The sequence below is a fragment of the Lithobates pipiens genome, unplaced genomic scaffold (assembly GCF_037356315.1).
Source record: "Lithobates pipiens isolate NorthernLeopardFrog02 unplaced genomic scaffold, aLitPip1_a1.2 Scaffold_44, whole genome shotgun sequence".
NCBI classification, from domain to species: Eukaryota; Metazoa; Chordata; class Amphibia; order Anura; family Ranidae; genus Lithobates; species Lithobates pipiens.
The window spans coordinates 3,887,798-4,154,746 of NW_027507870.1; the positions used below are offsets into that span (position 1 = coordinate 3,887,798).

General features: G+C 46.3%; 3 protein-coding genes across 6 annotated transcripts in view; all 3 read left to right on the forward strand.

The window, feature by feature from the left end:
• The first annotated feature begins 36,321 nt into the window (after positions 1-36,321).
• On the forward strand, positions 36,322-96,093 carry LOC143956896 (uncharacterized). Of its 2 annotated transcripts, none has more exons than XM_077467065.1 (7): positions 36,322-36,451; positions 57,587-57,883; positions 74,889-74,939; positions 76,250-76,297; positions 89,464-89,569; positions 92,294-92,409; positions 95,780-96,093. In XM_077467065.1, the coding sequence occupies exons 1-7, from the start codon at positions 36,412-36,414 to the stop codon at positions 95,791-95,793; spliced, it is 672 nt and encodes a 223-aa protein (XP_077323191.1). In that variant the 5' UTR covers positions 36,322-36,411; the 3' UTR covers positions 95,794-96,093. The 2 variants fall into 2 exon arrangements, with proteins under 2 accessions (XP_077323191.1, XP_077323190.1); XM_077467064.1 differs by lacking the exon at positions 95,780-96,093 and adding an exon at positions 95,502-95,768.
• Positions 96,094-107,463: 11,370 nt separating this feature from the next.
• LOC143956897 (uncharacterized) lies at positions 107,464-183,160 on the forward strand. Its single transcript, XM_077467066.1, has 11 exons — positions 107,464-107,689; positions 120,278-120,568; positions 123,188-123,238; positions 129,246-129,296; positions 129,532-129,576; positions 130,998-131,048; positions 134,515-134,566; positions 168,017-168,114; positions 179,498-179,529; positions 181,586-181,696; positions 182,869-183,160. Exons 1-11 carry the CDS (start codon positions 107,647-107,649, stop codon positions 183,019-183,021), a joined length of 978 nt encoding a protein of 325 aa, XP_077323192.1. The 5' UTR covers positions 107,464-107,646; the 3' UTR covers positions 183,022-183,160.
• Positions 183,161-198,660: 15,500 nt separating this feature from the next.
• LOC143956899 (uncharacterized) overlaps positions 198,661-266,949 on the forward strand; it is a 107,478-nt gene continuing 39,189 nt past the window's right edge. For 2 of the 3 annotated variants that reach the window (XM_077467068.1, XM_077467069.1), the window contains exons 1-2: positions 198,661-198,778; positions 253,111-253,407. In XM_077467068.1, the coding sequence (XP_077323194.1) occupies positions 198,739-198,778; positions 253,111-253,407 (337 nt within the window). In that variant the 5' untranslated portion in view covers positions 198,661-198,738. Of the gene's footprint in view, positions 198,779-253,110; positions 253,408-260,943; positions 260,995-266,949 lie in introns of all 3 variants that reach the window. The other variant, XM_077467067.1, reaches the window with a different exon arrangement.

The window sequence follows — 266,949 nt, forward strand, 5'->3', positions numbered from 1 at the left end:
TACACATATCTATACAGATATTCCTAACCTAATATTATACAAAGATATCTAAATAAAATACACATGATACATCACTGTAGTGATTAGGGCTTCTAGAATAAAATTAGTTTTATGTTTTTATTTTATTTTATAGGGACCATGGTTGCTGTCCATGCATGGGAAGTAAAAGGGTGACTTAAGTGGTCTATGTCGGTGTTTCTCAACTGGCGCCCCAACAGGTCCATGTTTTCAGACTTCCGGTTATTTTGCACAGTTGATTTGATCAGTTTCACTGCCTTAGTAATTGCCACAGCCGTTTCATTTGAGGGAAATCCTGAAAACATGACCTGTTGGGGCACCTTGAGGGCTGGAAATGAGAAACGCTGGTCTATGTAACTAAATTCAGGATGAACATTGCCATACTTCCTCTATTATGAGTGATTGCCATATCATCTGGGCCATCTAGTGGCCACAATACATTTATTTTTTCTGATCGGGATATATCTGGAAAAAAAAGTTACATTATGGCCACTAGATGGTGATGACGATATAAGAATCACACATAATAGAGAAAGTATGGCAATTTTTGCCCTGTTTGGGCTAATGTTTGTCACATCCACACAGTAACATTGTTAATACATAGACCCCCAAAGTGTATGTCCAGCTACCATCACCAATGTACCCCCAAACCTCCCTCTCCTCTTTGAGATCATGTCTCACCATTATTATTTTTTTCTTGTTCCTTTAGTGGGAAACAGCTTTTTTTTTTTTTCGTACATCACAGGACACGGAGCAGGCTATAAATGATGTCTACCTGCGGCAGCCAAGCCTGTGTGTTTTTCTGGGTCAGGGTTTGAGTAACTCAGGTAGGCTGGATGACTCATCAGCAGCTTCTCTGGTGACTTCCCCCTGCTATCTGGAAACTTGGAGAAGATTCCAGAAGCAGTTGGGAGGAGTCCAGGAGAAGGTAGTTAGAGTCTTCTAAACGCCCTGACCAATCCCCAACCAAATCCCAAACCTACTGTATAGGTGAAAGGACACTGGCAGAAGAAACAGACAGGAAATCGCCCTATATAACCCCTCCTTTACAGGAAGCTCCTCATTTTTTTTTTGCCAGTGTATGCTGATGGTCACTAACATGCATGTCTTTTTCTCAGTGGGAACGTGGGAGAACACAATTCTGGCCCCTCCAGCACTGAATGTATGTAATGGCAAGGCGTAATGGGGTGTGATGGAGGGTCTGTTGATGCTGGCTCTTGGGGATCTTTTTTGCATAGGGGTCTACTGTTGCTGGGTAGGTCTATTGTTGCTGGGGAGTCATTTTCTGCTGGAGGGGGGGGGGGAATCTACTGTTCAGAGAGAGGTCTATTGTTGCTGGCTGCCCGAGGGTCTATTGATGCTGGCTGCTGGGAGATCTGTTGTTTTTGCTGTGGGTCTATTGGTACGGGGTCTACTGTTGTGTAGGGATCTGTTGTTGCTGGTGGGGGTCTCTGGTTGCTGAGGTGGTCTACTGTTGCTGGGGTGGGGTGTATTTTTTCACTCTGCATGGGTTCTATTTTACCATTTTTCTTGTTATCATTAACATATTCCATACAAATTACTTAGTAGCAGAAAATTATACTTGGTTCTGTATTCTCTAAAAGGGGTGGTACTGGGAGGTGGGTAGGGGGTGGAACCAAGGAATGGTGCTCAGAGGTGGGTAAGGGGGGCGGCGACAAAGGGTAGCTCAGAAGGGAGGAGTTCCTGCACCTATTTGCTGAGAAAAAAAGCCCTGCTGATATGCAGCTGTCTACATGATGCTACCAGAATCTCAATGGGTCCAACAAGGATTAGGAGCTTGGTTTTATCCGGATCCAATCCTCCAGCTGGGATGCTTATATAGATGGTGTCTAGGACCCACTATGATGAGATGGGAACAAACGTGGGGATTGCCTATAATGTGACCATTGGGTTCGGGACCCTGTGTATTTGGAACGCTGAGCAATACTGACTATTCAAGGTATTTCCAGCAGGGTATTGTACAGGCCCAGGGTAGGGGACCCCAAGAAAGGGGGATCGAGAGCCTGGGGGTCTATTTAGGCATTGCCCGCCATGATGGGTGAAGGTTGGATCTTGTTGTTAAGCTATTTTTCTGGCTATGGCTATCTGCTATAAGAAGCCTGTAAATCATATGCGTGTTTGTAAAGAGCACTACCCAATGAATCCTAGTGTTAGTAACAATATATATACATGGTTATAACCTGCTCTGTGTCCCGTGATGTTCTCCAAGAAATGGGTTTTACGATGTACTGCACTGGTGACAGTATGAAAAGGTTGATAAAAAATTTGAACTTTAAAAAAAAACTTGCCATCCCTCTTACTAAATGCCTTGAACTGTCTATGTTCCAAAAATTGGGTCATTTGGGGGGTATTTGTACTGTCCTGGCATTTTAGGGCCTCAATTCAGTTCATCAGAATTGATCAATTTTCAAATATATACAATATACCATAGTTTGTAGGTGCTATAACGTTCGCACAAACCAATCAATGTACAGTTATTGGGATTTTCTTTTACCAATGTAGCACCCCCTAGCGTGGCTAGAGTGCTGGTAATAGGTTTTGTGTTAGCCCACGTACACACGGTCGGAGATTTTGCCAACCAAATCCGTCGGATTTTGCCCCTCGGATTTAGTCCGACGGATTGTGTCCGAAACTGTTGCATACACACGGTCGGGCCAAGTTGGCGAAAAATTCGATCTTTCAGAACGTGATGACGTAATTTTGTTACGATGGGACTACGTTCAGGCTAGTAGCCAATAGCTTTGATGTAGGAATTTGATCTGAGCATGCGTGGCACTTGGTCCGATGAAAATGCTCTACACATGATCGGATTAGGTCCGTCCGGCCCAGTTGGTAGGGAAATATTTCCAACATGTTGGAAAATTGGGTCGGACGGAGATTCGGACGGAATCAGTCCGATGCATACCACACACAGTCGGATTATCTGACGACACGGTCCGATAAGACTCATTCCGACAGATTCTCCGACCGTGTGTACAAGGGCCTAGTGTTGGTAAATTTTCAGGCTTGGCTGGCAGCCAAGCCTGTTTGTTTTTCTGGGTCAGGGTTTGAGTAACTCAGGTAGGCTGGATGACTCATCAACAGCTTCTCTGGTGACTTCGCCTGCTATCTGGAAACATGGAGAAGATTCCAGAAGCAGTTGGGAGGATTCCAGAAGGAGCTAGCTGTAGTCTTCTAAAGGCCCTGACCAATCCACAACAGAAGGGTTGGCAGGGAGCAGGCCCCCTTAAATTAGGTTGACCAGACATCCCCGGTTTCTGGGACAGTCCCCGGATTGAGGACACTGTCCCCGAACCAAGTCTGTCCCCGGTTTTGTCCCTGGATTGCATTTGAACAGGGGCTGGGGCAATTTCAAAGACAGTCAGTGCAGTTTAAAAAAAAAATAAAATCTGAATTATACCCCCCCAACTCTGCCGCTCCTACAAGCTTAGGGGGTGGGGTGTATTTTTTTCATTATCTGTGCCCCTTTTTGATGATGATGTGCTGGTCAGAGCGGAGAGAATATTTTTTCAGTTTTGGGTGCATGCCCGTTCCGCTCCTGCTCGCATGTTCTTCTGCCTTGGCTCAAGTCCCGGCCAGCCACCTGCCCATCTCCTTGCCTTCCCTGGCCGAATAATCTTCCTCCGCTCCCCACCCAGTAGTAGCCAGGGCCCAGAGAGTAAGACTTGACTGGCGGAGTCGCTAATTGCCGCCATTACTAGTAAAAAAAAAAAATATGTCCCCGGATTTCATTTAAAAAATCTGGTCACCTTACCTTAAATACTCAAGGTCAACCCAGCTGGGGCAGTGTGGAGTATGGGTGAAAGCTGGAGATGGAGAGTTAGGCTGTTGGGGCCATTGAGAGTAGCTCCTCAGTCTAGGGGGGTGAACCCAGGCCTGGGCTCGGGTGGTGAAGGGACCCCTTCTCATGACACACAGAGGGATCCTGACCAGTAGGCACAAGAGCAAGAAGAGGACAGCAGGAGGACATTGTCAGGGAATTCTATAGGGAGGAGGATATCCAGGAGGGCTGGACATTGTTACAGTCAGAGCCATGCCTGAAGGGACTGGGTGCAAGCAGTCTGGGGTGGATGCAGAGTCAGTCTGGGAGGACTACGGAGAAGTAGCCAGGAGGGTTAGTGAAAGTGGCAGCTGCAGCCAGGCGGGCTGGCAGTGGCAGAAGAGGTGGTGCTGGGATCAGTAGCCACTAGGACTAGGACAGCTAACAATAAAGACCTACATTTTTGCTACACCAAAAGGGGCCCATGGTCCCTGCCTGCAAAGGGCATTTGCTTTGGATTTGAGTCAGTGTCAGATCTTCTCATCAGTGCTAGCTGGTCCTGGGCATTGTAGTTCTACAAGCAAGTCTGTGCTGGAGGTAGAAGAGGAGTGTGTATATCATGGATGTATATAGTTTATGTCCCGAAAGAGTTTCTACTGATCATATGGGCATCCCATAATAACTCTTTCCCCCATCCAAGTTCAATCCCCTTAAATAATATATGTTTATTATTTAGTTCCCTTTTCTTTTATGGGTTGAAATTATTTAATATACTGGTTGCCTTGATCGCCTCCGTGATTACTCCTCCCCCACATGTGTGAAAGGTTTTTGCAAGACCACAGCTGATCGCTATCTGGATTAGATACAATTGGTCAGGTGACCACCATGTGTCATTTTGTTGTGTATAAAAGACAGATTGCGATCGGTAGTCCTACAGCTGTAATTTTTGTATTTTACTTTTTTTTTTTTCATTTAGAATTCACATATTTGTACAGGTCACTATCACTAATTTCCCCTGAAGAAGCCAATGTATGTCGAAACATGTAGGGGTACATTGCCTGTAACCTATATTGGCCTGTTAAACATCTTGGCCTGTGTTATATGTATATTTCCCTGTTTTGGAATTGTTCACGCGCCTATGTATGTATTTTGTGTTTTAATTTTTGTATCAAATAAAATCGAAACAATTTTATGTATTCTTTGTAACGCATGTACTTCTTGTCACCGCTATAATCCCCTTTCCCTAGCAATTCCTAATTTTCTAACCAATATTTGGGACGAGCCTTACATTTTGAGGACTCTCCAGCCATACTCCATTTTTTCCCATGATTAAGCTCCATTAACGGTGCGAAACGCGTCAGTTATCATCTGGACCTGTGTCTCTGATTGATGTATGGACCAAGCTTCATTCAATAAAGGCATTATTTTGGAGTGCAGCCGTCCTTTTTCCATTTTATACCGGATGTATATAGTTTGTGTCCCTGAAGAGTTTCTACTGATCGAATGGGCATTCCATAATAACACTTTTCCCCATCCAAGTTCAATCGCCTTAAATAAAAAAAATAAAAGAAAACGAAGCTGCAAGGACTGCTTCTTGTCTCAGGAGTGATTGATAAATGAATGTGCCTGGCTGCGCAGGGTGGGAGATAACCAACATTCACCAGCGGCGTCTGCGGGGGGTAGTGCTACACCAAAGACATGTAAAAAAATACTTTTTGGCTTAAATTTGTGAAGAAATTTGATTTTATTGGACATGTTTTATAACAGAAAGTAGAAAATATTTTTTTTTTATTTTTTTTATTTTGGTCTTGTCTTTTATATATATATATATATATACAGTATATACACACATATATATATATATATATATATATATATATATATATATATATATATATATATATATACATATACATACATATGTATATATATATATATATATATATATATATATATATATATATATATATATATACTCCATTTGGGTACAGTGTTGCCAGTTAAAGTAGCGAAGTACTGAATAGTAAAAAATGCCCCACATATGGTGGGGAAGATGCCACACATACGGTGGGAATGCCCCAGAATACGCCCTTTCTGGAAAAAAATATTCAATTTAATGGATAAGCTAGTGGGAAAATAAAATACTTTGAAATGAAAAAAAAAAAAAAATTATGATCTTGACCTAGGAGGACAAGGTCCATATGGAGTAGGAGGTTGAGGTGGCGGTGAATGTGGCGGTGTAGGTGGAAGCGGCGGTGGAGGAGGACGAGGTAGCCAACACTGGTTCAAAAATACAACAATGGCTGGGTAAGGCCGGTGATGTGTCGAATTCTGTCCCCCGTCAGATAGTGTCCGCCCTGTACTGCGCTTGCTCAGTATGTAGGACCAGGGGATTTTGAAAATCTCCAAAGACGAACGGCGCTGCGCGGTGAGTCCAGGTTCAAGCCACGCCATCTGAGGTTCAAGCCGAGCGAAGCGAGGCCATGCCCAAAGCATGGCGAGCGAAGCAAGTCCGTGAGGGGCCCTGCTACTATGTGCTACCGTATGTCCACTTGGATGGTGGGGCTTGAACCTGCACTCACTGCACAGGCACCATTCATCTTCTGAGATTTTCAGAATCTCCTTGCTAAGACATTCCAGCTGGTGGTGCTGGTTGTTGTGGCATGCTGACAAAGCTTTTCCACATATTGGTCATGCTAACCCTGCCTTCTGGGGTGCTGGCAGTGCCCCGGCTGCCTTGGCGACCTCTTCCTCCTCCTCTGCCTTTGCCTTGTGCTTCCACCATACCCCCGCTGTCAGGTGGGAATGCCACCAGCAGCGTGTCTACCAGCGTGCGCTTGTACTCATGCATCTTACGATCACGCTCCAGTGAGGGAATTAAGGACGGTACGTTGTCCTTGTAACGGGGATCCAGCAGGGTGGCCACCCAGTAATCAGCACCAGTTAGAATGTGGGCAACTCGGCGGTCGTTGCGGAGACACTGCAGCATGTAATCGCTCATGTGTGCCAGGCTGCCCGAGGCAACCTCTGTGGGAGGTGTATCGCCTGTGTCCTCTGTATCCCCCCAGCCATGCACTAGTGATGGCCATGAGCTAGGTGCCACCCTGCTGTGAACATGGTTCCTCCTCCTCCATCTCCTCCTCCTCATCCTCCACTTCGTCATCCTCCAGAACTGTGCCCTTGCTGCTGGACAATTGTGTACCTGGCGTTTGTTGGTGCAGGAACCCAACCTCATAGCCACTTGTGAATGACTGCCTTGAAAGCCTTGTAAATGATCCCTCTTCCTCCTCCTCCTCCTCCTCTGCCACATCCTCTTCCATCATGGCCCGAAGCATTTTTTCAAGGAGGCATAGAACTGGGATAGTAACTCTGAAAACTGCATCATCAGCACTGGCCATGTTGGTGGAGTACTCGAAACAGTGCAACAAGGCACACAGGTCTCGCATGGAGGCCCAGTTATTGTTGGTGAAGTGGTGCTGTTCCGCAGAGTGACTCACGCGTGCGTGCTGCAGCTGAAGCTCCACTATCGCCTGCTGCTGCTCGCACAGTCTGGCCAGCATGTGCAAGGTGGAGTTCCACCTTGTGGGCACGTCACATATGAGGCAGTGAGCAGGAAGGCCTAAGTTACGCTGCAGCGCTGACAGGCGAGCAGCAGTAGGGCGAGAACGCCGAAAGTGCGCACAGATGGCCCTCGCTTTCTGCAGCAGCTCTGAAATATCGGGGTAATTTTTAAGGAACCTCTGGACCACCAAGTTCAGCACATGCGCCAGGCAAGGGATGTGCATCAAACCGGCTAGGCCCAGAGCTGCTATGAGATTTCACCCATTATCACACACCACCAGGCCGGGCTTGAGGCTCAATGTCTGTTGTTCCATGTCCCTCCACAACTCCTGCGCGGTGTGGGGTTTTTCCCCCAAACAGGAAAGTTTTAAAACTGGCTGTTGTCGTTTACCCCTGGCTGTGCTGAAGATGGTGGTGAAGGTGTTACGCTGACCGGATGAGGAGGCGGTAGAGGATGAGGAAGCAGAGTAGGAGGAGTTAGCAACAGGAGGCAAACTGAAGCGCCCTGCAATCCTCGTGGTGGAAGGACATGCGCCAAACTGCTATCCGCCTCAGGCCCTGCCGCCACTGCATTTACCCAGTGTGCTGTTAGGGAGATATAACGTCCCTGACCGTGCTTACTGGTGCACGCATCCGTAGTTAGGTGGACCTTGCCACAGATGGCGTTGCGCAGTGCACACCTGATTTTGTCCCCCACTTGGTTGTGCAGGGAAGGGATGGCTCGCCTGGAAAAGTAGTGGCAGCTGGGCATGACGTACTGTGGGACAGCCAATGCCATCAGGCTTTTAAAACTCTGCATCTCCACTAGACGGAATGACAGCATTTCAAATGCCAGGAATTTTGAAATGCTGGCATTCAGGGACAGGGATGGCGGGTGGCTAGGGGGTACTTCCTCTTCCGCTCCAGTGTTTAGGAGATAGAGAGCTGAACGCTTCCATGGGACATTGTGGAGATGGTTGGTGACCCAGGTGGTAGTGTTGCTGGCAGATCCTCTGTTTGCGGGTTGGCAGGTGCCACTGTCACGACAGAGGTGGATGAAGAGGCTGAGACTGCAGCAAAAGAGGAAGCAGGGGGAGCCAGAGACCTTTCTTGGTTTTTGAGGTGTCTACTCCACTGCAGCTTGTGCTTTGCACTTAGATGCCTGGTCATGCAGGTTGTGCTCAGGTTGAGAATGTTTATGCCTCGCTTCAGTGTCTTGTCATCAGCACATTGTCTGAAGAACTGCCACGCTAGGGAACTCCTTGGACCGGGCTTTGGTGTGCTTGGTCCCTTGCTGTGTTGAGCAGTAGTAGGCATACTGTGTAGGGGACGGACGCTCCGCTTTTGCACCCTGCTCCCTCTTCTGCTGTGCTGGTGGCTCTGTGCGACCACCGCCTCTTCCTCTGAACTACACTGGTCACCTGCTTGAAGCTGATTCCATGTGGGGTCCAGGACCTCATCGTCCTCCACATCATCTTCCACCCAGTCTTCACCCCTGCCCTCCTTGTCGGTCTGCACAATTTCGAAAGCAGCAGCAGTTGGCACCTGTGTTTCGTCATCATCCGAGACGTGCTGCGATGGTCCTCCCATGTACTCATCATGAAACAGAAGTGGTTGGACATCGGTGCACACAATCTCTTCCACTTCTGTGGCAGGGCTAGGTGGATGGCCCTGGGAAACCCTGCTAACAGAGTCATCAAAAAGCAGAAGAGACTGCTGCATTATTTGGGGCTCAGACTGCTTGGCTGATTTGCAAGGGGTAAGGTGAAAGACTGATGGACATCGGCTGCAGGTGCCAACTCTGATCTTTCAGCAGTAGACTAGGTGGGAGACAATGTGAAGGAACTGGAGGCACTGTCAGCAACCCAATCTACCAATTTACTATCGCCTGTACTTGTCCTGGCCTCAATATTCGTAGAGCCGCATTAGGCCCGACCAAATACCGCTGCAGGCTCTGTCGCCTATTCGCACCTGAGGAAGGTGTCTCACTTGTGCGTGTAGCTGGCACAGATCGACCACGTCCTCTCCCTACAACAGGAGCTCCACCAGCAGCACCACGACCGGGGCCACTGTTGGAGAATAATCTGTATTCTCAGACCGTCTCTCAATTCAAGTTAAGGAATTTTATTTGCATATGCAAGAGAAATGGTTACATGTACGTTCAGGCTTTAAAAATCAATTTCTGACTGTCATAGGATTACATGCTCCTTTTTATCACCCTTAAACCTTCCCCCTTCCTGCTTGTAATGTCCTGATCACATGTATAATTTCAACCTTTATTCTGAACGTGAAGCAGGAAGGAGGGAATACAGGCAGCACCCTGCCACATGATGTTCTATACACGTGATTCTTAACATTTCATTGTTCTGAGATATGTGTTTTTCAATTCCTGCTAATGTAAGCATTTTCATAGTTATATGATTATTCAGCATATTGAAGTATAATAGGGTTATATAAAACATATATTTCTAAGCATTTTAAACTTAATGAAGATAAAGCTATATTTCTATGCATATTCATAGTTGACATTTAGAGGTATAATACTTAATTTCTCTAACAGCCACGTCCCTTATTTGACGTTCTCCTCATATTTCTAAAATTTAGGATGTTTCCCTAAATGGGTGTTTTTTGAATAGCAGAATAGAAGAACAGTATCTAAAGTGTGTATCTCATACGTACAGATATGCAGGAAACACTGCAAAATATCTGTTTTTGCCCTAAATGGGTGTTTTTAGAATAGCAGAATAGAGCAACAGTATCTAAACGATGTATCTCACACGTACAGATATGCAGAAAACACAGTAAAATCTTTTTTTTTGCCCTAAATGGGTGTTTTTTGAATAACAGAATAGAGCAACAGTATCTAAAGGGTGTATCTCACAGTAACATATGCAGTGCTGGTGCACTGAGCTTGCATAAAATGCCCGCCGACGCCAACCTAACTAACAGACGGATAAAAGTTATATTTTCTCTGGCACTGGGCTCAGGGCAGGGGAAAAAGATTGTGCACTGCACCCACACAAGAAAATCAAGGTAGATCACTGAGTAATTAGATTTCTGAAGCAGGACTCCTATCTAATTCTCTCCCTCAAAGCAGCAGCAGCAACCTTTCCCTAAAGCAGAGTGACGTGCTGTGCTATGTGCTTCTAGCTTATATAGAGGCTGGGTCACATGCTGCACTGGCCAATCAAAGCCATGCCATTAGAAGGCATGGCTTTGATGGCTTCTGGGGGCACACGAGTTAAATGAATGTTAATTGGCTGCCCTGCAGCTGTTAAAAAAGCGCCATTACATTACCGAACACTGAACCCGAAAATACAGAAAATTGTTCGGGTCCGGGACCCAAAAACCCAAAAGTCCGGTACGAACCCGAACTTTACAGTTTGGGTTTACTCAACCCTACTTAAGACCCATCTCTTTACTCCCTTTTGCCTCCAAACTCCTTGAACATTTAGTCTACAACCGACTGAGCGACCATCTCATTGAGAATAACCTTCTTGATCCCCTTCAGTCTGGATTTCGCCCACGGCACTCCACAGAAACTGCCCTCCTAAAACTCACAAACCACTTACTAACAGCCAAAATCAATGGTCATTATTCCATACTCTTACTCTTGGACCTTTCTGCTGCCTTTGATACAGTTGACCACCCCCTCCTCCTCAAAAAACTCAATTTGCTTGGTCTCCATGGCTCCATTCTCTGTTGGTTTGAATCTTACCTATCTCATCGCACCTTCAGTGTCACTTACAACTCCACTTCCTCTTCTCCAACTCCCTTTTCCGTTGGGGTCCCCCAAGGTTCTCTCCTTGGACCTCTACTATTCTCGATCTACACGTCCTCCCTGGGTCAGCTGATAGCCTCCCATGGCTTTTACTACCATTTATATGCTGACGACACCCAAATCTATCTCTCTGCCCCTCAGCTCACCCCATCAATCTCCTGACGCATCACTGTGACGAACGCGGGTGTCAGATCCCTGTCATCCTCGCTAACTGGCGACGAAGGACTGGCCAACCTCACACCACTCTGTCACTTACGTAACAATGCCACACTCAGCTGCACCCAGCACAAAGATTTTACAGCTTGCGGGACCACAATCTAGGTGCAGGCAGCCTGAGAGCGACTGTCACTGGGCTAATTGTACAATTAACCCTTTAACTGCCACCACCCCTGTTTTAAAAGACAGAGCCAGGGGGACTCGTAGGTTTAGCAACACCAATTATAATTTTAGAGTAAGCGCCTGCAACACACACTGCCACCACAGACAGGTCTGCTCAGTAGCCTTACTCTATAACAGTAGCGCCCTTTTAACCACTTTCAGACAGGACCATTTTGCTGGTAAATGACCAGAGGTCTTTTTACACTTTGGCACTGCGCTGCTTTAACTGGTAATTGCGCGGTCATGCAATGTTGTACCCAAACAAAATTTGCGTCCTTTTCTTCCCACAAATAGAGCTTTCTTTTGATGGTATTTGATTGCCTCTGCGATTTTTATTTTTTGCGATATAAACGTAAAAAGACCGCAAATTTTGAAAAAAAATGATATTTTCTACTTTTTGTTATTAGAAAAATCCAATAAACTCAATTTTAGTCATACATTTAGGCCAAAATGTATTCAGCCACATGTCTTTGGTAAAAAAAAAGTCAATAATTGTATATTTATTGGTTTGCGCAAAAGTTGTCACATCTACAAACTAAGGTACGTTTTCTGGAATTTACGCAGCTTTTAGTTTACGACTGCCTATCTCATTTCTTGAGGTGCTAAAATGGCAGGGCAGTACAAAACCCCCCCAAATGACCCCATTTTGGAAAGTAGACCCCCTAAGGAAATTGATAAGAGGCATGTTGAGCCCATTGAATATTTTATTTTTTTGCCTCAAGCGATTGAATAATGACAAAAAAAAATTTTTTTTTTTTTTTTACACAAAGTTGTCACTAAATGATATATTGCTCACACATGCTATGGGCGTATGTGAAATGACACCCCAAAATAAATTCTGCTGCTTCTCCTGAGTACGGGGATACCACATATGTGGGACTTTTTGGGAGCCTAGCCGCGTACGGGGCCCCGAAAACCAAGCACCGCCTTCAGGCTTTCTAAGGGCGTAAATTTTTGAGTTCACTTCTCACTACCTATTACAGTTTTGAAGGCCATAAAATGCCAAGATGGCACAAACCCCCCCCCACAAATGACCCCATTTTAGAAAGTAGACACCCCAAGCTATTTGCTGAGAGGCATGTTGAGTTCATGGAATATTTTATATTTTGCCACAAGTTGCGGGAAAATTACAAACTTTTTTTTTTTTTTTTTTTTTTTCACAAAGTTGTCACTAAATGATATATTGCTCACACATGCCATGGGCATATGTGAAATGACACCCCAAAATAAATTCTGCTGCTTCTCCTGAGTACGGGGATACCACATATGTGGGACTTTTTGGGAGCCTAGCCGCGTACGGGGCCCCGAAAACCAAGCACCGCCTTCAGGCTTTCTAAGGGCGTAAATATTTGACTTCACTCCTCACTACCTATTACAGTTTTGAAGGCCATAAAATGCCAAGATGGCACAAAACCCCCACAAATGACCCCATTTTAGAAAGTAGACACCCCAAGCTATTTGCTGAGAGGCATGTTGAGTCCATGGAATATTTTATATTTTGCCACAAGTTGCGGGAAAATTACAAACTTTTTTTTTTTTTTTTTTTTCACAAAGTTGTCACTAAATGATATATTGCTCACGCATGCCATGGGCATATGTGAAATGACACCCCAAAATAAATTCTGCTGCTTCTCCTGAGTACGGGGATACCACATATGTGGGACTTTTTGGGAGCCTAGCCGCGTACGGGGCCCCGAAAACCAAGCACCGCCTTCAGGCTTTCTAAGGGCGTTACAGTTTTGAAGGCCATAAAATGCCAAGATGGCACAAACCCCCCCCAAATGACCCCATTTTGGAAAGTAGACACCCCTAAATTTAGGGGTACACTAGTGAGACTAGGTAATAAATGGCGGGTGCCCTGAAACTATAAAAAAATAACTAACCAACCAGCGTCACCTGTAACAGTTATATGGTGATCACTGGTGAAAGGGTTAACTAGGGGGCAATCAGGGGGCTTTATGCGGTAGTATATGGGGGTCCCTGGCGCTATAAAAAGCTGCGGCGAACCTAAATACCTACCTGCCTAACTAGCGTCACCTGTGACACTAATACAGCGATCAGAAAAACGATCGCTTATTAGGCTGGGTTCACACTGGAGCGATGCGGGAACGCCACGAATCCGCGGCGGGTTCCCACATCGCATGCCTCCCGGCGGCAGTTCACACTGCCCTATGCGAACTGCTGGGAGTGTCAGTGAAATGTTACTGACACCCCCAGATCAGTTCGCATATCGCAGTGCGATCTGCAAACTCGGATCGCATGGTGTGAACACCCATGCGATCCGATTCTGCTGCGGGCCAAAAAAAGGGTCCCGTGCGAATTTGCGGCGGGTGCGGCGGGTGTGGCGGGTGCGGCGAATGGCTGAACTCGAATCGCACAGAGATCGGATGTGATTTGCACTGCAGTGCGGTGCGAATCACATCCGTTCTCAAACCGCTGCAATCTGAACCCAGCCTTAGTGACACTGGCGACGGGGGGTGATCACGGGGTTAAACCTTTATTGGGGGGGTTAGGGGGGTACCTTAGAACTAAAGGGGGCTAACCCTAACTGCCCTAACAGTTATTAGTCACAAATGACACCCGCCGGGTGATCAGGGGGTTAAACCTTTATTAGGTAATAAATGGCGGGTGCCCTGAAACTATAAAAAAATAACTAACCAACCAGCGTCACCTGTAACAGTTATATGGTGATCACTGGTGAAAGGGTTAACTAGGGGGCAATCAGGGGGCTTTATGCGGTAGTATATGGGGGTCCCTGGCGCTATAAAAAGCTGCGGCGAACCTAAATACCTACCTGCCTAACTAGCGTCACCTGTGACACTAATACGGCGATCAGAAAAATGATCGCTTATTAGGCTGGGTTCACACTGGAGCGATGCGGAAACGCCGCGAATCCGCGGCGGGTTCCCGCATCGCATGCCTCCCGGCGGCAGTTCACACTGCCCTATGCGAACTGCTGGGAGTGTCAGTGAAATGTTACTGACACCCCCAGATCAGTTCGCATATCGCAGTGCGATCTGCAAACTCGGATCGCATGGTGTGAACACCCATGCGATCCGATTCTGCTGCGGGCCAAAAAAAGGGTCCCGTGCGAATTTGCGGCGGGTGCGGCGGGTGTGGCGGGTGCGGCGGGTGCGGCGAATGGCTGAACTCGAATCGCACAGAGATCGGATGTGATTTGCACTGCAGTGCGGTGCGAATCACATTCGTTCTCATAAACCGCTGCAATGTGAACCCAGCCTTAGTGACACTGGCGACGGGGGGTGATCACGGGGTTAAACCTTTATTGGGGGGGTTAGGGGGGTACATTAGAACTAAAGGGGGCTAACTCTAACTGCCCTAACAGTTATTACAGTCACAAATGACACCAATGCAAAAAAAAAAAAAAAAAAAAAAAAAATGACATTGGTGTCACTGTGACTGGGGGGCAGGGGTAATTGGGGGGGTGATCAGGGGGTAAAGGGGGGGTGTGAGTGTGCCTGGCATGTTCTACTGTGTGTGTAGAGTGTTGGTGCAACTCACCGATCCGCTCTCCTCCGTGTCGGAACGGAAAATACCGACACGGAGGAGAGAATACATCACTTCCTCTCCTGTGTTTACATTACAGGAGAGGAAGTGATGTCACCGGGGATTTCCATTCGTCGAGAGCGATCGCGAGGGGGTGGCCATGAATGAATGGCCGCCCCCTCATCCCGGATCGCTCTCGAAGAAATGCCGACCGCCGCAGGCACCGGGGGGGGGGCCCGATCGGGCCCCCCACCCGCGGGCAGGCAGGGACTTATATATACGCCCATATGCCTGCCCGTGCCATTCTGCCGACGTATATCGTCGTGCGGCGGTCGGCAAGTGGTTAAGAGACAGGTTCGTTTATAGCTTGCATCAAGAGCTTTAAAGACAAGGTTAACACTTTTCAACAAAAGGGTTTATTATGAAAAGGTCAAGGTTGATGCGAATAAAACATTTACAGAAAAAGGATGTTTCAAAAAATAAAGACAATAAACAGCCACAAAGAAATAAGGTAGAATTGGGAAGGAAGAATACTTGCAATTAATGTCCGAGGGTTGATCAGAGTTCGATCGATGAGCAAAGGTAATCGGTTCTCAAATTTGGCAGATGTTCCTGCTTGGATGGTAAAAGGAGAACTGACCATTGCCTTGGCCTCTCCTCTTTTCTGTCAAATCAAAGGGGGTGTTGACAGCGACCAGTGACCAATCGTCTGGTCATCTTGTTTAGGGGTTGGTTGCTGGGAGGTGTCTACACACATGACAGGTTTCCCATTTCAGGGTTACCTAGGAGGAATAAGGGGTCCCAGTGGCTTCCCATATGACCTGACATAGGGGTGTCTGGACTTAAAATGTTAGAAATTATCTGAGGAAACTAAATATGTCCATATTATGGCTGTGCTATGATTACTTTGGAAGTTATGAAACATGCTGAAGTTTCAGAACTATACTAATCTGTCTGCACTCTATGTGGTTTGAGGTATTTACGACAGGTATCTGTTGGTTCTCGGAATGGAGAGGGTGACAGTTTTAGGACATCCTGGAATACCCTGCCAGGCAACATGAGCCTTGTTTATTGACCTAGCCTGGTTCTGCTTCCTTTGCTGAGATAACCTTTCTTTCCTTTTTGAAATTTCACAAGCTTTGGATTCCTAAGACAAGGGAGGAGGGAGTTCAGATTCTTCTGTAATGTTACAAGGTTAACCAAACTGTCATGGCTGCGTTCCAAACAGCATGGCAATTAGTTACAACATTTCCTGTCCCGGACGTGATATCATTATAATCACTGATCTACTAACAGATGTATCAGCCTGGATGTCAAACCACTTCCTCAAACTTAATCTATCTAAAACCGAGCTCTTAATATTTCTTCCCCCACGGGCCCCTTCCCCTGACTTCTCTGTCAAGATCAATGGCACATCTATCAGTCCGTCCCCACACGCCAGGGTGCTAGGGGTAACCTTAGACTCTGAACTGTCCTTTCAGGCCCACATACAATCCCTGTCCAAATCATGCCGCCTTAGCCTCCGCAACATTTCCAGAATATGCCCCTTTTTATCTAATGACACCACCAAGCTTCAAATTCACTCCCTGGTCATCTCTCGCCTCGACTACTGCAACTCCCTCCTCATTGGATTACCTTTACATAGACTATCCCCCCTTCAGTCCATCATGAATGCCGCTGCCAGACTCATCCACCTTACCAGCCATTCAGTGTCCTCCACCCCTCTCTGCCAATCCCTCCACTGGCTTCCATTCAGCATCCTCCACCCCTCTCTGCCAATCCCTCCACTGGCTTCCATTCAGCATCCTCCACCCCTCTCTGCCAATCCCTCCATTGGCTTCCATTCAGCGTCCTCCACCCCTCTCTGCCAATCCCTCCACTGGCTTCCATTCAGCGTCCTCCACCCCTCTCTGCCAATCCCTCCACTGGCTTCCACTCACCCAACGAATAAAATTTAAAGTACTAACAATAATTTACAAAGCCATCCATAACTCTGCCCCTAGTTACATCACTAACCTTGTCCCAAAATACCAACCAAGCCGCTCTCTTTGGTCATCCCAAGACCTCCTGCTCTATAGCTCCCTTGTCACCTCCTCCCATGCTCACCTCCAGGATTTCTCCAGAGCTTCTCCCAACCTTTGGAACTCCTGTTAGAAAAGTTTTAAATGTTTATTGTGTGACTATTAGAAAAACAATAATCCTGAGACTGATTTGTTAAAAAACTTACTTCTGAGCACATTATTGTATTAACTCATTGTATTGTTTTGTCCTAATTAACTCCATAGTAAGTTGTAGAATCATTAGATTTAACTAAATATGATAGCCTAAGAATGTAAAGGAAAACATGAGCTCATTGAATAAAGGTACTAGGTCGTACCATGACAACTTAAATTTATGTTTTCCTCAGCCAATAGAAGCATAGAGATGTTATTCTTATGGGTTATGTGAAGGCGGGACACAGTCTTTTGGGAGACATTTTTCTTCAGCTTTCGTCCTGTAAGCATGTCTCTCTGTTGTGGGCCACATCAGAAATAAATTGTCTGCTTCTCAAGAACACCTGATGTTTTTTTTACTGATCACAAGGGAATTTCCTAACATTTTTGGTCTTTCGAGCCGGGAGCAACACGCTGGTTTTCAGATCAGACGGCCCGACAACACTTCGGTGAGTATTGGACTTTGAAGCTCACCGAACCTTACAAGTCCCCCCAATCAATGTTATTTGGTGAAAAAGGGGCGGGGCCATAGATCTGAATTCCACTGTCTGTTTCCGAACCTTGTGTGATCCAGTCCAGGTGTTTGAGAGGTAAGATAATTTAAATTATTCTTAATTCTTTCTGAGTCTTTTCTTCTCTTTCTCTTGCTTCTGGTTTAATGTGTTGTAATTGCCGACATTGGTATTGATCGTATAATATCTAGATAATCCAGTGCTCGTAGACAGAGACACTTGGGGACGTTGTCTAAGGTAAAAAATTACGTCGCCCGCTGTCCGGACAGATAACAAAAAGATTTGAGGTATACCGAATGTCAGAGGTTTATTGCCTGACTATTTAAAGCGCTGTTTAGTTAAGTGATCTTTTAAAGATCGCAAGGCTAATTTTCTTCTGTGTGTGTTTACTTTATCTTTGTTTATGTTTAACCCTTTCTGATTCTCTCGATAGTGTGGGAATGGGTTGTTGTTTTTTTCTCTTGTATTGACATGGTTTTTGTGCTGCATATTTCTAAGCAGATAAGAAGGCAAATTCACTGAACTCTCTCCCCCTCCCCCTCCCCTCATGGAAGAATTTCTCCTGATCCTGCAAGACCGTTGTAAAAGTTAACCCTTGATTAGCTATGATAATACAGAAGGGTTATATTGTATATATTGAAACTTAGCATAAAAGAAAAAAGGTAGATGGCATTTTGGAGTAAATAGAATGAATGTTGTAGAATTATCAGGTGGCTTGATGAATGTGAAAAGAAATGAAAAAAAAAAAAAAAAGGCTGAGGATTTTTTTTCATTGCTACGAAGGTCAAGAAGCTGTTTCTCAGAAACAAGAAAATGCAGATTGCCTGACAGAGGTTAATTTGTGCATCTGTGAAAATATTAGGACTTTTGGTGGGAAAAAGAGTTTGAAAAATAGTCTTAAAGTAAATATTTATATTGGATTGGAGTTATTTTTAGAATTCATAGACTTTCAACTGTGAAGTGTTAGGGCCGGTTCACACTGCGGCGCGAGGCGAGGCGACACGGCTCGCCTCGCCTCGCTCCCGCAAGTCGTCCCCATTGAGTACAATGGAACCGTTCTGAGAGGAGCGACTCGAGTCGCTCCGACTCAGAAAAAAGGTTCCTGTACTACTTCGGGGCGACTTCGGGGGCGACTTGCATTGACTTCTATGCAGAAGTCCTCTGCAAGTCGCCGCTCACCCCCCCTGCAAGTCGCGGCGAGGAAGTCGGAGACGCCTCGCCGCGGCTCGCAGTGTGAACCGGCCCTGAATGATGCAATGCTGTTTATATTTGGGTACATTTATAAGTCAAAAGGCTAAGTTCTGAATCAGAATACTAAAAAAAAATTAAAAAGAAAGTTCTATTTTGGGGTCCTGTGGATAAGCTTAAAATATCAGGACCCAAAGTTCAAAAAAAGTATAGGTTAAAAAATGGCGGAATATTGGCTTCAGCATGCTAAAATTAGGGTAGAAGGACAAAGGACAAAGGAAAAATGCCAAGCCCAATTGCCCCTAGTGGACAAAGAGGATGATCTCATCTGCTGTACCCAGAGACCACCTCCCTATGGTGGTCCTCCCCCTCAGGTGCAAGTAACTGCCCAGAGTAACACCTTCCCTGTGACATCCACCCATCAAAGGAACCGCCTCTGAACAAAACCCCAATTCCACTTCCTCAGTCTCTCCAGACAGTAGTTCAGTCTTGGAGATGAACAGATCGATCCTTGAAACATTAACTGACGCCATAACTCATGTACTAGGTGCCCCAGCAGGAGCCAAGAGACTAAGTAAACCTCCTATTAGGTATGGTGTGGAGGACGGTGAGGAATACCCCTTGATAGAGGTCCCAAACCCAAGGGGAGGACAGAATGATGCACTGGGCCAGCCATATCCCTTGAATATGACTGTTTTTCGACCATGGACTGACAGTGATATACAAAAGGCTACAGAACACATAAAACATCCAAGATTAGGTCCAGCTGAATTCATTGAAAACATAGAGGGATTACGGAACAGTTATAAATTGAATGGGGTGGAAGTAGAGAGAGCCCTGAGGAGAGTATTAGGGTCAGATTGGGCTTCGGTAAAGGGGGATTGGGACCCCTGCGCCCCAGCAAATGCACATGGATGGGGGGATCCATTGCCTCCAGAAAGCCCAGACTTAGGAAACAGGTTGACTGCCCTACTGAACAGATGCCAGCTTAGATGGGTATAACGGACTGATTGGCAAAAAAATAAATAAATATGACAGTACAAGAAGACAAAGAAAGTGTCAGTGACTACCTAAATAAATTACGAGAGATTTTTAGAGTGTTCTCCGGGCTCCCCGAAGCTGAAGATGTGAATAGTGCATATTAGCAACAGCTAAAGATTGTTTTTTTAAATGGATTGAAACAGGATCATAAGGATTACATTGTTTAAAACATGGTTACTTACTGAACTGTATCAGTTTTAGATGTTTTACAATATGCTAAGCATTCTGAGAAGTATTTGAAAGCAAAAGCAAAAAAGAATGTGAAAATAAAAGGTTCTTATGCAAGGTGATGAAAGGGAGGAGGATGCAGAAGAGTACACTGCTGAGGCAGAACTAGAGGGGTCTCATAGAGGAAGGATTACTCTACAGAAATAGACAGTGCAACGAGAGTACTTCCACCCTGTGTACAAGCACTGGTAGCATCAGCGGTGTAGTGGTTAGCACTCTCGCCTAGCAGCGAAGGGGGTCACTGGTTCGAATCCTAATCATGACGCTGCCTGCCTGGAGTTTGCATGTACTCCCTGTGCCTGTGTGGATTTCCTCCGGGTGCTCTGGTTTCCTCCCGCACTCCGGAGACATGCAGGTGGGTTGAATGGCTTCTGTCCCGGTTTGGCCCTGGTATATGAATGGGGACGTTGGATCCTTGGGGGTGGAGAACGATGTGGGTGTACAGGGGTAGGGGCTAGACGCTCGCTCAGGCTGAACCGGATGGACTGGTGTCTTTATTCAACTTTACTAACTGAAAAGGTACCACATGCAGTGTTTGTTATCCTGTTACAGCAAAAGATATCACATTTGAGCCCAGCACGACACTTTTCCTGTATGACAATACTCTTGACACAACCTCACCTAACAATACAGAGGTGTACTACATTAAACCCATCCACGCTACTACCACTTCCTACTGACGGGTATAAACATGACTGCACTGTTGCCATCGCTGAAAAGGTACTGCCACGAAGTGATCTGAAAGATGTACCATTATCTAACCCTGACATGATACTTTTTGTTGATGGTTCTAGTAAGAAAAAATCCAGATGGCACAAATGCAACAGGATATGCAGTAGTGACACAGGATGAGATTTTGGAAGCGGGGCCACTACCAAAACATTATTCAGCACAAGTTGCAGAACTTGTAGCATTGACAAGAGCATGTATACTGTCAGAAGGAAAATCTGTAACCATATACACTGACAGTCAATATGCCTTTTCAACAGTGCATGTTTTCGCACAACAATGGAAAAACAGGGGGATGGTCACCTCCAGTGGTAAACCAATTTCACATACGGACTTCATTTTAGAACTCCTAGATGCAATACAGTTACCAAAAAAGCTTGCAATCTGTAAATGTCAAGCACATACAAAATATACGGACCCCATCTCAAAGGGAAATAAAAGGGCAGATGAAGCTGCCAAACTAGCGGCACAAGAAACACATAAAATAATGACAGAACAGGAAATCATAGTGATAGATCATACAGTCCTTACTGATATGCAGCAAAATGCCCCCCCTGGGGAAAAACAATATTGGAAAACAAAGGGTTGCACAATAATTGATGACATTTACACATCACCTGAAGGGAAACCGGTATTACCAAAATCTTTATTTAGGTATGCAGCAGTATTGACACATGGAGTAACGCATGTGTCAAACAGGGGGATGACTGAGATGTTAAATAAAGTATGTACAGCCTATGGATTCACAAACTACTCAAAAACTTTTTGCTCTCAATGTCTTATATGTGCAAGACACAATGCTCAGGGAGGTATAAGACCACAGAAAGGGAAGTTCCCTACACCGCAATATCCATTCCAACACATTTGCATGGATTTTATTGAATTAGACAAATGTGAAAGGAAGAAATATTGTTTGGTACCCAGGCACCCTGACCAAATGGGTGGAGATATTCCCGACAGGAAGTGCAGATGCACAGACTGTAGCCAAAGCATTACTAAGAGATATTATTCCTAGATTTGGAATCCCTGAAAGGATTTACAGTGATAATGGACCCCATTTTGTAATTAAAAAATATACAACATTTGATAGAAGTAATGAGAATTAAAGGGAAATACCATTGTGCCTATCATCCCCAATCAGCTGGATTGGTAGAAAGACATAATGGCATTCTAAAAAGCAAACTGAGAAAAGTTATGGAAGAAATAGGTAAAAATAATTGGATGTATTGCCTACTAGTAGCTGTGACCAGTATGTATATCACACCCCAAAAGAAGATGAAAAGGTGCATGTGGGAGATTGGGGTCTCAATAAAAAGTAATAAGAAAAAAGCAGTGGTACTCCCCAAGGTGGGATGGTCCTTTCAAAGTCCTTTTAACTACCCCTACTGTGATAAGGATTGTAGAGAGGTCTACCTGGATTCACCAGTCCCATTGTAAGAAGGTTTTACAGGCAGAGTAGGGCCAGTTGGCTACAAGAGGTCCAGAAAGTCCGGCTACAAAGGGAGGTCTCACACAAGGTGGGACTTGTCTCAAACCGGTGAAGTCTCCCTCCCCTTCCAACTCCCCTATCCTATCCGCTGGAACTCTGTAGCTGGTTAGGATGAAAGGGACAGTAATTATCCTTGGGTTACTGGTGACTCTAGGAGAGGCATCCATAAGAGGGGGTAGGCGCTATGGAAGAGTAGAGGAACCTTTGGATTGGGAAAGAACAGGAAAAGCATTAAATCTAACCTTTATAGAGGGAATAACTAGCACTATACTGGTAGACTTCTGTCAGATTGCAGATTGTGGGGATACAACTGGGGCTAGAGGACTTCTATGGGCAGATAAATATATCTGCTGGCTCTGGAATAAGGCAGGATGTCAAGCATGGGAGCATGGGTGTCAGGAACTGACCCCTCAGGAACATTTTTCCTTGAGGTATTACCTCCTAATAAAATTAAACAACAGGAAAAAGTAGACTCAGAAGGGAAAGAAGAAGGCCATACTAAAATAGAAGTTCTGAGTAAAACTATAAGATTCACTAACCTAACAATAGAAGATGCCATAGCTTTGGAGACGGGCGACCAAAGAAAAAATGAGTGGTTAGAATGGTTGAGGTACACGGTTAGAACTCTGAAAAAGGAAAACTGTTTAGTTTGTGCCGGAGCCAGACCACATTTAGCAACAGTTCCTTTTCCTCTAGATCACAATACAGATCCAGAAGGTTTAAAATGTATGTTGCAATTGTATAATAAGAGCTATAAACCTGAAGCAAATTCTACTTGTCACACATTGAGTTTGTTGTTTCCCCCAGTACAGAGACCTCAGATACCTCCAGCGGTTACCGCTTATCCGGGCAACTTTACTTGTTTTGCACTCCCAGGGAACCGTAGCGCGGTGGATCTTGGGTCACTTCCCGATGACTACTGTGTGGAGAGGATTAACACGGACAACGGTGACTGGGTTGAACATGACATTCAGAGAGCTGATGTCTGGTGGATGTGTGGGGATAAGAAACTGCGAGCTAGACTACCAGCCAATGCCCAAGGGGATTGCGCTATGGTCCAGCTGGCTATGCCCCTGAGAATCCTGTCAGAATACCCGTGGACTAAGAGTCACCGACAGTATCGTAGGGACACCTCTCCCTTGGGGTCATTTGACTCTCAGATCTACATAGATAAGATTGGGGTTCCTCGCGGGGTGCCGGACGAGTTTAAAGCCAGGAATCAGGTGACAGCTGGGTTTGAGTCTCTTCTCTGGTGGGTGACCATAAATAAAAATGTTGACTGGATTAATTATATATATTATAACCAACAACGATTTGTAAACTATACTAGGGATGCTGTGAAGGGCCTAGCAGAACAGTTGGCCCCCACATCTCTAATGACCTGGCAGAACCGAATGGCTTTAGATATGGTCTTAGCTGAAAGAGGAGGGGTATGCAAAATGTTTGGTAGCATGTGTTGTACATTTATCCCCAACAATACAGCTCCTGGAGGGACCGTGACCAGAGCCTTGGAAGGACTGACTGCGCTATCGAATGAATTGGCGGAAAACTCAGGTATTAATGATCCATTCACAACTTGGCTTGAAGGATGGTTCGGTAAATGGACTGGATTTATCACATCATGTTTGATCTCAATCGCTGTGGCTTTGGCCGTTTTGGTCACTTGCGGATGCTGCTGCATTCCCTGTATTCGAGGACTTTCACAAAAACTCATTGAAACTGCAGTCTCAAGAACAATGTATCAAACCCTCTCTACCTCTGAGGATACCTATGTGGACATTGAAGCTCAACTTAATAAAATACAGTCCGAAAGTGTATAACACAGGGACTATCATCGAAATGTGTTGAGATAAAATAGTCACACAAAGAGGAGGGAATGTTAGAAAAGTTTTAAATGTTTATTGTGTGACTATTAGAAAAACAATAATCCTGAGACTGATTTGTTAAAAAACTTACTTCTGAGCACATTATTGTATTAACTCATTGTATTGTTTTGTCCTAATTAACTCCATAGTAAGTTGTAGAATCATTAGATTTAACTAAATATGATAGCCTAAGAATGTAAAGGAAAACATGAGCTCATTGAATAAAGGTACTAGGTCGTACCATGACAACTTAAATTTATGTTTTCCTCAGCCAATAGAAGCATAGAGATGTTATTCTTATGGGTTATGTGAAGGCGGGACACAGTCTTTTGGGAGACATTTTTCTTCAGCTTTCGTCCTGTAAGCATGTCTCCCTGTTGTGGGCCACATCAGAAATAAATTGTCTGCTTCTCAAGAACACCTGATGTTTTTTTTACTGATCACAAGGGAATTTCCTAACAACTCCCTACCCCAATCTGTCAGACTGTCCCCTAATCTATCCATCTTTAAACGATCCCTGAAAACCCTTCTCTTCAAAGAAGCCTATCCTGTTTCTAACTAACACAGTTTTACTTCCTCCATCAGCTCCTGCCCCCACAGCTATTACCTTTTGTATCAATTGACCCTTCCTTTTTAGATTGTAAGCTCTAAAGAGCAGGGCCCTCTGATTCCTCTTGTACCAAATTGTAATGTAACTGTAATGTCTGCCCCCACGTTGTAAAGCACTGTGCAAACTGTTGGCGCTATATAAAACCTGTATAATAATAATAATAATAATAAATATTATATCACACACTAAACTGACTGTGTATATATATATATATATATATTAAATACACTGCCACTAACTGAATAACCTGCCTGCTCAATCTAAATCAAGCTATCTCTCCATCCATGCCAACAACTCTATGCAGGGCCACCATGTAAGCAGCCTTATATAGTGTGGGGCGTGGATTTAGTCCCCCTGAGCCATGATTGGCCAAAGGCACCCTGACTTTGGCCAATCACGGCACCAATTATGGCTCTCTTAGCAGAGGGTGCCGGGATTGGCCAAAGCATGCAGGTCAGGTGCATACCCATATTGCTTGATATTTGGAGAACGGGCGAACACCTGATGTTCAAGTTGAACTCATGTTCGTCCCAAACATCAAGATCATCCCTAAATATGACACAGAGTAGTCTGGAGAGGATGAGAACATGAACAAATATTAAAATATTTTATGATGCACCTCATCTATTAGGACTTACCTCCAATTTAAGACTTTGTTTGCTATATATGCCCATCCTGAAAAATCAGCAACCCAGCACCACATTATGGCCACTAGATGAAGCTGAGAAGCATAAGAAGCATAGGACACAAGAGATACAATGTAACGATTCCAGAGAATGCTATAAAGAAATATCAAATATATATGACCCTTGGAATTGTTACATTGTATCTCTTGTTACTCAGATGTATTTCCTATGCTCCTCATCTCCATCTAGTGGCCGTATTGTGGTATATTTCTACTGCTCATAATAAAAGAACACATTTTCAGAAAAGAAAACATCTCTTACAACTTATATAGAATGAATGTACATGCAGATGTGATGGACAATTTTATTTTTTTATAAAGCGGAACTTCACTCTTTCAGTCATTTTGCTGCTAGCTTTAGTAAATACATAGGAAGGTATATTATATTTACTTGTTTTATACTATAATTTTTTTACATTTCTTCAGTTACTTCCTGGTTTCCATGCCTAGGCAAATTATTTCATCCATCCATTATTAAACAAGTGTGATTTAACTGTACTGCCCTGTACACACGATCGGACTTTCCGACGGAAAATGTGCGATCGGATCTTGTTTTCGGAAAATCCGATCGTGTGTGGGCTCTATCGGACTCTTTCCATCAGAATTTCTGACACACAAAGTTTGAGAGCAGGATCTAAAATTTCCAGACAACAAAATCCGATTGTTTAAATTCCAATCGTGTGTAGACAATTCCGACGGACAAAGTGCCACGCATGCTCAGAATAAATTACGAGACAAAAGCTATTGGCTACTACTCTCCTTATAGTCCCGTCGTACGTGTTCTACATCACTGCGTTCTAAATGATCGGATTTTCTGACAACTTTGTGTGACCGACCGTGTGTATGCAAGACAAGTTTGGGCCAAAATCCGTCTGAAAAAATCTGACGGATTTTGTTGTTGGAATGTTCGACCGTGTGTATGGGGCATACTTCTGTCTCAGTCTGATTTCATGGTTTCTGACACTGGTATAAGCCATGATAATGTGTAAAAAAATAAAAAAAATCCTGATCACTTCCTCAGAGTTGTACAGTGTTACTATGGCAACACTGCATTGCTCCAGTCACAATGTGCTAAAAAATAAATAAAAAATCATACAAAAAAAAAACTTAATCAAAAAGAAAAAAATGTCCAAGATTCTAGGGCCAGACGTATAGCCTGAATCACCAAAATGTTGATAGGCAAGGTCCTTTCTGACTTAAGCCCCATACACACTATCAGATTATCTGCTGAGTTTTTCCTTCAGATTTACCAAAACCATATAATATGAGGACAAACCCTAGGAGTTTCAATGTGTATGCAATCAGCCAGGTCCTTCTACTTCATGGTTTTGGTAAATCTGAAGGAAAAACTCAGCAGATAATCTGATAGTGTGTATGGGGCTTTAGACAATCTCCCCGGGACAGAATCTTCTTTCAGGACTGCTAGAAGGCTGGCATCTGTTGTCACCACTTTCCAGGATACTGGCAGAAAAGATTTCCCCTTTTGGAGGTTGCTGGATATCAACCACCAATTTAGGCTCTGACGTAGCCAAGCGTATTGGAAAATCCAAAGCCTGAATCTTTTTGTTCCAGACCGACAGGATGGTGTTTTGTAGCAGTCTTGATTGAAACTGCCCGTAAGCGACGGACTCGAAGGACGCCACCATTTCCCCTAACAATCTCATGCACAGCCAAATGGAAGGATTTTTCTTTGTTTTGATAAGTTGAATTAGTCCTATGATGGAACTGATTCTTGTCTGGGGTAAGAATATCTTCTTCTGTACGGTATCTATGACCAGCCCCAAGTACTGTAATCTCCTTGATGGTTTTAAGGAGGATTTTTCTAGGTTGAGTATCCAACCCAGAGATTCCAGGTAGTTTACTCTGGTCCTGACCTGAGACTGAATGATCTATTAAAAGTAGGTCGTCTAAATAGGCTAGGACCGTTATGCCTTGAGCCCTTAATCTGGCTAAAGGAGGTGGCAGAATTTTTTAGAACACCCGTGGTGCTGTGGCTAGACGAATGGCAGGGCCACAACTGAAGATGATGATTTTCTATTTCGAATTGCAGAAATTTCTGGTGAGCGGGAAATATTGGCACGTGGAGATATGCATCTTTGATATCGATTGAAGCCAAAAACTCCCCTCCTTGCAGGATGGAAACAATCAATCGGATTGACTCCATGCGAAAGGATCGGATATTTAAGTGCCGATTCAGATCTTTGAGATCTAGAATGGGTCTTACCTCTCCATTTGGTTTTGGAACCGTGAAAAGGTTTGAATAAAAACCTGTGCCCTGTTCCTCTAAGCCCTTGTACACACGGTCGGAGAATCCGTCGGAATGTGTCCTATCGGACCGTGTTGTCGGATAATCCGACTGTGTGTGGTATGCATCGGACTGTTTCCGTCGGACCAAATTTTCCAACTTGCTGGAAATATTTTCCGACAAACTGGTCCGATAGGACATACTCCGATCATGTGTAGAGAATTCCGATCGGACAAAGTGCCACGCATGCTCAGATCAAATTCCTACATCAAAGCTATTGGCTGCTAGCCTGAACGTAGTCCCATCGTAACGAAATTACGTCATGACGTTCTGAAAGATTGGATTTTTCGACAACTTTGTCTGACCGCGTGTATGCAACAGTTTCGGACAAGATGCGACGGACAAAATCCGACGGACAAAATCCGACGGATTTGGTTGTCGGAATCTCCGACCGTGTGTACAAGGGCTAAGGGAACCTCTGATATCACCGACTGGGATAATAGATGATCCAGAGCTAGAAAGAGAGACTTCTTTTTCTCTGGATCCCTGGGAACACTTGATCTTAGAAAACGAGGAGATAGAAATTCTCTGAACTCTAGTTTGTAACCTAGAGAAACTGAAGAAGCCACCCATCTGTCTTGTTCCTGCCAGATCTTTGAGCTTTGTGGGCTTTCTGCCCCAAGATATCTTTTGACCCTGGTGCAGCCCTTGGTGTCTTCCCTTTGAACCTGACGGTTGAGGCCGTCGAGACTGGCACCTGGCACAGGTGAGAAAGCACGCTTAAAGGAGAAATGTTTGAACTTCTTCTTTACTGGTAAAAGAGAGCTTTTCCCATTAGAGATCCTTTGGATATATTTATCCAGATCGTCTCCAAATAGCCGTTCACCATGTCGTAGCAATTTGGCTGCTATGCTATGCACACAGCCCCACTACCTACTTTGTGCTTCCAATAAGCACCCATTTCCGTCTTAATGATATAATGCTTTCAGGTTACCTTCCAACACATTCATCCCAATGAACAGACTCAACCATCCTTCTACGTTCTCAGTTCCATCGTCAGCCAGCCCGAGCGAGCCCTTGACCAAGCTTTTTATTTACTTTTTCCCACTGGAAGCCACGCCCTGGAGGGTTTGCCTCCAACAGCTGAACACCTCCCACAAAGGATGTGACCTCACAGCAGTAACAGGATGTTAATGCCCATATAAGGACAATACAATACAATACCATACAATACCATACAAAACCAATGAACGATGATTATAATTCCGTTGATAGAAATCCTTAATATATACATTGTTCCAGAGAACAATGTATACTTGGATAATTCTTCATCTCTTGTGAATGGAAAGCTATCTACAGATGTGCACCGCCTATCTCCATGTGCTGATCAGACACAGCAGAGACGATGTGCACACATCCGCACACAACCAATGCCCGCAGTGCAAGCATATGTCCCCAGACGATCGTCTGTACAATGTACAGGGGCCCTTTTGCTGGTGGACATACCCCCACTCCGCAAACACCTTTCTTTCCAACCCCAAGATATTATCCACTACTTAACGGATCTCAACCAGCGTCAGTCTGCCCCAGTCAGCTCTAAAAGAGCGGGCTGGGGGAGAATGAACACAGGAGGACTCTTATGACAATATATATAATAAATAAATCTAAAATTTCCACAACAACCATGAAAGGGGAAACTGGCCAAGAGCTTTTTGGTGCTTCGGCTGACCAATTTTTTTGCCACAGAACTCTGCGAGAATGCACTAGTCCAAGCATAATCCGTGATGCTTGAATGATAAAATCTTTCATGGCATCTACTGTGAAACATAGTTCGTCTGATATGCCAGCCCATTGCTGGGCCTGCTGATGAGGCAGAATCTTAAGTATCTCCACAAACTGTTCCTTAATGGACTGAGATACACCAATTGCCGCAAAAACAGTCTGCGCTACTGAACATGCTAAAGACATTGCTTTTGGAAAGAAGTTACAACTTTTTATCTGTTGGATCCTTTAACATTAGCGCACTATCCACCGGACATGTGAGATTCTTGTTCACTGAGGCAATTACAGCCTCAATCGCTGGAACCCCCCATTTCTTATAGAAATCCTCTTCCATAGGTTAAAGTGTGGAGAATTTCTTAGGAGGATAATATTGTTTATCCAGATGTTCCCATTCAGAATACATAAGCTTTTTTAGCCATGAATGAATAGGAAAAGCATCCCCAGATGGGGGAGGATTTAATGATCCCAAACCAGAGGTAGGTTCATCAAGAGCCTGCACTGCAGGCAGCAAAAAGGTTGAACGAACCAATTTAGTAAGAGAGTGCACAAGCAACCTGTCTTGTGATGCTACTTCCCTCTATATTAAAATCCTCGGAAGAGGATATATTAGTAACTTCCAAATCTCATGGAAGATCTTCCTGATCCCCTGCCCTTTGCACCTCAATAAGAGGGTCCTGAGCACTGGATGGGGATCTGCTACGTTTATGCCCACTATGGAGAGATATCCTAGTATCAATCTTCTTTTGCAAATTACAAATGGTAGAAGAGAAAATCTCTTGTGTGATATATACAGGGACTGAAGTGTCTAGTAGCAGCTGCAACAACAGTCTCTCCTGACGGCTCAAGCTGACCGGTCGCATCACTCTCAGAGGAGGATGACATTGTTTTGGAAATGGACTTAGTTTGTTGTGAAACCATTGACCCTTTAGAACCCTAATGCTGTGTACACACGATCGGACTATCCGGTGAATTTGGTCCGGCCGTGTGTGGGCTCCAGGTAGACTTTTTCTTCCCAAAAGTCAAACGGACTTTGAAAGAAGTTTTGACTCAAAATTGTCCGCCAGACTCGGCAGTCCGGGGGACAATATGCCCGTCTGTGTGCTAGTCCGCCGGACATTTGAAATGAACGGACGTTTCTACACACAGAGAAAAGTTAGTTCATTTTGAACATGACTCCAGGTAGACGGAACTAGCAAAGGAAGTCCATCAGCGAGATTGACACCTTGCTAGCCCCATCACCTGGTATGGATTTAAAGGGTAACCCCTACGCCGAAAAAAACAGCATGAGGGCCCCCCCAAAGTCCATAGCAGACCCTTATATGAGCACGCAGCCCGGCCGGTCAGGAAAGGGGGTGGGGACGAGCGAGTGCCCCCCCTGAACTGTACCGGGCCGCATGCCCTCAACATGGGGGGGTGCTTTGGGGAAGAGGAGGCCTGTGCAGCCCCCCCACCCCAAAGCACCTTGTCCCCATGTTGATGAGGATAAGGGCCTCTTCCAGACAACCCTGGCTGTTGGTTGTCGGGGTCTGCGGGCAAGGGGCTTATCAGAATCTGGGAGCCCTCTTTAATAAAACGATGTACCCCTACCCATTCACCTGGGGAAAAAAGTGTACATAAAAAAAACACAATACAAGTTTTTAAAGTACTTTATCAGACAGCTCCGGGGGTCTTCTTCCGTCTTCGGGGGTCTTCTCGCCAGGCTCCTCTGCTATCTTCTTCTCTTTTGCTAGCCCTTTTACTAGTGGAGGAGCCCAGCTTTCTTCTTCGTCGCTGCCGCCGTCCGGAGGTCTTCTTCCAACTTCGGGATCTCGTCCCGTTCTTCTTGCCGGGCCTCCGGTATCTTCTTACAGCTCTTTTACTAGCGTTGGCCCGGTCTTGTCGCTGTCATCCCTTATGATGTCACATTCCCAGCATCCTCTGGGGCTGTGACATCATAAGGGGTGGGGTCACCATGTGACATCACCCAGTGACCCCACCCTTTATCCCTATATAAGCCACCGTACAACGCGTCCCTGCCATTAAGGCTGGAGAGAGCGTTGTGTCAACATCGGAAGGAAGAAGATAAGAAGAAGAAGGCGGTGTCGGCGACATCGACAAGACCGGGCCAACGCTAGCTGTAAGAAGATAGAGGAGGCCCAGCAAGAAGAACCGAAGAACGGGACAAGACCCCGAAGTCGGAAGAAGACCCCCGGGCGGCGGCGGCGACGAAGAAGAAAGCCGGGCTCCTCCGCTAAAATATCCACTTACCTTCCCGCTGCAGGGTTATCTGAGATAAACCCAATCTTCACCCTTCACGGTGGGCTCCGAAACCTTCAGGAAACCTTCAGGAACAGGGGAACCTAGAGGTTACCCACAATCCTGGACCTGCAACAGCACTCTGCCAGTAAAAACTTTATGACCTTATTACCAAAAAGTACTGGATCCCAGGGATCCAGTTCTCTAAAAAGAGAAGCATTCACAAGCAAAACCTTGTTTCTCTGGACACGAGGCCCGGGTACCATTCCTTAGGCCCATGAAAGGACACTCTGAACGGATCCGGTCAGCATGGCTAGCCCCAGCAAGGATTACTCCAGTGGAGCTCAGCACAGAACATCTTTACTCGTGACCAACACCTTAGACAGTGGGGATAAAACGGAGGGCCCCCAGTAGTGGGAGGGGTTATATAGGGAGTGCACTTCTTGCCTTAGGGCGTGCCAGTGTCCATCGCCTATTAGTGGCCCTATAACCCACATAGTAACTACTATGGCTCTGTGTCCCCTGATGTAGGAAAATAAATGTGTTTTTTTTTTCAAAAGTTTAGGTCTTTTTTCCTTTATTTAGCAAAAATTAAAAACCCAGTGGTTAAATACCACCAAAAAAAAGATGTGAAAAAAAGATAAAAAAATTTAATTGGCGTACAGAGTTGCATGACCGCTAAATTGTCATTCAAAGTGTGACAGCGCTGAAAGCTGAAAATTAGCCTGGGCAGGAAGGGGGTGAAAGCACCCAATATTGAAGGGGTTAAATAGAGCTCTGCTATGAATTCCTAACGTAACATGTGCTTGTAATTATCATTAATCTCCTACCAGATCTCCTAGAGCAGTGGACTCCAAACTGCGGCCTGGAGGCCAGATGTGGCCCTTTGCTTGCTTTTATGTGGCCCTTGGTGTCCACAGATACCAACTATGACAGCAATGATGGGGCACAATTCCTCCCACTGACACCAAAAATGGGGCATTGTTTTTTCCCCACTGATGTCAGGACCTTATCTACTGCCAATGAAAAAACTCGCCACCGCCTTCATCTATAGCTGGCTATAGCAGTAAGTGGCATTGGAAGGCTAAATAAGGTAACAACAAGGCCTGGGGAATGCCCAGGAAAAATCCAAGCCTACTTACCACCAGCTTGCAGACAACCAAATTGACCTGTCTAACAGTACATTAAAAACAGGGGTTTAGTCCGCACGCATTTGCAAACGCATGCGTAAGCCACAGGGCCTCGTCAAGGCACCCTTGTATCTGTGGTCCTAACACTAAAGTATGAGTGTTCCTACAGTGGAGGCACATGCATTCTAATGGATAGATGAGGTCAGGTGGACTGAAGGGGAGCCCACCCCTTCTTAAAGGTACATGGAGCACACCAAACACCCAGCATGTAGCGCAATGGCTGCAAAGGTGTTGGTGCATTGCTGCACCAATACAAATACGATATGAAAAGACTCGCCGCCGCCCTCATCTACTGCCAATGGCCAGGATACACTCCCCCCCCAAGCCCTAAGGACAGTAAACTGGCCCCATGTTCAGAAAGTTTGGAGTCCCCTGTCCTAGAGGAAGATCTGTACATTCTATAGACCTCCGGGGTCATTCTCCTGGCTCTGGTAGTACACCGGTGTCCATGAAGTTTCTGGAACTTCACCATCTCTGTTGGGTGTTATGCTGAATAAAGAGAACTTTTGCCCAGTTCAGTAGAAAGGTCTGATAAGATCTTAGCACCTCATCTTAAAATACTAAGCAATGTTCCTTCCTCTATAACTTCCTATTTCCCACCAGACCACACGCTCCTTTCTCAGGCACGTAGTGCCAGTGTAGACAGAGCTGAGTTTCTCCATCTCTTCACTTCCAGACGGACCTCCTGGAGGATAAATATAATGGCCTTCTATTTCTGCGTCTTGGTTGTGTGTATAATAGGTAAGTCTACAATATAATAAGTTAAAGGGAACCTGATAGTATAGAATTATGGGAGCTTCCACTGCTGCCTTATGCTTGAAGTGGTTAATTGTAGTCCATGCGACGGGGTGACAAAATACAGTGGTGTGAAAAAGTGTTTGCCCCCTTCCTCATTTCCTGTTCCTTTGCATGTTTGTCACACTTAAGTGTTTCGGAACATCAAACCAATTTAAACAATAGTCAAGGACAACACAAGTAAACACAAAATGCAATTTGTAAATGAAGGTGTTTATTATTAAAGGTGAAAAAAAAATCCAAACCATCATGGCCCTGTGTGAAAAAGTGATTGCCCCCCTTGTTAAAACATACTATAACTGTGGTTGTCCACACCTGAGTTCAATTTCTCTAGCCACACCCAGGCCTGATTATTGCCACACCTGTTCACAATCAAGGCATCACTTAAATAGGAGCTTCTTGACACAGTAAGGTCCACCAGAAGATCCTTAAAAGCTACACATCATGCCGAGACCCAAAGAAATTCAGGAACAATTGAGAAAGAAAGTAATTGAGATCTATCAGTCTGGAAAGGGTTATAAAGCCATTTCCAAAGCTTTGGGAATCCAGCGAACCACAGTGAGAGCCATTATTCACAAATGGCGAAGACATGGAACAGTGGTGAACCTTCCCAGGAGTGGCCGGCCGCCCAAAATTACCCCAAGAGCGCAGCGACGACTCATCCAAGAGGTCACAAAAGACCCCACAACAACGTCCAAGGAACTGCAGGCCTCACTTGCCTCAGTTAAGGTCAGCGTTCATGCCTCCACCATCAGGAAAAGACTGGGCAAAAATGGCCTGCATGGCAGAGTTCCAAGGAGAAAACCACTGCTGAGCAAAAAGAACATCAAAGCTCGTCTCAATTTCTCCACAACACATCTTGATGATCCCCAAGACTTTTGGGACAACATTCTGTGGACCGATGAGACAAAAGTGGAACTCTTTGGAAGGTGTGTGTTCAAGTATATCTGGCGTAGAAGGAACACTGCATTTCATAAAAAGAACATTATACCAACAGTAAAATATGGTGGTGGTAGTGTGATGGTCTGGGGCTGTTTTGCTGCTTCAGGACCTGGAAGACTTGCCGTGATAAAAGGAACTATGAATTCTGCTGTCTACCAAGAGATCCTGAAGGAGAATGTCCGACCATCTGTTCGTGTACTCAAGCTGAAACGAACTTGGGTTCTGCAGCAGGACAATGATCCTAAACACACCAGCAAGTCCACCACCGAATGGCTGAAGAAAAACAAAATGAAGACTTTGGAGTGGCCTAGCCAAAGTCCTGACCTGAATCCTATTGAGATGTTGTGGTATGACCTTAAAAAGGCCGTTCATGCTCGAAAACCCTCTAATGTAACTGAATTAGGACAATTCTGCAAAGATGAGTGGGCCAAAATTCCTCCAGGACGCTGTAAAAGCCTCATTGCACGTTATCGCAAACGCTTGGTTGCAGTTGTTGCTGCTAAGGGTGGCCCAACCAGTTATTAGGTTTAGGGGGCAATAACTTTTTCACACAGGGCCATGATGGTTTGGATTTTTTTTCACCTTTAATAATAAACACCTTCATTTACAAATTGCATTTTGTGTTTACTTGTGTTGTCCTTGACTATTGTTTAAATTGGTTTGATGTTCCGAAACACTTAAGTGTGACAAACATGCAAAGGAACAGGAAATGAGGAAGGGGGCAAACACTTTTTCACACCACTGTAGGAGCAAAAATGGAGACAGGGACAGAGTGTTGTCAACCTATTTGAGGAAGGTCTGTAGCATGCTAGACACAATGATGTAATCAGGAGGTTAGTAAGCAATAACTTAAAAGCCTTAAAATCGAGGCGACGGGAGGGAGCACCATTCAATTTGTGGAATACACTTAAGCACAATACAGCTCTTTTTCATGTGGCACTTCCTCTGATAAAGCCACAAAAGCAGAAAAACATGTTGGGGATGGGATAGGGAGCTTAAGAACTTTGGTATCCACAGATACCAACAATGAGACCAGTGAAGGGGCATAATTCCTCCCATTGAAACCAAAGATGGTGCACAACTCCACCCAATGATACCAACCAATTGGGCCCAATGACTGGGCACAATTCCTCTCAATGATACCAACAATAGGGCCCAATGACACCAATGATGGGGCACAATTCCTCCCACTGACACCAAAGATGGGGCATTGTTTTTTCCCCATTGATGTTGGGACCTTATCTACTGCCAATGGTCTGGATATGCCCCCCCCCCCCCCCCCAAGCACAGTAAACTGGCCCCTGTTTAGAAAGTTCAGAATCCCCTGTCCTAGAGGAAGATCTGTACATTCTATAGCCCTCCAGGTCATTCTCCTGGCACTGGTAGTACACCGGACCGGTGTCCATGAAGTTTATGGAACTTCACCACCTCTGTTGGGTGTTCTGCTGAATAAAGAGAACTTTTTCCCTGTTCAGTAGAAAGGTCTGATAAGATCTTAGCACCTCATCTTAAAATACTAAGCAATGTTCCTTTTTCTATAACTTCCTATTTCCCACCAGACCACACGCTCCTTTCTCAGGCACGTAGTGTCAGTGTAGACAGAGCTGAGTTTCTCCATCTCTTCACTTCCAGACAGACCTCCTGGAGGATAAATATAATGACCTTCTATTTCTGCATCCTGGTTGTGTGTATAATAGGTAAGTCTACAATATAATAAGTTAAAGGGAACCTGATAGTATAGAATTATGGGAGCTTCCACTGCTGCCTTATGCTTGAAGAGGTTAATTGTAGTCCATGCGACGGGGTGACAAAATAGGAGCAAAAATGGAGACAGGGACAGAGTGTTGTCAACCTATTTGAGGAAGGTCTGTAGCATGCTAGACACAATGATGTAATCAGGTGGGTGTGAAGCGATAACTCAAAAGCCTTAAAATCGAGGCGACGGGAGGGAGCACCATTCAATTTGTGGAATACAATTAAACACAATACAGCTCTTTTCACGTGGCACTTCCTCTGATGAAGCCACAAAAGCAGAAAAACATGTTTGGAATGAGATTGGGAGCTTAAGAACTTTTATAAAATAGTTGAAGTTGACGAATGCAATTTATAACTAGATGTAAATTGGGAAAGAAAAAGGGTAAGAAAGTGAGGGGGTGACAGAGCAGAATAGAACACTCGACTAATAAAGAAGATCAGATAATCCAATATGCATGAATAGAGGACAAGTAAAGCAGGACAGTTCCGACAGAGATCTTTTCTTCAATTCTTCTGCTCGTTGTTGTACTGCTAATGGAAATATGCATTCATTAATTATCATTATATTACCTGCTGCATGCAAAAATATATTATATCTACAGATATGTACACTGGACATACTGTGTTATTGTGATACATGCATACCTCCCAACCATCATGGATATGCTGGGACTGTCCCAGGACTTGATGCAAGTCCCGGTGTCCCGGCGAATGAAGTCTTTGTCCCGGAGTGGAGCCAAGTGCTGGAACAAAATTCCACACTTGGTTTCAGTGGCTTGCCCGCAAGCATGCACTGGCGTGGGCACCAGTAACACCAGCCCTGCGGCTTGAGTGGTGTGTCTGGTGTCCCACATGCTGCAAGCACAGCTGTGTAAATGTGACTCGGGCTGCCTCACTCATATACAGCTCACAAAGAGGGGAGGAATGTATATCTCCATATACTGGGACTTTAAATGAAACACACAAGGAAGGGGGGGGGGGGGGGGGCAGTGCGTCTCCATCCCTATTCTAAATATTATTATGAAGTTCTATATCATGTTTACTCAGATGTCATGTCTGTATATGTATTGAATACTCATTGGTCACATAGAAACGCTCCCTGACATTCATGTATAATTAATAATAACATTTCTACTCATACATTGTTTTTGAGCCTGCCTCATTTAAAGTCCCATACTCGTTTTGTCTTTTGAATTCATACACAGCTCACAGCAGTTTGCGGCTGAACCCTTCTCCTTGGCTGTGATGCACACAGACAGGAGGCGGGGAGGAGTCATGGTAGGGGCGGACTGGGCCTGGGGGGCGGTTGGCTGCTCTGATGCCCCAAAGAGGCTGCAGACATGCCCGCCAGACATCTATGCAGTTCCAGACAGGACCTGCAGGGCTCACATGACCGGCCAGCTCTTCCCTCTTACCTCCTTGTCCATGAGCACCACCCACTGATCGCTGGAGCTACCTGTTGTTAGTTACCTGGACCTGCTAGGTACCTGGATGGCGTTTCAGATGTGACTGGGGGAGGGAGGCAGTCATTAGGGAGTGTACAGAGTAAAGAGGGAAAGATTGGGGGTGTAAGGGTAAAGGGGAATAAACTAGGGGGGCTGATTTTTGCTAGGAGGAGGAATGGGGTGGGGGGATATTGGTTAAGAGGAGGAATAGGGGGATTTGACCCCCTGTACCCTGCCTTACTGACTCCTGTCCTCCATTCTGCTAACCGACATGCTGAACCCTGTACCCTGCCCTACTGACCCCCTGTCTTCCATCCTGCTGACTCATTTACACTGCCCTGCTGACCTCCTATCCTCTGCCCTGCAGTCCCTTCTCCTCTGCCATGCTGATTCCTGTCCTCCACCCAACTGACCCCTGTCTTCTGCCCTGATAACCCCTGATCACCACCCAACTGACCCCTGTCTTCTGCCCTGATCTCCACCCAGCTGACCTCTGTCTTCTGCCCTGATCTCCACCCAGCTGACCTCTGTCTTCTGCCCTGATAACCTCTGCTCTCCACCCAGCTGATCTCTGTCCTGGTTTTGTTTCACCGCACTCATTAAGTACCTCCCACTGTTAAGAGTTTGGCCACACCCACATTTTCTCCCTCAAGTGTCCCTCCGTTCCCTTGCATCTTCATACAGTACCTCAGATCATCCAATTCCTGCACATTCACACCTCAGATTATCCCAATTCCTGCAACATCACCCCTCAGATCACCCCAATTCCTGCAACATCACCCCTCAGATCACCCCAATTCCTGCAACTTCACCCCTCAGATCAGCCCCAATTCCTGCACCTTCAACCCTCAGATCACCCAATTCCTGCACCTTCACCCCTCAGATCACCCCAATTCCTGCACCTTCACCCCTCAGAACCCCCAATTCCTACATCTTCATACCTCAGATCACCCCAATTCCTGCAACTTCACCCCCCAGATCATCCCAATTCCTGCACCTTCACATCTCAGATCCCCCCAATCCCTGCACCTTCACCCCTCAGATCATCCCAATTCCTGCACCTTCACACCTCAGATCCCCCCCAATTCCAGCACCTCCACCCCTCAGAACACCCCAATCCCTGCACCTTCACACCTCAGATCATCCCAATTCCTGCACCTTCACACCTCAGATCCCCCCAATTCCTTCACCTTCACCCCTCAGATCAGCCCAATTCCTGCACCTTCACCCCTCAGATCACCCCAATTTATGCACCTTCACATCTCAGATCACCCCAATTCCTGCATTTTCCTCCCTCAGATCACCCCAATTCCTGCATGTTGGCAGCTCAGTTCATCTCAGTTCCTTCCAATGTCTTCTGCATTTTCATTTCTTGGAACAAATATTCAAATTAGAAGTAATGAACTCACGGAATGCCTTGTTCTAGGTCAGTGTGTTAAAGTACCGAATTCAAAGACAGACAGGAAACTAACATTTTCAGACGGTGGTCAGCGGTGACCAGGCTCTGCTCGCGGTTTTTATCTCCATTCTGTTTAAAGTGAGAAATGTGTGATAACTGATCTTTCTGGCCTTTTATCTCGCACTGTGTCACAATTTCCCAACTCTACCAGTTTCCAGAACAAACACTTACTGTACAAAGCAAAGAAGCCAAAGCATGTTTTGTGGTCTTTTCATTTTTAAAGCAGCTCTATGATTGTGGTAGACCTCCCCCTTATAACAGGATGTGTTCAGCACACAGGGGACACCACATGTTGACTAGGGATGAGCCGAACACCCCCCCGGTTTGGTTCGCACCAGAACCTACGAACGGACCGAAAATTCGTAAGAACTTTAGAACCCCGTTAAAGTTTATGGGACTCGAATGTTCAAAATCAAAGTGCGAATTTTAAAGGCTAATATGCAAGATATTGTCCTAAAAAAGGGTTTGGGGGCCTGGGTCCTGCCCCAGGGGACATGGGTCAATGCAAAAAAAAAAAAGTTTTTAAAATGGCTATTTTTTCAGGAGCACTGATTTTAATGACATTTAAAGTAAAAAAAAGTGAAATATTCCTTTAAATATGGTGCCTGGGGGGTGTCTGTAGTATGCCTGTGAAGTGCCACGTGTTTGCCGTGTTTAGAACAGTCCCTGCACAAAATTACATTTTTAACAGAAAAAAAGTCATTTAAAACTGCTTGCGGTTTTAATGTTATATCTGGTTTCGGCAATACGGATGAAAATCATTGAGAAAAATGGCATGGGTAGCCCCCCCCCCCTGCCCATTACCAGCCCCTTTGGGTCTTGTACAGATATTAAGGGGAAAACCGTACCTAAATAAAAAAAAGGAAATGCGTGTGGCCCCCAGGCCCTATATACTCAGAACAGCAGTATACAGGCGGTGCAAACAAGACAGGGACTGTGTAGGTTTGTTGTGTTAAGTAGAATCTGTTTGTAATTTTGAACTGGTACATTTTTAAAGTTTAGCTCCAGTCCAAAAATCTATTTTTAAGCTTTTTGGAAAACATAGGGAAGGGTTATCACCCCTGTATAATTTTTTGGCCATCCATCTTTTTTCATCTCACTTGCTGTTGTCTCCTTCCTTTTGCAAGTAGGAGATGTTTGTAAGTTGGATGTTTGAAAGTAGGGGCCTGCCCTATATGCTCTGCAGAAATAGGGGCCTAAGGTGTTGGTGTTGCCACAACACTGTAAGCCCTCAAAGTAACTCTTGGTGGGCGCTGGAGCGCCCTGCTGTGAACCATTTTATCAAGAATTGTAATTACATGCCATTGTTGAACAGTGGTAGAAAAATTGGGCCTTTGGTGGTTGTGGTGCTGGTGCCACAACACTGTAAGTCCTCACAGTTACTCTCGCGGGCGCTGGAATGGGCCCTCCTGTGAAATATTATATCAAGAATTGTAATTACTTGCACCTGTTAAACAGGGGCTGAAAAATTGGGCCTTAGGCACTGGTGCCACAACACTGCAACACCTCACAGAAATTCTAGTTGGAGAGCAGGAATGAGCCCTGCTGCAAAGTATTGCATCAAAAATTGTAATTACATGCCCTTATTAAATACGGGCTGAAAAATTGGGCCTCAGGCACTGGTGCTGGTGCACAATACTGCAACCCCTCACAGATACTCTAGTTGGAGCGCAGGAATGAGCCCTCCTGCAAAATATTGCATCAAAAATTGTAATTACATGCCCTTGTTAAACAGGGGTTGAAAAATTGGGCCTTAAGTACTTGTGCTGGTGCCATGACAGCAACCCCTCACAGATACTCTAGTTGGAGTGCGGGAATGAGCCCTGCTGCAAAGTATTGCATCAAAAATTGTAATTACATGCCCTTGTTAAACAGGGGCTGAAAAATTGGGCCTTAGCCACTTGTGGCCACGCCCAGAACCAAAAATGTTCTTCCAAGCTATCAGCAGGATCATTGAGGAGGAAGAGGATAGTCACTCAGCATAACAGGACAGTCACTCAGAATCAGCATAGGCAGTCTTGAAGGGATGTGACGTTTCTGCCTGTGGTATAGGACCAGAACAACACCAGCAATTGGGGTAGCTTCAGGTGTACACTATGCAGGGGGCACAATACACAGACTGTAATTGTGCTAGGTTCACAAGAAATTAAGACACTGTCCCTGCCTATCTGTCTCTCTATGAACGCCACAACACACTACACAAGGCTGCCGCGCAGGCGGCCTTATATAGTGTGGGGCGTGTACTAAACCGCCTGAGCTATAATTGGCCACAGGCATCTTGCCTGTGGCCAATTATGGCTTTCCTCGCTGCCGGTGCTGTGATTGGCCAATGTAACGGCTCCCCTAATATAAAGAGGGTTAACGCCGTTTGCGATGTTCCCTCTTCTGGACACACATCCACTCGCTGCCAATATCCACAGCTAAATGACCCTTTCCTATAGGAGCCGATCCCTCTGGCAAAAAGACGAGACACACTCTGTCCCTTCTGTAGTAGGAATGACTTTATTAAAAACCAACATTGTATTTTTATACACAATTCAAGGCACATAAAAATTATATAGTATATAGCCCTCGTGAATCTATTGTCCAATATATACCATATTGACAGCGCTAAAACAACAAAACAATCATTCTTAAGAGGGTAGAAGCCCCATGGTTTACAACAAAAACCACAGTAATGTCCTTAAAAAGTCCCACACATCTGAGGATGGGATTTTAGTTGAAACACCAAAATGATGGAAAACAGAAAGAAAAGTCCATCTCCAAGAAAAGACCACCAGTGCAGAAAGAGCTTGTTAGCCGGTGACACCCCTTATGGTAAAGCACTCACCAGAACCCAATGGGTTAACAGGCACCTCTTTATAAATAGTCTTTCACTGGTATTCCTCTGTACCCAATTCCTGTGTCCTCATAGATTTTTCGGATTTAATACTTCACTCCCAGCAGCAAGTTCACATATAGAAAACAGCAAAAAGAGGTTCCATAGTGCAAACTGCTTTATTCTTTAAAAAATTTGTGCGCATATACACCATACGTACATAATCAATAAAAATTCATTCACAGAGATGTAACCACTAGAACAACCGGATTTGTCTCACCGCGGCTCCGGGCGTCTTAGATCGAATGCAGGCTCGGCTTCCACGGCGGGTCCCGGGCAATCGTACAAATCGACCGCTCTGTAGTTACGAATAGCTGCTTGGTCACGCCCATACGCGTTTCGTCATCACGTCTTCATCTGTGGGCGTGGCCAAGCAGTGCAGCTAATCCGATTAAATATGAATAGGGGCGGAGAGGTGGCTCATGGGCATTCCCACGTCCAGCCCCCTAGACACACTCACTCCCACCCAATGCGGAAATGAAAAGGCCACGTCGTGCAAGCCATCGCCATGACAACATGCCTAAATGTACACTGTTTGCAAAAAAACTTTCGTTTCTCACGAGTACGTCCCTGTGGGTAAAATTTGTTCACACAAACCTTCGTTTCTCATGAGAACAGTATTAATTCATTAAATCACCGAACAGCATACATTAAGTGAGCAGGTTATCTCATTATTCCAGGAAATCACCATTATCATACTAAAATAATAATATAATAATAAATTTACATCATTATTACCTAAAATACCCATTATCATACCAAAATAATAAATATTGTCAATATTGCAGGTATCCATCTTAGAAAAATGCATTGAGATAAAAGGCACATATATCTCAAATCTATATATACCACCAATATGTATGCAGAGCAAAATGCATTACATTCAATAAAATATTAAATAATTCTCCACACTATCTTAATCAATAGTCTTGTCTGATAGATTAATAAAAAATGATAAGATAAAATAAAACCCGAATGTTGAGTACCAGCAAAGCTAGAAAATGCAGACCTCTTGGTCTACTCGACTGCAAAAGTAGGTGTCCCAAAAAATAGAATAGAATAGAACCGACCTATACTCTTTTTTGTATACATGTATGCTGTGTTCACATAAAAAAATATATTAATAAAACAAGGCTAAATATGTTATGCAGAAACTGTTCTAAAATATATTAAGCTCAAATCCTCCTCAATATTTCCCCAGTGTACTGCAATAAAAACTTAGTAGTCACTAATGAAACAGTTAACATCCACCTCTATATTTAAACCGTAGGGACTCAAAGTGTTCATACGGAACAGCCACTCGGTCTCACGTTTAGATATTTCCCGGACTAAATTACTGCCCTTCCAATTCGGAAAGACCCTATCTACACCCCAAAAATTAAGACCTGTTGGGTCCCTGTCGTGTTTAAGTCTGAAATGTAGGGAAACACTATGGTCCTTATAGCCAATGGAAATATTGTAAATATGTTCTGCCACCCTAGTACATAATTTCCTTTTTGTTCGTCCTACATACATCAGTCCACACGGGCACTGAAGTACATATACTACATGTGTGGTCACACATGTGATAAATTGATCGATCTTAAAATTTTGTCCATTACCAGTGGAGGTGAATTGATCAATCCCCCGAATGTGATTGTGAACAGATTTACAGGCTTTGCACCTTCGACAGGCAAAAAAGCCAGCTCGATCCCAGAACATAAGAGGCCTGGAGGGTGGATCCAAAACCTTTTTGACAATTTTATCCCCAAAAGAGAAATTACGTCTGTAAATAAATCTAGGGTTCTCAGGAATTACTCCCTTGAGCGTCCTATCTAATTTGAGGATGTCCCAGTGTTTTCGGATAATCCCCTCTACCTCCTTGTATTGGCCATGGAGGGTGCTAATGAAACCCCATTCATGAGTACTACACATTATCCTTTCTTTCCGTTGTAAACATTGCTCCTGGGGTACACGTAGCACCTGTTGCAATTCCTGATCCAGCATGTCAAAGGAGTAACCCTTTTCCACAAATTTATCCCTGACTAAAGATGCCTGTGTCAAATAATCATCATCAAAGGTACAATTTCTTCTAACACGAAGAAACTGACCTTTCGGTATCCCACGTAGCCAGAGCGGATGATGTCCACTATGAATAGGAATAAAACTATTTCTGTCCGTTGGCTTAAAAAACACTTTTGTGGACAAATTAGTCATTTCTCTCATTACAGTTACATCCAGAAAGTGGATTGACTTTTTATTCCAACTGAAGTCTAATTTTATATTGTTATTATTGTTGTTCAAACCATCAGAAAAGTCCTTCAGAGATTCCTCCGTGCCTTGCCAGATGAAAAACATATCATCTATATACCTATGATAGAAAAGTAATTCCCTTCTCCGGTTCGCAAAAATCCGTATATCCTCCCAATGGCTCATAAATAAATTCGCCAAACTCGGCGCAAATTTTGAACCCATCGCTACCCCTTTCTTTTGGTTATAAAATTTACCATCATACCAAAAGTAGTTGTGCGACAGGCAAAATTCCAGAGCCATTCGCAAAAACTTTTTTTGTATGTAAGGCAGGTCGTCCCTCTGAGAGAATGCCCAATTGAGAGCCAACAGGGCATCCTCGTGCTGTATAATCGTATAGAGAGACGACACATCTGCTGTTACTAAAAAGATTTCAGCGTCTCCAGGAAACTCCACACCACGCAACAAACCTAAAAAGCTTGTGGTGTCCTTTAAATAGGCACGTGTAGTGACCACACTCATCTGCAAGAAATGGTCTAAATATTGACCAATCCTAGCAGTCACTGATTTTATTCCGTTAACGATTGGCCTAGCCGGGGGTTCCGTCTGACTCTTATGGATCTTAGGTAACGTGTAAATATTGGGAATTCTATTATAACTAGGTACCAAAAATAACCGTTCCTTTTTTGTTAGGACCCGCATATAATATCCAAAATCCACCAAATTGCCCAAATCCTCACGATACGATTTCGTAGGGTCTCTATCTAGTAGAGTATATGTTGTTTGATCTGACAACATATCGCATAGCTGAGTGTGGTAATACTGCTTATCCAACAGTACCACACCTCCCCCTTTATCTGCTGGTCGGACAATAATATCCTTTCTTTCCTCTAGGGCTTTAATCCCTTCTTTAATATATATAGGACAAGGATTTTTCTTTAGTGGAAGGGCATCTAAATCCCTAAGGACTGATTGTTTAAACACCTCCACTTGGTGGTTGGAAGGTAGTGGTGGATTAAATAATGACTTATTCCGGAGATTGCTGTTCACGCCAATTATTCCATTATCCCTATTATTCGTTATCATACTGCTATTAGAAAGCATATATTTCTTAATATTGATCTTCCGTACGTATTTCTGTACTTCAATATAGACATTAAATTTATTCATTGGTTGGCGTACAGAACATTTCAAACCCGCATTTAGAATGTTTTTTTCTTTCTGGGATAAAGTTACTTGAGTCAAATTATAAATCCCTGTCATTCCGTCTCCCTGCGTCTTTTTTTGTTTGAGGCGTTTACCGGCTCTGCAGCCTCTTTTTCCATGGTTTTTTGTTGTTGTCTGACCGGACTGTATGGCATTCCCCAATCCTGGGGATGTCTCCAATCCTGATTGTTCTGGACGGATGGTGGATAAGAGGGTCGACCTCTCCATGGTCGCCCCCCTCTTGGTCTCCCCCTCCAATGTCCCCTCCCGCCTCTCCCTAAAAAAGGGGGCATCTGAGTATTACGGGGTGAGGATGATCTCACTAGAGGAGCAAAACGGTTATGTGTGTCAGGCTGATATATCCCTTGTTGATTATAACCCGGGCGAGTTTCCTTGTATCCCTTATTCTTACCCACAAAATTGGACTGTTTACGTGCCTGACTGTTTTGGGGGTTTTTTTTCCCAAAATTTATTTTTCTTGGTAAGGCCTCCTCAGTTACCTTAGGGATATTATCCAATGCTTTTGGTACGTTAGTTACTGGTTGTGTAGATGTAACCCCAACCCCGGTTTCTTCTTGTGTTGATGGTCTAAATCCTACCTGCCAACTATACATAGTGTGATTCCTAAAATCATTTAAATCCCTTCTAAATTTCTTTATTTTCTTTTTTTGTGTATCCCTATCCACCTTTTCCAATTTTTTCTGAATATCACTATTGAAAGAAGCTAGTTGTGGAGTGCCTCTTATTGGTTCTAATAAGGACTGCAAATCTGTGATTCTTTTTTCCAAAATCACCATTTTTCTCTTTTTACGTGCTAATACCAGTTGCTGTAATTTATAGCCAACTCCATTAAAGAAATCAAGCCACTCTGACATAGAACCTGTGTCATCAAGTCCGTCCTGAGGTGCCACATCCCACCTCAGGCTTCTCATTATTAATTTGTCCTTGAGGTACTGTTCAAACGTACAGATATCCCACCAGGTGCGAACTTGTTTCTCAAGGGTGTTGGCTAGTGCTGTTAGAGTTTCCGTATAATCATTATCTTCAAGTGTTCCCCCTTCACAGGAAAACACTGCTTCTAAATCAATTTGTCGATCCCTCAAAAAATTGATTGCATCCATGTTCGCTAAGGGTAAATTTAACTATGTAACAAGTACTGATATCACTGGCAAACAATCTAAACAAAAATTGCTAAGAATATTCCCCACCGATCCCAGCGCACACAGAAACAAAAGATGATATAATTTGCAAGCTGCTATCATACAAAAGATAAATCATAAAAATTATATAGTATATAGCCCTCGTGAATCTATTGTCCAATATATACCATATTGACAGCGCTAAAACAACAAAACAATCATTCTTAAGAGGGTAGAAGCCCCATGGTTTACAACAAAAACCACAGTAATGTCCTTAAAAAGTCCCACACATCTGAGGATGGGATTTTAGTTGAAACACCAAAATGATGGAAAACAGAAAGAAAAGTCCATCTCCAAGAAAAGACCACCAGTGCAGAAAGAGCTTGTTAGCCGGTGACACCCCTTATGGTAAAGCACTCACCAGAACCCAATGGGTTAACAGGCACCTCTTTATAAATAGTCTTTCACTGGTATTCCTCTGTACCCAATTCCTGTGTCCTCATAGATTTTTCGGATTTAATACTTCACTCCCAGCAGCAAGTTCACATATAGAAAACAGCAAAAAGAGGTTCCATAGTGCAAACTGCTTTATTCTTTAAAAAATTTGTGCGCATATACACCATACGTACATAATCAATAAAAATTCATTCACAGAGATGTAACCACTAGAACAACCGGATTTGTCTCACCGCGGCTCCGGGCGTCTTAGATCGAATGCAGGCTCGGCTTCCACGGCGGGTCCCGGGCAATCGTACAAATCGACCGCTCTGTAGTTACGAATAGCTGCTTGGTCACGCCCATACGCGTTTCGTCATCACGTCTTCATCTGTGGGCGTGGCCAAGCAGTGCAGCTAATCCGATTAAATATGAATAGGGGCGGAGAGGTGGCTCATGGGCATTCCCACGTCCAGCCCCCTAGACACACTCACTCCCACCCAATGCGGAAATGAAAAGGCCACGTCGTGCAAGCCATCGCCATGACAACATGCCTAAATGTACACTGTTCGCAAAAAAACTTTCGTTTCTCACGAGTACGTCCCTGTGGGTAAAATTTGTTCACACAAACCTTCGTTTCTCATGAGAACAGTATTAATTCATTAAATCACCGAACAGCATACATTAAGTGAGCAGGTTATCTCATTATTCCAGGAAATCACCATTATCATACTAAAATAATAATATAATAATAAATTTACATCATTATTACCTAAAATACCCATTATCATACCAAAATAATAAATATTGTCAATATTGCAGGTATCCATCTTAGAAAAATGCATTGAGATAAAAGGCACATATATCTCAAATCTATATATACCACCAATATGTATGCAGAGCAAAATGCATTACATTCAATAAAATATTAAATAATTCTCCACACTATCTTAATCAATAGTCTTGTCTGATAGATTAATAAAAAATGATAAGATAAAATAAAACCCGAATGTTGAGTACCAGCAAAGCTAGAAAATGCAGACCTCTTGGTCTACTCGACTGCAAAAGTAGGTGTCCCAAAAAATAGAATAGAATAGAACCGACCTATACTCTTTTTTGTATACATGTATGCTGTGTTCACATAAAAAAATATATTAATAAAACAAGGCTAAATATGTTATGCAGAAACTGTTCTAAAATATATTAAGCTCAAATCCTCCTCAATATTTCCCCAGTGTACTGCAATAAAAACTTAGTAGTCACTAATGAAACAGTTAACATCCACCTCTATATTTAAACCGTAGGGACTCAAAGTGTTCATACGGAACAGCCACTCGGTCTCACGTTTAGATATTTCCCGGACTAAATTACTGCCCTTCCAATTCGGAAAGACCCTATCTACACCCCAAAAATTAAGACCTGTTGGGTCCCTGTCGTGTTTAAGTCTGAAATGTAGGGAAACACTATGGTCCTTATAGCCAATGGAAATATTGTAAATATGTTCTGCCACCCTAGTACATAATTTCCTTTTTGTTCGTCCTACATACATCAGTCCACACGGGCACTGAAGTACATATACTACATGTGTGGTCACACATGTGATAAATTGATCGATCTTAAAATTTTGTCCATTACCAGTGGAGGTGAATTGATCAATCCCCCGAATGTGATTGTGAACAGATTTACAGGCTTTGCACCTTCGACAGGCAAAAAAGCCAGCTCGATCCCAGAACATAAGAGGCCTGGAGGGTGGATCCAAAACCTTTTTGACAATTTTATCCCCAAAAGAGAAATTACGTCTGTAAATAAATCTAGGGTTCTCAGGAATTACTCCCTTGAGCGTCCTATCTAATTTGAGGATGTCCCAGTGTTTTCGGATAATCCCCTCTACCTCCTTGTATTGGCCATGGAGGGTGCTAATGAAACCCCATTCATGAGTACTACACATTATCCTTTCTTTCCGTTGTAAACATTGCTCCTGGGGTACACGTAGCACCTGTTGCAATTCCTGATCCAGCATGTCAAAGGAGTAACCCTTTTCCACAAATTTATCCCTGACTAAAGATGCCTGTGTCAAATAATCATCATCAAAGGTACAATTTCTTCTAACACGAAGAAACTGACCTTTCGGTATCCCACGTAGCCAGAGCGGATGATGTCCACTATGAATAGGAATAAAACTATTTCTGTCCGTTGGCTTAAAAAACACTTTTGTGGACAAATTAGTCATTTCTCTCATTACAGTTACATCCAGAAAGTGGATTGACTTTTTATTCCAACTGAAGTCTAATTTTATATTGTTATTATTGTTGTTCAAACCATCAGAAAAGTCCTTCAGAGATTCCTCCGTGCCTTGCCAGATGAAAAACATATCATCTATATACCTATGATAGAAAAGTAATTCCCTTCTCCGGTTCGCAAAAATCCGTATATCCTCCCAATGGCTCATAAATAAATTCGCCAAACTCGGCGCAAATTTTGAACCCATCGCTACCCCTTTCTTTTGGTTATAAAATTTACCATCATACCAAAAGTAGTTGTGCGACAGGCAAAATTCCAGAGCCATTCGCAAAAACTTTTTTTGTATGTAAGGCAGGTCGTCCCTCTGAGAGAATGCCCAATTGAGAGCCAACAGGGCATCCTCGTGCTGTATAATCGTATAGAGAGACGACACATCTGCTGTTACTAAAAAGATTTCAGCGTCTCCAGGAAACTCCACACCACGCAACAAACCTAAAAAGCTTGTGGTGTCCTTTAAATAGGCACGTGTAGTGACCACACTCATCTGCAAGAAATGGTCTAAATATTGACCAATCCTAGCAGTCACTGATTTTATTCCGTTAACGATTGGCCTAGCCGGGGGTTCCGTCTGACTCTTATGGATCTTAGGTAACGTGTAAATATTGGGAATTCTATTATAACTAGGTACCAAAAATAACCGTTCCTTTTTTGTTAGGACCCGCATATAATATCCAAAATCCACCAAATTGCCCAAATCCTCACGATACGATTTCGTAGGGTCTCTATCTAGTAGAGTATATGTTGTTTGATCTGACAACATATCGCATAGCTGAGTGTGGTAATACTGCTTATCCAACAGTACCACACCTCCCCCTTTATCTGCTGGTCGGACAATAATATCCTTTCTTTCCTCTAGGGCTTTAATCCCTTCTTTAATATATATAGGACAAGGATTTTTCTTTAGTGGAAGGGCATCTAAATCCCTAAGGACTGATTGTTTAAACACCTCCACTTGGTGGTTGGAAGGTAGTGGTGGATTAAATAATGACTTATTCCGGAGATTGCTGTTCACGCCAATTATTCCATTATCCCTATTATTCGTTATCATACTGCTATTAGAAAGCATATATTTCTTAATATTGATCTTCCGTACGTATTTCTGTACTTCAATATAGACATTAAATTTATTCATTGGTTGGCGTACAGAACATTTCAAACCCGCATTTAGAATGTTTTTTTCTTTCTGGGATAAAGTTACTTGAGTCAAATTATAAATCCCTGTCATTCCGTCTCCCTGCGTCTTTTTTTGTTTGAGGCGTTTACCGGCTCTGCAGCCTCTTTTTCCATGGTTTTTTGTTGTTGTCTGACCGGACTGTATGGCATTCCCCAATCCTGGGGATGTCTCCAATCCTGATTGTTCTGGACGGATGGTGGATAAGAGGGTCGACCTCTCCATGGTCGCCCCCCTCTTGGTCTCCCCCTCCAATGTCCCCTCCCGCCTCTCCCTAAAAAAGGGGGCATCTGAGTATTACGGGGTGAGGATGATCTCACTAGAGGAGCAAAACGGTTATGTGTGTCAGGCTGATATATCCCTTGTTGATTATAACCCGGGCGAGTTTCCTTGTATCCCTTATTCTTACCCACAAAATTGGACTGTTTACGTGCCTGACTGTTTTGGGGGTTTTTTTTCCCAAAATTTATTTTTCTTGGTAAGGCCTCCTCAGTTACCTTAGGGATATTATCCAATGCTTTTGGTACGTTAGTTACTGGTTGTGTAGATGTAACCCCAACCCCGGTTTCTTCTTGTGTTGATGGTCTAAATCCTACCTGCCAACTATACATAGTGTGATTCCTAAAATCATTTAAATCCCTTCTAAATTTCTTTATTTTCTTTTTTTGTGTATCCCTATCCACCTTTTCCAATTTTTTCTGAATATCACTATTGAAAGAAGCTAGTTGTGGAGTGCCTCTTATTGGTTCTAATAAGGACTGCAAATCTGTGATTCTTTTTTCCAAAATCACCATTTTTCTCTTTTTACGTGCTTTTCATTTCCGCATTGGGTGGGAGTGAGTGTGTCTAGGGGGCTGGACGTGGGAATGCCCATGAGCCACCTCTCCGCCCCTATTCATATTTAATCGGATTAGCTGCACTGCTTGGCCACGCCCACAGATGAAGACGTGATGACGAAACGCGTATGGGCGTGACCAAGCAGCTATTCGTAACTACAGAGCGGTCGATTTGTACGATTGCCCGGGACCCGCCGTGGAAGCCGAGCCTGCATTCGATCTAAGACGCCCGGAGCCGCGGTGAGACAAATCCGGTTGTTCTAGTGGTTACATCTCTGTGAATGAATTTTTATTGATTATGTACGTATGGTGTATATGCGCACAAATTTTTTAAAGAATAAAGCAGTTTGCACTATGGAACCTCTTTTTGCTGTTTTCTATATGTGAACTTGCTGCTGGGAGTGAAGTATTAAATCCGAAAAATCTATGAGGACACAGGAATTGGGTACAGAGGAATACCAGTGAAAGACTATTTATAAAGAGGTGCCTGTTAACCCATTGGGTTCTGGTGAGTGCTTTACCATAAGGGGTGTCACCGGCTAACAAGCTCTTTCTGCACTGGTGGTCTTTTCTTGGAGATGGACTTTTCTTTCTGTTTTCCATCATTTTGGTGTTTCAACTAAAATCCCATCCTCAGATGTGTGGGACTTTTTAAGGACATTACTGTGGTTTTTGTTGTAAACCATGGGGCTTCTACCCTCTTAAGAATGATTGTTTTGTTGTTTTAGCGCTGTCAATATGGTATATATTGGACAATAGATTCACGAGGGCTATATACTATATAATTTTTATGATTTATCTTTTGTATGATAGCAGCTTGCAAATTATATCATCTTTTGTTTCTGTGTGCGCTGGGATCGGTGGGGAATATTCTTAGCAATTTTTGTTTAGATTGTTTGCCAGTGATATCAGTACTAATTCAAGGCACATGCTTTAACATGAACAAGAGCCCAGCTCCACCCACACATCCCAAGACGTCTGCTATGCTTCAAACGATCCCACCCAATACACATCTTTTCCACAAAGGGTTAGCAGCCAGTCTGTCTGGCACTTTACTATACACACAAGAATAGACTTAAATGAACAATAGAAATGCAAAACAACTTAATTCCTCACAGCAATGACACTTAACCCCCACATACAATATACATCCAAATTATCCACAATGTATTATACAGCCTTGAATATGGCTATCACAGACCATATCGGGGGTTTCTTTTATTCACCCTGTGTCCAAAGTGACCCCACTGTCACAGCCAAGCATGCGGGTCACAGTGCATGCTTGACCAATCATCAGCCAGCAATGCACTGTGATGCCTCAGTGAATTATGGGCCATGAGTGCCACACGAATATGGCGCGAACTTCCCACAAAGTTCTGGCTTTGCCGAACGGGGGAACACCCGCTGTTCGAGTCAAAAATGCGTTCCACACGAAGACTGAGCTCATTCCTAATGGTGACCAGACGTGTGATTAAATTTATATATATATATATATATATATATATATATATATATACTGTTTATGTACAGTGGGGGAAAAAAACTATTTAGTCAGCCATCAATTGTGCAAGTTCTCCCACTTAAAACGATGAGAGAGGCCTGTAATTGCCATCATAGGTATACCTCAACTATGAGAGACAAAATGTGGAAACAAATCCAGACAATCACATTGTCTGATTTTTTAAAGAATTTATTTCATATGATGCTAAGCAGGGGCACTCGACTTCTTTGGGGCGAAGCCTGTTCTGAGGGGAACCTGCCCCTTATACCACTGTATGGTCTTGGTCACCATGCTGCAGCTCAGTTTCAGGGTCTTGGCAACCTTCTTATAGCCTAGGTCATCTTTATGTAGAGCAACAATTCTTATCTTCAGATCCTCAGAGAGTTCTTTGCCATGAGGTCCCATGTTGAACTTCCAGTGACCAGTATGAGAGAGTGAGAGCGATAACACCAAATTTAACACACCTGCTCCCCATTCACACCTGAGACCTTGTAACACTAACGAGTCACATGAAACCAGGAAAATGGCTAATGGGGCCCAATTTGGACATTTTCACTCAGGGGTGTATTGACTTTTGTTGCCAGCGGTTTAGACATTAATGGCTTTGTGAGTTATTTTGAGGGGACAGCAAATTTACACCATTATACAAGCTGTACACTCACTACTTTACATTTTAGACAAGTGTAATTTATTCAGTGTTCTCACATGAAAAGGTAGAAGAAAAGATTTACAATAGTGTGAGGAGTGTACTCACTTTTGTGAGATACTGTATGGATGACATATATATGTATGGGGATTGGATGATGTACACGTGTATGGGGATTGGATGACATATATGTGTATGGGGATTGGATGACTTGTATATGTATGGGGATTGGATGACATATAGATGTATGGGGATTGGATGACTTGTATATGTATGGGGATTGGATGACATATAGATGTATGGGGATTGGATGACATATAGATGTATGGGGATTGGATGACATATAGATGTATGGGGATTGGATGACATATAGATGTATGGGGATTGGATGACTTGTATATGTGTGGGGATTGGATGACATATAGATGTATGGAGATTGGATGACATATAGATGTATGGGGATTGGATGACTTGTATATGTATGGGGATTGGATGACATATATATGTATGGGGATTGGATGACATATAGATGTATGGGGATTGGATGACATATATATGTGTGGGGATTGGATGACATATAGGTGTATGGAGATTGGATGACATATAGATGTATGGAGATTGGGTGACATATAGATGTATGGGGATTGGATGACATATAGATGTATGGGGATTGGATGACATATAGATGTATGGGGATTGAATGATATCTCTGTAACGTGAATAATACTTTACCTTTTCTTATAATATTATCCTTACCACTTGAGCTGTACACGCATCCTTGAAAAAGTGGACTTTGTTCCAAGGAACGGGTTCGCTTAAAACGCAGAATTCCTTGTGATGTGAACAATGATGATGCCATGAAGGATGTATGGATGTGGACGGTCTTACCCAAATACATTTATGAAAGTCATTGAGCTCCAGGGCAGCCCAGCGACTTAGGCCGCGTACACACGGGCGGACTGTTCGCCCAACCTTGTCCGCTGAACAGTGTTTGGGCGGACAGTCCGCTCGTGTGTGGGCTTTCAGCGGACAGTTTCAGCGGACAGTTGGACGGACAAAGTCTTTCGGAAATTCCGAAAAACTGTCCGCTGAAACTGTGTTTGAGCGAACAGTCCGCCCGTGTGTGGGCCTGTCCGCTGTACTTTCGAAATGAGCGGACTGTTCCCGCTCGGAGGGAAGTCTGCCCATTTCGAGCGCGTGTACAGGTAGGCGGGGCCCGCGAAGGAGACGTCGCGGGCTCCGCCGCCTGGAATGAGCTTAAAGGGGAACCCCAACGCCGAAAAAAATCGGCGTGGGGGTTCCCCCAAAGTCCACACCAGACCCTTGTCCGAGCACGCTACCCGGCCGGCCAGGAAAGGGGGGCGAGCGAGCGCGCCCCCCCTCCTGAGCCGTACCAGGCCGCGTGCCCTCAACATGGGGGGGGTGCCTTGGGGAAGGGGGGCCGCGCGGCCCCCCCACCCCAAAGCACCTTGTCCCCATGTTGATGAGGACAAGGGCCTCTTCCCGACAACCCTGGCCGTTGGTTGTCGGGGTCTGCGGGCGGGGGGCTTATCGGAATCCGGGAGCCCCCTTTAAGAAGGGGGCCCCCGGATACCGGCCCCCCACCCTATGTGAATGAGTATGGGGTACAATGTACCCCTACCCATTCACCTGTGAAATAAAGTACAAAAAAAAACACAACACAGGGGAAAAAATATTTTATTGCACAGCTCCGGGGGTCTTCCGTCTTCGGGGGTCTTCTCGCCGGACTCCTCCGCTATGTGTGTGTAGCTCTTTTACTAGCGGAGGAGTCCGGCTTTCTTCCTCCCCGCCGCCGGCCTCTTCTCCCGACTTCGGGGGTCTTGTCCCCCTCTTCGGTTCTTCTGCCGGGCCACCGCGCCTTCTTGTAGCTCTTTTACAGGCGGTGGCCCGGTCTTCTGTCGCCGCTGCCTTCCGTTCTTCTGTCGCCGCCTTCGGTTCTTCTGCCGGGCCACCGCGCCTTCTTGTAGCTCTTTTACAGGCGGTGGCCCGGTCTTCTGTCGCCGCTGTCGCTGTCGCTGTCGCCGCCGCCGCCTTCCGTTCTTGTTCTTCTTCTTGTTGTTCTTCTTCTTCTCCAGGCGATGTTGACACGTCGCTCCCTCCGGCCGGAATGCCGGAGCCGCGCTGTGCGGTCACTTATATAGTGACAATGGGGCGGGGTCACATGGTATATGTCACATGGGTTGGTCACATGGGTTGATGTCACATGGGGACTATGACATCGTAAGGGGGCGGGGTCACCATGTGACCAACCCATGTGACATATACCATGTGACCCCGCCCCATTGTCACTATATAAGTGGCAGCGGAGCGTGTCCCTGGCATTCCGGCCGGAGGGAGCGACGTGTCAACATCGCCTGGAGAAGAAGAAGAAGAACAAGAAGAAGAACAAGAACGGAAGGCGGCGACAGCGACAGCGGCGACAGAAGACCGGGCCACCGCCTGTAAAAGAGCTACAAGAAGGCGCGGTGGCCCGGCAGAAGAACCGAAGAGGGGGACAAGACCCCCGAAGTCGGGAGAAGAGGCCGGCGGCGGGGAGGAAGAAAGCCGGACTCCTCCGCTAGTAAAAGAGCTACACACACATAGCGGAGGAGTCCGGCGAGAAGACCCCCGAAGACGGAAGACCCCCGGAGCTGTGCAATAAAATATTTTTTCCCCTGTGTTGTGTTTTTTTTTGTACTTTATTTCACAGGTGAATGGGTAGGGGTACATTGTACCCCATACTCATTCACATAGGGTGGGGGGCCGGTATCCGGGGGCCCCCTTCTTAAAGGGGGCTCCCGGATTCCGATAAGCCCCCCGCCCGCAGACCCCGACAACCAACGGCCAGGGTTGTCGGGAAGAGGCCCTTGTCCTCATCAACATGGGGACAAGGTGCTTTGGGGTGGGGGGGCCGCGCGGCCCCCCTTCCCCAAGGCACCCCCCCATGTTGAGGGCACGCGGCCTGGTACGGCTCAGGAGGGGGGCGCGCTCGCTCGCCCCCCTTTCCTGGCCGGCCGGGTAGCGTGCTCGGACAAGGGTCTGGTGTGGACTTTGGGGGAACCCCCACGCCGATTTTTTTCGGCGTTGGGGTTCCCCTTTAAGCCCATTCCAGGCGGCGGAGCCCGCGACGTCTCCTTCGCGGGCCCCGCCTACCTGTACACGCGCTCGAAATGGGCGGATTTGCCTCCGCCTTACGTGGGCGAGTCCGTTCATTTCAAAAGTTGAGCGGACTGTTTGGCAAACAGTTCGTTGAAACAGTCCGCTCGTGTGTGGGCAAGTCCGCTCGTGTGTGGGCAAGTCCGCTCATGCAAATTTTGAGCGGACTGTTTGCCGAAACTGTTTGACGAACAAGGTTGGGCAAACAGTCCGCGCGTGTGTACGCGGCCTTAGTAGATAGCACTGCTGCCATGCAGCCCTGGACTCTTTAGCTTGAATCCTGTCTGCATGGAGTTTGCACCTTGTCCCTGTGTTTGCATTGGGTATTTCCCAACACTCCGAGGACAGGCTGGTGGAAAAATTGTCCCCAGTATGTGTATGTGATAGGGATACTAGATTGTCAGCTCCTTGGGGGCAAGGACTGATGTGATTGTGTAGCGTTGGTAAATTGATGGCGCTGACTATAAATCTGTTTTATATGATGAAATAAGACTTCAAATGTTTTCTCCGTATATCAGCGTGAATATCGGCATGTCATAAAGACTCCCTGGTCTTCTTTTCTGGGAAATTGTGGGGTCTTGGTGGGTCATTTTCTCTGACCTCCTTCATTGTCTCTATCTCTATGTGATGACCGCACTTCATTATATGACATTTGTACCTGATCTCCCTCTCCAGGACTCTCTGATGGAACCTCCATAGTGTGTTGGAGGAGGGGAAGGAATGTCACCTGCACTGATGACCACCAGAGCCCTACGGAAGGTCATGAGAAGGAAATCCATGTACGGTGTGATAACAGAGAAATCATCTGCCCAATAATCCCAAGTCTGAGCAAAGTCACTAATGATGATATGAAATTCCAGGAACTCAAATGTGGGACAAATAAGAGCCGAGAACCCGACCAGAAATGTGAGATTTACTATTGTCAGATAGAAAATTCCCTCTACATGTCAGCCCTCCGTACCATTCTTTCACGTAAGTTTCTTAAAAGATGATGGTAATTCTACTTATATTTCACCTTCCCTGGGTCCCTCTTCATCAACATGATAATGACATTTTTAAATTAAACCTCTCCATTTTTGTATACACTTTATTTTTGACCTAGTGACATCATTACTAGGTCTCTGTGGTGCTCTATGCAATGCAGGCAAAGCATGGCTGGTGGGAGGGGTTGGTAAGGTGCAGTGCATAGCCTGCTGAAAAAAATCATTGCAGCCCCCTGACTCAGTACTCCTCTCAAGGGCCCTCAGTCCTGATACAAGCAGTGGGCGGGCTCTTGGGAGGAGTTATGCAAATATCAAAATGCCCTGATGGCTGGGTGTCAGTCTGAAGGAGTGGGTGTTCCTAAGCAGACCGTATTTGCATAGGTAACGCCCACATGTGATAGTAAGCCTCACTTCGGCATAGATCTAGAACACATTTGCAAACTTTTTTTTTCTCTTTTTCTAGTTGCATTTCTAAAACTGACCCTTGACCTTCCTTTCAGTCTTGCACAGTTGTAGCGGCTCCTCCCCTGGACTGAAATGGCTTCCTCTGATTTCACCGCACACTGTGAGCTTCTCACAACATGCATTAGAAGCTGCAGCAACTCATAGATAGAACATAGATCCCCGCCTCATTTCCTGGCTGGAGAACTCACAGCATCATTTAGCCTCCTCAGCCTGACTGTGCCTGGCCCCACCCCTTTAATTCATTGGATTTCAGTTCTTTAAATCATTTATCGGTCGTTTATAAACAATGTTACTTTGTATCTCTCTATTTCCCATCTGATCAATGTTTATAAACAATATTACTTTGTATCTCTTTATCTCCCATCTGATCAATGTTTATAAACAACGTTACTTTGTATCTCTCTATCTCCCATTTGATCAATGTTTATAAACAATGTTACTTTGTATTACTGTATCTCTATCTCCCATTTGATCAATGTTTATAAACAATATTACTTTACATCTCTCTATTTCTCATCTGATCAATGTTTATAAACTATATTACTTTGTATCTCTCTATCTCCCATCTGATCAATATCTATAAACAATGTTACTTTGTATCTCTCTCCCATTTGATCAATGTTTATAAACAATGTTACTTTGTATCTCTCTATCTCCTGTCTGATCAATGTTTATAATCAAAGTTATTATTATTGTACAGGATTTATATAGCGTCAACAGTTTACGCAGCACTTTACAACTTGAGGGTAGACAGAACAAATACAATACACTTTAATACAGGAGGAATCAGAGGTCCCTGCTCCTTAGAACTTACAATCTAAGAGGGAAGGTCAATTGATACAAGAGGTAATAACTGTGAGGGATTTGCGGATTGAGAAGATAAATGTCCAGTTGTTAGGTGGCGACCGGATAGGCTTCTCTGAAGAGATAAGTTTTCAAGGATAAAGTAGGAGATAATTGGACAGATTGGGGTAGAACCTTCCAGAGGATGGGAGAGGCTCTGGAGAAGTCCTGAAGGCGTGCATGGGAGGAGGAGACAAGGAAGTTTTCAGAGCAGGAGGTCCTGGGTAGGGATGAGTTGAACACCCCCTGGTTCAGTTCGCACCAGAACCTGCGAACGGACCGAGAATTTGCGTGAACTTTAGAACCCTGTTAAAGTCTATGGGACTCGAACGTTCAAAATCAAAAGTGCTAACTTTAGAGGCTAATATGCAATTTATTGTCCTAAAAAGGGTTTGGGGACCCGACTCCTGCCCGAGGGTACATGTATCAATGCAAAAAAAAGTTTTAAAAACTGACCTTTTTTTTTGGGAGCAGTGATTTTAATGATGCTTAAAGTGAAAAAAACGTGAAATATTCCTTTAAATATTGTACCTGGGGGGTGTCTATAGTATTCTTGTAAAGTGGCACGTGTTTCCCGTGTTTAGAACAGTCCCTGCACAAAATGACATTTCTAAAGGAATAAATGTCATTTAAAACTGCTTGCGGCTTTAATGTAATGTCGGGTCCCAGCAATATGGATGAAAATCAGTGAGACAAACCCCCCCCCCCCCACCCAGTCCATTACCAGCCCCTTTGGGTCTTGTATGAATATTAAGGGGAACCTCACACCCAAATTAAAAAAAGAAAGGCGTGGGGCCCCCAGGCCCTATATACTCTGATCAGCAGTATACAGGCGGTGCAAACAAGACAGGGACTGTAGGTTTGCTGTTAAGTAGAATATGTTTGTAATTTTGAACTGGTACATTTTTAAAGTGTAGCTCCAGTCAAAAAAAATCTAGTTTTAATCTTTTTGGAAAACATAGAGAATGAGTTATCAACCTCCAACACTACCACACCTTGTCCTGGATCCTTCCCAGCTGCCAGCAGAGTCACCCAATGCACCGTGAAAGATAGGTAACGTCCCTGTCCATGCCTGCTGGACCATGGGTTAGTGGTAATATGCACCTTACCACTGACCGCCTTGTCCAACAAGGCCAAGACATTGCCTTCCACATGCCGGTAGAGAGCCGGAATCGCCTTCCGTGCGAAAAAGTGGCGTTTGGGAACCTGCCACTGAGGAAATGCACATTCCACAAACTCACGGAAGGGGGCCGAGTCTACCAAATGAAAAGGCAGCAGTTGAAGTGCTAGAAATTTAGCCAAGCTAGCATTCAACCGCTGGGCATGTGGATGGCTGGGAGTGAACTTCTTTTGGCGATGCAGCAGCTGGGCTGGGAAATTTGCCTGGTACAAACTGACGCAGGTGTACCAATAGCAGATTGCCTGCAAGTACTTGGCTGTGACACACCTAATTCTACACCTTCATTCCCCTCAGTGCAGGTTTCAGAGAGGACTGAAGGTCTAGTGGGGTTGGAGATTCCAGCTGATGAGGAACAAGGAGAGGTCCACTTTGTTCTTTGGGGTCTTTTAGGTATGCTTGCCAATGAACTGCATGGCAGGTCGACATATGTCTGGTCAAGCATGTGGTGCCCAAGCAGCTGAGGTTTTGGCCACGTGAGATACACTTGAGACATATGTTGCAAATATCAGCGGTGCAGTCTGATGCACTTTTCTCAAAAATGGCCCACACCAAAGAACTTTTGGAATAATGCACAGAGACAGCAGCGCCCTGCACATGTGGAGCTCTGCGGTGTGATGCAGTTGGTGTGCTGCCCTTAAGCTGGCCCCTGGTGGGCCACCTGCCTCCTTAGAGATGTGCCTCCTCCTCCTCTCTCCTATAAGGCACCCACGTGGCATCAGTGACCTCATCATCCCCTCCCTCTTCATCACTGGAGCAAACCTGGCAGTATGCTGCAGCTGGGGGAACATGACTGCCAGATTGCTGTCCTTCTTGGGCTTCCCTTCTCTCTCTGGGCTCACGTTACTGCCTTCCTCTAGCTGGGTACTATCATCAGAGTCTTAAAAACATTGGTCATCCTCCTGGAGCATGTACCCAACACTGTGCTCAAACAGTTCGGGGGACTCCTCAGGAGGACATGGTGGGTCTAGGGAAGGAGTGACTGATGCCATTGAGCTGAGGGAAGAGGCTGCATTGGCAGCTGCTTTGCCAGACAAAGTACCCTGAGCCTGGGTGAGAGAGGATGAGGACAGCTTGGTCATCCACTCTACCAAGTCTTCGGCATGTTGCGGCTCAACATGGTGAGCAGCTGAAAAAAAGAACGAGCGTGTCCCATGGCCATGTGTTGATGAGGATGTACCATGTCCACGACGAGCACTGTTGCCTCTAGACACAGAGCCTGCTTGATCTCTTTTATTGGCTCGTGACTGTCTGCCTCTCCTTGTTGGCCTTCCAGACATACTAATGGCCTGCAGGAAGATGTAACTGTACAAAGCTGGGACATATATATATACTGATTATACTGCAGCTAGCAGAATCAACTGCCTGCCTGTAGTGTTATTAGTATGAGAACACCGGCAATTGTATTCAGGTAAAGCTTTAGGTGCACACTGTGCAAAGGACACAGTACACTAAGTGAAAATAGTGCAGCTCCCTGCCTGTCAGTATATTATGAAGAGAATAACAGGAATGGATCTAGCTAAACTGAATACAGTGTATAAATAAGAAGGCCGGCCGCAGGCGGGCCTGAGTTTGTAGGAGGAGTCGGGGGGTATTTAAACCCGCCCTCCTCCTCCTGTCGGCGTGTTCAGTGTTTGTCACGGCTGTTCGGCGGGGTTAGGCATTTCCGGCTCGACTCCACGAGGTCTCGGCGTCTTCGGCGATTTCCGGCTGTTTCCGTTGGCTTTTCGGCTGCTCCCGTCAGCAATCGGCTGTTTCCGCCGGCGGTCGGCTCTTCTCCGTTCTTCGGCTCTTCCCGGCAGTTCTCGGTTCCTCTCGGCCACCCTCGGTTCCGCGCTGAGGGTTCGGACAGGTTATATTTGTCGCCTCTTCACGTAGGTAGTGTCGAGGCTTGGGGTAAGGTAGGGTTGGGGCCCTTTGGGATGCCGGCGGAGTGGCGGACGGGTTTTGTGGCCGTAGGGGGTGTGTGTGTGGGGGGGGAGGTGGAGTGCCGGAAAAAAAAAAAAACATGCATCACGCCGACGAGGGGCTTATTGAGGGAGGGTGGGGGCATTCATGAAAAAAAAAAAAAAAAAAAAAGAGGGAGAGGACAATGTTTTAAATTGAACGTTGGAAATTAAGTGGACACATGTAGACATTTGTTAAGGGTAGGGGGAAACCACATATCATTGGGGTACGTGGTCACTTGCAAGGGGGGGGGAGTTAGTAGGGGGGGTTGTTTCTGGTCAATTATGGTTTGGGCAATTCACCTGCGCAGGCGTTTGTGGTTTGTTTCCATAACTTGTTTTTTCTGCAGGTAGAAGTCTCACGTTCATCAGTTTCTCGTTGCTGGTCAAGGTTTTCATCGTTGCCTGTTAAACGATCTATTCCCCCGTTGCAGTAAGTGTTTTGAGGGGGTGGGTCACCCTCGTTGGGGTGCAAGTGTGTTTCTTCATGTCGGAGGCTCATAGGTTGGGGGGGGTTCCAGTTCTTTCGGGGGGTGGGGTGGGTTGAGGTTTCTGATCAGCTTACTCAGGCCAAGGGTTTGGTTGGGGGGGGCTGTCACGCCACTGCGGGGTCACCCACCACGTCTGTGGGTGTCATACGGTTTGAGATGTTCGTTTTTAATTGTCTTGTGCAGTGGCAAGTCTCCTCAGCCGTTTAGTCACGTCAGGGCTCGTTCATGGTTTCGATGGGCAGGTTTTCCTTTCTTTGCCTGACACGTTTTTCAGGTTCGTAGGTTGGGTCTCGTAGTTTCATCTATGTTACGTTTCATACACGTTCGATAAGTCTGTCATGGTTTTCAGTTCCGTTCGTATTTGTGTTGTAGGGCAGGCATCAGGGGCCAGTCGCAAGCCTTGTCCTGTCCAGGTAAAGGTGCTCGAAGGTAAGTCAGGTTTGGGGTTGTTGTTCTCTTGGTTTCTCGTTTCCTCGGTTGTGGGTTATTCAATGCTACGCCATGTGGCTCGGGGTTAGGTCTAGCAGGTGCAGAGGTTCGTTTTTAAATGGGCGTAGGGCGGGCGGCAGGTCTATTCACCCGGAGGTTGGTTTTAGTTGCAGGGAACCTGTCACGCTTTCAGGTTCAGGAGGCCTGAGTTTTCGTTTTTAATTAGCCTACATTGTAGGTTTTCTCGGCCTTCAGGTTAAGTTAGGTGGGTTTCTGGTCTTGGAAGGCCGCGTTTGGGGGGGGTTTCTGGGGCTGAGTTGGTGGTTGGTGGAGGGTCCGTTTAGGTTGTTGTTGTTTTCATGCTTGTTTATTTAGGTTATGTTTTGTTCATTTAGGATATGTCGCAGGCTGCAGACATCGGAGATTTTGCTTCCATTTCCTCTTCCCCTGCCAGGGGTTCGGATCAGGGCAGCTCGCCTTCAATGAGGACCTGGACTGTCCCGAGGTTGATGGCTGAATTACGTCTTAGGGGGATCTCTTTCTCGGCTTCAGCCCGCAAGGCGGAACTTTTTAGACTCTTGTTCCCCACCTCTTCAGGTTCTGGCGTGGAGCAGGCCACCCTGCATACGATGTCCTCTTCCCTTTCCCAGATCCAGGCTACCCTTAGCTCGTTGGCAGGTTCTTTTCAGGAGTTACGGGCCAGGGTGGAGGTGCTGGAGTCCGGTCCTAATCCAACCCCTGTGGATTTGGCAGCTTCAGGGATCACTGCAGGAGCTGGGGTTCCCGTGGTGGCGGGGCCGGCTCAGGTGATGGCAGGTACTAGTTCCGATGTCCCTTCAGTCACTCCAGCCCACTTTATCCCGGGGAATCTCAGGAGGGATATTTTGGAGGGCAAGGATGTTAATCTGGCCTCCTTATTGATTGCTGCTCATGATGTTGCGGACAATAAGTCGTTTGCTTGCGGCGATGTGTCAGTTGTCATCAAGTCCAGGGATCATAGGTTGAACCGAAAGCTCTCGATCCCTGAGTTTGTGCTGGCTTTCAGTATGTTCAGGGACATTGTCTGCTCAATGAGTCCCCACAGGAGGGAGGAATTGGATCATTACTTGTATGCGGTGGTAGAGTTGGGTCACAAATTTGGGGGATCGGCTTTTTATGACTACCATCGTTCGTTTTCTGCTAAAGCTGCTGCCATGTTTTCTCAGCATCGGGTGGTCACTAACTGGAGTAGTATGGACACTGAGCTTTTTTGCCGTCATTTTGCCGGTTTGAGGTCTCCTGTCTGTGCCACTTGCCAATCATCATCTCACACGGCTTTTTGGTGCCCCAACACTGAGTTCCCTGTTCTCCCGGGCACTTCTAGGGGTTTCCCCAGTGCTTTGCCAGCTCCAACTCAGTCTGCCACTGTTGACAAACTGGGGCGGCCTGTTCAGTATCTGGGGAAGTCGCAGATTTGCAATAATTTCAATTATGGAGTTTGTAATTACAGTCAATGTCGATTGTTACATATTTGCTCTGGTTGTTTCAGGGCCCATCCTAAATCTGCCTGCGCTCTCAGGCAGGGCAAGCGCAGCTGACTGAGCCAGGTTAATGTGGATCTGTTGGAATTCTGGTTAATCACCCACCCTTCTCCTACATCCAGGGTTTTTCTGGTGGATGGGTTTACGGAAGGGTTCCATACGGGTTTTGTTGCTCTGCCCTCGAGCACGTTTGAGAGTCCCAATCTCAGGTCCTCTATGGTGGATTTGGGGGCGGTAGACACCTTGCTGCAGTCTGAGCTGGATAAGGGGTTCATCATTGGTCCCTTTCAGGTGTCTCCTTTTCAGCATTGGAGGGTGAATCCTTTGGGGTTGGTGAAGGGGAAGTTTTCCAATAAATTTCGTTTGATTTACGATTTGTCTGCCCCTCATTGCTCTGCGGTGCCTAGTTTAAATTCCTTAATCCCATCGGAGGAATTTTCTTTGAAATATGCTTCTGTGGATCAGGCCATCCAGCGGATCATCGAGGTGGGGAGGGGCGCCTGGCTATCCAAAGCAGACATTGCGGACGCTTTCAAACTCCTTCCGATCATGCCATCGCTCTGGCAGTGGCATGCGGTGAAGTGGAGGGGGCTGTACTATTTCGCTACCAAGCTCACTTTTGGTTCAAAAAGCAGTCCTTGGTTGTTTGAGGCATTCGCGCAGGCCCTGGCTTGGATTCTCGTTCAGGTGGAGGGTTGTCACGAGGTCATCCATTACCTGGATGATTTCCTCCTCATTGAGGATCCAGGGCTGGCTCCTGTAGATCTGCGCAAGTTGTGCTCTGTTTTCATGGCGCTCAATGTCCCGCTGGCTGTCAAGAAATTGGAAGGCCCGGCTATGGCATTGACCTTTTTAGGGATCATTTTGGACTCCAAGGCCTTGCAGGCCAGTCTCCCGGCCGACAAGCTGGTCAGGATTAGGGAATGTATTCATACCTTCTCTTTCTCACAGTCTTGTTCCAGGGTGGAGTTGTTATCCTTATTGGGTATGTTGAATTTTGCAATGAAGATTATTCCGCAGGGAAGAACTTTTATTTCAAGATTGTTGGCGTTATTGCCATCAGCCCAGGATTCAGACTCCCGCATCAAGCTGGATGCTGCCGCGCTTGCGGATCTGCGCATGTGGGATCATTTCCTCCGGCATTGGAACGGGATTGCCATGTTCATTCCGGCGGCATCCTCTTCCTTTCCTCGGGTGGGGTCGGATGCGGCTGCCACAGTAGGTTATGCTGCCATTTTTGGCACCCATTGGTTGGCCGGACCATGGCCGGAGGAGATCTTGGCCATCCCAGGGTTTACAGATTCTTCTGCCTTATTTGAGATTTTCCCCATAGTGGCTGCGGCCCAGGTATGGGGTGGGTCTTGGACGGGGCAGACGGTAGTGTTCTCCACGGACAATTTGGCGGCCGTGGAGATTATCAACAAAGGCAGGTCTAGGTCTTTGGTCATCATGTCTTTTGTGCGCAGGCTGATTTGGTTATCCTTGCAGTTCCATTTCCATATACATTGCAAATTCATCAGTGGGGTGGAGAACGTTGCGGCAGATGCTTTGTCTCGGCTCAACTTCCCACTATTCTTCCAACAGGTCCCAGACGCAGACGTTCTCGCCACACCTTCCCCGCAGCCGTCACTATTGAGGTTGGACTGAAATCCCATTTACTGGATGCTGCAGCACTGATCGATGTGTCTCTATCGGCAAACACCAGGAAGGCGTATGCCTCGGCCTGGAATACTTTCCAGATTTTCCGGTCTCGTTTCCCGTTTTTTGATGGGTATGATGTTCGTTTCCTGCTGGCTTTTGTGGCTTACTGCCACTCCCAATTGAGGTTGTCGCATGGCACCATCAAGTGCTATTTGGCAGGGGTTCAGCACCACCTGTCCCTGCAGGATCCGAATAGGTCATCCATATTTTCAGCGCATGCTGTTAAGGCCATTCTGAGGGGTGTCCTGAGGAGCAGCCCCCCTACTTCGGTCAGGAGATTACCGGTCACAGGGCCCATTTTCCGGGGCATGTCGGAGCTGTTGGACAGGCTGCCTTTTGGGAGGTTCCTCAGTTTGGTCCTTAAAGCTGCTATCTATTTGGCCTTTTTTGGGTTCCTTAGGCCGGGGGAACTAACCCGTACTAGCCCAGGTTCACGGGTACTCACAGTAGGGCTTTTGGTTAGGCATCCTGATCATTATATTTTGCATTTGTCTGCATGTAAAACTCAGCAGTTTGGGGCTGGTATGGATGTGAGGTATTTTAGTACCGGCAGTGCCTGGTGCCCTGTGGCAGTATTGGATCAACTCGGGGCGTTGGTTGCGGGCAAGCCGAGGGACAGCCCGTTGCTGCCCTTTCCTCACGCTCCCCTCACCATGGCACAGTTCACCGGGCATTGCCGGATGTTATGGTCTAATTTAGGTTTGAACCCGGCAGAGCTTTCAGGCCATTCTTTTAGGATAGGGGCGGCTTCCGCGGCTTCTCGTCAGGGGATTCCGGCCCATGTTATTAAGAAGTTGGGGAGGTGGAACTCTGCATGTTTTACTAGATACATCCCGGATCCGCAGGTTGAGATGGCTCAGGCTTTCAGACGTTTAACTGACTGATGTTATGGTGTTGGGTAATAAACTTGTTTGTTAAACTACCCTATTGTCTTCTTTTTTGGCCCCTTTAGGCATACTGACCACGTGACCTTTTGGCACACCTCAGGTCTTTTCCTTTTGTGCTCTTGCATATCGTTCTCATAATTACGTTAAGACTCCGAGTACAAATAAGAAGGCCGGCCGCAGGCGGGCCTGAGTTTGTAGGAGGAGTCGGGGGGTATTTAAACCCGCCCTCCTCCTCCTTGCTCCTGTCGGCGTGTTCAGTGTTTCCCACCCTCCCGTCCCGCTTTTTATTTCTATTTTCCTTTCTATTTCATATTTGGGTATGCCCCCTTTAGGCATACTGACCACGTGACCTTTTGGCACACCTCAGGTCTTTTCCTTTTGTGCTCTTGCATATCGTTCTCATAATTACGTTAAGACTCCGAGTACAAATATATATACAACACACCTGGGATGCATATATATCCTCTACACACTGTAACTGAAGCGAACTGACTTGCCTGCCTATTCTATCTAACTTAAATCAAATGACACTGTCTCTCTCTCTCTGTCTAGCTCTCTCGGCCACCCTACTACACAACACAAGGCCGCCACGCTACGGTACCAGGACAGGGTCAGAGGAGCTTGTTTTTTTTTCCCCACGCCACGCCATCCCATGATCAGGGATGCATGCACTGTCCTGTCACCATTTGAGGAGGCCACAAGGATGGTGAGCAGTGACAGTGCATGCATCAGTGACACTGTCCCTCTTGTCCACTTGTTGGAGCACATGCTGTGTGGAATAATGGACAGGGCACTTGAGGCAGAACAGAGGCAGGAAGAGGAGGACTTCCTTACCTCTCAAGGCCCCCTTTATCCAGACAGTGTTCCTGCTGCCCTGCCGATCACACAGAAAGAGGAGGAGGAGGATTGTATCAGCATGGAGGTGGAGCCTGGCTTCCTTAGTGACCCAGAGGACTCCAGACCGAATGCCTCAGCTACCCTATGCTGCATGGCCTCCCTGATCCTGCAAAGCCAGTGGAAGTATGCTCGTATTCAGCGGATCAAGGAGAGGGATCATTACTGGCTGGCAACCCTCCTGGATCCAAGGGTAAGTTGCGGACCTTATCTTGCCATCGCAGAGGGAGCAGAGGATGAAACATCTTTGGGAGGCCTTGCAGAAAGGTCTGTGCAATGCGTTCCCAGAGAGTGGGAGGTTACAAATTCCTGGTCCTGGACAACGTGTTGCTGAGGCTTCGGTCAGTCACAGAAGGAGCAGTGGAGAAGGTGGCCCGCCTGACCGATGCGTTCAGACAATTTTTTAGGGCAAGATCAGACTTGGACACCTTTCCCACTGAAAATCCTCTGTGTTACTGGGTCTTGAGTAGGGATGAGCTTCGTGTTCGACTTGAACATCGGCTGTTCGTCCGTTCGGCGAATACCGAACGTTATGGGCCGTTCGCGCCAAATTAGTGTGGTGCTCAGGGCCCACAATGCACTGCGCCATCGCAGTGCATTGCTGGCTCATGATTGGCCAAGCATGCACTGTGACCCCACATGCTTGGCCAATCACAGCGCCAGCAGCGAGGAGAGCCATGATTGGCCACAGGCAGGATGCCTGTGGCCAATCATAGCTCAGGCTGTGTAGTACACTCCCCACACTATATAAGGCCCCCAGCGCGGCGGCCTTGTGTAGTGTGTTGACGTCTGTAGGAGTTAGTGGGTGTTCTGTGTACCGTCAACACAGTATACACCATTCATTATCGGCCGATTTTGCGTTCTTGCTCTTCTGTAGTGGTTGTTGTCTGCGTGCCCTGACCGCAGTATACACCATTATATCCACCTATATAGCTAGCTATATTTCTCTTTTTTAATAGAGCTTGCAGTCAGTTGTAGGAGATTGTACATGCTGTCTGCGTGCTCTGACCGCAGTATACACCATTATATCCACCTATATAGCTAGCTATATTGCTCTTTTTAAATACAGCTTGCAGTCAGTTGTAGGAGATTGCGCGTGCTGTCTGCGTGCCCTGACCACAATATACACCGTTATATCCACCTACATAGCTCTTCTCTAATTGAGCCATCTGCAGGAGTTAGTGGGTTTTGTGTGCTGTCTGCGTGCCCTGACCGCAGTATACACCGTTATATCCACCTATATAGCTAGCTATCTTGCTCTTTTTAAATAGAGCTTGCAGTCATTTGTCGGAGATTGGGCGTGCTGTCTGCGTGCCCTGACCACAATATACACCGTTATATCCACCTACATAGCTCTTCTCTAAATGAGCCATCTGCCATCTGCAGGAGTTAGTGGGTGTTGTGTGTGCCTCCAGCACAATATACACTACCCAATTGCTGCTTTTCCCATCTCCCTTCAGGCCATTACCATGTCTGGAAGGCCAGCAAGGAGAGGCAGACAGGCGCGATCCGATAAAAGATGGCAAGCAGGCTCTGTGTCTAGAGACAACAGTGCTGGTCATGGACGCGGTGCATCGTCATCATCAGCACGTGGCCATGGGACACGCTTGTCCTTCTTTTCGGCAGCTGGACGTGTTGAGCCGCAACATGCCGAAGACTTGGTAGAGTGGATGACCAAGCCCTCTTCATCCTCCTCATCCTCTCTCACCCAGGCTCAGGGAACTAGCAAAGCAGCTGCCAACGCATCATCTTCCCTCCTCTCAATGTCATCATCAGTGACTCCTTCCCTAGACCCACCACGTCCTCCTAAGGAGAACTCTTTGAGCACAGTGTTGGGTACATGCTCCAGGAGGATGCCCAGTGTTTTGTAGGCTCTGATGATGATACTCAGCTAGAGGAAGGCAGTAGCGTGAGCGCAGACAGAGGGGATGCTCAAGAAGGACAGCAATCTGGCAGTCATGTTCCACAAGCTGCAGCATAGTGCCAGGTTTGCTCCAGCGATGAAGAGGGAGGGGATGATGAGGGCACTGACTCCACGTGGGTGCCTGGTAGGAGAGAGGAGGAGCAGGCACATGTCCAACGAGGCAGGATGCCCTCCGGGGGCCAGCTTAGCGGCAGCACACTGACTGAATCACACCGCAGAGCTCTGCCTGTGCAGGGAACTGCCTCTGCACATTATTCTAAAAGTTCTTTGGTGTGGGCCTTTTTTGAGACGAGTGCATCAGATCGCACCGCTGCTATTTGCAACATATGTTTCAAGCGTATGTGTGGCTCACGTCCTTAACCTGGTGGTTCTTGGGCAGGTACCCGGGCTTACAGGATGTCCTGAAGCAGGCCAGGAAAGTCTGTGTGCATTTCCGCTGATCATTTAATGCCTGTGCTCGGCTGGCTGAGCTCCAAAAGGAGTTGAACCTGCCTAAGAACCGCCTTATATGTGACATGCCCACCAGGTGGAACTCAACGTTGGCCATGCTGCAGCAGCTGCACACGCAGCAGAGGACCATCAATGAGTACATGTGCGACTACGGCACCAGGACAGGGTCAGGGGAGCTTGGTTTTTTCTCACCACGCCAGTGGGGCATGATCGGGGATGCATGCACTGTTCTGTCACCGTTTGAGGAGGCCACAAGGATGGTGAGCAGTGACAGTGCATGCATAAGTGACACTGTACCTCTTGTCCACCTGTTGGAGCATACGCTGCGTGGAATAATGGACAGGGCACTTGAGACAGAACAGAGGCAGGAAGAGGAGGACTTCCTTGCTTCTCAAGGCCCCTTTTATCCAGTGTTCCTGCTGTGCCACCCATCACACAGGAAGAAGATGAGGAGGAGGAGGATGATTGTGTCAACATGGAGGTGGAGGCTGGCACTCAGCATCAGCAGCAGCAGCAGTCTTGTAGGGATGATTTACAGTTCCAAGAAACCCGTGGACTTGTACGTGGCTGGGAGGAGGTAGCTGCGGATCATGTTGTCCTTAGTGACCCAGAGACTCCGGACCAAATGCCTCAGCTAACCTACGCTGCATGGCCTCCCTGATCCTACAAAGCCTGCGGAAGGATCCTCGTATTCTTCGGATCAAGGAGAGGGACCATTACTGGCTGGCCACTCTCCTTGATCCACGGTACAAGGGTAAGGTTGCCGACCTTATCTTGCCGTCGCAGAGGGAGCAGAGGATGAGACATCTCCGGGAGGCCTTGCAGAAAGGTCTGTACAACGCGTTCCCAGAGGCTGGGAGGTTACAAACTCCTGGTCCTGGACAACGTGTTGCTGAGGCATCGGTCAGAAGGAGCAGTGGAGAAGGTGGCCGTCTGACCGATGCTTTCAGACAATTTTTTAGTCCGCAGCCCCAAGGTATGATCGGTTCCAGCAACCATCGCCAGCGTCTGATTTACATGGTGCAGGAATACCTAGGGGCAAGGTCAGACTTGGACACCTTTCCCACCGAAAATCCTCTGGCTTACTGGGTCTTGAGGATAGGTCACTGGCCAGAGCTTGCACAGTATGCAATTGAGCTACTGGCCTGTCCTGCATCCAGCGTTCTTTCGGAACGCACCTTCTGTGCTGCTGGTGGCTTTGTTACCGATCACAGGGTGCACCTGTCCACTGACTCAGTTGATCGACTGGCTTTCATAGAAATGAATCAGTCTTGGATCACCACCAGCTACCAAGCACCTGATGCTGATGTAACCAAATCATTTTTTTGAAATGTCAGATCCCTTAAAGACTGCCTATGCTAAGTGACTATCCTCTTCCTTGTCAATGATCCTGCTGATAGCTTGTATGAACATTTTTGGTTCTGGGCGCCACCACCAGTGGCTAAGGCCCAATTTTTCAGCCCCTGTTTAACAGGGGCGTGTAATTACAATTTTTGATGCAATACTTTGCAGCAGGGCTCATTCCTGCGCTCCAACTAGAGTATATGTGAGGGGTTGCAGTGTTGTGGCACCAGTGCCTAAGGCCCAATTTTTCTGCCCCTGTTCAACAGGGACATGTAATTACAATTCTAATACTTCACAGCAGGGCCAATTCCTGCACCCACCAAGAGTAACTGTGTTGGCTTACAGTGTTGTGGCAACACCACCACCACCAAAGGCCCAGTTTTTCTGCCCCTGTTCAACAGGTGCATGGAATTACAATTCTTGATATAATATTTCACAGCAGGGCCCGTTTCAGCGCCCACCAAGAGTAACTGTGAGGACTTATAGTGTTGTGGCACCAGCACCACAGGCCCAATTTTTCTACCACTGTTCAACAATGGCATGTAATTGCAATTGTTGATATAATAGTTCACAGAAGGGTGTTCCAGCGCCCACCAAGAGTCACTTTGAGGGCTTACAATGTTGTAGCAACACCAACACCTTGTTCCGCCATTTCTGCAGAGCATATAGGGCAGGCCCCTACTTTCAAACATCCAACTTACAAACGACTCCTACTTGCAAACGGAAGGAGACAACAGCAAGTGAGATGAAATCTACCCCTAGGAAGGGAAATTCTCTCTTGTAAGAGTTGATATGGGAAAAACATGTCTCCTCTCCACCGATGCTTTATCCCAATCTTTGTTTCACTAAAAACCCCACATTTTCAAAAAACATTTGTCATTGGGACAGAAAGTGAGGGGAAATCTTCTGAAGAGGTGCACAGACGGAAAAAAAAATGTTGCAGGGGTGATAACCCTTCCCTATGTTTTCCAAAAAGCTTAAAAATAGATTTTTGGACTGGAGCTACACTTTAAAAATATACCAGTTCAAAATTACAAACAGATTCAACTTAACAACAAACCTACACAGTCCCTGTCTTGTTTGCACTGCTTGTATAATGCTGTTCTGAGTATATAGGGCCTGGGGGCCCCACGCCTTTCCTTTTTTTAATTTGGGTGCGGGGTTCCCCTTAATATCCATATAAGACCTAAAGGGCCTGGTAATGGACTGGGGAGGGGGGGGGGTGGGGGGTACCCATGCCGTTTATCTCACTAATTTTCATCCATATTGCCGGGACCAGACATTACATTAAAACCACAAGCAGCTTTAAATGACTTTTATTCCTTTAACCACTAGAGATCCGCGCTATAGCTGAATGACGGCTACGTTGTCCCGTGCACGAGCGGCCTGCGCGCCCCGCTCTGTGATCAGCGGGTCTATGAGACTCGCCTGATCCCAGATCGGAGCAAGGGGTCGATCCCGACCCCTTTACCACATGATCAGCTGTCAGCCAATGACAGCTGATCATGTGATCACAACAGAGCCGGTAACAGCGCGAGGAGAAAAAAAAGCCGATCACCGGCGGCCGTGAGAGGGACTTCAGTCCCGATCACGGTGAGCTTGGGCAAGCTCATCAGTGCCCACCTGCCCCCTGCCAGTGCCACCTAAGTATGGGAAAAAATGCCACCCATCAGTGCCACCTATTAGTGCCCATAGTGCCACCCAGCAGTGCCCACAGTGACACCCATCAGTGCCCACATTGCCATCTATCAGTGCCCACAATCTGCCTCAACAACAGTGCTGCACCTCAGTGCCACATATCCGTGCCCATGAGTGTCATCTACCAGTGCCCATCAGTGTCCATCAGTGACGCCCATCAGAGCCACCTATCAGTGCCACCTATCAGTCCCATCTATCAGTGGTACCTATGAGTGCCCATTAGTGTCACCCATCCATGCCACCCATCAGTGCCATCTTATCTGTGCCCATCTTTGCCCATCAGTGCCGCCTTATCTGTGCCGCCTTATCTGTGCCCATCAGTACTGCCTTATCTGTGCCTATTGGTGCCACCTTATCTGTGCCTATTAGTGCCACCTTAACTTTGCCTATCAGTGCCCACCAGTGCAGCCTATCAGTGCCCACCAGTGCCGCCTCATCAGCGCATTTCAATGAAGGAGAAAAATGACCTGTTTGCAAAATTTTATAAGAAACTATTAAACATGATTTTTTATTTTTTTTTATTTTGCATCTTTTTTTGTTTGTTTAGCAAAAAATAAAACTCCCAGCTGTAACTAAATACCACCAAAAGAAAGCTCTATTTGTGGGAAAAAAATGATAAAAATGTCATTTGGGTACAGTGTTGTATGCCCGCGCAATTGTCATTCAAAGTGCATCAGCGCTGAAAGCTGAAAATTGGTCTGGGCAGGAGGGGGGTTTAAGTGCCCAGTGAGCAAGTGGTTAAAGGATCTTAGATCAAGATTCTTGAAGTTTATCTGGGCTTGGAAACCAGCAAGAGTACGTCGAAATATCTTAGTAGTCCCTAAAGGGAAAGGAGGAATAGGATCAGTGGTGGTCCATCCATAGGGGGAGCCTGCCGCCCCCCCCCCCCCCCCCCCCAGTACACAGCACACACAGATTCCGAAAATAGCCGAGGATGAACGGCGCCTGCGCCGTGAGTCCAAGTTCTATCCCCACCATCCAAGCGGAGTTGGAATATAAAAGAGCCGAGCGCAGCGAGGCCGAGCCTGAAGCGCAGCGAGGCCGCGAGGGGCCCTCTAATTTTCCCAGCCCTATGTGGGAGTTCGGCTCATCCTTAGTGATTGGTCTCTATTGGATTGTATAATGCCAAAATATAACAACTCCGTGACATTTAGGTGACCACACTGTGTGGATACACTGCAGTGAAGAAACGTGAGATCTCTGACCTGTATATATTGTCTGGCAGGTATTCCTAGAGTACAAGACTTGGCGAGAAAAGCTGGAATTTTTTGGAAAAGTAAGTACAATTTAAAATATATATTCTAACCTGTTCACCCCCCCACTCCCCACCCCCTTCATGGAGCAGAGCAAATGTCATTCCTGCTATGGGCCTCTTTATTCAGCAACAACTCTGTCATTACTTACAATTTTACAGTATATATATATGTGTGTGTGTGTGTATGTATGTGTTTTTTGGACTAAACAGACTCGGTTTTAGGTGATAATATCTTGCAACAGTTATTTTATTTTTTTATTTAAAGCATGTTTTGATTAGTGTTGGCTGAAAAGTGATTGTGTTTAAAAATATCATTTTCTTTTCCATGATTTGTCCTGTTTAAAATGACGCTAAAAATACGATCCTGGCACGAAGCATTGCAAAGTTATTTACAGCTGAAATAACGTTTTTTTTTTGTTTTGTTTTTTTTAATCTTTTTTTACAGTCTGCATTTTATTAACCACTTAAGCTCCGGAAGATTTTTGACCAGGCCATTTTTTTTGTTGTTCAGCACTGCGCTACTTTAACTGCCAATTACACAGTCCTGCAACACTTTTACCGAATTAAATTTATATCATTTTTGTAACCACTGTTTATTTTTTTATTTTTTTGCTATTAAAACACAAAAAAATATGTATCTCTCCATCTCCCGTCTGATCAATGTTTATAAACAATGTTTGCTTCTCTCTATCTCCTGGCTGATCGATGTTTATAGACAATGTTACTTTGGATCTCTCTATTTCCCCCTGAACAATGTTTATAAACAATGTTACTTTGGATCTCTCTATTTCCCTTCTGAACAATGTTTATAAACAATGTTACTTTGGATCTCTCTATTTCCCCCCTGAACAATGTTTATAAACAATGTTACTTTGGATCTCTCTATTTCCCCTCTGAACAATGTTTAAAAACAATTGGAGGGATTTACTAAAACTGGAGAGTGCAAAATCTGGAGCAGCTGTGCATGGTAGCCAATCAGCTTCTAATATAAGCTTCTTCAATTAAGCTTTGATAATTAGCCCCTCGTTTACACTGAACACGGCTTTGAAATTGTACAACTTCATCTGAAAATCGCACGATTTCAAGGTCACGACTTCGGTGTGCGACTTGAAAGACATCTGTGTGGCTCAATGCACAGATGTCTATTGAAGTTACACCCGAAATCGGAAAAAGTAGCGCAGGAACTACTTTTTTAAATCGGTGTGGCGCCACAAAGGTAGCGTCGCCCTATTGGGATGGCGCCATTGCCAGCAACAGGCTGCTGACCAAACTGTATTACAAATGTGAACGGGGAAAAGTCAGGTCACTAACCAATGTTTTCTTCTTGGCAGATGCGTCTGATTTACTGGCCTTGCTGAGAAACAAGGGATATTTTACAGGTAAAGCCAACCACACATGTGTAGTTCAGAGTTCTGCTTTTACAGGGACCCCCCGAGGACATAAATATATAAGACCCCCCGAGGACATAAATATATAAGACCCCCTGAGGACATAAATATATAAGACCCCCGAGGACAGAAATATATAAGACGCCCCCGAGGACAGAAATATATAAGACCCCCCGAGGACAGAAATATATAAGACCCCCGAGGACAGAAATATATAAGACCCCGGAGGACAGAAATATAAGACCCCCCCGAGGACAGAAATATATAAGACCCCCCGAGGACAGAAATATATAAGACCCCCGAGGACAGAAATATAAGACCCTAGAGGACAGAAATGTAAGACCCCCGAGGACAGAAATGTAAGTCCCCCGAGGACAGAAATATATAAGACCCCCCAAGGACAGAAATATAAGACCCCGGAGAAATGCAAGACCCTTGTAAGGACAGAAATATATAAGACCCCCGAGGACAGAAATATATAAGACCCCCAAGGACAGAAATATATAAGACCCCTAATGACAGAAATATATAAGACCCCCAAGGACAGAAATATATAAGACCCCCAAGGACAGAAATATAAGACCCCCGAGGACAGAAATATATAAGACCCCTAATGACAGAAATATATAAGACCCCGGAGGACAGAAATATAAGACCCCCCGAGGACAGAAATATATAAGACTCCCAATGACAGAAATATGTAAGACCCCCAATGACAGAAATATATAAGCCCCCCGAGGACAGAAATGTAAGACCCCCCCGAGGACAGAAATATATAAGACCCCCGAGGACAGAAATATATAAGATCCCCGAGGACAGAAATATAAGACCGCGAGAACAGAAATATATAAGATCCCCGAGGACAGAAATATATAAGACCCCCCAAGGACAGAAATATAAGACCCCGGAGAAATGCAAGACCCTTGTAAGGACAGAAATATATAAGACCCCCAAGGACAGAAATATATAAGACCCGAGGACAGAAATATAAGACCCCCGAGGACAGAAATATATAAGACCCCTAATGACAGAAATATATAAGACCCCGGAGGACAGAAATATATAAGACTCCCAATGACAGAAATATGTAAGACCCCCAATGACAGAAATATATAAGACCCCCCGAGGACAGAAATATGAGACCCCGGAGAAATGCAAGACCCCTGTAAGGACAGAAATTTACAAGACCCCTCCGAGGACAGCAATATATAAGACCCCCGAGGACAGAAATATGAGACTCCGGAGAAATGCAAGATCCCTGTAAGGACAGAAATTTACAAGACCCCTCCGAGGACAGCAATATATAAGACCCCCAAGGAAATGAAATATAAGACCCCCCCCGAGGACAGAAATATATAAGACACCCGAGGACAGAAATATAAGACCCCCCCGAGGACAAAAATATATAAGACCCCCCGAGGACAGAAATATAAGACAGAGAGGACAGAAATATATGTACCCCCGAGAACAGAAATATATAAGACCCCCCAAGGACAGAAATATAAGACCCCTGAGAAATGCAAGACCCCTGTAAGGACAAAAATTTACAAGAACCCTCTCCGAGGACATAAATATATAAGATTTCAAGGACAGAAATATATAAGACCCCCGAGGACAGAAATATATAAGACCCCAAATGACAGAAATATATAAGACCCCCGAGGACATAAATATATAAGACCCCCTGAGGACAGAAATATATAAGACCCCCGAGGACAGAAATATAAGACCCCCCCGAGGACAGAAATATATAAGACCCCCAATGACAGAAATATGTAAGACCCCCAATGACAGAAATATATAAGACCCCCAAGGAAAGAAATATATAAGACCCCCCCAAGGACAGAAATATAAGACCCCCCCGAGGACAGAAATATATAAGACCCCCGAGGACAGAAATATAAGACCCCCCGGAGGACAGAAATATATAAGCCCCCCAAGGACAGAAATATATAAGCCCCCCGAGGACAGAAATATAAGACCCCCCGAGGACAGAAATATGAGACCCCGGAGAAATGCAAGACCCCTGTAAGGACAGAAATTTACAAGACCCATCCGAGGACAGAAATATATAAGACCCCTAATGACAGAAATATATAAAACTCCCAAGGACAGAAATATATAAGACCCCCCGAGGACAGAAATATATAAGACCCCTAATGACAGAAATATATAAGACCCCCGAGGACAGAAATATATAAGACCCCCGAGGACAGAAATATAAGACCTGCCATTGCTGATTTGTATTTTTTTTGTAAGTCACTACAAACAGTGCAGCGAGCAGGTACTGTGTAGTCATTGGGGGAGGGGAGGGAGGACTGAGGAAATCAAAAAATAAAAATGTGACAGCGCTGATAATTAATCAATAAGTGAAATATTATAATTCATAAAGTGCATAGATTTGTATTGGAAGCCCCAAAGTCACATGAAAGTGGTAAATCTTCCTATGTAAGTGCAAAAAAACGTGAATTAATTTGTGCCGTCCTTCACTGTGACATCACAGCAGTCATTAAAGTGCTCCGCCCCCCGAGTGCAATGCACGCCCACCTCCTTGTTAGACACTGCAGGGGGTCAAACACACCTTGCACACACTGCAATTCTCCTTTAACCACGTCACGCACATTGCCGTACCCGTACATCGCTACTTTGACTCCAAATACCGGGGTTATGACAGCAGCTAGCTACCACAACCCTGGTATTTTCAGGTACGGAGTGTGTTTCTCTTTTATTTTTAAGTGGTCTCTGTGGCAGATTCGCCACGAGACCACTTTTATCGGTTGCAGGAGAGGTGCCCACTCCCCTCCTGCCAAGCTCCGGTGGTCTCTGCCGCTTACCGGTACCGGTGGAGTCGATCGCGTCCTCTCCCGTGGATGCCTGGCTGCCCACTGAGGGGGAAGATGCCCCCCCGCTCGGCTTCATGGCATGGGAGGGAGGAAGTGACTTCAAATGTGACTTCTGCCCATAGCTCTTATTCACTTCAATACTGGGGGACACTTCCTCCCCTTCCCGCCCAGGACAATTTCCAGCTTTCAGCGCACTCGCACTTTGAATGACAATTGCGCGGTCGTGCTACACTGTACCCAACTGACAATTTTATCATTGTGTTCCCACAAATAGAGATTTCTTTTGGTGGTATTTGATCACCTCTGGTGGGTTTTTATTTTTTGCTAAACAAACTAAAAAATATAGACATTTTTGAAAACAACATTTTTTTCTTAATTTCTGTTATAAAATTTTGTTTTCTCCTTCACTGACGCGCACTGATGAGTCGGCACTGATGGGCAATGATGTGTCGGCAAAGATGGGCACTGATGAGTTGGCACCGATGGCATTAATGCGTCAGCAATGATGGGCACTTCTGAGGTGGCACCGATGGGCACTGATGAGTCGGCAATGATGGGCACTGATGAGTTGGCACTGATGATTCGGCACTGATGAGTTGGCACTGATGGGCACTGATGAGGTGGCACCGATGGGCACTGATGAGTTGACACTGATAAGGTGGCACTGATGAGGAGGCACTAATATGTAGAATTGATGGGCACTGATATGCAGCACTGATGGGCACTGACAGGTGGCACTAATGGGCACTGAAAGGCAGCACTGCTGGGTACTGACAGGCAGCATTGATGGGCACTGACAGGTGGCATTGGTGGACACTAATAGATACCACTGATGGGCAGCACTGATTGGGCAGGTACTGCCAGGTGTTAATGCTGGGCACTGATTGGCACTGTGATGGGCACTGATGAGTCGACAATGATGGGCACTGATGAGGTGGCATCAATGGGCACTGATGAGTCGGCACTGGTGGGCACTAATGAGTCGGCAATGATGAGGTGGCACCGATGGTCACTGATGAGTTGTCACTCATAAGGTGGCACTGATGGGCCCTGATGAGGAGGCACTAATATGTAGAATTGATGGGCACTGATATGCAGCACTGATGGGTACTGACAGGTGGCACTAATGGGCACTGAAAGGCAGCATTGATGGGCACTGACAGGTGGCATTGATGGACACTAATAGATGGCACTGATTGTGCAGCACTGATTGGGAAGGTACTGCCAGGTGTTAATGCTGGGCACTGATTGGCACTGTGATGGACACTGATTGGCATTATGGTGGGCACTGATTGGCACTGTGATGGACACTGATTGGCATTATGGTGGGCACTGATTTGCACTGTGGTGGGCACAGATTGGCATTTTATTGTCCACTGGCAGGGGGTTTTGATGGGGAACTGACTGGGCACCGATTGGCAGCTTATGGGTACATTTGACTGGGGCTGTGCTGATAATCAATGTGCTAATTATCAATGTGCTGATTATCAGCACAGACCCCCCCCCCCCCTCCTTTCACAGGGAGAGCCGCTCTCCCTTTCAGCGTGAACCGAGGAATGCCGTTTACGGGCACTTACTGGTTCTCCTGATGATCAGCTGTGATTGGTCACAGCTGATCATGTGGTAAGAAGCCTGCGTCAGAGGCTTCGCCCGCATATGAAGACGGTGTTCAAACCACCCATGTGAGGTATCGCCGCGATCGGTAGAGCGAGAGCAATAATTCTAGCCCCTCCTCTGTAGCTCAAACCATGCAACCTGTCGAATTTTTTTGAACGTCTCCTATGGAGAATTTTAAGGGTAAAAGTTTGTCGCCATTCAATTTTGAAGCGTGACGTGTCGGGTATCAATTTACGGTTATTTTATTTTTTTTATTCAAAAAAGTGCGCCTGTAAGTCCGCTGCGCAAATACGGTGTGATAGAAAGCATTCCAGCGACCGCCATTTTATTCTCTAGGGTGTCTGAAAAATATATATATAATGTTTGGGGGTTCTAAGTAATTTTCTAGCAAAAAATAAATAAAAAATTGATTTTAACTAAAAAAAAAAACAAGAGGCTCGGGGCTGAAGTGGTTCAGGATGGCTCCACACTGGTCCTCTGTGATTCCTGGCAAGCCTTGGATTGGGAGCACGCCCTGCACCAAGTGCGGTGTCCTCCCAATGGGTCTACTTCACAATTGGCTCCACATTACTCTCCGGCGGTTCCAAAAGAACATAAAAAAACAAAAACAAAATTGCCTCCAATAGTGCAGTATCCAAGGTATTAAAAATGACAGAACCTCACCACCCCAGGAGCATAATTCCTCCAGATGAAGCCACGAGGTTGGTGGCGTAACTAGTAGGGGTGGAGCCAGGCGGTGGAAGTAGCCCCATTGAGAGGACACTGCACTCGGTGCAGGGCGTGTTCCCCTTCCAAGGCTTGCCAGGAATCACTGAGAACCAGTGTGGAGCCATCCTTAAAGGAGAATTGCAGTGTGTGCAAGGTGTGTTTCTCCCCCTGCAGGGTCTAAGAAGGAGGCGGACGTGCATTGCACTCGGGGGGGGGGGGGGGGGGGCGGAGCACTTTAGTGAATGCTGTGATGTCTCAGTGAAGGACGTCACAAATGAATCCACTTTTTTTGCACTTACATAGGAAGATTTACCTCCCAGATCGGGAGAAGAACCGGAAAGTGCAGAAAAGTCGGAAAAGAGACCCCCGAAGTCGGAAGAAGAACCCCCCCCAGAGCTGCCTAATAAATTACTTTAAAAACCTGTCTAGTGTGTTTTTTTTTTTTATTGACACATTTTTTCCCCCTCAGGTGAATGAGTAGGGGTACGGTGTACCCCATACTCAATCACATAGGGTGGGAGGGGCAGAATCTAAGGGGCCCCCTTATTAAAGGGGGCTCCCGGATTTCGATAAGCCCCCCCCCCGCCCGCAGATCCCGACAACCAATGGCCAGGGTTGTCGGGAAGAGTAATAAACTACTTAGCAACTCCCAAGGTAGTAGTGCGCTACAATTATAATTTATGATTTTGTGTTTCAAACTTCATCATACCCAGGATATCTACTAGACTCTGGTTTGGACAGATTTAAGTGTGTGATTGCTAAGAATTACATGCCTACAATATAAAACTCCAAATTTCTATGCAAAATAATTGATACCGCTTTGAGGCGCAAAAATCTGATATAATCATACCGCCAGGGAGGCTACTGAGGTGGTCACATAGTCCGTTGTAGACCAGACGTTTAAGGAGTTTGGCGGAAAAGGGAGAGCAAGGAGATGTGGCATAGGTTGTTAAGATTGGTGTGGTCTAAGGAAGGCCTTTTAAGTATGCACAGAGTCCTGACCTTAACCCAATAGAACACCTTTGGGATCGTGTAAAGTGGAGACTGCGAGCCAGGACTTCTTGTCCAACATCAGTGCCTGACCTCAGAAATGCACTACTGGAAGAATGATCAAACATTTCCATAGACCAGGGATCTCAAACTGGTGACCCTCCAGCTGTTGCGAAACTACAAGACCCATCATGCCTCTGCCTGTAGTCATGCTTGTAACTGTCAACCTTGCAATGCCTCATGGGACTTGTAGTTTTGTAACAGCTGGAGGGCCACCAGTTTGAGATCCCTGCCATAGACACTCTCCTAAACCTTGTGGACGGCCTTCCCGGAAGAGTTGAAGCTGTTATAGCTGCAAAGGGTGGGCCAACTCAATATTGAAACCTATGGACTAAGACTGGGATGCCATTAAAGTTTCCCGTGCGCAGGCGTCCCAATACTTTTGGCAATATAGTGTACATTGTTACACGGTGTTATTTATATTGCTTTCTTGTTTTAGGTAATTTTACACTTTAAATATTAAGTGTGGTCACACACATAATTGGTTTGCACACTCCACATAATAGAATGACTACAGCTGAATTATTACATTATTACACTTTGGCGTGGAGTTATTATATTATTATTATTATTATAAATGTCAGTTCCCGGTCTCTTCATTCTCTTGTAAACAAACACCAGGGATTTCCTTCATCTATACCAGACCCTTATCCTAGAAGGTCTGGTAAAAATACATATAAGACCTTGTACACACGGTCGGACACTCCGACGGAAAATGTCCGAGAGGACCGTGTTGTCGCATAATCCGACTGTGTGTGGGCTCCATTGGACTGTTTCCATCGGAATATCCGACGGACAAAGTTTTAGAGCAGGGCTATAAAACTTTCCGACAACGTGATCCGATCGGACTTTGTCCAATTGTGTGTAGAGAATTCCGATCGGACAAAGTGCCACGCATGCTCAGATCAAATTCCTACACCAAAGCTATTGGCTACTAGCCTGAATGTAGTCCCGTCGTAACGAAATAACCTCATCACGTTACGTACGATCGGATTTTCCGACAACAACAACTTTGTCCGACCGTGTGTATGCAACACCGGTTTCTGACAAAATGCGTCGGACAAAATCCGACGGATTTTGTTGTTGGAATGTCCGACCCGTGTGTACAAGGGCTTAGACCTTTAAGGAGATCTGGTATGAAATTCAAGGAGTACTCCACGCTTAGAAAATCCCAAAACATTGCCCCTCTCCCCCCCGCCATCCCCAAATCATACTAGACCACAGTTAACAGACGGGGCGGGCACCCTGCAAGAAGGCAAAACTCCATGTCCTCATGTGGATAAGGACAATGGTCTGTTCTCCACAAACCTGGCCCAGTCAGGTGGTGGGGGGCTTAATATCCAAACAAAAGAACTCGCTGCTCCAGGTGAGACAGGAAGCCTAATGGTGCCTAAAGGTGCCCACCTCGGCTCGCCTCCGCATACCATCAACACTGAAGAAATGGCTGCACTCCAAGATCCATCGAAATTCTTATTTAATAACCAACATCCCAAGTGTTACAGACAGTTCATAGGGTAGATGCGTTTCACACACTAACAGGTGTGCTTAATCATTACCAATGAATAATAACGAATACACCTCTTAGTGTGTGAAACGTATCTACCATTTGTACTGTCTGTAACACTTGGGATGTTCGTTATTAACCTCCCTAGCGGTGATCCCGAGTCTGGCTTGGGCTGGAATTTCAGTACCATGAGCGGTAACCCTGCCTAGCGGTGATCCCGAGTCTTCAGTACCACGAGCGGTAACCCTGAGCCGCGGGATCGCATCGCTGGTTACAGGGAGAGGTTACTTACCTTGTCCCCTGGATCCAGCGATGTCCTCCCCGCTGTGTGTGCGAGCTCCTCCGCTCGATTCACACAGTGCCCGAGTGCCGCCGAGCTCTGTTCCCTGCGACGTTACAACACACGGGAGCGGAGATCGGCGCCAAATTCAAAAAAGTAAAAATACACAATCTTACAGATTACATTACTGTATAAAAAAATACACACCCCCTTTGTCCCTAGTGGTCTGTCCAGTGCCCTGCATGCACTTTTATATTATAAATATATTTTATTTTATATAATATAAAATAAATTATATATATATATATATATATATATATATATATATATATATATATATATATATATATATATATATATATATATATAATAATTATATAATATTTTATATTATATATATTATAAATAATAGCAACCAAAAAGTGTCCCTTTAGTAATCAAGCACTAAATCTAATGACAGCGACAATTCTGCAAATGAGCAAATTTCAGTGTTTTTGGATTTGATTACATTATTGAATAATTTTTATCATTATTTATTATCATTATTTATTATATTATAAACTTTATCATACCCGGGATGTCTGCTAGACTCTGGTTTGAACAGATTTAAGTGAGTTATTCCTAAGAATTGCAGGCCTACAATATAAAAACACCAAATTTCCATGCAAAATAATTGTACCGCTTTCAGCACCTAAAATCAGAAATAATCGTACCGCCAGGGAGGTTAAAAAAGAATTTTGATGGATCTTTGAGTGCAGCCATTTCTTCAGTGTTGGTGGTGGGGGGCTTATTGGAGGCTTCCTTTAATAAGGGATCCCCCAGTAGAGATGGACGAACTTCCGACGGGGCGTTTCGCGAACGTGAACCACAAACGCGGCCGGAAGTTCGCGAACCGCAAAGTTTTCGGCGAGCCCCATTGACTTCAATGACAGGCGAACTTTGAAAACCTACAGGTCATATTTCCAGCCACAAAATAATTACTAGCTGTGCACACATAGTCCCACCACATGGCCAATGACAAAACACATGTATGAAGTGAATCTGGGATCGACAACTACAAGCATTCTTTTTTTATATGTGAAATTTTGACAATTCAGGACCCAGGAGCGCATGAAGGCAATGGAGGAGAGGAAAGGTCAGGGTAGGCTATGAAGAGGGTGCAGGAGATTATCACCAGCACCGAGATATAGAGCACTGACACCTGCACCGTGATAGAGTCATCTGACACCAGCACCGTGATAGAGAGCACTGACACCAGCACCGTGATATAGAGCACTGACACCAGCACCGTGATAGAGTGCACTGACACCAGCACCGTAATATAGAGCACTGACACCAGCACCGTGATAGAGTGCACTGACACCAGCACCGTAATATAGAGCACTGATACCAGCACCGTGATAGAGTGCACTGACACCAGCATCATGATATAGAGCACTGACACCAGCACCGTGATATAGAGCACTGACACCAGCACCGTGATAGAGAGCACTGACACCAGCACCGTGATATAGAGCACTGACACCAGCACCGTGATAGAGTGCACTGACACCAGCACCGTAATATAGAGCACTGATACCAGCACCGTGATAGAGTGCACTGACACCAGCATCATGATATAGAGCACTGACACCAGCACCGTGATAGAGAGCACTGACACCAACACCGTGATATAGAGCACTGACACCAGCACAGTGATATAGAGCACTGACACCAGCGTTCCTGTGACACAAGCGGAAGGTATATGGTGGTGGTGGTGTTGGTGGTATTGTCTTTGGGGGTGCACATAGCAGAGACTGAAGAAGAGGGTGCAGATCAAGAGGATGAGGAGGGTGCAGAAGAGTAAGGCTGAGTGAGCCACTCAACCAAGTCTGGTGTGTCCTTTGACGTAATCACACGCACCTTCTGCAATTTGCCACTTTGGCTCAAGTCTGTTGCTCCTGCCCTACCCCTACCACCCCTGCGAAAGGGCCTGCCTCTTCCTCTGCCTGTCATTTTTTAAATGACCCTGTGACAAAAGTCGTTTTGGGGGCCACTGGTCTATCACACCAGTTATAATACTTTTTTATTGCGTTGGTCACTCTTTGTAGTATCGCTGCAGAACCGCTCAGCAGTCACAATGCTGCACAGTGGAAACGCACTATACTATGCTTTCTATATGTGCAAGTATTTTATATGTGTATTACACACCTATATACTGCACACCAAATAGTACACCTATACCAGTCCTTACAAGGACCTTTGTGAACCGAGTAGCTAGTGATGTTCAGACTGTACCTCAGTCCCTACACTGATAAAGGACTGCTGCAGAATAGGGCAGCAGTCAAGTATAATATTCTTTCTATATTTGGAAGAAAGTATATTATACATGTACAACCCTATATACTGTACACCAATACCAGTCCTTAAAAGGACCTTTGTGGACCTAATAGTAACAGCTAGTGATTAAATTGACTGTCCCTGCTGCACACAGCGTCCTGTCCCTCCCTGCACTGACAAAAGACAGGCTGCTGCAACAATCACTAGCACAGCAGTGCACTCAACCCTATATACTGTACTACACCTATACCATACCAGTCCTTAAAAGGATTTTTATGGACCTAATAGCTAGCGATTTTGTCACTGCAGTCTCTCTCTGCTCCACACAGCAACCTCTCCCTATAATGACACAAGAAAGAATGTAAAATGGCCGCCAGATCAGGTCTATTTATAAGGTAGGGGGAATGTCCAATTGTCAATGTGCTGAAATGTCTCCATTGGCTGTCCTGTACCGCATGATGTATGTGTCATCATGGGTCAAAGTTCTTTCACACTGTGAACACATAAGTCCGCCGGGCGAACAGCGGCAATAGTCTGCCGAACAGGCGAATCGTGAACACGCAAAATTAGTAGCGAACCGACCACCGGGCGAACAGTTCGGCCATCCCTATCCCCCAGATACCAACCCCCACATGTGAATAAGTAATGAGTAAAAGTATCCCTACTAAAATGTAAATGAAGACGAATTCTTTTTGACAAGTTCTTAATCAAAAAATATAACATTTCCAAAAAATATCCCATGATGTCCCATAAATCCATCATCACTCATATTGTCTAGTGTCAATCACAAACAATGCCCGCCGACTGATGGACGCATCCTATCCCTTCACAACACACACAGCGAATAACAGCTCTAGTCTTCAACAATAAATGTAAGTAAGTGTAGCACTGACCCCCTAAGGAGCTGCTGATAATTGTTTTGGGTCTGCACTCTGCCTCTCAACACCAAATAATGGCTCAAGCCCCTTGTCACAACTGTGTGGTAATATTAGTGTAAGACCCAATGGTAAATTGCTACACAGCAATAACACAGTATAGGGCAGTGATATGCAATTAGCGGACCTCCAGCTGTTGCAAAACTCCATGAGGCATAGCAAGACTCTGACAGCCACAAGCATGACACCCAGAGGCAGAGGCATGATGGGACTTGTAGTTTTGCAACAGCTGGAGGTCCGCTAATTGCATATCCCTGCTATATTGTATATTTACCGTCACTTGGGTATCTGTCACTCCTTCAGGTATAGCAACAGATATAATCTCACACCAATTGTACTTTAACCACATCAAAGCTTTAATGATGGATATTGGTTCAACACATTTAACCAAAGCAGTAACCTCGATATAAAGAATGAAATAATAACAGTGAAAGTATAGGTGAAATCCAGAACTCAATAGTCACTTGAAAAGCATATGCAGACAGGCATAGGGTGGCCTATGCTCAATACAATAAATTACTTACTACAGCAGTGTAATACAGTACCAATATTTATGTCATATACTCAAGGGCTCCCCCTAGGTTGTAATGCAGTTCTAAGAATGTATGATGAGGTAATAACACTTTATAGAAATAGTAACTGTCTCTTGTCCTTTTCTTTTCTTCTGCTAGCTTATTAAACTGCAGTATTTGTAATCCAGGGAATAAGTAATTAGCAAATTATAGTGGAGGAGATATGCAGGTAAGAGCTTGGTTATATAAGGCAGTGGTCATCAACGCTGTCATCAGGGCCCACTAACAGGACAGGTTTTATGTATTACCTTGGGGGAGATGCAGACTAGAATACTGAAATAACTGAGTAGCAAATTATATCATCACCTGTGATGTATTTCAGTTATCTTGCAAACCTGGCCTGTTAGTGGGCCCTGAGGATAGGGATGATGAACACTGATATAAGGCACTTGAAAAAAACATTCAACTTCTTTACTGAAGGATGTAACACAGAGAAGAGAAACCGGGCTCCGAGGCTTCACTGCACAAAGTCTATGAACAAGTGAAAGCGCTTCTGTGGGACTACAGGTCTCACCAGCCCTCTGGAACTAGTTTTTACAGCAACAAGGTATTATATCAATCTGGGCAAGTGCCCGCTCACCACACAGGGCCCAGATGCTTGTACTGTCCTGCTTGGGATATCTCAGTCCCGCTCCTGGCTGGTGCTGTCACCCCGCGCTGCTCGTCCAGAGGTCTGGTCACTGCGATGCAGGAAAGGTTAAGAAGTCTTCGGCTCTATGGTCCATCCACATGCTGATCCAGCACACCGCACTCCGGAACATCCCACAAGCCACGCGACTCCGCTCCGGGCCTCACAGGCCATAGTCTTCCAACTGAACTCCCACAGCTCCCTGCATGCAGGCTTTGAATGGCGTCCGAAGAGGCTGAAAACCGGCCACACCTGTCTCTTTTATATCCTTACCCAGCAGGCTGTTCTGTGTGTTGGGGTTGAGGGTAAGTGCAGTGGTCATCATGGGTAGGTAGTTCCCAGACTGAGTTACACATATAAGTCAGTTCCTTATTCACTACATCCCCCACAATGCATTGGGGCGTGGCTATTTCTAAAGCCAAACAAATATCTTAACAGCATGATACAAAAACAAAGAACACTAGAGGGAGCCAAACTCTGTTCAAAGAATATCATATTATTTCTATGGTAAGTTAGGAGTGGATGAACGGCTGAACCAGAAAAGAGCTATCAGAGATAGTCTGTCCTATTCTATGATTTGTGGTTTTAAGAAAAGGATAGACGGCCTACAAAATATAAGTAAATCTTGTTGTTCTGGTAAAATGACTTTCAAAGGAACTCAGCAATATTGTACGGTGACCTCTTTGTTCTAATTCTTTAAGGTAAGGAATACACCGAATACATCAGTCCTATCTGCGAAGAAGATGATTATGATTCTGTTATCACTACTACTACTGATGATCCCAATTATGAAAACAATGAAGTTAGGTGAGAAGTGGTTTTCACACTTGCATTCAAACATTTTCACAAAGCTGTTAGACCAATGAAGCTGAATACAAGGTTCGAGAGGGCCAGGTGGGTGTCACAGGTAGGTATTAAATGTTTTTATTCTACCACATTTTTATTTTTATTTTTTATTTTACAATATCCATTACATCTTTACCAACTTCAAGTGTCCTCTGTACTGAGCATCTCCTCATAGGATCCCCCTATATTGAGCCTCTCCTCTACTCATAGTGTCCCCCTGCACTGAGCCTCTCCTCTACACATAGTTCCCCCCCTGTACTGAGCCTATCCTCTACTCATAGTGTCCCCCTGTACTGAGCCTCTCCTATACTCATAGTATCTCCCTGTACTGAGCCTCTCCTCTACCCATAATGTCCCCTTGTACTGAGCCTCTCCTCTACCCATAGTGTCCCCCTGTACTGAGCCTCTCCTCTACCCATAGTGCCCCCCCTGTACTGAGCTTCTCCTCTACACATAGTTCCCCCCCTGTACTGAGTCTCTCCTCTACCCATAGTGTCCCCCTGTACTGAACCTCTCCTATACTCATAGTATCTCCCTGTACTGAGCCTCTCCTCTACGCATAATGTCCCCCTGTACTGAGCCTCTCCTCTACCCATAGTGTCCCCTGGTACTGAGCCTCTCCTCTACTCATAGTGTCCCCTGTACTGAGTCTCTCCTCTACCCATAGTGTCCCCCCTGGTACTGAGCCTCTACTCTACTCATAGTGCCCCCCTGTACTGAGCCTCTCCTCTACCCATAGTGTCCCCCCTGGTACTGAGCCTCTCCTCTACTCATAGTGTTCCCCTGTACTGAGCCTCTCCTCTACACATAGTGTCCCCCTGTACTGAGCCTCTCATCTACCCATAGTGTCCCCCTGTACTGAGCCTCTCCTCTACCCATAGTGTCCCACTGAACTGCGACTCTCCTCTACCCATAGTGTCCCCCTGTACTGAGCCTCTCCTCTACCCATAGTGTCCTCCTGTACTGAGCCTCCCTTCTATACATAGTGCCCCCCCCTGTACTGAGCCTCTCCTTTACCTATAGTGTCCCCCTGTACTGAGCCTCTCCTCTACCCATAATGTCCCCCTGTCCTGAGCCTCTCCTCTACTCATAGTGTCCTCCTGTACTGAGCCTCTCCTCTACCCATAGTGTCCTCCCTGTACTGAGCCTCTCCTCTACTCATAGTGTCCTCCTGTACTGAGCCTCTCCTCTACCCATAGTGTCCTCCCTGTACTGAGCCTCTCCTCTACCCATAGTGTCCCCCTGTACTGAGCCTCTCCTCTACCCATAATGTCCCCCTGTCCTGAGCCTCTCCTCTACTCATAGTGTCCTCCTGTACTGAGCCTCTCCTCTACCCATAGTGTCCTCCCTGTACTGAGCCTCTCCTCTACCCATAGTGTCCCCCTGTACTGACCCTCTCCTCTACCCATAGTGTCCCCCTGTACTGAGCCTCTCCTCTATCCATAGTGTCCCCCTGTACTGAGCCTCTCCTCTACTCATAGTTACGCTGAGTAAATTAATACCCAACATGTAACGCTTCAAAATTGCGACCACTCGTGGAATGGCGACAAACGTTTACCCTTAAAAATCTCCATCGGTGACGTTTAAATTTTTTTACAGGCTGTATGTTTTGAGTTACAGAGGAGGTCTAGGGGTAGAATTATTGCTCTCGCTCTACCGATCTCAGTGATACCTCACATGTGTGGTTTGAACACCGTTTTCATATGCGGGCGCTGCTCACGCGCTGCTCACATATGCGTTCGCTTCTGCACGCAAGGGACAGGGCGCGTTTAAATTATTTTTTGTCTTATTTATTAACTTTTTATTTTTACACTGTTCTTTAAAAAAAAAAAAAAAAAAAAAAAGTGTCACTTTTATTCCTATTACAGGGAATGTAAGAATCCCTTGTAATAGAAACAAAGCATGACAGGTCCTCTTAAATATGAGATCTGGGGGGGTCAAAAAGTCTTCAAATCTCATATTTACACTAAAATGCAATAAAAAAATGGCCCTTTAAGAGCTATGGGCGGAAATGAAATTTTGACTTCACTTCCGCCCTACAATGATATAGAGACGGGTGGGGGCCATCTTCCCCTCACTCGTCTCCATGCCACTGATGTGACAGGATCCGAGTTTCTGGCGACTCCAGTAAGCGACAGAGGGCAATAGTGCGGCAGAAGCGGGGGGCATAACTGTTAAAAGTGACCTTGCGGCGAATCCGCCGCAGAGACCACTATTATCACGAACTGGAGCGCCAGCCGAAGAAGAGGATACCGGGGTTATGGTAGCTAGCTGCTGCCATAACAAAGATATCCCTCTTCAAAGTTAGGGTGTTTATGGGCGTGCGGCGCTCCGGGAGTGGTTAACGTGTACAATGTGGATGTGAATGGTAAGGGGTCTGTTACTGCAATGGGAGCAAGCCATGAACCTTTATCTATTATTCAATTCAGCGCACCACCATATGCTGCAAGGAAGGTGCCCTGTCTTAGTGCGTTGGGGTGCCATTCATTGCAGCGATGGATGTAACAAGATCTGCTGTGTATGTGTCTCTGCATTGTGGAAGTGTAAATAGGCCCCTAACAATGTATAGATGATTACAGAACTACAGGAATTTGGGTCTATTATATCTGAGTTCAGCTATATTCACAGAAATCGTATCCTTGTTGGTACAATGAGATAAATGTTCTCCTCGTTCCTCTCTTTCAGCTTTGCACGGTTGTACACCACCATCTCCACCTTCACCATCATGGCCTCCATCATTGTGCTTCTGCTCATTCTGGCTGTCTACTCCCTCTGTCAATGGAAAAAGAGAAACGCACAAAGTAAGGAGGAAATGCCGGATGTTCTTCCAAATTTAGAAAATCCGAAAATCCGAAAATTCAAAAGAATGATAATAAGAACGAAAATTCGAAAATTCGAAAATCTGAAATAACTAACTAATAATATCTTAACTATTACTAACTATTAAATTATAGATAATGGAATTTCCTTTCAAATTTTTCTTTTAGTGAACGTAACGTTATATGAAGTTACGAATCATCCGTAATAAAGAATGCCGCATCTAAACGGATGGAATGTAATCAATTAATAATAATAAATAATAATAATAATAAAAACGTATTATTATTATTATTTATTATTTTGTTCCGTTCCATTTGTTTACATGCGGCATTCTTTATTTCTGATAGTTCCTAACTTTAGATAAATTTGTATTCGTTATGTTCACTTATGCCCCGTACACCCACGAGTGGAAATTCGGCCAGCAAAAGTCCGATGAGAGCTTTTGGTCGGAAAATGAGAACGTGTGTATGTTCCATCGGACTTTTGCTGGCCGAATTCCAGCCAGCAAAACATTGAGATCAGGTTTCGGTTGGAAAAAGTTCCGATCGGAAATTCCGATCGTCTGTACCAATTCCGACGCGCAAAATTCCTACGCATGCTCGGGAACAATTCGGCGCATGCTCGGAAGCATTGAACTTAATTTTCTCGTGTTGTACGTCACCCACGTTCTTGGCGGTCGAAAGTTCAGTGAACATTTGTGTGACCGTGTGTATGCATGCCAAGCTTGAGCGGAATTCCGTTGGAAAAACCATCCAAGATTTTTCAAACGGAAATTCCACTCGTATGTACGGGGCATAACAGCCAAATTTGAAAGGAAATCCCAATACCTGTAATTTAATAGTTATTATTAGTTAGTTATTATTTAGAATTTTAGGATTTTCGTTCTTACGAATTTTTGGATTTTTCTCTTATTTTCGGATTTTCGAATTTACAAATTACGTATTTCTGAATTTTCGGGCAACAAAACACGTTTTTCAGCAGTGCACATGTCTACTGTACATTCCCACCAATGAATGCAAGGCAGACTAGTGACAGTGCGGCAATCATATCAACCAACTGGGGTTCATTTCATCTAAGATAAGAGCTGATTTTGGATTGGTTAATATTGGATGGCGGCACGGATCATGGTCGCTCTTTGACGGTATCCATGGGCTTATAATATCAATACGCAAAGGAAAATCAGTGTTGGGTGAATCTTATCTGTGTAGGATAAATTGAATTCAGCCAATCATCAGTAAAGTAGTAATATAACATACATAAAACACAATATAAGTGTAACAAAAAGAAAAAGTTTCTTAATATTTCCAGTATATCAACACAATTCACTTCTTCCCAGAAACGTGAAAAAAATAAAAACCTTTCAAAACTAGAAAGAAAAATCGAATAAATCCTTAGATCAACGACCACAATAAATCAAAAACAGGCGCTTGTGCAATCCACCACCAATGCTTTCTAGCAGAGATGACCTCCAGCTCCTGTTTTACCAGAAAGTCAAAGCATACAGTTTCCCTTGAGGGATAAATGGAGATCTGTGCGGATGGATGGATATCCTTATGGCTTTCACAGCTCAGCTCTCTCCTTCATGGATGTTCACATGTAATACCAGCCATATAAAACAGAAAACATACCTCTCTGTAAAAATATATTTTATTGTCACAAAATCTGTAACGAAAAAGTCCCACACTCCGCGTGAGTGCTTTTCGTCATATATCTCCAGTCTGAATATAGATATCAGATATTCCAAACCGCTGACAACCAATAACTAGGCAGTACTCGTTTTGGTTGCTCAACATGAACTGTTTATTGAAACACAGTTACACAGAGGTAACACTCCCTTTGCATTCAGACTGTCCAATCAACAGGGAGAGGAGAGCTACCTTTGACTGTGCTCCCATCTAATCTAACTCTGTACCCCCCTATATTACATCCAGTCCTTGCAGTTACCTTACTATGGTTATTTTTACAGCCTGGTGAGTTGTTTTACCTTAACATATTCCACTGTGGTGGGCGTGGTGGTTTCCCTTCCACACTGTCCGCACTTCCCCTTTCTTCTCCCTCCCCCTCCACACTACTTTACTTTCACTCCTATTACTCCATTACCATCTAAACCCCCCCCTTCCCTTAAACCCCTTGGTTTCCCCTTTCCCTCTTCTCCCCCTTTCCTCCCCCCCTCTTTGTCCTCACCTATTTCCTCACTTTCATAGTCTCACTTATTTATTTTCTGTTGCTCCCTGTCCTGTCCTTCCCTACCTCTTCCCTTTTCTTTTTTCTCCCCTTTCCCCCACCCCTTTTTTTCACCCCATATTCTGCCCCCTTTCTGTTTAGGTTCCCCTCTTTGATGTCCCATCCCAGTTCCCTCCCCATCTCCTTCCCCCTGCCCCATACCCCTTCCTCTTCCATCCTCCCCTTCCCTTTACCCCTGCCTCTCCCATCTTCCCCTTCCCTTTACCCCTGCCTCTCCCATCTTCCCCTTCCCTTTACCCCCGCCTCTCCCGTTCCTACCCTTTCCTCCCTGGCTTGTTGTTTCCATCTCTCACTCCCCCCTTGTCCCGCTCTCCCCTCCTATGGCCCTTCCCTCTCCTTCTTTCTTCTCTTTTTTCCCCCCTCTTCCCCCCCTTCCCCCTTTTTCATTCCTTTTCCCCCCTCATTTCTTCTTCATCTTCCCTCCTTTTTCTCTTGGTAATTTCTCCCCACCTCCCTCATCCCAGTTGTCCCTTCCCTCAGTCCTTTTGTCATCCTTGTCCTGTCCCCATCCCCCCTTTCTCTCCATCTTCCCTTCCCCACCCCCATTAGGCCCCACAGCGGCACTATCTGAGTTCCTCTACCACTGTACTACACCACCTTTTATAAAAACTTTTTTATACCCCAACCTTTATTATTACCTTCTAATCAGAGATTGTCATTCACAATCCCCCTTGTCCGCCCCGGGGGGAATTTGTTGGGTCATGTCGTTAGTCGGTTTTGTCCAATCGGGTGAGCAGGTCTTCCTACTTTAACATTGATTGTAATATGTTGTTAAAGTTTATTTTGCTCTGTAAATATGTTTTGTCTTAATGTATTATCTATTTCATAGACCACTCCTCCTGAAGAAGCGGTTTAAACCACGAAACCGGAAGAGGAAACAAACTATACTCCACTCCAAACAAACAACCTATACTCCACTCCAAACAAACAACCTATGCTCCACTCTTTTGCTCTGTAAATATATTTTGTCTTAATATAGTATCTATTTCATAGACCACTCATCCTGAAAAAGCAGTTTAAACCACGAAACCAGTAGAGGAAATAAACTATACTCCACTCTTTTGCTCCGTAAATATGTTTTGTCTTAATGTATTATCTATTTCATAGACCACTCCTCCTGAAGAAGCGGTTTATACCACGAAACCGGTAGAGGAAACAACCTATACTCCACTCCAAACAAACAACCTATACTCCACTCTTTTTCTCTGTAAATATGTTTTGTCTTAATATAGTATCTATTTCATAGACCACTCATCCTGAAGAAGCAGTTTATACCGCAAAACTGGTAGAGGAAACAACCTATACTCCACTCCAATAGAAACTCTATGGGGGGAACCCTTTAGTAGTTAGTTACTTGTGGTGTATACTTTTTAAATAATATTTTTGTATGGTTTCTATGTATTAAAATTTGATTTTTATCACATTAATCTTGTCATTGTATCAGTACCGAGACAGTCCATTCAATCACTTTAGTCATATGTGTTGGTCAGCGTGAGCAACTGCCCTCATATTTCCACCTTCCCAATTTTCGAATACGCGAAGGACAATCAGTGTTGGGTGAACAATCTTATCTGTGTAGGATAAATTGAGTACAGAACAATCATCAGTAAAGTAGTAATATAACATACATAAAACACAATATGCAAGTGCAACAAAAAGAAAAAAATTCTCTTAATATTCAAGTACAACACAACACAATTCACGTCTTCTTCCCAGAAACATGAAAAAAACAAAATCTTTCAAAACTAGAAAGAAAAATCGAATAAATCCTTAGATCAACGATCACAATAAATTAAAAACAGGCGCTCGTGCAATCCACCACCAGTGCTCACTAGCAGAGATCACCTCCAGCTCCTGTTTCCCCAGAGAGTCAAAGCAGACAGTTTCCCTTGAGGGATAAATGGAGATCTGTGCGGATGGATGGATGGATATCCTTATGGCTTTCACAGCTCAGCTCTCTCCTTCGTGGATGTTCACATGTAATACCAGCCATATAAAACAGAAAACATACCTCTCTGGAAAAATATATTTTATTGTCACAAAATCTGTAACGAAAAGTCCCACACTCCGCGTGAGTGCTTTCGTCCTATACCTCCAGTCTGAATATAGATATCAGATATTCCAAACTGCTGACAACCAATAACTAGGCAGTACTCGTTTTGGTTGCTCAACATGAACTGTTTATTGTAACACAGTTACACAGAGGTAACGCTCCCTTTGCATTCAGGGCAGGGTAGACTGTCCAATCAGCAGGGAGAGGAGAGCTGTTGGAGGAATTCCCCCCTCCCTCCTCACAGCAAATACACATCACATAATACCCAAGGCAGACAGACACAATAGAACAATGGAATACAGCCACTCCCCAAATGACCCAGCAAAGAGTCCCCAACAGTATGAGACTATAAATATATATATATATATATATATATATATACATATATACATATACACATAACATTCCAGTGTGGCTGTACAGTGAGTCCGATTGGCACAGATCAGACTGGGGTTCTCCGTCACCCTGTGCCCCTAATAGACACAGGGTGACTTAGACATAGGAGGTGCATGGGGAGCTGAAGCTAGTGTTTCCCAACCTCTCCAAGGGATTCTGTGTTCCATGGGCCCCCCGCCCAAAGTGACTCCCGTTACAAAATCTTATAGTGGTCCACTCACATAAAAAAAAAAAGCCGGTTGTGAGACCTTTTTTCTGATTGGCCAAAGGAGGAGGGAGAGGAGATGCATGACTGGAGGAGAAGCAAGGGAAGAATGATCGACCCACCCGCTGCCACTGTGACTCCAGGGATGGCTCACTCGCAGCAGCTCAGCCATTCAACACTCCCTGGCTCGGACAGGGGAGGGAGGAGGAGGGGAGATCAGAGTCATCCCAGGCAGGACATCTGGCCCTCCTAAGATAAGGAGTCCGTCTTTCTCCCACGGGGGGTGGGGGGTGTTCCCGTGTTCGCCGCATTCATGTCTGTCTCTGAGGGGGGTGTCCCTTCCCCCCCCCCCCCGGATTATTGAGCACCAGCCACCACTGGTGGAGTTCTTTATGTGGACCAAGAATCAATTAAAATCATAAGTTATTTTAACATGAAACATGAAAAGTGTCCCCTAAAGAAGCCCACCCACATGAGCCCATCCCTCATTTTTTAACTCTTTTTTTGGACTCCCTGATGCTATGGGCATACAGACTTTTCTTAAATTAAAAAAAGTAGTTACTAGATAAAAAGGACAGTAGACTTCACAGATCAGTAAAATGACTGCACCCTGCACCGCTCCACAGGACACTGAGGTGTAGACATGGCCAGATCCTACCTACTGATGAATACTGTATATCAACCATACAGTCTGCCAATCAACTATTCTATTTTTAGCTGTGTCCTGGGCAATACCCATTGTCTGAGTAATAGTTTCATTATTAGCCCCAGGCTCCACTCCATGTTAGCTCTTGTGGTTCTGCATTCCTTTTTCTTCGGTTACTGATTTTGGTTTGTATTCGACTACGATTCTTTACTACCCATCCTTTTTTTTTACCCATCCTAACTTTTGACCAATTTCTGTGTCTGAATCTGTCTACTTTGTACCACACTCTGCTTCTAACCCCTGCTCAGCTGCCATATTCATATGTGTGCCCCACGGGCCACAACCTGGCACACCCTCCAACTACCCTGCTAATTCCTGTGCTCTGCCCTTCTGACCCCTGTACACTGCCATGATTACCTACTTTTTTTTGATGCTGACCCTTGTCCTCTGCCCTGCTGATCCCTTTCTTCTCCCCCTTGCTGACTCTCATTCTCTGCCATGTTGACCCCTGTCCTCTGATGACCTCAGTTATCTGCCCTGCTAACTTCCATCCTCTGCCCTGCTTACCTCTGTTCTCTACTCTACTAACCCCTGCCCTCTGCTAAGTAAGATTTGCTTACTTAGGAGTTTGAATGTGATCGCCATGGAGTGGCCAGTTCCCTGGTGAGGCATAAACAAACATCCTTAAAAGAGAAAACAGATCCGCCGTGTCCATGGGAAGGTTTCCGCATCCGATGGTGTTCCACCAGCGTCTGGATGTGCGAATACCCTCACATGGGAGTATTACAGCAAAACTGACACTGGGGGACATCTGACAACATACATTAATACAAATTATCCACAACAGCTCCTCCTCTTTGTCATATGATCCCATGTGTCCCTCAATGAAAATTGATCTTCTTCTTACACCTAAAAATGAATCAGTCCTTACTGTTCATATGAGTCCATAAAAAAAGGAAAACAGGGCTTGAGATGTAGACTCTGTTCTTCGGGAAGAATGACTTATAGGTAGGACACAACATGGTGAGCTGTAGTAATCGCCGGTCGGTCTGGGATCCTCTGTGTCTTGTACATGGGCTGGGCTTTGAGGTGTTTCATCTCGGTGAGGAAGATGTGGTCATCTGCTCGGGCTATATTCACTCGACAGGAGCACCTCATCAAGACATATAGAAGAAAAAGAGATAAAAACAACATCACACCACTACTTCGTTCAGCCATGATCCGATGGAAAATAAAAAATGGGGAAGTTTCCTAAGCCCTTAAAAGGATTCAAACCTTCACTAGCTATAGCTCTGGCTTTGCCTCGCAGGGATCTAACCTTATCCATATGGGCCTGAACTTTGCCAGTGGTATCCTCAATCCAGGTATAACAATGTTTACTTATGAATTCCCAGAAACCCCCCTTGGACTGTGGGAGCTTCCTTGAAGCTTCAACAGTTACATGAAAACATCCCATCCTCAATGGATGAGAAATTGTTCAATCGTTTCATAAGCTCCCCACCGTGTACAAGCAATTCCCTTCCAGCTGTCCCTGACATTCTTACCTTCTCTTGCGCCATGAGATCCTCACGATCGGCCATGACATAAGATGCTGGGACGAGATTCACCAGCACACATGAACCTCTTGTTTTAGGGAAATTACCTTATAAGCTGTAGATCCACATTAATACCAAACTAAACTTGAAGCACACTTGTGGGCTATCTAGTTGTCCTGATACCAAAGCTGGCGAGAACCAGAGCTGTTGTAAACATTATAATTAATTTTACCCTCTAGAAATGTATCGTTAAATTCTATTGACAAGTGTCTGTTTGGATTTTACTAGTTTGTCAAAACTTCTCACACCAATATGAATATCACATATATCATGTACTGTACCGCCATCATTGCTGGGGCACTAGAGCTCAGTGGAGACTCAGAGTAAACCCAACCATGTGTCCTGTTTGGTTTCTTAGCTAGTTGGAAAATACACTTTAAAAATATAAATAAAGAAAGATACTTCTCATCCTTTGGTGTAGTTGAGCAGCTTCTTGCAGTGGCTGGCCTGGTCTCTTCCCTCAAGCTTCTTTACAATGACCCAGTCACCTGGTTAGAAAGAATGTAAACTGGCTATTGTGTCAGAGTCCAGGAGGGACTCATGAACCCTGTGGTGGACCTTTTGAAGTTCATGTTATGCCGCGTACACACGATCAAACAATCGGGTGGAAAAGTCCGGCAAACTCAAGTCCGCCGAACATTCCCCCCGTGTGTAGCCTCCGGCATACTTTTTTGACCCGAAAGTACGGCGGACTTAGAAAGTAGTTTTGCACTCCAATCTTCCCGCCGGACTCGCATTTCTCGTACTTTTCAAATGAACAGACTTTTCCCGTTTTGAGAAAAGTCCGCTCATTTTGAGCTTGTCTCCAGGTAGGCGGGGCCCGCGAAGGAGACATCGCTGGCCCGCCACCTAGCATGGACTTAAAGGGGAACCCCAACGCCGAAAAAAATTGGCAAGGGGGTCCCCCCAGGTCCACATCAGACCCTTGTCCGAGCACGCTACCCGGCCGGCCAGGAAAGGGGGGAAGAGCGAGCGCCCCCCCTCCTGAGCCGTACCAGGCCACGTGCCCTCAACATGGGGGGTGCCGCGCGCCCACCCCACCCCAAAGCACCTCTTCCCGACAACCCTGGCCATTGGTTGTCGGGGTCTGCGGGCAGGGGGCTTATCGGAATCCGGGAGCCCCCTTTAATAAGGGGGCCCTCGGATACCGGCCCCCCACCCTATGTGAATGAGTATGGTTTACAATGTACCCCTACCCATTCACCTGTAAAGTAAAGTACAAAAAAAACACAACACACAAGATAAAATAGTTTATTGCACAGCTCCGGGGGTCTTCCGTCTTTGGGGGTCTTCTCGCTGGACTCCTCCGCTATCTTCTTGTAGCTCTTTTGCTAGCGGAGGAGCCCGGCTTTCTTCCTCGCCGCGGCCTCTTCTTCCGACTTCTGGGGTCTTGTCCCCCTCTTTGGTTCTTCTGTCGCCGCCACCTTCCGTTCTTCTTCTTCTTCTTCTTCTCCTGGAGATGTTGACTCGACGCGGGGCGGGGTCATCGGTTGATGTCACATGGGTTGATGTCATATGGTGACAGTCCCAGCATCCTCCGGAACTGTGACATCGTAAGGGGGCGGGGTCACCATGCGACATCAACCGATGACCCCGCCCCTTGTCCCTATATAAGTCGCCGCGCAGCGCGTCCCTGGCATTGCGGCCGGAGAGAGCGTCGAGTCAACATCTCCAGGAGAAGAAGGAGGAGAAGAAGAAGAATGGAAGGCGGCGGTGGTGACAGAAGACCGGGCCACCGCCTGTAAAAGAGCTATAAGAAGGCGCGGTGGCCCGGCAGAAGAGCCGAAGAGGGGGACAAGACCCCCAAAGTCGGAAGAAGAGGCCGCGGCGAGGAAGAAAGCCGGGCTCCTCCGCTAGCAAAAGAGCTACAAGAAGATAGCGGAGGAGTCCGGCGAGAAGACCCCCGAAGACGGAAGACCCCCGGAGCTGTGCAATTTTATCTTGTGTGTTGTGTTTTTTTGTACTTTATTTTACAGGTGAATGGGTAGGGGTACATTGTACCCCATACTCATTCACATAGGGTGGGGGGCCGGTATCCGGGGGCCCCCTTATTAAAGGGGGCTCCCGGATTCCGACAAGCCCCCCGCCCGCAGACCCGACAACCAATGCGTGGCCCCCCCTTCCCAAAGGCACCCCCATGTTGAGGGCACGTGGCTTGGTATGGCTCGGAGGGGGGGGCGCTCGCTCGTCCCCCCCCTTCCTGGCCGGCCGGGTAGCGTGCTCGGACAAGGGTCTGATGTGGACCTGGGGGGACCCCCATGCCGATTTTTTTCGGCATTGGGGGTTCCCCTTTAAGTACATACCAGGTTGCGGGGCCAGCGACGTCTCCTTCGCGGGCCCCGCCTACCTGGAGACGCACGCGAAATGAGCGGACTTTCCTCCGCGTGTGTGGGCGAGTCCGTTCATTTCAAAAGTAGGGTGGATAGTACGGCGGACTTAGTACGCCGTATTAGTCCGCTGAAAAAGTGCCGTGTGTGGGCAAGTAGCCCGTTCGGAAAGTCCGATGGACAGTCTGGCATTACAGTGACTGCACCTATCCCATCAGCTGAGAATGTTGACAGCTGCTGAGGAAAGTACAACTCTGATTTTGGTGGACCTCCAAACAAACATCATATGACAATAACCAAGACATGTGGGAACTTATGGCGTCTGTATGTGCGCATACCCTCATATGAGCGTATTATAGCAAAACTGACACTGGGGGACATCTGACAACATACATTATTAGAAATTTCCACAAAAGGTACAAAGGCCAAAAGTACTCATAATGGCCTGTTCTGGTATTAAATGCAGTAAAATTCCCATTGCAGTCACATAAACACATTTCAAAGGTACAGCAGATCTAAGGTGCAGGGGGTGTGCCCCTTCCCGCTATGGCCAGGTAGGTCCAGCTCTTCAGGCTCCTCTTCCCTCTGCCAGTGACAGACGGGCCCGGCACCCAGCAGGTGTCTCCACGACCCATGTCTTTGGCCATCTTTCAGCCTCATACCAGGGTGTCATAGCTGTCCACCACAGTCGCTAAACGTCCTAGCCAGAGGGGCCCCCAGCCATGGCCATCCCTGACCCGACCTCACTCTGTGTTCTGACAGCCCCCCTGCAGGTACGACAGGGAAGAGTTCCCCTATTTTCCCAGCCCACCTGGTCCAAGCCAGAATCAGCAAAGACATTTTGGATAGCAAGGACCTCAACCTTGCTTCGCTCCTCATTTTGGCCCGTGACCTGGCAGAAAAGAAAATTTTGTTAACTAGTTCAAGCAGACGTTTCATGGCTTTACCTCACCTCACACCAATCCCTCACTAGCCACCTTCCTTGTCCAAAATTTTTTAGCAGGATTCCATACTGGCCTCATCACACTGCCCCACACAACTCACGAATGCAGGAACCTCCGCCCAGTGGCCACCGACGGCCAGGCCGTAGATCAGCTATTATAGACTGAACCTGACCGAGGCTACATCATCGACGCCTTCACACAACCCCCTTTTTAAACATCTGGAGAATTAGCCCACATTTTCCAATAACATTCACTGGGTGTACGACCTGTCCGCACCTCATTCTTCCCACATCCCGCATTGAATTCCCTAAATTCCTCCAGCAGAACTCTCCCCAAAATATGCTTCAGTAGACATGGCAATTAAGGTCATTTTCAAAGTAGGCACAGGTGCCTGGCTCTCTGAAACCAATATATCGGAAGCTTTTAAACTTCTACCCATCCAACCATCCCTCTGCTGCTGGCACAGCATTAAAGACTCAACCTGGACACCCGCTCCACGCAGGCCAGCCTCCCCCTTGACAAACTGATCCGCATCTGGTCAGCCCTTCAAGACTTTATCCATGCACAGGGGAGTACTAAGAAACAGCCTCAATCCCGCTTAGGGATGCTCAATAAGAATCATTCCCCAGGGACCATCCTTAGCTTATACACTGCGGCAGTAGGGGGTTGTCTATGTGGGAGATGTCCCTTAGTGGTGGGAATGGAGTACCCATGTTCATACCATCGGTATTGCCTCTATTACTGCAGATAGTTACACATGCCACAGCCTCCACGGACCTCGCTGCAATTTTTGGCCACCATTAGTTTGCAGGACCATGGCCTCCAGAGATACTACTAAATCCCCAGGTTTATTCAGTCTTCCCCATTTGTTTGAACTATACCCAATCACGGCAGCCGCTCAAGTCCAAGCTCATATCTGGACTGCACAAAATGTGGCCTTCACCCCCGACAACCAGGCTATGGCCAATATCATTAATGAGGACGGGTTCAAGTTTTGTCCTGCCTACGCAGGCTGGTACAACTATCCCTACAACGTCAGTTTCATATCATCCACACATTCATTTTGGGTAAGTACAACCCACAGCAGACGCACTGTCCCCCAGAGCCGACCCAACATCTTCTCCTGTCCCACCTTGGTCTAAGCCGACGTTGGATTTTGTACAGCACCTTCACATCGCAACCCTGCTGATCAATCAGTCCTTATCCCATAACACACTCAAGGCCTATCACACAGCTTGGAACATGTTCTGCAAATCTCTGGCATCCTGCTCCGCTGCAACATCAACAGACACTAAGCACATACTAGCTTTCATCTTGTGCGGCCACAATCAGTTGCAGTCCATTGGCAGCAGCACCTGAAAGACCCACATCATAGAAAAAGGCAGACCTCTCAAACCCTACTATAACTCCAGTCCTTTCAAAAATCAACACCGAGAGGAATAAAGGTATAGCAATTGGTGTCACAAGTACTTGCAGCCAATCTGCTAGCAGTACACCACCAGTTGATTTCAGCAGGAAAATGTCCCTACCCCAGATTCTGAACCATAAAAATAAATTTGTTGCCAGCCATCCACATGCTCAGCGTCTAAATGCTAGCTTGGCCAATTTGGTAGCACTGCAACTGCTGCCTTTTCAGCTGATATACTCAGCCCCCTTTTCAAGAATTTGTGGAATGTGCTGTACCACAGTGGCAGGTTCCAAAATGCCATTTATTTTCATGTAAGGCCATTCTGGCTCTCTACTGCCATGGGGAAGGCAATGTTTTGGCCTTTTTGGACAGGGCAGTCCAGCAGGCATGGACAGGAGACGTTACCTTTCCTTCACGGTGCACTGGGTAACTCTGCTGGCAGCAGGGAAGTATGCAGGACAAGCTTCAGTGTTGGAGCTTGTTCTGCCATCACGCCTCGAAAAGCTAGTGGTGATTCTGCCACAACATCTGTATGCTCCCCTCCTTTCTCTTCTTCTTCCTCTATGGCCTCTTTTACAGAATTGTCCTCTGGAACAGCAGTGCTCTCTAAAAGCTCAAGGGGCTACGCAAGCAGTCAGGCAAAAATATGTCATGCAGTGCTCGAGTTTGTCTGCTTAGGGGACAGGAGCCACACTGGGGAAGATATTCTGTCAGCTCTGCAGGGGCAGGCTCAGAGGTGGTTGACACCATGCCAGCTTCAGCCTGGAATAGTTGCATGCGACAATGGCACCAACCTTCTCTACGCCCTCCAACAGGGACACTTGACCCATGTTCCATGTTTGGCACACGTCCTGAATTTGATGGTGTAGCATTCCTTGACCAGGTACCTAGGCTTACAAGATTTCCTGAGGCAGGCCAGAAAAGTCTGCGGTCATTTCCGCCAGTCATACAATGCCAGTGATCAGCTGGCTGACATTCAAAGGGAAGGCCTGCCCATCAACCGCCTCCTTTGTGACATGCCCACCAGGTGGAACTCAACATTGGCAATGCTGCAGCAGCTGCACACACAGCAGAGGGTCATCAATGAATGCCTGTGCGAGTATGGCACCACGACAGGGTCAGGGGAGCTCGGTTTTCTTTTCACCACACCAGTGGCTACTGATCAAGGATTCATGCACTGTCATGTCATCATTTGAGGAGACCACAAGGATGGTTAAAAAACTGCGAGAGTTCCCCCCCAGTCCATTACCAGGCCATTCAGGTCTGATATGGATTTTAAGGGGAACCCCACGGCAAAAAAAAAATAAAAAATGGAGTGGGGGTCCCCCCACGCCATGTCCATCCATCTTCAATCACAGCGCAGACAGACTGAAAAATCACCCCCCCAAAAAAACAGAAAAACGCTGCACGATGGGAGGCTACCCACCGACCTTTTCACCCTTTTTCAGCCTTTTCACGATGACAGCTGTTATATAGCTGAGGGTGGGGCCACCCGGTGATGTAAACAGGTGACCCTGTGCCCCTCTGACATCACGTGATGGGGGGTGTCGCTGGGTGGCCCCACCCTCGGCTATATAACAGCTGTCATTGCAAAATGACTGCAGTCGGTGCGACGCCTCCCATGGAGGCAGAGTTTTACACTTTTTTGTTTTTTCTCGGTCCATCTGCGCTGTGATTGTAGATGGATGGACATTGCGGGACATTTTTTTTTTTAATAAAGGAATTGTCTAAAAACTGTCTTCTGTTATTTTTTTTCTTACTTTTTTAACACTTTTTTGGTGAATGAGTAGGGGTACAATATACCTGATACCCATTCACATGGGGAGGGGGGGCGGGATCTGGGCCCTCCCTTGTTAAAGGTGGCTTCCAGATTCTGGTAAGTGCCCCACCTGAAGACCCCCACAATCATCGGGCAAGGGTTGTGGGGAAGAGGCCCCTGTCCTCATTAACATGGAGACAAGGTGTTTTTGGGGGAATCCTAAAGCACCCTCCCCATGTTGAGGGCATGTGGCCTGGTACGGTTCAGGAGAGGGAGCTCTCTCGCCCCCCCCCCCTTTTCTATGGCCTGCCAGGTTGTGAGCTCGGCCTGGTATGGATTTTTTTTTTTGGGGGGGGGGGACACGCCATTTATTTATTTTTTTAAAGATTTTATGTATATTGCTGGAATCTGGCAGTACATCAGCCGCGAGTAATTTTAAATGACATTTTTTCCTTCAGAAATGTAATTTTGCTGTGGTATTGTTCTAAACACGGGAAAAATTTGTCACTTTACTGGCATACTAAGGGACCCCCCCAGGCATGATATTTAAAGGAATATTTAATTTTTATTGTTTCCCTTTAAGCATTATTAAAATCACTGCTCCTGAAAAAACTTCAGTTTTTAAAACTTTTTTTGCATGGATACATGTCCCCTGGGGCAGGACCCAGGTCTCCAAACACTTTTTATGGCAATAACTTGCATATTAGCCTTTAAAATTAGCACTTTAGATTTTTTACGTACATGTCCCATAGACTTTAACAGTGTTCGCACAATTTTTTTTGCCTGTTCGCATGTTCTACTGATAACCGAACTTGGGGGGGGGGGGGGGGTTGTTCGGCTTATCCCTAGTATTTGACTACTGCCTGCATCATGGCCACTAGATGGAGCTGAACAACATAGGAAATACATACATATTTTAACCACTTGCTGACCACTTAACTGTGAAAATACGTCATTACTTTGGTGTTAAATACCGGGGCCATGGCTGCAGCTAGATGCCATAACTCCGGTATTTTCAGTGGGCAGGACGGCCGGAGGCTCCATGTGACAGTGTCCTTCTTTTAAAATAAACGTGGATTTCCTCGTGTATATGCAACTGTACAAGATGGAAGTCACCAGCATTTATGGCCTTTCCATGTTTGTGTATCATTGGATGGATGTATCATTTATTGCTGACTATTTGTATTTGAGTTTTATAGATTATATCTATCTTGTTAATCCTTAATGAAGGAGACAGCACTCATCTTTGAAACACATTGGATATAGGATTCTGTATCTCTATTTTGCATATCTTAATTCCTTAATACTCATGACCATGTTCAATATTTCATATATTCTTCTATAAATAATTAAAACTATATTTTTTTTACTTTCATTGCCTTTTGGTAGTGCCTTTACAATCCCACCTCTAGGGGTTCTCTTTCTCTTCTGTTGGGTGTTATGATGGAAGACGTTGTTCAGTAGAAATGCCTGATAGGATCTTAGCACTTTACCTTAAAATATTAGGCGATGTTCCTTCCTGTAACACTTCCTATTTTTCAGCAGATCGCACGCTCCTCTCTCAGGCACATAGTGTTGGTGTAGACTGAGCCGAGGTTCCTCCGTCCCTTCACTGCCAGACGGATCTACTGGAGGAGAAATATGATGACCTTCTATATCTGGGTCCTTGTTGTGGGTGTGATAGGTAAGTCTTCATCTTTATAAGTTAAAGGGAAGGAACCTGTTGGCATAGAATTATAGAAGCTTCCATTGCTGACTTGTATGGTTGAAGCGGTTGCTTGTAGTCAGGAAATGTTATTTAGAGCTATGTAGAAATTTTCTGAGAAAAAAGGGAAGGAGAATGAGGTGGGTGACCGACCAGAATAGAAAGTTCAACAAAAAACGAAGATAAGTCAGAGAACCCAATAGTCACAAAGAGAGGAAAAGATAAGCCAAACATTTCTGATGGAGATCTTTTCTTCAGTCTTCCTTACATTTACCGATAAGGTAAATTAGTCTTATGCCCCGTACACACAATAGGATTTTCCGACAACAACTTGTCTTGCATACACACCGTTGCACAAATCTTTTTGGAAATTCCGAACGTCAAGAACGCGGTGATGTACAAGTACGACGAGCCGAGAAAAATTAAGTTCAATAGCCAGTGCGGCTCTTCTGCTTGATTCCGAGCATGCGTAGAACTTTCTGCATTGGAATTGTGTACACACGATCGGAGTTTCCGAGAACGGATTTTGTTGTCGGAAAATTTGAGATCCAGATCCTATCGAGTGTACGGAGCATTACAGTGTTACTGTGATCCATGTCAGATCCAGTGAGATCCATATATTACCCCAATTCCTGCACCTCCACCCCTCAGATCACCCCAATTCCTGCACCTCCACCCCTCAGATCACCCCAATTCCTGCACCTCCACCCCTCAGATCACCCCAATTCCTGCACCTCCACCCCTCAGATCACCCCAATTCCTGCACCTCCACCCCTCAGATCACACCAATTCCCACACCTCCACCCCTCAAATCACCCCAATGTTTGCACCATCACCCCTCAAATTACACCAATTCCCGCGCCTCCGTCCCTCAAATCATCCCAATTCTTGCATCTTCACCCCATCAGATCACCCTAATTTCTTCACCTTCACACCTCAGATCACCCCAATTCCTGCCAATTTCAAAAATCTGATCACTTTAATTGCTGCACCTCTACTCCTCAAATCACCCCAATAGGGTCCTTGGGGGGCAGGGCCTAATGTGATTGTGTCATGTTGGTAAATTGATGGTGTTACGAAGGGCGTTCAAGTCAAACCTTTTGAGCTGATTTAATAAAAGAACAAATTTCAAGTAGTGGAAACTGCATTTATTTTCAATATCCTCCCCTGCTACATTTACTGTATACACTCATCCCAGCATTTAACGAATGCCTGGAAAACATCCCCATAGAAAGATTTGTCAGTACGCCTGAACCATCCTAGGACAGCTTAATCCACTTCATCATCAGTGCTGAAATTCTGACCTCCGAGGAACTATTTTAGGGGTCCAAACAGGTGGCAATACACCCCAGCTGAGTTTCTGGAATTTGCACGTAGTGCGGTGAGCAGTATGAGCTTGTAAGTTGTCCTGGAGAAACAGGACCCCCTCAGTGATCAAACCAGGCCATGTTTTCCGCAGACCTGTACGCACATCTCTCAGAACACGACAGTAATATTCACTGTTGATAGTGGCACCACGGGGTAGAAAATCCACATAAATAACACCACGTTTGTCCCAGAAAACACTTGCCATCACGTTACCTGCAGACGCAATTGTTCGACATTTATCGCTTCCAATGCTTTGATGCTCGTTTTGACTCCAGAAGTGAACTGATATGCCCAGGTTTGGTCACATGTAATGACGAAATCTAGAAAATCCTGGCCTTTAACTCTTCTGTGCCAGTCAAAAGCGTAATGCTGTCTTGGTACCCAGCATGCGCTAACTTTTCCTGAATGATTGTGTTCACCGTTCCCACAGAAAGATTTGTCTCTTGTTCAATTTCACAACAGAATATGCGTTGATTATCCAGGATCAGGCGTTCCACGTGCTGAATGTTCACAGGAATGCATAGTTGCCAACAGTCCAGATTTTCCTGGGACAATCCCGATTTTGGGTTCCTCCTCCTGATTTAAAATTGTCCCAATTATTTTAAAAATTGGGAATGTTTTTGGCTAAAAAATTGGGAATGTTTTTGGCTAAAAACAGCAACGGCTACACAAAAATGGCCGCTGCTGCTGCCACGAGTGTTATTTCCCCTTGTGTTCAGTGCACAGGAGAGGGGCAGCCAATCGACTTCTCTCTTCAGTGTACAAATAGAAAATTCTATTGTACACTATTGGATGTAGGGATTGGCGACCACTTCCCACTCTCCACTGAACACAAGCAAGTGATCAGCCTCCAGCCACCACCGCCACCAACAATCCACCCCCCTGTGTCCGACGAGCGGGGACACTGATGGAAGGACCGGGGCTCCGCTGGCTGGGGACACTGATGGTCTTGGCTCCCCCTTGCACCCCCTCCCCATGTCACTACCATACCTGCACCCCCTCCCCCATGTCACCACCATACCTGCACCCACTCCCCCATGTCACCACCATATCTGTTCCCCCCTCCCCCCATGTCACCACCATACCTGTTCCACCTCTCCCCCATGTCACCACCATACCTGTTCCCCCCTCCCCCGTCTCACCACCATATGTGAAGCCCCTCCCCCATGTCACCACCATACCTGAAACCCCCTCCACCCATGTCACCAGAATACCTGCACCACCCTCCCCCATGTCACCACCATACCTGTTCCCCCCTCCCCATGTCACTACCATACCTGCACCCTCTCCTTCCATGTCACCACCAGACCTGTTCCCCCCCTCCCCGCATGTCACCACCATACCTGCAACCCCCTCCACCCATGTCACCACCCGACCTGTTCCCCCTTCCCCCCATGTCACCCCATACCTGTTCTCCCCCTCCCCATGTCACCACCATACTTGCAACACCCTCCCCTCATGCAACCACTATGCCTGTTGACCCCTCACCATGTCACCACCATACCTGCACCCACTCCCCCATGTCACCACCATACCTTTTCCCCCCTTCCCCCATGTCACCACCATACCTGTTCCACCCCTCCCCCATGTCACCACCATACCTGCACCCCCTCCTCGCATGTCACCACCATACCTGCAACCCCCTCCACCCGTGTCACCACCATACCTGTTCCCCCCTCCCCCACGTCACCACCATACCTGCATCCCCCTTCCCCGTGTCACCACCATACCTGCTTCCCCCATGTCCCTACCATACCTGTGCCCCCCCTCCCCCCGTGCCACCACATCTGACACTGGCTGGGGGACACCTGATGTAAGAGGCACTCTGCTGGGGACACCTGATTTAAGAGGTACTGTACTGGGGACACCTGATATAAGAAGCACTCCACTGGGGACACTGACTGCTGGGGAAACCTGATGTAAGACACACTCTTCTGGGGATACCTGATGTAAGAGGTACTGTACTGGGGACATCTAAAGTAAGGAGGCACTCCTGCTGGGAATGCCTGATGGAAGGAGGCACTCCGCTGGGGACACCTGATGTAGGGATGGACTCTGCTGGGGGCACCTGATGTAAGGAGGGGCTCTGCTGGGGGCACCTGATGCAAGGACGGACTCTGCTGGGGGCACCTGATGATATCTGGTGGCAGGCGAAATGGCAGGTGACACGCTCAGTGGTCCCACTGATTCTGGATTATGATGAGTTGAATGGTTTCATTCTATATTACAATGTAATAATAGTAATAATGCGCATCAATCATCCTGATACCACAACAGCCATAGTGCTGGGATGATTGAAGCGCTAACACCAGGTGTTTGGAGTATCTTTATCTGCTGATTTGTTGAACTTTCTGAAATACACATATTTCTATTGTGGTGTAGGATCTGGGCCTGCTGTCCCTCCATCCCTCTTTCCTTCCTTCTCTCTCCCTCCCCCTCTGCTGTCGCAGATTTTATGCCTTCATTCACAAGAAACTTCATCACCACACACATGGGTGTATCTACCGTGAGGCAAATAAGACATTGCTTTGGGCAGCATTTTTCAGTGGGGTGGAACAGGCTGGGGGATCCGTGACATTGGACTCGGAAGGGGGAAGCCTGCGGATGGAACTTTTACGGAACATCGGGCAGACACGGGCAATCCTCAGGTGATCGCCCTCCTCGGTGCACAGACACCACCCTGCCCCTCCTATTGCAAGGAATCTGGTAGGGGTGATGTTCCAGTAAGAGTCCCTCTTGGATGTCAGCAGAGCCAGGTGTGGCCCCGAAAGTGGTCTCCTCCCAAAATGACGACGGAGTTGGACGATAGTCTTGTTGCTCTATGTTAGCCCCGTTACACTCTTTGGGATAGGTTGTGGTTGGTGGTGGCTCTGCTGGTCTTCTTCTTGGACAGGGCATCTGACCCGTGGCTGGCAGTGGATTACCTGCAGAAGCACCGGCTCACCTGCTTCTGGCCCCCCATCCTGCTGGTGCTGCTGCCCTTCCTGCTCACCCAGAGCCGTAGCTTCAGCTGGGTGGTCACTGAGCGCAGCCCATCTCCTCCCTGGGGCAACTGCGTCTGCTGCCGCCTCTGTGCCTGGATTCTGTAGGACTCTGTCCACCTGCTGCACTGGTGGCATCTGAAGGCACATGGAGGAGGGAGTGACTGACTAATGGTGGCTGAGGACACATGGAGGATGGAGTGACTGACTAATGGTGGCTGAGGACACATGGAGGATGGAGGGACTGACTAAATGTAGCTGAGGAGGGACTTAAGATATAATGACTCATGGAGGGACTGACTGACAGGGTCTGAAGACACGACACATGGAGGCTGGAAGGACTGACTGATGGGGTCTGAAGATATAATGACACATGGAGGATGGAGGGAACTGACTGATGAGGTCTCAAGATATAATGATATATGGATTCTGGACGGATCAACAAGTAGGGTCTGAAGATATGCCACATGGGAGGCTGGAGGGACTAACAACTAGGGTCTGAAGATACCCACGTGGGAGGCTGGAGAGACTGACTAATGGGGTCCAAAGATACAATGACACATGGAGATTGGAGTGGCTGACTAATAGGGTCTGGAAATATGCCATATGGAAGGCTAGAGGTAGGGATGAGCTCGGTGTTAGTTTCGAACGCATGTTTGACTCAAACATCGGCCGCTCGCCTGTTCATTGAATCCAGAACTTTGTTGGCCGTTCACGCCATGAACCTGCCTGTGGCCAATTATAGCTCAGGGGGTTTGGTACACGCCCCACACTATATAAGGCCGCCAGCGTGGTGGCCTTGTGTAGTGTGTTGGCATGCAGGGAGAGAGCAGGATAGACAGGGACAGTGTCAGCTTTGCTTGTTAACCTAGCAGAGTTACAGTGGGTGTAGTGTGCCTCCTGCACAGTATACACCTGAAGCTACCCCTTATTGCTGGTGTTGTTCTGTTGTGTAACACAGGCATCTACAGCAGTTACAGTGGGTGTAGGTGCCTCCTGCACAGTATACACCTGAAGCTACCCCTTATTGTTGGGGTTGTTCTGTTGTTCTGTTGTGTAACACAGGCATCTACAGCAGTTACAGTGGGTGTAGGTGCCTCCTGCACAGTATACACCTGAAGCTACCCCTTATTGTTGGGGTTGTTCTGTTGTTCTGTTGGGTAACACAGGCATCTGCAGCTGTCACCGTGAGTGTAGGTGCCTCCTGCACAGGTGGTTGACGCCACACCAGCTTAAGCCAGGAATGGTAGTTTGCGACGATGGCACCAACCTCCTCCGCTCTCCGTCAGGGACAACTGACGCATGTGCCCTGTGTGACTCACGTCCTTAACCTGGTGGTGCAGCGGTTCTTGGGCAGGTACCCGGGCTTACAGGACGTCCTGAAGCAGTGCAGGAAAGTCTGTGTGCATTTCCGCCAATCATATAATGCCAGTGCTCGGCGGGCTGAGCTGCAAAAGGAGTTGAACCTGCCCAAGAACCGCCTTATATGTGACATGCCAACCAGGTGGAACTCAACATTGGTCATGCTGCAGCGGCTGCACACGCAGCAGAGGGCCATCATTGAGTACCTGTGCGACTACGGCACCAGGACAGGGTCAGGGGAGCTTTTTTGTTTCACCACGCCAGTGGGGCATGATCAGGGATGCATGCACTGTCCTGTCACCATTTGAGGCGGCCACAAGGATGGTGAGCAGTGACACTGCATGCATCAGTGACACTGTATCTCTTGTCCACCTGTTGGAATATACGCTGCGTGGAATAATGGACAGGGCACTTCAGGCAGAACAGAGGCAGGGAGAGGAGGACTTCCTTGCCTCTCAAGGCCCCCTTTATCCAGACAGTGTTCCTGCTGTCCCACACATCACAGGAAGAGGAAGAGGAGGAGGAGGATTGTGTCAGCATGGAGGTGGAGCCTGGCACAGCATCGGAAGCCGCAGTCTTTTATGGATGATTTACAGTCCCAAGAAACCCATGGACTGGGAGGAGGTGGCTGCAGATCATGTCAACCTTAGTGACCCAGAAAACTCTGGATTGAATGCCTCAGCTAACCTACGCTGCATGCCCTCCCTGATCCTGCAAAGCCTGCGGAAGGATCCTTGTATTCTTCGGAAGGAAAGGGACCATTACTGGCTGGCCACTCTCCTTGATCCACGGTACAAGGGTAAGGTTGCAGACCTTATCTTGCCGTCACAGAGGGAGCAGAGGATGAGACATCCCCGGAGGCCTTGCAGAAAGGTCTGTGCAACTCATTCCCAGAGACTGTGAGGTTACAAACTCCTGGTCCTGGACAACGAGTTGCTGAGGCTTCGGTTAGTAACAAAAGGAGCGGTGGAGAAGGTGGCTGTCTGACCGATGCGTTCAGACAATTTTTTAGTCCGCAGCCCCAAGGTATGATCGGTTCCAGCAACCATCACCAACATCTGATTTACATGGTGCAGGAATACCTAGGGGCAAGGTCAGACTTTGACACCTTTCCCATCGAAAATCCTCTGGCTTACTGGGTCTTGAGGATGGATCACTGGCCAGAGCTGGCACAGTATGCAATTGAGCTACTGGCCTATCCTGCATCCAGCAATCTTTCGGAACGCACATTCAGTGCTGCTGGAGGCTTTGTAACCGATCACAGGGTGCGCCTGTCCACTGACTCGGTTGATCGACTGACCTTCATAAAGATGAATCAGTCTTGCTACCAAGCACCTGAAGCTGATGTAACCGAATAATTTTTTTTGAAATGTCACATCCCTTCAAGACTGCCTATGCTGATACTGAGTGACTGTGTAATTACAATTGTTGATGCAATACTTTGCAGCAGGGCTCATTCCTGCGCTCCAATTAGTGTATCTGTGAGGGGTTGCAGTGTTGTGGCACCAGTGCCTAAGGGCCATTTTTTCAGCCCCTGTTTGTTTAACAGGGGCATGTAATTACAATTCTTGATATAATATTTCACAGCAGGGCCTGTTCCAGCACCCACCGAGCGTAACTGTGAGGACTTACAGTGTTGTAGAACTAGCACCAGCACCACAACCACCACCAAAGGCCCAATTTTTCTACTACTGTTCAACAATGGCATGTAATTAGAATTCTTGATATAATAGTTCACAGCAGGGCGCTCCAGCGCCCACCAAGAGTCACTTTGAGGGCTTACAGCAGGGGTTCCCAACCAGTGGCCCGGGGGCCACATGTGGCCCGCGGAGCCCTCTGATGTGGCCCATGACCTCCTGCTCTGGGTTGGTGGTTTGACAAGCCCAAATCGCAGGTTGCCAACCCACCATCCCAGAGCATCAGTGTTGTGAATGAAGCCGTGGTAGAGAAAGCAAGAAGCTGCAGAGCAGAGCCGCATAAGCTGATGCTTCCTGTATAGCGCCAGCTCCTGTCACAATCAATACCAAATGCATTCTGCCTGGGACAGCAACAGCCGGGGGAAAACTGTATGGAAGATTGATATTAAAGGTGTATTTGTTACTGAAATCAGTGTATATATATGAGCATATCTGTTCTTCAGTGGTTAGGCTGCTGTTAAACTAATCCTGCACATGCGGGTTACCTGCACTATGCCATACAATTCTGTTATTACCTGTGGGTTTGGTGCGCTTTCAGAAAGTGCACTATACCATTAGGATATAATAGAAGTCTATGGCAAAGTGCAGCTAACCTGCAGGAAAGCCACAGGTGCACGTGGCGCATCGGTGTGAAAGCAGCCTTAGGACCCAATCGGACCCTCCATTCACCTCGATGTCCACTTACCCCTGCTTACCTTCAATATGATACGCAAAAAAAAAAAAAAGGGAAAGGGAACCGTCCCTTCCATCAGATTGAATTGGAGAGCCCATAGAGTAGCATGGGCTGTGTCCATATCCGTTCTGCATATGCAGCACACATACAGGTCTGTCATCGGCCCATTACAGTTATTTTGGCCCGCGACTGGTTACCAAGTCGCTTCAATGGCCCTCGCTCTTCAAAAGGTTGGGCACCCCTGGCTTACAGTGTTAACTTGTGGCAACACAAACACCTTAGGGACAAATTTCTGCAGAGCCAAAGGGGCTGGTAATGGGCAGGGGGAGCTACCCATTGCATTTTTCTCAATGATTTTCATCCATATTGCCGGAACCAGACATTACATTAAAACAGCAAGCAGTTTTAAATGACTTTTTTTCCGTTAAATGTCATTTTGTGCAGGGACTGCTCTAAACACGGGGAAACACGTGCCACTTCACAGGCATACTATAGACACCCCCCAGGCATGATATTTAAAGGAATATTTCACTTTTTTTCACTTTAATCGTCATTAAAATCAGTGCTCCTGAAAAAACGTTAGCTTTTTAAAAAAAAATTTGCATTGATCCATGTCCCCTGGAGCAGGAGCCAGGTCCCTAAACCCTTTTTAGAACAATATCTTGCATATTAGCCTTTAAAATGAGCACTTTTGATTTAGAAGGTTCGAGTCCCATAGACTTTAATGATGTTCTAAAGTTTGCGCAAACTTTCGGTCCGTTCGAAGGTTCTGGCGCGAACCGAACCGGGGGGGGGGGGGGGGGTGTTCGGCTCATCCCTAGCTAGGGGGGTTGATTAATAGGTTCTGAATATACACTGAGAGATACAGGCTTTGCTGCAAAGGGGGCTGAAGGATATGGTCTGAAGACACAATGAAAAGACTGGAGACACACTTCCAAATATGAGATGAGCATTTATTGGAATTAAGGGACGTCAACAAACCAGAAGGTGGGGCGCCAGATTTTAGTCTTGCCTAGGGCAACACCAAACCAAAATACACCACTGACCACACGCTGCTTCATGCATGCACTAACACTGTTGTCTTCCATCTTGATTAACATTCTCTGAACCAGCCCGCAACATGTGTGCCACCTATCAGTAAAAGGACACACTTGCCACTAACTACTGCATGTAGTATCGCGATGTTATGCTTGCATCCCTTTTTGTACCTGTAAAATAGGGATGAGCCCGATGTTCGAGTCCAATGTAGGTTCAACTTGAACATCGGGTTTTCGCCTGTTCGCCGAATAGCGAACAATTTGGGGTGTTCGTGGCAAATTCGAAAGCCGCGGAACACCCTATAAAAGTCTTTGGGAGAAATCTAAAGTGCTAATTTTAAAGGCTTATATGCAAGTTATTGTTATAAAAAGTGTTTGGGAAAACGGCGTCCTGACCCAGGGGACATGTATCAATGCAAAACAAAGTTTTAAAAATGGCAGTTTTTTTGGGAGCAGTGATTTTATTAATGCTTAAAGTGAAACAATAAAAGTGAAATATTCCTTTAAATTTCGTACCTGGGGGGTTTCTATAGTATGCCTGTAAAGTGGTGCATTTCCAGTGTTTAGAACAGTCCGAGAGCAAAATGACATTTCTAAAGGAAAAAAAGTCATTTAAAACTACTCGCGGCTATAATGAATTGTCGGATCTGGCAATACAGATAAAAGTCATTGAAAAAAACACCATGGGATCCCCCCAGTCCATTACCAGGCCCCTTTGGGTCTGGTATGAATATTAAGGGAAACCCCAAACCAAAATTTAAAAAAGAAAATTGCTTAGGGGTCCCCCTCAAAATCCATACCGGACCCTTCAGGTTTTATTTTAAGAGGAACCCTGCGCCAAATTTAAAAAAAATGGAGTAGGGGTCCCCCTCAAAATCCATACCAGACCCTTCAGATTTTATTTTAAGGGGAACCCCGTGCCAAAATTAAAATAAAAAAGGCGTGGGGGTTCCCCCAAAAATCCATACCAGACCCTTATCTGAGCACACAACCTGGCAGGCCGCAGGAAAAAAGGAGTTTGACGAGAGAGTTTTTTAACATTTTGGCAAGGGCTTCATCCACCGGGCAAGGGTTGTGGGGGTCTGCGGGCCTGGGGATTATCAGAATCTGGAAGCCCCCTTTAACAAGGGGACCCCCAGATCCCAGCCCCATGTTTGAAATGGTAACGGGTACATTGTACCCCTACCATTTCACAAAGAAAGTGTCAAAATGTTAAAAAAAACACAAGACACAGCTTGGGGGCAAGTCCTTTATTAAAAATAAAAATAAAAAATGTTACATGAAGTCCATTCATCTTCTTCTCTCTCTCCGTCGACGAACTGAAAAAATAAATAAAAAATATCCGCCTCCATGGGAAGTACCCGTCGTATGACGTGTCCTCGCAGGTGACAGTTCTTTTATAACTTAGGGCAGGGCCACACGGTGACGTCCCCGGGTGTCCCCGCCCCCTCTAACGCACAGGGACTTTCCCGGGACGTAACATTTTGACACTTTTTTGTGAAATGGTAGGGGTACAATGTACCTGTTACCATTTCAAACAGGGGGGGCTGGGATCTGGGGCTCCCCTTGTTAAAGGGGGCTTCCAGATTCTGATAACCCCTCCGCCTGCAGACCCCCACAACTACCGGGCAAGGGTTGTGGGGATGAGACCCTTGTCCCCATCAACATGGGGGACATGGTGCTTTGGGGGGCTACCCCAAAGCACCCTCCCCATGTTGAGGGCATGTGGCCTGGTAGGTTCAGGAGGGGGTCGCTCTCTCGTCCCCCCTCTTTTCCTGTGGCCTGCCATGCCGCATGCTCAGATAAGGGCCTGGTATGGATTTTTGGGGGGACTCCCACGCCATTTTTTTTATTTTGCCATGAGGTTCCCATTAAAATCCATACCTGAAGGGCCGGGTATGGAATTTGGGGGGACCCCCACGCAATTTTGTTTTTTTCATTTTGGTTCGGGGTTCCCCTTAATATTCATACCAGACCCAAAGGGCTTGGTAATGGACTGTGGGGGAATCCCATGCCGTTTTTTTTTCCTGACTATTATCTGTATTGCCGAGACCCTACAATTCATTATAGACGCGAGTAGTTTTAAATGACCTTTATTCCTTTAGAAATGTCATTTTGTGCAGGGACTGTTCTGAACACGGTAAAAATGCGCCACTTTACAGGCATGCTATAGACACCCCCAGGGCCATCTTTAATTGGACCCTGGGCAAAAACTTTCTTGGGGGGCCCCCCATGCAATTTTGCTCTCCACCTGCTCTGAGACATACAATAAATAGCAGCTAGACTTAAAATCAGTTTACTGTATCAGATCAGGCAGCAATTGTGATTGGTTGCCAGTGGTTACAGCATATCATTACTGCTTAATGACTGATTGCTAGAGGTTTTAGCACACATTATGGCTCACTGATTAGTTATTAGAGGTTACAGCAAATGATTTCTGCTTGTTAATTGGTTGCTAGAGATTACTGTTAAGTAATACTGCTCACTGATTGGTTTCTAGAGGTTACAGTACATCATCTCCTCACTGCAGGGCAGCATGATATACATATGAATGCAACCTATTTACTTAGTAATTCTGCCAATATTTACATATGAATGCTGGTTATTTACATGTAAACACAGGGTCTGCAGGTGAGTCATCTGTAGACAACAATAAGGCAGAGCTGGGCAGCATTAGTACCATCACTTCACACTGAGATATCGGGACACAGCACAGGACTAAAACTTCAAGGGAATTTACACTGGGATAGTTGGCAAGTATGAGGCAGCTGCTTTGGGCCCCACAAAAATGACAGGGCCCAGGGCAGCCGCCCCTTTTGCCCTGCCTTAAAGACAGCCCTGGACACCCCCCCAGGTACGAAATTTAAAGGAATATTTCACTTTTATTGTTTCACATTAAGTATTATTAAAATCACTGCTCCCGAAAAAAACGGATGTTTTTAAAACTTTTTTTTTGGATTGATACATGTCCCCTGGAGCAGGACCCGGGTCCCCAAACACTTTTTTTTATGACAATAACTTGCATATTAACCTTTAAAATGAGCCCTTATGATTTTTCACGTTCGTGTCCCATAGACTTTAACGGTGTTCACGTGTTCAAACTAATCTTTTGCCTGTTCGCATGTTCTGCTACGAACCGAACCGGGGGGGTGTTCGGCTCATCCCTACTGTAAAATGAAAAGTCCCAGTATGACTTGAACGCCCCTCGTTTATAGACACATTTAATAAGTAAGCTATGCTTTATATAATAAAATAAATCTTCAAATGTTTTTATCCATGTATCGTTCTGAATTTGAGCATATGACATATATCACTTTGTCTTCTTTTTGGGGTTTCCTTATCCTTATTATAGTAAAGGTTCCTCTTCTGTCCTCTATGTGATGATGACCACCTCTCAGGTGAGCCATGAACTTCACTGCATCGTATTTCAACCTAATCTCCTTTTCCAGGACTCTCTGATGGAGAATCGGTAATGTGTCTCAAGGGGAAGGACAAGAACATCTCGGTCACCTGCGGTGATGACCACCAGAGGCCTACAGAAGGTTATGAGAAGGAAATTCATTTATGGTGTAATATCACAGAAATCATCTGCCCAGTACGTCTGAAGAATGTCAGAAATGATACGAAATCCCAGGAAGTCAAATGCAATGCACAGAAATCCAGAAAGGAAAAAGTCAAGACTTACTACTGTCAGATAGAAAAGCCCCTCTACATTTCAGCCCTCCTTTCCGCTCTTCCAGGTAAGTTAAATCTTCTTATATTTCACCTTCCCTGGTCCCCCCTTCTCCCTCATCCACAAGATAATGATATTAATAACCACTTCAGCTCTCGATGATTCCCACCCCCCCCCCCCCCCCCCGCCCATGACCAGGCCATTTTTTGCGATTTGGCACTGCATTATTTTACCTGACAATTGCGCGGTCGTGCGACGCTGTACACAAATAAAATTGACGTCCTTTTTTCCCCACAAATAGAGCTTTCTTTTGGTGGTATTTGATCACCTCTGCGGTTTTATATTTTTTGCGCTATAAACAAAAAAAGGCCGACAGTTTTGAAAAAAAAATAAATAAATCTTTTTTACTTTCTGCTATAAAACATATTCAATAAAAAAAATTTAAAAGATTTAATTTCTTCATCAGTTTAGGCCGATATGTATTCTGTCACATGTTTTTGGTAAAACAAATCCCAAAAAAGCGTATATTGATTGGTTTGCGCAAAACATATGGCGCCTACAAACTATGGGATAGATTTATTTATTTATTCACTAGTAATGGCGAGGATGATCAGCGACTTATAGCGGGACTGCGATATTGCGGTGTACAATCTGACAATAACTGACACTTTTACCAGTGACACTAATACAGTGATCAGTGCTAAAAATATGCACTGTCACTGTACTAATGACACTTGGCTGGGAAGGGATTAACATCAGGGGTGATCAAAGGGTTAACTGTATGCCTAACCTGTGCTTGCTCACTGTAAGGGAGGTGCTTTTACTAGGGGAAGGCATGGATCCATGTCCATGCTTGGCAGAAACACAGAATCAATACCTTCTCTCCAGTGGCGGGCCGTCCACTAGTGGCGCACGGGTGCTGCCCCCCCCCCCCCAGCCATGCATCTGGCCCCCTGAACTACAGTGGATGAGATGTCTGCAGGGACTCACCGATCATTGACAGGAGAGGCAGAATGGAAATCTGCCTATAGAAACAAGGCAGACCGCCGTTTCTATCACAGAGGAAGATGGAGATCTTATGTTTCTGCTAAGCAGGAACACAAATCTGTCTTCCCCCAGCTAAGACACCCCACACAGTTAGAAAGCACTCCCTAGGAGCACACTTAACCATTTGATCACCCCTGATGTTAACCCCTTCCCTGCCAGTGTCATTGGTACAGTGCAGGGGCGGACTGACCATTGGGGCACTCGGGCACTGCCCGAGGGCCCCATGCCACTAGGGGCCCCATCAGGGTTGCCAGCCTCAATAAAACCAGGGACAGTATGTAAAAATCTGTGTTTTTAAAAAAATCCAAAGATTATAGCTGCCCCGCCTCTCCAGTACCTTTTCAGTGTGTGTATGTGTATTTTGTGTGTATACTGTGTGTCTGTGTGTGTATACTGTGTGGCCCTTTACTCTTCTACTGCCCGGGGGCCCCATAATCTTCTATTGCCCGGGGGCCCCATAATCTCCTATTGCCCGGGGGCCCCATGAGTTGTCAGTCCGCCCTTGACCACAATTGAGAGCATACTGTGTGTCTGTGTGTGTATACTGTGTGGCCTTTTACTCTTCTATTGCCTGGGGGCCCCATAATCTTCTATTGCCCGGGGGCCCCATAATCTCCTATTGCCCGGGGGCCCCATGAGTTGTCAGTCCGCCCCTGGTACAGTGCATTTTATTAGCACTGATCACTGTATTAGTGTCACTGGTAACCAAAAAGTGTCACTTAGTGTTTGATTTGTCCACGGCAATGTCACAGTCCTGTAAAAAATCACTAATCGCCGACATTACTAGTAAAAATAAAAATTAATTATTAAAAAAAAACATAAAAAATATCCCGTAGTTTGTAGACGCAAAAACTTTTGCTCAAACCAATCAATATACACTTATTGGGATTTTCTTTTTAACCAAAAATATGTAGAAGAATACATATCGGCCTAAACTGATGAAGAAATTTGATATTTTTTCCTTTTTTTTTAAATTGGATATGTTTTATAGCAGAAAGTAAAAAAGATAGTTATTTTTTTCAAAATTGTCGCTCTTTTTTTTGTTTATAGCACAAAAAAATAGAATCCACAGAGGTGATCAAATACCACCAAAAGAAAGCTCTACTTGTGGGGAAAAAAGGACGTCAATTTTATTTGTGTACATTGTCGCAATACTGCACAATTTTCAGTTAAAGTAATGCAGTACCGTATCGCAAAAAATACTCTGGTCAGGAAGGGGGGTGAAACCTTCCAGGGCTGAAGTGGTTAACCCTTAACCCAGGCCAAAACTCCCTGGTCAATCGGGACTTCTGTGATTGGCCAGGAGGAGAACCAGGAAGACAATAGCAAATATTAATTTGCTTTTGTCACACAAGTGGGTGGGCACTGCACCCCAAGCCCACCCTTTTTTGAAGCCAATTAGAGCCTCAGGTTCTAATCATGTGTCCAGTGCCCTGCATGTAGATTAAGGGGCCGGACGCATGGAGAGGGGGCCACTGGTGTGAACCCAGCCTAAGGGTTTTAAATAATCTTCAGGCCTAAAATGTGTTTTTTAACATAAGTGCAAATACATTGCAGGGGGTGGTATTGTAACACTGGGCATAATAAGCTCGTCAAATTAAATAATTAAGGCCACTGACCTCTCTGTGTTGTCTGACAGATGAGCCCGGATCACCAGGCTGGAAAAACAAAATGGCCAAGATTTTCGAAGGTACGTATATTTTAGAACCTGAATTTGTATTTGCTTTGTCCTGTAGCTAGACCAAAATACTCAACAACCCACTGATGACAACTGACAGACAGATTTCCACCCTGCCAGTCAATCTTCTCTTAACATTTTATTGGCTCAGCTGGGTTGGGGGTGCCGGAAACCTTGAAACAGCAAAATAAAACAATTCCCTCCACTCAACATTATCCTGCAGTATCTTTAGCCTGTCATAGGCTAATGAAGATCCAGCAGGCCAGACAGATACCTTCAAGCATCTTCATCCCCTCTGACAAGCTAGTATTTGATCTTTAAGCCAATAATGATAAACTGTAGAAATGGACCAATAAGCTGACACCAGCAAAATGTAGTTGTGGACCATTTAGATGAGACTGGCAATTAGTATTAGTAGACTTTTGAGCTAAACCCAGCACTTGGTAGATGTGGACCTTTGAGCTAAGACCACAAATTGGTAGTAGTGGACCTCTGAGCTAAGACCAGCAATTAGAAGTGAATATTTGAGCCGAACACCCCCCCGGTTCAGTTCGCATCCAGAACATGCGAACAGTTTGCGCAAACATTCATCCCTTGGAAAGGTTGGGAAACCCATGTTTCAACTCCCCATACACATCTTATGTCTAAGTCACCCTGTGCCATCCTGGCACAGGGTGAGTGAAAAAATATATCTTGGATTTGCCCAAAGACTGTTCTTGGTTGTTAATTCTGAACAATACATGATCCTTGAAAGATTTGATCACATTGACCTGCGGAGACGGACTGTCTGGTCACCTGGGCTGCCTTAAGTGCTGTGTTAATTAACATGTTAATTATATAATTGTCTTTTATGTTGTTCCTAGAGGGGAGGGGCAGGAGTATCCATGAGCCAGCCCTACCTCACCTACACAAAGACTGTATTCTGTCCAATAAATCATTCAAGATTTTACAAGCTATTTTCGGCTAGACTTGTATTCAATGCAGCTATAATAATATAGCTCTCTGATGGACAGACTGGAGAAGGCGGTATTACTGACGGAAGCACTCAGCGGAGTGTGGGATAGGATCCATTACACTCTTGTTGAGCGCAGGAACGGGCCCAGCTGTAAAATATTACATCAAAAATTGTAATTACATGCCCCTGTTAAACAGGAGCAGAAAAATCGGGCCTTAGGTGGTGGTGGTGCCACAACACTGCAACCTCTCCCATATACTCTAGTTGAGTACAGGAACGAGCCCTGCTGCAAAATATTACAGCAAAAATTGTAATTACACACCCCTGTTAAATAGGGGCAGAAAAATTGGGCTTTAGGCACTGGTGGTGTCCAGAACCAAAAATGTTCTTAGAAGCTATCAACATGAACATTGAGGACGAATAGCATAATCATTCAGCATAACAGGATAGCCACTCAGCAGCAGCATAGGCAGTCTTCAAGGGATCTCACATTCATAAAAAAAATTAATCGGTTACATCAGCATCAGGTGCTTGGTAGCTGGTGATCCAAGACTGATTCATTTTTATAAAGGCGAGCCGATCAACCGAGTCTGTGGACATGCACACTCTGTGATCAGTTACAAAGCCTCTAGCAGCACTGGAAGTGCATTCAGATAGAAGGCTGGATGCAGGACAGGCTAGTAGCTCAATTGCATACTGTGCAAGCTCTGGCCAGTGATCCATCCTCAAGACCCAGTAACCCAGTGGATTTTCGGTTGGAAAGGTCTCCAAGTCTGATCTTGCCCCGAGGTATTCCTGCACCATGTAAATCAAACGCTGGTTGCTGGAACTGATCAGACCTTAGGGCTGTGGACTAAAAAATTGTCTGAACGCATCGGTCAGACGGCCACCTTCTCCATTGCTCCTTCTGTGACTGACTGAAGCCTCAGCAACACGTTGTCCATGAGGACCAGGAAATTGTAACCTCCCAGGCTCTGGAAGCCCATTGCACAAACCTTTCTGCAAGGCCTCCCAAAGATGTTTCATCCTCTGCTCCCTCTGCGAAGGCTGGATAAGTTCCGCAACCTTACCCTTGCAACGTGGATCAAGAAGGGTTGCCAACCAGTACTGATCCCTCTCCTTGATACCAAAAATCTGAGGGTCCTTTCGCAGGCTTTGCAGGATCAGGGAGGCCATGCAGCGTATGTTTGCTGAGGCATTCGGTCCGGAGTCCTCTGGGTCACTAAGGAAGACTTGATCCACAAAAATGATCCCTTGAAGACTGCTGCTGATTCTGAGTGCTAGACTCCACCTCCATGCTGACACAATCATCATCCTCCTCCTCCTCCTCTTTCTGTGTGATATGCGGGCCTGCAGGAATACTGTCTGGATAAAGGGGGCCTTGAGAGGTAAGGAAGTCCTCCTCTTTCTCCCTCTGTTTTGCCTCAAGTGCCCTGTCCATTATTCCATGCAACGTGTGCTGCAACAGGAAGACAAGAGGGACAGTATCACTGATGCATGTACTGTCACTGCTCACCATCCTTGTGGCCTCTTCAAATGGTGACAGGACAGTGCATGCATCCTTGATCATTGTGAATGAGAAAAAAGTTATTCCTGCGCCTAATCAGGAAGGAATCCGGTATTCGTACTGCTGCATACACTGAAATGGGGTGCTTGAGTCCCAGTAACAGAGTAAAAAGATAAAAAAGTAGTGATGCGCGGTACTATGACAGGGAATTTGGCCTAGGAGGCTAGTAAATTCTATAGGCACTAAGATTGTAGGTGATATATATGTTACCGTATAAAGTGAGCGATGGTGTATAAAAAGTTGTGCGTATTTTATGAGGGGGTGGTGGGGGACCCTCACCACTATAACATGATAATATTCAGGATAAGAGACAAATGTAATAAACAAGCATAAAGAAAGAAAGAATCACAATGCTTAGAACTAGTGATCCCTAATGCGATTTGTGAAAACTGACAGAATCGCATAAAGTGCCAGTGCTAGAAAATAGAATCATGGAAGTATCTCCTACACCTATAGAGTAAATAAAACAATATAAATAAAGCAGTCACAAAAAATAGTGAATCGCAATGCGATTTGTTCAAGCTGACAAAATCGCATAAAGTGCCAGTGCTAAAGGTGAATGGGTACGTGGAATGTTCTGCTATAAATTAAGCATTATACATAAAACAGTCACAAACTCAATAAATCATTTGTGCAGGGAGTGGTTGGTTGTAGCTGACAAAAGTCGCATAAAGTGCTAGTGCCATAAAATTGATAGAACAAAATCCGTGCAGGTGTCCTCTACCATAAAATACTCAAAACAATATTTATGCGACAGTGAGTGACTCAATAATTCAATTGTGCAAAAAATGGCAAAGAATCAAAAATAAACGCATAAGCAATGTAGGTGTTAAGGGAGTAAAGCAAATCCCTCAAAATAATCGAAAAGCTGTGTACAATACCTACAAGAAATTATATAAAAAAAATTAAATTAAACAATAACATTTATCGGAATGTGTCCATTCTGCTTTGTGCGATAACCAGTGGCGATTTATGTCAAAAGTCGCATATATCAACAAATCGCATATAGTGCTGGTGTCTGAATATATGTGCACAGAGCAATGTTATCGGTGATGGTGGTGAAAAAGGTGAATATATCCCACGTGGTCCTGTGTGGTCGGAATATGGGTGTCCCCTTACCTTACAGCTGTAAGGTAAAAGCATGTGATATATATATATATCCTCAGGACTCCTGCTCTTTATCCCTCGAGGTCTTGTCCCGATGTCCCCAGATCCTGGCGTCTCCTGCCTATTACGCTGTGTTGGTCCCTTTTAAGTATTTGCTCAGCAGCACTCAGCGTGGGGGGGGATTAACCTCGGCAATTGGTGTGTATATCAGGGGTTAGAGAAATAAGGAGGAAGGGAGCCCCATAGTGTAGTAATTTTTAACACATATGATTTATTACAGCAAAACAAATTTGTACTCACAAGCAGACAAGTTTCATATACAGTGTATAAACGAGCCTCGAGCTCGATTGCGTCACTTCCGGTAGCGTCCCGACGTGTGTTCGTCACGGTCACGTGACTTCATCAGGGGAAATCGGCAGTCGGTTGGCTGACTTTAAGCTGGCCTTTGGAGGGCACCCTGCCTTGTTGGAGATGTGCCTCCTCCTCCTCCTCCTCTCTTCTATCAGGCACCCATGTAGAGACAGTGACCTCATCATCCCCTCCCCCCTCGCCACTGAAGCAAACCTGGCATTATGCTGCAGCTGGGGGAACATGACTGACAGTTTCTTGTCTTTCTTGGGCACCCCCTCTCTCAGGGCTCACGTTACTGCCTTCATCCTCAACCTGGGTACCATCATTGGAGCCTTCAAAACGCTGCGCATCCTCCTGCAGCATGTACCCGACACTGTGGTCGAACAGTTCGTGGGACTCCTCAGGACATGATGGTGGGGCTAGGGAAAGAGCGACTGATGCCATTGAGCCCATGGAATAGGTTGCTTTGGCAGCTGCATTGGCAGCCAAACTTTTCTTAGCCCGAGTGACAGAGGATGAGGAGGATGAGGATGGCTTTGGGATCCACTTTACCAACTCTTCTGCATGTTGTGGCTCAACATGGCCACCTGTCGATAAAAAGGGCAAGCGTGCCCCACGGCCACGTGTTAAGGATGCACCGTGTCCACGACCAGCACAGTTGGCTGTAGACACAGAGCCTGCTTGCCCTCTTGCCCTCTTTTAGTGGCCTGCTAATGTCTGCCTTTCCTTGGGGGCCTTCCAGTAGGGATGAGTTTGGTGTTCGAGTGGAACGCATGTTCGAGTCAAACACCTCTTCGACTTGAACATCGGCTGTTCGCACGTTCGGCGAATACCGAATGTTATGGGCTGTTCGCGCCAAATTCATGTGGCACTCACGGCCCACAATGCACTGCACCATCGCAGTGCATTGCTGGCTCATGATTGGCCAAACATGCACTGTGACCCCGCATGCTTGGCCAATCACAGCGCCGGCAGCGAAGAGAGCCATAATTGGCCACAGGCAGGATGCCTGTGGCCAATTATAGCTCAGGGGGTTTAGTACACGCCCCATGCTATATAAGGCCACCAGCGCAGCAGCCTTGTGTAGTGTGTTTTCCGGCGTGCAGGGAAAGAGCAAGATAGGCAGGGACATTGTGTTCTTTTTTCAGGCATCTGCAGGAGTTAAAGTGGGTGTTGTGTGCCTCCAGCACAGTATACACCTGTATCTACTCTTTTTTGCTAATGTTCTCTAATACAGGCATCTGCAGGAGTTAGTGGGTGTTGTGTGCCTCCAGCACAGCACAATATACACCTGTATCTACCCTTTATCGCTGGTGTTCTCTAATACAAGCATCTGCAAGAGTTAGTGGGTGTTGTATGCCTCCAGCACAGCACAGTATTCACCTTTATCTACCCTTAATTGCTGGTGTTCTCTAATACAGGCATCTGCAGGAGTTAAAGTGTTGTGTGCCTCCAGCACAGTATACACCTGTATCTACCCTTTTTTGGTGGTGTTCTATAATAAAGGCATCTGCAGGAGTTAGTGTGATGTTGTGTGCCTCCAGCACAGCACAGCATACACCTGTATCTACCCTTTTTTGGTGGTGTTCTCTAATACAGGCATCTGCAGGAGTTAGTGGGTGTTGTGTGCCTCTAGCACAGCGACCACATGCACTCGAAGACCACGTGCACTCACAGACCCACGTGTACTCACAGATCAATGTTCACCCACAGACCCACGTGCATTCGCAGACCCAAGTGCACTCACAGACCACATGCACTCAAAGACCACGTGCACTCGCAGATCAATGTGCACTCACAGACCCATGCGCACTCGCAGACCTGTGTGCACTCGCAGACCCAATTTCTGAATTTACAAAAATGCGTCTGAATTTGAAACGAGACCAACTGCACATGTCTAAAAACTAACAAACCTAAATAACATGAAAAGAGCTCAGGCTGGCTGCCCTAACTTTAAACTACACTCCAGCTCATGGCAGGGTCCTTACATGTATAATGGAGAAAAGTGATATCAATAAGTTGTCTATCTTGTCTGGCAGGGGTGCCTGGAGTACAAGAGTGGCTGAACAAAAGCAAGACATACTGGGAAAGTAGGTATTTTTAATTTAAAATGTATATTTTATTACAGTTAGTAGTAATGTCTCAATCTCTCTTTGTATTAGTGTGTTGTGTCCTCTGCTTATTAGACATCAGGCCGGGGGAGGGGGGACCTGAGCTGTGGGCTGATCGATCCCTACTGCAATGCATGATGGAAAAATTGGGATATTTAGGTGACACAACACTGGAGAAACCTGAGATCTCTGACCTGTGTATGTTGTCTGTCAGGGTTTCGTAGACCACAAGACTGGCTGAAAGACGCTTTCTGGAAAAGTAAGTACATTTTATAATGTATATTATATATATATATCACAGTATACATTTCTGGTATGAGCCGGTTTATTAGGCAATAACTTTTACCACGATAAAAAAAAATAAAAAAAAATAAAATTTTTTTGTGATAACCACGCCTTCCTTTTGGTGATATTGTCCAGCAAAAGTTATTTCAATTTTTATGCAAATGTTAGACAAAAAAAAAATACAAAAATAACAAAGCTATTTTTATTTTTTATTTTTTATATTTGATGTCAGTTTCCCCCCTTAATGACTGGGCCGTTTTTTGCGATGCGGCACTGCGTCACTTTAACTGATAATTGTACACAAACAAATAGAGCTTTCTATTGGTGGTATTTGATCGACTCTGCGTTTTATTTATTTATTTATTTTTTGCGCTATAAACAAAAAAACACCGACAATTTTGAAAAACATTTTTTTTTTACTTTTTCCTTTAATACATATCCCCAAAAATATATATAAAAAAAAAACAAACAAATGTATTCATTACTTTAAGCCGATATATAATCTTCTACATATTTTTGGTAAAAAAAACAATCGCAATAGGCGTATATTGATTGGTTTGTGTAAAAGTTATCATGTCTACAAACTATGGGATAGATTTAGGGACTTTTATTTTTTATTTTTATTGTTATTACTGATAATGGTGGCGATCTGCGAATTTTAGCAGCATTGCGACATTGCAGCGGACAAATCTGACCCCAAATGACACCCTTTTGGGGACCAGTGACATTATTACATTGATCAGTGCTTTAAAAATGCTCTGATCAATGACACTGGCAGGGAAGGGGTTAACACTAGGGGGCGATCAAGGGGTTAAGTGTTTTCCCTCAGTGTGTTCTAACTGTGATGGGGGGGGGATGGGCTGCCTGGGACATGACAGAGATCGCTGTTCCCACTCACAGAGGGGGGGGCGGTGGTAGATCTCTGTCATGTCACTAGGCAGAACGGGAATCTTCTTGTTTACAAACGTTTACAAACGTTTGATTTGATTGGTTTATGATTGGTTTAGATTAGTTAATAACTAGGGAATAAATAGGCAATAAACAACTTTTGTTCTTCAGTGTTACTTTGTAACTCTCTATCTCCATTCTGAGCAATGTTTATAATCAATGTTACTTTGTATCTCTCTATCTCCCGTCTGATCAATGTTTATAAACAATGTTACATTGTACCTCTCTATCTTCCGTCTGATCAATGTTGAATATAACAAGCTGTATTATCTATCTGCCTTTGTGTTATGTGATGGTAATTATCTGCACAACAGAAGGCCGGCATAGGAGAGGGAAGGCCGGCATTGGGAGTCATGGAACCAATCAGTGGACGGTCTATGACCAAGTTGTATTGCTTATTTGAGTGGAGAAAAATGACATCATTAATCAATTTATTCTTTCTGGCAGAGCTGCCGGACTTCCAGGACTGGCTGAGTAGAATCAAACAATTCTTCCCAGGTAACGTATACACCACACATATACAGTTCCCATGTGCTTGCTTTCAGTTCTGATTTCACAGGAATTCCGAGGACAGAAATATAAGTCAGTCCTCTCCGCTCCTCCCAAGACCTTCTGCTCTCTAGCTCCCTTGTCTCCTCCTCCCAAGCTTATCTCCACGACTTCTCCTGAGACTCTCCCATCCTCTGGAACGCACTACCCCAATCTGTCCAGCTATCTCCTACTCTGTCCATGAGGCGACACTGATGGGCACTGGTGAGTAGGCACTGATATGTAGAATTGATGGGTACTGATAGGCGGCACTGATATGCAGCACTGATGGGCACCGATAGGTGGCACTGATATGCAGCACTGATAGGCGGCACTGATGGGCACTGACAGGGGGCATTGATGTGCACTGACAAGCATTACTGATGGGCACTGACAGGTGGCACTGATTGGCATTGATAGGTGGCATTGATGGACACTAATAGATGGCACTGATGGGCAGCACCGATTGGGCAGGTACCGACAGGTATTAATGCTGGGTACTGATTGGCACTGTGATGGGCACTGATTTGCGCTGTGGTTGGCACTGATTGGCACTTTATTGGGCACTGACAAGAGTTAATGATGGGGCACTGACTGGCAGCTGCTGGGCACCGATTGCCAGCTGATGGGTACATTTGAGGGGGTCCGTGCTGATAATCAATGTGCTGATTATTAGCACAGACCCCCCCCCCCCCATCTCCCTGTCAGCGTGAACCAAGGAATGGCGTTCACCACTACTTCCTGGTTCACGCGATGATCAGCTGTGATTGGTCACAGCTGATCACATGGTAAGAAGTCTTCATCAGGGGCTTCTTACCACGATTGCCAATGGAGTATGTCAGACTGATCTTGATGGAGGTCTGGTATGATGATGAGGGTCTGGTATGATGATGGGGGTCTGGTATGATGATGAGGGTCTTGTATGATGATGGAGGTCTGGTATGATGGGGGTCTAGTATGATGATGGGGGTCTGGTATGATAATGGAGATCTGGTATGATGAGGGTCTGGTATGATGAGGGTCTGGCATGATGATGAGGGTCTGGTATGATGATGGAGGTCTGGTATGATGATGAGGGTCTGGTATGATGATGGGGGTCTGGTATGATGATGAGGGTCTGGTATGATAATGGGATCTGGTATGATGATGGGATCTGGTATGATAATGGGATCTGGTATGAGGATGGAGGTCTGATATGATGATGAGTGTCTGGTATGATGATGGGGTCTGGTATGATGATAGGGTCTGGTATGATGGGGGTCTGGTATTAATTTCAAGGGGGACTCCAAGCAAAAACAAAATCCTTAGCAGATCCTTATATAACTATGTAGCCTGGGAGGCCAGAAAAGTCGGGGGTCAATCACGTACTTCCAACCTGCTTCCCAAACCATACCAGGACACATGCCCTCAATATAGGGAGGGTACCATTCCAGTGGTGTTTCCCATAGCAAAACACCTTGTCTCCACGATGATGAATACAAGCGCCTCCTCCCCATAACCCTGGCCCAGTCTGTGGGTGGGGGGCTTATAAGAATCTGCTAATTACAGTTTCCAGCCTCTTACTTTTGATTGTAAACAAATGGCTGGGGATTCCGTTTATTCACACCAGACCATTACCCTACATGAGGGTCCTGTAAAAATACATACTAGACCCTTATCTTATCTTGATATGATGATAGGGTCTAATATGATGATGGAGGTCTGCCATGATGATGGGGGTCTGGCAGGATGAAGGGGGTCTGGTATGATGATGGGTGTCTGGTATGATGATGGAGGTCTGGTATGATAATGGGGGTCTGGTATGATGATGGGGGTCTGGCATGATGATGGGGATCTGGCATGATGATGGGGGTCTGGCATGATGATGGGGATCTGGCATGATGATGCGGGTCTGGTATGATGATGGATGTCTGGTAGGATGATGAGGGTCTGGTATCATAATGGGGGTCTGGTATGATAATGGGGGTCTGGTATGATGATGGGGTCTGGCAGGATGATGGGGGTCTGATATGATGATGAGGGTCTGGCATGATGATCGGGGTCTGGCATGATGATCGGGGTCTGGCATGATGATGGGGGTCTGATATGATGATGAGGGTCTTGCATGATGATGGGGGTCTGGCATGATGATGGGGGTCTGGTATGATATGGGGTCTGGCGTGATGATGGGGGTCTGGCATGATGATCGGGGTCTGGTATGATGATGGGGTCTGATATGATGATGAGGGTCTTGCATGATGATGGGGGTCTGGCATGATGATGGGGGTCTGGCATGATGATGGGGTCTGGTATGATATGGGGTCTGGCGTGATGATGGGGGTCTGGTATGATGAGAGGGTCTGGTATGATGATGAGTGTCTGGTATGAATTTCAAGGGGGACTCCAAGAAAAAACAAAATCCATAGCAGACCCTTATATAACAATGTAGCCTGGCAGCCAAGAAAAGAAGGAGGTCAATCATGTACTTCCACCCGCTTCCTGAACCATACCAGGCCACATGCCCTCAATATAGGGAGGGTACCATTCCAATGGTGTTTCCCATAGCAAAGCATCCCATCCCCATGATGATGAATACAAGAGCCTCCTCCCCAAAACCCTGGCCCAGTCTGTGTGGTGGGGGGGTGCTTATGAGAATCTGGAAGTCCCTTTAACAATAAAGGGGCCCCTAAATACCAACCCCTTCATGTGAAAGAGAAAGGGGTACACAGTGTCCCTACACAATCACAAAACGTGTGTAAATAAAAACACACCTTTTTACAAGTGTTTTATTAACAAAAAAAAATGTCCCATGATGAAATTCTATTGTCACTCACATCATCCAGGGACAATCATGATGAACATTTCCCACCAACTTGCTAAAAGAAAAAACCCGCCAACTGATGGGCTTGTCTTATCCCAAACAAATGACAGCTCTGGTCCTGTCCGCTACATGTAAACAATGGGGTGGGGTGTTCCCAAAATATGGCCAGGTGGCTACATCTGGGAAATGATGTCATCTACTGTAGCTGTTGACGTGACCATATTTGGTCAGTGATGTCAGTGCTATCCCCGCCCCTTTGTTTACACGGCTGGAAATTCCTGGCCAGCAAGTGAATGAGGCTCGATGATGTCACTGACTGCTGAAGACATGGCTGGTGCCTGCTGCTCCCTTCACAACCACTAACAGGGGAAGAAGGAAGCACTCACATATAGCGGTAGACAAATCACGACTCTATAAGACATTCGCCTCCAGCCCAGGCCGATAAAAGTCCGGATCAGCAAAGAGCTCTCTGAGATGTTCTGTCCTGTTCTATGATTTGTGGCTTTAAGAGAAAAAGAAAGACAGCTTACAAAACGTTAGTAAATATTGTTGATCATGTAAAATGACTTTCAGGGGAACTACAGACCAACGTGTGGAGGAGCTGTGTAAACTCTACTTTGTTTTAATTCTTTTTAGATAATAAAACCCGCAATCCTAACAACGGTGATAAGAAGGATGAAAACAATAGGTGAGAAGCTGTGGATATCTCACTAATTTTTTTTCCATTACTTTTTCATAGGTGGCAAAAATAAATAAAAAGGCAACAAGATCTTCTAACATGTCCACAGGCCAGTTAGAATAACTGAGATAACAAAGGGGTGGGAGGGGGTTGGGTGTGTGGTAAAGGATTGTATTAAATACACAACTCTACCTCCAGTATCTCCTCTATACTGAGTCTCTCCTCTACCTCCAGTATCTCCTCTATACTGAGCCTCTCCTCTACCTCCAGTATCTCCTCTATACCGAGCCTCTCCTCTAAACTGAGCCTCTCCTCTATACTGAGCCTCTCCGCTGCCTCCAGTATCTCCTCTATACTGAGCCTCTCCCCTGCCTCCAGTATCTCCTCTATACTGAGCCTCTCCTCTTTACCGAGCCTATCCTCTAAACTGAGCCTCTCCCCTGTCTCCAGTATCTCCTCTATACTGAGCCTCTCCTCTACCCCCAATATCTCCTCTATACTGAGCATCTCCTCTACCTCCAGTACCTCCTCTATACTGAGCCTCTACTCTACCTCCAGCATCTCCTCTATACTGAGCCTCTCCTCTACCTCCAATATCTCCTCTATACTGAGCCTCTACTCTACCTCCAGCATCTCCTCTATACTGAGCCTCTCCTCTACCTCCAATATCTCCTCTATACTGAGCTTCTCCTCTATACTGAGCCTCTCCTCTACCTCCAGTATCTCCTCTATACTGAGCCTCTCTACCTCCAGGATCTCCTCTATACTGAGCCTCTCCTCTACCTCCAGGATCTCTTCTATACTGAGCCTCTCCTCTACCTCCAGTATCTCCTCTGTACTGAGCCTCTCCTCTACCTCCAGTATCTCCTCTGTACTGAGCCTCTCCTCTACCTCCAGCATCTCCTCTATACTGAGCCTCTCCTCTACCTACAGTATCTCCTCTATACTGAGCCTCTCCTCTACCTCCAGTATCTCCTCTATACTGAACCTCCCCTCTACCTCCAGTATCTCCTCTATACTGAGCCTCTCCTCTACCTCCAGTATCTCCTCTATACTGAGCCTCTCCTCTACCTCCAGTATCTCCTCTATACTGAGCCTCTCCTCTACCTCCAGTACTCCTCTATACTGAGCCTCTCCTCTACCTCCAGTATTTCCTCTATACTGAGCCTCTTCTCTACATTCAGGATCTCCTCTATACTGAGCCTCTCCTCTACCTCCAGTATCTCCTCTATACTGAGCCTCTCCTCTACCTCCAGTATCTCCTCTATACTGAGTCTCTCCTCTACCTCCAGTATCTCCTCTATATATAATTTCCAAATAGTGATGGACGAACTTCCGACAGGACGTTTCGCGAACGCGGACCGCGGACGCGGCCGATAGTTCGCAAACCATAATGTTCGCGGCGAGCCCCATTGACTTCAATGGGAGGCGAACTTTGCAAACCTACAGGTCAAATTTGCAGCCACAAAATAATTACTAGCTGTGCAAACAGTCCCACCACATGGCCAATGACATAACACATGTATGAGGTGAATCTGGGATCGACAACTACAAGCATTCTTTTTTTATATGTGAAATTGTGACAATTCAGGACTGTGGAGCGCATGAAGGCAATGGAGGAGATGGAAGGTCAGGGTAGGCAAAGAAAGTGATATACAGCACTGACACCAGCACCGTGATATACAGCACTAACATCAGCAGCGTGACATAAAGCACTGACACCAGCACCGTGATATACAGCACTGACACCAGCACCATGATAGAGAGCACTGACATCAGCAGCGTGACATACAGCAATGACACCTGCACCGTCATAGAGTGATCTGACACCAGCACCGTGATAGAGAGCACTGACATCAGCAGCGTGACATAAAGCACTCACACCAGCACCGTGATATACAGCACTGACACCTGCACCGTAAGCAGCCCCAGGAGGAAGTCAGCATAGCACAGGGATGGTGGGAGCCCCTCATAATGAGCATAGCACAGGGATGGTGGGAGCCCCTCATAATATGCACAGCAGAGGTACAGCCCCAGGAGGAAGTCAGCACAGCACAGGGATGGTGGGAGCCCCTCATAATGAGCATAGCACAGGGATGGTGGGAGCCCCTCATATTATGCACAGCAGAGGTACAGCCCCAGGAGGAAGTCAGCACAGCACAGGGATGGTGGGAACCCCTCATAATGAGCATAGCACAGGGATGGTGGGAGCCCCTCATAATATGCACAGCAGAGGTACAGACCCAGGAGGAAGTCAGCACAGCACAGGGATGGTGGGAGCCCCTCATAATAAGCAGCCCCAGGAGGATGTCAGCATAGCACAAGGATGGTGGGAGCCCCTCATAATAAGCAGCCCCAGGAGGATGTCAGCATAGCACAGGGATGGTGAGAGCCCCTCATAATAAGCAGCCCCAGGAGGAAGTCAGCACAGCACAGGGATGGTGGGAGCCCCTCATAATGAGCATAGCACTGGGATGGTGGGAGCCCCTCATAATATGCACAGCAGAGGTATAGCCCCAGGAAGAAGTCAACACAGCACAGGGATGGTGGGAGCCCCTCATAATAAGCAGCCCCAGGAGGAAGTCAGCACAGCACAGGGATGGTGGGAGCCCCTCATAATGAGCATAGCACAGGGATGGTGGGAGCCCCTCATAATATGCACAGCAGAGGTACAGCCCCAGGAGGAAGTCAGCACAGCACAGGGATGGTGGGAGCCCCTCATAATAAGCAGCCCCAGGAGGAAGTCAGCACAGGGATGGTGGGAGCCCCTCATAATAAGCAGCCCCAGTAGAAATATGACACCGCTCAACCTCTTCAAACAGGAGGGTACGGGCATATAGTACGGTGTGCTTTTTTTGGACAAGGAGGTGAGCCAAATCAAGAAAGAAGGTCTGTGTGCTTGATTAAAGAAATTGTTTATAGACATATACATGGTCTACTGGTCACATGTGTTGAATTTCTCCGAGATCCATGCCTCATTCATTTTTAGAAATGTGAGGTAGGTAACACTGTAGTGAGCTAGGCGAGTACGCTTATCGGTCACGATCCCCCCTGCTGCGCTGAACGTCCTTTCGGACAGGACACTGGACGAGGGGCAAGCCAACAGTTCGATTGCAAATTGGGCAAGCTTTGGCCAGAGGTCAAGCCTGTCCACCCAGTAGTCCAGGGGTTCATCACTCCTCAGAGCGTCCACATCGGCCGTTAACCCGATGTAGTCGGACACCTGATGGTCTAGGCGTTCCCTGATGCTGGATCCGGATGACACCTGTCGATGGGTCGGCTGAAAGAATGACCTCATATCCGAAGTCACCAACACATCTTCAAACCGGCCTCTTCTTGCAGGCGCTGTTGGATTGGTACCCGCAACTCCTTCTCTGGGAGTGGGAATTGCTCCTCTGCCAGCGCACGCAAAAGCAGAATGCAGCATTTCTCGAAGCAAGGCCTGGAAGTGCTCCATTCTGACAGCCCTCTGTGACGGCGGTAACATTTCGGCCATTTTGTGTTCTAAGTACGTTGCCACCCAGTACTGGTCCTTGACCCTTATGCTTTTTTATACGGGGTCCCTATTAAAACACTGGAGCATGAAGGCCCCCATTTGCACTAAACTGGAAGCAGTGTGGTGGCCTGGCTCCTGCTCATCATCCAGGATTATGCCGTCCTCTTCATTCTCCTCTCCCATCCACGCACAACAACAGGGATCCCAGAAAGGTTTAAAGCATGCTCTTCTTGCTCCTCCTCATCCGCCCCGGCACCATCCTCCTCTGACTCCTCTTCAGACTTCTGTTGTTCACTTGTCTCAGATAGAGTAGCCCCCCTGGGAATTCATCCAGCATTGCGACTTCCTCATCTTCCTGCTCCTGCTCCTCCACAGCTTGATCAATGACACAACGCAATGCACGCTCCATAAAGAAGGCACAAGGTACCATGTCACTGATGGCGCCATGGCTGCGACTGACCAGTTTGGTGATCTCCTCAAATGGCCGCAGAAGTCTGCATGCGTCACGCATGAGCAGCCACTGGCGCAGTGAAAAAAAACCCAGCTTCCCAGAACCTGTTCTGCCGCAGAGTTCATACAGGTAGACGTTAACTGCACGTTTCTGTTGGAGCAGCCTATCAAGGATATAGAAGGTTGAGTTCCATCGCGTCGGGCAATCGCAAATAAGACGTCTGACCGGCAGATTGTGTCACCGCTGAATGTCAGCAAGGCAAGCCATGGCCATGTAAGATCTTCTGAAATGGGCCTAGATTTCCCTTGCCTGCTGCAAGATGTCCTGGACCCCAGGGTATTTGACACCGAATCGCTGCACGACCAGGTTTAAGACGTGTGCCATGCATGGCACGTGCGTAATTTTGCCCTGTTTCAATGTGTTAAGCAGATTGGCACCGTTGTCACACACCACTTTACCAACTGTCAAATTGAGCGGTGTTAGCCACTGATCTGCCTGTGAACGCAAAGCTGAAAGGAGTGTCGGGCCAGTGTGGCTCTTGGCTTCCAGGCACAACAGATGCAGCATGGCATGGCAACGTCTCACGTCTCACCTGGTATGTCGAATAGGTTCTGGGAGCTTGGGTGGCGCAGCGGAAGAGACGCTAGCAGCGGAAAAGGAGGAGTCAGCTGAGGAGGAGAGGGAGGAGGATGGAGTGTGAGGAGGAGGAGAAGAAGAGCCAGGCCTGCATGCAATCCATGGCGGTAAAACCAAATCTACACGGGTGCCACGAGTTACATGCTTGACGGCCGTCAAAAGGTTCACCCAGTGGGCAGTAAACGTGATATACCTTCCCTGCCCGTGTTTGCTAGACCATGTGTCTGTGGTCAGATGAATCTTGGCACCGACACTGTGTGCCAGAGATACATTCACTTGCCGCTGAACATGGCCATATAGCTCTGGGATGCCCTTCTGTGAAAAATACTTCCTTCCTGGGACCTTCCATTGTGGTGTTCCAATAGCCACAAATTTTCGAAAGGCCTCCGAGTCCACCAGTTTATATGGCAGTAGTTGACGGGCTATCAGTTCTGACAAGCCAGCCGTCAACCGTTGGGCAAGAGGGTTATCCGGCGTCATCATTTTTTTACGCTCGAACATTAGGCCCACGGAAGCCTGCCTTTTTGCAGAAAAACGTGAGCTTGGCGTGATGGAAGGTGGAGTGGAGGACAATTTTGAGGAGAGAGGAGAAGGAGAAGTAGAAGACAAGGCTGGACGGTGAGAGCCTGGAGGGTGGCTTTGTGGGTTACGTTGCTCCCACTGGGCTCGGTGATGGCTGCTCATGTGTCTTCTTAAGGCGGTCGTCCCTAGGTGAGTGTTGGGCTTACCGCGACTAATGCGTTGACTCCAAAGATTGCAGATGGCAACGCTATTGTCAGTAGCGGACACGTTAAAAAAACCCCACACTGCGGAGCCATGTGCCGGCGTCCTGGGAGCACCAGATGTGACCGTACATGGTAGATGACTCGCTCCTGATACATTTGTAGTCTGCTTTGTCCCTCCTGTGCAATGTAAGTTATTCCTGCTTCTCCTCCCTATCTTCTGGTCCATATCTCCCTATGAACTCCCCTCCTCTTCCTCTCTAGTGGGCACCCACGTGACATCACTAGACACGTCATCATCAACTTCACCTTCCCCACCGCTATAAGAAATGATCTCGGAGTAGGCAGCAACACCGGCGACCAACCTCCTCCTTGAGGCAGATCTGGGTACTGTCGTCAGACTGCTGAGTGGCGGTTGTTGCTATCTCCTCTTCCTGATCCAATGCCAAGAGTGGCTGCGCATCAGAAATGTCTTGATATGGATCGTAAAATAATTCCTGTGACTCAAGCGGAAGGTATGTGGTGGTGGTGGTGTTGTTGGTGGTAGTGTCTTTGGGGGTGCACATAGCAGAGAGTGAAGAAGAGGGTGCAGATCGAGAGGATGAGGAGGGTGCAGAAGAGTAAGGCTGAGTGAGCCACTCAACCAAGTCTGGTGCGTCCTTTAAAGTAATTGAACGCACCTTCTTCAACTTCCCACTTTGGCTCAAGCCTGTTGCTCCTGCCCTACCCCTACCACCCCTGCGGAAGGGCCTGCCTCTTCCTCTGCCTGTCATTTTTTAAATGACCCTGTGACAAAACTCTCAGTCCCTATACTGATAAAGAACTACTGCAGAATAGGGCAGCAGTCAGCAGTAGTGCACCTCAACCCTATATATTGTGGACCTATACCCGTCCTTAAGGAATAGCAGACTGTTCCTCACTCAACCCTATGTACTCTAGTACCCTAGACCTTACCAGTCCTTATAAGGACCTTTGTGGAACTAGTAGGTTGTGAATGATTAGCAGACTGTACCTCAGTCCCTATACTGATAAAGGACTGCTGCAGTATTGGGCAGCAGTCAGCAGTAGTGCACCTCAACCCTATATATTGTGGACCTATACCAGTCCTTAAGGAATAGCAGACTGTACCTCACTCAACCCTATGTACTGTAGTACCCTATACCTTACCAGTCCTTATAAGGACGTTTGTGGAACTAGTAAGTTGTGAATGATTAGCAGACTGTACCTCAGTCCCTATACTGATAAAGGACTACTGCAGCAGAAGGGCAACAGTCAGCAGTAGTGCACCTCAACCCTATATAATGTGGACCTATACCAGTCCTTAAGGAATAGCAGACTGTACCTCACTCAACCCTATGTACTGTAGTACCCTATACCTTACCAGTCCTTATAAGGACGTTTGTTTAACTAGTAAGTTGTGAATGATTAGCAGACTGTACCTCAGTCCCTATACTGATAAAGGACTACTGCAGCAGAAGGGCAGCAGTCAGCAGAAGTGCACCTCAACCCTATATATTGTGGACCTATACCAGTCCTTAAGGAATAGCAGACTGTACCTTACTCAACCCTATGTACTGTAGTACCCTATACCTTACCAGTCCTTATAAGGACTTTTGTGGAACTAGTAGGTTGTGAATGATTAGCAGACTGTACCTCAGTCACTATACTGATAAAGGACTGCTGCAGTATAGGGCAGCAGTCAGCAGTAGTGCACCTCAACCCTATATATTGTGGACCTATACCAGTCCTTAAGGAATAGCAGACTGTACCTCACTCAACCCTATGTACTGTAGTACCCTATATCTTACCAGTCCTTATAAGGACCTTTGGGGAACTAGTAGGTTTTGAATGATTAGCAGACTGTACCTCAGTCCCTTTACTCATAAAGGACTACTGCAGCAGAAGGGCAGCAGTCAAGTATAATTTTATTTCTATATTTGGAAGAAAGAATATTATACGTGTACAAGCCTATTACCATACCAGTCCTGAAAAGAACCTTTGTGGACCTAATAGTAACAGCTACTGATTAAACTGACCCTCACTGCCACACACAGCATCCTGCCTGTCCCTATTTAAACTGACAAAACACAGGCTGCTGGAACAATAACTTGAATAGCACTCAAAACTATATCCTGTACTACTTTACCATACCAGTCCTGAAAAGGACTTTTGTGGACCTATACCAGTCCTTAAGGAATAGCAGACTGTACCTCACTCAACCCTATGTACTGTAGTACTCTATACCTTACCAGTCCTTATAAGGACCTTTGTGGAACTAGTAGGTTGTGAGTGATTAGCAGACTGTACCTCAGTCCCTATACTGATAAAGGACTGCTGCAGTTTAGGGCAGCAGTCAGCAGTAGTGCACCTCAACCCTATATATTGTGGACCTATACCAGTCCTTAAGGAATAACAGACTGTACCTCACTCAACCCTATGTACTGTAGTACCCTATACCTTACCAGTCCTTATAAGGACCTTTGTGGAACTAGTAGGTTGTGAATGATTAGCAGACTGTACCTCAGTGCCTATACTGATAAAGGACTACTGCAGCAGAAGGGCAGCAGTCAGCATAGTGCACCTCAACCCTATATATTGTGGACCTATACCAGTCCTTAAGGAATAGCAGACTGTACCTCACTCAACCCTATGTACTGTACTACTCTATACCTTACCAGTCCTTATAAGGACCTTTGTGGTACTAGTAAGTTGTGAATGATTAGCAGACTGTACCTCAGTCACTATACTGATAAAGGACTACTGCAGCGGAAGGGCAACAGTCAGCAGTAGTGCACCTCAACCCTATATATTGTGGACCTATACCAGTCCTTAAGGAATAACAGACTGTACCTCACTCAACCCTATGTACTGTAGTACCCTATATCTTACCAGTCCTTATAAGGACCTTTGTGGACCTAGTAGGTTGTGAATGATTAGCAGACTGTACCTCAGTCCCTATACTGATGAAGGACTACTGCAGCAGAAGGGCAGCAGTCAGCAGTAGTGCACCTCAACCCTATATATTGTGGACCTATACCAGTTCTTAAGGAATAGCAGACTGTACCTCACTCAACCCTATGTACTGTAGTACCCTATACCTTACCAGTCCTTATAAGGACCTTTGTGGACCTAGTAGGTTGTGAATGATTAGCAGACTGTACCTCAGTCCATATACTCATAAAGGACTACTGCAGCAGAAGGGCAGCAGTCAAGTATAATATTCTTTCTATATTTGGAAGAAAGAATATTATACGTGTACAAGCCTATTACCATACCAGTCCTGAAAAGAACCTTTGTGGACCTAATAGTAACAGCTACTGATTAAACTGACCCTCACTGCCACACACAGCATCCTGCCTGTCCCTATTTAAACTGACAAAACACAGGCTGCTGTAACAATAACTTGAATAGCACTCAAAACTATATCCTGTACTACTTTACCATACCAGTCCTGAAAAGGACTTTTGTGGACCTAATAGTAACAGCTAATGATTAAACTGACTGTCCCTGCTGCACACAGCGTCCTGTCCCTCTCTCTACACTGACAAAAGACACTCAGGCTGCTGCAACAATCACTAGCACAGCAGTGCCGCAAACCTATATCCTGAACTACACCTAACACCTATACCATACCAGTCCTGAAAATAACTTTTGTGGACCAAATAGCTAGCGATTTGGGTCAATGAATTCTCTCCCTGCTCCACACAGTAACCTCTCCCTGACATACGAAAGAATGTAAAATGGCCGCCTGATCGGGTCTATTTATAAGTTAGGGGGAATGTCCAAGTGTCCATGTGCTGTAGTGTCTCAATTGGCTGTCCTGTACCCCATGATGGATGTGTCATCATAGGTCAAAGTTCTTTTACACAGTAAACACGGGGGTCCGCCGGGCGAACGGCGGCAATAGTTCGCCGATTGGGCGGACCGCGAACAGCCGAAATTCGCCGCGAAACGACCGCCGGGGCGAACCGTTCGGCCATCCCTATTTCCAAATAAGAATAGTAACAAATTTAAACTAATCCAAAATAATCCAAAATAACATAACAGAATTCAAATCGTCTTCAAATTCAAATTTCAATCGTTTTCAAATCTAATTCAAATTTCAATAGTTTTCTAATCAAATTTAAATTTCCGAAGAGATATAGGAATAGATTAGAAAAGAATATAATGGAATTGAAAATAATAGAATAGAAAAAAATAATAATATAATAGAGTAAAACAGAACAGAATACAAAAAAAGAGAAAAAAATAGAATAAAAAAAAGGATAGAACGGAAAATAAAAGAATAGAGTAAAACAGAACAAAATAGAATAGAAAGTAAAAGAACAGAATACAATCTAATAGAAAATAAAGGAATAGAACAGAACAAAAAAATAAAATAGAATACAAGAAAATAGAAAGAATATAACCAACTTCTCAAATTTGAATTTCAAATAGAATACATTATAATTTGAATACAATGTAAAAAATTTAATAAAAAGGAATAGAATAGATTTAAAAAAAATCTAATTGAAAGAATATTTCCCAAAATTCTAATAAAAAAATCTAATTTGAAAAGAATAGAAAAGAATAGATTGGAATAGAAAATAAAAGAATATAGTTAACTAGAAGAGAATAGAATAGAATAGAAAAACAATAGAATAGAATATAACCATCTTCCAAAATTCTAATTTAGAATAGAATAGCAAATAAAATAGAATAGAAAAGAATAGAATAAACAATACAAAATTATAGAATAGAATAGAAAGAATATAACAATATAACCGTTTTCCAAAATGTAAATTTCGAATAGAAAAAAAATTGAATTTGAAAGGAGTATAAAAAAACAATAGCATAGAATGGAATAGAAAAAATATAACTATCTTCCAAAATTCCAATTTTGAATAGAATAAAGAATAAATTCTATTTAGAATGGAATTGGATTTGAATGCAATTCGAATGGAATTAGAATGGAATCCAAATTTAATTCAAATTGATTTGAATTTTCCAAATTTGGTCGAATTTAGTTCAATTAGACAGTATTCGGAAAATTAAAGTTGATTTTAATTATAATAAACTAAACAAATTCCAAAGACGAATTCAACAAATTTAACTAAACAAATTCATGTAAATAACAAATCTAAATGATGCTGGGGGAAGAACTCCTCCAGTGAGAGTGGGAAAGGAAAGACAGATTCTGGTGGTAGAGGACACAATTCTTAGGACAGAGAGGTCAATCTGTAATAAAGACCTGAAGCACCGAACCGTATGTTGTCTACCGGGCGCTCGGGTTCGGCACATCACGGATCTGGTGGACAGATTACTGGGAGGGACTGGGGAAGACCCGGCTGTCATGGTGCACGTTGGCACCAATAACAAAGTCAGAGGCAGATGGAGTGTCCTAAAGAACGATTTTAGGGACTTACGAGCTAAATTGAGGAAAAGGACCTCCAAGGTAGTATTCTCAGGAATACTACAGGTACACCGAGCCACACCAGAAAGGCTGAGGGAAGTAAACAAGTGGCTGAAGATCTGGTGTCATAAGGAGGGATTTGGGTTCCTGGAGGACTGGGACGACTTCTCATTCGATCATCAGTAGGGTCGGACTTCACCTGAATGAGGAGGGTGCAGATCTGCTGGAAGTAAAGATGGCCAAAAAGTTAGAGGGGTTTTTAAACTAGGCAATGGGAGGGAGGGTCCAGAGGTAGAGATAGTCAGCAATGAACATATTCCAGAGGGTAGTATTGGGGGCATTAGTGGTAGGTTGACTAAAGCACATAAACCAGAGGTAAGTATAGTAGCAAGTCCTAGTTGCAATCTCGGTCGAAACAACATGGCATGTTCATCAATGCCAGGAGCCTGGCGGACAAGATGGGAGAACTAGAGATACTGTTGTATGAGGAGTAGGGATGAGCCGAACACCCCCCCGGTTCGGTTTGAACCAGAACTTTCGAACGGACCCCAAATTCGTATGAACTTTAGAACCCCATTGAAGTCTATGGGACTCGAACATTCAAAATTAAAAGTGCTAATTTTAACGGCTAATATGCAAGATACTGTCCTAAAAAAGGGTTTGGGGACCTGGCTCCTGCCCCAGGGGACATGGATCAATGCCTAAAATGTTTTTAAAAATGGCCGTTTTGGCGAGAGCACTGATTTTAATGACGATTAAAGTGAAAAAAAAAGTGAAATATTCCTTTAAATATGGTGCCTGGGGGGTGTCTGTAGTATGGCTGTGAAGTGCCACGTGTTTCCCGTGTTTAGAACAGTCCCTGCACAAAATGACATTTAACGGAAATAACATCATTTAAAACTGCTTAAGGTTTTAATGTTATATCTGGTTCCTGCAATTTGGTTGAAAATCATTGAGAAAAATGGCATGGGTAGCCCTCCCTGCCCATTACCAGCCCCTTTGGGTCTTGTACGCATATTAAGGGGAACCCCTTACCCATATTAAAAAAAGGAAATGCGGGGGCCCCCAGGCCCTATATACTCAGAACAGCAGTATACAGGCGGTGCAAACAAGACAGGGACTGTGTAGGTTTGTTGTGTTAAGTAGAATCTGTTTGTAATTTTCAACTGGTAAATTTTTAAAGTGTAGCTCCAGTCAAAAAAACTATTTTTAAGCTTTTTGGAAAACATAGGGAAGGGTTATCACCCCTGTATAATTTGTTTTGTTGTCCATCTTTTTTCATCTCACTTGCTGTTGTCTCCTTCCGTTTGCAAGTAGGAGATGTTTGTAAGTTGGATGTTTGAAAGTAGGGGCCTGCCCTATATGCTCTGCAGAAATGGCGGAACAAGGTGTTGGTTTTGCCACAACATTGTAAGCCCTCAAAGTGACTCTTGGTAGGCGCTGGAGCGCCCTGCTGTGAACGATTATATCAAGAATTGTAATTACATGCCATTGTTGAACAGTGGTAGAAAAATTGATCTTTGGTGGTTGTGGTGCTGGTGCCACAACACTATAAGTCCTCACAATTACTCTGGGTGGGCACAGGAATGGGCCCTCCTGTGAAATATTATATCAAGAATTGTAATTACATGTCCCTGTTAAACAAGGGCAGAAAAATTGGGCCTTAGGCACTGGTGCTGGTGCCATGACACTGCAACCTCTCCCATATACTCTAGTTTTAGTGCAGGAATTAGCCCTGCTGCAAAGCATTGAATCAAAAATTTTAATTAAACGCCCCTGTTAAACAGGGGCAAAAAAATTGGGCCTTAGGCACTGGTGCTGGTGCCACCACACTGCAACCTCTCCCATATACAGTGCCTTGCGAAAGTATTCGGCCCCCTTGAACTTTTCAACCTTTTGCCACATTTCAGGCTTCAAACATAAAGATATAAAATTTTTATTTTTTGTGAAGAATCACCAGCACCTAGAGGCGATTCAGTTCGCATTGTGCGCTATATAAGTATTTCATTCATTCATTCACCAACAAGTGGGACACAATTGTGAAGTGGAACAAAATCTATTGGATATTTTAAACTTTTTTAGCAAATAAAAAACTGAAAAGTGGTGCGTGCAAAATTATTCGGCCCCTTTACTTTCAGTGCAGCAAACTCACTCCAGAAGTTCAGCGAGGATCTCTGAATGATCCAATGTTGTCCTAAATGACTGATGGTGATAAATAGAACCCACCTGTGTCTAATCAAGTCTCTGTATAAATGCACCTGCTCTGTGATAGTCTCAGGGTTCTGTTGAAAGCGCAGAGAGCATCATGAAGACCAAGGAACACACCAGGCAGGTCCGTAATACTGTTGTGGAGAAGTTTAAAGCCGGATTTGGATACAAAAAGATTTCCCAAGCTTTAAACATCCCAAGGAGCACTGTGCAAGCGATCATTTTGAAATGGAAGGAGTATCAGACCACTGCAAATCTACCAAGACCTGGCCGTCCCTCTAAACTTTCAGCTCAGACAAGGAGAAGACTGATCAGAGATGCAGCCAAGAGGCCCATGATCACTCTGGATGAACTGCAGAGAACTACAGCTGAGGTGGGAGAGTCTGTCCATAGGACAACAATCAGTCATACACTGCACAAATCTAGCCTTTATGGAAGAGTGGCAAGAAGAAAGCCATTTCTCAAAGATATCCATAAAAAGTCTCATCTAGTGTTTGCCACAAGCCACCTGGGAGACACACCAAACATGTGGAAGAAGGTGCTCTGGTCAGATGAAACCAAAATCAAACTTTTTGCCCACAATGCAAAACGATATGTTTGGCGTAAAAACAACACAGCTCATCACCCTCAACACACCACCCCCACTGTCAAACATGGTGGTGGCAGCATCATGGTTTGGGCCTGCTTTTCTTCAGCAGGGACAGGGAAGATGGTTAAAATTGAGGGGAAGATGGATGCAGCCAAATACAGGACCATTCTGGATGAAAACCTGTTCGAGTCTGCAAAAGAGCTGAAACTGGGACGGAGATTTATCTTCCAACAAGACAATGATCCCAAACATACAGCAAAATCTACAAAGGAATGGTTCACAAATAAACGTATCCAGGTGTTAGAATGGCCAAGTCAAAGTCCAGACCTGAATCCAATCGAGAATCTGTGGAAAGAGCTGAAAACTGCTGTTCACAAACGCTCTCCATCCAACCTCACTGAGCTCCAGCTGTTTTGCAAGGAAGAATGGGCAAGAATTTCAGTCTCTCGATGTGCAAAACTGATAGAGACATACCCCAAGTGACTTGCAGCTGTAATCGCAGCAAAAGGTGGCTCCACAAAGTATTAACGCAAGGGGGCCGAATAATTTTGCACGCCCCACTTTTCATTTTTTTATTAGTTAAAAAAGTTTCAAAAGTCCAATAGATTTCGTTCCACTTCACAATTGTGTCCCACTTGTTGGTGATTCTTCACAAAAAAATGTAATTTTATATCTTTATGTTTGAAGCCTGAAATGTGGCAAAAGGTTGAAAAGTTCAAGGGGGCCGAATACTTTCGCAAGGCACTGTACTCTAGTTTTAGTGCAGGAATTAGCCCTGCTGCAAAGCATTGCATCAAAAATTGTAATTAAACGCCCCTGTTAAACAGGGGCAGAAAAATTGGGCTGATGGCATCACCCAGAACCAGAAATGTTCTTCCAACATATCAGCGGAGGAGGAAGAGGATAGACAATCAACATAACAGGACAGTCACTCAGCATCAGCATAGGCAGTCTTGAAGGGATGTGATATTTCAAAAAAAATTATTCGGTTACATCAGCTTCAGGTGCTTGGTAGCTTAGGGGTGATCCAAGACTGATTCATCTTGATGAAGGTCAGTCGATCAACTGATTCGGTGGACAGGCGCACCCTGTGATCGGTAACAAAGCCACCAGCTGCAATGAAGGTGCGTTCTGAAAGAACGCTGGATGCAGGACAGGCCAGTAGCTCATTTGCTTAATGTGCAAGCTCTGGCCAGTGATCCATCCTCAAGACCCAGTAAGCCAGAGGATTTTCGGTGAGAAAGGTGTCCAAGTCTGACCTTGCCCCTAGGTATTCCTGCACCATGTAAATCAGATGCTGGCGATGGTTGCTGGAACCGATCATACCTTGGGGCTGCGGACTAAAAAATTGTCTGAAAGCATCAGTCAGATGGCCACCTTCTCCATCGCTCCTTCTGACCGATGCCTCAGCAACACGTTGTCCAGGACCAGGAGTTTGTAACCTCCCAGTTTCTGGGAACGAGTTGCACAGACCTTTCTGCAAGGCCTCCCGGAGATGTCTCATCCTCTGCTCCCTCTGCGATGGCAAGATAAGGTCGGCAACCTTACCCTTGTACCGTGGATCAAGGAGAGTGGCCAGCCAGTAATGGTCCCTCTCCTTGATCCGAAGAATACGAGGATCCTTCCGCAGGCTTTGCAGGATCAGGGAGGCCATGCAGCGTGGGTTAGCTGAGGCATTCGGTCCGGAGTCCTCTGGGTCACTTAGGACAACATGATCCGTAGCTACCTCCTCCCAGCCACGTACAAGTCCACGGGTTTCTTGGGACTGTAAATCATCCCTACAAGACCGCTGCTGCTGCTGATGCTGAGTGCCAGCCTCCACCTCCATGCTGACACAATCATCCTCCTCCTCCTCTTCCTCCTCCTCATTCTCTTCCTGTGTGATGGGTGGCTCAGCAGGAACACTGTCTGGATAAAGGGGGCCTTGAGAGGCAAGGAAGTCCTCCTCTTCCTGCCTCTGTTCTGCCTCAAGAGCCCTGTCCATTATTCCACGCAGCGTATGCTCCAAGAGGTGGACAAGAGGTACAGTGTCACTGATGCATGCACTGTCACTGCTCACCATCCTTGTGGCCTCCTCAAATGGTGACAGGACAGTGCATGCATCTCTGATCATGCCCCAGTGGCGTGGTGAGAAAAAACCAAGCTCCCCTGACCTTGTCCTGGTGCCGTAGTCGCACAGGTACTCATTGATGGCCCTCTGCTGCGTGTGCAGCCGCTGCAGCATGGCCAACGTTGAGTTCCACCTGGTGGGCATGTCACATATAAGGCGGTTCTTGGGTAGGTTCAAATCCTTTTGGAGCTCAGCCAGCCGAGCACAGGCATTAAATGATCGGCGGAAATGCACATAGACTTTCCTGGCCTGCTTCAGGACATCCTGTAAGCCTGGGTACCTGCCCAAGAACCGCTGCACCACCAGGTTAAGGACCTGAGCTACACAGGGCACATGGGTCAGTTGTCCCTGTCAGAGGGCGGAGAGGAGGTTGGTGCCATTGTCGCAAACCACCATTCCTGGCTTAAGCTGGCATGGCATCAACCACCTCTCGGCCTGCCCCTGCAGAGCTGACAAAACATCCACCCCAGTGTGGCTCCTGTCCCCCAAACAAACCAGCGCAAGCACAGCATGGCATCGCTTTGCTTGCGTACTTGCGTAGCCCCTGGAATGCCTACGGAGCACCGCTGGTTCTGAGGACAGAGCACTGGAAGAGGCCATGGAGGAAGAAGAAGAGGAGGGGGTGGAGGAGAGAGGTGTGTCACAACCAATAGTAGCATTTTGGAGACGTGGTGGCGGAACAACCTCCAACACTACTGCACCTTGTCCTGCATCCTTCCCAGCTGCCAGAAGAGTGACCCAATGGGCCGTGAAAGACACATAACTTCCCTGTCCATGCTTGCTGGACCATGAGTCAGCGGTAATATGCACCTTACCACTGACTGCCCTGTCCAGCGAGGCAAGGACATTGCCTTCCACATGCCAGTAGAGAGCCGGAATCGCCTTCCGTGAGAAAAAGTGGCGTTTGGGGACCTGCCACTGAGGAACCGCATTGTACAAACTCACGGAAGGGGGCCGAGTCTACCAACTGAAAAGGCAGCAGTTGAAGTACTAGCAATTTAGCCAAGCTAGCATTCAACTGCTGGGCATGTGGATGGCTGGGAGTGAACTTCTTTCGCCGGTCAAGCAGCTGGGGCAGGGACATTTGCCCACTATAATCGGACGTGGGTGTACTGCTAGCAGAGTTCCCGGAAGCACTTGGCTGTGACACACCTAATTCTACACCTTCATTCCTCTCAGAGCAGGTTTCAGAGAGGACTGAAGGTCTAGTAGGGTTGGAGATGCCAGCTGATGAGGAGCAAGGAGAGGTCCACTTTGTTCTTTGGTGTGGGTCTTTGAGGTACGCTTGCCAACGAGCTGCATGGCAGGTCAACATATGTCTGGTCAAGCATGTGGTGCCCAAGTGGCTGATGTTTTGGCCACGCGAGATAAGCTTGAGACATATGTTGCAAATAACAGCGGTGCGATCTGATGCACTCATCTCAAAAAAGGCCCACACCAAAGAACTTTTAGAATAACGCGCAGAGGCAGCCCCCTGCACAGGCGGAGCTCTGTGGTGTGATTCAGTCGGTGTGCTGCCCCTAAGCTGGCCCCCAGAGGGCATCCTGCCTCGTTGGACATGTGCCTCCTCCTCCTCCTCTCTCCTACCAGGCACCCATGTGGAGTCAGTGCCCTCATCATCCCCTCCCTCTTCATCGCTGGAGCAAACCTGGCAGTATGCTGCAGCTTGTGGAACATGACTGCCAGATTGTTGTCCTTCTTGAGCATCCCCTCTCTCTGTATTCACGCTACTACCTTCCTCTAGCTGAGTATCATCATCAGAGCCTACAAAACACTGGGCATCCTCCTGGAGCATGTACCCAACACTGTGCTCAAAGAGTTCAGGAGACTCCTCAGGAGGATGTGGTGGGTCTAGGGAAGAGTCACTGATGATGACATTGAGAGGAGGGAAGACGATGCGTTGGCAGCTGCTTTGCTAGTACCCTGAGACTGGGTGAGAGAGGATGAGGAGGATGAAGAGGGCTTGGTCATCCACTCTACCAAGTCGTTGGCATGTTGCGGCTCAACATGTCCAGCTGCCGAAAAGAAGGACAAGCGTGTCCCATAGCCACGTGCTGATGATGACGATGCACCGCGTCCAGGACCAGCACTGCTGTCTCTAGACACAGAGCCTGCTTGCCCTCTTTTATCGGCTCGCGCCTGTCTGACTCTCCTTGCTGGCCTTCCAGACATGGTAATGGCCTGAAGGGAGTTGGGAAAAACAGCAATTTGGTAGTGTATATTGTGCTGGAGGCACACACAACTTCCAATAACTCCTGCAGATGGCAGATGGCTCAAATAGAGAAGAGCTATGTAGGTGGATATAGCGGTATATACTGGGTTCAGAGCACGCAGACAGCATGCACAAGCTCCTACCGCTGACTGCAAGCTCTATTTAAAACGAGCAAGATAGTTTGCTATATAGGTGGATATAGCGGTGTGTACTGGGTTCAGAGCACGCAGACAGCACGCACAAGCTCCTACCGCTGACTGCAAGCTCTATTTAAAACGAGCAAGATAGTTTACTATACAGGTGGATATAGCGGTGTGTACTGGGTTCAGAGCACTCAGACAGCACGCACAAGCTCCTACTGCTAACTGCAAGCTCTATTTAAAACAAGCAAGATAGTTTGATATATAGATGGATATAGCGGTGTGTACTGGGTTCAGAGCACGCAGACAGCACGCACAAGCTCCTAACAATGACTGCAAGCTCTATTATAAAAGATAGATATATCGCTAGCTATATAGGTGAACATAGCGGTGTATACTGCGGTCAGGGCACGCAGACAACAACCACTACAGAAGAGCAAGAATGAAAATCGGCCGATAACGAATGGTGTATACTGTGTTGAATGTACACAGAACACCCACCAACTGCTTCAGACGCCAACACACTACACAAGGCCACCGCGCTGGCGGCCTTATATAGTGTGGGGCGTGTACTACACAGCCTGAGCTATGATTGGCCACAGGCATCCTGCCTGTGGCCAATCATGGCTCTCCTCGCTGCCGGCGCTGTGATTGGCCAAGCATGCGGGGTCACGGTGCATGCTTGGCCACTCATGAGCCAGCAATGCACTGCGCCATCGCACTGCATTGTGGGCCGTGAGCGCCACGCGAATTTGGCGTGAACGGCCCATAACGTTCGGAATTCGACGAACGGGTGAATAGCCGATGTTCGAGTCGAACATATGTTCAACTCGAACACGAAGCTCATCCCTAACGAGGAGGATTTGGATTTTGTGGAACCTGGTTCAACAGCTCTCATGATTGGCTGGCAATCATTCAAGGGTATACCGTTTATTGCAGGGATAGAGAGGGTAAAAAAGTGGGAGGGGTATGCCTATATTGTATATCAAGAATAATGTACAAGTGAATGTGAGAGATGACATCACTAAGGGAGCTAGGGAGGAGGTGGAATCCTTATGGGTTGAGCTCCAAAGGGATGAAGCTAAGGGGGAAATAATACTGAGAGTATGCTATAGATCCCCTAACCTGAGGGAGGAGGGGAAGACAGATCTCCTATCACAATTTGGATTAGCAGCAAGGATGGGAAACGTTATCATAATGGGGGATTTTAATTATCCAGACATAGACTGGGCGGAGGGAACCGCGCATTCATCTAAGGCTTCCTAAATGTCATGCAGGACAATTTCATGGTTCAGATGGTAGACACACCAACTAGAAATAAAGACTTACTAGATCTACTGAATACCAACAATACAGACCTGATCACGGATGTGGAAATACGGGACAATTAAGGAAACAGCAATCACAGGTCAATTGGCTTCTGTATAAATCACACAAATAGGAAACATAAGGGGAATACAAAAGACACTGAATTTCAAAACAGCCAACTTCCCTAAACTACGAGCCTTGTTAGAAGGCATAAATTGGGATAAAAATGTTAGGAACAAAGAACACGGAGGAGAGATGGGTTTGCTTTAAGAGCATATTAAAAAAGGGCATTAGCCAATGCAACCCAGTGGGCAATACATTTAAAAGAGCAAACATAAGTCCTGGATGGCTTAACGCCAATGTAAAAATGCATATAAAAGCAAAGGAGAAGGCCTTCAAAAAATACAAGGTTGAGGGATCATCATCAGCATTCAGACTTTATAAAGAATGCAACAAGAATTGTAAGGGTGCAACTAGGGCAGCTAAGATAGAACATGAAAGACACATAGCGGCGAAGAGCAAAAAAAATCCCAAGAAATTATTTTAGTATGTAAACAGTAAAAAACGAGGACAGATCATATTGGCCCCATAAAGAATGAGGAAGGACATCTGGTAATGTTACCGGCCTCAAAATGTGAATTAAGAGAGCCGATGATTGTAGACGCAATGAGATAAGGTGATCAGCTTGGCGTGGACTGCAAAGAATCACACAAACAGCATGAGATATGACCACTGACTTTATGGCTGGAAGTAGTTTAATTTTTACATAACAATACATCTTTTACATTTTTTATAGTCACATGTTTACAACCATTAACAATATATATAATACAGATTTTAACTAAAGTATTCTAAAACGTAGTTATAACAATGAACATTACTAAATTTAATAACATATATATCCCTGTTATTCAGTGTTATAGATAATTATCTTTATCTCTCTGGTACACTTTCAGTGTGCAATAATCATACTAGCAATGCATTGCTTTAATACAAATATTTTCATGGTAGTACTCTTTTTTAACCACTAGATGGTGCACATTGCATGTCTGTATGATGCAATACATAAGCTTTACATACAATAGTTTTTTTCTATATTAAATAACAGAAAACATGTGCTTCTATAAATCTATGCAATTTCCAATAAATCAGGTTTAAATATACCTATTTAGAAAGGTTTAGTGTTTATCATAGACATTTGTTCTGACTAATGCAGTATTTTCATGTTCTTATGCACTTTTCACTTGTTTCTGACACATGCTGTTCTAAACTTCTAATTACAGCAAAACTATAGCATAAAATCTGCTGAGACTTTTTCTGCATCTGCTCAAGATGTTTAGGAATCTTTCTATCACAGGTTAATACAGATTAGGAACAATTTAGAGTACATACCTGCAAAGAATCACACAAACAGCATGAGATATGACCACTCACTTTATGGCTGGAAGTAGTTTAATTTCCAGTCACATGGTGTGTGGCCTTATATAGACTCTGTTTGTGTACCTTCTCTGCCATCTACTGGTTATTAATAGAATAGAAGGGAGATGTTTAGAAATAAAATAAAAAAAATGAATATGTACTTTGCTTTGGGGTGTCTGTTTTGTGACCATATAAACCCCAGTCCGTCACACTCTCCCCTCCTTCAGTTAATGGCTCCCGACATTAAACTCAATTGGTATCTGAACACTATTTAGTGATTTAAGTAACCCAAATAGGTACTTGTTGCCACCAAGGAGCTACGTTAACTACCTGGCATGTCCTGGGAGTAGCTAGCATTGTAGGAGTTTGTATGGTGTGAACCTGACTTGGTCTGTATCTTGGCTGACCTAGTGTGTCATACGTAAAGATCTCTTTAGGCTTAGCTTGTCTGGTAGATCTTCTGACAGGAGTTGAGTCTTCTCCATCAACATCATTTCCCATTTGCATATCTTGGTTCACAGGTAAGTCTTGACTTAATGAGGGTAATTCTGCAGTGTCTAGTCCCACCATATCTGTAGCCCAGATTTGGTCGCCAACTACTGTTCCATCATTTTGTTCTTGTTCAAGATTGGGTGTGATAGTTGTAGGATAGAACTCTTCAGCAGAAACTCTTAATGGGATTTTCTCTACGTTTTGAGAGTTTGGTTGAGACACAACACAATCATGACTTTCTGTAGTCTCTGGTATATAAGGATAATACCATCTTTCTTCATCTGAACATTCCTCCTCCTGGTCCACATCCATTCTGGTATCCTTTCTGTTACTTGATTGTCTTTGTTTCATCGGTACTCTTGGAATGTGTCCTTCAATTGGTAGGTCATTTACTGGTAGTAAAAGATTTCTGTGCAGTACTCGAATAGTCTTTTTACCACTTTCAGGCTGAATTTTGTACACAGGCCCATCTTTGATTCTTTCTACCACTTTGTGTACTGATTCTTCCCAGTATGAACGAAGTTTACCAGGTCCTCCTCTTTCAGAGAGATTTCGTACTAAGACCCGATCACCCGGTTGAAGAGGTGCTCCTTTTATCTTTTTGTCATAGTACTTCTTCCCTTTAGCAGATGATTTTTTGCTATTCTCGGATGCGATTTTGTAAGCTTCTTGCATTCTAGATGCCCATTTCTGAGTAAATGTTGGTTGACTTTCTGATTCCTTTTCCAAATTTAGGTTGAGCATTAGGTCAATTGGCAAACGAGGAGATCTTCCATACAATAGAAAGAATGGCGAGTATCCTGTGGCTTCATGCCTGGTGCAATTATATGCATGAACCATATGTGGAAGATGTTCTTTCCAATCTGCCTTTTTCTCTTCCTCTAAGGTGCGAAGCATCTGTAACAAAGTACGGTTCAGTCTCTCCACTGGGTTACCCTGTGGATGGTATGGTGTAGTTCTTGAATGAGAAATCCCTGCCAATCGTTGCAATGTCTGAAATAAGTTGTTTTCAAATTCTCTTCCTTGGTCATGGTGGAGTTTCTCTGGATAGCCAAAACGTGGTATGAAATCTTGAAAGATCTTTTCTGCTGCCGTTTTTCCAGATTTGTTCTTAGTTGGATACGCTTGTGCAAAGCGTGTGAAATGGTCGACTATTACAAGTATATACTCATATCCTCCTTTGCTTTTCTCCAAGTGAAGATAATCAATGGATACTAACTCCAAAGGTGAACTGGTAGTAATCGAACCCATAGGTGCTCTTTCGGTGATATTTGGACGCTTTTGTTTGATGCAGCTGCACTTCTTCAGCACATATTCATCAATGTCTCTTTGCATAAATGGCCAGTAAAATCGTTCACGTGCTAGGTGGGTTACCTTCTCAGTACCAATGTGACCCATGTCATCATGAAGATTTCTTAAGACCAATGGTTTTAACTTTTCTGGTAGAACTAGCTGTTTTCGGGTTCCAGAGTGTCGGTAGAGGATTCCTTCATCGACTCTGAGTTTATTCCATTCATGTATCAAACGTCTTGTTTTGCTGGTCATACTCTCCTTTTCTTTGTGGTTTGGAATCCAGTCGTTCTCCTTAAGCCAGACCACTTCTCTAATGTTGGTATCGTCTTGTTGTAATGCTCTGATATTCTCCTGAGTCATTGGGCAGATTGTCTGTCCTTTCAGCATTTCTTCGGCCACATCACTTTCTGAGTGAAGAGTCAATGAAGCCACCCATAATGCCTCTTCTTCGTCAACAGCTTTGCTCCCTTGCCACATAGCTGACACAACCTCAGATGGTACAAGCTCTGTGTACTCACTCAGATTGTTCGTGAGTTCCACCGGAAATTGTGACAGTGTATCTGCGTCTGCATTCTGTTTACCTGGCCTGTACTTGATATCGAAGTGGAAATCAGCCAACTCGCCAACCCAGCGATGACCCACAGCATTCAGTCTGGCAGTACTTAATACATATGTCAATGGGTTGTTGTCTGTGTAAACGGTGAATGTTGGAGCGTAGTACAAGTAATCTCTGAATTTGTCACAGACTGCCCACTTGAGAGCTAAAAACTCAAGTTTACCAGAGTGAAGATGGTAATTGCGCTCTGCTGGAGTCAATGTTCTGGAGCCAAACCCAATAACACAAAGTTTTTCTCCTTGTCGTTGGTATAGTACAGCACCTAGGCCTTCATTGGAAGCATCAGTGTGTAAGACGAAGGGTAAATCAAAATCAGGGTATGCTAGAATTGGTGGATTGGTTAGCATGTCCACCAGTCTGGATACTACAGCTTGATGTTTGGGTGTCCATTGAATCAGTGTTTTAGATGGCACTTGTGCTTTGTTCCCGTTTTTCTTTGTAGATTCCCTCCGATTGTTTTTGGGGATGGATGTAGCAGATTCTTTCTCAGTGTTCTGCAAAAGTTCATACAGTGGTTTAGCAAGTCGAGAGAAATCTTGAATGAAGGACCTGTAGTAGCTCAGGAATCCTAACAAAGATCTGACTCCTCCCACTGTTTTTGGTTCTTTCCTTTTCAAATGTAATACCGCTTCAAGATCTTTTGGGTCAATTTTTATGCCTTCTTCTGACACCATTCGTCCAAGGTATCGAATCTGTCCTTTAAAGAGTTCACACTTCTTCGGTCTAAGTTTGATACCATGCTCACGCATTCGACTAAGCACTTGCCTAATATCATTGACATGCTCCTGAAAAGTTTTGGAGTAGCAAAGTACGTCATCCAAGTATGGAGAACAACATTTGTCTCTGATGCCCTCTAATACATTCTCCATGCATCTCTGAAAAGCTGCTGGGGCATTCGTTAATCCAAATGGAATACGGTTCCACTCCAGGAGTCCCCAGGGGGTGCTGAAAGCCGTCAGATGTCTGAAGTCTTCATGCACAAAGCCTTGATGATACGCACTACCCTGGTCCAGGATTGAGAACCACGTAAATCCTCCTAAGCTATCCAGCAGATCTTGTATTCTGGGTAGTGGATGTCTATCTGGGATAGTCTTTCGGTTTAACTCCCTAAAGTCAACACATAGTCGTAGGCTACTGTCCTTCTTTCGAACACAAACAACTGGTGATGAGTATGCGGAAGAAGATTTTGTTACCCAACCTCGGTCAAGAAGGTTTTGGATATATTCTTTCACTTCTTTGTATAGGGGTTTCGGTATCGAATTGTAGCGTTTCTGGACAGGAGTTTCATCTTTCAGATTTATCCTCAGTTTCAGGTTAGGGATGCATCCTATGTCTCCCTCATCTCGAGCAAAGACATCTGATTCATCATATAACATTTGTCTCGCTATCTCCTGTTCTTCTTTTGAGAGATCTTCCAAATTGACAGGTGGGTGCCACTTAACAGATTTGTTAGTGGGTAGCTGATTTCCAGTGTCCACTTTATTCAACTGGTTTACATGAAACACCCTTTTCTTCTGGTCAATTCCCTTTCCATCGTCTTTGTTTGGAGACAATGGTAGAATCTCAGCTGCTGGAGAAATGGTACCCAATACTGTTCTGGGTGGAAGGTAGATGTCATGTTGAGCACGGTTCAGTATAGGTATCTTCACCAGTTTAGAGAACCCATTTGGCACATCTACCACTGAAGGAAATAGTTCAAGTCCTTCCTCAACTGGATATTCGGGAAGTGGTTCAAATGACATGATTCCTCCTTTCGGCCACGCTCTAATTCTGCATTTGACTTCACAGAGCTCGCCTCCTTTAATCTGGAGTCCCTTCTTCCCCACTTTGACCATACGACTATCGAATATTTCTCCTGGGTCAGTTGCTTGGCTGACAGCATTGACAATGTTATTCGCTACACTCTGTCTTACTTTCATAGCTTCACTCAGCAAGATAGTCAGGTTTTGGGTGCTGTTTGGTCGGTCACGGTTTTCTCTGATCAATTCTTCGATAACATTAAACCCAAGAATTGGATTGTCATTACAGCAGTCACTCACCAGCATTGGCACATAAATGGCTGAGTTTCCATGTCCACTACTTTTGAATTCCAGGCAGACTTCAATCCATCCGATGAATGGAATGAGAGAACCATTTGCAGCTGTAATGGATAAGTTGTCATCACAAAGTAAATCTTGTATGTGCCTAATGGAGACACTGGGTAGAAACTTTTCTAACCATGCCTTCCCGACAATGCTGACCTGAGCTCCTGTATCCATCAACATGTCAACCGGTACACCATTCATCCGACATGACAGTAGGCATTTTCCTCCAATTAATTGTGCTACGTGTTGTTTGGAGAATCCATTCTCTTTTGGGAGTGTTCTAGTTGACCGGTGGGTGAATACCCTGTTTACCTTAGCATGGGACAGATCATTTGAGGTGGTCACTGGTTGTCCCTTTCCCAGTGACCGTCTGTCGTTTCCCGACTGCCTTCTTTTCTTCAAGCAATCAACCGCTCTGTGTCCTGTCCAACCACAGTAGAAACAATGGTAGCAGTTCTGACTCTCTCGTTTAATGCAATCATCACACCTGGGCTTGCAGTGAGTTGTATCTGGAACTTGAACATTGGTTAGTGGCTTAGTCATTTGGTTTCCAACAATAGGAGTTAGCTTCATCATCTTTTCCAGGTTCTTTGTGAGAGCAGAGACCTGTGTTGTTAGTTCCATTAATGCAGTGTGATTTGCTTTAACATCTCCCTCAACTCTCTGTTGCAAGGTGTCTTTTTCACTATTACCTGGTGTCTGTGATGAATGAACAGTAATAGGTTTATGTTTAGGTGCACTGTTTAAGCGTCTCTGCCTTTCTGTTTCCTCATCAACTGATCTGGTGACTTGCTCTATGATAAAGTCATCCGTTACTGTCAAATCAGACACATAAGGCTTGATATCTCGTCTAACATTAGAATTTTTCTCATTTAGTCCCTGATACAGTGTATGAAGGAATATGCCTTGCACCAGTTTTTTGTCATAGTTAAACTCTCGCCTATCATCTTGTGATGTAGACAGAACTTTTTGTTTTAACCCCACTAGCCTGTAAACAAATTGTTGTGCTGTTTCTCTTTCTTGCTGGGTAGCATTGCTAAGGTCCTGAAATAACTCATTACCACTTCGTTCTCTCATATGTGACTTCAAAAACCTTTTCAATTCAGCAACAGTAAGATCATCTTTGTCAGTCAACATATCTTTAAAATTACCAGGTTTGATTATTCTCAACACTGTGCGTATAATTTCAGATTCAGGGAATTTTTCTGTTAGACCCTCGTCAATTTGTCTGCACACGCTACTGTAACTCATGTCCGAACCATGATCTGAAATTACACCACCATGCATTTTAAATTCTCTACGTGGCAATAAAGCAACAACATCAGTTAATCTCACCACCTCCGATACCTGTTCAGTCCTTGCAGTCCCACTACTTATTTTTTTTGCAGCGGTTGCAATGTCCACAGTTGGTGTACTTTCCTTGTTAAGTTTTAGTTCATTGATCTTGTCTTGGATGATGAGTAGGTAAGACATACCTTGATCTTCCAACTTTTCCAGCTGATCACTTCTCAAGTAGTCTTCAATAAATTCAACAAGTTCCATTTCGTTGGTACCAGTCACTGATGGAACGTCCACTTCTCTTTCATCTCCCAGCGTAATAGCAAGGCTATGCAGCTGTTCTTCATTAAGCAGATGAATTTGTTTCCGGATATCCCACATCAGCGCACGATGAGGAGATGCCATCTCTGTTGCAATCTGAAGACTTGCACTCACGAAGCAGACGACACTCACGACTCTCCTTGTAGCTCTGTAGCAGGCTCACGCTTGTCTCGCACTTCCTTCTCACTGGTAACACAACGAATCCCGGACGAGCCCCCAAAATGTTACCGGCCTCAAAATGTGAATTAAGAGAGCCGATGATTGTAGACGCGATGAGATAAGGTGATCAGCTTGGCGTGGACTGCAAAGAATCACACAAACAGCATGAGATATGACCACTGACTTTATGGCTGGAAGTAGTTTAATTTTTACATAACAATACATCTTTTACATTTTTTATAGTCACATGTTTACAACCATTAACAATATATATAATACAGATTTTAACTAAAGTATTCTAAAACGTAGTTATAACAATGAACATTACTAAATTTAATAACATATATATCCCTGTTATTCAGTGTTATAGATAATTATCTTTATCTCTCTGGTACACTTTCAGTGTGCAATAATCATACTAGCAATGCATTGCTTTAATACAAATATTTTCATGGTAGTACTCTTTTTTAACCACTAGATGGTGCACATTGCATGTCTGTATGATGCAATACATAAGCTTTACATACAATAGTTTTTTTCTATATTAAATAACAGAAAACATGTGCTTCTATAAATCTATGCAATTTCCAATAAATCAGGTTTAAATATACCTATTTAGAAAGGTTTAGTGTTTATCATAGACATTTGTTCTGACTAATGCAGTATTTTCATGTTCTTATGCACTTTTCACTTGTTTCTGACACATGCTGTTCTAAACTTCTAATTACAGCAAAACTATAGCATAAAATCTGCTGAGACTTTTTCTGCATCTGCTCAAGATGTTTAGGAATCTTTCTATCACAGGTTAATACAGATTAGGAACAATTTAGAGTACATACCTGCAAAGAATCACACAAACAGCATGAGATATGACCACTGACTTTATGGCTGGAAGTAGTTTAATTTCCAGTCACATGGTGTGTGGCCTTATATAGACTCTGTTTGTGTACCTTCTCTGCCATCTACTGGTTATTAATAGAATAGAAGGGAGATGTTTAGAAATAAAATAAAAAAAATGAATATGTACTTTGCTTTGGGGTGTCTGTTTTGTGACCATATAAACCCCAGTCCGTCACAGTAACAAAGGATGGGGAGATGGCGGAGGTATTGAATTTATTCTTCTCTTCAGTCTTCACAAAGGGAATCGAGGGGCTTCAGTAACCAAAACTGCAGTGTTTATCCTCATCACATAACACATCACAGGAAGCACCTCCATGGTTAACGGAGGACAGAATTAAAATTAGACTTGGGAAACTTAACATTAATAAATCTCTGGGAGCAGATGGCTTGCACCTGAGGGTGCTTGGGGAACTCAGTCAAGTCCCATTGTTCCTCATTTTTACTGACAGTCTACTGACTGGAATGGTACCAGCTGATTGGAGAAAAGCCAATGTAGTACCAATATTTAAAAAGGGCCCAAAATACATCCCTGGGAATTACAGACCAGTTAGCCTAACATCGATAGTATGTAAACTCTTAGAGGGGATGATAAGGGAATATATACAAGATTTTAGTAACGCGAATGGCATCATTAGCAGTAATCATCAACCAATCTATTAACCTTCTATGAGGAGGTGAGTTGTCATCTAGATAATGGAAGGCCCGTAGATGTGGTGTATCTGGATTTTGCAAAAGCATTTGACACAGTTCCCCATAAATGTTTACTGTACAAAGTAAGGTCCGTTGGCATGGACCATAAGGTGAGTACATGGATTGAAAACTGGCTACAAGGGCGAATTCAGAGGGTGTTGATAAATGGGGAGTACTCAGAATGATCAGGGGTGGGTAGTGGGGTCCCCCAGGGTTCTGTGCTGGGACCAATCCTATTTAATTTGTTCTTAAACGACCTGGAGGATGGGGTGAGTAGTTGAATCTCTGTATTTGCGGACAATACTAAGCTACGCAGGGCAATAACTTCTCTGCAGGATGTGGAAACCCTACAAAAATATTTGAACAAATGAATGGGGTGGGCAACTACATGGCAAATGAGGTTTAATGTTGAAAAATGTAAAATAATGCATTTGGGTGGCAAAAATCTGAATGCAATCTATACACTGGGGGGAGAACCTCTGGGGGGATCTAGGATGCAGAAGGACCTGGGGGTCCTAGTAGATGATAGGCTCAGCAATGTCATGCAATGCCAAGCTGCTGCTAATAAAGCAAATAGAATATTGGCAATAAAAAGGGGATCAACTCCAGAGATAAAACGATAATTCTCCCGCTCTACAAGACTCTGGTCTGGCCGCACCTGGAGTATGCCGTCCAGTTCTGGGCACCAGTCCTCAGGAAGGATGTGCTGGAAATGGAGCGAGTACAAAGAAGGGCAACAAAGCTAATAAAGGATCTGGAGGATATTAGTTATGAGGAAAGGTTGTGAGCTCTGAACTTATTCTCTCTGGAGAAGAGACACTTGAGAGGGGATATGATTTCAATATACAAATACCGTACTGGTGACCCCACAATAGGGAGAAAACCTTTTTGCAGAAGGGAGTTTAACAAGACTCGTGGCCACTAATTAAAATTAGAAGAAAAGAGGTTTAACCTTAAATTACATAGAGAGTTCTTTACTGTAAGAGCGGCAAGGATGTGGAATTCCCTTCCACAGGTGGTGGTCTCAGCGGGGGAGCATCGATAGTTTCAAAAAACTATCCTGAATGACCTCAAAGTTACAGGGATATACAATGTAATACTGACATATAATCACACACATAGGTCAGACTTGATGGTCTTGTGTCTTTTTTCAACCTCACCTACACTGTACCTATGAAACTAAACAAAACAAATTGGCCATTAAGTTTGTTGTTTTTCAATAGAATAACCTGGTAAACAGATGTATCATTGGGTGCTGGCGCTGGCATCTTGAGTACAGGAAACGGTCAGTGAAGCCCTGCAGCTTCACAGCCAGTTCCCTACTGCGCATGCGCAAAGCTGCAACTGGCTCCAGGTTGCGACCCCCAGGGTCCCCCAGCTCACACCCACAGTAGGCAACAGGAGGATAGGGATAGTGAGGGACAAAGCCAAGGTCGGGGGCCACAAGCAGACAAGAATAGTCGGGTACACGCCAAAAGGTCAGGATCACAGGCAAACAGGGATAGTCAAGACACGCCAAAGTCGGTAACGGAAAACAGAAGCAGAGCACACGGCAGGAAACAGGAAGCTAATACACAAAGGAATACACAATGGTTGATCAGCACTGTTGGCTTGCAGTGCACAGGTTAATATAGGGCTCCCTGATAGGGCCTGGGGTGGAGCCATGCTTAGAGGAGAGGTTATAAAAACCACCAGGTGGAAGTGGCTGGGCTCTTAGTCTGAAGACATGGGGGAAGGTAAGCAAACACAGGAAGATCACTGCATAACCATGACAGTACCCTCCCTCTTACGAGGCCTCCCCCTCCCCCGCCTGGGTCCACGCTTAAAGGGAAACTCCAGATGGCACCTCCTTAACAGACAGGGAGAAAAGACCTCAGATGCAGTGATCCAGGACCTCTCCTCAGGACCCAACCCTTTCCAAAGTATGAGGTACTGAAGAATGCCTTTACGGAGCCGGGAATCCAAAACTTGACTAACCTCGTATTTTAGATTATCCTCAGAGACCGAAACAGAGGTAGGGAGAGGACGAGAAGACTTGAGGACTAAAGGCTTTTTAGGAATGGGTAAGGACATGAGAAGATCAGGAGTCTGAGCAGGGACCCCCACACCCTTAAAGATGAGCTGGGCATCCATAACAGGAATACCAGACTTGGCAGAGGTCAGTGGATCCCTGAGGTCAGGTTGGTTAGAGGGTGACATGTCACAAGAGTCAAGCTGGATAGCTGAAACACAAACAGAATGCAGAGAGCCCTGAGAAAAAGATTGAAAACCCCACCTGGCCGAATGAGGCAGTCTATCCAAAGGATGGATTGAGCCTCTTAAACGGGTTTGAATGGACATAGTAGCAGTAGGGTGAGGCTAGGCCACAGAAGATCCTAAACAAGAAGCAGGAAGCTCATTGGGCATGGGCTGGACTGGCATAACTGGTGCAGAGGCCGGCTGAATAGTATTGTCAGGTGTAGCGACCATCTCAATCACATCACAGGGCATAGCAACTGTGGAACTTGCAGACAAGTTAGCCTGGCTGTGCAAACTGGAGTGAATGATCGACTCAGGTTCATAGGTGGGCTCCTCATCCAGAGTACCACATGACCTAGAAAGTGCATCAGTCCAACTATTGCAGGACGCGTCCCAGAGATTGCTATATACAGCGGGAATAGCAGAAGATACTGGGATAGTGGTAACAGGAAGTTTCTCTTTTGGGGTACCCTTGAGTAAGCAGGAAGAGGAACAGGAGGAACCCTAAGCCAGGATCTGTCCAGCAGACCAGTCGACGTGTGGAGAATGGAGCCGTAACCAAGGAAGACCTAATATGATAGGAGATGAAGCCTTAGGTAAGACAAGGAAGGATATCCACTCCTGGTGGAGTGTCCCTACTGACATCTTAACAGGAAGAGTCTGGAAGCGGATAGGGCCCCCTGGGAGAACAGTGCCATCAATCGCCAAGACCACCAATGGCGTTGTAAGGGGCAAAAGGGTAAGTCTCATGGAGGATGCAGTTTCCCAATCCATGAAATTGGTGGCATCTCCAGAATCCAGATATGCTGAGACCGAACGAGAGGAAGCACCGACATGAAGCAACACAGAAAGGAGAAGACGAGAAGGTGAAGGTGATATTTCAGGGTCTAATACTCCACCTTCCAGATGTATTAGCCTCGCCGGACAGGAGGGATATGATATATGCGACTTTTGCCCGATCGGAGAGGAAGTTTTGGGGCTGATGTTCAAAATGAATTGTGCACTGGCTAAGGAACCCCCTGCAAGCCTTGGAGTCCCCAGAGAAACGGACCGGAGCTGGTAGTTGTAATGAATGTGTGGCTGCGACTGATGCGATAGGTGCAGCAGCAGATAGCGGTTGAGGTTGTTGAACTGGGGGTCCTAATGAGGCCTGAGCCTGTTCAACACAGGATGCCAAATCCTGAAGGATTCGCATCACCTGGGTCTGATGCGATTCTTGGGTCTCAAGTCGCCGAACTAAGCTCTGCAATGGATCATCTGCAGGAAGCGGCACATCAGCTGGGTCCATGGCTGATCAAACTGTCAGGTCACCTCGAGAGGAGGTGACAGGTGCACACTGTAGGGATCAGGAGTGCACCGCAAGGTTGTGGACCCTACGGCTGACTGCTGCAGATGGGGGACAGATCCCACTGGGGTTAGAGCGTAAGATTCCCTGGGGCGCGGAGTCTAAGAGCCAGCAGGTGTTCACCAGAGCCTCTAGTGGTGAGGATGGACTTGGCTGCAACTGGCTCCAGGTCGCGACCCCCAGGGTCCCCCAGCTCACACCCACAGTAGGCAACAGGAGGATAGGGATAGTGAGGGACAAAGCCAAGGTCGGGGGCCACAAGCAGACAAGAATAGTCGGGTACACGCCAAAAGGTCAGGATCACAGGCAAACAGGGATAGTCAAGACACGCCAAAGTCGGTAACGGAAAACAGAAGCAGAGCACACGACAGGAAACAGGAAGCTAATACACAATGGTTGATCAGCACTGATGGCCTGCAGTGCACAGGTTAATATAGGGCTCCCTGATAGGGCCTGGGGTGGAGTCATGCTAGGAGGAGAGGTTATAAAAACCACCAGGTGGAAGTGGCTGGCCACTTAGTCTGAAGACATGAGGGAAGGTAAGCAAACACAGGAAGATCACTGCATAACCATGACAAGCCCCTTTTTATGTGGATCAATTCCACCACACATCTACATTGTAACAATTCAGCTGAGAAATGGCACAGTGAACACAGACAGCTGCAGAAAACTTCCTTCAACCCTTCTGTAGGCACCTACCTACACCAAAATGCTACTTCATCCAGAGTGGGGGGCGCTCTAATACAGGAGAGGGTGTCACTGGTCAGATCACCAGGTGAAAACAAAGAGAGAAAAAGCCTACAAAAAGAAAACAAATACAGCCGCTGCATCTAATGATTGGTAAGTTGCTATATATGGCATGTCTGGTTTTGGGTTTATTACCACTTTAACTTCATGTTGGGTGAGGGCAGTTCAGTGCAGTAACCCTGTGGGCCTAGGTTGTGTGATGATGACTGGACTCAGGGCCGTCTTTAATATTGATTGGACCCTGACCAATCAATTTCTTGGGCCCTCCCCCAAATTCACTTATCAAGTATTTGCAGGCAGCGTGGGCTCAAGGGATAGCTGCTTTGGGACCCACAATAATGACCGACCTCGGGGGAAGCTCCCCCCTTTCGCCCTGCCTTAAAGATGGTCCTGATTGGACTCAGAGGAAAGGGTTTGAATGCTGATCGGCATTTGGTGGGGAGGTCTGGTGACATCTAGTGGCTGAAAGAAGTTGCTCGGGAGGTCCACTCCAGATTGGAGGTGAGTATTACAGCGGAAGTTGCTTTTGTATTTTATTTTAATAGGCTATTGATATTTATTTATGCATTTATTTATTTACTTACACTCTTCTTAAGCTGGTATTCTGTTTCAGGTCTGAAATTCCGCAGATTGTCCTCCCTTGTCTGGCTGTGGTGCTCATTCTGGTGATCTGCGCTTTTCTTCTTTGGAGGAAAAATCGAAAACTTCAACGTAAGGAGAACATTATTCTAATCTCTGGTCGGTCATTTTCTTCCATAGTTGAATTTTCCTATAGGGAGTGAGAGATCCCCTTGTCTGTGCCCTGGGTAAGGTAATGACCATTTCATTCCAGCAAAAAGATGATTTCTGATTGGTTAATCAGGTCATTGTACATCATTGACATACTGGCATATCCAATATGACAATCAGTTGGCTAGATATAAAGGTGGAGCTCTACTTTAACCACTTCGCGCAAATCGCCATATCCATACGTCAGTATTTTGATGCTAAATACCGTTATTATGGCAGAGCTAGCTGCCATAACCCTGGTATTTTCAGGAACGGCGTGCGATTCTCTTTAACAAAAAAAGTGGTCTCTGTGGCAGGTTCACTGCAAAATCACCTTTATAGGTGGCGGAAGAGCCCCTCCCCTCCCGCTGCCCTCTGTTTGTCTCCGCCGCTTACTAGAGCGGTCGGTAGCAGCGAAGACAATCGTGTCCGTTCCCCTCACTGCCTGGATGGCAAGTGATGGCCCCCGTTCGGCTCCATAGCATTGGGGATTTTTTTTTTTTATTACATACTTTTTTTTGTATTGCATTTTAGTGTAAATATGGTATCTGAGGTCTTTTTGACCACAGATCTCATATTTAAGAGGACCTGTCATGCTTTATTTCTATTACAAGGGATGTTTACATTCCTTGTAATAGGAATACAAGTGACCCATTTTTTTTAAAGGACAGTGTAAAAATAAAACATAAAAAGTAAAATAAATAAGAAAAAAATAGTTTAAAGCTCCCCATCCCCGCCGAGCTCACGCGCAGAAGCAAACGCATACGTAGGTCGCACCCACATATGAAAACGGTGTTCGAACCACACATGTGAGGTATCACCACGATCGTTAGATCGAGAGCAATAATTCTAGTAGTAGAACTCCTCTGTAACTCAAAACTGCTAACCTGTAGAAGTTTTTAAACGTCACCAATGGAGATTTTTAAGTGCCAAAGTTTGTCGATATTCAACGAGCGGGTGCACCTTTGAAGCGTGGCATGTTGGGTATCAATTTACTCGGCATAACATTATGTTTCACAATATAGAAAAAAAAATGGGCTAACTTCACTTTGTGACAGAAAGTATTGTGATGACCGCCATTTTATTCTCTAGGGTGTCTGAAAAAATATATATATAATGTTTGGGGGTTCTAAGTAATTTTCTATCACAAAAAATGATTTTAACTTGGAGACAACAAGTGTCAAAAAGAGGCTCGTTCCTTAAATGATTAAGATAACAACACCAGGGGGGCGGAGCCGGCGGCCAGAGCGGATGGCTGTGTGAGAGCTTAGCTCTGCCACAGCGCACAGAACATCTTAAAAATCACACCACCAGCAAGAGGAAATCGTAAAGAGCACCGGAGGCAAGATGCATAAAAGAAAGGAAAGAGAGGGGCCACGGAAATTAACAGACTTCTTCCCTCCTATGATGGATCAGATGATCCAAGATGGTGCCGGCGCTGGGACCTGTATTCCCACAGCATCAGCTAACATGTCAAGCCATCCGGTACCATCTGGGGGGTGAGTCCAGTACCATCTGGGGGGCAATCCGCTACCATCCTCAGCATTTAACAGCCCTGTTAAGCAAAAACTGAGGCTCGGGGAGCAGGGAGACATGCAGGATGGCACAGAACAGGAGGGGGAAGACGTGGAAGAAGCAACCTCATGCAGCCAGCAGTTAGAGGCATTCCCCACCACAGGGCAACCTACCGAAACTACAATGAAGGAGATGCTGCAAACATTAAGAGGGACTCTCCAACAAGATATGGCAGCCTTTATGAAATCCACAAAAACAGAATTAACTGCAGTTAACAACAGAGTGGAGTATGTGGAGAAAAAAAAATGGAGGATTTCACTCTAGCGCACAATGAGCTGGTAGATGCCTACTTTGATGTGGAAGCTGAGATCAAACCCATGTGCCTCAAAATGGCTGATATCGAGGACAGATCCTGCAGGAACAACCTCAAATTTAGAGGGATCCCCGAATCTGTCCAACTGGCTGAACTCATACCTTCAAAAGCTTATGACAACGGCCCTCCCATCCCTGGGGCCTGCTAACATTGTCAAAGATAGAGCCCACAGGCTGCCGAAAACCGTTGTACCTACCCGAAAAAACCCCAAGAGATATGATAGCTAGAATCCATTTCTACCATGTGAAGGACCCATTAATGCATTAATCTAGGCAACACCCTGCTTTACCAGACCCATTTGCAGGGATTGCTATATACGCAGACTTGTCACAAGCTACCATGACGGCAAGACATAACCTGGTATCAATTATGAAAATCCTCTGTAACCATAAAATTATCTACAAATGGGGCTTCCTGGACAAACTGCTAGTGGAAATGCACAATGAATAGTGACTATTTTTGTTTGAAGGACTTTGTTCACTAATGGTTAAACAAATTATTTCACATCAGCCGACGCTGGATGGTGACAATGCACTACCTACTGTTCAAATGAATCTTAAACTAATGACATTTAATGTGAGAGGCCAGAATAGCCCATACAAATGCAGAACTCTTTGGAAATCGGAACTGGACTTACACTGTGATGTTCTTTGTGTGCAGGAAACGCACTTATCCAACGCCAACCCTCTGAGATGCACATATGTCAAATTCCCACACGTCTTCACAGCTAATGACTCAACCAAAAGAAATGGCGTACTCATCGCTATCAAGGACTCCATATCCTTTTCCTTACTTCAACAGCATATTGACCCACAAGGGCGCTGTATCATTCTAGTTGCTGAGTTTAACAGAAAAATCTGCACCCTGGTGAACTTATACACACCCAATACCAAACCTCTGAAGTTCATCCGTAAAGTCGTTAAGCTTGCTAAGCAGATGTTAAAGGGTAATTTACTGTTGTGTGGTGATTTTAACATGGTCTTACATGATGTCCTTGACTCCTCTTCAGTGGCTCAGAGAAGGAGACCTACTTCAGGTCCTCTATGCTCAGAGGAAAAGCCATTCGACCCATGACAATGCCTCCAAACCATTGAAAGGGACTACACAAACTATTCAATGGTTCACAACAGTTATTCAAGAATAGATTTCTTTCTTACAGATGTGTACACCCTGCAGACAGGGCAGGACTTAGGGTGGTGGGGGCACCTGGGTCACTTTCGGGCCCTACCTTCTATACAATACCGTATTTATCATAGCCTTGTCATTTGAAGCCTTGCCCCAGTGTCACTTGCAGCCTTGTCATTGCAGTCTTGAAGTTTAAAAATGGAAACGCCGAGATACAGAGTCCTGTATATCTTGGTGCCTCTTGGGTCCTCTCCGTGGCTCTCGGGTCCTCTCAGCGGCTCTCGGTTCCTCTCGCAGTCCCGAGCGGAGCCGAGTGTACTCGGCTCAGCTCACAGTCACGCCCAGTCCCTGTGTTATGTCCATCATAGGGCGGGACTGGGCGTGACTGTGAGCAGAGGCAAGTACACTTGGCTATGTATTTCGGCGGGGGCCCATGGGCTTGAGCCCAGTCAAGCCCAATGGTAAGTCCTGCCCTGCCTGCAGACCATAGGCAAAGTGGATATCCACAGCATCACATGGTCGGATCATGCACCGGTGACCTTTTGAGGTTGCGGATAAAAACACTGTATCCCACAAACCACTGTGGTGCAATAATACCTTCCTTCTATTGCAGCCTGAATTAAGAAATGAGATTGAAGGAAAATTACAGGAATACTTCGCACTTAATGACACTGGTGACTGTGTGCACACAAGGCAGTCATCAGGGGAACTCTTCTACAAATTGCCTCCAGAGAAAAGAAAAAGAAAGTGCAGCGCATAACAACACTGCAAAATTCCATAGCTGACTTAGAAGTGCAACATAAAAACCACAATTCCTCTTCTACCCTAGTACTAAAAAGACTTCTTCTTCTACTTCTTATTCTTGCCGTGAGGAACTGAAACAGGAACTTAGGGCAGATTATGACATTTATTTCAAAACACTTAAATTATCATATTATGCACAAAACAATAGAGCAGGGAAGTTGCTGGCTTCCCAAATCAAAAAGCGACAAGCACGCTCCAACCTCACTCAAATAAAACACCATCGAATTAACACCTCTTTACGCAACCCAAAAGCCATAGCTAATGCACTTAAAGACTACGACCACTCCCTCTACAATCTTAACACTGATCGTAGCACTCACCAACCCACTGAAGCTGACATCAATAAATTCCTTAATGGTATCCAATTAACATCGATTGATGACACTACTCTGCAAAAAATTAACTCCAACTGCAATGAAAATTTAAGTGATTATTAAGACCCTTCCTATGCATAAGGCGCCCGGAGCCGAAGTTTTTTTCCACTGAATACTACGAGGCTTTTACGAAGCTGCTTACCCTTAAACTAGTTGAAGTCTTCAACGGGGGAGCTAAAGCTGGCCCTTTCCTGATCGAAATGCTACAAGCAATCATAGTGACACTACCCAAACCTGGCAAGGACTTGTCATTCCACCAATATTTTAGGCCCATATCCTTACTCAGCATGGATCTTAAAATATTTGCCAAAACACTAGCTAACAGGTTAATGGAAATCACCCCATCCCTCATAGGTCATGTTGGTTTTGTAAAAGGCAGACAGGCAACTGACGGGACTAGGAGAATGCTCAACCTACTGCATTTTGCAAAAATAACCAAAGAACCTAGCGTATTCCTAGCCCTGGATACTGAAAAGGCCTTTGACAGGGTCCATTGGGGATACCTGTCTAGGTCCTTACATAAATTTTGGAATGATCCACTCAGCAATCATGTCATTATACTCCAGCCCCTCTGCCAGAGTCTATACTTCCAGCTTACTCTCAGATCCAATTGCTCTCTCCAATGGGACCCAAGGCTGTCCACTGTCCCAGATCATTTTCTCACTAATTATAGAGCCTCTGGCAGAATACATAAGATCCAACACAGCAATCCAAGGTATCCACATAGGCACCGAAAGTCACAAGCTAGGTCTGTTTGCTGACAATGTTATCCTGACTATAACCAAACCAGAATCATCTATCCCAGCTATACAAGCCCTACTGAACAAATTTGGAGAAGTCTCCTTCTATAAAGTTAATACAAGTAAATGTTTTGCCCTCACTCTAAACATGTCACAAGAAGCAGTCAACAACCTTAAAACGGAGCTTCCCTGTAAATGGGACCCCCCTCCCCCTCAATCACCTATTTAGGTGTCCATCTAACCTCATTCTCCACTAAAATTGATTCCAGTAACTACCCTCCTCTACTCACCAAAGTGGAAGAGGAACTGAACCAGATCGGCAAACTCCACCTGACATGGCTTGGACAGATTGCTGCTTACCAAATGCAAGTTTTTCCCAAACTACTATACTTCTTTAGAACACTACCTATTCCCATACCTCAGTCGTTCTTCTCGCAACTGATAACATGCCTGCAGAAATACATATGGGCAGGGATAGAAAAAGAAAAAACCTAGGATAGCACTATCAGTACTATACAAAGCTAAACAACTTGGAGGCATAGGTCTTCCCAATGCGCAAGATTATTATAGAGCTGCTGTACTTGACCATATGAAGTATTGGTTTTCTTGCCAGACAGACAACAGGTGGACACAAATTGAAAGATAAATTACCCCAGGGCACAATCTTCCAGCCTTAGCAATGGCAGCCAGCCTGCCCCATAGCCCATTAATTCCCCCTTACCCGAACATACAAGCCACAACGGCAACATCGTCCTCACTGATGAAGCAAAAATTTTCTTACACACCAATCTGTGCACTGCCAATACCCTTAACTTCCTACAAATACCTAATTCTGGGTCTATAGACCCAATACTGGACAAAAAAGGGTGTGCACTTCTATACAACTGACATAACAAATCCGGATGCTCTAGATAGCTATAGAATCTACCAGATACAGCACTATAAAATTTCGAACAGGGTCAACCCTATAGAAATACCTTTATCGGTATGGAACTTTATATATTCAGGTTAAAACACCAAACATGATCAACTGGGAAAGGGATCTACAAAAAGAATTGACACTACCCCAATGGCATTTAGCTATCCGATATAGTAGCAGGTCATCAGCGTGTGTATACCACTGGGACAATACCGAAAAACATCTTCACAGGTGGTATCTCACGCCTTTACGCATTAGTAAAATGGATCCAAACACCTCACCAATGTGCTGGAGAGATTAAGGTAGTACTGGTAATCTCCTTCATATACTGTACTTATCGGCATATAACACGCACCCCAAGTTTAGAAGGGGAAATTTAAGGAAAAAAAATGTACATTTCAATGCCCATCAATGCAGCCTTATCAGTATCCATCTGAAGCCTTGTCAGTGTCATTTGCAGCCTTGTTCTGCAGCCTGTCCGTCATTGCAGCCTTGTCCTGCAGCCTGTCCATCATTGCAGCCTTGTCCTGCAGCCTGTCCATCATTGCAGCCTGCCTATCATTGCAGCCTTGTCCTGCAGCCTGTCCATCATTGCAGCCTTGTCCTGCAGCCTGTCCATCATTGCAGCCTTGTCCTGCAGCCTGTCCGTCATTGCAGCCTTGTCCTGCAGCCTGTCCGTCATTGCAGCCTTGTCCTGCAGCCTGTCCGTCATTGCAGCCTTGTCCTGCAGCCTGTCCATCATTGCAGCCTGTCTATCATTGCAGCCTTGTCCTGCAGCCTGTCCATCATTGCAGCCTTGTCCTGCAGCCTGTCCATCATTGCAGCCTTGTCCTGCAGCCTGTCCATCATTGCAGCCTGTCTATCATTGCAGCCTTGTCCAGCAGCCTCTCCATCGTTGCAGCCTGTCCATCATTGCAGCCTTGTCATGCAGCCTGTCCATCATTGCAGCCTTGTCCTGCAGCCTGTCCATCATTGCAGCCTTGTCCTGCAGCCTGTCCATCATTGCAGCCTTGTCCTGCAGCCTGTCCATCATTGCAGCCTGTCCATCATTGCAGCCTTGTACTGCAGCCTGTCCATCATTGCAGCCTGTCCATCATTGCAGCCTTGTCCTGCAGCCTGTCTATCATTGCAGCCTGTCCATCATTGCAGCCTTGTCCTGCAGCCTGTCCATCATTGCAGCCTGTCCATCATTGCAGCCTTGTCCTGCAGCCTGTCTATCATTGCAGCCTTGTCCTGCAGCCTGTCCATCATTGCAGCCTGTCTATCATTGCAGCCTTGTGCATCGTTGTCCCCTTGTGTTAATTGCAGATTTTATTTTCAAAAATGGCGCTGCCGAAATGCCCTGTGTATCTCGGTGGCACCCAGTAGTTCTTTGGTTCTTCGTATTTATCGGCGTATAACACGCACTTTTCTCCCCTTAAAATCAGGGAAAAATCGCGGGTGCGTGTTATACGCCGATCCTCCACGATTTCTGAGCGATTTTGAGCCTCTGGGCGGCTTTCAGCCGCCTTCGGCTTTTCTCGCGGCTTTCGGACGCCTTTTGCCATTCTTGGCAGCTTTCAGCCGCTCTCGGGCCATTCTCGGCGGTTTTCCGAGAATGGCCGAAGGTGGCCGAAAGCCGCTGAGAATGGCCGAACGCGGCAGAAAAACCGCGAGAAGAGCCGAAGGCGGCCGAAAGCCGTGAGAAGAGCCGAAGGCGGCCGAAAGCCGTGAGAAGAGCCGAAGGCGGCTAAAAGCCGCCCAGAGGCTCAAAATCGCTCAGAAATCGTGGAGGATCGGCATATAACACGCACCCGCAATTTTCCCCTGATTTTAAGGGGAGAAAAGTGCGTGTTATACGCCGATAAATACGGTACTTTTGGAGCTGTGTGGCGATACAACCTTTTTGGGAAAAGGTTATATCCCTCATCCAAGAAACTACTGGGTATAGATGCACTATAACCCCTTCTTTAGCATTACTGAGCTTGGGAATAGAGCAGTCCCAAACTAACGAGAAAAGTGTTATGCACATTCTATTTGCTACACGTATTACACTAGCAAAGGAATGACGCTGTAAGACATCCCCAAAAATTGAGGAGGTAATCTCCAGAATGAACACGCAATGCATTATGGAAAAGATGTTTGCGTACAAGAACGGGAGAGCCTCGGATTTCCATAAAAACTGGGATATCTGGAGAAACTCCCCAAATGCCTCTTCACATATATGATGTACAAACAATTTATCCATGATGATATAAACGTATAAAGGGCTCGCCCTCCTGTGGTGATACTGAAGCTTACCTTAATTTTACAGAGGCAACTGTAGGAATGTATAGGCCGAGAATAGCTTGTAAATGTAAATGTGCTTAGAGCTACTCTGTATGTATGAGTTTATGAGTTTGTTTGTCAACTTATACCAATAAACACAAGTAGCTTTGACGTGAAAGAGCTCCCCAGCCCTTCTCCAGGGTTAGGGACAGGCCTCTTACTAATGTATGGTTCAAAACCTGTTCACGGTGTGAACCTGAAGGGGGGTGACAGGTTTTAGCTCACTGCGTCACTATCTCATATTGCATTATGAAGAGCCTGCATATGATTAGATATGCTTGTACCTTGATAACCTGTCTTGTGTTAACACTTTCTATACCAACTGCTTTGTTTTGTACAAACTCCAACCTGTACTTTACTATCTACTTTGAAAAATCAAGAAAAAATCTATTGTTAAAAAAAAGATAACAAACAACACCAATTATTTTGGGTTCCACATGACTCCAATCAGCAGGCATGTACTGTCCATCGGGACTACCAGGAGTTTCCCGCTGGGCCAATGGCTCAGTGGGCTACTCTGATGTAAGGGGCTGGTGATGGGACACTCTGATGTAAGGGGGCTGCTGATGGGACACTCTGATGTAAAGGGGCTGCTGATGGGACACTCTGATGTAAGGGGACTGGTGATGGGACACTCTGATGTAAGGGGGCTGGTGAGGGGCCACTCTGATGTAAGGGGGCTGCTGATCGGACACTCTGATGTAAGGGGGCTGCTGATGGGACACTCTGATGTAAGGGGGCTGGCGATGGGACACTCTGATGTAAGGGGGCTGCTGACAGGACACTCTGATGTAAGGGGGCTGGTGACGGGACACTCTGATGTAAGGGGGTGCTGATGGGACACTCTGATGTAAGGGGGCTGCTGATGGGACACTCTGATGTAAGGGGGCTGGTGATGGGACACTCTGATGTAAGGGGGCTGGTGATGGGACACTCTGATGTAAGGGGGCTGGTGATGGGACACTCTGATGTAAGGGGGCTGGTGATGGGAGACTCTGATGTAAGGGGGCTGCTGATGGGACACTCTGATGTAAGGGGGCTGGTAATGGGACACTCTGATGTAAGGGGGCTGCTGATGGGACAAGGGGGTGCTGATGGGATGCTCTGATGTAAGGGGGCTGGTGATGGGACACTCTGATGTAAGGGGGCTGCTGATGGGACACTCTGATGTAAGGGGGCTGGTGATGGGACACGCTGATGTAAGGGGGCTGGTGATGGGACACTCTGATGTAAGGGGGCTGGTGATGGGACACTCTGATGTAAGGGGGCTGGTGATCGGACACTCTGATGTAAGGGGGCTGGTGATGGGACACTCTGATGTAAGGGGGCTGGTGATGGGACACGCTGATGCAAGGGGGCTGCTGATGGGACACTCTGATGTAAGGGGGCTGGTGATGGGACACTCTGATGTAAGGGGGCTGGTGATGGAACACTCTGATGTAAGGGGGCTGGTGATCGGACACTCTGATGTAAGGGGGCTGGTAATGGGACACTCTGATGTAAGGGGACTGGTGATGGGACACTCTGATGTAAGGGGGCTGGTAATGGGACACTCTGATGTAAGGGGGCTGGTAATGGGACACTCTGATGTAAAGGGACTGGTGATGGGACACTCTGATGTAAGGGGACTGGTGATGGGACACTCTGATGTAAGGGGGCTGGTAATGGGACACTCTGATGTAAGGGGCTGCTGATGGGACACTCTGATGTAAGGGGACTGGTGATGGGACACTCTGATGTAAGGGGCTGCTGATGGGACACTCTGATGTAAGGGGACTGGTGATGGGACACTCTGATGTAAGGGGGCTGGTGAGGGGCCACTCTGATGTAAGGGGGCTGCTGATCGGACACTCTGATGTAAGGGGGCTGCTGATGGGACACTCTGATGTAAGGGGGCTGCCGATGGGACACTCTGATGTAAGGGGGCTGCTGATGGGACACTCTGATGTAAGGGGGTGCTGATGGGACACTCTGATGTAAGGGGGCTGGTGATGGGACACTCTGATGTAAGGGGGCTGCTGACGGGACACTCTGATGTAAGGGGGCTGCTGACGGGACACTCTGATGTAAGGGGGCTGGGGATGGGACACTCTGATGTAAGGGGGCTGGCGATGGGACACTCTGATGTAAGGGGGCTGCTGACGGGACACTCTGATGTAAGGGGGCTGCTGACGGGACACTCTGATGTAAGGGGGTGCTGATGGGACACTCTGATGTAAGGGGGCTGCTGATGGGACACTCTGATGTAAGGGGGCTGGCGATGGGACACTCTGATGTAAGGGGACTGGTGATGGGACACTCTGATGTAAGGGGGCTGCTGACGGGACACTCTGATGTAAGGGGGTGCTGATGGGACACTCTGATGTAAGGGGGCTGGTGATGGGACACTCTGATGTAAGGGGGCTGGTGATGGGACACTCTGATGTAAGGGGGCTGCTGATGGGACACTCTGATGTAAGGGGGCTGGTAATGGCACACTCTGATGTAAGGGGGCTGCTGATGGGACAAGGGGGTGCTGATGGGATGCTCTGATGTAAGGGGGCTGGTGATGGGACACTCTGATGTAAGGGGGCTGCTGATGGGACACTCTGATGTAAGGGGGCTGGTGATGGGACACGCTGATGCAAGGGGGCTGCTGATGGGACACTCTGATGTAAGGGGGCTGGTGATGGGACACTCTGATGTAAGGGGGCTGGTGATGGGACACTCTGATGTAAGGGGGCTGGTGATCGGACACTCTGATGTAAGGGGGCTGGTGATGGGACACTCTGATGTAAGGGGGCTGGTGATGGGACACTCTGATGTAAGGGGACTGGTGATGGGACACTCTGATGTAAGGGGGCTGGTAATGGGACACTCTGATGTAAGGGGGCTGGTAATGGGACACTCTGATGTAAAGGGACTGGTGATGGGACACTCTGATGTAAGGGGACTGGTGATGGGACACTCTGATGTAAGGGGGCTGGTAATGGGACACTCTGATGTAAGGGGGCTGGTAATGGGACACTCTGATGTAAGGGGGCTGGTAATGGGACACTCTGATGTCTGGATGAAGTCCAAGGCCAAATTTCTGTCCCACTCCAGCCCTGCCGAACAGTCATTTAGCATTGATGACTTTGTTTTCTCCTTACTCACAATAACGGTTGCATTGTCTCTTTTCCCCCCCCAGGAAACCTCAAGATAGGGGGCGCTAGTGATCAGGTAAGCATCCTAGTTGGTTTATTGGGTGAAGGAAATTATATGATTGGCTGATCTTACATGCAGATAATTGTCGACCCCCATAATGTCTCTAATGTCTCTCACACACACAGATGGTTGGTTGGTCTATTCCGCCATCCTAGCTTGTACCCAGATAGTAAAGATAACTTGCCACAAATTGGTGGCAGTGTTGAATTGTGAGTTCTTGTTAAATTGCTGCACATTTTCACTGGCACGTTGTACAAAGTTGCAGTGGTGAGTCTACAGCAAGAGCTCTGCAAGTCTACAGCATGAACATTCAGCCACAGTGACCCCCATGTGGTGGGATGACTTTTGCAAATTATAAGTGAACCAGAACTTGCAGAATGTTTGCAAAGAAAGCTGATCTGGAGTCATGCAATGCGGATTTGCTGCAATTGTGCGACACACTTGTGAAGCCCGGCAAGTCTAGCAATAGCTTAGCAAGTCATTTTCAATGAATCAGACAACTCGGAACATACTTCTCCTAGCATACAGTAGACTGATTCCTTAGCGCCCTCTCTAGAGACCTTCCTCATTCTGCAATGCCCCAACTTCTATGAGAAATGTCGATTTCCCAGCACACTCATTGAAAGGACATTTATCTCCCCCCTGCCCGGGGGTATCTTTGACTCCAAACTCTCCATTTTACTTCTGTATCGGCGGCCCCAATTCCTACCATCTCTCCCCCCAGTTCCTACCACCCTTAGTCTCCCCAGTTCCTACCGTCTCTCCTCCCAGTTCCTAGAGTCTCTCCTCCCAGTTCCTACCATCTCTCCTCCCAGTTCCTACCGTCTCTCTCCCCAGTTCATACCATCTCTCTCCCCAGTTCCTACCGTCTCTCTCTCTATCTCCAGTTCCTACGTCTCTCTCCTCAGTTCCTACAGTCTCTCCTCCCAGTTTCTACCATTTCTCCTCCCAGTTCCTACCGTCTCTCCTCCCATTTCCTACCATCTCTCCCCCCAGTTCATGTCGTCTCTCCATCAATTCCTACCTTCTCTCCCCCCAATTCCTACTGTCTCTCTCCCCAGTTCCTACTGTCTCTCTCTCCCCAGTCCCTACTGTCTCTCTCTCCAGTTTCTACCATTTCTCCTCCCAGTTCCTACCATCTCTCCTCCCTTTTCTTACCATCTCTCCCCCCAGTTCATATCGTCTCTCCCCCAGTTCATACCATCTCCCCCCCAATATCTACCGTCTCTCCCCCCAGTTCCTACCTTCTCTCTCCCCAGTTCCTACCGTCTCTCTCTCCCCAGTTCCTACCGTCTCTCTCTCCCCAGTTCCTACCGTCTCTCTCTCCAGTTTCTACCATTTCTCCTCTCAGTTCCTACCATCTCTCCTCCCATTTCCTACCATTTCTCCCCCCAGTTCATATCGTCTCTCCCCCAGTTCCTACCATCTCTCCCCCCAGTTCATATCGTCTCTCCCCCAGTTCCTACCATCTCTCCCCCCAGTTCCTACTGTCTCTCCCCCCAGTTCCTAACGTCTCTCTCCCAGTTCCTACCGTCTCTCTCCCCAGTTCCTACCGTCTCTCTCCCCAGTTCCTACCGTCTCTCTCCCCAGTTCCTACCGTCTCTCTCCTCAGTTTTTACAGTCTCTCTCCTCAGTTCTTACAGTCTCTCTCCTCAGTTCTTACAGTCTCTCTCCCCAGTTCCTGCAGTCTCTTCCCCCAGTTGTTGGAATCTCTCCACTGAGTTCCTACAATCTCTGCTGCCAGTTCCTGTAGTCTCTTCCTTTAATCCTATTGTCACTTCCCCCAGTTCCTGCAGTCTCTCCACCCAGTTCCTGTAGTCTCTTCCCCGTTCCTTTTGTCTCTTTCCCCAGCTTCTGCAGTCTCTCCACCCAGTTCCCACAATTTCCTGTTCCTCCAGTTTCCTTCCCCTCTTCACACAGTCTCTCTCACAGGGTGCCTGTCTTACCAGTGTCTGCATTCTCTCTTGCCATATTATACCTGTAATTATAAGATCAGACCAATCTGTGTTCTCAGATCTGGAGGATAAGTTTGCTTATTTGAGCTTTTTTATTGCTGTCATACAAATCACAGGCAGGGAAGAAGATGGGATCTACTGGTGACATTGATCTGAAAAGCACTGAATTCCCCCCTGTACCACACAGACATTCCCACATCTACCAGGAGATACCAGCTACTCAAGAGGTGAGATCCAACTCCTGATCACATAGACATGGAATGGAGAAAGATTCAAAACAGTTATTATAACATATCTCTGCAGTAATATATGTGCATTTAATAACTGACTGCTGTATGAGGATACATGGTCAAAGCCAAGAGATTTTGCCCCATAATGTCCATGTTGCACAGGATATAATCCAGGAGGTCTCACACTTTTCAGAATGGCAGAGGAGCGCTGAGTGATGGAATGCCAGCTCCGTGATTTGGTCATGGAGAAGGGGAAGGGGACTCCAGTGACAACCTGTGAAGTTCTGGTGACCTCCATGTCCAAGAGGGTTAAGGCAGTGCTGGAAAATAATGGTGGCCACACAAAATATTGACACTTTGGGCCCAACTTGGACATTTTCACTTAGGGGTGTACTGACTTTTGTTGCCAGTGGTTTAGACATTAAGGGCTGTGTGTTGAGTTATTTTGAGAGGACAGCAAATTTACACTGTTATACAAGCTGTACACTCACTACTTTACATTGTAGACAAGTGTCATTTCTTCAGTGTTGTCACGTGAAAAGATAGAAGAAAATATTTACATAACTGTGAGGGGTGTACTCACTTTTGTGAGATACTGTATTTTATCACGTGGACACCAACGATGGGGCTTAGCTAACTCCTACTGACACTGACAGGGACTTGTTTTTTTCATTGACACCAACGTTGGGACTTTTTTTTTGATCCCACTGACAGCAACAATGGGGCTTATTTTACTCCCACTGAGATCAATGATCAGCTTATTTTATTCCACTGACACCAGCAATGGCGATTATTTTATCCCACTGACACTAACAATGGGGCCTTTTTAAGCCACTGACACCAATGATGGGACCTATTTTATCCCACTGACACCAATGATGGGACCTATTTTATCCTACTGACACCAATGATGGGACCTATTTTATCCCACTGACACCAATGATGGGACCTATTTTACCCCACTGACACCAATGATGGGACCTATTTTATCCCACTGACACCAATGATGGGACCTATTTCATCCTACTGACACCAATGATGACACTTATTTTATTTCACTGAGGACAAAGTTGGGTCTTATTTCATCCTTCTAAAATGTATTTTATTCCACTGACACCAATGACAGAGAAATATATCAGGTGAACCTTACTGTCAATCTTTCCTTTTAGGATCCAGCTGAGGTCCTCCAGAATCCTCTGTACTCCCCTTCTGGACCCCCTTCCCTGGAGCAGCAGTCTGGGCCCCAGGTTGAGCATCCGGCAGAAGGACAATACAGCCTCCTCCAACCCCCAACCCAACTCCTACTCCCAGACCAGCAGTGATCTCAAAATGTGGAGAGGCTCAGAAGATATAATCATTATTTGGGACACATTTCAATGTTGTATAATTATCAGCTTTAGCATTTAGAATTTTTTTATATGTTTATTAAAAAGTTCATAAAATTCAGTTGAAAATGTAAAAGAGCCTTGTAACAATGACTCTGAGAGATGGCCGGCAATGGATTCCAGTTTATTGGTACATTCGGTGGCTGTGGTTCTATTACTACTGGCCAGACCCTCCAATCAGTGTAGGTGGGACCCCGAGACTGAGCCACATCTAACGAGCTCCAGAAACTACACCACATGGGGCAGGTTCTGGTAAGTTCAGACTTTGGATGTCTCTGGTTATTATCACAAAATATCCTCTGAGAATGACTGGATGATTGATGGTCATTAGGCTAGGATCTCTAATGCCCCGTACACACGGTCGGATATTCTGATGGAAAAAGTCTGATCGGAATTCGTTGTCGGAAAATCCGATCGTGTGTGGGCTCTAGCGGGCTTTTTCCATTATTTTCCGACGGAAAAAAAATTGGGAACAGGATCTCAAATTTTCCGACAACAAAATCCGTACTTTTTACGATTGTGTGTAGAGAATTCCGATGCACACGCATGCTCAGAAGAAATTTGGAGACGAAAGCTATTGGCTACTGGCCTATACGTAGTCCCGTCGTACGTAATTTGCGTTGCCTCGTTTGTAACGATCGGATTTTTGGACAACTTTGTCCGACCGTGTGTATGCAGCACCAGTTTCGGACAAAATCCGCCGGAAAAAATTAGACGGATTTTGTGGTCGGAATATCCGACCATGTGTACAAGTCATAATAGGGGCCATATCTTCCAGAGGTGAGTAAATAAAAATAGAATTTAGTAAAATATAGGGATGGGACGAACATCCCCACCTGTTCGGTTCGCAGCAGAACTCCGAACAGGGGAAATGGCGAATCCCATTGAAGTGTATGGAAGCCAAACCGGAAAAATCAAAAGTGCCCATTTTAAAGGCTTATATGCAAGTAATTGGCCATAAAAGGGGTATGGGGGGTCTGTGTACTGCCCTGGGGGACATGTATAAATGCAAACAATTTTAAATCATGACTACCTGGGTTATGTGCCACCTATAGGTGAATGGACACTGGCAAAAAAACCCAGACAGGATATCCCCTTATCAACGCTGTATCTTGGCCTAGGTCGACAAAGCACAGGCCTAGGGGGGCACTTTGCAGGGGGGCAGAAAAAAAGCCGCGCCCCCCCTGCATGAAAAAAACAGCCTCCCGCTGACTTGCGCTAGTGTAGTGCCAGTCTTATGGGGCAGACTGGGCCGAGGAGCAGGGTCCAGGAGGCAAATCAGGCTGGCACCCCCATAAAGTGGCCGCACTGCTACCTGCCGGTTTGATAATACCGGCCGGTGAGGATGTTCGGACAGACTGGCGGCCACCGGCCGCACCTAACACAACTGGTCTGGCGGCCGCCAATACTAAGTGTAGCACTGCGGCCTAATGCTCTGCCTACCCTCCTCCACAGAATCTTTGGGAGGAAGTTAATAATATTTTGGACCTGCTCACCTCATATGCTCACGTTACTGGAATAGTAAGATTACTCCTATTTTATAAGATATTTGGACTTGTGTTTGCTGCCACTGATTATTTCACTTATTTGTATAATGACTGGGCACATCCTAATCATTATAAAAATACATGAAATAATCCTATGATTACAATCAGTGGTAGCAAACACAAGTGAAAATATCTTAAAAGATAGGAGTAATCTTACTAATCCAGTGACATATGGCTGCACTGATGGGCACTGATAGGCTGCACTGATAAGGCTACACTGATGTCCACTGATGAAGCGACACTGATGTTTTTCCTCAGAACTGTAATGGCGTTCTGGGGGTTAATTGTACAGGATTTGCTTTGGCATCAGTCTGGCTGGGCTGTACTAAAGTTCCGCGTGGTCATGGGTGCAGGGAGGCTCCCATGACAGGCCGAGAACCAGGCCTGATTGGACGTCTTAGATACCAATCTTTCCCGGAGCCAATCAGTGGGCGCGTCTGGCCCCACTGCGTAGTCTGGGAAGGGGTATTTAAGGTGCTGAAATCATGTGTTCAGGGTTCGGCTGTGGGTTTGATTCCTGGTTCTCGCCTGGGGCAGCCCCGCGAGGGGTTCTGGGGCTAGGAGCGTTTGCCGTCTCGCAAGCATGGTCAATCCGACCCGCCCCAGAGGCCCCCATGGCCTGGGGCAGGGATCCGTCTGTTCACGATCCTCGGAACTGGCTAGTCCGAGGTCCAGTAACTGAAGGAGGATTCAAAGGCGTCCCGGTGTGCTCTCGGTATTGGAGGGACACGGCAACTCGTACAAGTGACCAGGGGAGGACTCTTCGGAGGAGGGCCAACAAGCTGGCTGCTCAGTAGGAGCCTGGGAGCTGAGTTGTATGGACACTAAAGAATCCACACTTCCTGCAGTATCGCCAAGAAGGCTGAGAGATTCAGGTACTGTGAGAAAGATTCCTACTTATCTTCAGTTACAATTTAGTCTGTGGCAGAGACTTTGCAAAGTTTCCGGATCACATGTTGGCTACTAGATCTCTCGCTAGAGGTTTATCCGGCAGTGAAGCACCCAGCTGCGAGTGGCTACTCTCTGGGTTAGAGACATTCAGTGGATGTCAACAGTTCAAAGTGCCTGAGTTTCATCAGCCATGCCCTCTATTCCCATCAGAGACTGTCTAATGTTGGATGTTACCACTGCAAAATAAAAATCTTGAAAAGGACTTTTATGTGTCAGCATCTGAAGTCGCTGGGTACTAACCCTGGGAACCCCTAGACAACAACCGACAAGCCACGAAGAGGTAACTGGTAAGCCCAGAAAGTCAAGGCCGCCCCTTGGGGTTATGGCCGCTACAGATAGAAAGGGGTGGGTCATATTTAAATTAGGGGATGCACAGGTTTAGTCAGGCCTAGGGCAGCACAAAACCTAAATATACCACTGCCCCCTATATAACCTCTCCTACTCAGGAAGCGACCTCCGTTTTTTTGCTGATAGTGATAGTCACTGATGTGTAACTGTCTGCAGGATGCTACCAGATTCTCCATGGTTCCAGCAGGGAACAGGAGTTTGGTTTTATTTGAATACAATCCTCCAGCTGGGATGCTTAGATGGTGTCCAGGCCCCGCTACAATGAGTTTGGAACAGACATGTAGGGATTGCCTGTAATGCGACTATTCGGTGTTGGACCCTGTGCATTTGGAACCCTGTGCAGTACTGACTGACCAAGGTGTTTCCCGTCGGGTATAGTACAGGTCCAGGGTAGGGGACCCCAAAAAAAGAAGGATCAAGTCCCTGGGGGTCTACTTAGACATTTCCTGCCATGATGGGTGAAGGTTGGATCTTATTATTTTTTGGCTAGGGCCGGCTGTTCTCCAGCTGTATATGTGTGCCCTTTCTCTTCCCCCCTCTAGGGGGGAGTGTGCTATAAGCAGCCTGCGTTCACTGAGTTTGATCTACTATTGTGCCTCTGGATGGGGGGGGAGGGGGGGGGATAGGCCTTTGCTAGGTTTCTTTGATGTGCTCAAAGCCTTCTCATAACTGCATAGTGACCATCTTCCCTGGTCACATTGGCCATGCATGCACATTTGTCCTATGGCATCATAGGCAGAGAAGCATAGTAATGGCCTTTTTTTCTTGGCCATTTTATGTTCAGGAAGAGAAGAGAGCAGGATCACAGTGAGTTGAAGTGGCACATTTAAACTTGCACGACCTTTTTAGGCACATTTAACCTCTTGATTGCACTCCATTACCCCTTTGATTCCCCCTTTCACCCAGCCAGTGCCATTAGTGCAGTGTCAGTGTACAGTATTTATCACTGATCACCAAAACCGTGACAAGTAGCCAGGAAGGTAAATGGGGAAATTACACTCTTTAAAAGCCTGAAGGTGGTAATTGGATTTTGGGCCCCAGTACGTTGCTAGGCTCAAAATAAAATCTCTGCATACTCTGAAGAAGTGGCAGACTCTATACCCATGGAATGTGTGAGAAATATCTTATTAAAGTGAGAGTGTTTTTTGGACATTTTCCAAAAACTTGTAGCAAAAAATAAAAATCTCCCATACACCCAATATGTCTCTCAGCAAATACCTTGGAGTGTGTACTTTCCAAAAATGGGTCATTTGTGGGGCGTCTGAATTGTCCTTGCATTTTAGGACCTCCAAAACTGTGATAGGAAGTGAAATGAGGTAATTACACTCTTTGAAAACTTGAAGGTAGTCATTGGTTTTAGGCCCCCAGTACACGGCTAGGTTCTTAAAAAGTCTCATACATGTGGTATCCCCAAACTCAGGAGAAGTAGCAGAATGTGTTTCGGGGTGTAATGCCACATATACCCAATGGAATGTGTGAGAAATATCTCATTAAAGTGACATTTTCCAGAAATGTGTGGCAAAAAAGTAAAAAACCTCCATGGACTCAACATGCCTCTCAGCAATACCTTGGGTTGTCTACTTTCCATAAAGGGGTCATTTATGGGATGTCTGAATTGTCCTTGCATTTTAGGACCTCCAGAACTGTGATAGGAATTGAAATTAGGTAATTACACTCTTTGAAAACTTGAAGGTAGTCATTGGTTTTAGGCCCCCAGTACACGGCTAGGTTCTCAAAAAGTCTCACACATGTGGTATCCCCAAACTCAGGAGGAGAAGTAGCAGAATGTGTTTTGGGGTGTAATGCCACATATACCCAATGGAATGTGTGAGAAATATCTCATGAAAGTGACATTTTCCAGAAATGTGTGGCAAAAAAATAAAATAAACTTCCATGGACTCAACATGCCCCTCAGCAAATACCTTGGGTTGTCTACTTTCCAAAAAGGTTTCATTTGTGGGGCGTCTGAATTGTCCTTGCATTTTAGGACCTCCAAAACTATGATAGGAATTGAAATAAGGTAATTGCGCTCTTTGAAAACGTGAAGGTAGTCATTGGTTTTAGGCCCCCAGTACATGGATAGGTTCTTAAAAATTCTCACACATGTGGTATCCCCAAACTCAGGAAAGTTGCAGAATGTGTTTTGGGGTGTAATGCCACATATACCCAATGGAATGTGTGAGAAATATCTTATTAAAGTGACATTTTCCAAAAACGTGTGACAAAAAAAAACTTCCAAGGACTCAACATGCCTCTCAGCGAATACCTTACTTTCCAAATAGGGGGTCATTGGGGGGAGGGTGTTTGCACTGCCCTGGCATTTTAGCACCTCAAGAAATTTGATAAGTAGTTAGAAAGTAAAAACTGCATACATTTCAGTATATATCCCATAGTTTGTAGAAGCTACAATTTCCACACAAATTATTATACACTTATTAAAATTTTTGTTGTTACCAAAGACATTTTGGCCTACATTTATGAAGAAATTAGATTTTATTGGACATGTTTGTATAACAGAAAGTAGAAAGTAGGGTTGCACCGATACCAGTATCGGTATCGGTATCATTGCCGATACTAAGCATTTGCATGAGTATTGTTGCTCATGTAAATGCACCGATTCCCGAAACTGATACTTTCATGCTTGGTTCCTTCATCTGTCAGTTGGATTTCCCCACTGACAGCTGAAATTTAAAAAAAACAAAAAAAATCCTGCAATTATCAATTGTTAAGGAGCGGGGTTCCCCTTTTTCAAAGCTGAAGTGTAAAAGAAGTTCCAGGAATTGGAGCTGTTAAAAAAAAAAGCAGCAGATTCTGCGGCTAACTACGCCACTTCCTGTTATCCCCCCGCTGTCTGCTGGGAAAAACACGGATCCCAGAGACAGCAGGGACCGTCCATAATGCGCAGCATGACTCGCGCATGCCTTGCGGCTTCACTTCCTGATTCCCATACCAAAGATGGCAGCAGCAGCACCCGAGAGCTGATCGACAGATCGGCTTCGGGTGCCGACATCGCGGGCACACTGGACAGGTAAGTGTCCATATTTTAAAAGTATTTGTAGCTGCTGACTTAAAAAAAAAGTGGCAGAACTCCGCTTTAAAAACATTTTTTTTTGCTAGAAAATGACTTAGAACCCCCAAACATATATATATATATATATATATATATATATATATATATATATATATATATTTTTTTTTTTTCTAGCACCCTGGAGAATCGTTGCAATAAATTTTGGGGAAAAATACACCTTTCAGAATTAAAAAAAATAAGACAATAGTAAAGTTATCACAATTTTTTTTTATATTGTGAAAGATAATGTTACGCCGAGTAAATAGATACCCAACATGTCACGCCTCAAAATTCCACCCGCTTGTGGAATGGCGACAAACTTTTACCCTTAAAAATCTCCATAAGTGACGTTTAAATGCTAAAGGTTGCAAGTTTTGAGTTACAGAGGAAATAGAGGTTTGCGGTGTTACGAGCTTTTAGAAAAGGAAGTTAGCCAACCCACATCCCTAAATTGTATACTAAATCACAAGAATTTCGTTTCCTATAATTTGGACTTTAAACGGGAGGCCATTTCAGTTAAACATGGTTATTATTAAAAAATTTTACCTGTTTATTGATAGCGATAAAAGATGTCACAGTACTGCAGAACACAAAAAAAGTGCAGGACGCAAGAAAGGGCAAATACTAAAAGGTAATAATTACAATGCATATGAACCGAAAATCAATTGAAAACAATGTAACAATAGAGATAGCCCAACGCGTTTCAAATCTATCATAATAGTCCTTTTCTTCAGGGGTAAAAGGTTACATCAAGACGATAATATATCTATAAATGAGAAAAACGTGATTGTAAACATACATAGTCCAAACATTGGAAAAATAACAAAAAAAAATTGAATGATTCACTATGGTTTGAAACCAAGATTTGAGCATACGCCGACCCTGCATATTGCACGAGGATTTGCACATTATTACATCCATGTTAAAACCGAAATGGGAAAGGCTGCAACCTGGAGTTCGATCACTGCAGCTTGAAAAATTCTAGCCTTAGAGGAGGTCTAAAGCTAGAATTATTGCTCTCGCTCTACTGATCGCGGTGATACCTCACATGTGTGGTTTGAACACCGTTTTCATACGCAGGCGCTGCTCACGTATGTGTTCGCTTCTGCACGTGAGCTCGGCGGGATGGGGCACGTTTAAAAAAATATATATTATTTATTTTACCTTTTATTTATTATTTTTACACTGTTCTTTTAAAAAAAATGGTCACTTTTATTCCTATTACAAGGAATGTAAACATCCTTTGTAATAGAAAAAAAAGCATGACAGGTCCTCTTCAATATGAGATAAACATTGAATTCACTGGTTGTGAGGACTGTGCTCAGCCCTTCCTTCTCTGAGCTGGCCACTCAGCTGTCGGCTAATTGCCAGCTCCCATCTCTCTTCACAGTTACTCACCTGTTGATGATATCCTGCTCGTCAGTCCTGCCTACTTAAGCCATCCAGTCTAGAGGAGCTCTGCCTTCACCTTGGTCAACATCACAAGAAACTATCTCCTGCATTTCTGTTTAAAGACTGGCATTGCTGACATCCCTTCTGGCTCCAGATCCTGCTTGCTGTTCCATTAAATTGATCCCTGACTTCTGGCTTGGCTGACTATCCGTTCCGGTTACTGAACTCTGGATATGTTTTTTGACTACGTTTGTTCTTTTTACTTTTATTATTAAACAAGTGTGATTTAACTGTACTTCTGTCTCGGTCTGACACTGGTATAAGCCATTATAATGCCATTATAATGTGTACTACTATGGTAACACTGTATTGCTCTGGTCTCAACGTGTTAAAATAAAATAAAAAAAATCATACAAAAAAAAAAAAAAAAAAAAAAAAAATAGAAAAAAAAAATTAAAAAATAAATAAATAAGTCTGTGTCCCGGATCCTCGCCACACCAGTTATATGATTTCACTGTACTGTACTGGTGACAGTGTGTAAATATATATATATATATATATATATATATATATATATATATATATATATTTTAAATATGTTTTTTTTTTAATTTCTTCATTTTTCCCCAAAATTTTGAAAAAAAATACAACTTCAGAAAACTTGCCATTCCTCTTACTAAATACATTGCATTGTCTACTTTACAAAAAAAGGTAATTTTGGGGGTATTTGTACTGTTGGTGATTTTCAGATATACTGTATATACCAGGGCTCTCCAAACTTTCCAAACAAAAGGGCCAGTTTACTGTCCTTCAGGCTTTAGGGGGGACCCGATTGTGACCACTGGAAGTAGAAAATGCCCCTTCATTGGGAGAAATGGAGCCTCATTAATAGGAATGGGAGGAATAATGCCCCATCATTGGTGTCAGCTGGAGGAAAAGTGTCCCAAGGGCCAGATGAGGGCAAGCAATGGGCCACATCTGCCCATAGTTTGAAGACCACTGGTGTATACCATAGTTTGTGGACTCTATAACTTTCCTTCAGACTAAATAATATACATGGATTTGGGTTATTTTCACCAAAGAAGTAGAGCAGAATACAAGTTGACCTAAATTGATGAAGAAAGATCATTTATTTGCAAAATGTGTTTGCAGAAATGAAGAAAAATTTGTTTTTTTTTTCAAAAGTTTAGGTCTTTTTTCCTTTACTTAGCAAAAAAATTAAAAAACCCAGTGGTTAAATGCCACCAAAAAAAAAAAAAAAAAAAAAGCTCTATTTGTTTGAAAAGAAAAGATAAAAAATGTAATTTGTGTACAGTGTTGCATGACCGCTCAATTGTCATTCAAAGTGTGACAGCGCTGAAAGCTGAAAATTGGCCTGGGCAGGAAGGGGGCGAAATCGCCCAATATTGAAGGGGTTAAATAGAGCCCTGCTATGAATTCCTAATGTAACATGTGCTTGTAACTATCGTTAATATCCTACCAGATCTTCTAGAGCAGTGGACTCCAAACTGCGGCCTGGGGGCCAGATGTGGCCCTTAGGGTTAGGGTTAGGGTGCTCCTTGGTATCCACAGATACCAACAATGAGACCAGTGAAGGGTAGGGATGAGCTTCGTGTTCGAGTCGAACATACGTTCGACTCGAACATCGGCTGTTCGTCCGTTCGGCGAAGTTTAAACATTTTGGTCCGTTCGCGCCAAATTCGTGTGGCGCTCACGGCCCACAATGCACTGCGATGGCGCAGTGCATTGCTGGCTCATGATTGGCCAAGCATGCACTGTGACCCCGCATGCTTGGCCAATCGCAGCGCCAGCAGCGAGGAGAGCCATGATTGGCCACAGGCAGGATGCCTGTGGCCAATCATAGCTCAGGCTGTGTAGTGCACGCCCCACACTATATAAGGCCGCCAGCGCGGCGGCCTTGTGTAGTGTGTTGGCGTCTGAAGCAGTGGGTGTTCTGTGTACCTTCAACACAGTACACACCGATCGTTTTCGGCCGATTTTCGATCTTGCTGTTGTGAAGTGGTTATTGTCTGCGTGCCCTGACCGCAGTATACACCGCTATATTCACCTCACCTATATAGCTAGTGATCTATCTTTTATAATAGAGCTTGCAGTCAGTAGTGTTAGGAGATAGTGCGTGCTGTCTGCGTGCTCTGTACCTAGTACATACCGCTATATCCACCTACATAGCTCTTCTCTATTTGAGCCCACTTGCCATCTGCAGGAGTTATTGGAAGTTGTGTGTGCCTCCAGCACAGCACAGTATACATCTGTATATACCCCTTTATCTCTGGTGTTCTATAATAAAGGCATCTACAGGAGTTAGTGGGTGTTGTGTGCCTCTAGCACAATATACACTACCCAACTGCTTTTTTACCCAACTCCCTTCAGGCCATTACCATGTCTGGAAGGCCAGCAAGGAGAGGCAGACAGGCGCGAGCCGATAAAAGAGGGCAAGCAGGCTCTGTGTCTAGAGACAACAGTGCTGGTCGTGGACGCGGTGCATTGTCATCAGCACGTGGCCATGGGACACGCTTGTCCTTCTTTTCGGCAGCTGGACATGTTGAACCGCAACATGCCAACGACTTGGTAGAGTGGATGACCAAGCCCTCTTCATCCTCCTCATCCTCTTTCACCCAGTCTCAGGGTACTAGCAAAGCAGCTGCCAATGCATCGTCTTCCCTCGTCTCAATGTCATCATCAGTGACTCCTTCCCTAGACCCACCACGACCTCCTGAGGAGTCTCCTGAACTCTTTGAGCACAGTGTTGGGTACATGCTCCAGGAGGATGCCCAGTGTTTTGTGGGCTCTGATGATGACACTCAGCTAGAGGAAGGCAGTAGCATGAGCGCAGAGAGAGGGGATGCTCAAGAAGGACAGCAATCTGGCAATCATGTTCCACAAGCTGCAGCATACTGCCAGGTTTGCTACAGCGATGAAGAGGGAGGGGATGATGAGGGCACTGACTCCACGTGGGTGCCTAGAAGGAGAGAGGAGGAGGAGGAGGAGGAGGAGGCACATGTCCAACGAGGCAGGATGCCCTCCGGGGGCCAGCTTAGGGGCAGCACACCGACTGAATCACACCGCAGAGCTCCGCCTATGCAGAGCGCTGCCTCTGCGCGTTATTCTAAAAGTTCTTTGGTGTGGGCCTTTTTTGAGACGAGTGCATCAGATCGCACCGCTGCTATTTGCAACATATGTCTCAAGCGTATCTCACGTGGCCAAAACATCAGCCGCTTGGGCACCACATGCTTGACCAGACATATGTTGACCTGCCATGCAGCTCGTTGGCAAGCGTACCTAAAAGACCCACACCAAAGAAAAAAGCGGACCTCTCCTTGCTCCTCATCAGCTGGCATCTCCAACCCCACTAGACCTTCAGTCCTCTCTGAAACCTGCTCTGAGAGGAATAAAGGTGTAGAATTAGGTGTGTCACAGCCAAGTGCTTCCGGGAACTCTGCTAGCAGTACACCCACGTCTGATTATAGCAGGCAAATGTCCCTGCCCCAGCTGCTGGACCGGCGAAAGAAGTTCACTCCCAGCCATCCACATGCCCAGCGGTTGAATGCTAGCTTGGCTAAATTGCTAGCACTTCAACTGCTGCCTTTTCAGTTGGTAGACTCGGCCCCCTTCCGTGAGTTTGTACAATGTGCGGTTCCTCAGTGGCAGGTCCCCAAATGCCACTTTTTCTCACAGAAGGCGATTCCGGCTCTCTACCGGCATGTGGAAGGCAATGTCCTTGCCTCGCTGGACAGGGCGGTCGGTGGTAAGGTGCATATTACCGCTGACTCATAGTCCAGCAGGCATGGACAGGGACGTTACCTGTCTTTCACGGCCCATTGGGTCACTCTTCTGGCAGCTGGGAAGGATGCAGGACAAGGTGCAGTAGTGTTGGAGGTTGTTCCGCCACCACGCCTCCAAAATGCTACTATTGGTTGTGACACACCTCTCTCCTCCACCCCCTCCTCTTCTTCTTCCTCCATGGCCTCTTCCAGTGCTCTGTCCTCAGAACCAGAGGTTCTCCGTAGGTGTTCCAGGGGCTACGCAAGTACGCAGGCAAAACGATGCCATGCCGTGCTTGCGCTGGTTTGTTTGGGGGACAGGAGCCACACTGGGGCGGATGTTTTGTCAGCTCTGCAGGGGCAGGCCGAGAGGTGGTTGACGCCACGCCAGCTTAAGCCAAGAATGGTGGTTTGCGACAATGGCACCAACCTCCTCTCCGCCCTCCGACAGGGACAACTGACCCATGTGCCCTGTGTAGCTCACGTCCTTAACCTGGTGGTGCAGCGGTTCTTGGGCAGGTACCCCGGCTTACAGGATGTCCTGAAGCAGGCCAGGAAAGTCTGTGTGCATTTCCGCCGATCATTTAATGCCTGTGCTCGGCTGGCTGAGCTCCAAAAGGAGTTGAACCTGCCCAAGAACCGCCTTATATGTGACATGCCCACCAGATGGAACTCAACATTGGCCATGCTGCAGCAGCTGCACACGCAGCAGAGGGCCATCAATGAGTACCTGTGCGACTATGGCACCAGGACAGGGTCAGGGGAGCTTGGTTTTTTCTCACCACGCCAGTGGGGCATGATCAGGGATGCATGCACTGTCCTGTCACCGTTTGAGGAGGCCACAAGGATGGTGAGCAGTGACAGTGCATGCATCAGTGACACTGTACCTCTTGTCCACCTCTTGGAGCATACGCTGCATGGAATAATGGACAGGGCACTTGAGGCAGAACAGAGGCAGGAAGAGGAGGACTTCCTTGCCTCTCAAGGCCCCCTTTATCCAGACAGTGTTCCTGCTGTGCCACCCATCACACAGGAAGAGGATGAGGAGGAGGAAGAGGAGGAGGTGGAGGCTGGCACTCAGCATCAGCATCAGCAGCAGTCTTGTAGGGATGATTTACAGTCCCAAGAAACCCGTGGACTTGTACGTGGCTGGGAGGAGGTAGCTGCGGATCATGTTGTCCTTAGTGACCCAGAGGACTCCGGACCGAATGCCTCAGCTAACCTACGCTGCATGGCCTCCCTGATCCTGCAAAGCCTGCGGAAGGATCCTCGTATTCTTCGGATCAAGGAGAGGGACCATTACTGGCTGGCCACTCTCCTTGATCCACGGTACAAGGGTAAGGTTGCCGACCTTATCTTGCCATCGCAGAGGGAGCAGAGGATGAGACATCTCCGGGAGGCCTTGCAGAAAGGTCTGTGCAATGCGTTCCCAGAGACTGGGAGGTTACAAACTCCTGGTCCTGGACAACGTGTCGCTGAGGCATTGGTCAGAAGGAGCGGTGGAGAAGGTGGCCGTCTGACTGATGCTTTCAGACAATTTTTTAGTCCGCAGCCCCAAGGTATGATCGGTTCCAGCACCCATCGCCAGCGTCTGATTTACATGGTGCAGGAATACCTAGGGGCAAGGTCAGACTTGGACACCTTTCCCACCGAAAATCATCTGGCTTACTGGGTCTTGAGGATGGATCACTGGCCAGAGCTTGCACAGTATGAAATTGAGCTACTGGCCTGTCCTGCATCCAGTGTTCTTTCAGAACGCACCTTCAGTGCTGCTGGTGGCTTTGTTACCGATCACAGGGTGCGCCTGTCCACCGAATCAGTTGATCGACTGACCTTCATCAAGATGAATCAGTCTTGGATCACCCACAGCTACCAAGCACCTGAAGCTGATGTAACCGAATAATTTTTTTTGAAATATCACATCCCTTCAAGACTGCCTATGCTGATGCTGAGTGACTGTCCTGTTATGTTGATTGTCTATCCTCTTCCTCCTCCGCTGATATGTTGGAAGAACATTTCTGGTTCTGGTTGATGCCATCTGCCCAATTTTTCTGCCCCTGTTTAACAGGGGTGTTTAAGTACAATTTTTGATGCAATGCTTTGCAGCAGGGCTAATTCCTGCAATAAAACTAGAATATATGGCAGAGGTTGCAGTGTGGTGGCACCAGCACCAGTGCCTAAGGCCCAATTTTTCTGCCCCTGTTTAACAGGGGCGTTTAATTACAATTTTTGATGCAATGCTTTGCAGCAGGGCTAATTCCTGCAATAAAACTAGAGTATATGGAAGAGGTTGCAGTGTGGTGGCACCAGCACCAGTGCCTAAGGCCCAATTTTTCTGCCCCTGTTTAACCGGGGTGTTTAAGTACAATTTTTGATGCAATGCTTTGCAGCAGGGCTAATCCCTGCAATAAAACTAGAGTATATGGCAGAGGTTGCAGTGTGGTGGCACCAGCAGCAGTGCCTAAGGCCAAATTTTTCTGCCCCTGTTTAACAGGGACATGTAATTACAATTCTTGATATAATATTTCACAGGAGGGCCCCTTCCTGTGCCCACCCAGAGTAACGGTGAGGACTTATAGTGTTGTGGCACCAGCACCACAACCACCAAAGGTCAATTTTTCTACCACTGTTCAACAATGGCATGTAATTACAATTCTTGATATAATCGTTCACAGCAGAGCGCTCCAGCGCCCACCAAGAGTCACTTTGAGGGCTTACAATGTTGTGGCAAAACCAACACCTTGTTCCGCTATTTCTGCAGAGCATATAGAGCAGGCCCCTACTTTCAAACATCCAATTTACAAACATCTCCTACTTGCAAACGGAAGGAGACAACAGCAAGTGAGATGAAAAAAGATGGACGACAAAACAAATTATACAGGGGTGATAACCCTTCCCTATGTTTTCCAAAAAGCTTAAAAATAGTTTTTTTGACTGGAGCTACACTTTAAAAATGTACCAGTTGAAAATTACAAACAGATTCAACTTAACACAACAAACCTACACAGTCCCTGTCTTGTTTGCACCGCCTGTATACTGCTGTTCTGAGTATATAGGGCCTGGGGGCAACACGCATTTCCTTTTTTTAATATGGGTACAGGGTTCCCCTTAATATGCGTACAAGACCCAAATAGGCTGGTAATGGGCAGGGAGGGCTACCCATGCCATTTTTCTCAATGATTTTCAACCATATTGCAGGAACCAGATATAAGATTAAAACCGCAAGCAGTTTTAAATGGTGTTATTTCCGTTTAATGTCATTTTGTGCAGGGACTGTTCTAAACACGGGAAACACGTGGCACTTCACAGGCATACTACAGACACCCCCCAGGCACAATATTTAAAGGAATATTTCACTTTTTTTTCACTTTAATCGTCATTAAAATCAGTGCTCCCGCCAAAACGGCCATTTTTAAAAACATTTTAGGCATTGACCCATGTCCCCTGGGGCAGGAGGCAGGTCCCCAAACCCTTTTTAGGACAGTATCTTGCATATTAGCCGTTAAAATTAGCACTTTTCATTTCGAACGTTCGAGTCCCATAGACTTCAATGGGGTTCTAAAGTTCGTTCGAATTTGGGGTCCGTTCGAAAGTTCTGGTGCGAACCGAACCGGGGGGTGTTCGGCTCATCCCTAGTGAAGGGGCATAATTTCTCCCATTGACACCAAAGATGGGGCACAACTCCACCCAATGATACCAACCAATTGGGCCCAATGACTGGGCACAATTCCTCTCAATGATACCAACAATAGGGCCCAATGACACCAATGATGGGGCACAATTCCTCCCACTGACACCAAAGATGGGGCATTGTTTTTTCCCCACTGATGTTGCGACCTTATCTACTGCCAATGGTCAGGATATGCCTCCCCCCAAGCACAGTAAACTGCCCCCCTGTTTAGAATGTTCAGAATCCCCTGTCCTAGAGGAAGATCTGTACATTCTATAGCCCTCCAGGTCATTCTCCTGGCACTGGTAGTACACCGGACCGGTGTCCATGAAGTTTATGGAACTTCACCATCTCTGTTGGGTGTTATGCTGAATAAAGTGAACTTTGCCCTGTTCAGTAGAAAGATCAGATAAGATCTTAGTATCTCATCTGATCTATTTAGTACCTCAGCTGATGTCGGGACCTTATCTACTGCCAATGATCAGGATACCCCCCCACCCCCCCCCCCCCCCCCCCAAGCCCTAAGGACAGTAAACTGGCCTCCTGTTTAGAAAGTTTGGAGTCCCCTGTCCTAGAGGAAGATCTTTACATTCTGTAGACCTCCAGGTCATTCTCCTGACACTGGTAGTACACCGGACCGGTGTCCATGAAGTTTATGGAACTTCACCACCTCTGTTGGGTGTTATGCTGAATAAAGAGAACTTTTTCCCTGTTCAGTAGAAAGGTCTGATAAGATCTTAGTACCTCATCTTAAAATACTAAGCAATGTTCCTTCCTCTATCACTTCCTATTTCCCACCAGACGTTCCTTTCTCAGGCACGTAGTGCCAGTGTAGACAGAGCTGAGTTTCTCCATCCGTTGACTTCCAGACGGACCTCCTGGAGGATAAATATAATGACCTTCTATTTCTGCATCCTGGTTGTGTGTATAACAGGTAAGTCTACAATATAATAAGTTAAAGGTAACCTGATAGTATAGAATTATGGGAGCTTCCACTGCTGCCTTATGCTTGAAGAGGTTAATTGTAGTCTCTATCAGAAGCCCAATGCGACGGGGTGACATAGTAGGAGCAAAAATGGAGAGACAGGGACAGAGTGTTGTCAACCTATTCGAGGAAAGTCTGTAGCATGCTAGACACAATGATGTAATCAGGTGGTTAGTAAGCGATAACTCAAAAGCCTTAAAATCGAGGCGACGGGAGGGAGCACCAATTCAATTTGTGGAATACAATTAAACACAATACAGCTCTTTTCACGTGGCACTTCCTCTGATGAAACCACAAAAGCAGCAAAACATGTTGGGGATGGGATAGGGAGCTTAAGAACTTTTATAAAATAGTTGAAGTTGACGAATGCAATTTATAACTAGATGGAAATTGGGAAAGAAAAGGGGTAAAAAAATGAGGGGGTGACAGAGCAGAATAGAACACTACTAATAAAGAAGATCAGATAATCCAATATGCATAAACAGAGGACACGTGAAGCAGGGCAGTTGTGACAGAGATCTTTTCTGCAATTCTTCTGCTCGTTGTTGTACTGCTAATGGAAATATGCATTCATTAATTATCATTATATTACTTGCTGCATGCAAAAATATATTATATATACAGATATGTACACTGGACATACTCTGTTATTGTGATACATGCATACCTCCCAACCATCATGGAAATGCTGGGACTGTCCCAGGACTTGATGCAAGTCCCGGTGTCCCGGCGAATGAAGTCTTTGTCCCGGAGTGGAGCCAAGTGCTGGAACAAATTCCCGCACTTGGGTTCAGTGACTTGCCCGCAAGCATGCATTGATGTGGGCACCAGTAACACCAGCCCTGCGGCTTAGGCGGGGTGTCTGGTGTCCCATATGCTGCAAGCACAGCTGTGTAAATGTGACATGGGCTGCCTCACTCATATACAGCTCACAGCAGTTTGCGGATGAACCCTTCTCCTTGGTTGTGATGCACACAGACAGGAGACGGGGAGGAGTCATGGTAGGGGCGGAATGGGCCTGGGCGGTGGTTGGCTGCTCTCCCCAAAGAGGCTGCAGACATGCCCGCCAGACATCTATGCAGTTCCGGGCAGGACCAGCAGGGCTCACCTGACCGCCCAGCTCCCTCCATCTCTTCTCTCTTACCTCTTTGTCCATGAGCACCACCCACTGATCGCTGGAGCTACCTGCTGTTAGTTACCTGGATCTGCCAGGTACCTGGATGGCGTGTCACATGCGACTGGGGGAGGGAGGCAGTCATTGGGGAGTGTACAGAGTAAAGGGGGAAAGATTGGGGGTGCAAGGGTAAAGGGGAATAGACTGGGGGGGATTTTTGCTAGGAGGAGGGATGCGGGGTGTCATGGTTATGCAGTGATCTTCCTCTGGTTGCTTACCTCCCCTCATGTCTTCTGACTAAGAGGCCAGTCACTTCCACCTGGTGGTTTTTATAACCTCTCCTCTAAGCATGGCTCCACCCCAGGCCCTATCAGGGAACCTTATATTAACCTGTGCACTGCAAGCCAACGGTGCTCATCAACCATTGTGTATTCATTGTGTGTTTGGCTTCCTGTTTCCTGCTTGCCGTGTGCTCTATGTTTGACTCTGTTACCGACCTTGGCGTGTTCTCAACGATTCCTGTCTGCTTGTGACCTTGACCTTTTGCATGTCCCTGACCATCCCTGTCTGCCTGTGACCCTGAACCTTTGGCGTGTACTCTGTTGTTCCTGTCTGCTAGTTGCCCTGACCTCTACCGTATCTCATTACTATCCTTGTAGTTCCAGTCTGCTGCGTGAGCTGTGAGACCCTAGGGGCCGCGACCTGGAGCCAGACTGCAGCGAAGTCCATCCTCACCACTGGAGGCTCTGGCGAACACCCACTGGCTCTTAGACTCAGTGCCCTGGGGAATCTATGCTCTAGCTCTCATTGGGATATGTGTTTAGTGATCCTGTAGACCTGTGTCCTGAATCTCCCTGGGTACAATCCGCAGCAGTCAGTCCTAAGGTCCACTACCTAGCGGTGCACTTCCGACTCCTACGGAGTGCATCTGTCACCTGGTCTCAGGTGACCTGACAGTTTGATCAGCCATGGACCCAGCTGATGTGCCGCTACCCGCAGATGATCCATTGCAGGGCTTAGTTCGCAGACTTGAGTCCCAAGAATCGCATCACCCAGGTGATGCGATTCCTTCAGGATTTGGCATCCCGTGTTGAACAGGTTCAGGCCTCATTAGGACCCCCGGTTCAACAACCTCAACCGCTATCTGCCGCTGCGCCTGTCGCATCAGTCGCAGCCACACATTCATTACAACTACCAGCTCCGGCCCGTTTCTTTGGGGACTCCAAGGCTTGCAGGGGGTTCCTTAGCCAGTGCACAATTCATTTTGAACTTCAGCCCCAAAACTTCCTGTCCGATCGGGCAAAAGTCGCATATATCATATCCCTCCTGTCCGGTGAGGCGCTAGCTTGGGCTGCCCCTCTGTGGGAACTGAATGATCCAGTGGTTTCTAGCCTGTCTGATTTCTTGAAACTTTTTCGGAATATCTTTGAGGAACCGGGTCGTGTCTCCTCAGCGGCTAGCGCTCTATTACTTCTCCGTCAAGAGTCCGCTTCTGTGGGACAGTATGCTCTTCAGTTCCGTATCCTCACAGCTGAATTGAGCTGGAATAATGAGGCCCTAGTTGCAACCTTTTTACATGGCCTCTCTGATAGAGTGAAGGATGAATTAGCAGGAAGATCCCTTCTTGCTGATCTGGACAGTGTCATCACCTTGTGTAACCAGATCGATATTCGCTTTCAGGAGAGGGCCCTGGAGGAAAGACGCCAGCATTCCCCGTTCTTTAGGAAGCCTGAGCTCCCAGTCCCTTCTCTTCGATCCGAGGAGCACCCCCTGCCTGCTGAGGAACCTATGCAGTTGGGCTGAACTAAGTTATCTCCCGAAGAACGTGCTAGGCGCAGAACTCTGGGCCTATGCCTCTATTGTGGGGCCAAAGGTCATTTCCGTGACACTTGTCCTCTTCGTCCGGAAAAACGCTCAGGGCTAATACATCTGGAAGGTGGAGTATTAGACCCTGAAATATCACCTTCACCTTCTCGTCTTCTCCTTTCTGTGTTGCTTCATGTCGGTGCTTCCTCTTGTTCGGTCTCAGCATATCTGGATTCCGGAGCCGCTGCCAATTTCATGGATTGGGAAACTGCATCCTCCATGAGACTTACCCTTTTGCCCCTTACAATGCCATTGGTGGTCTTGGAGATTGATGGCACTGTTCTCCTAGGGGGCTCTATCTGCTTCCAGACTCTTCCTGTTAAGATTTCAGTAGGGACACTCCACCAGGAGTGGATATCCTTCCTTGTCTTACCTAAGGCTTCATCTCCTTTCATATTAGGTCTTCCTTGGTTACGGCTCCATTCTCCACACGTTGACTGGTCTGCTGGACAGATCCTGGCTTGGTGTTCCTCCTGTTCCTCTTCCTGCCTACCCAAGGGTACCCCAAAATAGAAACTTCCTGTTTCCACCATCCCAGTATCTTCTGCTCTTCCCGCTGTATATGGCGATCTCTGGGATGTGTCCTGCAATAGTCGGACTGGTGCACTCTATGTGTCATGTGGTACTCTGGATGAGGGGCCCACCTGTGAACCTGAGTCGATCTTTCACTCCAGTTTGCATGGCCATTTACCTTTGCCTGTCCCTAATCTCCCTTGGATGCACAGCCAGGCTAACTTGACAAGTTCCAGAGTTGCTATGCCCTGTGATGTGATTGAGATGGTCGCTACACCTGACATTACTATTCAGTCGGCCTCTGCACCAGTTATGCCAGTCCAGCCCATGCCCAATGAGCTTCCTGCTTCTTGTTTAGCACCTTCGGTGTCCTGGCCTCACCCTACTGCTACTATGTCCATTCAAACCCGTTTAAGAGGCTCAATCCATCCTTTGGATAGAATACCTCATTTGGCCAGGAGGGGTTTTCAATCTTTTTCTCAGGGTTCTCTGCATTCTGTTTGTGTTGCAGCTACCCAGCTTGACTCTTGTGACATGTCACCTTCTAACCAACCTGACCTCAGGGATCCACTGGCCTCTGCCCAGTCTGGTGGTCCTGTGCTGGATGTCCAGCTCATCTTTAAGGGTGTGGGGGACCCTGCTCAGACTCCTGATCTTCTCATGCCCTTACCCATTCCTAAAAAGCCTTTAGTCCTCAAGTCCTCTCGTCCTCTCCCTACCTCTGTTTCGGTCTCTGAGGATAATCTAAAATACGAGGTTAGTCAAGTTTTGGATTCCCGGCTCCGTAAAGGCATTCTTCAATACCTCGTACTTTGGAAAGGGTTGGGTCCTGAGGAGAGATCTTGGATCACTGCAACTGAGGTCTTTGCTCCCTGTCTGTTAAGGAGGTTCCATCTGGAGTTTCCCTTTAAGCCTGGACCCAGGCGGGGGAGGGGGAGGCCTCGTGAGAGGGAGGGTACTGTCATGGTTATGCAGTGATCTTCCTGTGTTTGCTTACCTTCCCCCATGTCTTCAGACTAAGAGGCCAGCCACTTCAACCTGGTGGTTTTTATAACCTCTCCTCTAAGCATGGCTCCACCCCATGCCCTATCAGGGAGCCCTATATTAACCTGTGCACTGCAAGCCAACAGTGCTGATCAACCATTGTGTATTCCTTTGTGTGTTAGTTTCCTGATTCCTGCCGTGTGCTCTTCTACTGTTTTCCGTTACCGACTTTGGCGTGTTTTGACTATCCCTGTTTACCTGTGATCCTGACCTTTTGGCGTGTTCCTGACTATTCTTGTCTGCTTGTAGCCCCTACCTTGGCTTTGTCCCTCACCATCCCTATCCTCCTGTTGCCTACTGTGGGTGTGAGCTGGGGGACCCTGGGGGTCGCGACCTGGAGCCAGTTGCAGCCAAGTCCATCCTCACCACTCGAGGCTCTGGTGAACACCTGCTGGCTCTTAGACTCCGCGCCCCAGGGAATCTTACGCTCTAACCTCAGTGGGATCTGTCCCCCATCTGCAGCAGTCAGCCATAGGGTCCACTACCTTGAGGTGCACTCCTGATCCTTCGGTGTGCACCTGTCACCTCGCCTCAAGGTGACCTGACAATAGTACAGGTCCAGGGTAGGGGACCCCAAAAAAAGAAGGATCAAGTCCCTGGGGGTCTACTTAGACATTTCCTGCCATGATGGGTGAAGGTTGGATCTTATTATTGAGATGTTGTGTTCACTGTTTTTTTGGCTAGGGCCGGCTGTTCTCCAGCTGTATATGTGTGCCCTTTCTCTTCCCCCCTCTAGGGGGGAGTGTGCTATAAGCAGCCTTCGTTCACTGAGTTTGATCTACTATTGTGCCTCTGGATGGGGGGAGATACAGGGGCGGATCCAGGGGGGGGGGCAACAGGACAATTGCCCCCCCCCCCGAAAATATTACTGACTGCAGTGCAGTCCGGACTCCCGAGTCTCTCTCTGTGTCATCACCAGCTGATCAGTGGCGCAGAGAGAGAGACTCCGTAATAATTACGCCGCTGCACTGAGGAGGTGGGTGGAGCTGCGCCGCTGGCTTGGCCTCTGTATGTTTTTCCTAGTGCCTAGCAACCAGTGACGTCAGTGAGTCACATTGCCGCTGCTGAGGAGGAGAGCGAGAGAGAGCCCCGGCATTCAGATTGGAGTCTTCTTCCGACCGACTCCATCCCTGAGTGAGAGTGTTGGCTCCACCCCCTCAGCTCCTCCCCACTCCATCTTCTCCACAGTCCATCCTGCAGGCCTCCGCCCCTGAGTGGATGTTGGCTCCACCCACCACCTCACTCCATCTTCTCCACACTGCAGTGCAGAGCGGCATGAACCAAGGACATCTAATGCTGCCTGTGGAGTGCGGACATACTAGTGCAATTACCGGATCCTGCTCATCCTGCTCCCGCTCAACTCATTGCTCCTGTGACCTGCTTAGGTGCCCCTCCCCCACCAGAGGTCCAGAGCACCAAAATATTAAACTAAAAGTGAGTAAAAGAATAAATGATTGTTGCAAATTGCAAAATAGATGTGTGCCATAACTGTCATTATGTATGGAAAAAAATGCCCTTAAAACTTGTTCAATGTTAACCCCTTCAGCTTCGGGAAAGTTTTACCCCCCTTCATGAACAGGCTTTTTTTGTGATATTGAGCTGTGTTACTTTAACTGAATGACAATTTCCCACAAATAGAGGTTTCTTTTGGTGGTATTTGATCACCTCTGGTTTTTATTTTCTGCAAAATAAACAAAAAAAGACCAATTTTGAAAAAAAAAAAAAAAAAACAATATTTTTAACTTTTTGCTATAAATAAAATGTATTCATCAGTTTAGGCCAATGTGTATTCTGCTAAATTTTTTTGGTAACCCCCCCCAATAAGTGTATATTGATTGGTTAGCACAAATATAGCGTCTGCAAAATAGGGGATAGATTTATTGAATTTTTATTTATTTATTTTTTACTAGTAATGGCGGCGATCAGTGATTTTTCAGCAAGCGATACCTAATTTTCTGGCAGTGCCCCTCCCGAGACTAGACTCTGGATCCGCCCCTGGGGAGATAGTCCTTTGCTAGGTTTCTTTCATGTGCTCAAAGCCTTCTCATAACTGCATAGTGACCATCTTCCCTGGTCACATTGGCCATGCATGCACATTTGTCCTATGGCATCATAGGCAGGGAAGCGTAGTAATGGCCTTTTTTTCTTGGCCATTTTCTGTTCAGGAAGAGAAGAGAGCAGGATCACAATGAGTTGAAGTGGCACATTTAAACTTGCGCACCCTTTTTAGGCACATTTAACCTCTTGATTGCACTCCATTAGCCCTTTGATTCCCCCTTTCACCCAGCCAGTGCCATTAGTGCAGTATCAGTGTACAGCATTTATCACTGATCACCAAAACTGTGACAAGTGGCCAGGAAGGTAAATGGGGAAATTACACTCTTTAAAAGCCTGAAGGTGGTAATTGGATTTTGAGCCCCAGTACTTTGCTAGGCTCAAAATAAAATCTCTGCATACTCCGAAGAAGTGGCAGACTCTATACCCATGGAATGTGTGAGAAATATCTCATTAAAGTGAAAGTGTTTTTTGGACATTTTCCAAAAACTTAACAAAAAAATAAAAATCTTCCATACACTCAATATGTCTCTCAGCAAATACCTTGGCGTGTGTACTTTCCAAAAATGGGTCATTTGTGGGGCGTCTGAATTGTCCTTGCATTTTAGGACCTCCAAAACTGTGATAGGAAGTGAAATGAGGTAATTACACTCTTTGAAAGTAGTCATTGGTTTTAGGCCCCCAGTACACGGCTAGGTTTTCAAAAAGTCTCACACATGTGGTATCCCAAAACTCAGGAGAAGTAGCAGAATGTGTTTTGGGTTGTAATGCCACATATACCCAATGGAATGTGTGAGAAATATCTAATTAAAGTGACATTTTCCAGAAATGTGTGGCAAAAAAATAAAATAAACTTCCATGGACTCAACATGCCTCTCAGCAAATACCTTGGGTTGTCTACTTTCCAAAAAGTTTTCATTTGTGGGGCGTCTGAATTGTCCTTGCATTTTAGGACCTCCAAAACTATGATAGGTATGGAAATTAGGTAATTACACTCTTTGAAAACTTGAAGGTAGTCATTGGTAGGGATGAGCTTGATGTTCGAGTCGAACATACGTTCAACTCGAACATCGGCTGTTCGCACGTTCGGCGAATACCGAACGTTATGGGCCTTTCGCACCAAATTTGTGTGGCGCTCACAGCCCACAATGCACTGTGCCACCCCAGTGCATTGCTGGCTCATGATTGGCCAAGCATGCACTGTGATCCCGCATGCATGGCCAATCACAGCGCCGGCAGCGAGGAGAGCCATGATTGGCCACAGGCAGGATGCCTGTGGCCAATCATAGCTCTGGCTGTGTAGTACACGCCCCACACTATATAAGGCCGCCAGCACGGCGGCCATGTGTAGTGTGTTGGCGTCTGTTGGAGTTAGTGGGTGTTCTGTGTACCTTCAACACAGTATACACCGATCGTTATCGGCCGATTTAGCCTTCTTGCTCTTCTGTAATTGAGCTGTTAGCAATCTGCAGGAGTTTGTGGGTGTTGTCTGCGTGCCCTGACCGCAGTATACACCATTATATCCACCTATATAGCTAGCTATATTGCTCTTCTGTAATAGAACTTTCAGTCAGTTGTAGGAGATTGTGCGTGTCGTCTGCGTGCCCTGACCGCACTATACACCATTATATCCACCTATATAGCTATCTATATTGCTCTTCTGTAATAGAGCTTGCAGTCAGTTGTAGGAGATTGTGCGTGTTGTCTGCGTGCCCTGACCGCACTATACACCATTATATCCACCTATATAGCTAGCTATATTGCTCTTCTGCAGGAGGTAGTTGGTGTTGTGTGCCTCCAGCACAGCACAGTATACACCTGTATATAGACTTTAATTCCTGTTCTATAATAAAGGCATCTGCAGGAGTTAGTGGGTGTTGTGTGCCTCCAGCACAATATACACTACCCAATTGCTGGTTTTCCCATCTCCCTTCAGGCCATTACCATGTCTGGAAGGCCAACAAGGAGAGGCAGACAGGCACGAGCCAATAAAAGAGGGCAAGCAGGCTCTGTGTCTAGAGACAACAGTGCTGGTCGTGGACGCGGTGCATCGTCATCATCAGCACGTGGCCATGGGACACGCTTGTCCTTATTTTCGGCAGCTGGACGTGTTGAGCCGCATAATGCCGAAGACTTGGTAGAGTGGATGACCAAGCCTTCTTCATCCTCCTCATCCTCTCTCACCCAGGCTCAGGGTACTAGCAAAGCAGCTGCCAACGCATCGTCTTCCCTAGTCTCAATGTCATCATCAGTGACTCCTTCCCTAGACCCACCACGTCCTCCTGAGGAGTCCCCTGAACTCTTTGAGCACAGTGTTGGGTACATGCTCCAGGAGGATGCCTAGTGTTTTGTAGTCTCTGATGATGATACTCAGCTAAAGGAAGGCAGTAGCGTGAGCGCAGAGAGAGGGGATGCTCAAGAAGGACAGCAATCTGGCAGTCATGTTCCACAAGCTGCAGCATACTGCCAGGTTTGCTCCAGCGATGAAGAGGGAGGGGATGATGAGGGCACTGACTCCATGTGGGTACCTGGTAGGAGAGAGGAGGAGGCACATGTCCAACGAGGCAGGATGCCCTTCGGGGACCAGCTTAGGGGCAGCACACCGACTGAATCACACCGCACGGCTCCGCCTGTGAAGGGCGCTGCCTCTGCGCGTTATTCTAAAAGTTCTTTGGTGTGGGCCTTTTTTGAGACGAGTGCATCAGATCGCACCGCTGCTATTTGCAACATATGTCTCAAGCGTATCTCGCATGGCCAAAACATCAGCCGCTTTGGCACCACATGCTTGACCAGACATATGTTGACCTGCCATGCAGCTCGTTGGCAAGCGTACCTCAAAGACCCACACCAAAGAACAAAGCGGACCTCTCCTTGCTCCTCATCAGCTGGGATCTCCAACCCCACTAGACCTTCAGTCCTCTCTGAAACCTGCTCTGAGATGAATGAAAGTGTAGAATTAGGTGTGTCACAGCCAAGTGCTTGCGGGCACTCTGCTAGAAGTACACCCACGACCAATTATAGCAGGCAAATTTCCCTGCCCCAGCTGCTGGACCGTCGAAAGAAGTTCACTCCCAGCCATCCACATGCCCAGCGGTTGAATGCTAGCTTGGCTAAATTGCTAGCACTTCAACTGCTGCCTTTTCAGTTGGTAGACTCGGCCCCCTTCCGTGAGTTTTTACAATGTGCTGTTCCTCAGTGGCAGGTCCACAAACGCCACTTTTTCTCACGGAAGGCGATTCCGGCTCTCTACCGGCATGTGAAAGGCAATGTCCTTGCCTCGCTGGACAGGGCGGTCAGCAGTAAGGTGCATATTACCGCTGACTCATGGTCCAGCAGGCATGGACAGAGACGTTACCTGTCATTCACGGCCCATTGGGTCACTCTTCTGGCAGCTGGGAAGGATGCAGGACAAGGTGCAGTAGTGTTGGAGGTTGTTCCGCTACCACGCCTCCAAAATGCTACTACTGGTTGTGACACACCTCTCTCCTCCACCCCCTCCTCTTCTTCTTCCTCCATGGCCTCTTCCAGTGCTCTGTCCTCAGAACCAGCGGTGCTCCGTAGGCGTTCAAGGGGCTATGCAAGTACGCAGGCAAAACGATGCCATGCCGTGCTTGTGCTGGTTTGTTTGGGGGACAGGAGCAACACTGGGGCAGATATTTTGTCAGCTCTGCAGGGGCAGGCATAGAGGTGGTTGACGCCACACCATCTTAAGCCAGGAATGGTGGTTTGCGACAATGGCACCAACCTCCTCTCCACCCTCCGACAGGGACAACTGACCCATGTACCCTGTGTGGCTAACGTCCTTAACCTGGTGGTGCAGCGGTTCTTGGGCAGGTACCCGGGCTTACAGGATGTCCTGAAGCAGGCCATGAAAGTCTGTGTGCATTTCCGCCAATCATTTAATGCCTGTGCTCGGCTGGCTGAGCTCCAAAAGAAGTTGAACCTGCCCAAGAACCACCTTATATGTGACATGCCCACCAGGTGGAACTCAACGTTGGCCATGCTGCTGCGGCTGCACACGCAGCAGAGGGCCATCAGTGAGTACCTGTGCGACTACGGCACCAGGACAGGGTCAGGGGAGCTCGGTTTTTTCTCACCACGCCAGTGGGGCATGATCAGGGATGCATGCACTGTCCTGTCACCGTTTGAGGAGGCCACAAGGATGGTGAGCAGTGACAGTGCATGCATCAGTGACACTGTACCTCTTGTCCACCTGTTGGAGCATACGCTGCGTGGAATAATGGACAGGGCACTTGAGGCAGAGAGAGGCAGGAAGAGGAGGACTTCCTTGCCTCTTAAGGCCCCCTTTATCCAGACAGTGTTCCTGCTGTCCCACCCATCACACAGGAAGAGGACGAGGAGGAGGAGGAGGAGAAGGAGGAGGATGATTGTGTCAGAATGGAGGTAGCTGCGGATCATGTTGTCCTTAGTGACCCAGAGGACTCCGGACCGAATGCCTCAGCTAACCTACGCTGCATGGCCTCCCTGATCCTGCAAAGCCTGCGGAAGGATCCTCATATTCTTCGGATCAAGGAGAGGGACCATTACTGGCTGGCCACTCTCCTTGATCCACGGTACAAGGGTAAGGTTGCCAACCTTATCTTGCCGTCGCAGAGGGAGCAGAGGATGAGACATCTCCGGGAGGCCTTGCAGAAAGGTCTGTGCAACGTGTTCCCAGAGACTGGGAGGTTACAAACTCCTGGTCCTGGACAACGTGTTGCTGAGTCATCGGTCAGAAGCAGCGGTGGAGAAGGTGGCCATCTGACCGATGCGTTCAGACAATTTTTTAGTCCGCAGCCCCAAGGTATGATTGGTTCCAGCAACCATCGCCAGCGTCTGATTTACATGGTGCAGGAATACCTAGGGGCAAGGTCAGACTTGGACACCTTTCCCACCGAAAATCCTCTGGCTTACTGGGTCTTGAGGATGGATCACTGGCCAGAGCTTGCACAGTATGCAATTGAGCTACTGGCCTGTCCTGCATCCAGCGTTCTTTCGGAACGCACCTTCAGTGCTGCTGGTGGCTTTGTTACCGATCACAGGGTGCGCCTGTCCACCGACTCGGTTGATCGACTGACCTTCATAAAGATGAATCAGTCTTGGATCACCCACAGCTACCAAGCACCTGAAGCTGATGTAGCCGAAGAATTTATTTTTTGAAATATCACATCCCTTCAAGACTGCCTATGCTGATGCTGAGTCACTGTCCTGTTATGTTGATTTTCTATTCTCTTACTCCTCCGCTGATATGTTGGAAGAACATTTTTGGTTCTGGGTGATGCCACCAGCCCAATTTTTCTGCCCCTGTTTAACAGGAGCTTTTAATTACAATTTTTGAAGCAATGCTTGGCAGCTGGGCTCATTCATGCACTACAACTAGAGTATATGGGAGAGGTTGCAGTGTCGTGGCTCCAGCACCAGTGCCTAAGGCCCAATTTTTCAGCCCCTGTTTAACAGGGGCGTTTAATTACAATTTTTGAAGCAATGCTTGGCAGCTGGGCTCATTCATGCACTACAACTAGAGTATATGGGAGAGGTTGCAGTGTCGTGGCTCCAGCACCAGTGCCTAAGGCCCAATTTTTCAGCCCCTGTTTAACAGGGGCATGTAATTACAATTCTTGATATAATATTTCACAGCAGGGCCCGTTCCTGTGCCCGCCGAGAGTAACTGTGAGGTCTTATAGTGTTGTGGCACCAGCACCAGCACCACAACCACCAAAGGCCCAATTTTTCTACCACTGTTCAACAATGGCATGTAATTACAATTCTTGATACAATCGTTCACAGCAGGGCGCTCCAGCACCCACCAAGAGTCACTTTGAGGGCTTACAATGTTGTGGCAACACCAACACGTTGTTCCGCCATTTCTGCAGAGCATATAGGGCAGGCCCCTACTTTCAAACATCCAACTTACAAACGTTTGCTACTTGCAAACGGAAGGAGACAACAAGAAGTGAGATGAAAAAAGACGGACGGCAAAACAAATTATACAGGGGTGATAACCCTTCCCTATGTTTTCCAAAAAGCTTAAAAATAGTTTTTTTGACTGGAGCTACACTTTAAAAATGTACCAGTTCAAAATTACAAACAGATTCTACTTAACACAACAAACCTACACAGTCCCTGTCTTGTTTACACCGCCTGTATACTGCTGTTCTGAGTATATACTGCCTGGGGCCTCACGTCTTTCATTTTTTTAATATGGGTACGTGGTTCCCCTTAATATCCGTACAAGACCCAAAGGGGCTGGTAATGGGCAGGGGGGGCTACCCGTGCCATTTTTCTCAATGATTTTCATCCATATTGCCGGAACCAGATATTACATTAAAACCGCAAGCAGTTTTAAATGACTTTTTTTCCGTTAAATGTAATTTTGTGCAGGGACTATTCTAAACATGGGAAACACGTGGCACTTCACAGGCATACTATAGACACCCCACAGGCACAATATTTAAAGGAATATTTCACTTTTTTTTCCACTTTAATCGTCATTAAAATCACTGCTCCCGCCAAAACTGCCATTTTTAAAAACATTTTAGGCATTGACCCATGTCCCCTGGGGCAGGAGCCAGGCCCCCAAACCCTTTTTAGGACAGTATCTTGCATATTAGCCATTAAAATTAGCACTTTTTATTTCGAACGTTCGATTCCCATAGACTTCAATGGGGTTCTAAAGTTTGTACGAATTTGCGGTCCGTTCGAAAGTTCTGGTGCGAACCGAACTGGGGGGTGTTCGGCTCATCCCTAGTCATTGGTTTTAGGCCCCCAGTACACGGATATGTTCTTAAAAAGTCTCACACATGTGGTATCCCCAAACTCAGGAGAAGTAGCAGAATGTGTTTCGGGGTGTAATGCCACATATACCCAATTGAATGTGTGAGAAATATCTCATTAAAGTGACATTTTCCAGAAATGTGTGGCAAAAAAAAAAAACTTGCATGGACTCAACATGCCTCTCAGCAAATACCTTGGGTTGTCTACTTTCCAAAAAGGTTTCATTTGTGGGGGCGTCTGAATTGTCCTTGCATTTTAGGACCTCCAAAACTCTGATAGGAATTGAAATGAGGTAATTACGCTCTTTGAAAACTTGAAGGTAGTCATTGGTTTTAGGCCCCCAGTACATGGATAGGTTCTTATAAAGTCTCACACATGTGGTATCCCCAAACTCAGGGGAAGTAGCAGAATGTGTTTTGGGGTGTAATGCCACATATACCCAATGGAATGTGTGAGAAATATCTCATTAAAGTGACATTTTCCAAAAATGTGTGACAAAAAAAAAACTTCCATGGCCTCAACATGCCTCTCAGCGAATACCTGACTTTCCAAATAGGGGGTCATGGGGGGGAGGGTGTTTGCACTGCCCTGGCATTTTAGCACCTCAAGAAATTTGATAGGTAGTTAGAATGTAAAAACTGCATACATTTCAGTATATATCCCATAGTTTGTAGAAGCTACAACTTTCACACAAATTATTATACACTGATTGGGATTTTTGTTGTTACCGAAGACATATAGCAGAATACATTTTGCCCTAAATTTATGAAGACATTTGATTTTATTGGATATGTTTTATAACAGTAGAAAGTAGGGTTGCACCGATACCAGTATCGGTATCATTGCTGATACTAAGCATTTGCACGAGTTTCGTTACTCATGTAAATGCACTGATTCCCGAAACTGATACTTTCAGGCTCGGTCCCTTCATCTGTCAGTTAGACTCCCCCAATGACAGCTGAAATGTAAAAAAAAAAAAAAAAAAGCCTGCAATTATCAGTTGTTAAGGAGCTGCCGTGTTCAAGGAGCGGGGTTACCCTTTTTCAAAGCTGAAGTGTAAAAGAAGTTCCAGGAATTGGAGCTGTTAAAAAAAAAAGCAGCTCAGCAATGTTTATCAACAACATTGCTCAGCCTCTGAAACAGAAAGATAAAAAGAAACATTGTTTCTTCTTATCAGGTCTTTCTGTTTATTCATTTAGGCATATGAAGTCAGTTTAAAGCAACCTGTCAAGTAAAAAAAAAAACCTTTTTTGTTTTTTAGGACTGAGTCTCTTTCTGAGATTTGTTGTTTACAAGTTAAAAACATTTTTGTTTTGCTAGAAAATTACTTAGAACCCCCAAACATTTATATATATTTTTTCTAGCACCCTGGAGAATAAAATGGCGGTACTTTTTTGTGAAAAAATCTTTCTTTTTGAATTAAAAAATAAGACAACAGTAAAGTTAGCCCAATTGTTTTTTATATTGTGAAGGATAATGTTACGCCGAGTAAATTGATACCCGACATGTCCCGCTTCAAAATTGCTAAATTGAAAACAATGTAATAATAGAGATAGTCCAACGCGTTTCGAATCTATCATAATAGTCCTCTTCTTCAGGGGTAAAAGGTTACATCAAGACGATAATATGTCTATAAATGAGAAAAAATTGATTGTAAACATACATAGTCCAAACATTGGAAAAATAACAACAAAAAATTGAATGATTCACTATGGTTAGAAACCAAGATTTGAACATACGCTGACCCTGCATATTGCATGAGGATTTGCACATTATTACATCCAAGTTAAAACCAAATTGGGAAAGGCTGCAACCTTGAGGGCGACCACTGAAGCTTGAAAAATTCTAGCCCTAGAGGAGGTCTAATGCTAGAATTATTGCTCTCGCTCTACTGATCGCGGCGATACCTCACATGTGTGGTTTGAACACTGTTTTCACACACAGGCGCCGTTCGCGTATGCGTTCGCTTCTGCACGTGAGCTCGGCGGGACGGGGCGCGTTTAAAAAAAAAAAAATCTTATTTATTTTACCTTTGATTTATTATTTTTACTCTGTTCTTTTAAAAAAAATGGTCACTTTTATTCCTATTACAAGGAATGTAAACATCCTTTGTAATAGAAAAAAAGCATGACAGGTCCTCTTATATATGAGATCTGGGGGGTCAAAAAGACCTCACATCTTATATTTACACTAAAATGCAATAAAAAATGTTTTTAATGTAATTTAAAAAATAAATAAAAAAATAAAATGTGGCCTTAACCACTTAAGCCCCGGACCATTTTGCTGGTTTAAGACCAGAGCACTTTTGCGATTCGGCACTGTGTCGCTTTAACTGACAATTGCGCGGTCGTGCGACGTGGCTCCCAAAAAAATTGATGTCCCTTTTTCCCCCACAAATAGAGCTTTCTTTTGGGGGTATTTGATCGCCTCTGTGGTTTTTCTTTTTTGCGCTATAAACAAAAAAAAGAGCGTAAATTTTGAAAAAAAATCAATATTTTTTACTTTTTGCTATAATAAATATCCTCCAAAAATATATAAAAAAACGAATTTCTTCCTGAGTTTAGGCCAATATGTACTCTTCTACATATTTGTGGTTAAAAAAAATAAAAAATAAATAAAAAAATCACAATAAGCCTATATTGATTGGTTTGCACAAAAGTTATAGCATTTACAAAATAGGGGATAGATTTATAGCATTTTTTTATTAGTAATGGCGGCGATCTGCGACTTTTATGGTGACTGTGACATTGCGGCGGACACATCGGACACTTTTGACACTATTTTTGGACCATTATCATTTATACAGTGATCAGTGTTATAAAAATGCATTGATTACTGTGTAAATTACACTGGCAGGGAAGGGGTTCAACACTAGGGGACGATCAAGGGGTTAAGTGTGGCCTGGGGAGTGATTCTAACTGTGGAGGGGAGGGGCTACCACTGACATGACAGCGATCACCACTCCCGATCACAGGGAGCAGTAGATCCCTGTCTTGTCACTAGGCAGAACGGGGAAATGCCTTGTTTACATAGGCATCTCTCTGTTCTTCCGCTCCGTGACACGATCGTGGGCACCCGGTGGACATCGAGTCAGTGGGGACCCGCGTTCATGGTCACGGAGTAGTAGTAAGAAGAGCCGGCAACACTGTAATCCTTGAAGTGTAGTTTATTGGTACATCAGAGTGACAGTAAAACAATAAAGGTGACGCGTTTCGGCAAAAGCCTTAGTCGTGGTCACGGAGGACGTGGCGGGCACGGACCCACAATGCCGCATCTTAAAGGGGACATACCTGTAAGCCCATTTGCCCAGCTGTGCCATTGTGCCGACGTATATCGTTGTGCACGGGTCGGCATGTGGTTAATATGCTTTCTAGAAGAGTCTTGGAGAAATACATAGGATGATAAAGTTACCTTCAAACCTCCCTTCCCCTGTCCCATCATGCCCTGGCTGACCACAATCCACATCTCTGGAGATCCTTCACAGCGTGTATGGAGGTTCTACATACAGGAATATGACACAGAGCAGTGTGGGGAGGATGAGGACATGAACAAATATTAAAATAGTTTATGGTGCACCCCATCTATTAGGACTTCCATCCAATTTAAGACTTTTTTTTACTATATATGCCCATCTCGAAAAATCAGCAACCCAGCACCACATTATGGCCACTAGATGAAGCTGAGAAGCATAAGAAGCATAGGACACAAGAGATACAATGTAACGATTCCAGAGAATGCTATAAAGAAATATCAAATAAATATAACCCCTGGAATTGTTACATTGTATCTCTTGTTACTCAGATGTATTTTCTATGCTCCACACCTACAAATAAAAAGGAAAAATATTGCGCTAACCAAAAACAGGTGAAAATAAGCAGCTACATACGAATATGACCAAATTCATATACAAACAGAAAACTATAATGTAGCGCTAGAAAAGTGGTGTAGAAAAAAGTGAAATCTATAACCCTGAAAAGAAAAAGCACAAATAAAGTCCAAATCTTAAGTGAGTAAATTAGTCCTTAGAGTCCACATAGGACACAAAATGTGGTGTTTCACACGGTGTAAGAACCAAAAAGTAATCCCGGAGACATCTCACATCAGTGACATCTAGGTAGGTAAAAAAAGATGGGTACTCTTACTCAAACCACCGGACCTGTGTATGTACACTAGGTCATGCATGCATGTATGGATCGATGAATCCCCCACCCACAAGTCTATCCCTCACAGAAAGAGCTGTAGGTCCGCTGGTCGATGAAGGAGTGGTCTGTCCCGTCCACGAAGTTCCAATTCATCAAGGATCCAGATGGGATGGAAAGGAAGGACAGACTCCAACCAAAAATTTGGTAATAAACGAGGCCAAACTCGTAAAGGGGATCACATATGAGACAAAAAAGAAAAACAGCTTCCCATAGTGTAGATGAAAATATAAAGGTAGCTGTTTATTGGCATAAAATCAGCAGGGAACATGACAACCTCGCCCTACGTGTTTTGTCCCATGGGACTTCAACAGGGGCATCTCCCCCGTTGCCCCTGTTGAAGTCCTATGGGATGAAACGCGTAGGCAGAGGTTGTCATATTCCCTGTATTGCCTTTTTTTCATTATGTGATCACGTTTTTATCTAAACTTTTTTTTTGTATATGCTGATTTTATGCCAATAAACAGCTACCTTTATATTTTCATCTACACTATGGGAAGCTGTTTTTCTTTTTTGTCTCATATGTGATCCCCTTTACGAGTTTGGCCTTGTTTATTACCAAATTTTTGGTTGGAGTCTGTCCTTCCTTTCCATCCCATCTGGATCCCATTTTTGGTTCTTACACCGTGTGAAACACCACATTTTGGGTCATATGTGGACTCTAAGGACTAATTTACTCACTTAAGATTTGGATTTTATTTGTTCTTTTTCTTTTCAGGGTTATATATTTCACTTTTTTCGACACCACATTTCTAGCGCTACATTATAGTTTTCTGTATGCTCCACACCTCCATCTAGTGGCCGTATTGTGGTATATTTCTCCTGCTCATAATAAAAGAACACATTTTTCAGAAAAGAAAACATCTCTTACCACTTATATAGAATGAACGGACATGCAGATGTGATGGGCAATGGGCGGAACTTCACTCTTTCAGTTGACAATGACTATTTTTAATTCTTTTGCTGCTACCTTTAGTAAATACGTAGGAAGGTATATTATATTTACTTGTTTTATACTATAATTTTTTACATTTCTTCAGTTACTTCCTGGTTTCCATGCCTAGGCCAATGATGTCATCCATCTATTATTAAACAGGTGTGCTTTAACTGTACTTCTGTCTCGGTCTGATTTCATGGTTTCTGACACTGGTATAAGCCATGATAATATGTATAAAAAAAATTAAAAATCCTGATAATTTCCTCAGAGTAGTACATTGCTCCAGTCACAACATGTTAAAAAAAAAAATCATACAAAAAAAAAATAACAAAAAAAATGTAATCAAAAACAAAAACAAAGCAAAGGGCCACATCTGGCCCCCCGGGGCCATAGTTTGAAGACCACTGGTGTATACCATAGTTTGTGGACTCTATAACTTTCCTTCAGACTAAATAATATACACTGATTTGGGTTATTTTCACCAAAGAAGTAGATCAGAATACAAGTTGACCTAAATTGATGAAGAAAGATTATTTATTTGCAAAAATTAAGAAAAAAGTTTTTTCCTTTATTTAGCAAAAAAAATTAAAAACCCAGTGGTTAAATGCCACCAAAAAATAAAAAAAAGCTCTATTTGTGTGAAAAGAAAAGATAAAAAAATGTAATTTGGGTACAGTGTTGCATGACCGCTCAATTGTCATTCAAAGTGTGACAGCGCTGAAAGCTGAAAATTAGCCTGGGCAGGAAGGGGGCGAAAGCGCCCAATATTGAAGGGGTTAAATAGAGCTCTGCTATGAATTCCTAATGTAACATGTGCTTGTAACTATCATTAATCTCCTGACAGATCTCCTAGAGCAGTGGACTCCAAACTGCGGCCTGGGGGGTCAGATGTGGCCCTTAGGGTTAGGGTGGCCCTTAGTAACCACAGATACCAACAATGAGACCGGTGAAGGGGCATAATTCCTCCCAATGACACCAAAGATGGGGCACAACTCCACCCAATGATACCAACCAATTGGGCCCAATGACTGGGCACAATTCCTCTCAATAATACCAACAATAGGGCCCAATGACACCAATGATGGGGCACAATTGATCTTTTATTAAAAAAGAATCAAGCAACCAATTTTATACAAAAGTAAAAAACAAAACCATAGTATAAAACTTCAACAGAAAATAAAGGAATACACATCAACGTTCAGAATATATACAATATATACATAGTCCATTAGCAAAACATGTTTAGAAAACTATTTACATAAAGCAGCAGAGAGGGCCTAAGGCCTCTTTCACACGGGGCGGATCAGTAAAGATCTGCCCCGTGATGATCCGCTCGCTCAGTGGGGATCGCTCCGTTGTCCCCGCTGAGCCGGCTGCGGACAGGGCGGTCTCCGCACACTGTGCGGGGACCGCCCTGTCAGCTCTCCGCTCTCCTCTATGGGGATCGGACGAGCACGGACCGTGTGTCCGTGTTCATCCGATCCGCTCTGCAGACGGACAGAAAAATAGGATTTTCCTCCGTCTGCAGAATCGGACATTTGCGGAGGCGGACAATAGCGGGTGTCTGCGGATGCTCATCCGCAGACACCCGCTATCCCATAGGGATGAATGTATGGCCCGTATTTCATCCGCAAACGGATGGATGAAATACGGACATACCATCCGCATGTGTGAAAGGGGCCTAAGAGGCACAACCCATCACCTATGTACGCAGCCATTTATCAAAAATGAACCATAAGTTATAAAATCTCGGGTGACAAGAGACAGACAGCCACACCCGGGAAAGAGACTCCTGGCAGTCAGGGAGGCTTGAAACCCCTCCACGCCTTCAACCAAGCCCCCCGACTCCGCTTGTCCCTCTCAAGCACCCGAATCTTCTCCACCTCATGCAGAATGTCATACACCACCACCTCAACAGGAAGGATTTTATGCCGAATGCTGACTTGACACCGTGCGTTCCAGGTGAAATAACGGACTACTAGGCTAACTAGAAAAAGTGTATCCAAACAAAAAACCCCACCAGTATTGAATGCTCCGTACCCCCACTCAGCATAACCCAGCCTGGAGAGGAAAGGAACACTGAGGGCCCGTCCCACCTGTTTGTACACCTCTATGTTAAAGGGGCAATGAAGCAGAAAATGGTTCATAGTCTCCTCCTCATCTGCACACTCCTCCCGAGGACAGCTACGATCCACCCCACTGCGGAAATTCTAATTGCCCTGAACATAGAGCCTCCCATTGAAGCACAACCAGGCCAGATCCCTAAATTTAGGGGGTACTCTGACCAGATTAATCAATCTTAACCCCACCCTCAAAACTGGGCCTGGGCAATCCCTTAAGGCCAGTGGGTCATGAAAGACTTCGCTCAAGACTCGACTCAGAAGGGCTTTCCTCGGAGCCGATCTGAGATCTTCAGCCGACAATCGCCACTGCCGCAGTAACTTCAGGCACGGAGCAACATAGACTGGTAGCTGACCACGATGACCCCTGAGATTCTTCACTTGGCCACCTTCTTCCCAAAGTCATAGAAAAGGCCTAAACCAAGATCTAAATATGCCTACCCATCCAGGAGGTTCCACTGCAAGCATAATACCAATGTTAAATTTGAGAAATAGCAGTGAAAAGAAAAGAACTGGGTTGACCATACCTAAGCCACCCTCCCTCCTGGATAGATAGGTGACATTCCTTTTGATGGGGTTCAGTCTGTTCCTTTTGATGGGGTTCAGCATCTGGAAGAACACACTACTGACCCTAGCATAGAGAGACACTGGCAAGATGCAGACAAAGCTTACATACAAAAAGATCGGAATCAAGTAAGTCTTAATCAGATCAACCCTTTCCCTCAGAGATAACTTCTATCTCTTCCAGCTGACCATCTTAGTATTGGCAATTTCCAGCCTGCCTTCCCAGTTTTAAGGCCATAATCGCCGGGTCCAAATTCAATGCCTAGCATCTTAATTCTTTCCTGGGGCACTGGAAAGGTGTCCGGGAGATCAATCCCCTCACCTTCCTTTCCCATCCAGAAAACTTCACTCTTTTCCTGATTGATTTTGGAGCCTGATGCTTCAAAATACCGTGATGTCAGAGAGACCACCTCCTCTGCTTCATCTGCCCCAGTGACAATCACCGACACATTGTCAACATAGGCAACAACCCTCAAAGGCGGCTCACCCAGGAGCCCCACTGGCACCCAACACAACATGCTGCTCTCTAGCCTCCTAATGAAGGGGTCGATTGCAAACACATAAAGCAGGGGACTCAGGGGACAACCATGGCGCACCCCAGAGCCAACCTCAAAGGACTGCCCAACCCAACCATTAACAAGAGGAAAGCTTTCTGCCCCCTTATACAAGACTTTTAACCAATCAACAAAACCACCCGGCAGACCATACTTACTAAGGAGCAACCACAGGTACTCATGGTTAACACAATCAAAAGCCTTGGCCTGATTCAATGTCAGCAAATACTTTCCCCAGCCTGCAGCCCTGCACTGCTCCAAGGCCTCCAGGACAGCTAAAACTGCTGTGAAGGCGCTTCTACCCTGGACCGAACAGTGCTGATGGCGAGAAAGCAAAGACTCTGCTACTGGCGATAGGCGCCAGAAAATAAATACTTTGCCGGTATCTTTCTATCGACATTAAGAGGGCTGACGGGGCGTCAATTCTCAATCATCGAAGGATCTTTACCCTTTGAAAGAAGAATCACAGCCAAGTGCCTCATGGAAGGGGAAAGCACCCCCTCAGCAAGGCAACTGTTAAAAACCTCTACCAAATGTGGGGCCAGAATAGACTTAAAGGCTTTGTAAAACTCAGCCGTCAAGCTATCCGGTCTAGGTGACTTTTTGATGGCAAGCTAATTGTGACAGAACCCACTGTCACTGTGTGTTTTGGAGGGGGATGTGGGCTCGCCTCCTACCCACAGACTATGGCCCAGCAGAGAACATGATATTTGGAGGGCTATTTGCCATCTCCCACCACCTGGAGAAGATGCCACCTCCAGACATTGGTGTCGGTTTGTTCATCGGAACCGGGTGAACGCGGGATCTGTGGCTGGGCTTATGGAGTCGTTCCTGGCTACCTAAACCTATTGGCCCGTCTGGGTTAAATATATACTTTTATTCTACAATGTACTTTTAGCTGATAAAGACATATACAAAATGGTACTGAGATAATGTCATGTAATGCTACATCCCTTCCCCCCCCCCCCCCCTCTTGTTGCTGTGTTTAATTGTGTTGGGTCATGGCATGTAGACAAAAGGTCTGAACTGGAGACACCTCTCAGCAGGGGATGTGTAAGGAGGGGCTGCCTGCTTATCATAATCCCTTTATGTGTTTCAACTGTAGTTGTTTGAATATACAAGTGTTGAGTTTCCATTGGCTCTTCCTTCTCCCCTACCCCCTCTATGACAAGGCTAGAGGGAGTGCCCCTAACTGTGTTTAAAGTGTATGTTTGAAACTTAATAAAGAGTTTTTGTGCTCTGCATGTTTAACCCTCAACACCTGTGTGGCTTGTCTCCTGATTGAGGGGTTAAGGGCTGGTTATGGCAAATCTGCAGGCTTCGGGTGCGTTTGGAGGACAGGAGACACAGGTCTGGCGGAGATGCTCAGCAGGAGTATCCAAGATCTGTCACAGTGGTGGCAGCGGTGGGATGTCTCCTGCAGTCCAGGACATCCAAATCACCATTGCAGCCGCAGAGGAGCGATACGGGGACCAGCCAACATGAGAGCAGAGTTCGAGAGGAGGCTGCAAGGCATGCGGAAGCAACATCGGGGACCAGCGACAGAGCACACCATGCTCGGCTGGGAGGATGTGATCCGCCGGCAACTCTGTTAAGAGACGCTAAGCCACGAGCGGCACCATCAGGGGAAGATCCTTCCCTCCTCCACAGAGATGTACTGGACGCAGTACCGTGCATGAGAGGTGTTTCGGAGGGAACAACCGCGAGATGAGTGGAAGACGGAGCTCGGAAGATTGGTTTGAGAGGAGATGAGGCTGGTTGCCAGCTATAGAGCCCTCCGGTGGTTCGCGGCTAAACTGTGGCCAGGTAGAGCAGATGGCAGCCTGACATAAGGCGTTGGCTACGGCGGCGTGGGGCTGCTCCATCAAAAAATGTACGGAGACCCAGACTTTGGGAGCATCAAGGAGTGGCGGCTGGAAGACATCCTGGACTTCTGAGATGAGGTGCTGGACCTCCCATAAGAGGCATGTGACCTGGAGGAATTGGAGTTCCTAGTTGAGCAGGAATGGGAGCTCGAGATTGCCTACAAGTGGCTGTTTGATGGTGATCAGCAGCCTGGCATGGCTCCCGTTGCCTGGGACTGTCCAGGAGAAATAGCAGACAGTCGTGAAGATGCAGAGCAAATGGGGCCAGGGGTGTCCCTATGTTTCCCCGTCCTAACCACAATGGAAGAAGCGGCGATGATACAGAGGACGCCACGAGTGCTAGAATGCCGGAACGCATCGGAGGTTCCCCAGGCAGCGAGACAAGCTAATAGCATTAAAGTCTCGGAAGGGGGAGTTGAGACGAGTGCTGGAAGGCTGGTAGATGATGATCAGCAGCAAGTTTAGAGTATCGCATCCAGTGCACCAGCAGAAGCGCTGGCTACGAGGCAGAGTGCCGCTGGCCTCTGCCCACCCTCATAATTGGATCCGGAGAGTCCGAGAGATGATCTTCGAGAGCTGTTTCCCCAGCAGCGGATATCCCCATCGGGAGTGGAGAGGGCCATTCTACCTCCCCAGCAATTGGACATTACCCCAGCGTTCACCTTCCCAGCAGAAGCGCTGGCAATGGAGCAGAGCGCTGCTAGCCTCTGCCCAGCCCTCAGTATGCTTTTGGAGGGTTTGGGAGACAACCCCTGTCAGAAGTCACCCCAGCAGCTGGTCACAGAACCAGGAGAGGAGAATACCCTTCCCCCTCTCCAGCGGCTGAACTCTATCTTTGTATATCTCCCCCCAGCAGAAGCGCTAGCTACGGGGCAGAGTGCTGTTGGTCTCTGCCCAGCATCAGAAAAATAAATGTAGAGTCCGGGAGATAGTCCCTGCAAGATACCTCCCCAGCAGCTGGTAACTACACCAGGAGAAAATCAAGTACCTTTTCCTCCCCAATGGCTTAGCACTACCAGCCTAAGCTCCCTACCAGCTGAAGTGCTGGCATCGGGGCAGAGGATTATTCAGCTCTCCCCAATACCTGCAACCAGGCCCCGGATCAGGGGAGTGTGGACAGCTGTTCCCACTCTGCAGTGGCTGTTTTTATCCACGGGACACCGTATGTGTGGTTTTGCTCCCCAGCGCCAGAGTCATACTTTTCCTTTTCCTGTTTGCCCGGGGTGGGAATTTGTGACTAACGCAGGTCCAGACCAGTTGAGGGTCAGAGACCGGGTTAGTCTGTTTTTAAAAAGGGAGAAATGTGACAGAACCCACTGTCACTGTGTGTTTTGGAGGGGGATGTGGGCTCGCCTCCTACCCACAGACTATGGCCCAGCAGAGAACATGATATTTGAAGGGCTATTTTCTGTCTCCCACCACCTGGAGAAGATGCCACCTCCAGACATTTGTGTCGGTTTGTTCATCGGAACCGGGTGAACGCAGGATCTGTGGCTGGGCTTGTGGAGTCGTTCCTGGCTACCTAAACCTATTGGCCCATCTGGGTTAAATATATACTTTTATTCCACAATGTACTTTTAGCTGATAAAGACATATACAAAATGGTACTGAGATAATGTCATGTAATGCTACATCCCTTCCCCCCCTCCCCCCCCCCCCTCTTGTTGCTGTGTTTAATTGTGTTGGGTCATGGCATGTAGATAAAAGGTTTGGACTGGAGACACCTCAGCAGGGGATGTGTAAGGAGGGGCTGCCTGCTTATTATAATCCCTTTATGTGTTTCAACTGTAGTTGTTTGAATATTCAAGTGTTGAGTTTCCATTAGTTCTTCCTTCTCCCCTACCCCCTCTATGACAAGGCTAAGGGGAGTGCCCCTAACTGTGTTTAAAGTGTATGTTTGAAACTTAATAAAGAGTTTTTGTGCTCTGCATGTTTAACCCTCAACACCTGTGTGGCTTGTCTCCTGATTGAGGGGTTAAGGGCTGGTTATGGCAAATCTGCAGGCTGCGGGTGCGTTTGGAGGACAGGAGACACGGGTCTGGCGGAGATGCTCAGCAGGAGTATCCAAGATCTGTCACACTGATCAATTGCCCTCATCACCTCTTCAACTGTGATCTCCTCTGTCAAATCCATCAATGGAACATCTCCACCATTTAGACCTGGAGTAGAGTCCAAAAAGCTGTCCATCTTGTCACGGTCAAGCTCTTTCCTCCCAAGAAGGTCAGCATAAAAGGACCTTACGACCTCCAGGATCCCTGACCTGGACTTTGTCAAGGAACCTGTACTGTTCTTAAGGCCAACAACCGTTTTAACAGCTACACCTTGTTTGCAGTTCTGGTAAGGGTCAGGCGAGTGGTACTTCCCATAGTCCCTCTCTAGAACCAAAGAGGCATGACGGTCATATTGACACTTCCTGAGAAGGAGTTTCACTTCGGAGATTGCCCCAGGATCTCCTCCTCTCGAGACAAGAATATCCAGCTTCCTCCGTAAACGTTGGTAGGTCATGTATTTATTAAACTGCTTTCTATTGGCTAGGCCCCTGAAGAATCCAGCAATCCTCTTTTTGTTTAGCTCCCACCACACAGCCTTGCTGCTACAAAAGTCCAGGATGGTCACCTGAGCATGAAAGAATTCCTCAAAGGATTGTCTAACACGTTCTTCCTTGAGTAGAGTCAAATTCAATCTCCAGATGCCCTTGCCCCTCTAAAGGGGCGTCTGAAGCATTCAGGACCACAGATAGCATACAGTGATCAGAGAACTCTACTGCCTGCACCACTGGGGGCGAGAAAGCAGAGGTCTCCTTAAAAAAAAACGATCTATCCTACTCTGACTACTACCTCGAAGAAAGGTGAACCCGGTGTCATCCGGGAGGTGCTTAATGTGCACATCCACAAGACCAGCATCCCTAACCATACTATTTTAAAAAACGCTATCATATCCCAGCCTGTCCTTGAAGTCCTTCCTGTCCTTGGGCCTAGTTACTGTATTAAAGTCACCTCCAAAGACCACTTGCCGGGATGTAAAAAGAAATGGCTTGATCCTTGTAAAAAGGCATTTCCTGTCCCACTTTGTGTGCGGCCCATAAACATTAATTAGGCCCAGGTCCTGCCCCCCCACAAGGACGTCTAAGACCATACATCTCCCAATCTCCACCTCAATAACCCGCCGCACATTTACCGTGCCGGTTTTAAACAACACCGCCACACCCCCGTAAGCCTCGGCCAGCAAGAGACCAGTAAGATGGACCATACCTCCACTCTCTCTTGGCCATATGAATATCTGCCAAGGAGGTGAGCCTAGTCTCTTGCAAAAATAAAATTTCAGCGTCTAATTGGCTGAACAAAAAGAAGGCCATGGAACGACTTAATGCTGGCGACATTTATTGTCACCACTTTTAATGGAGGGGGAACCGCCATTTGGGTTATTGGGTGGATTGCTTCTTAGCTCCCCTCTGCTGCTCATCACCAGAAGCCTCTCTCTTTCTTGAGGCAGCCTCAAACTCCATTTCAGAATCTGAACTTCGTTCCGAAGAAGCTCCAGATGAAGAAATATACCATTCAGAGGTCCTATGATGGTTGGAGACAGGCACTGGAGCCGTTCCGTCCTCACCACCTGCTTCCGCTTCCCAACCTTCCTTCTCTCCTCCAGGTACTGCAGGTCAGCTTCAGAGATGCCATAATCTCAGTTTTTTTCTTTGGAGTCTTCACAGAAGACTCCTTTACAGAGGAAGAAGCAACCTTTTTAGTACATTCTACCACTCCTGGTGGGGTTGGTGTTCCCTTTGAGACAGACTTAGAAGGGGTAGACACCTGGGGGGTAACTGACACGGGGGGCACAGACTTGGAAGGTTCTGACACAAGAGGAGAGGATACAGTAGGCTGGGGGGACACAGAGACAGATACAGAAGGAATACTTACAGACACAGGAGGGGTGGGCACAGGAACTGGAGAGGGATCCTGAGCAGGACCAGGGGAGTCAGTCACCACAGAGGAGGATGGTACACCAGGAGCCTCACCCTCCATCCTGTCCAGCCTAGACAAGTCATCCATTACCTCCTTCTCCATATTGTGCCAGGCTTCAGGACATCTGCTGTAGGGATGGCCAAGGCGCAGGCACAGGTTGCACCTGATCATATCGGTGCAGTCCTTGGCCGTATGACCCTGACCCCGCCACATTGAACATATCAAGGCTGAACAGGAAGAGCTCAAATGCCCCTTTTCTCCACAGCGGTGACACAGCTTTGGCTGACCAGGGTAGAAAATAAGTCATCCTATCCCTCCCTATAAAAGCCGAGGAGGGCAGGTGACGGACAACATTCCCATCCCTGGCCAACCTGACTGTTACTGACCAACCCCCAGTCCAGATGTTACGCTCATCAAGGATTTTGCTGGGCTTAATCAAAACCTCCCCATAGTTCCGCAACCAAACCTCTAAATCCCGAGCGGGGACGCTCTTATTAGTCAGTATAATTGTTATTTTTTTTACTGTTGACCTCTGAGAAATCGCAACTGGGGCCAGACCTTCCCATTCAGGTCTTGACCTGCACCGAGCCTCATATCGCTCCCAGAACAGGTCAAGACCCTCTGGTCTGGTGAAGCTAACCGTATAATCCCTTGTTCCAGCTACATGTATAAAGGCATACAGATCATTTGCCCCAAAACCCATTTCTAAAATGAGATCCACCACCGCACGTTTAGGTTTATCAGGGGCAAGTTCTCACACTGAAGTCACATTAGTCTGTACATTATTATTATTAACATTATCAACAGTTTGAAGTGAATTAGCAGAATCCGTAGCAGGACGATTGTCCATCACACTGGTACTGGGGTGATTGTTATCAGTCACAGAAATGTTCACTCTCCCCTCAGGAATGGTCACAGTCACTGCTGCAGTACCAGCTGTCTCCTGATGCTGCGCTGTAGAGTCCTCAGCAGCAGTGGGGCAAACAGCTTTGGACTCTGCTAAAGAAGGGTTAATGGGTTCTGCTGACACCTGTAGTTCATCTACAGAAATTACACTTTTTAAATGTAAGTCTTGCTGCATTGCAGCATCATCAGGCACAACATTGCTGCACACAGCGTTAGCAGTCTGACTGTCATTAGGCACATTGTCAGCATCAATGAAAGGCACAAACACAGTCTTATCCACAACATGGGGCTTAGCAGGCTTTACCTTATCAGGTACATTATCTGTAATGTCCTCCTCATTAAACACCAACTGATCCCTCCGCATAGGAGACTCTATGACCTGTATGGCCTTCAGCATGCCTCCTGAGTCCTGGGAAGGCATGGGGCTGCTTACGTCTCCCTGGGGGAGCAGGGGGGCGGAATTGGGGGTCTCCTCCTCCACCTCCATCCTTGTCATCCTTCCAAACCTCCTGTCATTTCCAAACTTCTCCTTGAAGGGCCCATCTCTGCCTTCCATCATGGCCACAATGGTCTCCTGGTGGTCCACACGGACTTTGGCCAATTGGATCTCCTGATCCATGGATCCTCGTTCCTGGCTTTGTAAGCACTCACGCTGCCTTCTCAGACGCTTCAGCTCTGCTCGTAGCTTGTAAAGCTTATCCCTCTCCCGATTTAGGACCTTTATCCCGGCCACCACTCGCTTCCGAATGGCTTGCGAGCCTTCATGTCACGTACCTTACAGCGGAGTCAGACTGCTGAGGGTGGCCTCTCGCACGGTTCCGGTCACCACGCCCCTGGAGATGGGAACAGGGAGCGTGAGGACACGAAAGGGTGCAGGTGCCTGCAGATGGAAGTAGAAGGCCTTGAAGATGCTGGGTCCTCACGGTAGAAGAGGTGTAGACTGGTTACGTAGGTAGGCACCGGAAGATCAGCAGGTGTGCAGGGAGCACTACGTGTCTGGAACAGGCAGGATCGGCAACTGGCAGGCAATGCGGTACAATAACAAGAGACAGGTGCGTAATCAGGAACAAGCAAGGGGTCTGGTAACATGCAAGCAAACGAGGTACCGAATCAGGAGACAAGCCAAAGTCGAAAGTCCAAGCCGGGGTCAGAGGTAGTCCAGGAGATAGGAATCCAAGAGTGGGTATCAGGAACGGGTCACAGGAACAAGATCACAGGAGCAAGGTCTCAGGAGCAAGGTCACAGGAGCAAGGTCACAGGAGCAACGATCAGGTCTTACAGGAACAGCTGAAGACGATCCAGCACTGGTGTCAGGCCAGGACCCTGTTTATATAGGCGGAAGTGAGCCAGGATTGGTGGAAGTGGCCGTCCGTGCGTGAAGACGTACATCCATTCAGTTTGCGCGGGTGTTTTCACGTGTTCGGATTGGCGTACATCCACGTGTTCGGTTTAGCATACGTCCGTTCGTTCTGGAACTCGTACGCCTCTGACGGAGACACCGCACATGGCGCCTGGAACGAACGGGAACTGCTGCTATACGGGGACGGGCATACGTACGGTGAGTTCCCTGACACTTCATCCTCACCAGGGGCAGAGAGATCCACTTGTATACAGGAAGGCATGTCACCCGAAGGCCCAGGAGATGGCTGAGAACTTCCAGCAGGAGAGGCCCCACTGGCCTCTATGGCTTCCCCAGGAAGGGGCCAGGAGAGCTGGGATAGATTTCACCACCACTCCCCTCTCACACAGATCAGCTGGAGGAGCTCCAGAGACACCTTCCTCCTGACACACCTGTGCTCCAATGATGGGTGGGGCACAATTCCTCCCACTGACACCAAAGATGGGGCATTGTTTTTTCCCCGCTGATGTCGGGACCTTATCTACTGCCAATGGCCAGGATACACCCCCCCCCCCCCTCCCAAGCAAAGTAAACTGGCCCCCTGTTTAGAAAGTTCGGAATACCCTGTCCTAGAATAAGATCTGGACATTCTATAGCCCTCCAGGTCATTCTCCTAACACTGGTAGTACACCGGTGTCCATGAAGTTTATGGAACTTCACCATCTCTGTTGGGTGTTATGCTGAATAAAGTGAATGTTGCCCTGTTCAGTAGAAAGGTCTGATTAGATCTTAGTACCTCATCTGATCTATTTTAGCCGGTCTCCATGGTGAGGAGGAGCGGAGAGCAGGATGCAGATTATCATCCGGAGAGTACTGTTATGAGATGGAGTGCTGACCCACTAAAAGGAGGATATCTTTGATGTGACCCACCGACTATATACAAACGCTCCAATTTATATATTTTCTGGTAAGCGCATTCACTATATGGTGACGGGCACTTCATGCGCTTTTGGAATGTGTTGAACCACTGTGGTGCTGTTATTTAAGGACACAAACGCTTATCTGGACTCACATATGAACTTTTTATGATTGGATTTCCGTTTGTGTTATTTTTCACTTTTTTATGCATTTTTGCGATTTTTATGCACTTATGGTGTTTATTTGATTGCTATAATTATTCAAAGATAATTATTTATATATTCTAATATTATATTTTTGCCATTTAATTAGAGGGTTGGCGCAGCTTTTTATTTTTGTATTGTGATCTATTTTAGTACCCAAGCTGATGTCAGGACCTTATCTACTGCCAATGGCCAGGATAGGCAGAAAGGTCTGATAAGATCTTAGCACCTCATCTTAAAATACTAAGCAATGTTCCTTCCTCTATCACTTCCTATTTCCCACCAGACGTTCCTTTCTCAGGCACGTAGTGCCAGTGTAGACAGAGCTGAGTTTCTCCATCTCTTCACTTCCAGACGGACCTCCTGGAGGATAAATATAATGGCCTTCTATTTCTGCGTCTTGGTTGTGTGTATAATAGGTAAGGCCTCATGCACACGAGACGCAGATGAAACCTCTGTTAAAAAAAAAGCTGAAACGTGCGTTTAGAAACGCGCGTTTTGCCGCGTTTGCATGCTGCGTTTAGACGCGTTTAGACGCGTTTGCGTTTAAACGCGTTTATAAAGATAACATCATGTAGACCCTCCCCAAGCTCTCAAAGCATTTTTTTTAACTATTTCTGCTATTTTGATCAGAGTGAGCAGCAGCAGCATAGAGAGCAGTTATACACTTGCATTTGCCGTGTCACTTGCCACGGCACCTGCCACAAGTTGTGGATTGTCCACTTGCCACGTCACTTGCCACAAGTTGGGGATTGTCCACTTGCCACATCACCTGCCACGTCACCTGCCACAAATTGTGGATTGTCCACTTGCCACGTCACTTGCCACATCACCTGCCACGTCACTTGCCACGAGATGTGGATTGTCCACTTTCCACGTCATCTGCCATGCCACCTGCCACAAGCTGTGGATTGTCCACTTGCCACGTCACCAGCCACATCACCTGCCACAAGTTGTGGATTGTCTACTTGCCGCGTCACTTGCCACATCACCTGCCACGTCACTTGCCACGTCACCTGCCACAAGTTGTGGATTGTTCACTTGCCACGTCACCTGCCACGTCACCTGCCACAAGTTGTGGATTGTCCACTTGCCACGTCACTTGCCACAAGCTGTGGATTGTCCACTTGCCACATCACTTGCCACGTCACCTGCCACGTCACTTGCCACGTCACCTGCCACAAGTTTTGGATTGTCCACTTGCCACGTCACTTGCCACGTCAGCTGCCACGTCACTTGCCACGAGATGTGGATTGTCCACTTTCCACGTCATCTGCCATGCCACCTGCCACAAGCTGTGGATTGTCCACTTGCCACGTCACCAGCCACATCACCTGCCACAAGTTGTGGATTGTCCACTTGCCGCGTGACTTGCCACATCACCTGCCACGTCACTTGCCACATCACCTGCCACAAGTTGTAGATTGTCTACTTGCCGCGTCACTTGCCACTTCACCTGCCACGTCACTTGCCACGTCACCTGCCACAAGTTGTGGATTGTTCACTTGCCACGTCACCTGCCACGTCACCTGCCACAAGTTGTGGATTGTCCACTTGCCACGTCACTTGCCACAAGCTGTGGATTGTCCACTTGCCACATCACTTGCCACGTCACCTGCCACGTCACTTGCCACAAGTTTTGGATTGTCCACTTGCCACGTCAGCTGCCACGTCACTTGCCACATCACCTGCCACGTCACCTGCCACAAGTTGTGGATTGTCCACTTGCCACGTCACTTGCCACATCACCTGCCATGTCACTTGCCACGAGATGTGGATTGTCCACTTGCCATGTCACTTGCCACGTCACCTGCCATGTCACTTGCCACATCAGCTGCCACGTCACTTGCCACAAGATGTGGATTGTCCACTTGTCACATCACCTGCCACATCACTTGCCACATCACCTGCCACAAGTTGTGGATTGTCCACTTGCCACGTCACTTGCCACATCACCTGCCACGTCACTTGCCACAAGATGTGGATTGTCCACTTTCCACGTCACCTGCCATGCCATCTGCCACAAGTTGTGGATTGTCCACTTACCACGTCACCAGCCACATCACCTGCCACAAGTTGTGGATTGTCCACTTGCCACACCACTTTCCACGTCACCTGCCACAAGATGTGGATTGTCCACTTGCCACGTCACCAGCCACATCACCTGCCACAAGTTGTGGATTGTCCACTTGCCACGTCCCTTGCCACGTCCCCTGCCACGTCACCTGCCACAAGTGGATTGTCCACTTGCCACATCACTTGCCACATCACCTGCCACAAGTTGTGGATTGTCCACTTGCCACGTCACCTGACACAAGTTGTGGATTGTCCACTCGCCACATCACTTGCCACATCCCCTGCCACAAGTGGATTGTCCACTTGCCACATCACTTGCCCCATCACCTGCCACAAGTTGTGGATTGTCCACTTGCCACGTCACCTGACACAAGTTGTGGATTGTCCACTCGCCACGTCACTTGCCACATCCCCTGCCACAAGTGGATTGTCCACTTGCCACGTCACTTGCCACGTCCCCTGCCACAAGTGGATTGTCCACTTGCCACGTCACCTGCCACAAGTTATGGATTGTCCACTTGCCACGTCACATGCCAGTCACCTGCCACAAGTTGTTGATTTTCCACTTGCCACGTCACCTGCCAAGTCACTTGCCGCGTCACCTGCCAGGTCACTTGCCACGTCACCTGCCACAAGTTGTCTATTGTCCACTTGCCACGTCACATGCCAGTCACCTGCCACAAGTTGTTGATTTTCCACTTGCCACGTCACCTGCCAAGTCACTTGCCGCGTCACCTGCCAGGTCACTTGCCACGTCACCTGCCACAAGTTGTCTATTGTCCACTTTCCACGTCACTTGCCACTTCACCTGCCACGTCACTTGCCACAAGTTGTGGATTGTCCACTTGCCACATCACTTGCCACCTGCCATGTCACTTGCCACAAGTTGTGGATTGTCCACTTGCCACGTCACTTGCCACAAGTTGTGGATTGTCCACTTGCAATTGCAATTGTTTAAAATATTTTTCTAATGGTTTTTCATCATTTGCAATAATTTTTGAGGTTTTTAATGTAAAAAAAAAAGGTCACCTTTAAAAACGCATATAAACGCAAACGCGGCTAAACGCGGTAGCGGCGTTTTGCCGCGTTTTACCGCGTTTTGCCGCGTTTTGCGTCTGAAACGCAGAAATTTTTGTTTCTGAACGCATTTTTTTGCTTCTGGAAAAACGAGATTAAACGCAACTGCATATAAACGGAAAAAAACGAGACTGTGTGCATGGACACATAGGATAACATTGAATGAGTTCAGGTGCAGTTGAAAAAAACTGTCCAACTGCATCTGAACGCGCGTTTAACTGCGTCTCGTGTGCATGAGGCCTAAGTCTACAATATAATAAGTTAAAGGGAACCTGATAGTATAGAATTATGGGAGCTTCCACTGCTGCCTTATGCTTGAAGAGGTTAATTGTAGTCTCCATCAGAAGCCCAATGCGACGGGGTGACAAAGTAGGAGCAAAAATGCAGAGACAGGGACAGAGTGTTGTCAAGTCAACCTATTTGAGGAAGGTATGTAGCATGCTAGACACAATGATGTAATCAGGTGGTTAGTAAGCGATAACTCAAAAGCCTTAAAATCGAGGCGACAGGAGGGAGCACCGTTAAATTTGTGGAATACAATTAAACACAATACAGCTCTTTTCATGTGGCACTTCCTCTGATGAAGCCACAAAAGCAGCAAAACATGTTTGGAATGAGATTGGGAGCTTAAGAACTTTTATAAAATAGTTGAAGTTGACGAATGCAATTTATAACTAGATGTAAATTGGGAAAGAAAAAGGGTAAGAGAATGAGGGGGTGACAGAGCAGAATAAAAACTCAATTAATAAAGAAGATCAGATTATCCAATATGCATGAACAGAGGACAAGTGAAGCAGGACAGTTCTGATAGAGATCTTTCCTTCAATTCTTCTGCTCGTTGTTGTACTGCTATGCTAATGGAAATATGCATTCATTAATTATCATTATATTACCTGCTGCATGCAAAAATATATTATATCTACGGAAATGTACACTGGACATACTGTGTTATTGTGATACGTGCATACCTCCCAACCATCACGGATATGCTGGGACTGTCCCAGGACTTGATGCAAGTCCCGGTGTCCCGGCAAATGAAGTCTTTGACCCAGAATAGAGCCAAGTGCTGGAACAAAATTCCACACTTGGTTTCAGTGGCTTGCCCGCAAACATGCACTGGCGTGGGCACCAGTAACACCAGCCCTGCGGCTTGAGTGGGGTGTCTGGCGTCCCACACGCTGCAAGCACAGCTGTGTAAATGTGACACCCGCTGCCTCACTCATATACAGCTCACAGCAACTTGTGGCTTAACCCTTCTCCTTGGCTGTGATGCACACAGACAGGAGGTGGGGAGGAGTCATGGTAGGGGCGGACTGGACCTGGGGGGCGGTTGGCTGCTCTGATGCCCGAAAGAGGCTGCAGACATGCCCGCCAGACATCTATGCAGTTCCGGACAGGACCTGCAGGGCTCACATGACCGGCCAGCTCCCACCATCTCTTCCCTCTTACCTCCTTGTCCATGAGCACCACCCACTGATCGCTGGAGCTACCTGTTGTTAGTTACCTGGACTTGACGTGTCACATGTGACTGGTGGAGGGAGGCAGTCATTGGGGAGTGTACAGAGTAAAGAGGAAAAGATTGGGGGTGTAAGGGTAAAGGGGAATTGACTGGGGGGGGGGAATTTTTGCAAGGAGGAGGAATGGGGGGGGGGGATTTGTCCTAGGATGGGGTGGGGGATATTGCTTAAGAGGAGAAATAGGGGGATTTGACCCCCTGTACTCTGCCTTACTGACTTCTGTCCTCCAATCTGCTAACCCATATACCCTGCCCTACTGACCCAGCTTTCCGTCATGCTGACCCATGTACCCTGCACTGCTGACTCCTTGTCCTCGGTCTTGCTGACCCCTGCACCCTGCCCTACTGACCTCCTGTCTTTCATCCTGCTGATTCCTTTACACTGCCCTACTGACCTCCTGATCCCTATCCTCTGCCCTTGTGATCCTTTTTCTCTGCCCTGCAGACCCTTCTCCTCTGCCATGCTGATTCCTGTCCTCTGCCCTGATCTCCACCCAGCTGACCTGTCCTGGTTTTGTTTCACAGTAATCATTAAGTACCTCCCACTGTTAAGAGTTTGGCCACACCCACATTTCTTCCCTCAAGTGTCCCTCAGTTCTTGCATCTTCATACCTCAGATCACCCAATTCCTGCATCTTCACACCTCAGATTATCCCAATTCCTGCACCTTCACCCCTCAGATCCCCCAATTCCTGCACCTTCACCCCTCAGATCACCCAAATTCCTGCACCTTCAACCCTCAGATCACCCCAATTCCTGCACCTTCACCCCTCAGATCACCCCATTTCCTGTATCTTCACACCTCAGAACCCTCAATTTCTGCACCTTCACCCCTCAGAACCCTCAATTTCTGCACCTTCACCCCTCAGAACCCTCAATTTCTGCACCTTCACCCCTCAGAACGCTCAATTTCTGCACCTTCACCCCTCAGATCACCCAAGGTCCTGCATCTTCACACCTCAGAACCCTCAATTTCTGCACCTTCACCCCTCAGAGTCCCCAATTCCTACATCTTCATACCTCAGATCCAGTGTCCATAGGGGGCGCCCAGGCAGTCAAAAAAAAAGTAAAAAAATAAATAAATACATTTTATTTAAACACGTTCCTTTAAAAAAAAGTTTTGATGACTTTATGTGCACTGCGTCCCGGGGGCCAGGAGCCGAGCGCAGTTCAATATGGGAGGCGCCACCTCGTCTGCATGTCACCACGAGATTGCAGACGAGGCGCTTCATTTGGCCAAAAAAAAAGTCGCTCTGTGGCACTGGCCAGGAACTGACATTGGCACTCACTTAGATGTAAGCGGAACAGTAAGTGGAAGTTCACACAGACTAGATGGCAGCAAGCAGACCTCCACGCTTATCTTCATAAATGTTTGGTTTGATGGCAGCATCCCCCCTTTTGGTGGTAGGACGGCAGCACCCCCCCCCCCCCCCCCCCCCCCGAGGAGATGTCACTTCAGTGCCCTACAAACCTCTAATCTGCTTTCTGTATTATTGTATTATTGGTGCCCTGTGCTGGAGAGGATCCAAAAACGAAAAAAAATCTTTTTTTAAATGTATGCAGAGATACTCCAAGGAGAGTCAGAGAAGCAATCTGAAGTTTGTCTTTAAGAGCCGTTACCCATAAATTTTTTTCTGTGGGCGGACTGCAGCACTGCAGCCCGTGGGTCCTGCTGGGCACTGGCCATAGCCAGCTCCCAGTAGGACCAACAGGCAGCGGCGGTACGTCCATAAAGGCGCAGGAACGCTGCCCACCTGTCACTCGCTCTCTCACATAGATTCATGCAATGCATGAATCTATCTATCTATGGTCGCCGCTGCCGCCCCCTATTCATGTGCCTGGTCCTTTGTTGGGCGCCATGCATATGAACTACAGCGGTGGAGTTTCTTTGGAAATGCCTGATTAGAGCCATAGGCTCAAATAGGCTTCCTGATTAGAGCCATGGACTCTAATAGGCTTCTAAAAGGGAAAACAGCGGGCACACTGCTGTGCATTCGCCGATTACTCATTGGTGTGTTAGAGAACCGAAGACATCGCTTTCCTAACACTGACCTGCCTCACAGCCAATCAGGTTGCTCAGGTCATGTTACCTGTCACCTGATTGGCTGAAACAACAGGCGCCGCTATTGGACGCCTGACGGGAGGAGAGGACGGGAGAAGAAGTGCAGGAGACGCATGAAGGACCCGCTCGTTGTAGTCACCTGCTGCCCCACAAGACAGGGTAAGTGCAGGGCAGAAGGTAAGCGGGCGGCACACTGGCAGATTTTGGCACACTGGTGTTACCGGCCTCAAAATGTGAATTAAGAGAGCCGATGGTTGTAGACGCGATGAGATAAGGTGATCAGCTTGGCGTGGACTGCAAAGAATCACACAAACAGCATGAGATATGACCACTGACTTTATGGCTGGAAGTAGTTTAATTTTACATAACAATACTTCTTTTACATTTTTATAGTCACATGTTTATAAACATTAACAATATATATAATACCGATTTTAACTAAAGTATTTTAAAACGTAGTTATAACAATGAACATTACTAAATTTAATAACATATATATCCCTGTTATTCAGTGTTATAGATAATTATCTTTATCTCTCTGGTACACTTTAAGTGTGCAATAATCATACTATGCATTGCTTTAATACAAATATTTTCATGGTAGTACTCTTTTTTAACCACTATATGGTGCACATTGCATGTCTGTATGATGCAATACATAAGCTTTACATACAATAGGTTTTTTCTATATTAAATAACAGAAAACATGTGCTTCTATAAATCTATGCAATTTTCAATAAATCAGGTTTAAATATACCTGTTTAGAACGGTTTAGTGTTTATCATAGACATTTGTTCTGACTAATGCAGTATTTTCATGTTCTTATGCACTTTTCACTTGTTTCTGACACATGCTGTTCTAAACTTCTAATTACAGCAAAACTATAGCATAAAATCTGCTGAGACTTTTTCTGCATCTGCTCAAGATGTTTAGGAATCTTTCTATCACAGGTTAATACAGATTAGGAACAATTTAGAGTACATACCTGCAAAGAATCACACAAACAGCATGAGATATGACCACTGACTTTATGGCTGGAAGTAGTTTAATTTCCAGTCACATGGTGTGTGGCCTTATATAGACTCTGTTTGTGTACCTTCTCTGCCATCTACTGGTTATTAATAGAATAGAAGGGAGATGTTTAGAAATATAAAAAAAAAAAGAATATGTACTTTGCTTTGGGGTGTCTGTTTTGTGACCATATAAACCCCAGTCCGTCACACTGGCAGGATCTGATTGGCACAGTGGCTGCGTATAATGTTTTTTTTTCAAATTTTTTTGAGTTTGCCCCCCCCCCCCCAAAATATTTTAGCACCAGCCGCCACTGCCAACAGGCCATGATTAGTTCCAGCAGGACCCACAGGGAATGGACAGCTCCCAGCAGGACATCATGTACTGTACCATTCCCGAGTCTTTTCTGCAGGTGATCCCTCTGTGTAGTACGGGGACAAGGTCATCCAGTGCCCAGGCAAAGATAGCAAACTGGGCCCCCCCAGGTGGAAGAGGGAATGGTGCCATAATGTTTGTGACGTGCTGTGGGGTCACAGGAAAGGAAAAAAATGTTGCTGCGTTGCTGTCAGTTTAAGAAGGACTGATTGATAACTATGTCAGTGCCATCCAGTGCACTGCGATAAAATGTAGAATTACTGTATTTTATTGCAGCTTACCGCACCTCTGGACGGTGCTGCAGTGTAAATGGGGCACATAGAGAACAGTTGTATTCTATTGCCCCGTACACACGAGCGGACTTTTCAACATCCAAAGTCCGACGGACTGATTCCGTCAGACTATTCGATCGTGTGTGGGCTGCAACGGACTTTTGATTCGCCAAAGTCTGACGGACTTTAGAATATGGAACATGCTTCAAATTTTTCCGACGGAACTCCGCCGGACCCGGTCCCTTCGAAAAATTTGCTCGTGTGTATGCTATTCCGATGGACTAAAACCGACGCTAGGGCAGCTATTGGCTACTGGCTATGAACTTCCTTATTCGAGTCGAGTCGTACGTCATCACGTTCGAATCCGTCGGAGTTTAGTGTGATTGTGTGTGGCCAAGTCCGCTCATTCGAAAAGTCCGGCAGAACTCTGTCGGAACTCCGGCAGAACTCCGGCAGAACTCCGGCAGAACTCCGGCAGAACTCCGGCAGAACTCCGGCAGAACTCCGGCAGAACTCCTTCGGAAGTCTGTCGGACATAAGTCCTCTCGTGTGTACGGGGCTTAAGTGCTCTAGCAGTGACTGGCATTTTTTCAGTGTGGAAAAATGCCAGTCACTGCACTAGTGTGAAAAAGCCCAAATTCTGTAGTATAAGGCCTCATGCACACGGACGTTTTTACAGCCGCTTTTTTGAGCTTTTTTTGCAGCTTAAAAACGGCTGTCCATGTTAGTCTATGGCTTCATGCCCACCTAGGCGTTTTTGAGCTGCAAATGGCATAGGCGTTTTTAAGCTGTAAAAAAAACCCAGGACCAGTGTGTTCCGTGGCGTGGAGCTAGAGCTGTAAAAACGCGAATCGCTGGAAAACGCGCAAAAACGCGTACAAACGCGCAAAAACGCGCACAAACGCGCAACATATTTTCTTCGTTTTCTGAGTGCTATAGCCAAGAGATGTGTTTCTTAAAAAACGCTACTTAACGCTAACGCTAAAAAACGCGCAAAAACGCGCAAAAACGCCCAAAAACGCCAATGCAAAACGTGGTAAAAATCAAGTTTTTAACGACGATTTTTCCAGGCATCGGAGCTAGCTTTGCAGCCAGTTTTTTAAAACGTCCGTGTGCATGAGCACTAAGAGAGAGTGAGGGGCTGCATGTGTTAGAGGCATGATTCTGACAGAACTATTGTATTAGGTAAAAGTAAGCTGGGATGGAAAGGGTGTCAGCCCAAGTACATGTGTGGAATGCCCAGAGCTGACAGGCTACAGAGATTTATATGAGGAGAGCAGAATTACAAAACAGAAGAGAGGATGAAATGAATGGGAAAAAGATAAGTGGATTGGTGCAAGGAGAGTCTGACTTACCTACAGCAAGATTGTACCGACCAGGAGAGATGAGTACACAGAGGGAGGGGGAGGGGGATGAAGCATGAGTGAAATCAGCCTGGAATAAATGAAAGAAACTGAACAGAAACAAACGTGATGTGTCCTGGAACGAGAGAGAGGTTATAGGAGTGAAGAGGATTTGATACATTGCAGCCAGTAGGAGAGTTAACACAGAGCAGCAGGAGAATGATAGCTTGAAGTTGCTGGCTGGCCGGCCCCCTGTGAAGTGATGGGTCTCCCTGCCCGGAGTTGGAGTTACCTGCTTCACTGCTCAGTTCCCTCCAGTCTCTACCCACCAGACTACAACTCCCAGAATGCAGCACAGCAGCAACACAGCCAATCGGCGGCCGATTTCCTCAAAAAAAAAAAAAATGTCAGCAAACAGCGGCTGTTTTGATTAAAAGTTAGACGGCCTGGGGGGAAATTTCCACCCTGCCCCCCCGGCCCAGCCCGCCCCTGTGCAGAGCCCTGTGTATAATGTGCAGCCTGGTATATGATGTGCAGAGACCTGTGTATAATGTGCAGCCTGGTATATGATGTGCAGAGCCCGGTGTATAATGTACAGCCTGGTATATGATGTGCAGAGCCCTGTGTATAATGTGCAGCCTGGTATATGATGTGCAGTGCCCGGTGTATAATGTACAGCCTGGTATATGATGTGCAGAGCCCTGTGTATAATGTACAGCCTGGTATATGATGTGCAGAGCCCTGTGTATAATGTGCAGCCTGGTATATGATGTGCAGAGCCCGGTGTATAATGTGCAGCCTGGTATATGATGTGCAGAGCCCGGTGTATAATGTACAGCCTGGTATATGATGTGCAGAGACCTGTGTATAATGTGCAGCCTGGTATATGATGTGCAGAGCCCGGTGTATAATGTACAGCCTGGTATATGATGTGCAGAGCCCTGTGTATAATGTGCAGCCTGGTATAGGATGTACAGTGCCCTGTGTATAATGTGCAGCCTGGTATAGGATGTACAGTGCCCGGTGTATAATGTACAGCCTGGTATAGGATGTACAGTGCCCGGTGTATAATGTACAGCCTGGTATATGATGTGCAGAGCCCTGTGTATAATGTACAGCCTGGTATATGATGTGCAGAGACCTGTGTATAATGTGCAGCCTGGTATATGATGTGCAGAGCCCGGTGTATAATGTACAGCCTGGTATATGATGTGCAGAGACCTGTGTATAATGTGCAGCCTGGTATATGATGTGCAGAGCCCGGTGTATAATGTACAGCCTGGTATATGATGTGCAGAGCCCTGTGTATAATGTGCAGCCTGGTATAGGATGTACAGTGCCCTGTGTATAATGTGCAGCCTGGTATAGGATGTACAGTGCCCGGTGTATAATGTACAGCCTGGTATAGGATGTACAGTGCCCGGTGTATAATGTACAGCCTGGTATATGATGTGCAGAGCCCTGTGTATAATGTACAGCCTGGTATATGATGTGCAGAGACCTGTGTATAATGTGCAGCCTGGTATATGATGTGCAGAGCCCGGTGTATAATGTACAGCCTGGTATATGATGTGCAGAGCCCTGTGTATAATGTGCAGCCTGGTATATGATGTGCAGAGCCCTGTGTATAATGTACAGCCTGGTATATGATGTGCAGAGCCCTGTGTATAATGTGCAGCCTGGTATATGATGTGCAGAGACCTGTGTATAATGTGCAGCCTGGTATATGATGTGCAGAGCCCGGTGTATAATGTACAGCCTGGTATATGATGTGCAGAGCCCTGTGTATAATGTGCAGCCTGGTATATGATGTGCAGAGCCCGGTGTATAATGTACAGCCTGGTATATGATGTACATAGCCCGGCGTATAATGTACAGCCTGGTATATGATGTACATAGCCCGGCGTATAATGTACAGCCTGGAATATGATGTGCAGAGCCCTGTATATAATGTGCAGCCTGGTATATGATGTGCAGAGCCCGGTATATAATGTGCAGCCTGGTATAGGATGTACAGTGCCCGGTGTATAATGTACAGCCTGGTATATGATGTGCAGAGCCCTGTGTATAATGTGCAGCCTGGTATATGATGTGCAGAGCCCGGTGTATAATGTGCAGCCTGGTATAGGATGTACAGTGCCCTGTGTATAATGTGCAGCCTGGTATAGGATGTACAGTGCCCGGTGTATAATGTACAGCCTGGTATAGGATGTACAGTGCCCGGTGTATAATGTACAGCCTGGTATATGATGTGCAGAGCCCTGTGTATAATGTGCAGCCTCGTATATGATGTGCAGAGCCCTGTATATAATGTGCAGCCTGGTATAGGATGTACAGTGCCCGGTGTATAATGTACAGCCTGGTATATGATGTGCAGAGCCCTGTGTATAATGTGCAGCCTGGTATATGATGTGCAGAGACCGGTGTACAATGTGCAGCCTGGTATATGATGTGCAGAGCCCTGTATATAATGTGCAGCCTGGTATATGATGTGCAGAGCTTCATGTGTAATGTGCAGCCTGGTATATGATGTGCAGGTCCTGGTGTGTAATGTGCAGCCTGGTATACGATGTACAGAGCCCGGCGTATAATGAACAGCCTGGAATATGATGTGCAGAGCCCTGTATATAATGTACAGCCTGGTATATGATGTGCAGAGCCCAGTATATGATGTGCAGAGCCCGGTGTATAATGTGCAGCCTGGTATAGGATGTACAGAGCCCGATGTATAATGTACAGCCTGGTATATGATGTGCAGAGCCCTGTGTATAATGTGCAGCCTCGTATATGATTGCAGAGCCCTGTATATAATGTAAAGCCTGGTATATGATGTGCAGAGCCTGGTGTATAATGTACAGAGCCCGGTGTATAATGTGCAGCCTGGTATATGATATGATTATATAAGGGGTGTGGCTTATGAGAAGTGTGAGGGGCCAAACATGGAGGGGCAGAGTCTTGCACCGCCACTGCTCAGATCACCCTAATTCATGCACCTTCACCCCACAGATCACCCCAATTCCTGCACCTTCACACCTTAGATCCCCCCCAATTCCTACACTTTCACCCCTCAGATCACTCCAATTCCTGCATCTTCACCCCTCAGATCACCCCAATTCCTGCACCTTCACCCCTCAGATCACCCCAATTCCTGCACCTTCACCCCTCCGATCACCCCAATTCCTGCCCCTTCACACCTCCGATCACCCCAATTCCTGCCCCTTCACACCTCCGATCACCCCAATTCCTGCCCCTTCACACCTCCGATCACCCCAATTCCTGCACCTTCACCCCTCAGATCTCCCCAATTCCTGCACCTTCACCCCTCAGATCACCCCAATTCCTGCACCTTCACACCTCAGATCACCCCAATTCCTGCCCCTTCACACCTCCGATCACCCCAATTCCTGCACCTTCACACCTCAGATCACCCCAATTCCTGCACCTCCATCCCTCAGATCACCCCAATTCCTGCACCTTCACCCCTCAGATCACCCCAATTCCTGCACCTTCACCCCTCAGATCACCCCAATTCCTACACCTTCACCCCTCAGATCTCCCCAATTCCTGCACCTTCACCCCTCAGATCACCCCAATTCCTACACCTTCACCCCTCAGATCTCCCCAATTCCTGCACCTTCACACCTCAGATCACCCCAATTCCTACACCTTCACCCCTCAGATCTCCCCAATTCCTGCACCTTCACCCCTCAGATCTCCCCAATTCCTGCACCTTCTTCCCTCAGATCTCCCCAATTCCTGCCCCTTCACACCTCAGATCTCCCTAATTCCTGCACCTTCACCCCTCAGATCACCCCAATTCCTGCACATTCATCCCTCTAATCACCCCAATTCCTGCACCTTCACACCTCAGATCACCCCAATTCCTGCCCCTTCACACCTCAGATCACCCCAATTCCTGCACCTTCACCCCTCAGATCTCCCCAATTCCTGCACCTTCACCATTCAGATCACCCCAATTCCTGCACCTTCATCCCTCTAATCACCCCAATTCCTGCACCTTCACACCTCAGATCACCCCAATTCCTGCACCTTCACCCCTCAGATCTCCCCAATTCCTGCACCTTCACCATTCAGATCACCCCAATTCCTGCACCTTCATCCCTCTAATCACCCCAATTCCTGCACCTTCACCCCTCAGATCACAACAATTCCTGCACCGACACCCCTTAGATCACCCCAATTCCTGCACCTTCATCCCTCAAATCACCCTAATTCCTGTACCTTCACCCCTCATATCACCCCAATTCCTGCACCTTCACACCTTAGATCCCCCCAATTCCTACACTTTCACCCCTCAGATCACTCCAATTCCTGCATCTTCACCCCTCAGATCACCCCAATTCCTGCACCATCTTCCCTCAGATCACCCCAATTCCTGCACCTTCACACCTCAGATCACCCCAATTCCTGCACCTTCACCCCTCAGATCTCCCCAATTGCTGCACCTTCACCCCTCAGATCACCCCAATTCCTGCACCTTCACCCCTCAGATCACCCCAATTCCTGCACCTTCACCCCTCAGATCTCCCCAATTCCTGCACCTTCTTCCCTCAGATCTCCCCAATTCCTGCACCTTCACACCTCAGATCTCCCTAATTCCTGCACCTTCACCCCTCAGATCACCCCAATTCCTGCACCTTCATCCCTCTAATCACCCCAATTCCTGCACCTTCACACCTCAGATCACCCCAATTCCTGCCCCTTCACACCTCCGATCACCCCAATTCCTGCCCCTTCACACCTCCGATCACCCCAATTCCTGCACCTTCACCCCTCAGATCTCCCCAATTCCTGCACCTTCACCATTCAGATCACCCCAATTCCTGCACCTTCATCCCTCTAATCACCCCAATTCCTGCACCTTCACACCTCAGATCACCCCAATTCCTGCACCTTCACCCCTCAGATCTCCCCAATTCCTGCACCTTCACCCCTCAGATCACCCCAATTCCTGCACCTTCATCCCTCTAATCACCCCAATTCCTGCACCTTCACCCCTCAGATCACCCCAATTCCTGCACATTCATCCCTCTAATCACCCCAATTCCTGCACCTTCACACCTCAGATCACCCCAATTCCTGCCCCTTCACACCTCCGATCACCCCAATTCCTGCACCTTCACCCCTCAGATCTCCCCAATTCCTGCACCTTCACCATTCAGATCACCCCAATTCCTGCACCTTCATCCCTCTAATCACCCCAATTCCTGCACCTTCACACCTCAGATCACCCCAATTCCTGCACCTTCACCCCTCAGATCTCCCCAATTCCTGCACCTTCACCATTCAGATCACCCCAATTCCTGCACCTTCATCCCTCTAATCACCCCAATTCCTGCACCTTCACCCCTCAGATCACAACAATTCCTGCACCTACACCCCTTAGATCACCCCAATTCCTGCACCTTCATCCCTCAAATCACCCTAATTCCTGTACCTTCACCCCTCATATCACCCCAATTCCTGCACCTTCACACCTTAGATCCCCCCAATTCCTACACTTTCACCCCTCAGATCACTCCAATTCCTGCATCTTCACCCCTCAGATCACCCCAATTCCTGCACCTTCATCCCTCAAATCACCCCAATTCCTGCACCATCTTCCCTCAGATCACCCCAATTCCTGCACCTTCTTCCCTCAGATCTCCCCAATTCCTGCACCTTCTTCCCTCAGATCTCCCCAATTCCTGCACCTTCACCCCTCAGATCTCCCCAATTCCTGCACCTTCACCCCTCAGATCACCCCAATTCCTGCACCTTCACCCCTCAGATCACCCCAATTCCTGCACCTTCACCCCTCAGATCACCCCAATTCCTGCACCTTCACACCTCCGATCACCCCAATTCCTGCCCCTTCACACCTCCGATCACCCCAATTCCTGCCCCTTCACACCTCCGATCACCCCAATTCCTGCACCTTCACCCCTCAGATCACCCCAATTCCTGTACCTTCACACCTCAGATCACCCCAATTCCTGCCCCTTCACACCTCCGATCTCCCCAATTCCTGCACATTCACCCCTCCGATCACCCCAATTCCTGCACCTTCACCCCTCAGATCACCCCAATTCCTGCACCTTCACCCCTCAGATCACCCCAATTCCTGCACCTTCACCCCTCAGATCACCCCAATTCCTGCACCTTCACACCTCAGATCACCCCAATTCCTGCACCTTCACACCTCAGATCACCCCAATTCCTGCACCTTCACACCTCAGATCACCCCAATTCCTGCACCTTCACACCTCAGATCACCCCAATTCCTGCACCTTCACACCTCAGATCACCCCAATTCCTGCCCCTTCACACCTCCGATCACCCCAATTCCTGCACCTTCACCCCTCAGATCTCCCCAATTCCTGCACCTTCACCCCTCAGATCACCCCAATTCCTGCACCTTCACACCTCAGATCACCCCAATTCCTGCACCTTCACACCTCAGATCACCCCAATTCCTGCCCCTTCACACCTCCGATCACCCCAATTCCTGCACCTTCACCCCTCAGATCTCCCCAATTCCTGCACCTTCACCATTCAGATCACCCCAATTCCTGCACCTTCATCCCTCTAATCACCCAAATTCCTGCACCTTCACACCTCAGATCACCCCAATTCCTGCACCTTCACCCCTCAGATCTCCCCAATTCCTGCACCTTCACCCCTCAGATCACCCCAATTCCTGCACCTTCACACCTTAGATCCCCCAATTCCTGCACCTTCATCCCTCAAATTACCCTAATTCCTGTACCTTCACCCCTCATATCACCCCAATTCCTGCACCTTCACACCTTAGATCCCCCCAATTCCTGCACCTTCATCCCTCAAATCACCCCAATTCCTGCACCATCTTCCCTCAGATCACCCCAATTCCTGCACCTTCTTCCCTCAGATCTCCCCAATTCCTGCACCTTCATCCCTCAGATCACCCCAATTCCTGCACCTTCTTCCCTCAGATCTCCCCAATTCCTGCACCTTCACCCCTCAGATCACCCCAATTCCTGCACCTTCACCCCTCAGATCTCCCCAATTCCTGCACCTTCACCCCTCAGATCACCCCAATTCCTGCACCTTCACCCCTCAGATCACCCCAATTCCTGCACCTTCACACCTCAGATCACCCCAATTCCTGCACCTTCACACCTCCGATCACCCCAATTCCTGCCCTTTCACACCTCCGATCACCCCAATTCCTGCACCTTCACCCCTCAGATCACCCCAATTCCTGCACCTTCATCCCTCTAATCACCCCATTTCCTGCACCTTCACACCTCAGATCACCCCAATTCCTGCACCTTCACCCCTCAGATCTCCCCAATTCCTGCACCTTCATCCCTCTAATCACCCCAATTCCTGCACCTTCACACCTCAGATTACCCCAATTCCTACACCTTCACCCCTCAGATCACAACAATTCCTGCACCTTCACCCCTTAGATCACCCCAATTCCTGCACCTTCTTCCCTCAGATCACCCCAATTCCTGCACCTTCTTCCCTCAGATCTCCCCAATTCCTGCACCTTCACCCCTCAGATCTCCCCAATTCCTGCACCTTCACCCCTCAGATCTCCCCAATTCCTGCACCTTCACCCCTCAGATCACCCCAATTCCTGCACCTTCACCCCTCAGATCACCCCAATTCCTGCACCTTCACACCTCAGATCACCCCAATTCCTGCCCCTTCACACCTCCGATCACCCCAATTCCTGCCCCTTCACACCTCCGATCACCCCAATTCCTGCCCCTTCACCCCTCCGATCACCCCAATTCCTGCACCTTCACCCCTCAGATCTCCCCAATTCCTGCACCTTCATCCCTCTAATCACCCCAATTCCTGCACCTTCACACCTCAGATCACCCCAATTCCTGCACCTTCACACCTCAGATCACCCCAATTCCTGCACTTTCACCCCTCAGATCACTCCAATTCCTGCATCTTCACACTTTGGATCACCCCAATTCCTGCACCTTCACCCCTCAGATCACCCCAATTCCTGCACCTTCACCCCTCAGATCACCCCAATTCCTGCACCTTCACCCCTCAGATCTCCCCAATTCCTGCACCTTCACCCCTCAGATCACCCCAATTCCTGCACCTTCACCCCTCAGATCACCCCAATTCCTGCACCTTCACCCCTCAGATCACCCCAATTCCTGCACCTTCACACCTCCGATCACCCCAATTCCTGCCCTTTCACACCTCCGATCACCCCAATTCCTGCACCTTCACCCCTCAGATCACCCCAATTCCTGCACCTTCATCCCTCTAATCACCCCATTTCCTGCACCTTCACACCTCAGATCACCCCAATTCCTGCACCTTCACCCCTCAGATCACCCCAATTCCTGCACCTTCATCCCTCTAATCACCCCAATTCCTGCACCTTCACACCTCAGATTACCCCAATTCCTACACCTTCACCCCTCAGATCACAACAATTCCTGCACCTTCACCCCTTAGATCACCCCAATTCCTGCACCTTCTTCCCTCAGATCACCCCAATTCCTGCACCTTCTTCCCTCAGATCTCCCCAATTCCTGCACCTTCACCCCTCAGATCTCCCCAATTCCTGCACCTTCACCCCTCAGATCACCCCAATTCCTGCACCTTCACCCCTCAGATCACCCCAATTCCTGCACCTTCACCCCTCAGATCACCCCAATTCCTGCACCTTCACACCTCAGATCACCCCAATTCCTGCCCCTTCACACCTCCGATCACCCCAATTCCTGCCCCTTCACCCCTCCGATCACCCCAATTCCTGCACCTTCACCCCTCAGATCTCCCCAATTCCTGCACCTTCATCCCTCTAATCACCCCAATTCCTGCACCTTCACACCTCAGATCACCCCAATTCCTGCACCTTCACACCTCAGATCACCCCAATTCCTGCACTTTCACCCCTCAGATCACTCCAATTCCTGCATCTTCACACTTTGGATCACCCCAATTCCTGCACCTTCACCCCTCAGATCACCCCAATTCCTGCACCTTCATCCCTCAAATCACCCCAATTCCTGCACCATCTTCCCTCAGATCACCCCAATTCCTGCACCTTCTTCCCTCAGATCTCCCCAATTCCTGCACCTTCACCCCTCAGATCACCCCAATTCCTGCACCTTCACCCCTCAGATCACCCCAATTCCTGCACCTTCACCCCTCAGATCACCCCAATTCCTGCACCTTCACACCTCAGATCACCCCAATTCCTGCACCTTCACACCTCAGATCACCCCAATTCCTGCACCTTCACACCTCAGATCACCCCAATTCCTGCACCTTCACCCCTCAGATCTCCCCAATTCCTGCACCTTCACCCCTCAGATCTCCCCAATTCCTGCACCTTCACCCCTCAGATCACCCCAATTCCTGCACCTTCATCCCTCTAATCACCCCAATTCCTGCACCTTCACACCTCAGATCACCCCAATTCCTGCACCTTCACCCCTCAGATCTCCCCAATTCCTGCACCTTCATCCCTCAGATCACCCCAATTCCTGCACCTTTATCCCTCTAATCACCCCAATTCCTGCACCTTCACACCTCAGATTACCCCAATTCCTACACCTTCACCCCTCAGATCACAACAATTCCTGCACCTTCACCCCTTAGATCACACCAATTCCTGCACCTTCATCCTTCAAATCACTCCAATTCCTACACCTTCACACCTCAGATCACCCCAATTCTTGCACCTCTCCCCCTCAGATCACCCCAATTCCTGCACCTTCACACCTCCAATCACCCCAATTCCTGCACATTCATCCCTCAAATCACCCCAATTCCTGCACCTTCACCCCTCAGATCACAACAATTCTTACACCTTGACCCCTTAGATCACCCCAATTCCTGCACCTTCATCCCTCAAATCACCCCAATTCCTACACCTTCCCACCTCATGTCACCCCAATTCCTGCACCTTCACCCCTCATATCACCCCAATTCCTGCACCTTCACCCCTCAGATCACCCCAATTCCTGCACCTTCACACCTCCAATCACCCCAATTCCTGCACTTCATCCCTCAAATCACCCCAATTCCTGCACCTTCACCCCTCAGATCACAACAATTCCTGCACCTTCACCCCTCAGATCACCCCAATTCCTGCACCTTCACCCCTCAGATCACCCCAATTCCTGCACCTTCACCCCTCAGATCACCCCAATTCCTGCACCTTCACCCCTCAGATCACCCCAATTCCTGCACCTTCACCCCTCAGATCACCCCAATTCCTGCACCTTCACCCCTTAGATCACCCCAATTACTGCATTTTCCTCCCTCAGATCACCCCAATTCCTGCATGTTGGCAGCTCAGATCATCTCAGTTCCTTCCAATGTCTTCTGAATTTTCATTTCTTGGAACAAATATTCATATTAGAAGTCATGAACTCACGGAATGCCTTGTTCTAGGTCAGTGTGTTAAAGTACCGAATTCAAAGACAGACATAAAACTAGCATTTTCAGAAGGTGGTCGGCGGTGACCAGGCTCTGCTCGCGGTTTATATCTCCATTCTATTTAAAGTGAGAAATGTGTGATAACTGATTTTTCTGGCCTTTTACCTCGCACTGTGTCACAATTTCCCAACTCTACCAGTTTCCAGAACAAACACTTACAAAGCAGTGACGCCAAAGCATGTTTTGTGGTCTTTTCATTTTTAAAGCAGCTCTATGATTGTGGTAGACCTCCCCCTTATAACAGGATGTGTTCAGCACACAGGGGACACCACATGGTGACCAGACATGTGATTCAATTATATATATACTGTATATGTATAGGGGTTGGAAGACATATAGATGTATGGAGATTGGATGACATATACAGTATCTCACAAAAGTAAGTACACCCCTCAGTCACATTTTTGTGTAAATCTTTTCTTCTATCTTTTCATGTGACAACACTGAAGAAATGACACTTGTCTACAATGTAGAGTAGTGAGTGTACAGCTTGTATAACAGTGTACATTTCCTGTCCCCTCAAAATAATTCAATACACAGCCATTAATGTCTAAACCGCTGGCAACAAAAGTCAGTACACCCCTAAATGAAAATCTCCAAAATAGTCCCAAAGTCCCAATATTTTTTGTGGCCACCATTATTTTCCAGCACTGCCTTAACCCTCTTGGGCATGGAGATCACCAGAGCTTCACAGGTCACCACTGGAGTCCTCTTCCACTCCTCCATGATGACATCACATCAGTGGTCATCTTGGTGGTGTATTTGGGGTGGTTATCATGTTGGAATACTGCCCTGCGGTCCAGTCTCTGAAGGGGGGGGGGGAGTCATGCTCTGCTTCAGTAGGTCACAGTACATGTTGGTATTCATGGTTCCCTTAATGATCTGTAGCTCCCCATGCAGCCCCAGACCATGACACTCCCACCACCATGCTTGACTGTAGACAAGACACACTTGTCTTTGTACTCCTCACCTGGTTGCCCCCACACATGCTTGACACTATCTGAACCAAATAAATTTATCTTGGTCTCATCAGACTACAGGACATGGTTCCAGTAATCCATGTCCTTAGTCTACTTGTCTTCAGCAAACTGTTTGCGGGCTTTCTTTGCATCATCTTTAGAAGAGGCTTCCTTCTGGGAGAACATGCAGACCAGTCGTACGCAGAGCACACAGCCAAATCTCCTGTTTCTAATAATAACATTTCCGTCTTAGTGATATAATACTTTAGCTTACCTTCCAACCCATTCATCCCAATGAACAGACATAACCATCCTTCTTACGTACTCAGTTCCATGCTTATGCCCCCCCCCCACCCCCGGGGCCCAGCTTCACCTTTTATTATCTCCCGAAGAATGACAAACAGGAAGTGCTTGCCCACAACAGGCAAGCACTTCCTCAGTACAGGAAATGACATCACAGGAAATGACATACATTAAAGGGGAGGGCACTCACAAGAGGAAGTGCACACACCCCCTTTTTTAGTCAGCATGGAGCGCAGACTATAGTGTTTTCAAAGTAAACAATATGGAGTGAGCTCATTCTAATGGTTCTTAAAAGCTTGAGACAATCTGCAGGGACATTGCTATTGGTGTTGTTAATATATGGTACGAGTATATTAACAAGGCAGATACCAATGTCCTCTTATTAAATCAGATATGTATCCAAAAAGGATAACGTAGCCACACAAAGATAAAATAATATGTTTATCTTGTTATGTGGACTTCACTTCTCTAATGCGCATAGTCATTTTACGGTAAGAAGCCCAGCGCATTGCGATTGGTACCTACAAACCAACAAACATCCACAGACACAGAGAACACGTCTCAAATCCCATGAGAAGGTTCTCATACTGACCGTTTTTACACCACTGGTCTCAAATTGACCCAAATGCGCTCTGCTAGAGCGCTCCTCAATTAAACCAGACACAGGGAGACAGATGACAATCTATAAAACACACATCCTAGAATAAAATGTTGTACAATCAAATTTTCCACAACAGTATAGGGATTGGATGACATGTATATGTATTGGGATTAGATGAAATATAGATGTATGGGGATTGGATGACATATAGATGTATGGGGATTGGATGACTTGTATATGTATGGGGATTGGATGACATATAGATGTATGGGGATTGGATGACTTGTATATGTATGGGGATTGGATGACTTGTATATGTATGGGGATTGGATGACATATATATGTGTGGGGATTGGATGACATATAGATGTGTGGGGATTGGATGACATATAGATGTATGGGGATTGGATGACATATAGATGTATGAGGATTGCATGACTTGTATATGTATGGGGATTGGATGACATATATATGTGTGGGGATTGGATGACATATAGCTGTATGGGGATTGGATGACATATAGATGTATGGGGATTGGATGACTTGTATATGTATGGGGATTGGATGACATGTATATGTATGGGGTCTGCATTACATATATATATATATCTCTGTAACATAAATAATACTTTACTTTTTTATATAATATTATCCTTGCCACTTGATCTGTACAAAAAGTACAAAAAGTGGACTTTGTTCCAAGGAACAGGTTGGCTTAAAACGCAGAATTCCTTGTGATGTGAACAATGATGATGCCATGAAGGATGTATGGATGTGGACGGTCTTACCCAAATACATTTATGAAAGTCATTGAGCTCCAGGGCAGCCCAGCGGTTTAGTGGATAGCACTTCTGCCATGCAACACTGGGCTCTTTAGCTTGAATCCTACCTGCATGGAGTTTGCACCTTGTCCCTGTGTTTGCATTGGGCATTTCCCAACACTCCAAGGACAGGCTGGTGAAAAAATTGTCCCTAGCATGTGTATGTGATAGGGATACTAGATTGTCAGCTCCTTGGGGGCAAGGACTGATGTGATTGTGTAGCGTTGGTAAATTGATGGCGCTGACTATAAATCTGTTTTATATGATGAAATAAGACTTCAAATGTTTTCTCCGTGTATCAGTGTGAATATCGGCATGTCATAAAGACTCCCTGGTCTTCTTTTCTGGGATATTGTGGGGTCTTGGTGGGTCATTTCCTCTGACCTCCTTCATTGTCTCTATCTCTATGTGATGACCGCACTTCATTATATGACATTTGTACCTGATCTCCCTCTCCAGGACTCTCTGATGGAACCTCCATAGTGTGTTGGAGGAGGGGAAGGAATGTCACCTGCACTAATGACCACCAGAGCCCTACGGAAGGTCATGAGAAGGAAATCCGTGTACGGTGTGATAACAGAGAAATCATCTGCCCAGTAATCCCAAGTCTGAGCAAAGTCACTAATGATGATGTGAAATCCCAGGAACTCAAATGTGGGACAAATAAGAGCCGAGAACCCAACCAGAAATGTGAGATTTACTATTGTCAGATAGAAAAGCCCCGCTACATATCAATCCTCCGTACCATTTTTTCACGTAAGTTTCTTAAAAGCTGATGGTAATTCTACTTATATTTCAACTTTCCTGGGTCCCTCTTCACCAACATGATGATGACATTTTTAAATTAAACCGTTTTTTTATACACTTTATTTTAGACCTAGTGACATCATTACTAGGACTCTGTGGTTCTCTATGCAATGCAGGAAAAGCATGGCTGGTGGGAGGGGCTGGTAAGGTGCAGTGCATAGCCTGCTGAAAAAAATCATTGCAGCCCCCTGACTCAGTACTCCTCTCAAGGGCCCTCAGTCCTGATACAAGCAGTGGCCGGGGTCTTCTGCAAATATCAAAATGCCCTGATGGCGTTCCTAAGCAAGCTAAATTTACATAGGTAATGCCCGCATGTGATAGTAAGCCTCACTTCGGCACAGATCTAGAACACATTCGCAAACATTTTTTTTTCTCTTCCTCTAGTTGCATTTCTAAAACTGACCCTTGACCTTCCTTTCAGTCTTGCACAGTTGTAGCGGCTCCTCCCCTGGGCTGAAATGGCTTCCTCTGATTTCACCGCACACTGTGAGCTTCTCACAACATGCATGAGAAGCTGCAGCAACTCACAACTTCCTGGCTGGAGGACTCACAGCATCATTTAGCCTCCTCAGCCTGACTGTCGCTGGCCCGTCCCTTTAATTCATTGGATTTCAGTTCTTTCAATTATTTATCAGTCGTTTATAAACAATGTTACTTTGTATCTCTCTATCCCCTGTCTGATCAATGTTTATAAACAGTGTTACTTTGTATCTCTCTATCCCCTGTCTGATCAATGTTTATAAACAGTGTTACTTTGTATCTCTCTATCTCCCGACTGATCAATGTTTATAAACAGTGTTACTTTGTATCTCTCTATCCCCTGTCTGATCAATGTTTATAAACAGTGTTACTTTGTATCTCTCTATCTCTAGCTGATCAGCTGTTATATTTTACAAACATATTATTGTAATATTGTGTTTGTGTGCAGTAAAATGAAATTGATGTGTATTTTTTTTACTGAAAATGATCATTGCATTAACAGTTGTTTCACTCATTTATTCTCCAAGGTCTAAGGTTTCAGAAAATATATCATGTTTTTTTTTTTTTTAACTAATCTTTATGCCTAAAATGCTATTTTAACGTGTGAAAAAATCTTCCTGTGATGCCCTGTACAGCAGAACTGAGGCAGGGTGAGGGGGGAGGGGCAGAGCAGTAGGCCAATCAGGTGGAAAAGCATTGTAGAAGGTGGTATTCTAAAGCCCCGTACACACAATCAGATTTTCGGCAAGTAATTGTATAATGATAAACTGCCTAACATCTGACTGTTAGTACGCTCCATCAGACAATTGTTGTCCAATTTTCATCCAACAAGTGTTTGATGGCAGGCTAGTAAATTTTCAGTGGACAACGGTCTATAGTCAGATTTTCATCTCATCTGTACACCAGTCTGTCACACAAAAGTCCAAAGTACAAACACGCATGCTCGGAATCAATGCTCACCAAACACGACATTAGCAGAAGGTGCCCAAAGGGTGGCGCTCAAGAGCTGAAATTCCATTTAGTACGTCACTACGTTTGTGATTGTTGGACCACAATTGTGTGCCGTTTGTATGCAAGAAAAGTTCCTGGCACATACCCTTCAGACAAAAGTCTGACACTGTGTTGGCCAACAATCTGATCATGTGTTCGAGGCTTAACACTAGCTGAGACCAACAATAAGTAGTGGTGGACCTTTTAGCTGAGACCAACAATTAGTAGTGGTGGACCTTTTAGCTGAGACCAGCAATTGGTAGTGGTGGACCTTTTAACTGAGACCAGCAATTAGTAGTGGTGGACCTTTTAGCTGAGACCAGCAATCGGTAGTAGTGGACCTTTTAGCTGAGACCAGCAATTGGTAGTGGTGGACCTTTTAGCTGAGACCAGCAATTGGTAGTGGTGGACCTTTTAGCTGAGACCAGCAATTGGTAGTGGTGGACCTTTTAGCTGAGACCAGCAATTGTTAGTGGTGGACCTTTTAGCTGAGACCAGCAATTGTTAGTGGTGGACCTTTTAACTGAGACCAGCAATTAGTAGTGGTGGACCTTTTAGCTGAGACCAGCAATTGGTAGTGGTGGACCTTTTAGCTGAGACCAGCAATTGGTATTGGTGGACCTTTTAGCTGAGACCAGCAATTGGTATTGGTGGACCTTTTAGCTGAGACCAGCAATTGGTAGTAGTGGACCTTTTAGCTGAGACCAGCAATTGTTAGTGGTGGACCTTTTAGCTGAGTCCAGCAATGGATTAAGCAGCATATTTTTTCAGCTTTAGCTTCCTCCCCCAGGCAAGGGGTCTAAGCCCTTGTACACACGGTCGGACATTCCGACAGATTTTGTTATCGGAATGTCCAACCGTGTGTACAAGGGCTAAGAAGCTTGAACTGGACCTCCCTGATTTACATCCTCTCCAGGCAGAAGGTCTGTAACTCAAAGAACCTTCCAGCACTACCTCCTCTCTAGGCAAGACCTGGCAGGGAAACCATCCTTTTAGAAGATATCCCCAAATATTGAATCTCTTATTCAGCCATCATCACTGGCATAAGCCCCTTAGTGATTGACCAAGGTGGAATAAATATTCAAAGTCCCATACATCGACCATCTCACTCCATTTTACTAGAGAACTCTTCCTAGAAGCAGGCCGATGCAAAGTCCTTTATCTTATGAGAGCCCTAACAAACCCAGATGACATAAACAGAGCTCAGGCTGGCTACATTACATTTAAACTAGGGACACTCCAGCTCATGGCAGGGACCCTACAAATTCAATGGAATCTGGAAGCCCCCTTTAACAAGAGGACCAGATCTGCCCCCCGCCCCCCATGTGAATTGGTAACGGGTACATCGTACCCCTACCATTTAAAAAAAAAGTGTCTAAAATAGTAAAAAAGACAGGAGACACTTTGGGACAAGTCCTAAATAAAAAAATAAAAATGTCCCAAGAGGTAGATCCATCTCACGCCGCCTGACAAGCCGAAAAAAAAAAAAAAAAAAAGCCTCAACAGCTCTGCCTCCATGGGAGGTGACGCTTCTTCTCGCTTTGAGAGATGATATGTAGCTGAGGGCAGGGCCAGTCAGGGACGTAAACGGGCGACCCTGCCTTTCTCTGACATCACATGGTGTCAGAGGGGGGTGGGGCCACCCGTTTACATCGCCAAGTGGCCCTGCCCTCAGCTTTATAATGGCTGTCAAAGCGAGAAGAAGCGTCACCTCGGCGGGGGAGCTTCCATGGAGGCGGGGCTGTTGCGGCTTTTTTTTTCTTTTTTCGACTCATCTGGGCAACGTGAGATGGATCTACATCGCGAGACATTTTTTTATTTTTTTAATAAAGGACTTGTCCCGAAGTGTCTCCTTATTTTTTTACTATGCTGCACACTTTTTTTTGTGAAATGGTAGGGGTACAATGTATCTGTTACCAAATCACATAGGGGGGGAGGCCGGGATCTGGGGGTCCCCTTTTTAAAGGGGGCTTCCGGATTCCAAAAAGGCCACCCATCCAAAGACCCCCACAACCACCGGGCAAGGGTTGTGGGGATGAGGCTCTTGTCCCCATCAACATGGGGATAAGGTGCTTTGGGGGGCTACCCCAAAACACCCACCCCATGTTGAGGGCATGTGGCCTGGTATGGTTCAGGAGGGGTGGGGGGGTGCTCTCTCGTCCCCCCCCCTCTTTTCCTGCGGCCTGCCAGGTTACGTGTTTGGTTAAGGGTCTGCTATGGTGTTTGGAGGGACACCTATGCCATTTTTTTTTATTTGGCGCAGGGTTCCCTTTAATTTCCATACCAGATCTGAAGGGCCTGGTATGGATTTTGGGGAGACCCCTACGCAATTGTTTTTTTGTTTTTTTGGTTTGTGGTTCCCCTTACGCCGTGTGCACACAACCAAACTTTTTGACGGACTTTGATGGACTTTTGATGGACTTCCGTTTAATCGGACTTGTCTGTACGCAATCACACCAAAGTCTGACGGATTCGACCACGAACTGGATGGACTTGTGTCTTTTTTCAACCTGACTAACTATGTTACTATGTGATGACTTACGACTGGACTAGAATGAGGAAGTTCATAGCCAGTAGCCAATAGCTGCCCCAGCGTTGGTTTTTGTCCACCGGACTAGCACACAGGCGAACTGATTTTTTGACCGGACTCGAGTCCGTTGGAAAGATTTGAAACATGTTCTAAATCTAAAGTCAGTCTGATTTTTCGACAGCAAAGGTCAGATGAAGCCCACACACGGTCAAATTGTCCGAAGGATTCGTTCCTTCGGACCTTTGCTGTCGAAAATTCCGGTCCTGTGTACATGGGATTAAAGTGGTTGTAAACCCTTACAAGTAGATTAAGGCTTACCTGTAGGTCCAAGAAATATCTCCTAAACCTACACAGTTTAGGAGATATTTACAAATAGACAGGCACCGCTGTCTACGACGCATACGCCATAGACAGCGGCGCGCAGGCGCACTGAGCAGGCCGCAGATCACGGCGATATGCTGTTAGTGGCGGCTCCAATGCGCGTGAGTGACGTCATCGCTGGTCCGGTGCTGTGAGTGGCCGGAGCAGCGATACCCGGAAGAAGATGGATGCTCTGACCTACAGGGGACAGCGGTGACATCGCTGGCTCCTGTGTCAGGTAAGTGACATATAATGGGCTACTATGCAATGCACAGTAGCCCATTATGCTTTACCTTTGCAGGGAAACTAAGAGGAAGAAACACCCATCAGGGTTTACTTCCCCTTTTATATTCATACCAGACTCAAAAGGGCCAAAGGGCCTGGTAATGAACTGAGGGGGGAACCCATGTAATTTTTTTCAATGAGTTTTATCTATATTGCTGAGACCCGACAATTCATTACAGCCGCAATCAGACTTTTATTCCTTTAGAAATGTCATTTTGCTGTAGTATTGTTCTAAACACGGGAAAACTGCGCTACTTTACAGGCAGACTAAGGGCACCCCCCAGGCACCATATTTAAAGGAATATTTCATTTTTATTGTTTTACTTTAAGCATTATTAAAATCACTGCTCCCGAAAAAACGTCCATTATTAAAACTTTTTTTTTTTAACCACTTGGGTACCGCGCTATTGCAAAATGACGGCAATAGCGCGGACCCACATTTTCGGGACTACGTCTATTGACGTAGTCCCGGTTACGAGCGGCCTGCGCGCCCCCTGAGGGGCGCGCGCGGCACGCTCTGTGATCGGCGAGTCCGTGAGACTCGCCTGATCACCGATCCGTGTAAGGGGTCGATCCCGACCCCTTATCACGTGATCAGCTGTCAGCCAATGACAGCTGATCATGTGATAAAACGGAGCCGGTAATCGGCTAGTATTCCTCCTCGCGCTGACAGCGCGAGGAGAAAAAAAAAAAGCCGATCGCCGGCGGCCGTGTTCGGGACATCAGTCCCGATCACGGCCAGCAATTTAAACGGACACCTGCCCCCTGCCAGTGCCCACCTGCCACCCGCAGTGCCATCCTGAAATAAAGTAAGTGCCCCCCTGTCAGTGCCACCCAGCAGTGCCCATAGTGCCCACAGTGCCACCCAGCAGTGCCCACAGTGCCACCCAGCAGTGCCCACAGTGCCACCCAGCAGTGCCACCCACAGTGCCACCCAAAATCTGCCTCAAAGGTGCTGCACCCCAGTGCCGCCCATCAGTGCCCAGCAGTGCCGCCCATCAGTGCCCAGCAGTGCCGCCCATCAGTGCCCAGCAGTGCCACCTATCAGAGCCACCTATCAGTGCCACCTATCAGTGCCCATCAGTCCCATCTATCTGTGGTACCTATCAGTGCCTATCCGTGCCACCCATCCGTGCCACTTATCCGTGCCACCCATCCGTGCCATCTTATCTGTGCCCATCTTTGCCCATCAGTGCCGCCTTATCTGTGCCCATCGGTGCCGCCTTATCTGTGCCTATTAGTGCCGCCTTAACTATGCCTATCAGTGCCCACCAGTGCAGCCTATCAGTGCCCACCAATGCAGCCCATCAGTGCCCACCAATGCAGCCCATCAGTGCCCACCAATGCAGCCTATCAGTGCCGCCTAATCAGCGCACTTCAATGAAGGAGAAAAATGACCCGTTTGCAAAATTTTATAACAAACTATTAAAACATGATTTTTTTTTTTTTTTTTTTGCATCTTTTTTTGTTTGTTTAGCAAAAAATAAAACTCCGAGCTGTAACTAAATACCACCAAAAGAAAGCTCTATTTGTGGGAAAAAAATGATAAAAATTTCATTTGGGTACAGTGTTGTATGCCCGCGCAATTGTCACTCAAAGTGCATCAGCGCTGAAAGCTGAAAATTGGTCTGGGACTGAGGGGGGTTTAAGTGCCCAGTAAGCAAGTGGTTAATTGATACATGTCCCCCGGGGCAGGACCCGGGTCCCCAAACACTTTTTAGGGCAATAACTTGTATATAAGCCTTTGTAATTAGCACTTTTGATTTTTCATGTTCGTGTCCCATAGACTTTAACGGTGTTCACCTGAATTTTTTTCCTGTTCCCAAGTCCTGGTGCAAACTGAACCGGGGAGCGGGGGGGGGGGGGGTTTGGGTTTGGCTCATCCTTAGTGATTGGTCTCTATTGGATTTCATGATGCCACAATCTAAGCCCTTGTACACACGGTCGGACATTCCGGCAACCAAATCCGACGGATTTTGTCCGAAACTGTTGCATACACACGGTCGGACAAAGTTGTCGGAAAATCCGATTGTACGTAACGTGACGACGTTATTTCGTAGTAGCCAATAGCTTTGATCTAGGAATTTTATCTGAGCATGCGTGGCACTTTGTCCGTCGGAGTAGGCTACACATGATCGGAGTATGTCCGATAGGAGCATTTTGACGGAAAATTTTACCGGCAAGTTGGAAAAGTTGGTCCGTCGGGTATATTCCGAGGGAAACAGTCCGATGGAGACCACACACAGTCGGAATATTCGACAAAACGGTCCGATCGGACACATTCCGTCGGAATCTCCGACCGTGTGTACAAGGGCTTACACTGACAACTCAGTAACATTTAGACCCCTTTCACACCACACCGCCGATAGCGTGGGCGGTAAAACACCGCTGTTTTTAGCGGCGTTTTACCGCCGGATTTGCGGCGCATTTCGGGCGCTAGCGGGGTGCTTTTACCCCCCGCTAGCGGCCGTGAAAGGGTTAAAACCGCAGGCAATAGGCCGCAATAGCAGCGTTTTGCCGGCGGTATTATAGCGCTGCCCCATTGATTTCAATGGGGAGCAGCGGTGGAGGAGCGGTAAACACACCGCTCCTTCACCGCTCCAAAGAAGCTGCTGGCAGGACTTTTTCCTGCCAGCGCACCACTGTAGTGTGAAAGCCCTCAGGGCTTTCACACTACAGACAATGGTGCAGCTTCTTTAGGGCGTTTTGCAGGCGCTATTTCTAACGCTATAGCGCCTGCAAAACGCCCTGGTGTGGAAGGGGTCTTAGGTGACCACACTGTGTGGATACACTGCAGTGAAGAAACGTGAGATCTCTGACCTGTATATATTGTCTGGCAGGTATTCCTGGAGCACAAGACTTGGTGAGAAAAGCTGGAATTTTTTTGAAAAGTAAGTACAATTTAAAATATATATTCTAACCTGTTCACCCCCCCACCCCCCACCCCCTTCATGGAGCAGAGGGAATGTCATTCCTGCTATGGGCCTCTTTATTCAGCAACAACTCTGTCATTACTTACAATTTTACAGTATATGTATATATATATATGTGTGTGTGTGTGTATGTATGTGTTTTTTGGACTAAACAGACTCGGTTTTAGGTGATAATATCTTGCAACAGTTATTTTATTTTTTTATTTAAAGCATGTTTTGATTAGTGTTGGCTGAAAAGTGATTGTGTTTAAAAATATAATTTATTTTCCATAATTTGTCCTGTTTAAAATGACACTAAAAATACGATCCTGGCACAAAGCATTGCAAAGTTATTTACAGCTGAAATAACGTTTTTTTTATTTATTTTTTTTTAATCTTTAAATTTTTTCAGTCTGCATTTTATTAACCACTTAAGCTCCGGAAGATTTTGGACCAGGCCATTTTTTGCTGTTCAGCACTGTGCTACTTTAACTGCCAATTGCACGGTCCTGCAACACTGTAACCAAATAAAATTTATATCATTTTTCTAACCACTGTTTTGTTTTTGTTTTTTGCTATGAAAACACAAAAAATTATGAAAAAAAAAAAATGTTCTTAGTTTCTGTTAAACAATTTCGCAAATTAATGATCTTTCTTTACAAATTTAGGCAAAATGTGTTCTGCTACATTTCTCTGGTAAAAAAAAAAACAAAATACCAATAAGTGTATATATATAGCCCCCTGCTCTTCTGCCCCACCACTGTACCCCCTTCTCATCTGTTCCACCTCTGTACCCCCCTGCTCTTCTGCCCCACCACGGTAACACCCTGCTCATCTGGCACAACATTGAATCCCCCCCACTGCTTATCTGTCACACCACTGTAACCCCCTGCTCTTATGTTTCACAGCAGAAACCCCTTCTAATTTCTCCCACCACTGTACCCCCCTGCACATCTGCCCCACCTCTATATCCTCTTCTCATCTATTATATGTGTGATATGCAGAGTGGTGAAAGGGAGCAGAGGTGAGACACATCTACCTGTCCTGGCACACTCATCCTGGTGATCCAACTCTCGCATCCAGCCCATGTGCTTGTATGAGGTGTATGGGATGTATGGGGTTTATATGATGTATGGGATGTATGGGGTGTATGGGATGTATGGGGTTTATATGATGTATGGGATGTATGGGATGTATGGGGTGTATGGGGTGTATGGGATGTATTTGGTGCATGGGATGTATGGGGTGCATGGGATGTATGGGATGTATGGGATGTATGGGGTGCATGGGCTGCCTGTGATGCATGTGGTGCATGTGATGCATGGGATGTATGGGGTGTATGGGATGTATGGGATATATATGATGTATGAGATGTATGGGGTGTATGGGGTGTATGGTATGTATTTGGTGCATGGGATGTATGGGGTGCATGGGATGTATGGGATGTATGGGATGTATGGGGTGCATGTGATGCATGTGATGCATGGGGTGTATGGGGTGTATGGGATGTATGGGATGTATGGGCTGCCTGTGATGCATGTGGTGCATGTGATGCATGGGATGTATGGGGTGTATGGGATGTATGGGATATATATGATGTATGAGATGTATGGGGTGTATGGGGTGTATGGTATGTATTTGGTGCATGGATGTATGGGGTGCATGGGATGTATGGGATGTATGGGATGTATGGGGTGCATGTGATGCATGTGATGCATGTGATGCATGGGATGTATGGGGTGTATGGGATGTATGGGGTATATATGATGTATGAGATGTATGTGGTGTATGGGGTGTATGGGATGTATTTGGTGCATGGATGTATGGGGTGCATGGGATGTATGGGATATATGGGGTGCATGGGCTGCATGTGATGCATGTGGTGCATGTGATGCATGGGATGTATGGGGTGTATGGGATGTATGGGGTATATATGATGTATGAGATGTATGTGGTGTATGGGGTGTATGGGATGTATTTGGTGCATGGGATGTATGGGGTGCATGGGATGTATGGGATGTATGGGATGTATGGGATGTATAGGGGGGAAAAGGGAAGCATGTGATGCATGGGATGTATGGGGTGCATGCGATGCATGTGATGCATGGGATGTATGGGGTGTATGGGATGTATTTGGTGCATGGGATGTATGGGATGTATGGGGTGTATGGGATGTATGGGGTGCATGGGATGTATGGGATGTATGGGGTGCATGTGATGCATGGGATGTATGGGGTGTATGGGATGTATGGGGTATATATGATGTATGGGATGTATGGGATGTATGTTACACACAGGGCTTTTTTTCAGTGGGAACACGGGGGAATGCAGTTCCGGCAGCTCCAGCACTGAATGTATTCTATGGCAAGGTGTGCTGGAGGGTCAATTGATGCTGACTGCTGGGGGATCTGTTGTCACTAGGGATCTATTTTTTTGTGGTGATCTATTGTTACTGTGGTGGTATTTTGTTGAGGGGGGTCCATTGTTGCTGGGGGGAGGTCTGTCATTGTGTGTGGGGGGATCTATTGTTGCTGTGGTGGGGTCTGTTGCTGCTTGGGTGGGGTCTATCAAATTCCATATAATTTAGTAGCACAAAATTATACTTGGTTCTGTACTCTCTAAAAGGAGTGGTACTGGGAGATGGGTAGGGGTGGAGCCAAGAGCTTGTGTTCGGAGATGGGTAGGGGGGCAGAGATGAAGGGTGACTCATAAGGGGGGAGTTCCTACACCTATTCTCTGAGAAAAAAAACCCTGGTTACATACATAGTTACATAGTTAGGTTGAAAAAAGACACAAGTCCATCTAGTTCAAGCATAAAATAAATAAAAAAAAATATATATATATATAAAAAATATACAATCCCATATACCCAATCCTATACCCACAGTTGATCCAGAGGAAGGCGGAAAAAAAACAGAAAAGCATGATCCAATTTGCTAAAGCAGGGGAAAAAAAAATCTTCCTGATCCCCCGAGAGACAATTGGATTTTCCCCGGATCAACTTTACCTATAAATGTCAGTACCCAGTTATATTTTGTACACTTGGGAAATAATCCAAGCCTTTCTTAAAGCAATCCACTGAGCTGGCAAGATCCACCTCTGCAGGGAGTCTATTCCACATTTTCACAGCTCTTACTGTGAAGAAACCTTTCTGTATTCAGAGATGAAATCTCTTTTCCTCTAGATGTAAAGAGTGCCCCCTTGTCCTCTTTGTGAATAACTCAACACCAAGTTCACTATATGGACCCCTTATATATTTGTACATGGTAATCACATCCCCCCTTAATCTCCTCTTATCAAGAGAGAATAAATTCAGTTCCTCTAATCTTTCCTCATAGCTGAGCTCCTCCATGCCTCTTATCAGTTTGGTTGCCCTTCTCTGCACTTTCTCCAGTTCCCCGATATCCTTTTTGAGAAATGGAGCCCAAAACTGAACGGCATATTCCAGATGAGGTCTTACTAATGATTTGTACAGGGGGGGCAAAATGATATCTCTCTCTCTGGAGTCCATACCTCTCTTATACAAGAAAGGACTTTGCTCGCTTTGGAAACCACAAGTTGGCATTGCATGTTATTATTGAGCTTATGATCTACCAAAACCCCCAGATCCTTCTCCACTATGGATCCCCCCAGATCCTTCTCCACTATGGATCCCCCCAGATCCTTCTCCACTATGGATCCCCCCAGATCCTTCTCCACTATGGATCCCCCCAGATCCTTCTCCACTATGGATCCCCCCAGATTCTTCTCCACTATGGATCCCCCCAGATCCTTCTCCACTATGGATCCCCCAGATCCTTCTCCACTATGGATCCCCCCAGATCCTTCTCCGCTATGGATGCCTCAATTGTACTTGCCCTAGCATGTATGATGCATATTCTTATGCCCCGTACACACAATCTGACTTTCCGCCAACAAAACTGTGGATTTTTGTTCGAAGGATGTTGGCTCAAACTTGTCTTGCATACAGACGGTCACACAAATGTTGGCCAAAAATTCCGAAATGTGAGATGTGCGACGAGCCGAGAAAAAGGAAGTTCAATAGCCAGTGCGGGTCCTTATGCTTGATTCCAAGCATGCGTGAACTTTTGTGCAACGGACTTTCCGACAACAAAGCCCTGCTATCAAACATTTGTTGCCGGAAAGTCAGACACCAAATGTCCGATGGAGCATACACACGGTCGGACTTTCCGACAACAAGCTCACATCCAACATTTCCCGTCGGAAAGTCCGACCGTGTGTACGCGCCATTAGCCCCCAAGTTCATAACTTTACGTTTATCAACAATAAACCTCATCTGCCACATAGTCGCCCAATTAGACAGAGCATTGAGGTCGGCTTGTAAATTGGAGATATCCTGTAAGGAGGTTATTCCACTGCATAGCTTTGTGTCATCTGCAAAGACGGAAATGTTACTTTTAATCCCAGACCCAATATCATTTATAAAGATAATAAAAAGTAAGGGTCCCAGCACTGAACCTTGGAGTACACCACTGATAACCTTAAGCCGCGTACACACGGGCTGACTGTCTGGCCTACTTATTCCGCCGAAACACATTTCAGCGGACAGTCCGCTCGTGTGTGGGCTTCAGCGGACTTTTTCAGCGTGCAGTCTGGCGGACTAAGTATTTCGGAATTTCCGTAATACTGTCCGTCGGACTCGCATTTCGGCGGACAATCCGCCCGTGTGTGTGCCAGTCCGCCGTACTTTTGAAATGAGCGGACTTTTCCCGCCCGGAGAAAAGTCCGCTCATTTTGAGCGGGTATCCAGGTAGGCGAGGCCCGCGAAGGAGACGTCGCTGGCCCCGCCACCTGGTATGGACTTAAAGGGGAACCCCAACGCCGAAAAAAATCGGCGTGGGGGTCCCCCCCAAGTCCACAACAGACCCTTGTCCGAGCACGCTACCCGGCCGACCAGGAAAGGGGGGTGAGCGAGTGCCTCCCCTCCTGAGCCATACCAGGCCGCGTGCCCTCAACATGGGGGGTGCCTTGGGGAAGGGGGGGCCGCGCGGCCCCCCCACCCCAAAGCACCTTGTCCCCATGTTGATGAGGACAAGGGCCTCTTCCCGACAACCCTGGCCGTTGGTTGTCGGGGTCTGCGGGCGGGGGGCTTATCGGAATCCGGGAGCCCCCTTTAATAAGGGGGCCCCCGGATACCGGCCCCCCACCCTATGTGAATGAGTATGGGGTACAATGTACCCCTACCCATTCACCTGTAAAATAAAAGTACAAAAAAAAACACAACACACGAGATAAAATACTTTATTGCACAGCTCCGGGGGTCTTCCGTCTTCGGGGGTCTTCTCGCCGGACTCCTCCGCTATCTTCTTGTAGCTCTTTTGCTAGCGGAGGAGTCCGGCTTTCTTCCTCGCCGCCGGCCTCTTCTCCCGACTTCGGGGGTCCTGTCCCCCTCTTCGGTTCTTCTGCCGGGCCAACGCGCCTTCTTCTAGCTCTTTTACAGGCGGTGGCCCGGTCTTCTGTCGCCGCCGTAGCCGCCGCCTTCCGTTCTTCTTCTTCTTCTTCTTCTTCTCCAGGAGATGTTGCCTCGACGATCTCTCCAGCCGGAATGCCAGGGACGCACTGCGCGGCCACTTATATAGGGACAAGGGGCGGTTTCACATGGCTTTATGTCACATGGGTTGGTCACATGGGTTGATGTCACATGGGGACTATGACATCGTAAGGGGGCGGGGTCACCATGTGACACCAACCCATGTGACATAAAGCCATGTGACACCGCCCCTTGTCCCTATATAAGTGGCCGCGCAGTGCGTCCCTGGCATTCCGGCCGGAGAGATCGTCGAGGCAACATCTCCTGGAGAAGAAGAAGAAGAAGAACGGAAGGCGGCGGCGACGGCGGCGACAGAAGACCGGGCCACCGCCTGTAAAAGAGCTAGAAGAAGGCGCGGTGACCCGGCAGAAGAACCGAAGAGG

What these genes read in the sequence shown, in the direction of transcription:
- LOC143956896 (XM_077467065.1), top strand. Translation starts at nt 36,412, where the DNA reads ATGACCTTCTATTTCTGCATCCTGGTTGTGTGTATAATAG. An exon ending in AGCTGGAATTTTTTGGAAAA is followed by an intron (nt 74,940 to 76,249) that starts GTAAGTACAATT and finishes TCTTCTTGGCAG; the next exon opens with ATGCGTCTGATTTACTGGCC. An exon ending in TATGAAAACAATGAAGTTAG is followed by an intron (nt 89,570 to 92,293) that starts GTGAGAAGTGGT and finishes CCTCTCTTTCAG; the next exon opens with CTTTGCACGGTTGTACACCA.
- LOC143956897 (XM_077467066.1), top strand. Translation starts at nt 107,647, where the DNA reads ATGATGACCTTCTATATCTGGGTCCTTGTTGTGGGTGTGATAG. An exon ending in AATGGCCAAGATTTTCGAAG is followed by an intron (nt 123,239 to 129,245) that starts GTACGTATATTT and finishes CTTGTCTGGCAG; the next exon opens with GGGTGCCTGGAGTACAAGAG. An exon ending in AGATACCAGCTACTCAAGAG is followed by an intron (nt 181,697 to 182,868) that starts GTGAGATCCAAC and finishes CTTTCCTTTTAG; the next exon opens with GATCCAGCTGAGGTCCTCCA.